General features: G+C 36.4%; 1 protein-coding gene and 1 pseudogene across 6 annotated transcripts; both read right to left on the bottom strand.

The window, feature by feature from the left end:
* Positions 1 to 68,025: 68,025 nt before the first annotated feature.
* EYA1 (EYA transcriptional coactivator and phosphatase 1) lies at positions 68,026 to 227,674 on the bottom strand. 6 transcript variants are annotated; one of them, XM_036765859.1, is made up of 20 exons: positions 227,649 to 227,670; positions 225,702 to 225,829; positions 224,367 to 224,438; positions 194,738 to 194,749; positions 188,489 to 188,566; positions 187,362 to 187,431; positions 186,908 to 187,050; positions 185,060 to 185,065; positions 183,920 to 184,057; positions 167,419 to 167,501; positions 166,812 to 166,998; positions 141,524 to 141,666; positions 140,216 to 140,299; positions 117,801 to 117,890; positions 91,520 to 91,578; positions 91,247 to 91,407; positions 90,298 to 90,412; positions 90,025 to 90,146; positions 85,136 to 85,236; positions 68,026 to 68,106 (listed from the first exon to the last, which is right to left on the bottom strand). In XM_036765859.1, exons 2-20 carry the CDS (start codon positions 225,823 to 225,825, stop codon positions 68,026 to 68,028), a joined length of 1,869 nt encoding a protein of 622 aa, XP_036621754.1. In that variant the 5' UTR covers positions 225,826 to 225,829; positions 227,649 to 227,670. The 6 variants fall into 6 exon arrangements, with proteins under 6 accessions (XP_036621754.1, XP_036621778.1, XP_036621792.1 ...); XM_036765883.1 differs by lacking the exons at positions 185,060 to 185,065; positions 194,738 to 194,749; positions 224,367 to 224,438 and having other exon boundaries at positions 141,524 to 141,663; positions 186,908 to 187,053; positions 227,649 to 227,674; XM_036765897.1 differs by lacking the exons at positions 117,801 to 117,890; positions 185,060 to 185,065; positions 194,738 to 194,749; positions 224,367 to 224,438 and having other exon boundaries at positions 141,524 to 141,663; positions 183,920 to 184,042; positions 227,649 to 227,674.
* Positions 178,405 to 178,553, bottom strand: LOC118835127 (annotated as a pseudogene).
* Positions 227,675 to 288,358: the final 60,684 nt, after the last annotated feature.

Raw genomic sequence — 288,358 nt, forward strand, 5'->3', positions numbered from 1 at the left:
ATTATACATCTCTCTACATCTTGAAAATGTTTGATTCATAGGTTCCACTTGCCTGAACTCTGAGCAAGTAATAGAGCTTACATTGTCACAATTAGGGTATTTGCAGTCTCTACTCAACATTTGGCAGATGAAAACATGCTGTCTTGTATTTTCTGTAAGTTTTCCTGTAGCTGCAGCTTACTTCCCCAGCTATAAAACTAGGGGCTGTGTCTTTTACTTCTTGATATCTTACCTAATTAATAGCACAGTATCGCATAAAGATAGACATGGATCAGCCAATTTGAGCCATTAAGTCATCAAGTAAGAAGGCAAAACATTTTGGGGGGTGGGGAAGTTTATTTGACAGGTTGGGTTCTCAAAAAATCACTCAAAATAGTCAATTCTGATTCATTCAAGGATAAAATTGAATGTTTTGAGCATCATATCAATGAATAATTCATTGATTTTTTTGCACATTTTTTTTCTCCAACATGTTTAAGGGCTTTTGGGTAAAACAAATGCATATATGATTTCTTTCTTCAACTAAGAGAATATGGAACCTAGATTGATACTTTTGATATTGGAAATGTGTGATTTCTGATGTTGTTTTGATTCATTTATTTTTCAATAATTAAATAAATCAAGCTTCCCTACCCCCACTATGTACAGAAAATATGTAGCTTTAGGGCATTATTATGTGTTGATTTTGTAGTATTGACAAGCTTTTTAATGGAAGGCCTAATGACTTGGATTAGATCCTGGACCCATTGCTGTTTAAGTAAGAGAATTCCAAACATTCAGATTCATTCTATGGTCAGTTTTCTCAGGTTGGTATGAATAGGGTGTCAGTGAGGCCAAGGATCTGGGTTAGATTCTTGTGGGGGTTGGTTAGCTTTGTTCTAATCACAGTATGCCAACTGGCTAACAGACACATGCTTTTGGTTTTGTGGAGTGCTAGGCAAAAGTGTGATTTAATCCATCCAAACCCTACTAATAGGGGAAAAAAACCCCCAAAACTCTGAACTTTACTCTCAGTGGGTCATGGTATGAGAAGACCATGTTCCACGTTGACTGAAGGAGATGCTTTTATCATATTTTGGGGCCTTTTGTATAATTTGAGACTTATTTTCTGGTTTCTGTTATTAAATAGACAGGGTAGTCACATTCACAAAACATGATGGGTGCATGAAAACAGAGGGATGACTCCTAAAGCCTTGGACCTATCTAAATTCTCAATCCAGATATCTCAAAATGGACTTTTGCCTCTTACAATTATTCTTCCTCCCACACCACACCATTGTCCAGAAACCTACTTTTGTTAAGCCCATATACTTCAGATTATTTCAACATTACTCAATAACATTCTTTGAATAATAAAGTAGTGTATTCTATTCCTGGCAAGCCTCACCTTGATCTGCATTATCATTTAAGCCCCATCTGAAAACATCATTAATTTAAATAAGCAATAGAGACTGAAATAAAATTCCATTCATGCTTAACTCTCCAATGTGGTTTGGAAAGTCTTTCTTCTTAAGCCAGTCTTATGTTACATGCTGGATGGTCTTTGCTTTGACCACCTCATAAAAAGGGGCTCATAAATACTTTTCATGTGTTATTTAAACTAGCGGCACTCCCTGAGGCACTGCGTTTTTATTTTTAAAAAAATCCTTTGTGTATATCGAGAACATTTCTAAACCAGTAGCGGAGGTAAAAGTACATTTCAACCTGAAAAGGCCATGTTCTTTCCCTATCAAGCCACAAATTTTCTTGCTCTTTGCTGATAAAAAGAATGCACTTCCCAACAAAATGTCACTAGATTTATGTATTTTCTTTCTAAACATAATCCATTGTGGGATGTGAATATAAGAGTTAGAAAATAATGTAGCTTTCACTTGATGCATTTGACACTGGAAATGTGGGCCAAGGGCAGAAGGATGCTCTAGAAAAGTCCAAGGCACAGTTGTTTAGAGCTCTGGATGACTCTGAAGGTATGTGTATTATAATGACAACTGCCACTTCCCTACCCTCACCCCCACACCCCCCAAAAGTTCCCTTAAATCATCTATTTTATGAGAAGGGATAGATGGACTATGCTCTGACACAGCTTTGGGAGTAAGCTAAAAGGCTCATCTCTTCTTCATGGTAGGGTCAAATGTAACCAATACCTGTCTGTTTATGTAGTGTTAATTCTTGTGTTGTATGTCCTCTTCTAACACTTAATAGATTCCTTCTCAGTGCCTTGAGCATAGGGCTCCATCCTGGTTTCTTTCCTTTTATTTTAACATGCACACATATCCTTTATATTTAGAATTTTTTTTAAAAGCAAAAACTTCAATCAATTCTGCTCTCTTCTTAGATTACCAATTCCTTTCTACCTACTTTTCATGGCTAAATTTCTCAAGTAGTTCACCATCTCCATTTCCTCACTTCTTACTCCCTTAAATTATGGAATTTTAGAGTTAGATATGTTCTTGGAGTCATCTATTCCAAATTCCCTCTGGTGTATTTCTTTTACATCATTTTCCTGGCCTCATCTTGAACACTTCTGGTGACATCATCTCACTGCTTTGTGAGCCTGATCTTTCTACTGTTCAATAGTTCTAATTGTTAGAAATTCCCTGAAGAATCTATCTTCTCTAAGACTTCACAGAAATATTTCTTTGTTTTTTTTTAAAGTTCACTAATTTACTTTTCTTTATAATTCATGGTCCTTTCTATGTCTTCTCCACCTCTTGGTTGAAAGTATCAATACTAAGCACACCTTTCTTGATTAAACTCTATCACTTTTGGCTTTCATGATATTTTTACTTTCCCATTTAAGGCAATGAGTGCTGAACCTGGAATCACTAAGACTTGGGTTTGATAACTGCCTCTGAAACTTGCCCACTACATAACCATGGGCAAGTCATTTAATACTCTAAGTCTCAGTTTCCTTATTTGTTAAAAAAGAGTATAATATCTTTATTATTTACTTCACAGAGTTACAAGGATTAAATAAGGTAATGTGTAGAAGTTCTGTAAAACTCTTAAAGTATTGATAGATAGCAAGTCTTATGGTTCTTCTCTCTCTCTAATGTATTCTTCCACTGGCTTCTTTTCATTTCACCATTTATCTACGCATGTTGCTCAGAACTCAGCCCTTGTACATCTGCTTTATCCCTTATGCTTTCATGGTGCTGCGTGTGTGTATGTGGGGGGGGGGAGTGGGAGAGGTGGCAATAATTTTGTGTTGTTCATCCCTTCTTATGGTTTTAACTTGCATTCATATATGGATACCTCCATAATTTATGTATTTGGGTTTGATTTCACCAGTTCTCAATTCTGTGTTTGTAATTAACTTTTAGACATCTGCATTGGTTAAGTTTCAGGTGTCAATGTGACAAATTTGTTGCACACTCAACAAATTTCTCCCTCCTCTTCCCAAACTTCTCTCAGCTTCCTTAAGGTTACAGATCAAATTTTCATCTACTTTCTAAATGATAATAATAACTCACTTAAAATGTATTTTTTAACAAAATTTTATTCTCTCTCCTTCCTACTCTACTCCCCATTGAATAATAATTTTTTAAAAACACAACAAACATGCATAATACAACAAAACAAATTCCCACATTTGACAAAAATGTATGGCTCATTCTGGATTTTAAGTCCATCATCTCTCTGTAGGACGTTGGTGGTATGGTTCATCTTTAATCTTGTGGACTTAGAGTTTATAATTGTATTAATTTGAAGTTCTTTTAGAGTTGTTTAACGTCTTTTAAGATTTTTCCCTTTATAAACTGTTATCCGTGTGTAAACTGTTATTGTAGTTCTGCTAACTTAATTCTGCATTAGTTCATAGTGCTCTTCTTAGTTTCCTCTGAAACTATTCATTTCTTCATTTCTTATGGCCCAATAATATTCCACTAAGTTAATGTACCATAATTTCCTAATCATTCCCAATAAGTGGGCACCCCTTTAGTTTTCAGTTTAGGGTTCTTATGAAGAGATCTGCTATAAATATTTTCTTATGTATGATTCCATTTCCCTTTTCTCTTATCTACTTGGGGGTGTAGATGTAGTAGTGGTGTATTTGAATAGCATTCCAAATTGCTTTCTAGAATGGTTCAATCAATTTGCAGCCCCACCAAGTATGCATTAGTGTTCCTGTTTTCCCATAGCTCTTCCAACATTTCCTTTTTCTCTTTTGACCTCTTTGCCAACCTGATGGTTGTGAGAATAGCTCGCTTTTCCATAGCACTTTGTTTACAAAATGCTTTTTCTCACAATAACCATGAGAAGCAATACAAGTGTTATTTCCCTTATTTTACAGATGAATAAACTGAGGCACAGAGAACTTTAATGATGGCCCAAAGTCACTGAGTTACTGATCACTTTCCCACTAGTAAATTCATGTCAGGTGCAAATTTTAATTAGTTCCATAGCTCAGAATATTGGACTAGATCAGCAAACTGCAAGTCGGATGAAGACTAACACTCCCAAACTGACATCAAAATTATTACAGGTAAGAGCATGGGAATTACGGTGCTGAAATAAAGCTTCCCCTTGTCTATGAAATCCTGGAGCAGGATGTTATTGTCAGAACTGCTCAGCTGCAATTATTAGATTATAAGGTGAAAGTAGACATGAAGGCTTACAGAAAAGAATAAAATGACAGTGATTATATATAACTAATTGATATATATATGTATATATTATATATATTTTAACCAATTGATCAACATTTATTAAGCACCTACTATGTGCCAGGCTCTGGGCTAAGCACTGAGGATACAAAAGAGGAAAAAGACAATCTCTGCCCACAAGGAGCTTATAGCCTAATATGATAATATATGTGTAAGTGTGTATACATATATATGCATATATACATGTACAAACACATATATGAACACACATACGCATACCATTATTAGTATTACTATTTGTAATTATATAATTATATTATTATTATTATTATAAGAAGCAAGACAGTATTTTAGAAAGTGCACTGTACTCTGAACCAAGGCAGGAGAGGTTATGGTGCCTCTTAACTGTGTGACCATTGGGAACTCACCCCTTTTGATCTTCTATTTATTCATTTATAAAATAGAAGATTAAATATTTATGTGACAGCATAGTTGACAGAGAACTGGAAAGAGCCAAGAAAACTTGGGTTCAAATCCTACCTCTGACACATACTGGTTGTGTGATCTCAGGAAATTCACTAAACCTTTCTATACCTTGGGTAACTCTCTTAGGATCTAAATTGCAGAGAAAGTGCAGCCTTCACTGGTAGAAGGAGTTTCCTCATCCCCGTGTTCTCTATGTCAGTGAAATCACAGACCTTCCCCATCCCTCGTCCCATGAGAGCAAGTGTGATCTTGCGGGAAGGGAGCTTGCCTTGGAACCAGGAAGAACTGCATTCGGGTCCTGCCTCTGATGCTTACTGGCTATATTTAGGAATAAATATGAGACTGTGGCACAGCTTCCAATATTGGAAATCAAATGGCAGAGTAAAGAATGTTTCTATTAGGTGCCTGGAGCCCAGTTTTAGTCCTGGTTTTGCCACTCACTACCCAGAAGTCATGACCTCTCTGAGCCTCTGCTTCCCCATCTGTTAAATACAGAAAATGTTGCTACCATCCATGGGTACCAAACAGGGTTGCTGGGAGGATCAGTTTAGAACACATATGTGAACATGCTTTGTCAACTATAAAGTGCTTCATAAACCCATGATCTTGCCATGATTACATTCCATGTTTCTCAGATAATAGTGAAAATTCAGAACTAAGCCATCATGTAAATACATTCAGCAGGAAAATCAATTATCTTTCACATCTGGATATTCTTGCGGGAATAAATCAATCAACAATTTAATAAAAATGGAAATATATGAGCAATAACATGTTATTATCCAAACATTCAACTGAATGCAATATCTCAACAATGAATTCAATATCTGAATTGCAGAAGCATCCTGGAAGGCATCCTGACTTGCTGAAGAAACTACTGGATTGAGAGGAGGAAATTATGTGACCTTGGGTAATTCATATAACTCAGTTTCTTCATCTGTAAAATGAGAACCTAGGATTAGATGATCTCTATAGTCCCTGCCAGTGCTAAAGTCCTATGATTCTGAACAATCATGTCTCAATAGAAATGAACATTTATATGCAAATTTAATTCAATGTTTTCTAATTCCTTCTACCCTCTGCAAAACCTCAAGTTGACCACAATTCTGTCTTTGGACAGTATTTTTTCATTCTAATTAGTACTACTGGTTTTACAATTTATGAGGCAGTTACTGATCAGTTTCTAATCTGCATCAGTGGTGGGAGTTTCCAATCAATCAATCAAGCAAACATTTGTTAAGCACCCACTGTATTCTAGGCTCTGTGTTAAGCTCTTGAGATTCAAAGACCAAAAAAAAAAAAACCCAAAACAAAAACCACTCTGCACTTTACCAGCTTATTTAGGAAAAGTGGCATACAATATGTAACATTTAAAGATATTCACCAAATATAAAATAAAATAAATTAAGGGTGATTTTGGTAGGAAAGACTCTAGTAGCTGGAGTGGTAGTGATGGTGAAATCATAAAACGCCTCAAGTCTGAGCTGAGCTTTGAAAGAACCTAGAGATTTCAAGAGGTGGAACTTGTACAGCAAGACTGGAAAGTAGTACATTGGCCCCACAAAGATATGGGGAGTAGAAATTAGACTTATTCACTAGAACAGTTGGGCGGCTCTCCCAAGATCCAAGCACAGACTCCTGATGAAACAGCATCTGAAATCTTCACAGCTCTGCAAACTCTTGCATAATAGTTGTTACTATAAAAGTTGTGTATGGGAGTGTTTATGGAGGACTAGCACTTCTGGTGTGAGGGCTTGCTGAACCCTTCTCAAGGCTACTCATCCCGTTTTGGTCTCTACCCGTGACTCCAAGAAGCTGTAGCATGTGCGGCAGCCACACCCAGGTAAAACTATCTCAGCAGAGAGGCTAAACCAGACTGAGGGTAACCAACAGGACTCAAACCCATCAGTGAGTTAGAGGGATGTATGCCCCAAGCTTATAGAGACCTGTCCTGTTCCAATGGCCATGAAGGCAGCTGAGGCAGGCGCTGTGGAGCCCTTAGAGCTTGGTTAGACATCAAAGAAATCAAGGCCATCCGTTGCATCCCAGGCCGTTGCCAGTCATCCTGACTTTTGTTCTGCCACTGGACAATGATCCTGGAAAAGAGTAAGGCTGAAGACTTTGTGCAACTCTGCCTCACTTAAATCCAACTCATGTGCAAGTTAAGCTATTACCTTGTGATATCATTGGTCTTCTTTGAAAACAAAGGACAAAAAAACAACAAGGGTTGTTGTTACACTGAAGAAAATGGTAAAAAAAAAAAGTGTCTATTTGCACACCCAGGTCCTTATCTGTCTATAACCATTTCAAATTGCTTGCTTGTGTGTTTAAAGGCAGTGACAGCAACATAGAAGGAGTCAGAATCCCAGGAGAACAGAATCTCAGAGGACCTCAGAGGCCATCTAGCCAAAGACATAGATGGACAAGGATGCCCTGTATGATCTGACAACAAGCAGATGTCAAGCCTTTCCTTGTGTTTTTATTTTTTTGAAAAAGTGATTTTTAAAATAGCACCTGTGCTCCAGTTAATGACCCTTGTCAGCCCCATGCTGCTAAAGTTCCTGGACCCAACCACAGCATTTGGCCACTAAAATTATATTCTTTGATGTTGGTTTTCCATGTGCAAGTTACAGAGGAGCACTGGGGCAAGTAGATAACCCAAGAAAAAAGAAATCCAGAAACACCTCTGCCTAAAAAACATAAACCACTGAAGCAAAACTTCTCAATTATTCTGAGAATTGCTGCAGTTATGCTCTTTATATTCCGGTGGCAATGGTAATTTACTTCTCGGGAAAGTCAAATGAATACCTTGTCCAAGCACCTCATTCATTTTTTCACTTTCACATGATAACGATTTCCAGTGCCTTTCCTTCTAGTGAATTCTAGAGTATGAACCATTAATCATCTCTCAAGGGCAATCAAATGAACTTACTGAAAGAGGCTCTTAAAATGAAAAGAATTTTTGTTTTCTGTTGAATTTCAATAAAAGGTAAAGGAAAATTCCATTCTCTCTAAGTATGAGGAAAACACAGGTTTTCCCTTTTCCCCAATCCTGCATACAGTTCCCTGGATCACAGTTTCCATCCAGTGGTTTACCACTCCCAGCCTTTAAAAAAAAAGTTAGCTATTTAAAGTGTTCTGGAGGTTGACATTTTGTTTTACCTTTTCCCGCTTTGAAGTCTTTTCCCCATGCTGTGGCTGGTAATGGGCTATGATATGTTGAAGTTGGAAACAAAGCAGCAGGCCAAAATGAGACCACCCGCCCCCCAGCCATTTAGAGGCTCGAGCAATGCCATGCTATTCTACAAACATTGAGATGTGGTGTGAATACTTCACAGTCTCAGGGGGGCAGTCATTTAAAGCTCTCCAAACACTTGAATGACTCTGGCTAATCCTCAGTATAGCCATTGTGAGACATTCCCACATTTTTGGAGATGGGTGAATAGAGGCACGTGAAGGTTAAAATCACAGAGTTTAGCAGCAATGGACTGCATGGGCTGCATGTTACTTAACCATGAAGGATAAGAAAGAGTCAGTGCAAGAAATCTAAATAATGAAATGGAGAGCTTTGTCCTGTTAGGATGTAGGGGCATGCACATTGCTCTAAGATAGTGGGATATGGATGTTGAGGGAAGGAACTTTTTTTAAACATAAAGCTTAGCTAAATTAATAACTTTGAAATGAGAATCTTGAACCATTTTAGGCAATAAAGTAAAATAAAAAAATCTTAAAGTATAGTCAGGGGTGGGGAACCTGCAGACTAAAGGCCACATGTAGCCTTCTAAATTCTTAAGTATGGCCTTTTGACTGAATCCAAATTTTAAATAGAATAGCTTAAAACCCCAGGTTCTCTAGCCCTGGCTAGGTTAATAAGATATATGCTTGTGACACAGGACAAAGTGCCAACCTAATTTAAAATCAATCAAAAACATCTTTATACCCAAGTATAGTATAATGCTGGATATCTTTCTTAAATTTTACTGAAAAGGTAAAAATACAATTTTACTAGTCTTTGACATCTAAAGGTAAATCTCATTATTCTAATGGTGGTATAATTATGATGATGTAAAATACAATAAAATAAGATTATAAATATTTTGCTCATGCATATTGATTGTATCAAGCTCTGTAACATTGTAGTCTCCTAGCAGAGATTTGTAAGCACTGAGAAGAGTTTAGGCTAGCCAGCGAGATAAGAAAACTGAAGACCAAGTGGATAAAGAAGACCTCTTGTCCAGATAATGAAACTTAGTTAGATGAACAACCAATAGATCTCATATATTAGTATATATGATGGCACATAAGACCATGGCACAGTCCAGTAAAGAGAGTATCAAGAGAGCTACAGCTTTGGTGAAGGAAGTTAAGTATATAAAAGAAAGATGAAAAAAAAACTATATTGGGGAAAAGAGGATGTGCAGAACCACTGCTCAGTGTGGATAGGATGGTCCTATCCAACACAAAGGAGGTAGAGTTGGCCAATTCTAATTTTTTTTTCTCTGTTTTCTCTCCCATGGAGACTAATCATTACACAGACAATGACAGAACAATGACTAAAGGGAGGTTTGATGGAGAGGAAGAGTATGAAGACAGTAAGAGGGCATCAGGCTTCCCTTGTTGTATTCAAGTCACTTGTCCCAAAGTTTAATAATGAGGATGATGATGATGATGGTGGTGGTGAAAACAACAATCATATTTATATGGTGCCTTAAGGTTTGCAAAGTACTTTACAAATATATCTCATTGTTTCTTCACAGAAATCCCGGGAAGCAGGGGCTATAGTTATCCCTATTTTACACATGAGGAAACTGAGGTAGACAGAAGTTTCAACTCATTCAGGGTCATACAGCTAGAAAGTGTATGGGGTCATATTTGAATTCAGGTCTTCCTGACTTTGAGTTTAATGCTCTATCTTTTGTACCACCTTAGCTGCTTCTAGATGTATTAAAAGAACTGGCAGATAAACTTGCTGAACCACCATGACTGAAATAAGAAAAATTATGGATACTAAGAGGATAATAGATCTAGAGCTGTAAGTGACCTCAAAGACTGTCTAATTTTATCCCCTTCATGATATAGACAGAAAACACAAGACCAAAGGAGATTAAATGGTTTGTCCAAGGTAAGATAAGTAATAATCATCTGTCAAGAGTTCCAATGAACATGAAGAAATCCTGGAAGCATCAAGGATTTAGATGAACTGATGCAGAGTGAAATAAGCAGAATCAGGAAAGCAATATGCTCAACGAGAACAAACAAGCAAATGGGAAGAACAATAAATATTTTAATTATAATGGCCAGGCTTGGTCCTAGAAGAGTTGAGAAAATGTACCCCCCTTTCTTCATTGAAGAGGAGGGGAATTATGTGGTAGAATATCACATATATTGTCAGACATGGTGAACATGTAGGTTGATTTTGCAGAATTCCTTCCCCCGCTATTTCTTTTTTAACCTTTAGTGCAAAGGTGGGGTCCCTAAACAAGGCAATGGGGGAAGGATTGATTTGGAAATTAAAAAGTAAAGGCATAAATGAAAATAAAACTGACAAAAGAAAAAAGAGCAGAAGAGGTTTCATAGGAATGAAGGAAGACAAATGTCACCTCAGTTTTCAGGACAGAGAAGAGAACAGGGTTTGCAAACCAGTGGACTCAACTTCAATTCTCAGGAGAATTTTAGAACAGATCATTAAGGAGATGGCTAGTGAATCTATCTAGAGAAGAAACCATTGATATGAAATAACATGGAATCATTAAGAAAGAGACATAGACTAATCTTTCAATTTTTGAAAGTAACTGAAATAGTAGATTAGAGGAATGCTCAAGACATGGTTTACAACAATTGTATCTAATCATTTGCAAAAAAAAAATAGTATTTTTATGAAAAAGATGCAGATACGACAACTAGAAAATAATGCTGTTAAATGGACTTAGAACTGGCTGTTTGCCTATTCTCAGATTATTTGTTATTGGTTTCAATATTAACTTCGCAGCCATTTTCCATCTGTTTTTCATCTTTTATCAATGATTTGGATAAAAGCATAGATCAAATGATCATCAGATTCACAAATTATTCATAGCTAGAGGGTGGTAGCTAACACCCTAGATGATAGATGCATGGACTAAAAAGATCTTGTCAGGCTAAAATATTGGACTGAACCAAATAACATGGATTCCAGTAGTGATAAATATAAAATAATATACTTGGGTTAAAAAAATCAACTTCTCAAGTAGGTTTGTCTGAAAAAGACCTGAGGCTTCACGGCAGCTAGGTAGAAAGCACTGAGCGTGGAGTCAGGAAGACTTGAGTTCAAATTTGGCTTTAGACACCAGCTGTCTGATTCTGGATGAGTCGCTTAAACATTGTTTGCCTCAGTTTCTTCAACCATAAAATAGAGATAGTAAGAGCACCTACCTCACAAAGTTGTTGTGAGGATGAAATGAGATAATATTTGTAAAATGCCTGACCCACAGTAGGTGGTATATAAATGTTTATTCCCTCACCTATTTCAGCCAACAAGCATTTATTAAGGACTTACTATGTGTTACACACAGTACTAAGTGATGGGGATACAAGTAGAATCAGAAACAGTCCCTGCCTTCAAAGAGCTTACATTCTAATGGGAAAAAAGAACATATAAATGGGAGCTGAAAGGAAAGCTGAGGACAAAAGTACTGGCCATTGAGATATGCAGGTGAGTCAGCAGTGCAGCCTGGGGAGGAAAGAAGGCATCCTTGTTCTCCACCTTAAACAGGAGGTTATGGGAAGAACTAGCCAATCAGAAGGTGAGGCTTCAGTGATCAAAAGTCCTTCCAATGTGAGGAGTGGTCCAGAGGTGGAGTGAACTTCCAAGGTGATGAGTTTTCTATGGCATGATAGACAAAATCCTATGAGGATGAGTCAGCAAAGCAACCTGGATAGGAATGAATCAGGAAAAGACTCTTAAAGGAGGTAGTATGTGAGCTGAGCCTTGAAAGAAAATAGAGGCTCCAGAAGGTAGAAGTGACAGCATTTCACATATGGGGAGCAGCAGGTGGCTGTTCTGGTTTATCTAGAACAGTGATGTCAAACTTAAATAGAAACGGGCACCACTGTATGTAACGATTTTTGCCTATTGACCTAGAAAGTAACATATTAACATTATCTGTATTCATTATATTTATATTTGTTTTGTTAAATATTTCCTAATTACATTTCAATTTGGTTCTGGCTATACTTGGGCTTGCACTTTAATTTGGTTCTAGCTCTGTGACCCTGGGCGAGTCACTGAATCCAATTTACCTCAGTTTCCTCATCTATAAAATGAGAAGGAAATGGCAAGCCACTCCAGTACCTTTGCCAAGAAAACCTCAAATGGGATCAACCGTTCATACTCACTTGTCCCCATATTCAGTCAGTTTCCAGGTCTTGTCAGCTTGACCTCCATGATATTTTTCCATTCATCCCATTCTCTCCACTTACAGTCTTGACTCTAGTTCAGGACCTCACCTCTTACCTGGACTATAGAAACAGACATGACTGAAAAACTATTGAACAACAGTAATAACCTGAACTCCAACTGAGGAGGTGGGAGCAGACTATGTGTTTGACACCTCTATTCTAGAACTTGGAGAGCATGGAGGGGACTAAAGTAAAATAAGGCTGAAAAAGGACTCACATTATTCAGAGTTTAAAATGACAAAGTTGTTTAAATTTTCTTTTTAATTTATGGAATAAAACAAGCATTTCCATAACATAGTACAATTAAAAAGATAATTGCACATGAAACTGCAAATCTACTATGTACAATTTGCTATTCCTTTCAAATATACAACAAAATTATCATGTAAATTTCTTATTTTCTTGCCTCCCTCCACCCTGCCCTAAACATGGCTACCATTGGACCATATATATATATGTGTATGTGTATATATATATATATATATGTGTGTGTGTGTGTGTGTGTGTGTGTGTAAAATCTCTATATATGTCTATTTATAAGTTCTTTCTCTGCATGCAGATAGCATCTTTCTTCATATATGCTTTATAGTGCATTTGGATATTTATAATATTCAAAATAACTTATTAGCTCAAAGTCATCCTTAAAACAATATTGCTGTTATGGTATACAATGTTCTCTTGGTTTTGCCCATTTCGTGCTTCATTATTTTGTGCAAGTCCTTCCATGTTTTTCTAAAATCACTGAGTTCATTTCTTATAGCACAGTTTGTGTGTGTGTGTGTGTGTGTGTGTGTGTGTGTGTGTGTGTGTGTGTAAAATATATATACATAGGGGCAGCTAGGTGGTTCAGTGAGTAGAGCACCAGCCCTGAAGTCAGGAGGACTTGAGTTCAAATCCAGCCTCAGATACTTGACACATGTACTAGCTGTGTGACCTTGGGCAAGTCACTTAACCCCAATTGCCCTGACAAAAAAATAAAATAAACTCTATATACACTTCTATTTATAAGTTCTTTCTCTGGATGCAGATAGCATCTTTCTTCATATATGCTTTGTAGTTCATTTGACTATAATATTCAAAATAACTTATTAGCTCAAAGTCATTCTTAAAACAATATTGCTGTTATGGTATACAATGTTCTCTTGGTTTTGCTAATTTTGTTCTTCATTATTTTGTGCAAGTCCTTTCATGTTTTTTCTAAAATTACTGAGCTCATCATTTTTTATAGCACAGTTGTATTCCATGACAATCCTATACCACAACTTGCTTAGCCATTCCCCAATTGATGGGCATACCTGCAATTTCCAGTTCTTTGCCACCACAAAGAAAGCTGCTATAAACATTTTAGAACATATAGGTTCTTTTCCCTTTCCCCTAATTATCTGAGGAAACAGACCAAGTGGTGGTATTGCTGGATCAAAGGGTATAGGTAGTTTAATAACTCTTTGGGCAAAAAGTTTGTTTTTTATCTTAAAGGCAATGAAGAGTCATTGATGTTTCTTGAGGATGGGAGTAACATTGTTAGACCTTTGTTTTAGGAATATTAATTTGGCAACTGTGTAGAGGATTTATTAAAGATGGGAAAGATTTTGATCAGAGAGTTCAAGTGGTTGTTGCTATAGTCCAGGTAAGAGGTGAGGTCCTGAACTAGAGTCAAGACTCTGTAAGTGGAGAAAATGGGATGAATGGAAAAAAAATATCATGGAGGTCAAGTTGACAAGATTTGGAAACTGATTAGATATGGGGATAAGTGAGTATGAAGGATTGAGGATGATCCCTACTTAGCTTATGAACTTAGGTGACTAGATGAATGTTGTTATCCTCAACAGAAATAGGGGCATCAAGAAGAGAGAAGGGTTTAGGGAGAAAGGTAATGAGTTTAGTATTGGACAGATAGAGTTGGAGATATCTATAGGGAATCTAAGGAGAAGTATCCACAAGCATGGAGAAGCAGGACTGGAGCTCAGAAGACAAATGACATGTAGATCTAGGCATTGTCTGTATATGTTGATTCCACAGGAGTGGATGAATTACCAAGAGGGAGAATACAAAGAGAGAAGAGGAGAAAACCCAAGACAGAGCCCTGGGGTGCATCCTCATATAACACATGGATAACAATTCTGCAAAAATAACTGAGAAGGGTTGGTCTTTTACTTAGGGTGAGACCCACAGCAGAGTAGTCATAAACACCACCACAAGAGAAAGTATTCATGAGGGGGTGCTCAGTTATGACGGAAAGGCCAAGAATGAGAAAGGCTGATAAAGGCCACTGAATTTAACAATAAACAATTTTAAATTTAACAATTTAAAAATAAACTGGTGACTTTGGAGAAGGTAGTTTTAGTTAAATGTTTTTGTTTGTTGTGTCTGACTCTATGACTTCATTTGGAGTTTTCCTTGGCAAAGATACTGAAGTGGTTTGTTATTTCCTTCTCTAGCTTATTTTCCAGATGAGGAAACTGAGGAAACATGCTTAAGTGACTTGCCCAGGGTCACACAGTTAGTAAATGTCTGAAGCCAGATTTGAATTTAATAAGACGAGTCTTCCTGACTCCACAATCAGCTCTTTATCCACTGCACCACCTAGAATAGTGGAAGCCAGATTATTCTTGAGTAAGAAGTACACAAGAAATGAAAATGTGGAGACCAACTTTTTCCCTTAGAAGTTTGTCTATAAAGGAAGGAAAGATATAGGGCAATAGCTTAAGGGATGGTAGGGTCAAGTTGAGACTTTTTTAAGAATGGAAGAAATTTGGGCAAGGTTGAAGGCAACAGGGAAGAAATCAGTGGATAAGAAGGGATTGAAAACTAGAGAGAGAGGAGGAGATGCATTGAAAGGAAACTTCCAGAGGAGATGCCCAGGGAGGGAATATGAGAATTCATTGAAATAATTGAGAATATTTTTCCTGGATAAGAGAAGATTTAAGGTGGTGGTAGTGAGGAAGATCACAATAGCTGTCTTTTAGTATTGAAAGGCCATCATAAATAATCAGTGACTACAAAGGTGGGATACCTTGAGAGGTGGCAGGTCCCCTTTTCCTGGATATCTTCAAGCTGAGGGTGGATATGCGCTCATTGTGCATTTATTACAGTGAGAATTCTTTGCAGATGTGACTTACTGCATGGTTACTGAGGTAGGTCCTTTCTAAGCCTACAATTCCATGATTCTATAATATCTTATATGAATAATATAAAAGGACAATTTTTAAATACAAATTTATATGAAGTGTATAAAGGAAAAAGGGGTAGATAGCTCTCAGAAAATTGTAGAACTCTTTTAGAGACCCTAACCTTCTCCCAGAAACAAAGGTTGCACCAATATTATACTGGTGGCATTATATGACTGTGAATCATGGAACATTATAGTCTTTGAAAAGTTGAAAATACCTGTCACACACAGCAATGAAGGCATACATGATGGATGTGCAGGTTGTTAACACATACAAAATAAAGAACTACAGAGAAGAGCCAGAGTGAAGAATGTCATCGACAAACTATGAGATCAAAAAGAAAAAGTGGCCTGGTTATGTGAAGAGCAAGAAATAGTCTTTGGGCAGCACCTGGGTTCTGATCGTGTCTTTACAATGTCAGGTGAAAAGTGAGGAAGGCTGCTAATACAGGAGATCCCCCTGTGGCAAATTTATGGGAAGATCTAGATAAGAGTTGCCCAAGATGGACAAGCATAGATAGTTTATGATCCACATCACTGAAAGGAATATTCATATTGACAAGATCCCAGGTCAGTTTGAGTTCTAATTAATACCCAGTAGATGCTATGCTGCATTATAACTGCTGCCATCAATAAATTAAGTGAGGCAAGCTTTTTATAACAGACTATCACTAATGATATTCTCTATTGGACCCTACCATGAAAATCACTCAACTTGCTATAAGACATAGAAAATATAAGATCCCTTGGTGCTCATTGTTTGTTGATTATAAAAGAAAACTGCTTTAAAGGCTTCCCTTCTATAAGTGGGCTTCTGGGCATTTACTAAAATAATACAAGATTTCTTAAAAGATATAACAAAAATTAGCTTTAATAATTTATAATATCTAATTATTAATATCAAGTAAGGAACAAAACAAGGGTACATATGTTCTAAAAATGATTGCTACTGTCACTGAGGATGTCTATCACACAGTTCAAATCACAGAGGAATTCCCGATAGGTGGCAAGGTCCTATTGCTTTTAGATGTTATTTTGCTAATTACATCAAAACTCCTAACATTGCAGAGCCTATGTACTGAATGAAATCCATAATCATTTGAAAGATTCTACCCAATTATATTAAAAATACCTATTGTTCAGACTATGACATGCTATCGAATGGACATCCCATAGAGCTCATCTATCAGTACATGTTTCTGGGACAGATGCTGCACATCAATCGTGGTGTGCTGGAGCCAGCTCAAACCAACTCATGAGAGCCAATTGTCAGAATTTCAGGGTGAGTGTTTCCACCTGAGGAATTGGCAAATTGTGTGATTTATTTTGTTGTTTATCTAGACTTAAGAAACTGATGAAGAAAATGTTAACAATGTAAATTAAACTTAAAAGTAAGTTGCGCATATTTTTTTCAGAGAGATTTTTGAAAACTTTAGCACACTCCTGGCTCAGCATCACTGAAATTTACAGTGCCCAAATAATTAAAATTAAGGATTACTTAAAATAATACAGAGGTGGGGTTCATGATAGCATGAGTGGACTTCAATACATTTCAAACAAGGGGAAATGTCATTTAAAGTATAATTTTAAATAAACATAAAATACACATTAGAAATTAAATGACATAAATTATACAGGAGAAATTACATCATCTCATAAATATGTGACTGGAAAAGAAGATGGACTGGTCCTCAGCAAGAGCCACAGAGAGAGGCAGCTAGGTGGTGCAGTGGATAGAGCACTAGCCCTGAAGTTAGGAGGATTTGAGTTCAAATCTAGCCTCAGATACTTTTTAGCTGCATGACCTTGGGCATGTCACTTAACCCTGATTGCCTCCAAAAAAAAGCCAGGAATAATCAGAGGATAGGTTTCATGCTATATTGTTTTGCATGTACTGTCAAGAAAACATATGGAAGACAACCAAGAGATTAGGTAAACCCCCTGTGACAGATTTGCATAGGAGCACACAGGCAAAAATCACATAAGATGGATAGAGGTTGAGGAAAGCACCAACATCAATAGGATGATAAATCATTGGCAAATTGGTATCGAGTTTACATCAGTGATGTCAAATTCAAACAAAAATCATTATGTACTAAACTATGTATAAGTATCCCTGCAGGCCATATTTTGGCTTAGAAAAGCACATATTAATATTTTCTATGTTTTATTGTTTTTTTATTTACTTTATTAAATATTTCCCTACTACAACTTAGTTTGGTTTGGAAAACACTTGAAAGTAGTGTGGGCCACATGAAGCTGTATGTTTGATACCTTTGGTTTACACTATATAACCCATTTTATGCTATTTGTTTGGTTGAAGTGAAAACTTTAAGTGTTTATGAAAGAAAGCAGGAAGGAAGAAAGGAAAGGAGCAAGTAAGATGAACTATATTTCCAACAAGAAGTCGTTGGATCTCTCTAAATTAGAAAGAGATCCTGGAGGCAGCTGATGAAGAGCAGCAGAATTCTGCTGTGGAACAAGAAAGATGAGAAAATGAACAGGAACCAGTAAGAATGAATCCCAGAGGCCATACTAGCTAATGGTGACTGGAGCGGGGAAAGAACAAAAATGGAGTCAGAAGATAGATAGATAGGTAGATAGAGAGATAGATAGATGGATGGCTAGATAAAGAGATACAGATATTGTATATATATGGTATAGACATAGTGTACAGATACATATATTTTTCATAGTATAGATAGATATATAGTGTAGATATTTTTTATATATATGTATATATATATGTATATACAGTCAATATGTGTGTGTATACGTGTATGAATTTTTTTTAATTTGGGAGGCTAACAGGCCATCAAGTCTCACTACAGTGCGGAGGGTCTCTCTATTCAGGTCTCTTTGCCTGGTGCCTTTCCACAGATTCTCTAAGAGTGGTCATAGAATTTGAGCTCAGATTTTGAGAAGACACAGAGAAAAGCAATGATTGGAATTGTGCCTTTTTGTCATACTCATCTCACTATGCCATTGTCAACACGAGGGACTATGGGGCTACTACAGTAAAGACAGATCAAAGGCACAATGGGGGTCTAACAACATGGTTAAGACTGACGACCAGAAACTGGCCCCACTTTGAATTTAGGGTTATGGATCCCGTGGGTATTCAAGTAACATTTATGGAACAACTTCTGTTGGATTCCCTTGCCTTCATTTGTGGCAACACTTAGCAGAGAGCTGTTCTGCAGGGCACCCCCATCCTAGGTGCTGTTTGGTTTGCCAAATTGGGAAGTTCCATCTGGAATGTTGTGGACTGGTGTGCTTGATGGCCAGATGAAGAGGGCCTGGGAATTACTGCCATGAAAGTTGGAGCTAATTCTTATACTGGGATTCCCTTTCAAGGAATATTTTGGACTGGTCTTTTTCTCCTTTTTTCCTGATGCATGACATTTTGAGCTGTCTTTTTACCAAAGATATAATTAACCTTTTTTGGACATTGATTTGGCCAGTAGCTACTTTTTTTTGGAAACCTGTTTTCATTTAATTTCATTTCCTTTTTCCTGTTAAGCCCATCACTGGGCTAGAAGAGAAGAATTTCAGTTCTTTGGAAATACATCTCTTCTGCTATTCAGATGATGCAGATTCTTTGGGAAGGAAAAATCTCCTAATTCTCTTACTGTTTCAGATCCTTGCCTTTTGCTTTAGGGTTCCTAATCCACGGTCTGACATGTCCCTAGGTGTTTGGCATGGACACTTGAGACAATAGTCATTTTATACTATCATAACATTACGTAAGACAGAATGCCTGAAATGTACAGGAAAATCTGCAACTGCAATAGTAATATTTTCCACAGGCTTCTCATTCCACTTTCATCTGTACCAAATATAGTGGCTGATGTTAAAACCTTGTGTGAGGACCTGGCAGGATTCTGAAGGTTAATGTTGTCCCTGGTCTGGTTTCCAAAACCATTCTAGTAATTTTGAAGCTAGACCAGCAAAAGGAGATTGCTCAACAAGGCCCATTGGTGTAATTCTTAGACAGTGGCTTTCCATGGTTGGTTTGGAGTTGATTTTGAAGAGCACAAAGTATGCACAGCAGGCCCTCAAAGTTTCCTGTTTCCTGATGTTAATCCTTCCAGGCAGCTGTGCCTGGATCCATGTGACAAACTAATTATTACTATCTTTAAGGAAGCTCAAGAGTATTCTAAGGATGAGATAAACATTATGACAAATGTGGAGGAAAGCTCCAGAGAGTGTCTGTTCCATATCCACTTATGATCCAGAGGATGCATTTCTCTTTGCCACCCAGCATCATGAAACAATGAATTGTAATCCTATTACTACCAAGATGAGGGATAAAGCAATACCTGATTAAAATCAATGGTACTCTTTCTTACAGATGTCTGAAGCTTTCCTTTGCTCAAACCATACCGAATTTTGCCTTTTAGATCAATCCAGAAGTGACGTCATTTATTATTTTTTAAAGTACCATAGAGCCAAGTGCAAAGAATGTTGTCATTCTCTTCATTTAAAAACAAGAGAGATTTCTTGTGAGTAGCTTTACAATAGAAGAAGAATGTGCTATAATGACATGACAAGATAAGCAGGAAGGATTTAAGGATAGGTTCTGGCAAGTGTAAACATGACAGCAAACACGTGCTTGGAGATGGAATTTATTGATCCATCTTGGTGTAGGTCTGGTAGAGTATTTTGCATCCATGTTTGTTTCAAATTAGTGTTTTTTTCAAGATGACATATAAAGACTTCTTTGTATAAGAACCCCCAATATTAGTTATTGATGAATAGAATGCTATCAGGTTCCCTTCCTACTACTCTTACACACCCTTAATGTGTTCTTTACATAAAGAGACTGAAATGAATGGAAATCAGGAATACTTAAGAGTCTTGGGTGAATAAATGACCCTTTTTCACTGGTGTGCACCATCCCTCCTACTTTTTCATACTCACAGAGTCAATGTCAGATTTGGAAAGGACCTCAGAGATATTCTAGTCCAACCAATACCTGAAAAAATCTCCTCTACGCATACATGTCATCAATCAGCCTTTGTTTCAGTATCTGCACTGAGGAAAAACATCACTTCCTTCTAAGGAAACCCATTTCACTCTTAAATAGCTTTCAACACTGGAAAGTATTTTCCTAACATCGAGCCTAAATTGGCTTCTCAAAACTACTTGGGGCAGCTAGGTGGTTCAGTGCTTAGAGTACCAGACCTGGATTCAGGGTGACCTGAGTTCAAATTAGGCCTCAGATGCTTACTAGCTGTGTGACCCTGGGCAAGTTACTTAATCCTGTATGCCTCAGTTTCCTTATCTACAAAATAAGTTAGAGAAGGAAATGACAAACTACTCCAGTATCTTTGCCAAGAAAACTCCAAATGGGGTCACAAAGAGTCAGGCATGACTGAACAACAGCAAAAATCTCTCCTCTAATAATCCATTTTAGAATTTGATAGAAATTGAACTGAAGTATAGGTTGCACACTCCGCTGTGTTTCTTTTTTTAAAAATTGAGATAGTATTTACTGTACTCGAATCCAATGGTCACTCTTCTATTTTCCACATTCATTCCAAGATCCCTGAAAGTGACTCCAATATCTTCCAGTTCTTTCAGTAGCTAAGGCCGTAGTTCTCCTGGACCTAGAGACTTGAACTCATTCAGCACAGCAAGGATCTTTGTATCTCCTTGCTTATTTATTGGCCATTATTGTCCCATCCTGTCCAGACTAAAGATCATTCCTCTCAGCATAGAAAACAAGCAAAATCAGACTGAGAAGCTCCATCTTCTCTGTATTGTCATTATTAATCCATTCACCTGAAAAGTGATCCTATTTATCATCCTTTACCCAATATAGCTAAAATAAGCCTCCCCCTTTTTTCTTTAGTATCCTTAGATCTCTTTGCCATCATTAGCTTATTTTGAGCTTTAGCTCCTTACGTTATCTACCTATCTATCTATCTATCTATCGATCCATTTATTTATTTAATATTTTTAGTTTTCAGCATTGATTTTCACAAGAGTTTGAATTACAAATTTTCTCTCCTTTTCTACCCTCCCCCCACTCCAAGATGGCATATATTCTGGTTGCCCTGTTCCCCAGTCAACCCTCTCTTCTGTCACTGCACTCCCCTCCCATCCCCTTTTCCCTTACTTTCTTGCAAGGCAAGATAGATTTCTATGCCCCATTGCCTCTATATGTTATTTCCTCGTTGCAAGCAAAAACTTTTTTTTTGAACATCTGTTTTTAAAACCTTGAGTTCCAAATTCTCTCCCCTCTTCCCTCCCCACCCACCCTCCCTAAGAAGGCAAACGATTCCACATAGGCGACACACATATCATTATGTAAAACCCTTCCACAATACTCATGTTGTGAAAGACTAACTATATTTTTGTGACCAGAATGGCCTTTGTTTTCTTTGGGTGGCTCAGTTTATCTCATCGGGCCTTGCTGAGTGCTGGGTCTGCTGCTCCTCTTCCGGGGCAGGAAGCCCAGAGACCCATGCCTGTGAGCAGAGAACTTCCTGCGTGACCTCTTCCAGGGCAGGAAGCCATAGACCATGCCTGGGAGCAGAGAACTTCCTTTGTGATGAGTCATGGGGCTGGCTGAGGGGAAGTGTTGACTCCAGAGCCACGCCCTATTGGGTGCTAAAATAGGGAAAGGAGCCAACTCAAGAACCAATCAGCCATGGTCATTCAGGCGGCACTTGATGATGTCAAAAACTCTATAAGAGGGGAGAAGACAGCTTGAAGATTTCTCTTTCCTTTTCCGGTTGGCGTGGGAGCAGTGGCGCGCGTGACTCTGGGCCAGCCCGAGCTCTCGGGCAGAACCTAGATGTTGGTAACTATGAATTGTATTGGGTCTGTCTGTTGATATTTTTAATTTGTTTGTATTTTGTTCTGAAGTTTGGGATGCTGGTTTTGTTTTCCCCCGAACTAAATGAATGTTCTGAACTTCAGGATGTTGGCTTTTCTCCTTGAAGTAAGTGAATGAATCTGTATTTGGTCTGTCTGTTGATGCTTGTAATTTGTTTGTATTTTGTTCTGAAGTTCGGGGTGCTGGTTTTTCCCTGGAACTAAATGAATGCTGCCTGTATGCTCCCCTGAACTAACTGAATGCTGGATTAAAGTAAGCTGGTCAACCCCTTCACCGTGCTTTCCTTGTTTAAGCAGATAAAAAGAACCTGTGCTTTCCTGGCAGCTTCCTGGGTCCCGGCAGCCCCCTGGGTGCTGGCTGTGGGGGAGGGATCTTACACCCCCACCGAAGCTGCTAGCTGGGTTGTTAAAACATATGGCATAGTCGGTAGGATCTGGCTTCAACAAGAGAGCATGGCATTTTGGGGTGCTGAGTTGGTTGAATGTTTCCCTGTTTTTGGACTGCTCTTTGTACTTGAGGTGGCTATGGTTCTGTGGAGCCTCAGGAGCAAGGAAAATAGGCGGGTACTTTGGAGCCTTAGGAGCAAGGAAGGCCTGAAGGAAAACAGGTGAGTGGAAGTGCTGGGCGAGGTTTCCCAGGGTCCCAGAGCAGGAGATAATCCCTTCCTCCCAGAGCTTAAGCTGATATGCCTGGCCCCGGAGGACTGTGCTGAAAGGGCCAATGTCCTGAGATTATATTGTACATGGAGTTTTGAAACAGGAGCAAAAGGGTCTTGCTCCATTGATAGAATAAAGTTGGGAGCTAAGGTATGGGTGAAATGGAAGCCAGATGAAGTCATACTCGGAGGAAGGTGGCCTCATGTGGTTAACAGAGGAAAGCTTGTACATCTGGGGAAAGGCTGGGAGGACAATCCTAGTCTCCATCTAGGGTGGGATCCTCTTGGCTTCCTCAGCATGTTCCTTTTGAAAAGAAACATTTCCCACCTGAGTTTGGCTCTGACATTGGATCTCTGCATAACTGAAATCTGAACCAAACTGGAGATGATTTTATTTGAAGGATAATATCCCATACTTGCCTACTTTTTTTTTTGTTGTTGTTCTTTGAGATGATTTTATTTCAAGGATAATAGCCCATACTTGCCTACTTTTTTTTTGTTGTTCTTTGAGATTATTTGATTTAAAGGATGATAGCCCATACTTGCCTACTCTTTTTGTTCTTTGTTTTGGTTAACTTTGTTGCTAGTTCTGTCTCCTTTAGGCTTAAGTACCCTGCACTTTCCGGTGACTGCCTAAGCATGTAGCTTCTTGGAATTCCTGCCAGCTCACTGAAAGAACTGACCTCTGGAATGGGACTCTTTGGGGCAAGCACAGCTCTACGTCCAATTTCAGCATGAAGAAGCTATGGAAAATGAGACCTTCACCCCCTTCCCCAAGATTTTGAGCCCCAATTGTTTGAGGGGGGGGGAATGATGATAGTGTTCTGAGTACTTATTTTGTGTTATCCTTGCGATATTGTTTTATTGTTATGATGTTATTGATCCTATGTAATGGATACAAAGATCTAGGGGTGGACATTTGAATTATTAATAATTATTTTGGGGATGATTGATTGAAGGGATTATCTTGCTGGGATCTAGGGGTGGATCACATTTGAATCGTAAACCAATGTTTGGGAATGTCACTGAATGATATGTTTTGCTTTACTGTGAATGATATGTTTTAGTTTCCTGCATAATTGGATCACAATGTTCTAGGATATATAATTTAATTTAAATTATGATTGGATTGTGCATCCTAGAACATTGTGAGGGGTGGAGTGTAACCAGAATGGCCTTTGTTTTCTTTGAATGACTCAGCTTACTTCATTGAGCCTCTGGACACTGTGGCTTGCTCTTCCAGGGCAGGAAGCCCAAAGAGCATGCCAGGAAGCAGACAACTTCCTGTGTGATGAGTCATGGGGCTGGCTGAGGGGAGGTGTTAGCTCCAGAACCTGGTCTACGCTAGGGGGAGGGGCCAAGTCAAGAACCAATCAGCCCTGGTCATTCAGGCGGCGCTTGATGATGTCAAAAACTCTATAAGAGGGGAGGGGACAGCTTGAAGCTCTCTCTTTCCTTTTCCGGTTGGTGTGGGAAGCAGCAGCAAGCAAGCGTGACTCTGGGCCAGCCCTTGCTCTCGGGCTGAGCCCAGATGTTGGTAACTATGAATTGTATTGGGTCTGTCTGTTGATATTTGTAATTTGTTTGTATTTTGGTTTTGAGGTTCGAGGTGCTGGTTTATTTTTCCCCTGAACTAAATGAATGTTTTGAGCCTCAGGGTGCTGGTTTTTTCCCCTGAAGTAAGTCAATGAATCTGTATTTGGTCTGCCTCTTGATGCTTGTCTGTATGCTCCTCTGAACTCACCGAATGCTAACTGAATGCTGGCGTTTTCCCCTGAACTAAATGAATGTTGTCTGTATGCTAAGTGAATGCTGGATTAAAGTAAGCTGGTCAACCCCTTCACCGTGCTTTCCTTGTTTAAGCAGATAAAAAGAACCTGTGCTTTCCCGGCAGCTTCCTGGGTCCCGGCAGCCCCCTGGGTGCCGGCTGTGGGGGAGGGATCTTACACTCCCACCGAAGCTGCTAGCTGGGTTGTTAAAACAGTAATTTTTTGGGTGTCCTTTAGCCAGTCATTGACTTGTTTTTCATGGTTTTCTCACATCCTTCTCATTTCTCTTCCCAGTTTTTTCCTCTACTTCTCTCACTTGCTTTTCCAAATCCTTTTTGAGCTGTTCCATGGCCTGAGACCAGTTCATGTTTTTCTTGGAGGTTTCTGTTGTAGGCTCTTTGACTTTGTTGACTTCTTCTGGCTGTATGTTTTGGTCTTCTTTGTTACCAAAGAAAGATTCCAAAATCTGAGTCTGAATCTGAGTCCATTTTCACTGCCTTGCCATGTTCCCAGCCAACTTACTTGACCCATGAGTTTTTGTCCAGGTATGACTGCTTGTAGAATATAGAGTACTTTGTCCCAAGCTTGAGGGGCTGCGCTGTTGTTCTCAGAGCTACACAGCAAGCTCTGCCACACCAGCGCTACTCCTCCCCCAAGAACCGCCAACCCAGACCTGACTCAGATCTAAGGTGGCTCTGCACTCCCACTCAGATCGCTACTTAATTCCTCCCACCAGGTGGGCCTGGGGCCAGAAGCAACTTCAGCTGTGGTTCTGTAGCTGTACCACCTCCGCTGCCCCTGGGGAGGTGGCTAAACTGGGGACTCCTTTCACTCTGTCCCTGCAGCTTTTCCCACTAACTTTCTCTGTTGTCTTCAGTGTTTGTGGGTAGAAAAGTCTGGTAACTGCCACAACTCACTGATTCAGGGCACTAGGGCTTGTTCTGCCTGGCTCCTGATCTGGTTGGTCTTCATGGGCCATGCTGGGCTCTGCTCCACTCTGCTCCTAGGTCTGTGCAATAGACCTTACCCAGTGACCATCCAGGCTGTCCTGGGCTGGAGCCCTGCTTCCCTCTGCTATTTTGTGGGTTCTGCAGTTCTACAATTTGTTCAGAGCCATTTTTATAGGTGTTTGGAGGGACCTGTTTGGGAGCTCATGCAAGTCCCTGCTTTCCAGCCTCCATCTTGGCTCTGCCCCCAAGGTCTTTATGTCATTTTTACAATACCCTACCATTCATTTGTATTCCACTTCTGATAGATTGCTGCCCTGTTCTGTACTTTTAAAAATTTAATTTGAGTTCCTTGGGCATTGACCGTGTATCACTTTCTACAGGTAGACAAATTATCCTTTTTATTCCTTATAAGAATTATTTACATATCTCTACAATTTCATTCTTGCAATTTCATAGCCCTTCTAAGCTGACTTCTGTAGCATTTGATACACCAGATTTTACTTATTCTTTCACCAAATGCTTTGGAGTTAACTGTCTTAAAATCTACAGTGAAAGCCAGACTATGCTCTATTTTCTAATAGAAAACCCTAGATAAAGTGTTTACTTCTCTGAAGGTTTCCCATCATATCTGCCTCCAATAACCAGTTCCTTGTTGGAGATAACTGGATTTAGACTAAGAGTTTCCCCTTGTTGGTTCTTCCACCATTTGAAGAATGATATTATCATTAAAGCAAGTCAATAAATTTTTGGCTGCTCTGCGTTTGACAGAGAAGAGAGCTCCAACAGATGTTCATGGATTTTATTGTTGGCTCCTTTCTTGGATTTTGTCTCTTGTAAATTTCTGAGCATTTCTAGTCTTTTCCTTACATCATAGCTACTCTATCTAACAGTGGTTGTTAAATTTTTCTGGTTGTTTACCCATATCAGTAAAGAAGTTTTGAGTGTGTACCCCATGTACACCCTATACATGTACTCTCTGCTAATATATCATCTACATTATAAAACACACAAAAATAAAAATAAAAAAAGATGAGAAAGATAACAATATTTAACATATTTTAAATGTTATTTATTAATGATACAGGAACATTTTGTCCTTACTGAAATTATCATCAATAATTTTTAGTAAAAGCAATGTGATAGAAATATGCTTTATCATTTATGAGAATCTAAGTTTAAGAATTTCATGATGATGGCTTGGCTATCTGGATTAAGTTCAATTTATGCAATAATTGCTTTTAAGGACTGTCATCGCTGAAAAGACTTCCAGTAGATATGTAGATAATAAATAGGAGAATTCATTGCTGGATGTACTTACTAAATCATGGTAGTCCTTTTCCAATCTTATCTTCTAGTTATGCAGAATTTTTTTTTAATTCAGCTGGTAAATTCCCATCTTTCCTGCTGCTGCTCAGTTTATGCAAATTAATTAGAAGATCCTTCATATTTTTCATATTTTCCTATTTTTTTAGACAAATAGGTTCAAAACTCACTGAGACTCTTAATTCTGAAAAATTTTTAATGAGTTAGAAAACACTTTTCCTAAGTTTTTTATATAAAAGTTTTCGTAGGTGAAGCATTTACACAATTTTCAACAACGAAAAAGTAACATCGTAATGGAAACGTTTCCAAATATCTGTTTTCAGAATGCTCTCTCCTTAGCACAGGTTTCTTTTGAAAAGTAGTTACTTTTCTATTCACTGTTAAAACAAAGAAATTAAACTTTTAAAACTTTATTTGTACATTGGACAAACTTTTGCTCACATAGTGACTATATAAGCTAGAGAGAGCTAGTAAGCCTTATCGTTTCACCGTAAAAAAATCCTTGTGTACGTCCTAAGGGATAAGGCAGTCAGTCAACAAGCATTTATTAAACATTTAGAATGTGCCAGACACAATTTGGAGAACAAGGAATAGACAGAATGGCAAAAACATTGTCCCTTTCCTCAAATGATTCATATTCCAGTGGAAGAAACGACATGAAAATAACTATGTACATATAGGGGCAGGGAAGAGAAAGGGACTAAGCATTTACTTCTTTTCCTACTTTGTGCCGGGCATTGCGCTAAGCACTTAACAAATATCTCCTTTGATACTCATAAGAAACTTATAAGGTAGGTACTGTCATCCTCATTTATAGTTGAGGAAGCTGAGGCAAACAGAGGCTAAGTGATTCACCAAAATAGCACATAGTGTGACTGGATTTGAACTCAGGTGTTCCTCACTCCCAGCCTACTCCTCAGTAAATTCCTGGCCTCACTCTGCTGCATGACCTAGCTGGTCCTTATGTACAAGATATATATGATGTAAATGAAAAGTAATCTTGGGGACACAGTCCTAGCAGTGGGGGCCAAGGGGCAAGGGAGCCAGGAAAAGCCTCTGACAGAAGGTGGAATTCGAGGTGTCTTGAAAGAAACCCAGAAGTGGAGGTGAGGGGGAGAGCATTCCAGGTGTGAGGGATGGGCAATGAAAAGGCATGGGACTGGGAGATGGTGTGTGTGTGTGTGCACGTGTGTGTGTGTGTGTGTGTGTGTGTGTGTGTGTGTGTGTGTGTGGTGGGGGAGGGGTGTAATAGCAGTAGTTGAATAATGTTTGACCATGGAGAGTTTATAGGTCATGCTGGCTAACCGTAGGCATCCAAAGAGCTCAGTACCAGACCATCTTCTCTTCTTCCTCTATACTATTTCACTTAGTGATTTCATCATCTCCCATATATTCAATTATCTCTCTGCTGATGATTCTCAAATCTACTTTTCCAGCCTTTACCTCTTTGCTGACTCTCAGTTTCACATCCCCAGCTGCCAATTGGACATGTCACACTGAATGTCCTGTAGCTATCTTAACATGTCCAAAACAGAACTCATTATCTTCCTCCCCCCCAAAAAAAACCCCAAACTCTTTCACTCTTCCTAAATTCCCTATTACTGTTGAGAGTACCACCATACTTCTAGTCACCCAGGTTTACAACCTAAGAGTTATCCTAGATTCCTCACCCTCTCTCACCCACCTTATCTAATCTATTGCTAAAACTTGCTAGTTTTACTTTACAATATTTCTTGTACAAGTACAAGTCCTCTACTCTCTTCTGACATTGCACCTGGCCTGGCTATCTTACTATCTGTATGATCCTGGGTGAGTCACTTAACACTGTTAGCCTCAGTTTCCTCATCAATAAAATATACTAGAGAAGGAAATGATAAATTACTACAGGATCATTGCCAAGAAACCCCCCAAAGAAATCACAACAACCAGAAAGCAATTTAACATCATTGAGAGAGTTGTGCAGTTTCCCAAATACTGTCTAAACTGCTTTCTCTTCCTACTCAATTCTGGATTCACCTCACTATTATACCTGATACAGCATACTTATCTAATACACATATAAACAAGGTATCCCAAGAGTCTGCAGTTTTAGGCTTCATATCTTAAAACTGCAAAAAGCATTTTGGGACACCCTGTGCATATTTGTATGTGATGTGTGTGCATATGCATACACATACACTATGTGTAACACACACATTATTATAAATTCATATCTTATACTATGTATTTAATAACAGCTAGCATTTTTATAGTAATTACTGTGGGCCAGCCTCTGTGCTAAGCTCTTTACAAATATTACCTCATTTGATCTTCACAATGATTCTGTAAGGTAGGTACTATCATTATCCCTATTTTATAGTTGGGTATACTGAGGCAGACTGAGATTAAGTGAGTTTCCCAGAGTCACATAGCTAGTAAGTGTTGGAGTCTGGATTTGTACTCAGTTCTTCCCGACTTCAGATCTAGTACTCTATCCACTCTGCCACCTATCAGCCATATTTTACATAGTACATATAATATTATGCTCTCTCTATAGATATATACATATATATATAGTCACTTGTATACAGACATATATAGAGAGAGAGGGAGAGGGAGAAAAAAGAAAATAGATACATACATAGTCAATGAACTATATGTACAGCTATAAGTCGTGTGTTCTTTGTTCACTTTGATTTTCCTGTGTGACCCATCTTTTTGAATTATTAAAGATTTTACAACAAGAGTTTTACAGTGTTCTGGGACTTGATCCAATTAATACATCTTCTTGGAATAGGAGCATTTAGAGAAATTTGCCATTAATGGAGAATCCTAATGTTGGTCTTCCTTTTCTGAGCATCCTTTATGTCAGCCTTTGTGACCCTATTTTATACCTTGCTGAATGGTAGTACTCAGTGGATCATTGATCAAAATTATCTCCTTGGTATATCTGACTGTTGCAACAATTTGACTAGCAGCTGCTGTGGGGGTGAAAGACCAACACAAGCCCAACAGCAAGAACGCTGCCACCACAGATTCTTTGATCGGCTTCATTAAGGAAAGTAATGTTAGGGGGTTAACAATCTTATTTGAATCCAACATACAAATATCATTCACTTAGTTCAGGGGGAAAAGCCAGCACCCTGAACTTCAGAGCAAATACAAACAAATTACAAACATACATTATAAACAGACCGAATACAATTCATAGTTACCAAGAAGGCATCAACATCTGGGTTCACAAGCTAGGGGGCTCTTAACTACAGCTGCCCAGAGTCTCCACATCAACACTCCTCCAAGAGTGAGAGCCCCAAGGGAGAACGCCAACCTCTGGGTTTATGTATCTTGTTCAGGGTCAAAGGTGAGTCACACATGCAACTCACCCACGTGACCTAAAAGCATCACAAAATGTGACTTAAAGCCTCTGATGTCACAAACATGTCACTCAAACCCATGTAAACTAGGCTTTCCCTTGAGGCAAGGAGGTCATCAAGGACTCCTAATTTAGTCAAGGAAACAAAGACCAAACTCTTCAAGGGCACTTGATTGAATAAGTGCTAAAAGCACTGACTTAGTCTTTAATAAATGTAGCATATGCATAAAAGACACCTTATTTGAGTACACCTTTAATGATTTTATTTTGTCCCCCTGAGTCAAATGCTTTTTAAAACCTCAATCGAACAATAGAGACAATGGAACCTTTAGTTGTGGAACTATAAAGTTCTCTGTTGTAATTCTATAAAAATCCTGCATAGTCCACGCTGCTCCAACGGGGACCCAGCTGGCCAGTTCCAGTTGGCCAACTCAAGTCTTTCTCTCCTCTTCTCTCTTCCCCTCTCCTCTCCTCAACTCCCCTCATGGGCTATCATGCCCTTACCTGAGGGTGTTCTGCCAAAAGGAAGAGAAATTTGATGGCTGAAATCTAGATACCTTGGGTTGTGCTGGCTAGATTTCTTTCTTAAAGAGCATGCCTTAAACCCATTTCACTCAAGCTCTCAATGATTGGGCAACAATAGGTCCCTGCCCAAAGACGACTTAATGGTTACTTTTTGGGCCCTCTGGCTCAGAGTGAATGTAAATAGTAATTTGTTTCACTTTTGGCCAGCAGCCCTGAGGATCTTCCCCTGCCAGTTTGATTTTTTTTATTAAAGGGGTCATTCCTTGACTGAAGAGGCCTCTTCACTGAATGGGCATCGCCTCACTCAAAGTGAGAACTAAGAAAGACCTTAGTTTAAAAAGGCCAAGGTCTTCCACTGCATTCTAGCAATCTTCCGTCATCTTGATCCATATCTGGCAACTGGATGCAGATGACTCTGGAAGAGAAAGTGAGACTGGTGACTTTGCACAGCCCTCTCTCACTCAAATCCAATTCATTTGCAAGTGATGTCATCATCTTTCTGATGTCATTGTCCTCTTTGAGAAGGAAGGACAAGCTACAACCACACAATAAAAATCTGCTTCTTCCACTTTCATCAAGGAAGTCTTGATGCTTATAACATTATTGGGAAGATTTATAGGTATGAGTGTATATATGGATTTCTCAGTCCTTTTTGAAAGGAGCAAAATATTATTTGTGATATTTTCCATTATTTTGACATCTTTCCTTCTAAGACACCTTGAAATTGGGTATTTGAAGCCAGTGTTTGATAAACCAGAGAACACAAATTACTTGGGGAAGAACTCTGATTCAACAAGAGATTGTGGGAAACCTGGAAACAGATGTCTACTTTATTGTGTTCATCTTCTTTTTTTATCCTTGTTACATGAGATGTTGGATAGGCAGGGGAAAGATGAGAAAAATTCAGACATGAAGGTGATGTAAAAACAAAATATATCAATAGAAATTAAAACTGACAAGAAAATGGATTCTTGAGTGCCTTTGAAATTGTCTCCTATATATACTTTGAAGGGTCCAACTACTTTTGCTGACATCCTCTGTTGAAATGACATTGCCACCGTCCCACATGGGATGCTGTTCATTAATGAAGAAGTATCCAGTCGTGGTGGTTTCTCTGTCAATGACAGTGAGAAATAGGTCACTTTAGAAATGCTGGTGGATTTGTTCCATTTTCCTTCTGTTTCTTATTTTACTTCCAGTTTCCTTTCAGGATGATCTGACTTGGCTGAATCTCTTTCCAAATTCTCTGGATAGGCAGTTTTTTCTCAACTGCCTTTTGCTCTTTTGCAAGACAGTACTGCTCACAATCTTTCATCCTCATTTTTAAGATTTTGCAAGTGCGCTTGCTTGCACTCTAAACCTTTGGCTGCCATGTTTCCCTACTTGGCAAGGAGATCAAGTGTTTGTTGGGTGAGAGGTTTCTAGGTTCTTCTGGTCTGCTCATCTGTGGCAACTTTTGCCAAGTAAACTTCTGTAAGAAATAGTGACAGTCAAAATTAATGTCTTCACTTTTGTCTAATTCCCAATTTTCAGACTCAACAGATCCTTCAAGCAGTATTCTGTAATTTGATTTATTCTATTTGAAGTTAATTTATTTTCAGTTGTGAAACTTTGGATCTAGGTCATAAGGTGGAGAGAATGTTGGACCTGTAGATAGAAGTACTTGAGTGCAAATCCAGACACTTTCTAGCTATGTGACCCTGGGCAAGTCATTAATCTCTTAATACCTCAGTTTCCTCACCTGTAAGATGAGAATAATAAGAACATCTCCCTTCCAGGATTGTTGTGAGGATCAAATAAGAATCATATTTGCAAAATGCTCCATAAACTCTGAAGTGCAACATAAATGTGGGTTATTTTTCTTTTTGGTCAAAATCAATATTAAGTGGGATTCAATCAAAATATAATTCATGCTAATGCCGCATACTATATTTATCTGCACAACTCTCCCCTTTTCAATAGACATATTGCTGCGACCTTGGTTGAAGGTGTTTTAATGAATTATGCACTGAGCCTCCTCTTTATCTTTACCCTTTCTTTAGTTTGTTATTTCCTTTCTCCTAACCAGATGACAGTAAGGACTACACAGGCACATGATTCTGTACAGATTCCCATGCAAGCACCTAATTATTTCTTGGTTAAGCTGTAATAATTACAATTCTTCTTCTTGTTCTTCTTCTCTGTGTATGGCGCTCACCTCATGTAGTATGTTCTGACTCTTCTTGAACAAGGTATTCATGATGTTCAGAGGCTACTGAGTACATATCATAGGATCGTGGGGTTATATCTGGAAGGAACCTCACAGGTTGTCTACTTCAACTGCTTCGTTTTGCAAAGGAAGAATCTGCATGTTAGAGATGTTAAGTAACTTGCCCAGCATTACAAAAATAGTAAATGGCATTGAATTTTGGACCCAGGTCCTTAAACTCTAAATCCGGTGGTCTTACAGGTGTATCATGTTGCAGTCTAAAAGGCCTTGGCCTCTTTTATTTATTTACCCTGAAGCAAATTTACAGTGACAAACATTTATTAATTGCCTACTATGTGCAAGGTGCTGTGCTCTATGCTAGGAAGAGCAAGAAAAAAATTAAAATATTTCCTCTCAAGAATATAACACTCTGTTGGTTAATAGGACAGCAAAGATAAATGATTAATGTTGGAGAGACTGTGGAAAAGTTGATACACTAATGCACTATTGGTGGAACAATTTGGAACTATGCCCAAAGTGCATCCTTTTGATCTAGCAATACCACTACCAAGTCTATATCCCAAAGAGATAATTAAAAAGTGGACAAGGACCTACATGAGCAAAAATATAGCAGCTCCTTTCATGTTGACAAAATATTGGAAACTGAGGGAATGCCCATCAATTGGAGAATGGCTGAACAATCTGTGGTACATGAATGCAATGGAATACTCTTATGAAATAAGAAATGATGAACAGGCACATTTCAGAAAAACCTGGAAAGACTTCTATAAACTGATGAAGAGTGAAATGACTAGAACCAGGAAAACATTGCATACAGCATAACAACATTGTGTGATGATCAACTATGAATGACTCAGCTCTTCTCAGCAACACGGTGATCCAAGACAAGTAGAAAAAACTCATGAAGCACAATGCTGTCCATATCCAGATTAAGAACTGATGGACTCTGAATGCAAATCGAAGCATTTTTTCCCTTATTTTATTCTTTTTCATGATTTTTTTCCTTTTGATCTGTTTCTTCTTTCATCGTTATGACTAATATGAAATGTTTTGCATGATAGCTCATATATGACCCATATCAAATTACCTACCATTTTTGGAAGAAGGGAGGGAAAAAAAATTTGGAACTCAAAATCTTGTAAAAATGGGGGGCGGAGCCAAGATGGCAACTGGTAAGCAGAAACTAGTGTGAGCTCTGTACCAAGTCCCTCCAAAAACCTATAAAAAATGGCTCCGAACCAATTCTAGAACGGCAGAACCCACAAAACAGCAGAGGGAAGCAGGGCTCCAGCCTAGGACAGCCTGGATGGTCTCTGGGTGAGGTCTATCCCACACGGAGCTGGGGGCTGGGAGCTGGGAGCTGGGAACGGAGTGGAGCAGAACCCAGCCTGAACGGCCTGGACCATCCAGACCAGAAGCCGGGTGGAGGGGGCCCTAGCGCCCTGAATCAGTGAGCTGCGGCAGTTACCAGACTCCTTAACCCACAAATACCAAAGACTGCGGAGAAGGTTAGTGGGAAAAGCTGTGGGAGTAGAAGGAGTTCGCGGTTCGGCTTCCAGCCCCGGGGGCAGTGGAGGTGGGGCAGCTACAGCTGTTGTTACTTCCAGCTCCAGGCCCACCTGGTGGCAGGAATTAAGTGGCAGATCAGAGCAGGAGTGCACAGCCTGCGGAAGATCTAAGCCCAGTTTGGGTTGGGGGTTGGGGAAGGAGCAGTGCTGGTGTGGCAGAGCCAGCACATCCCCCCCCAAACGTGGAACATAGAACTCTCTAGTCTACAAGCAGTTATACCCCACTGAAAAACTCAAGGGTCAAATTAGTTGGTTGGGAATATGGCCAGGCAGCGAAAGCACACCCAGATCCAGTCTCAGACTTTGCATTCTTTCTTTGCTGACAAAGAAGACCAAAACATACAGCCTAAAGAAGTCAATAAAGTGCAAGAGCCTACACCAACAGCTTCCAAGAAAAACATGAACTGGTCCCAGGCCATGGAAGAGCTCAAAAAGGATTTGGAAAAGCAAGTTAGAGAAGTAGAGGAAAAACTGGGAAGAGAAATGAGAAGGATGCGAGAAAACCATGAAAAACAAGTCAATGGCTTGCTAAAGGAGACCCCAAAAAATACCGAAAAATACACTGAAGAAAACAACACCTTAAAAAAACAGACTAACTCAAATGGCAAAAGAGCTCCAAAAAGCCAATGAGGAGAAGAATGCCTTGAAAGGCAGAATTAGCCAAATGGAAAAGGAGGTCCAAAAGACCACTGAAGAAAATACTACTTTAAAAATTAGATTGGAGCAAGTGGAAGCTAGTGACTTTATGAGAAATCAGGATATTATAAAACAGAACCAAAGGAATGAAAAAATGGAAGACAATGTGAAATATCTCCTTGGAAAAACCACTGACCTGGAAAATAGATCCAGGAGACATAATTTAAAAATTGTTGGACTACCTGAAAGCCATGATCAAAAAAAGAGCCTAGATACCATCTTTCAAGAAATTATCAAGGAGAACTGCCCTGATATTCTAGAGCCACAGGGCAAAATAGAAATTGAAAGAATCCATCGATCGCCTCCTCAAATAGATCCCAAAAAGAAATCTCCCAGGAATATTGTCACCAAATTCCAGAGCTCCCAGATCAAGGAGAAAATATTGCAAGCAGCCAGAAAGAAACAATTTGAGTATTGTGGAAACCCAATCAGAATAACCCAAGATCTGTCAGCCTCTACATTAAGAGATCGAAGGGCTTGGAATACAATATTCCGGAGGTCAATGGAGCTAGGATTAAAACCTAGAATCACCTACCTAGCAAAACTGAGTATCATGCTCCAAGGCAAAATATGGATTTTCAATAAAATAGAGGACTTTCAAGCTTTCTCAGTGAAAAGACCAGAACTGAATGGAAAATTTGACTTTCAAACACAAGAATCAAGAGAAACATGAAAAGGTAATCAAGAAAAAGAACAAGAAAAAGAAATTGCAAGGGACTTACTAAAGGTGAACTGTTTTGTTGACATTCCTACATGGAAAGATGATGTGTATGATTCATGAGACCTAAGTATTAGGGTAGCTGAAGGGAATATGCATACATATGTGTTTATGTATATATATGTGTGAATGTGTATGTATGTATATATTTATGTGTGTGTGTATATATATATATATATATATATATATATATAGAGAGAGAGAGAGAGAGAGAGAGAGAGAGAGAGGGGAGAGAGGGAGAGAGTGGACACAGGGTGAGTTGAAGATGAAGGGAAGATATCTAAAAGAAATAAAATCAAATTAAGGGATGAGAGAGGAACATACTGAGAGAGGGAGATAAGGAGAGATAGAATGGGATGGATTATCTCCCATAAAGGTGGCAAGAGGAAGCAGTTCTGTGGGAGGAGGGGAGAGGGCAGATGAAGGGTGAATGAGTGAACATTGCTCTCATCAGATTTGGCATAAGGAGGGAATACCATACATACCCAATTGGGAATCTTACCCCACAGGAAAGAAGAGGGAAGAAGATAAAAAAAATGGGGGGGATGATGGAGGGGAGGGCAGATGGGGGAGGAGGTAATCAAAAACAAACACTTTGGAAAGGGGACAGGGTCAAGGGAGAAAATTCAATAAAGGGGGATGGTTTGGGAAGGAGGAAAATATAGTTAGTCTTTCACAACATGAGTATTGTGGAAGGGTTATACATAATGATACACATGTGGCCTATGTTGAATTGCTTGACTTCTTAGGGAGGGTGGGTGGGAAGGGAAGAGGGGAGAGAATTTGGAACTCAAAGTTTTAAAAACAGATGTTCAAAAACAAACAAAAATGTTTTTGCATGCAACAAGAAAATAAGACACACAGGCAATGGGGCATAAAAATTTAGCTTGCCCTACAAGAAAGGAAGGGAAAAGGGGATGGGAGGGGAGTGGGGTGACAGAGGGGAGCACTGACTGGGGAACAGGGCAACCAGAATATACGCCATCTTGGAGTTGGGGGGGAGGGTAGAAATGGGGAGAAAATTTGTAATCCAAACTCTTGTGAAAATCAATGCTGAAAACTAAATATGTTAAATAAAATTTAAAAAAAAGAATATAGTACTTTCTGTGCACCAGGCACTTTACAATTATTTCATCTGAGCATTCCAATAAATCCTGAGAAGTAAAAAAAAAAATCTTGTAAAAATGAATGTTAAAAATTGTCTTGATGTGTAATTGGGAAAAAATAAAATACTACTAAGTGCAATAAATGGATATAACATTCTATAAAGAAGATACAACATGTTTATAAAGAAGCATATACAGAGTAAATACTAGGTAAATTGAAGGAGGTCTCAAACATCTAGGGGGATCATGAATGGAATTTGTAGAAAAAGAAGTTCAGAACTTTGTGAACTTATTTTTTTAACCTTTTGAAAACTATTTCAATATTATTGCTTTCTTTTATGGTCCTATGTATTTTATCTTATGCTTTAAATACTTGTATCTATCTGTATATCTATGTGTGTATATATGTACGTATGTATATTCTTATATATGTACATATTTTATTACATTACATTATGTTACATCACATTACATTATTATGTTATACTATGTTATATTATGTTATGTTATATTATATTATATTGTATTATATTACAATACATTATATTATATATTATATTATATTACATTACCTTATATTATATTATATTACATCGTATTACCTTATCTTATCTTATCTTAGGGGTCTATAGGTTTCACTAGATGGCCAAAGAGGTCTGTGACACAAAAGCAGTTAATAACTATAATAGTTCACATTTATATTATGTTAAGGTTTGCATATCACCTTATAAATATCATCTCAGTTGATCTTCACAACCTTGAGAGCTAGATGCTATTATTATTATCTCCATTTTACAGATGCGGAAGCTGAGGCAAATAGGTTAAGTGAATTGTCCAGGGTCGTACAGCTGGTAAGTGTCTGAGGTCAAGTTTGATTTTAGATCTTCCTGAATCCAGCACTCTATCCATTGAATCACCTGGCTGCCCCCTGATGTAGAAGGGGTCACTTATGCAGAATTTTGAAAGAAACAAGAGATTCTGTGAGATGAAAGAAATATAGGAATTCATCTGAGGCATTTGGGACAGCCCTATAAAGGAGTAGAGATGGGAAACAGAATGTCATGTGTGAGCAGGGGTGTATTGGTAAATGTTTAACAACTGCTGTCTAGAAAAAACAGTACTATACTTCTAAAACAGCAATATACTTCTAGTGTAATCTACAATATTTTTTCATCCCTTCTTAAGTCTAGAAATCAAAAAAACAACATATCAAGTCTCGATTTGGTCAATTTCTGAGGTAAATTGTCACACTGAAAATTTAGCAATGGACTCTCATGAATCAGTTTGAATTGGCGTAAGCATACCCACGTATGTGAAGAACAGCAAGAAGGTCATTTGGCTGGACCACACAGTGTGTTGTTGTTTTTTAGGTGTTCAGTCATGTCCTACACTTCTTAATCTCAAGGACCTTGGCACTTCAGGCACTTCTATCCTCCACTATCTCCTGAAGCCTGTCCAAGTTCAAATTCGTTGCTTCCATCAATCTATCCATCTCATGGTCTGCCATCCCCCTTTTGTCATCGATCTTTCCCAACATCAGGGTCTTTTCCAGTGGGTCCCATCTTCTCATTAAGTAGCCAAAGTATTTAAGTGCAGGGTGGGGAATAATGTCTAATAACATTGGAAAGTTAGATTGTACTCAGGTTATGAAGGCTTTTAAAAGCTAAACAAAGGGGCTTATATTTTATCCTAAAAGTGATAGGGAGCCATTGAAGTTTATTGAGTGGAAAAATTGATACAGTCAGCTTATACTTCAGGAAAATCATTTTGGCAATTTTGAGGATGATGGATTTGAGAGGGATAGATGCTTGTGGCAAAAGACCAATTAAGAGAATACTGTAGTAGGCTAGATGAGCAGTGATGAGAAGAATTAGGCCAAACTCTATCTTGCAACATAGCTTTCTACTGGGCTTTCTTGTGCTAACCTTTCTAATGAAATCACCAAGAATCAAGGTATATATTGACTTAATTGAAAAGATCATGTAAGATTCTGCCAAATATTTTTCTCCTTCATCTTTTTCAGGAAATGGCGGATTGTTTCAGATCATAAAAATCAGATTCACAGGAAGAAATGACATTAGAAGTCATTTAATTCAACCTCTTCATTTATTAAAAAAATGGAGACCTAGAGAGATTAAGAAAGGCATCATGGCTGAACTTGGAGTCAGAAAGATGGACTCAGATCCTGAATCAGATACTTGGTATCTAGTTTACCCCGGGCAAGTTACTTAAATCTTTGACCCTCAGTTTCCACATCTATAAAATAGGAATGATAGCGGCACCTACCTTGATGTTGTGAGAAGCAAAGGAAAATAACATAAATTGAATGTGAACTATGATTATTTATTTGCCAAAGATCACCCAGATGTGAGTGGCAGAAATGGAATTCAAAGCCAGGCAGGTATCTGATTGCAAATCTAACACCTTCCTCTGTACCATGCTGAACTGATTTTGAGTGCTACCAGCTGTGTTGACCAAGTGTCCCATGCAATAATGTTTCCTGTACCTTTAAACACATAATGAAACTAACTCCGTTTCTTTAATATATCCTCTCCTTGGCTATCTTTGAATATGCTGAATCTCTCTAGAATGTCAACTCTACTGACTTAAGGGCAGGCAAAAACTTTCTCGCTTCATTGGTATTTTCACTGCCTATTACAGGGCCTCCCGCTTATATTTATTCATTAAGTAATTGATACGATTGATGGGTAGTGACTTGAGGCCTGAAGGTATGTACTGTTTTACAAAGACCTTGTTATATGTTTTATCATAGATGATGTTGTTGTGGGTATAATTAGAAGCAAAGGTATGGACCTAGTGATGCTGTGGAAAAAAAAAAGATTGGCCAGGTTTGGAGTATATAATAATACCTGTACATTCCTCTTGCAGATACCTTCATGAAGTGAAATCTATAGGCTTTATAAAGATATTTTAGGTTTCTTTTTTTAAAAAATTGACTATAAAGTCCAGAAGCAGACAATTTGAATTAGACTCAGACCTCCCGTGTCTACCTGAGTCTTTGCAAAGAAATTTCTTGGCTGTTTCTCTGATTACTCCACATTATTTTTCAGTTTTAAAGATTTAGGGCTGCTGAGACTGTGTATTTTGGCTTTGCTGAGATGAAATTGGTTGGTGACAAACTATCCCTGATACTTTATTGGGAAGTCCTGTTTTCTCGATAATTTTATTCTTTGTTTGAAGTTCGTTTCTTTACAATTGTTTAATTTGTTATACTTTTATTTTTGATTAAAATTACCATTCAGTTGGAATTCCATAAGAATGTAATTTATGCTATTCAGTGTATTTCATATTTACTTACATAACTTGTCCTTCTTCTGCAAATATTTTGCTGCAAAAATCATGGAAATTATGGAGTGTTATTGCTTCCATAGAGGTAAGTTCTGGTGGTCTATGCAGCTGGGAACATAATTCCTCCCCTGGCAACTATCATCAGCCCAAATGATTCCTTCCAGTCAAGGAATCCATCTTAAATATATGCTGGACAAGTGCTAAAATATTCTTAGTTGCTAACAGCATTAATTGGAACTTCAAAAAGCATCATAAAACATGATGGCTTCTACTGTGACTTCACTTAAAGCTGAAGATGAGAGGCTCTAGCTGTTCAACCTTCTATCAATGAGGCTGGATTTATACCTGCCCAGCCTTCAGGGAATGATGATATAGCGGATAGAGGATTGGCCCTGGAGTCCAGAATGCCTCAGTCCATATATTACCTTGGCATTGACTTTCTGTGTGATGGCCACAGGGAAGTCATAAGTGCTGTGAGCCTCAGCATTCTCTCCTGTGAAATGGAGATAACAATATTTTGTGGTACCTGCACTTCACAGGCTATTGCGAGGTTTTAATGAGACAGAATATATATACATATATATGTATATGTATATACACATGCACACACATACATGTATTCTGTCTAAGGCAAGCAGTCTAAATTTTTTTTATAAGGTCATCCTAGATGAGTTCTCAAGATATGCAGGGTTGTCTCAATTAAGACTTGGTAGTTGGAGTCAGTTGAAAATCAATTTCTCCCCATGGTGACAAATTAGATCTTGAACTTGAATTTCTTCAGTGGGTTGATCCTTGAAGTAAATATAGGATTCCAAAGTGAAGATCCATGATGAGAAGTTCTCCAATTAATCCCCTTAGGTACATAAGTCAATCTGAAAATTGAAATCCCAGATGAACCCTGGGTTCTCCCTAGACTCTGAGGTCACACAGACTGAGTATAATTTCAAGGGCTGAGTTATTATTAGGCCATTTTTTCTTTGTTTTGTTACGCCATCACCCAGGCTTCATTCTGGCAAAATCTCTAAATACAGCTTATGTCCAGGTTTCTAAAGATGTGGGAAAAGGGATTCCCTAGTTCCCATACAAATACTTAAAGTAACAACATGGGTATCAGACGGACTCTATTTCACCCTACAGCAAATGCAGAACATTGAAAGTGCTCATAGGAGGTAAAAATTATATCCAGAAAGCAAATAAAGTAACACTGCTTAGGAAATCCTCTTCCTTCCTTCTCTAGAAGTTCTGATCTGTGAGCTCTCAAATCTGGTAACTCATAAATTTTAGGCTACCCATGAGGTAACCCCCAATGATGTTTTAATTGTTGAATTGATGGCCTTTTCTCAGTCTCCATCTCTCTTGACCTCTGCAGTATTTGACATCTCTGACCATCTTCTCCTCCTATCTTTCTGTCCCATCAGTCTTCTTTATGGTTTCATGACACTGCTCTTTCTTAGTTTTCTTCCTACATATGTGTACTTCCCAGGAAATCTCCTTTGTTTGACTTGAAGACTATATTCTGTAATCACTTTGCTTAGGGAAATGGCTCCTGCTTCACAGAGAGCGTTGGAGTTCTCAAATATTTTCCATAAATTATTCTCTCAGGCCATATGGTTGAGTGCTTTAGTAGGAACATTATCAGAACCATGGCTTATAGTCATCTCTTGGGATGGAAAAGTCCACTATCAGGCACTTGCCTCTCAGGAGTCAAGGATAGACATATGTCTGTCTCTGTCATGTGCTTTTGTTGCAAATTGCTATCATTTGCTCCTGGGAAGTGAAGAGAGCCTACTTTCCCCCACTACAAGACCCTTGCTGGTGTGGTATGGATGTAATTCAGAAAGTTGCAATGGAAAAGGTGATCTCCCCAATTCTCCTCAACCCAGAACCTAACCTCATATTTATATGCACACACACACACAAAGCATACCCCACACATCAATGCCATCGACTATAAGCTCCCTCTTCTCCTGTCTTATTTCACATTCACTGACATCATCCCATGCTATTTCCACTTTTAGAACAGTCTCTGATGAAGAGACATCCCTTCATCTTGGCACAGCCAACTCTTCGTATGTGCACCCTTAATTCTATCCCCTCTCACATTTTCTAGATAATTGCTCCCACTATCATGCTCTTGTCTTTCCCTCTATTTCCTGATTCCTTCCTTGTTGCCTATACAGACCACTCTCCCAAATACTTAAAAAAACTCTTAGTAGATCCTGTCATCAATAGTTGTTGTCCTATATCCCTCCTCCCCTTCTCGATCAAACTTTAGAAATCTCTCTGTGTACTATGCCTCTACTTCATCTCGTGTCATTTTTCTAAATTTCCTGCAATCTAGCTACAAACTCTAACATTTAGCCAAAATGCTCTCTCCAAAGTTACCAATGGTGTCTTAATTGTCAAATATGATGACCTTTTCTCAGTCTCCATTTCTCTTGACCTCTCTGCAGTATTTGACATTGCTGACCACCTTCTCCTCCTGTCTTTCTGTCCCATCAGTCTTCTTTATGGTTTCATGACATTGCTCTTTATTAACTTTCTTCCTATATATGTGATCAATTCTTTTTAATCTCTTTCGTTGGTTCTTCATCCATGTTAGGCCCATAAACTAGTCCAAGGCTCTGGGTCCTACATCCTCTTTTCTTTTCTCTCTCTATTTTCACACTTGGTGATCATGTTAGCTTCCATGAGTTCAATGTTCACTTCTGTGCAAATCATTCCCAAATCTATATTGCTCAGTATTATTCTATCTTTAATTCCAGTCCAACATCACGTCCAATAGCCTGTTAGATATCATGAACTGGATGTCTGCTAAGTATCTCAAACTCAGTATGTCCAAAACACAAATCATTACATTTTTCCCAAACCCCCAAGACCATACATCCCTTTTCTGAACTTATTTATCACTGTCAAGGGCACCATCATCCTTCTGTTACTTAGGTTGGAAACATCAGTGTCTGACTCCTTTCTTGTTCATCCCACATATCTGTAATCATCTTCCAAATCTTATTTCTATGTCTACAATACGGCTTTGCACTGGCTGTCATCCATACTTGGAGTGCTCTCTCCTAGCCACCTCTACCTCATAGCATTGCTAACTTTCTTCCACACTCAGTACAAACTTCATGCAGGAGTTTTTTCCTAGTCCCTTTAACTATTAGTGCCTTCTTCTCTAAGATTACTTTACATATCTACTTTGTGTGCATTTTCTATGTCCATATAAAATACAGATACGTATACACACATACATACATACATGCAGGCATAGACATATGTATGTGCATACAATAAGGTTTACTCACTTTAGAAAGCAAATTCATTGAAGACATGCGTTGTTTTTTCTTTTCTTTTCTTTTTTTCCGTCTCTAGCACTTAGCATAATGCCTGTCAGATAGTAATCCCTTAGCAAATGCTTCTGGATTGAATGATTAAAAGTCTGATCTAGCATGGGTGCACCCAAGTATTTGCATGATTCAGCTGACCTGAAATATTAATTCTACCACTTTCCACCCCAGGATTATTTTTTTTAAAATAGTTCACTCAGAACTAGAGTTATCCCCCTTTCAGGCCAAAATTTGACAGCCAGTTTTCATCTTGAGTAGGTCAAATCACTTCACCTCTCTGAGACTCAATTTTCTCCTCTATAAAATGGAAATAATAATTTCTTTGCTTCCTGCTTCTCAAGGTTATTATGAAGATCTAGTAAAAAAGCGACTAAAGAGTGCTTCCTAAGTATTATGCAAGTGGGAGTTATTTTTCAATTCACTGATCTCAGCATAAAGTCCATTGTGTACTTAATGTAATATAGTTCAGCCCTCGCTAATGACCTGGATTCCCTAGAATTAATGTGAACCATGACCCGTCACCTGCCAGATTCCGAATGTATGGATTGCTCACAAAGCTTCCATGAATCACTTCCATAATCACTTTATCGGCACGTTCACCAATAAAAGAATCTTTGGAGGAGCCAGGTTCTACATACCTTTACTATTCTGGGTATGTTGTCTGAGTTTACAGCACAACTTGGTTTTTCTGCTGAAAGCGTGAAAGTGAGATTTCCTTTTCTGTTTCTTTTCTGAGTATTATTTGCAGAATGTCTCTCCTGGTAAAATGAAAAATCGGGAGCGTCAGTAGAACCCACAGAAGGAAGTACTGGTTTTGTATTAAATAGATCTTCTCTGCCGTATCATGTTACTCTGCTCACTTACATTCTTCGATCTGCTTGGTTTATTTAAAACTTTTAAAAATCTGGGGAGGGGGTTTACTAAGCTATAAATAGAATAAGCTATATTCACTTCTGAGCACTAACAGTAAGAATGCAGCTGGTCATGACTGCCAAAATAATAAACTGCTTTCTCTTGGAGGTCTTGGGGTAATCCACTATGGATATATCACCTTTACATTGATATTTTTTCATCAGCTACAGATGGCTTGCTGAAGGGGAGGGCTTCTATTTATTTGAAAGAGAGGAAAATACCCAGGTTATATTTTGAAGGTGCTGAACTGCTTTCATCATCCTGGAAAGAGAGACTCATTCATACTTAGAAATTCTACTTCAGTTGATAGGCTGTTGTTTTCTTTCCTGTGAAACTTGATTACTAATCCTATGGTACAAAGAGGGGGAATCAATTTAGTGTCAGTTCAATCTTTGAGGCAAATTGAGTAGTTAGCTGTCTGCATAGTATGATCCACAGATTCCTGAATAATATATACACCTTGGTGCTCCTCCCCACTCCAATACCTTCTTTCAATGTTCAAAGCACTTGGCAATCAGGCTCCTACCTACCTTTCTAGTTTAATATCATAATACTTCCCCTTTTGCTCTCACTGCACTAGTCAAACTGGCCTACATCACATTTTATTTCCTGCCTGCACATTCTATTTCCTTTGCACAGCCCATCTCAATGTCTCCTTTATCTCTCTCTCTCAGTATCCCCGCTCCTATTCAGTCATTTTCAATCATGCCCAACTCTTCATGAACATTTGGGGTTTTCCTGGCAGAGATACTGAAGTAGCTTGCCATTTCCTTCTCCAGCTCATTTTACAGATGAGGAATCTGAGGCAAACATGGCTAAGTGACTGCCACGGGGTCACACAACTAGTAAGTGTCTGAGGCCAGATTTGAACTCATGATGAGTCTTCCTGATTCCAAGCCCAATGCTCTATCCACTGTGCCACCTAGCTGCCCTTAGTGTCACTAACTTTTTTTCAAAATACAGCTCAGGTACTGTTTCCTTAATGAGGCCTCTCCTGATACCCTCCCTCCCATAGTTGTTGGGGTCTCTATCTCTTGAAATTGCTTTGTATTTATTCACTTACTTGTGTTCCAGTAAAACCCCTTTGGTTGAATATAAGCTTCTTGAAGACCGAGATGACTTTGAGCTTTTTGTTTGTTTGTTTTGTTTTTGAGAGGGGGAAGGCAGGGCAATTGGGGTTAAGTGACTTGCCCAAGGTCACACAGCTAGTGTGTTGAGTGTCTGAGGCCAGATTTGAACTCAGGTCCTCCTCACTCCAGGGCCAATGTTCTATTCACTGTGCCACCTAGCTGCCCCAGACTTTGAGTTTTTATAACTCCAAATTCCAGATTAATGCTTTGTACACAATGGGTATTTAATAAATATTTGTCAAATTGGATTTAATTGAATCATAGGACTCAGAGCTGAGAGGTGATTTGCTTGAAGCTCTTTCATATATTAAAATAATGAAGGTTGGCAATGAGTTTGAAGAAGATGATGTCTAGCTATAGATGTCTGTTGAATGAGTGCTTTATTAACAAAAACTCTATGAGGGAGGTAGTATAATACTAGCGCTGACATTTATGTAAACTTTGAAAGATTCAAAGCACTTCACATGCATTGTTATTTGATCCTTACTACAAATCTGTGGGGGCAGCTGCGTGGCACAGTGGATAGATCACTGGGCTTGGTATCATGAAGACTCATCTTCATGAGTTCAAATGCAGCCTCAGAAACTTACTAGCTGTGTAACCCTGGGTGAGTCACTTAACCCTGTTTGCCTCCATTTCCTCATCTGTAAAATGAACTGGAGAAGAAAATGGCAAACTGCTCTATTATTTTTGCCAAGAAAACCCCAAATGGGGTTATGAAGAGTCAAGCATGACTGAAAATGACTGAACAACAACAAACACAACTTTGTAAGATGGATAGGGCAGGTGTGATTGTTTACATTTACACAGTTACATGAAAATGGAGCTGGGAGGAACCTCAGAGGTTATGTCTCCCCACTTCCCTCCCCGCCCCCTCCCCCCCCCAGCATTTTACACATGAAGAAATTGAGATCTGGATAGGTTGAATGACTTGCCGATAGTAAATGTTATATAGATAGTAATTGGCATTGGGATTTAAACTCAGGTCCTTTGTCTCCAAGTTCAGATGCTCTTTAGATGAGGAAACTAAGGCTCCAGTTGTCTTCATTTTATTGAAAAGGGAAGAAGCTCAGAGTTATCTTTATTTTTTTTTCAGATTAAGTTAAGTGACTTAAGCGTGGGATAGGACTGGAATCAAGGTCTTCTGAATCCTAGGTCACAAATCTTTCCACTGCATCTCAGCCCATGATGGGGTTAATACCCAGATACCGAATGATAGAGAAAACATTTATAGGTAGCAGGCGTTATAATTAGAATAGGAAAAGTTGAATAACTAACAGTTTGGACTTAGATGATAATTTGAAAATGTAAAATCAGTGATAAGTGGTTGGAATGGGTTGGTAGTAAAGGGGTACAATAAGCAGCCTAGAAATCAAGACCTCTGATCATTTGGATACAAGGCTATCTATCTTAATACATTCCTGGTTAAATTCTGAGACCTTTACATTATTTCTTTTTTTTTTTTAATTTAAATTTATTTATTTAACATATTTAGTTTTCAGCATTGATTTTCACAAGAGTTTGAATTACGAATTTTCTCCCCATTTCTACTCTCCCCCCCACTCCAAGATGGCATATATTCTGGTTGCCCCGTTCCCCAGTCAGCCCTCCCTTCTGTCACCCCACTCCCCTCCCATCCCCTTTTCCCTTCCTTTCTTGTAGGGCAAGATAAATTTCTATGCCCCATTGCCTGTGTATCTTACTTTCTAGTTGCATGCAAAAACTTTTTTTGTTTTTGAACATCTGTTTTTAAAACTTTGAGTTCCAAATTCTCTCCCCTCTTCCCTTCTCACCCACCCTCCCTAAGAAGTCAAGCAATTCAACATAGGCCACATGTGTATCATCATGTATAACCCTTCCACAATTGAGACCTTTACATTAAATGTTATGGGCTGCTGGTGATGGAGAAAGCTATTTTTCACCCTTGAGTTTTTTCCTTAAAATCTGTCGATATAGAATTGTTTGGAGTGATGAGTTGTTTTTCCTGGTTCCCGTATGTTACTGTTTTTCATGGAACACAGAAGACTGATTTCCTGTAAGGGCGTTACAAATAAATATCAAGGTCACTGACTGGAAGAATTTTTGGAGATACCATGGCACCTCTCTTGACTCCACTGGGCCAAGAAATACTTTCAATGCCTGAAGGCAGGAGTTTTTCAAAACAAGACTGTTCCAAAAAGGGTGTGTGCTTCCTCCATTAGCTTTTTCTTCCCTCAACCCTGCCCTTTTGCATTTTAACTGCTTTGGGAAAAATGGAAAGTCCCTGGAGCCTCTGGGATTTCTGAAGCATCCAAGTATGCTAGGTAATGGAGTCTGTGGTGATTTCTCAGTAAGTGGTTTGCACACAGATGGGATAATGGGCAGAGAGCCCCTTTCTAAGGATCCAGGTTGCCTTATGCAAGCTTTGTCTGGCTTTTTTTCCCTTTCCGCTTATTCCTCCTGCTCTTTGCCTTCTGCTTCTCTGGATACTGGGCCCTAAGTGACTTTGATCATTCTTTTTGGATCCCATGGGAGCAGCCCTCTTAACCCTCTGCATTTGTCTTGACAGGAGAGCTGTCCAGACCCCTCACACAGTGATTTCAGCCAGCAGATGGAGATTCTGTTAATTGGGTTAGTTCTTTCTGATGTCTGGATTCCAGTGGTTAGACATAACAAGATCCTCGCCCTCCTTGGCCCTCTGTCATTTAATTTCCCTTTTTTCCTTCTCTCATCTCTTTTGACTTGTTTTATTTATTGTTTTTATTTTAAAATTATCATTATGTATTATTTTCACATCGCTTTCTTCATTTCTGAATTTTATCCTTCCCTCTACCCATTAAACCATCCCTTAAAACAGAGAATAGAAAAAGTGGTGGAGACAGAGAGACAGAGACAGAGATAGAGACAGAAAGAAAGAGGGAAAAGAACTACCGTTCAGTGAAAAGCTAACACATCAACCAAGTCTATACATATATTCTATGCCCATACTTTCCTACCTCTTCAAAGAAGGGAAGGGGGAACATCTTTTCCTTATCTCTTTTTGGGGGGGCCAAAAGTGGTCATTCTAATCATGTAGCATTCAGTTTCTTTTTTGAGGTGGTTCTTTCCATATATCATTGCAGTTGTTATCTATGTAGTTTTCCTGGTTCTTCTTATTTCGCTTTGCATCCATTCAGATAACTCTTTCTATCTTTTTCTTAATTATTTATATTTGTTATTGATTATAGAAAAATAATATTCATTAAGCTCATGCTCCACAATTTGTTTAGGTATTCCCCAATCAATGGGTTTTTGTTTTATTTCATTGCTATAACAAAAACATGCTGCTATAACATTTTTGTTGTATATGTGAACTTTGTTTTTCTCTTGAACTCTTGGAGGGGTGTGGGTTTCACTTTATACCTAGCAATGTAATCTTTGTGTCAGACCCTTAAAAGGTAAAGGCATTTTAGTCATTTTAATTTTTTTAAAGAATAAATCCAAATTGCTTTCCAGAATGGTTGGACCAATTCACAGCTCCACCAACAGTGTATTAGTGTTCCTGTCTTTCCCCAGTCTCTTCAACATTGGCTAGGTCTGTATTTCACCATCTTTAACAATTTTCTGAATAGGAAATGAAATCTCGGAGTTATTTTCATTTCACTAGTGATTTAAAGCTTTCTGTAATTCTTATCCTGAATTGTTCATATCTTTTGACTCCTTATCATTTGGAGATGGCTTTTGGTCTTTTGTATTCCTGGCATTTAGCACAGTGCCTGGCACATAGTAGGCACTTAATAAATGCTTATTTACTGACTATATTTGTATTAGTGGATATCAGATCTCTATCATTGATATTCAGTATATTTGCCCCCTCAGTTGGCATCTTCTCTTCTTATTCTAGCTGTTCTGCTTTTGGGAATTCAGTTAAAAAAATAATCCTAGGGTAGAAAGTGGTAGAATTAATATGACATTTGAATCATGCAAATACTTGGGTGTATCCATGCTAGATCAGACTTTTAATCATTCAATCCACAAGCATTTACTAAGGTCTTTCTATCTGACAGGTGTATTGGTGATCAAGATGAGCTCTTAGCACTTATTCAACCCAGCACCCTTGAAGAGTTTTGGCCTTTATCTCCTTGATTAAATTAGATAACTAAGGTGGGGCCCGTGAAGGGAGGTCTGATTATATCTTCAATCCCAGGTAGGCCTAAAACCCCTAGCTATTAGGTGCTAAGTGGACGTGGGCGTGAAGCCCTCAAGGCCCTAAGGGGAGTTGCTAAGACCAGAGCCAATAGTAGGAGCCTGAGTTCTGGTCACTCAGATGATGTTTGATGATGGCTAAAGAGTGCATAAAAAGAGAAGACAGAGCTATTTGCTTAGGGCTCTCACTCTTGGCAGTGCGCTGATATGCAGACTCCGGGCAGCTGTAGTTAAGAGCCCTCCAGTTTGTAAAGCCAGATGTTCAAACTTTGTTAAATTCTGGTAACTCTGCATTGAGATATGAATCAGACAAGGTCTGTCTGTTGATGTTTGTAATTTGTTTATATTTGCTCTGAAGTTCAGGGTGCTGGCTTTTTCCCCTGAACTGAGTGAATGATATTTGTATGCTGGATTAAAGTAAGATTGTTAACCTCTTAACCTCCTTTCCTTAGTAAAGCAGATCAAAAGAACCTGGGCTTGCGCGTTCTGTGAGATGGTTGTTGTTGGTTTTACACCCCCACAGCAGCTGCTAGTCAAATTGTTGAAACAACAGGGACTGTGCTAAGTGCTAGAGATACAAAAAAAAAGAAGAAAAGAAAAAAAAAACAATGCCTGCCTTTAAGGAATTTGCCTTCTAGAGTGAGCAAACTTCATTGTTTGTGCATATGTGTGTGTGTGTGTGTATAAATAAATATATATGTACACACACAGTTCTCTATGTAAATCATCTTATTGTCTGTAAAAGAGATAATTTTGTTTCTTCCTTTCTATGCTATTACATCAATTTCTTTTCCTTCCCTTGATACAGCTAGCATTTCTAGCACCATATAAAAGAGTAGAGGTGATAATGAACATCCTTGATTCATCACTGTAATATCAATTAAGTTGGGTATCTTTGATTGAGTCTTACTAGGTGCTAAACCTCAGGCCCAAACCCCTACCTACTAGGTGCTAAGTCTATGTGGGCGTGAAGCCCTCAGGGTCCTAAGGGGAGTTGCTAAGACCAGAGCCAATAGTAGGAGCCTGAGTTCTGGTCACTCAGATGATGTTTGATGATGGCTAAAGAGTGTATAAAAAGAGAAGACAGAGCTTGAGGCTCTCACTCCTGGAGGCACAGGATCCTGGGCAGCCACTCTCAGGGCCTCCCGGCTGAACTCAGATGTTGGTAACTATGAATTGTATTTGGTCTGTTTATAAATGTATGTTTGTAATTTGTTTGTATTTGCTCTGAAGTTCAGGGTTCTGGATTTTTCCCCTGAACTAAGTGAATGGTATTTCTATGTTGGATTGAAATAACATTGTTAAAACTTTACTGCTACTTTCCTTAGTAAAGCAGATCAAAAGAATCTGTGCTTGCAGCGTTCTTGTTGTTGGGCTTGTGTTGGTTTTTCACCCCCATAGCAGCTGCTAGCCAAATTGTTGCAACAATCCCTCATCTTATAGGAAAGGCCTTTAGTTTATCTTTCCAAAGTCCCACATTTGCTCCTTAGAGTATCATCTGGAGAACAGTTAGTAAACAGTCTAGGTTTGCTGAAACAAAAATTTTGTGAAAGGAAGCAGTATGAAATGAGGTTGGAAAGATAGGCTAGAACCAGTTTTTGGAGGGATTTAAATTCCAGGCTAAGAGATTAGTGTTTTTTCCTATATGCAATTGAGATTCAGTGGAGGTTTGTGAGCATGGCAGTGATGAATTAGGCTTGGACATTCACAGTATCATTTTAGCAGCTGTTGGATGTTCAGTCAGAGAAGGGAGAGAATGGAGGTAGAGAGACCATTGGGGTATTATTGAAATAGTTCATGTGAGAAGTGATGAGAGCCTGAAGAGCATGGTGGCCATGTGAGATGAGAAGAGAGGTTGGAAATGAGTGTTGCTATGAAGACTGAATTGATAGGGCTTGGCAACTAATTGGATGTTGGTGATTATGGGGGCAGGGGAGAAAAAAAGCATTTTATAAGCACATACTATGTGATAGGCACTGTGTTAAGCACTTTACACATATTATCTCATTTGATCTTCACAACAACCTTGTGAAGTAGGTTCTATTATTATCCTGATTTTACAGTTGGGGGAATTGAGGTAGATGGAGGTTAAATGACTTGCCCAGATTCACATAGCTTGTAAGGGTCTGAGGCCAGATTTGAACTCATATCTTCTTAACCCAAGGCTCAGGGCTCTATCCCTTATGCCACTTAGCTGAGGAAGAAAGAGCAAAAGATGGTTCTGAGTCTGGCAGTGCCATCAACAAAAATGGGGATATTGGGAGGAGGGGCAAATTTTAGAGGTTAAGTTATAGATTTACTTTTGGACAAATATCTTGGGTTTGAGATGCCGTAATGACAATTTAGATTTGAAGATCTTTCCCACCCATTAATAGGCCATGTGGCCTGCTTAAATCACAGGAAGCCTAAGTCACATGTGGTGGGAGAAGGTTGCTGAAAGGAAAAGGAAAGTGTGTCATAGGAAATGCTGAGAGAGCAGTTAGAACTGAGGGAGAGAGCAGACATGTCCTAGCAGTGCTGTGAGTGATTGTTGGTGGCAAGGCCCTAGCAGGCAGTGGGAAGGTTATGGGATGGAGTGGGCTCTCTGCTGTGATATTGTGTATTGAATTCTTTGCTGCTATGATGGATTTGGCTTATTGGTTTTGTGATGTGGTTCTCTGGTGTCTGAATAAATGGTTTACTTCTTCTACCTTCTATGTGGAGAGTCTCTTATATTTTGTGACACAGAACCACATAGGCATATTGACAATTATCATCTATATTGTGATTATTGCCTTGCTAATACAGATGCCAATGGGGATGCTATGTCCAAGTGGAGATATTCAGCAGACATGTAGGACTAGAGTTCTATAAATGACAATGTAAGTCAGAGGAGTAGACAAATTCACCTAGGGAAAGCATCTAGAGAGAGAAGAGAGTTGGGTGATACCCATAATTAGGAGTTGGGACAAAAAGGGTGAAAGGAGGAGTAGGCAGATAGGAGTAGAATGAGGACAAAGTTGCATCATGGGATCCCAGGAAGGAGAATATTCAGAAGGGACGGTAAGAAGTGTCAAATATAGAAAAACGTTCAAGAAAAGGATGGAGAAAGGCTATCAATTTTGACAACTAAGGCATCTGTAAAGTGGCAGAGTCATAAGTCAGTTTGCAAGGCATTGAGTAGTGATTGGCTGGCATGAATGGGGAAGTAACAAATGTAGAATACTCTTTCTAGACATCACAGTCATGAGAGTCAATTGTTAAATTTTCAGTGTGAGCATTTCTACCTCAGAAATTGGCAAACACTACAAACCAGGTCTTGGTTTAATGTTTTGATTCTCACTCTAGACTTAAGGAAATAATGGAGAAAATGATGATGATTTAGATTAAATTTAGAAATGTGTAATAGGTACATTTTTTGGAGAGGCAGTTGTTAAACATCTATCAGTATAGTACTGATAGATGTACTACTGGAAAAGAGAGGCCTAAGCGTGTTTGTAGCCAGCAGTGATGGAGCCAGTGGATAGTGTTCACTTTAAAACAAGACCAGGAGAGGGAATGGTCAGTGGGCCTAAATCCTGGAGTTGAAATCAAAGGCATAGGTATAGAAATTCACCTAGGCAAGGAGGAAGATCAGTTTATCCTTAGAGACTGCAGCAAAGGAGGAGAGGATGGCTGAGGACATAGCAGAGAATGGAAGAAAAGGGAGACAGAGGAGCTCTTATGTTTAGGTGGCACAGGAAGACACAGAAAGATGTTAGGCCCACTGCACGCTAGCTTTAATTGCATTGCAACTTTGCTTAGGGTGGAACCAATAGAGGAGTGATGAGTATTTCCAGCCTTTTTGGAAGCCTGGGATCACCTGAAGAAATTTATAACTCCCAGGATTCTTGTGCCTGTTTTATGGAGCAGGAAAAACCAAAGACCCAACAAAAAGAGAAAATCATCTGTGAATGAGAGTGTGTTCTTTTGATATTTCCCAAGCTGAAATACGGGCCAGACAATCCAAGACATTGTAAGCCCTTTTGCCCTTAACATGATTGTTTAAATCTAGTTGGGAGAAGGCCTTAGAGCATTTTATCAAAATGGTATCTGGCTAAGACAAGCAGGAGATGTACAGACTGTGGCAATGACTTCATTTTGGGATGAGTGAAGGAAATCTTATTTTCAAGATTGTCAATGAAGCCTCAGAAGTCTCAGGGAGCAGTTTTCTATAACAAAGCACCCTCTAAAAACATCAAACAATGCCCCCTCACCAGCAACATGCAACTCTTGGGGATAAACAAGAGTACAAAGTGGCAGTGGTTTCAAGTGGGGCTTGTTTCTCATTGATGTTGTGCTCTTTTTTCTGTTTTGAGTCCTGCTCATCATTCCTTTCAGTTGCCAACAAAAACTACTGTGTGCAGACAGTGGTATTGTGTGTGTCTTTCTCTCCTCCCCCATGCCCTCCCCCTCCTCTTACTTCTATTGCTTTTGACAGAGCGTGCCAGTTAGCTAAGTTCAGGATTTCCTTTTTCCAAACAACCTGCCTTCAGTCAGCAGGGCCAAAGGTTTCCCAAATTACAAACCATTGCATTTCTTCTGTCACTAGCCATCCTGTCAATGGGCATAATTGCACACTTAAAACACACCAACCAGAAAGAAACAGGAAATGTTGAGAGAGACACTAAAGGAGGGAAGACAGAAGCGGTTTTTATTAAGTCTAGTCCTTTGGATTTGTCAAACAGTAATGCCAATTTGGGATCCGTGGTATTATTCCAGCTGAAGCAACTGGAGCTCAGGCAGTGTGGCTGAGTGCTAGTGCATGGAAGGAAGCTTCCTACAGTATGGGCAAGTGTCATCAAAATAAACACAACCCCTGCTTGTTCATTCATTCAGAAAACAACTCTGCATCCCAGTCGGGGAACTGCCTCTTCCTTGCATTTGAGCACGATAGCTCATATCCTATTCGTCTGTTGAAGAGCAAGTTTGGCAGAATTTAAAAGTATATAATTATTATGGGAGAAATAGCATGGTGTTGGGAATAGAGAACCTATCTAAGAGTCAGGAAGACCTGAGCTCAAGATTCCCCTTTCATGATACAACGGCTGTTCTGCTCTGGGCAATACATTTAACTTCTCAGTCTCAAGCAGAGGAGGAGGAAATCTACATTGGTGGAAGTTGCTCACCAGAAGCTTGTGTTGGTAAACAAAATGGGCTTCTAGCACTCAGTTCAACCAAGTGCCCTTGAAGAGTTTGGCCTTTGTTTCCTTGATTAGATTTGGGAGTCCTTGGTGACCTCCTTGCCTCAGGGGAGGGCCTAGGTTACATGGGTTTGAGTGACATCTTTGGGACATCAGAGGCTTTTAGACCGCGTGGGTTTAAGTCACCCCTTTGTGACGAATCTAGGTCACGTGGGTGAGTCGCATGTGTGACTCACCCTTGACCCTGAAAAAGATATGAAGCCAGGGGTTGGCTTTCTCTTTTCCGGAGCTCTTACCCACAGCCATGGTGGCTCATGTGACTCTGGGTCAGCCCTTGTTATGAGCTCCCGGGCTGAACTTAGATGGGGGTGACTATGAATTGTATTTGGTCTGTCTGTCGATGTTTGTAATTTGTTTGTATTTGTTCCGAAGTTCAGGGTGCTGGCTTTTTCCCCTGAACTAAGTGAATGGTATTTGTACGTTGAATTAATGTAAGCTTGTCAACCCCTTAAAGTTGCTTTCCTTACTTAAGCAGATCAAAAGAACCTGGGCTTTGGCAGCATTCTTGTTGTTGGGCTTGTGTTGGTCTTTCACGCCCACAACAGCTGCTAGCCAGATTGTTGAAACAGAGCTCTTCATAATAATGAAATCATGGTTTGGTTTGGTTCTCCTGTGACCCTCCAAACCATCTTCCACAAAAACAGGAAAACAGGAAAAATAGAATAATGATAATATTGGCACCTGCATTTTTATCTTTGGAACCACCAACTGTTGCTGTTGAGTTGTTTCAGTCATCCCATTTGGGGTTTTCTTGGCAAGGATACTGGAATGGTTTGCCATTTCCTTCTCCAGTTCACTCTGCAGATGAGGAAACTGAGGAAAACAGGGTTAACTGACTTGCCCAGGGTCACGCAACTAGTAAATGTCTGAGGCCAGATTTGACCTCAGGAAAATGAGTCTTCCTGACTCCAGACCTGGTAGTCTCTCCACTGCATTACCTAGCTTCCCCCTTGGAACTGCTAAGTGTAGTAGAAAAGGGTCATGGTCATCCTCCCTTCAATTTACAGATAAGAAAAGGAAGGTCAAAACTTTCTTCTCATTGGGAGACACAAAATGCCTTACTGAGGACACATCTTTATTTTTTTCTCCTATCAAAATTAGGTGATGGGAATTCCACTTAAATTGGTTTCCAAATACTACTTTTGGAAGGACATGGTTAATATCTTACAATTCTTTTTATCTGTTTCTAAAAACGATTGAACAGATTTTCCCAGGTTAACATAAAGCCTCCATTTTACTTGTTAACTGAAAATTATTTTAAAATGCAGTGTGATATGTAACAGTGGAGTAGGGACAAGAGTTTTTCAGGCAAGTATGTATTCAATAGGTTGATTCACTGATCAAGCATGTATTCATCTCTCCTCATCTCTAACTCCTGCAGTCCCTTCTTCCTTCTAGTGCCGGCTAAAGTTCAACCTTCTATGGGAAGAATTTTTCAGTCCTCCTTGATATTGGTACTTTCCCTTTCCTGATTATTCCCAATTTATCCTGTAGATAGATAAGTTTTTGTTCTTCAGTCGTTTCAGTCATGACCCCTTTTGGGGTTTTCTTGTCAGATACTGGAATGGTTTGTCATTTCCTTCTCCAGCTCATTTTGCAGATGAGGACCTGAGGCAAACAGGGTTAAGTGGCTTGTCCAGGATCATACAGCTACTAAGTGGCTGAGGTGAGACTGGAACTCAAGAAGATGAGTCTTCCTGATTCCAAGCCCAATACTCTATCCACTGAGCCACCTGGCTGCCTCTGGTAGGTAATTAACAATTATTTATTAAGTGCTGTATACCAGGCATAGTGCTAAGTGCTGGGGATACAAATACAAGGAAAAAGACAGTCCTTGCCCTCAAGGAGCTTATATTCCGATGGGGAAAGACAACATAGGAGTTGAAAGGTTGTGGTGGAAGCTCTGCTGAGGTATGATGGCAAAATCTTTAGAGTTGGAAGCACAGCCAGGAAGGGAATGTAGCATGGCCACCCTGGCCCTCCAAAGGAACTCACCAATGGGAGAAGGGGACTAGTATTGCATGAGGATAACTTGTTTATACATAGTTGTTTGCATGTTATCTCTCCCATTAAACTCTGAGCTCTTTGGAAGCAGGGACTTTTTTGTTTTGTTTTCTGTCTTCTTTCTGTCTTCTTTTTCTTTTTCTGTTTTCTTTCTTTTTCTATCTTCTATCTCTAGTCTGAGTACAGTGGCTGGCAAATAGTAGGTGCTTAATAAATTCTTGTTGACTGTTGACTAGATTTTTTTTAACTTAATGTATAATAGTAGCAGCCTGTACTTGCCGGCTTGAAGTCATCTTGGAGTCAGTTTTTGAGTGGACTTTAAAAATTCAAGAGCCTTTGTCAAGACAGCATGACCTGATGGAAGGAGTAATGGACTTGGAGTCAGGGGACCCAGAATTCAATTCTTTGATGCTGAGGTCTTGGGCAGGACATAGGATAATATATCACAGATATGGAGTTGGAAGAGACCTCAGAAGTCATACAGGCCAAGGCTTTTGTTTTACAGAAGAAACTGAGGCCCAGGTTGGTTAAGAGATTTGTCCAGTCACAAAAATAGTAATTGTCAGAACTGAGACTTGTGGGGAACCTGTGGCCTCAAGGCCACATGTGGTCCTCTAGGTCCTCGAGTGTGGCCCTCTAAATCCAAACTTCATAGAACAAATCCCCTTAATAAGAGGATTTGTTCTGTACAACTTGGACTCAACCAAAAAGCCGCACTCAATGTCCTAGAAGGGCACATGTGGCCGTGAGGCCGCAGGTTACTCACTCACCCCTGTGAGTCCTAAGTTCTATTCATGAGCTTGGTAGTCACTGTCACTTATCAAAAACAGGTGACCGAACCTTTGTTCTTATACAGAGGCCAGTTACTGGACAGCATCAGCAAAGATCGCTTTAAGGTAGAAAGTGAAGACATCTGCAAAATGATCTTCGCTATGTATATAATCTCTCTTGATATGTGTTTATTTTAGGGAGAGGAGGGGGACATTGATGGATCCATGACTCCTTGGTGTGGGGGAACACAACACTGGTGCAGATCACATCCTTCATGCTGTCTCATCCTGGGTAATTCTTGGCTTCTGTATCTATAAATTTTCTATAGAGCAGTGGTTTTCAAATTTTTTGATCTCAGGACCCATTTGTACTCTTAAAAATTATTTTTAAAATTTTATTTATGTGGGTCATAGCTATCAATATTTGCTATATTAGAAATTGAAATGGATAAATATTTAGAAATACAATTATCAACTCATTTTAGGCAGTGAGGTGGTACAGTAGATAGAACTCCAAGACTGCAATCAGAAGACCTGAGTTCAAATCTGACCTCAGACACTTGCTAGCTGTGCCACTTAGCCCTGTTTGACTCATTCTTCTCTATGAAATGATCTGGAGAAGAAATGGCAAACCACTCTAGGACTTTTGCCATGAAAACTCCCAAAAGAGGTCACAAAGAATCAGACACGACTGAAAAACAAAAACATTAATTCATTTAAAAATAAGAATAATGAGCCTGTTATGTGTTAACATAATATTTTGATGAAAAATAACTATTTTCTAAAACAAAAAGATTTATTGAGCAGAGTGGCATTTTTCTATGTAACTTTACAAATCAAATATCTGGCTTGATTGAAGACAGCTGGATTCTCATATCTGCTTCTGCATTCAGTCTCTTGCAATATGTTGTTTTGTTTGAAGTATATGAAGAAAATCTGACCTCACACAGCTAAGTAGTTGGAAAAAGGAGGAGTATTTTAATGGGAAAATAACATCAAAATATTATTACGAAAATAGTTTTGACCTTGTGGACCCCCTGAAAAGGACCCCTAGAGGTCCATGGACCACACTTTGAGAACCAGTGGTGGAGAAAATTTTACTCCTTTTGGAAGCCAGTCTTCTAATACGTTAAAGGTATTAAAGTAACTAAGGCTATAATCTCTCATTTTTACCGTATGTCTGATTGGCTTTTTTCAGTAATATATAAGCACATAGGATTTTGAGCTGAAATGAATCTTAGAGATCCCCTAGTCTAATCCCTTAATTCTAAACAGGATGAAACAGGTCCGGAGAAAGGAAATCACTTTCCCAGGTCACATATCCTCAGTGGTGCCTTTTAGGCCAGTTTTAGCATGTGAGGTAGCCAAATGTATTACAATTGACTCACTCATACCAAGTCCTTTTTTTTTGCTGTTGTCATTTGGTTTATTTATAATTTTAGTTTATCTGATGTTACGGTGATCCAGGATTCATACCCACCTAATCTTACCAGGAGTATATGGGGTTTAAAGTAATATAAAGCTAGAACTAGAAATTTTGGCACTGGGACAGGCTTCACAAAATGTGTTCTAAATATTCACTTTTTTTCACAAAACAGACATTTGGGGGTGGTAGAAATACCTTAGGATGCATGGCCCTGTGGGGAGACAGAGACTTTTGGACATCACCCCTTATGGATAGAGACCCTGGGACACTGTGAGGCCAAGGGATAAGCATATGCCACCTATATTTGCTTGTTTAATTGTTTTTGGCAACCAGGGTGGCAACCAGGCAACAAAGCTTGGCTCTTTGTATTCTGCTGTGGCTCTAAGGAGAAGGGCTATTGTAGCGATAAGGAGACTAGAATCAATTGAAACAGTAGGCAATTTACTCAATGAGACTGAAACATCTTATTCTTTGGGTCCATCTACACACAACTGTCAGTCATTAACAAGTAAAACCTGAAATAATGTGATTAAGAAGATCCCAATGGTAATGTTCATTTTAATCATCTGTAGAAGTCTCCTTGGCTCTGCCATGTTCCTTGTTTCCATTTTTACCATTCACCATGTGCTGAAATGCTGAGTCCTAAATGATAGATCAATATGGGAGAATCACCATTCTTGACCTTTACATCATAATTCCATTTGTGGACCCTATCTAGATCGCTTCTGCCTCCCTTGTCCATGTTTCTTTCTCTCTATCAGCTATGATCAGTCCTTTCTGTTTTAATGGCTGCTGCATTCTTTGCCTGTTCCTTGAATCTCTGAAATCCCTTCCTACTCCAGAATTCTATGATTCTTTAATTCTGGAATTTTCATTATTACAAATAAGATACAAGTTCCTTTTTTTCTGGCCCTGTACTAGGTGCTTCAGACTACATCATTGGCATTCAAGGCCTTACACAATCTGGAGCACACCTACTTCTCAAGTCTTATTTAATATTACCTCCTTGGACTTATCATCACCCCAACACATTCCCACTCTAGTGGTTTTGCTCCAATCTGTTGAATTTTTACCCTTCCTTTAAGGGCTAGCTTGGGAAGTGAAGGGAAGTCTTCTCTAATTCATCATTGATATTTTCCTCTTCTGAAATTCATGAAGACCTTTCTTGAACCTTTCTGATAACACTTATAGCAGTTTGTACTATATTTATATGGGTACATGTCATATTCTTCTTCAAGACTGTAAACCTCTGCTTCCAGTCCAGCCCATTCAGCTATCATCCAGGAGAGATGCAATATGGGAAATGCTTCTATAGGTGCTATAGGCCCTGACTGCTTGTGGTACCATCTACCTTGCCTTGGGACCTTAACAGCTCCTGAGCCTTAGGTCTGAAACCTTCTATACATGCTGTTTGCCTCTATTATAATGTGATGAATGAATGAAAGCAGGGACTATCTTGTTTTTCTATTTGTATCCCAAGCACTTAGCACGATGCTTTGCACCTAACAAGCAATTATTATTTTTTATTCATTGATTCATTCATTCATTAATAAACATTCATTAGATTGAATTACAACACCTCCCCTCACCTTTTGGACAACCACATGTCTGCTTCTCACAGGTAAATGGACACTTTTCCAGTTCATCTGATCTTAAGCTTTACCCTGACCCAAAGATCAATCAACAGATAATTATACTCCTATTCTGTTATAAAAGGCACCGTAAGATGCTGTGGTGGATATAAAGATGAGAAAAACCTGGCCCTGTTCCTAAAGTAGTTTAAATGCTAGTTGGAAGATACAGGTACTTAGAAATGGAAAGTTAACCACCAACACACACTTAAACCCGGAGCAATCATTTGCCATTTATTATTCATTCATTCATTTTTCATTCATTCATTTATCTAGTTATATCTTTCCTTCCTTCCCTCCTTCCCTTCCTTCCTTCTTCCTTTCTTCTTTCTTTCTCTCTCTCTCTCTCTTTCTTTCTTTCTTTCTTTTTCTTTCTTTCTTTCTTTTTCTTCCTTCCTTCCTCTTTTTATCTCTGTCTCCCTAACTTCCTTCCTTCCTTTCTTTCTTTCTTTCTTTCTTTCTTTCTTTCTTTCTTTCTTTCTTTCTTTCTTTCTTTCTTTCTTTCTTTCTTTCTCCCTTCCTCTTTTTCTCTCTATCTCACTTTCTTTCTTCCTTCTTTCCTTCCTTCCTACCTTCTTTTCCTTCCTTTCTCTCTTTCTTTCTTCTCTCTCTTTCTTTCTCTCTTTTTCTTTCTTTTCTTTCTCTGTCTTCCTTCCTTCCTCCCTCCCTCTCTTGCTGTCTCTCTCTGTCTCTTTCTTTCTTTCTTCCTTCTTTCCTTCCTCTTTTTCTCTCTATCTCACTTTCTTCTTTCCTTCCTTCTTTCCTTCCTTCCTACCTTCTTTTCCTTCCTTCCTTCCTTTCTTTCTCTCTCTCTTTCTTTCTTTTCTTTCTCTCTCTTCCTTCCTGACTTCCTGCCTTCCTTCCTTCCTTCTTTCCTTCCTTCCTTCCTGCCTTCCTTCCTTCCTCCCTCCCTCCCTTGCTCTGTCTCTCTGTCTCTGTCTCTCTCTCTCTCTCTCTCTCTCTCTCTGTCTCTCTCTCTTTCTTTCTTTCTTTCTTCCTTTCTTCCTTTCCATGTGACTTCACTGAGGTTGGAAGCCCCAAAGAAGAACTTTCCCAACCAATGAAGATGGGCAGATGCCCTACAAATTTTGGTCTTGAGGTTGCTGGGAGCCCTAGGGTCACACAAACAGTATTCATTGAGGTGGGATTTCAATCCAGATCTTTTTGATGACTAGATATTTCTAACTCTCTATCCACTATTCCACCTTGCCTCTCTAGCATGTATCAGAGGAACTGTGAGTTTAGTTTAGCAGAGAAGGAATCATAGATAAGGTGAGGCTGGGGATGAAGGATGAGTAGGATTTAGATATGTGGAGAGGAAGGTGAAGAGCATTCTAGGGAGAGATTTTTGCCTGAATATAAGTATGGAGGGAAGAATGTTTGGGAGAGAGTACTAGCACACAATCTATATGTAAAGGAGGAATTGTGTAAGGGAATAATGACTTAAAACTGGAAAGGCATGTTGAGGCCATATTGTGACAAGTCTTGAATGCCAGACAAAGGGGTTAGGACTTTGTTTTGTGGATGATGGAAATTACTGAGGGCTTTGAACATAGGGTTGACATAATATTTTAGGAAAATTATTTGAATGATAATTTTCAGTATGCTTTCCATTTATCAGATCAGCAAACGTTTTTCTTTGTCATTTAAATAGTCTGAAATCCCACCTTCATGAAGTCCTACCTTTTAAAACATCCTAGAAGGGCACTAACTTTGTTTTCTTTATAAAAATTAATATAAAATTAATTTTTTTACTCATTACAAATATAATAGTGTATGTCATGCATATACAGTCATGCAAAACAAATTCCCACATTAGTCATGTCCAAAGAGAAAGAAAAAAAGAGATGAAAATATGCTTAAATCTGTACTCTGAGTCTGAGTCTAATTCTGAGTTTATCACTTCTCCATCTGGAGGTGATTAGAATGTTTGCTCATGAAGCTTTTGGAACCACGGTGGGTCATTGTGTTGAGCAGAGTTGACTGTCCTTATACTTCTATTGTCTTTGTATAATTATTCCCTTACTTCTTCTCCCTTCACTCTGCATCAATTCATACAAGTCTTCCTAGGTTTTTTTGAAACCGTTCCTTTCATCACTTGTTAGAGAGCAATAGTATTCCATGACTTTCATATACTATAACTTTTTCAGGCTTCCTTAATTGATGGTCATTCCTTTAGTTTCCACTTTTGCTAAAATAATGATAATAATAACAGCATTTCTATAGCACCTCCTGTGCTATGTAGCACACATTTATATAGTACAAATATTATCCCATTCAAACCTCACAACAATCCTGGGTGCTATATTTATTATCCCCACTTCGAAGGTGAGGAAACTGAGGCAACCAGAGTTTAAGTGACTTGCCAAAAGTCACACAGCTAGGAAGTACCAGAAAGCTGTTTGAACTCAGGTCTTCCTGACTCCAGGACTAGCATTTTATCCACTGTGCCACCTCACTGCCTGAGAGCTACTCTGAATATTTTTGTACCTATGGATCCTGTACTTCTTTCTTTGATCTCTTCAGGGTATAGACTTGGTATCACTGGGTCAAAGAGTATGTACAATTTATTAGCCTTGGCGGGGAGGGTAATAGTTCCAAATTGCTTTCCGGAATGGTCCCTTCTCAGTCACCAAACACATCATAGTTAAAAGACTCCATCACGCGTGTGACATGCCCCAATATCCTATGATAAATTGATTTACTTGGTGTTATTAGTGACTTTCCTATTCTGTGATAATATTTTTACACGAGTCCAGTTTTAAAGTCTGTGTTGTGCTATTTGGAAATGAATCGTGCTGCTCCGTGGACTTCTCAGTGCTCAAGATGCCTAAAGAAAGGTTGTCACAAAATGCTGCGGAGACCCATTATCACAGCATTAAACTGCTTTACATGAAGGACTTTTTGGCATTTCCCTAATTAAACTTCATTGTTTGAAGACTTTGACCACACCCCTTATATTTTAATACTAATATTAGTAATAATGATAATAAGCATGTCTAGTTTTTTGGTTTGCAAATTTTTCAAAGTGCTTTATCAATATTTCATTTTATCCTTACAATCCTGGAAGGTAAGTGTATTATTCCCATTTTATAGATTAGGAAACTGAGGTATAGGTTAAGGGATTCCAGGATTCACAAAGCTAAGAGACATCGGAAGCAGGGTTTGGACTTAGGTCTTCCTGCTTCCAGGTCCGGTGCTCTATCCACTGTGCTACCTAACTGCCCTAATACTGTGTGCATACAGGACTCTACCTATATATAGTTGCTGTTGCTATTCATTTGTTTCAGTCATGTCTGACTCTTTGTGGCCCCATTCGGGGTTTTCTTGGCAAAGATACTGAGTGGTTTGCCACTTCCTTCTCCAGCGCACTTTACAGATGAGAAACTGAGGCAAACAGGGTTTAGTGACTTGTCTGAAGCTGGATTTGAACTCAGGTCTTCCTGACTCCAGGCATGGTGCTCTATCCACTGAGCCACCTAGCTGCCGATGCTACTGGTACCTCAAACTCAATATGCCCCCTGAAACTGATCTTGTTTTCTTTCCCCTAAAACTGCTTCCACTCCCGACATTCCCCATTCTATTCGTGACATCACCAATTTCACTCTGACTCACATTTAAAACCTTAGAGTTGTCTGACTTCTCACATGCTCATCACACACGTCTAATCCATTGCTGTCATTATATCCTTTCAATGGCTTTTCATTCACACTGCCATCACCTTAATTTATCACCTCTTACCTAGATTTTTGCAACCAGCCTCAAACTTTCTCCAGTTTTTTCTCCCTTTGGTCTATCCTACATGGTGATTCCAGCTTCACATTCCTAACATCGAGTTTTCGTTATATTACCCTCCTGAGCCTTCTCAAGAACCTTTGGTTGTTGTAACAGTTCAGATTGAGATCCAGAGTTCTCTGCCTCCAATTCCAATTTGCCTTTCTAATCTTAATTCCTACTATTTCTCTTGATCCATGGTTCACCTAAACTGGACAACTCACTCTTCCCTGAATGTGTCTTTTGCTTTACTAATGCTGTTCCCTCCATCTGGAATGTCTTCTTTCATCTCAGTCTCTCCAATGTCTATTCATATGCAATATATGTGAAATCTTATCTGATGCCCCTCATTTGGAAGTGACCTCTCCATCTTATATACATGATATTTTCCAATTGCATTTTCACATTATATTTTGCATTATAATTATTTGTGTATGCATCTTATTTCCTCTGCAAGGCCATAAGCTCTACAAGAGGAGATTTTGTCTTAGTCTTTTTTTATCCCCTATAATTGGACCTTGTACCGGATGAGTACTTAATAAATATTTACTGAACCAATGAATTGTACCCTAGAGCAGAAAGTGGTATCTTATAATGCTACAGTGAGGTCACTTTATGTATTTTCCATGGTGACAAGGTAACCATGTAGAATCATTTCTGGTGCATTTGCTTCTATGGGTTTCTTCACTCATTCATACTGATTAAAGTAATAGCTACTTGCTTTAGAGTTTATATCCAAATGGGATTTATAAATCATAACTACAATTTCTTTATATAGTTTCCCTTGTTGGGCAGAAGAGTAGGCATCCAACTTTAAAGGTCACTCAAATCCTGATGTATGAAGAACCTAATTTGGGGGGGGGGTGGCATAGAAATATCAAAGACACAAATCCAAGAGAAAATGTTCAATATTTCACAAATCAATTTTATTAATTTAAACACAAAATTAATGAAGAAAAATCCTGTACACAATTGTGGACACAACACACCTTTTTATTTTTTAATACAGTAAGGCCCAGAAAAAAAAGAAATGTTTCCCCCTGGTCTGCATACTGATTACAGAAACATGAAAAGAAAAGGCAAGATTAAAAATAATCTGTCAATCTGTCTTTGCTTCAAACAAAAAATAAAAAGTCTAATATGGTTGGTAATTGAGCAATTTGGGAAATTCACAAATGACTTAATTCTAGTAGCAGCATTATGAATTCTAAGTAAGTGGATGGAGATACTCTTTAGCTTCACTGGTTAGCTGGTGCTTTTTTTCAAGGAATTAGAGGGATGAATTCTTCAACAGAGTGATTTGAAGAAAAGGGTAAGATACACGTCAGGAAAAGGGGTTTAAAAACTGAAAACTCTTAGGCAGAAATTGCCTTCCAGGTAGAGAAATATGACAGCCCCTACTTCCCAGACGTACATGCTTATCCCCAATATAGACAGAAATAACAGCTTCTTGGTGAAAACAATTTTGGTGCGTCCACTGCTGGCAATGGATCTTGCTTTTGGAAAATGGTGCCAAAAAAGAAAGATAAGAGAGGAGAGAAAAGGAGAAGGGAGAAGAGAAGAAAAGAGAGGGAGAGAAGAAAAAAAGGAAAAGAAAGAAAATGCAAGGATTTGGTACAGATTTTTTCACTCAGTTCCATAGAACTAGGGTATTTCCTTTCCTTCCTTAATAAAAATGCAGACACTAGAATGATTCTGATTTTCTGGTTACGTGAAAATTTTGGTGGACTCCAACTCACGAACCATTTTAATAAAATATATCTAGCCTCTACATTCTTTCCGTGGGATGAGGCATTTGATTATTTTTTTCAAGTAGCTACATATGATACATTAGTGCTGAAATTGAAAAAGGGAGGTATTGGGTTTCCTTCAATTCTTTTGAGAAACTTCAGGGGGAGGAGGTGCTGTGGGCATGTTGTTTTTAATAACGACGCCCTAATGGGCCTTTTTCATTTAGACAGAAGAACCGAGGGAAAGAAAACAGCTAGAAAGAAAAAAACAAAATCCTGATTGACACTTGACATCCATGCTTTTGGTCTTGACAAGTTTATCTAAAAAAAATCCATTATCTACATATTTATACCCAACCCTTTGATAAGGTGCATCATGGGACATTGTGCCCATGGTGCCTCTTATATTTCACTAGCAAGGCATTTCTACCTTTCAATAGCATCTCCCTAAACAATATGTAAAAGAATCATCCATTATTACAAATTTACACAAAAAAATTCTTCCTGTACATGATTGTCTCAGTGATGTACACATCTGTTTAAATTAGACATACTTTAAACTACTTCGCAATGTGCTAAAATCCAAGTACTTGCTGTGTCTACCAGAAGGCTGAGGTCTGAAAGCACCTAACTCCCATCAAAGGTCCTTCTATTTACTTGATGTCAAAAACACAGTCTGTTCATAAATAAGTAGAGATGTACGGAGTACCCTGGGTAGGAGACACCCAAAAGTCAACCTTCTTTACAAGAAAATTACTCCATTGGTATTCAGAAAGGAAAAAAAAAAACAAAACAAAGCAATCCCAGTCTCCATTGTGCAATCAAGTTTGCTGTACTGAAGAAGCAGTTTCTGTCACATTGAAGATGCTACAAATCAAAGCATTTTAAGGGTCTTTCTTCCTTCACAGGTTTGAACCGTGTAGCTAATGTGGCAGAGACACATGGTTAGGACATTCTCATGGCTTTGTCTTTCTCCCATTGGATTCACAGTACTAGAATCGACAGCTGTTCTGAAGGAAAAGGCATGGTCCTCCGTTTACTGAAAGGGCATAGGTTAAGACCAATTGCAGCTGCGTATCTGCATGTGGAAACCACAATTTTCTGTAGTCCGATGCCGTCACAAGATACAGGCCTCCTGCATACTGTCCATGGACATAAGGATGTAGGGGAATTTCAAAGTGCTCTCAGGCTGCTACAGGTACTCCAGTTCTAAGGCATGATGAAGAGCCATAAGGTCAGAGTGACTTGAGATCCTCCAAAATGGCATTGCATGCTGTGGGTGGCAAAAAAAAGAAAAGAAAGGAAACACATAAGAAAATTGAACTTTTCATGATAAGGTTGTGTTTTTTTGTGTGTGTGTGCTACCCATCTCTATTTAGAAATCAATTAAAGTGTCTTATCGCTTCTCTCTGGTGTTATTTTGGAAACCTCACACTGATGGCCAACATTATCACATTTATTTTAAACAAAACCCAAAACTTCCCTGAATATGAGAATGGGTTAGAGTATGTTAATTTTAAAACATTAATTACATAGAGTCCATTTCTTTCAAGAAAATGATATGTAGTTTTTAAATGAATGATGGTTACTACTTATATACCCCTTTAAGGTTTTCAAATCCCATTTCCTATGGAATCTCATTTGTCCTCACAACACCTCTGTGAAGTAGGTGCTATTATTATACTACCCTCCATTTTACAGATAGAAAAACTGAGGCCGAGAAAGGTTAAATGACTTGCTGAGAAACACATTTAGATCTTAAGTAGAAAGATCTACATGGCAAAATGGCTGCTGATTCTATTTTAAAGAAAACATTAGCTAGGAATGAAAGTCTGGAAACCTTCTGGGCTTTCTGAAACATTCATACAGCACAATGTCAGAGCTTACATTTTAAATAGCATGTAGTTTGTAACAATTCATGCAATTGTGGTTTGTATGATTTAAATATATCAAAACTCAGTTTTGCTCATATCTAAAGTAGATTTACTTGAGTGGTTTATGTTGCTTATTCTTTGCAATGACCTCCAAATGGCATCACCATATGGGAAATTTTAAAATGAATGTTTAAGTTGTATTTTTTTAGAGAAGCTTAGAAATATGGGGTTTAAACCATATGTACGCTTAGGCACCACCTGAATAAACCAGAAACAGGAAAAACAGGAAAAAACACAGATGACCTCATCCATGAAGGGTGAAAATATGATTATAAAGTCTTACTGCTCAAAAATCTACAAGTTCTAATGCATCAGCAAGATATTTTTCCATAAATAACAAGGAGATAACCATCGCCTTCCTTTGAGAGGGCAAAGATGTTTTTTAAGCAAAAAATAACATGAAGGCTAATGTGTAGTTTTTTTTTACAAATGTTAACGCTATGGAATCTGAGCAGCTTCAAAGTGTAAATTTCTGGCACACAGAAAGTAGTAATGCCATCAGTTTGACTATCCATTTGGTCGATTTATGTGAAAGTCAACATGAAACCCACTACTCAGTATGATCTCAGATCATCTCAACCACCTAAACTGCTGGGAGATGGAGGACCACTGGTTAGACTACATGTCTAAAAATATAGATAATTAGTTACTAAATTCACGCATTGGCTAATACTATATTATAGTCTTTGTATCTCCACTGTTTAGCACAATGCCTGGCACATAGTAAGAGTTTAATAAATGCTTGTTGATCACTATGTAGAATCTCATTGAAGGTGGAAGGGACCTCAGCTATAATTTCATAAGATCAAAGGATTACAGATTTAAAGTTGGAAAGTACTTAATAGGTCGAGTCTAACCTCCTCATTTTACAGATGAAGAAACAGAGGCATAGAGAGATTAAACCATTTCCCCAGAATCATACAGGTAGTGAGTAACCAAGTTAATTCTTGAGCCTTAGGTCTTCCTGACTCCAAGTCAAGTGCCTTAAGTGCTATACCTGCTTTCTCCATTTAGTGCAACATTCATCTGATGCATAGATCACCTCTGCAATATCCACAACAAATCTTGGTTTATATACCTCTGAAAGGAGGATTCGCTTTCTTATTCTGTTTTTGTTTAGTTGTTTCATTTGTGTCTGACTATTTGTGACCGCATTTGGAATTTTCTTGGCGGAGATACTGGAGTGGTTTGCCATTTCCCTCTCCAGCTCATTTTATAGGACAGGAAACTGAGGCAAACAGAGTTTGACTTGCCCCATATCTCACAGCTAGTAGGTATCTGTGGCCGAATTTGAACTAATCAAGATGAATCATCCTAATTCCAAGGCCAGTGTTCTATCCACTGTGCCATCTAGCTGCCCCTGTTTTAGGATTGCTCTAATTGTTAGGAAGTTTCTCCTTACACTGAGTGAAAAAATTCCTTATAACTAATTTCCATTAATTTTAATTATATGATCTGAATCCCCTCTCCAACCCCCAACATTTCTAGTCCCTCTGGTACATGACAGACCTTCTGATTTGTGGAATTATAAGATCTACAGGTGAAGACAGAGATCATATGCCATACATCTCCGTGCCCAGTCAATCCAAGTTTCCTCTTTACCAACCTAAATATCTTTAGGTCTTTCTATCTTTTCTCATTTGACATGTTTCCAAGTCCTCTCATCAATTGTAAATGGCTTTTGGATGGCAAACTAATTTGAATTATCTATGACACTGTTATCCTCTAAGGATAATTAAGAATTGACTAAGTGTATATCTGCAGTTTCTTGTAAGAAGGATGCATTCATTTGACAAGAAAGTGAGAGGCAATGTCTTAGAGCATTGATATGTTTGAAGTCAGTGAACCCAGTTTTGAATTCTACCTCTATTTCTTACTATGTGTCCTTAGGAAGTCAAAATTTCTCTGGACCTCAGGTTTCTTATTTATAAAATGACAAGGTTGTATTACAAGATCTTTTGGGTCCCTTCTAGCTCTAAATCTATAACATTATTATCCTAAATATACCAAAAATTGAATCATCAAAATTATCCATTTTGCAAAAAATTATTTAGCTTTTTTTTAGAATAGGAGCAAATAAGTGTATGTGACAATAAGTGCTAATAATTGTATTTCATATCTCTTTAATTCCTTGATCTCCAAAGAATATTAAGGATATTCACAAATTACATCAACCATCTATATTTTTATGCCTGAAATTTGTCACTATCTCCAATGGCTCTTTCTTCTTCATTTTCATCCTTCTAACTAGTTATATAGAAAATCTCCATAATTTGGAGAATGGCTGGATAAAGCGTGGCACAAGGAATATTACTGTGCTGCAGGAAGCAATGGATGTTATGAGTTCAGATAAGCATGCATAGACTTGTATGAACTAATACAGAGTTAAGTAAGTAGAACTGGGAAAACATTATACACCATTACTACAATAATGAAAAGAATAAAACAAAGCTGAATGCTATGTAACTCTACTGATTAATATTGGCCCCAGAGATGAAGAAATGTGCCACCCTCTTTTTGCTAAGGAACCATGCTTTGGGATGCTGTATGCACTCTCAGACGCAGTCACTATGTCAACTGCTTTTACTTAACTGCTTTTCTTTGTTAATAAAGAAAGCTCACTGTTGGAGCAGGTAAGGAATATCTAGAAATGAGCATGAGGTGAAAACAAAAACAAAAGACATAGATATGAGCATGAAGTGAAAACAAAAACAAAAGACTGATAAAACTAAAAACAAGTTAAAATAAATGAAATAAAAAACATGAAAAATCCATTTAGCTGAATCAATATTAGGTTCTTGATCCTATGAAGCTTGTAGAGACTACTCTATACCCAGGTAAGCATTCTTTAGAGTATAGTCATCTGGGGGAGTATATTTGGTGGTGTAACAAACATGGAAAATAACAAAGAGGTAAGAGGTCAATGTTTCCCACTAAGACGTCACTCATAATCACCATTATCTTTCAATAAAACAAAAGAAAATCAGTGAACTTTCTTTGATTATCTGATTGCAATCAGGTTAGTGGGATGTTAATAGCAGTAATGACAGGTTATACTGATATAGGATTTCAAGGGTTACAAAAGATGTTTCCTCACAAAATCTTTCTGGGGACACTAGTAAAAGCACTATTAGTTCTCTCTTACAGATGAGAAAACTGAGGTTTAGAAAGAGGTTAAGTGTCTTGTTCAGGGTCATCTCAAAGATTACTGAAGTTATGCGATGTTAGGCTCCAAGTTCTCTTTGGCAATGCAAGCAGAGTAATTTGGCAATTTGTGATTAAGCACCATTAGACAGCTTAATTTGAAACTCCTAGTGAATAAAGACTCCTGAAGAATTCCAGAGAAATCTCAAATCCCTGCAGCAAATACCCACATGAACAATGAGTGGGTGAGCATCTATTAAGCTGTTTACATAAGAACTAGGGATACTGAAAACTGATTCTACCACAACCAGTTCAATGCGAACAATGCATCAATCGAGGGATTACAGAAAAGCAATGAATTTCTATCAGCTACATCTCTGAAGCACGAATGAGCTAGGTAGACTGCTTTAATAGAGAAGCTCATATCATAATCCTGGCTATGTAGGTCACAATCAAACCAAAAACTTTCATAAAGTCCTTAAGAATTTATGCAGGCTTATATTCATGCCTCCAGCATCAACTCTATTCTCATTACTGACAAAGAGGGGATCTGGAGAACATGGGAATTCTTTCCAGATTTTGATTGTGAGGAGAAACTAGAAACCACATCATATGAAGACTGGTTGAAGGGTCTGGGACTATTTAGCAAAGAGAATTGGAGGAGGGATCATGATTACTTTCTTTTGACATTTGAAGGTTGGGAAGGGGTTTGACCTGGTCTTCTGTTCTGAAAGAATTAGGACCATTAGGCATAAATTGCTGGGAGACATTTAGCTCAATATAAAGTGAAACTACCTAACAATGAGAGCTGTCCAAAAAAAAAAAAAGAAAAAAGAAAAGAAAGAAAAACAAAAAAAAGAAATTGAATGAAATGCCTATGAGATAAAGAATTCCCCAACATAGGAGGTTTTTGGCCTCAGCTTGTTGGACATAGACAAGATTCATGTCTTGGGTAAAGACCACTGACTTATAGATCTAGGGATAGAAAGAACCTCTGTGGGTATTTAATTCAAACTATTTTACACAAGGGTACAGAGGTCTAGGGAAGTAAAGTGACTTGCCCAAGGTCACACAGATAGAAGCCTTAAAAGTAGGATTTGAAGTCATGTCCTTTGACTCCAGAGCCAGCTATCTTTCCCCTGTGCCAATACTACCTCAGAAAGGCTGCAACAGATTACCTTTGAATTCCATTTCAATTCTGGAATTCTAGGAATTAATATCTTTTTAACATCACGAATGAGATCTTACAAAGTGTAAGGGACCTGCCAAACTACAACGTGAACCTTTGTCTGAGTTTCGTGTTTTTCATTTAAGGTCATAAAATGAAGCCTTGGGATCCTCAGACAAACCCATGGAGATTTACAATCAATGAAAGGAAACATTGCTTCGATTTTAGCATCTTAAGTGCTGAAAAATGTTCTAATGTTTTAAAAATGCTCATATTTTTTGAGAATGACAAGATAGCTGATTATGGCAACATCATTAATTTTTTTGCTCTCCTCGATCAAGGAGACTCTTGATATGATTCTTCTAAATCAGCTACTGTATGACAAAATTCAATACTTTTAATAAGGCTTTATATTACAACATAATATAGTAGATGTGAGATTTAAAATTCAAAGGGACTCAGAGGCGATATTTAGAACACCACCATCCTTTTGTAGATGAGGAAAAGGGATCCCAAATTGGTTAAATGGATGGCTCACGCTCATAAAACCCATAAGGAGCAAAAGTAGGATATTAAGACCCTGCGTTCTGACTCCAGAGCTCCGTGATGGCCACGTGATCTTTCCTGCATGATAGGTATGGAAGTAGTTCAGGAAACAAACTAACAACCCCTTCTGCTGTATTCATTAACTTAAAAATATTCCATCTGTGGATTTGTATTCTGGCTGAAATTCCCCCCAACCTAGGATGGTCACTGGTATCACTCTGGCTAATTCATTCTTGTTATCAATGAAGGGGGAAAAGGTGGCATAATGATAACAGTTTATTTAAGTACTAGGGTTTGAGGATACAACGAAGGAAGTTACCACTCAACAAATTTTTTGGAGGGGTGTCTTTTTTTCCCTTCGGTGAATTCATACAACTCACCAGATGAATCTTACCAGATCCAGGAGCTACATAAAGATGACCATACTCTGTAGCACAAGCAGAATGATGCTTGCAAAAGAGTAGGGGTCATTTTTAGGCAGTTTAGACAGAAGTGAAATGATTGCCCCCATCAGTGGCAGTCGAATGGTTTTCACTAGCAATGAGCTAGGGATTGTAGGAATTAGAGCTGTGATATCAGAATATCAGAGATCCAAGAAGTACCTGTGATGAAATTCCTTCTATCAATTCAGGTCAGTGCCTTCTTTGCAACTAAGAGTCTTAGAGAGTAGCTTAAAACATTGACTTGCCTAGGATCACACAATAAGTATAAGTCAAAAGTAGGACTTGAACCCAGGTCTTCCTGGCTTCAAGTCTGACTTTTTATCCATTATGCTATGTTTTCTATTTTCATTGGCCTTACATAATGAAAAGCTGCTAATGAATACTGATATAATGATACCTTCTAATCAAGAATGGCTTGATAAAGAATCAGAAAGCAGAATCCAAACAAAGATCATCCTCTGGTGGCTAGGTTAACAGTATGTATTAGGAGGGCAGAGTTTATAATCTCAAAGAGGATCATAAACATGTCTGAAAGGTTCGGAACCGCCGGATATAAGAAACTCTCAAAGTAGAAGGCAGAAGAATCAAAACATATATTTAGGCTCCACAGTAGCCAACCCATGAACCAGCAACCCCATTTTGATATATTGATCAAAAGCTTCCAGGCCCAATAAGTACGCCTTGAAAGAGTAACCAGGAGGCTACAGAGAAGCATGATTGCATAAAGCAAAATCATGCTTCCCCCTCTATGGTAAAAAGATTACCCACTGGCCTGAAGTCTTTGTTCAGCTTCCTCCCGTAGGTCAGCTCTGCTACTGGCAGCTCCTGCTTCAGCTGTGGCTGTGGCTGTAGCAGCCTCTGGCTCCAACGGGAGCTGCTTTTAACCATCCAGCTTCTGCGGGGGGGTGTAAGGTACGCCGGGGAAAGCACAGGTTCTTTCAATCTGCTTAAGCAAGGTGAAGGGGTTGACTGGGAAAGCACAGGTTCTTTCCATCAGCTTAAGCAAGGGAAGCAAGGTGAAGGGGCCGACAAGCTTACTCCAGTCCAACATACAAACAGCATTCAGTTCAGGGGAAAAAGCCAAACTAGTCAAGGGCACTTGTTGACTAAGTGCTAAGGAGCCCATTTTTGGTTGCCAATACACAGTATTATGAAAATGTGAGATAAACTGGGCTTGGTACTATATGCCTATATTCCTTACTTGTACTGAAGTACTGCTACTAAAGCTCTGAGGTTGCTGGTCATTTGAGTTTGGGAGTTTGGAGCTACAGTAGGCTAAGGCTACTGGGTGTCTGGGAAAAGTACAGCACCAATATGGTGAGCTCCCACGTTGCCTGAGTGGCAAATTGGCCCAGGCTGAAAATGGAGAATGTCAAAAAGCTCCCATAGTGATCTGGTGAGTAGTTGTACTCTTAGTGAGAGAGAGAGAGAGAGAGAGAGAGAGAGAGAGAGAGAGAGAGAGAGAGAGAGTGTGGAGAATTGAGATTTCCCCACCAACTAAAGTCCTAGAGAATAGCTACAGTATAATGTAATGCCTCTAATGCATGAACTTGAAGTTTCATGTCAAAGAAAGTAAGCCTAAGTAACCCTGAGGTTTCCCCTATTGCCTCTACTTGAATGAATGGGTGGATGAATGGACAGATGAAAATTTGTTAAATACTAACTATTTGCCAGAAGCAGCTAGGTGGCTCAGTGGAAAAAACTCTGAGCCTAGAGTCAGGAAGACTTGAGTTCAAATCTAATCTCAGACATTTACTAGATGTGTGACTCTAGGCAAATCCTTAACCTCTGTTTGCCTTAATCCACTGGACAAGGAAATGGCAAACCACTCCAGTATCTTTGCCAAGAAAACCCCATAGACACTATGGTGCACAGGGTTGTAAAGATTCAGACACATATGACTGACTAAACAACAACAAACTCTATGCCAAGCATGGTGCTCTGAGCTAGGAATACAAAAGCAAAAATGAGATAGTCCCTAACTTAAGAAGCAGAGGGAGACAACAGATAAAGGAAAGCTGGGACAGGAAGACGTGTCTTGGTTTAGCAGTAAGTAGTAAGGTATGATGATTCACAATTAGATCCCCAACCTGTTAACTAGCAATGAAGGGATGATGGCTCCAACAAAGGTCTCCTGCATGAAGATTCCATTCAATCAACTTTTATTAGGTTCCTATAACAGTGCTGTTAGGCCCTTCAAACCTTCAGTACGAAGTATTAGAGGGCTATGTGGTGGAAAAGGTATTAGAATTTCTCTGCCTGGTCCTAGAAAATAGAATTAAAAACAAGAGTTTGAAGCTGGAGAAAGACAGATTTTGATCTTATATAAGGGAAATCGTCTGAGTAAGTAGAACTATTCTAAAATGGAATAGTCTACCTCAGGTTCTCTTTGATACAAGTATTTAAGTGAAAGTTTGATCAAGCACTTTCCTGGTGTGTTTTTGAGTGGATGTTTGCTAAGGCACATCCTCTAAAGTATTGTGATTCTCTGGAAATATAGATGGAATCAATGTTTCGGGACTACATTGTGTACCCTTGTTCTCTCAAATGGCATTATCCATTCATCCAACATACCCAAACAAAGAACCAGTGCAGTATCATGGAAGGAGTACTGGTCTAGATCATGACACCCCTTTTTTCTAGTCTTGAGCTTGCTACTAACCGATGTGTAACCTTGGGTAAATCATTTAATCTCTCTGGGTCTCTTTCCTCATCTCCAGAATGAAAGGGTTAGCCTAGATGACATCTAAGGACCATTCTAGCTACATGAATCTATGTTAATTCTTATATATATATTCAAAGGACCATTTTGGATGTTGTGGGGGATGCAAAATAAATGCAAGTTAGATCACCCCTGTGACCTCTAGACACATCATATACTTGGGGAGACATATGAAACAGGAGATAACAATTTCACATTTTTATGTTATGTTAAGGCTTACAAAGTACTTTTCTCAGAACCTTGTGAGGTAGTTAGTATCAGTAATATTATTCTCATTTTTCAGGTGAGGTAACTGAGTCTCAGAGAGATAAGATGGTTGGCTAAGGCCGTATAGCTAAATTTAAATCAAGTCCTTCCTGACTCCAGGTCGAGGGCTGTTTTCACTACCCAAGAACAATAAAGTAGACTTGAGAAGAGAGAAAAAAGGCAAGAAGTGCTACAGAAGTCCAGGGAAGAGGGTAGATCTGTATAAGAAACGTAATTGGAAAAAAGTGAGGCTTTTGGGGGACAATGAAGGATGGGTGTTGGTGGTTGTTTTTATTGTTGTTCAATCCTATCTGACGCTTTGTAACCCTATTTGAGGTTTTCTTGTTAAAGATAAGAAGTAGTTTGCCATTTCCTTCTCCAGCTCATTTTACAGATGAGGAAACTAAGGCAAGGAGGGCTAAATGACTTGCCCAGGGTCAGATAACTAGTCAAAGTCTGAGGTCACATTTGAACTCAGGTCTTCCTGACTCCAGGCCAGGCACTCTATCCACTGAACCATCTAATGTCCCTGGAGGATGTATAGGATTTGTGAAAATAGATATTATCCTGTAGGCAGTAGGGAACAGATGTGCTTTAAGAATTGTTTTTAGGAAGCTGAGTATGGAATTAGTACATAGAGTAGATAAGAAAGGAGAGAAGAGACTATTCAATTAAACAAGCATTTTTCAATTCAGTTTGTGTCACAGAAACCAAGAGGCCTGCAGCAATCTGGAGTGGAGGCATGAAGTGATGAATGCCTATGGATTTAGCTTTTGGCCCCCACTCCTCCATTCCAAGGTTTTAGAAATTCCTTGCCCTCTATAGCTTTTCACTTAATGAACCAATCCTGTCTTATGGCTTCTGTCATCACTTATGTCCCAATGATTCTTATTATACACCTTTAGCTCCAATATATGGTAAAAGAAGGGCAAAAGTGAAATGGATGTCAGATGTAGTACCGGCAGGACTTGGTGTTTTGTTATCTTTAAAGGATGGAGGAAAGAAATTGATGGGTGATAGAAATAGTGAGGTTGGGAGGTGGGGCAAGCTTCAGCACAGTTTGGTTTTGGTTGAGTTGAATTTGAGGTGACAAAAGGACATATCCTTTATAGGTAGTTAGGGATATAAGACTGAAACTTGGGTCAGAAGTCAGGGCTAGAGATGTATATTTGAGAATCACGAGGATACAAATGTTAACAGAAACCAGTAAGACAACATTGGTTTACCAAACTATAAGCCAAAGAGGAAGAAGAATAGGGGTTAAGGGCTAAAAATTTTGGGAATGCTCAAAGAGAGTTAACTCTGTAGACCTAAATCCCTCCCTAAATAAGAAGAAGAAAAATTCAGAATTTTTATTGCCCGCTTCTTGTCTAAAAATGCATTAGAATATTCTGCCTGCTGATAATTATGCACTTACCCATGTGGTTGTACATAATTCTAACAATATATCTTCCTGTTGGGCATGCAAGCTCTGAAAAAATGATTATCAAAAAGAACTTTATTAAAAAACTTATGTTTAATTTATAGGTTTTTTTTTCAACATTTTGCTGAAGGATTGTTAATAATATTAGGCATCTGCTTTTGAAGGCTTCCTAGAGAAGTACATTCCACAATTCTTTCTGTATCTATCCTTTGGCTTTAGCTGGATGATAGCCTCCTTAGGAGGAAAAAATGAATTATGTGAAATATCTTTTATTTTTGGAAGAGCTAAAAAAATTTTCCTTATCAACAAACACATTATAAATTATTATCTATCAGTCTGCCATATATCCATAAATCATATTGCTTAATCCGTGACTTTAGTATTTAGGCAATATATGTTTTATTAATTCTAAGAATTAAGTTCTTGGGGGAAAACACATTTCTCTTCGAAGTCTTCTTTATTATAAAAGCAATGTGGCCTGATGGACAGAGGGCTGGCCTCAGAAGCAGCAAGGCTAGGCAAGTCATGTAACTTCTAATCCCCTAAGCAACTATACTTGGTAAACAAAATGCCAGCCGGCATTGGGAGAGGGAGTTTCCTGACCCTGGAGCTCCCCATAACAGGGCATTCACAAGTCTAGTTCCTATTTCTAAATTTCTCCTTCCTGAGTTTTCATATAAACAGTTATTTGCAATATAAACAAGCTGTCTTCAGCTGTAAAGTTACAAAATGAAGTACAACTTTTACTTTAAAGGCTAAAGATTTATATCATTATAAAGAAGAGTCAATTTAGTTATTTAGTTAATCCAATTTCAATTCTGAAGACATTTGTCATTCATTTGCCTCATTAATTTCACTTAAAATACACTTAGACAAATATACTTCACAAAGTATATTTTGCTTTCCAAAACCAATCAGATTTCTTTTTGCCCTCAATATCGCATGCTAGAAGAAGAGAACTAGGTTTAAGCCAGTTATAGTATTTTGAGCTGGAACATACCTACAGATCATCAAATTTCCTCATGTTACTAATGAGGAGAATGAGGTCCAGGAAGGTGAAATTGCCCAAGGTCACAAAAGCAGTAAAAGAAGCAGAGTATGGATTCAGGGTGGGTCCTCTGACTCCAAATTCAGTGCTCTTTCCACTATTCTATGTATTCTTAACCCTTTTTTGTTTCCTGGACCCAACTGACAGTCTGGTAAGCCTAGGGATCCCTTGTCACAATTGTTCTCACAATGTATAAAAGGAAATTCATGGGAAACCTAAGGAAATATAGTCATCCAAATATATATTTTTAAAAGGTTGACAGATTCTCAGTTAAGAACATCTTCCTTACACCATGGCTGGTAGAGCACTTCCAGGATTTCCCCATTCTGGGGACAAAAGAATATTCTCAAAAGAATGGATAGTTCTTTTGACATGCTTTCCTAACTGTGGCTCTGTGGAGGTTGTTTTTCATTTTTAGAAATTACTGCATCAGATTAAATTACTGAAGAAAGCTCAGGGACTTTACTGGCAAAGAATATAAGGATGACTTCTGCTCCTGTTCTTGTTCCATAGAATTCTACCTCATCGACCATCAATAAAGGAACAAAGGACAAAGCTCTCCCTGGTTGCATTTTTTGTACCCTAAATCATTTATTGCAAGAGAGCATTATTTGAAGAGATGAAAGAGGGAAAAGAAGAAATCTTTGTGTTAGCTTATCAAAGGACATATGAAACTGACAGGTAAACAAAGCCATCTCAAAATGTGGGAGTGAGGGAAAATTCTGAAGAGATGTGAACTGTCATTTGCTTCTATGGGATAGTTCAGTGTTAAATTTTATGATGTTATCACAGCTACTAATGAGTTTCATTTAAGTTTAGAGGCAAAGCAATATAACATAATCTACATCCTCGTGGAGGTGTTCCTCCCTACCTTTATCATAAAGATCAAATTAGAGGAAATGACAAATGTACAAATTTACAGACAATAGTCAATATGTATACATAACCCTCATTTAATTCTAATTGACATTTTCTTAAGAAGCGGGACGTGAATTACTTTTTGCTAACGAAAACATTTTCAGTCTTGCTATTTAAAGGAACTCTGTGCTAACTCCTTTTGCAAAGCAAAGAATTCCTCTATAATGAGGGTAATCACCCCATAATTTATTTTAAGGTATAGTGAGACACACCTGTTTTATAGATTTATTTCCCCCCAAATTTAGGTTTTTGTAATATTGCTTATTTAAGAGTTCTCTCATAATTCAGTGTGAGTAAAAAAAATCAGACCCTTCTCTATTAGACAAATATAGAAATCATGACTAGTGTAATATTGTGCCTGTAATGAAGGACAGAAGAATTGAATACTCAGTTATGAAAGAAAAGTAAAATAAAATACACTATTAAGTGACAGGCATATTATATCTGGATCTTTTGCTGGAACTAGTTGGTATTCTGAAATTAAAAAAAAATAGCTGGAAAATATTTACTGCTTCTGGAAAACATGCACTGAGCTCATTTACAACGGCTATTACCATCTTCCTTTGAGTAGGCGGTTCCTCACGCCTGAAATGCTCTCACTCCTCACCTCTACTTCTTGGATTCCTTAGCATCATTCAAGGTTCATTTCACTGTTACCCCTTCAAGAGAATTTTCCTGATTTGCCCCTAATTTCCTACTGTCTTCCTTTGTACTTTGTGTGTGGACACAGACATATCAACTTTTACATCTATGTCTATCTATACGAGGCTGATGACTTTGCACAGCTCTGCCTGCCTTACTTAAATCCAATGCAAGACATCATCCTTGTAATGTCATTGGTCCTACTCAGAAGTGAAAGATGAACAACATTAACGTCATCTCTCTATTATCTGTTGCTTTCTCCTGAATAGGATGTGAACTCCCTGAGGGGAGGTACTGTTTTATTTCTGTCTTTTCTCCCCAGCGCAGGCACTCAGCTGGTAGGCACTTAATGAATGCTTATTGAATATTACTGTCTCTCAAAAAAAGCACGAATGTGGCACATACCTTTGGATTGCTGGTACAAGTACAAATTTCTGTTTAAAATATAGATAGATGAGCCAGGAGTCATATTTAACCTTTACTACCCTGTATCTGTTAGGTCTCATGTTTTAGTGAGTGTTTCATGAGAAAAAAATTGTTCAAAAAGAAACTATACAATTTTAACTGATATTCAACAAAATTCAATACATATAAGTGACAAAGATTGGCTGCAAAGAAGAGAAGGAGCTACATTTCCTCTCTTCTTTAGGGTCAAGCCTGATCATTGATATTTGTTGAATGGGAATGGGTTTAGGGACTAGACCAATTATCTCAACGAAATGGAAAATTTCCTAATAAGGAAACCCCTTCCATCAGCACAGGTTGGTCTCTTGTCTGTTAGGCATAGTCTTAGAGGGTAGCCTAAGACATGGTGAGGTTAAGTCATTTACCAGCCATTATGGGAGAGGGAAGGTACTTGAAACCCAGATCATCTTGTTTATGAGGCTAGCTCTACTATGTCACCATTGAAATGGTTCTGTTTCTGTTGGACATATCTAAGGCCTTACAGAAATAAGCTTGCAATATTTAACAGAATAATTCCTAACTCATCTATCTTTATTTTAGTGGGAATTTGGTCTCAGAGTGCAGAGCTCACAGGACTAGAGGTCTGCCTATACTGTCAGAAAAAGCTGAAGTATTCATTAGTTTTACTGGACTACTTTTCTACCCTTCTCTTTGAAGGGGAGGGGGAAATGATATAATTGGAAATGAAGGTGATATGAGAACAGAAGATAAGTAATATTAAAGAAAGTAATCAATATTCCATGCAAAGTACTTCATGATTAATTAGCAAAAATGAATATTATACATATCAGAAAAATAATACCTCACAAAGTATTTATTTTATGTTTTACTTAAATATACATATTTAAATATATGCATATATGTATTTATACATATATTTATACACATTTAAATTACATAAAAACTCTTTGTTAGGAAAGTTCTGTCAAAAAATCACTAACTGTATTCTTGATTTGATTCAACAGAGTTTATTGATTTTTCCTGGCACTGTGAGGGGCTGACTTCAGACTCATCACATTGGTCACTACAAGGGGAAAGACAACATTTTGGTACCTTTAATAGGGATTATCCTGGAATTTTCCTTTCCAGAGAATGCCAGAGTAAGAAATACCAGCCTCTAAGGCAGACCCATGTCTTGGCAAGTGCCCACTTTGGCACAACACTGACTACACTTCAACCTTGGCTCTCTTTCCTGAAATACAGTCCAGTAATAGGCTCCATGAAGACACTCCAGGAGGTCCAATGTAGCTGAGTTGTCACTATTTCGAGGCTCTGCCAAGAAGATGAAATGGATCTGGACCACATTCAGGAGTTATTGTCAGCTCATTAGGGAGGGGTGGGTTTGGAGGGCCCTAGTACAGTCTGGGAAATTTCATGATTTACTAGACTGTGCTCAGCTCTGATAGAACAAACAGATGTGTTTCTCTACAGTGTCACTGGACAATGAGGGAACTGGGACATCCAGTATATACTATCAGTGACTCACACCACCCAAACTACTGTATGTTACAGAACCTGAACTATGAATTGCTTTGGCACCTAGCTTCCTTTGTGAGTCTGTGATCATTCCCTAGCTACTAAAACCATTCTTGCATATCCTTGGTAGAGTTGGACCTTCTTGGGAAGTCCTGGACTGGTCCATTAGCTAATGAGAAGGCAAAGTAAGGGACTTGACTGTTCCCAGCATTCAGATCTAGTTGGGACAGGGAAGATTCTAGGAATCTTAGTTTGGTTCACCCTAATTTCAGGCAGACCTGAAGTTATCCTAGATTCCAGGGTTGAAATTACGCCCATATAAGACCCAATATCATGTGAATATAGTATTTTGTTCGGTCGTGTCTGACTCTTTGTAACCCCATTTGGGGTTTTCTTGGCAGAGATACTGAAGTAGCTGGCCATTTCCTTCCCCAGCTCATTTTACAAATGAGGAATTGAGGCAAACAGGGTTAAGTGACTTGCCCAAGGTCACACAGCTAGTAAGTGTCTGAGGCCAGATTTGAACTCCGGAAGATGACTATTCCAGGATCAGCACTCTATCCACTACATTCCCTAGATGTGATAATACATAATGCTTGATTCAGGGTCAAAGTCTGTCTGCAAGTGCCACTTGTGTTATTTATTGGGATGTTTGCAAACATCTGGATCTAGGTGTTATTTAGGGAAGATATCATGATCAATGAATGGAGGTTTAGCTATGAACAAGTTCTCCTTGGTTAATTTAATGACATATTCAACATATCCCATGGAAAATTTGCATAGACAGTATGTACTCTTAAAAAGTGTGTGAACAATTATATTTATCAGAAAAAAAGATTAGCAACTGAGATTATGAGTATTTAAATCTTACAGCAGGGGCAGCTAGGTGGTACAGTAGATAGAGCACCAGTCCCAGAGTCAGGAAGATCTGAATTAAAATCTAACCTCAGACATTACTAGCTGTGTGACCCTGGGCCAGTCACTTAACCTTGTTTGCCTCAATTTTCTCATGAATGAGGTAGAGAAGGAAATGACAAACCATTCTAGTATCTTTGTCAAGAAAACTCCAAATGAAGTCATGAAGAGTTGGACACAACTGAAACAGGGAACAACAATCAAACATCCTACAGCATATAATATATAAAATGTCTGTGGGTTTCCATGGATTTAATTTGCTTGTGTTCTACTAAATATTATCTAAATTTTAGTATCATTAATAATATACAACATTCAGATTATAATGTAAACATTCACATGTGGTAGGCAAGAGTGAACTATTATCTAGGTTAAAGATGGGAAAAACTGAGATACACAGAGATTAAGGGAGTTGTTGCAGGTTACTAACTTAAACCTCTGTAGACCTAGATCTAGAACTAAAGTTAGAGAGTATTTCTATAATCAGAGCCAGAACCAAATTGCTACTGAGGTTTAGGAAGTTTCTTTCAGATTCAAGATGTCCCAACTTCCCTTTTCCTCTGAAGTTAAAAGAAAGCTTGATGGAATAATAAATATGCATTTACAGATGGGAAGAAGTCTGTTTCCACTATCCCTAGGGATACAAAAGAATAAAATGAAGGGCTAGGAATGAATGAATTACATTTATCTGCTGGTGCTATGGTGAGGATCATATAAGAATGGCACGAGATGCTTAAGATCATGATCTTAATGGCTTGTAAACAAATTCAGCTTTCTAGAGAAAGACCAGGGTTCTGGAAAAGGTGACTTCACAAGGGGGGCAGCTTAAGATGAGACAGAAGTTTTACCTGTAAAATGAGATGGTAACAATCCCTCAGGCATACTGCTTTAAAGATCTACATGAGCTGTTTCAAAATATATATTTAATAGCACTATCCAAGAAACTTTTTTCTTAACATACTGCCTGCATTTGGAAAATTGCATCATTTTGTATCTTAATCACAATGACTTTTTCATTGGATACATTTAGGTTCCTGATCCAGAGGGGCGAAATAAATGCTTGGTTGGACAGCTGCAATCATGAGAAATGTTTAACATCTAAAGAGGAATTCCTTTCATGGCAGTGCACTGTTCCCCAAAATATTTCAGTGTCCTTTAAGTGACCCATTCACTTAAAAGAAAAAAGACCAACCATACAGAAAAGGTTATTACCTTTTTTGCTCCTTGTTCTTCTTCCGCACCATCTCCTATAACAACATATACAACTTTTCTTCCAAACCTTTGAATTATTCGCTCAAAACAACTTTCCTTTCCTAAAGGACAGAAATAAGTAGGAAAAAAACTTATTTTTTTAAAGTATGGGCAATAGAATATTGATAATAAAATAATTGGTTACACAATCATCTTAAGTCAATAAAAGGTACCTCATACCTTGCTAATTTGTATCATATACTAAAAGCTTTTACTTCAACTAGGTTCTGCCTAAATTAATATAATATGTGGAGAAGTCTGTTATTTCAGGCCTCCAGAATGAAGAATTCATCAATCAAATTGTCTGAAATTTTAAGTATTCCTTAGTATTATGTTTTCCCCCCACATGTATCAAGAAATGACTTTGGGAATCATTTACTCCCTAGTAGGAACCGAACAAACATGAACTGGAGGAAACTAGGGAAATCAAACAAAAACCATTTTCTATTGTCATGTGTGTGTGTGTGTGCGCGCGCGCGTGTCTGTGTCCAATCAGAGGACAAAGATGTGCAATTCTATGGACATAGCTTGGGTTTTAAGATTTTGTTTTGCAATGCTTAGAATAATAGCCAGTTAACCCTCTTAAGTAACACATGCATGTGAGTGTACACACATACACACACACACACACACTTTAATGTATAAATGTGAAAAACAATGTTTTGAACTGCACTGACATTTAAAAACAGTTGAAAACATATCTAGACAAAGTTGAAAATGGGAAAATGTTATTAGAATTGCTTTTCTTGTAGCAAGAGAAAAAATCTAGGAGGTTCTTTTTATTTGGCCTATCATTCTTTTTAGGATACGCCCACCATGTTCTTTTTTAAAAAAAGGGTTGCCATGTCCAATTGAGATATTTTTGTGAGAATACTTTTGAAATAATATGTCAAAGTAGAACAGAGAAATAGTGGGAGTTTTTGCTCTGAATGGAAAATCCCATACCTAGACAAGCAAAGTTTGATAAAACACTTTCTTCCTAAAGGAAAAAAATAGGATAAAGGTAATTCTATACAGACTACCAGCTTATCTATTCATTATCTTTCTTATGTCAAACCTTCGTTTAGACTACAGTGTCTGTCTGAGGCACTGTCTGCCCTGTGCTGCAGTTAATGCAAGCATTGTCTCTTCCTGGAAAAAAAAACTGGGGCTCTGAGTCCTCTGTTGCAAACAGACCTGTTCTAGTGGACAATGGCCCAGCTTATAAATAGGTTTCGAAATGTGAATGGCTGAGCTGTGCCTGCATCCATTTCAAATAAGTATCAGATATACAGGAGAACAAATTACTTGTTTGCTTAAACAAATGTCTGCTTTATATTTGTATTTTGCCTCAAAAATACTCATTTGCATCTGACAGAATGGGATAGGTACGTATATATTCAAAGGACACAATTTCATTAATATTTCTTATTCTAGAAAAATACTAAAATGCTTTAAAAAACACACATAAACAGTACCTGCTTTCTCCACACAAATATAAAATAGTAAAACTAGGTATAGTAATTTTTTCCAAAAGCAAATGTATATAAAAATAAAAAAGCAAATATAAATAAAATGAAAGATTTCTTTTTTCCAGAAAAAAGAATAATAGGTTATTTTAAATATGATATTGATGAAAATAAAAGATGTTCCAATTTTGCCTGCTATAGACAAGACATTTTCATATTAAGAAAACAATTATAAATTCAGAATTAAATTTTCATTAAGATATACTGGTGCACATATAGTAGACAGAGTGCTGGCCAGAGTCATGTTGTTGCCTCTGACACAAAGCCAAAGCTTTGTGGCCCTGGGCAAGTCACTGGAACACTCAGTACTCCTGAAAATTCTAAGACTAGAATAGACAGGACAGTTGCTGTTTGTTCTTCATTGGTAAACATAGTTTCCTTATTGGGAGCTTCCCTTTACCAGTGAAGTCATCAATTGAGAAAAAAAAAGAATAAAAGTTTTCATGATGATCATTTTCAGGTCCAATGGAGAATTTAATTTACATTTTAAAGACAAAATTTAGTATTTAGGAAATGAATAGAATCTCTTCTACAATTTGATTTGGAAATATTCAATTTTCTTTAAAATGAAGCCACTGCTATAAAAGTTAGCATGTTGTGAGCAATCCTCACATAGTTTTGGCATTTTGCCTATTGTTCCAATCCTGAATTTTCCTCAGTCCTCAGATTCCCAATTATGTCGCATCTGATGGTGACTTTAACAGAAAAATACAGTAAGTTTAATGTTCATTTTTTCTCTTTTCTACCTTCACTTATGAAGTCCTCCATTAATAAATATTTCCACAGAAAGGGAGTATTACATTTGATTATTATTTTTTGATCACTAGAATGTCTTCCATTTTTAATTTTTCATCTTTACTGAGAGGTACAACCCTATGAATGTATTTAAAAATAAAATAGCTATTTTATATCAAATACAAATTTGATTCTAAGTGGTATACTTCTGTACTTAAGTATTCCTTAGATGATGAATATTGTTATTTGTCATTTCTCATTCTCACCACCCAAATATTAGGGAGTGTGGTCCACTTTAGACTGCTGATTTGGGGAGATAGCAATTCCTGTATTATCTTGGTCCCATGACCTTGGTAAGTTACCAAAATACACTTTATAAGGGTGGTAATAGGGGCAACTAGCTGGCACAGGGAATAGAGCACTGGACCTGGAGTTAGGAAGGCTCATCTTTGTGAGTTCAAATCTGGCCTCATACACTTACTAACTGTGTGACCCTGGGCAAATCACTCAAGCCTGTTTGCCTTAGTTTCCTCATCTGTAAAATGAGTTGATGAAGGAAATGGCAAACCACTTCAGTAACTTTGCCAAGAAAAGCCCCAATGGGGTTATAAAGAGTCAGTGACACAATAGCAAATAGGAGAGATTTTCATTTGAGTGAATGGGTATTCCCATCCTTCAACTTTTGAAACAATGCTTTATTGCAGAGCATATCCAGATTCATATCCTTATAAGCTGTATGGAGGTCTTCTGTTTGGGGCTTGTACCTTCCTTCTTAGGAAATCTTTGACTATCCTGGAAAACTTGTCTCCATTGCTGGTATCAAATATAAAATGTTTTGTTTGGCGTTCAAAGCACTTTATAACTTGATCCTTTCCTGCCTTTCCAGTTTTCTTATACTATACTTCCCTATACATACTCTGTGATCCACATACACTGTCCTACTTGCCACTGGTCAAGCATAACACTCCAAATCCCACCTCTGTGCCTTTGCATTGGCGTCCCTCATGCCTCGATTGCTCTCCTTTCTCTCTCCTGTCTCCTGGCTTCACTGACCTCCTTTAAGACAACTCAAATACCGCTTTCTGCAAGACTTTTCCCCCATACTACTCGTGCCTTCCCATTTTACAATCTATATATCTTGTGTGCGCATAACTATTTATCAGTTGTCTCTCTCCTTAGAATACATATACACATGCATATAAACATACATACATACAAATACACACACAAACACACACACATATGTCCTCCCTGACCTCAAAGATGGCATTTGATAAAGCTGGATTGATGCCAAATGAGCTGGGCATGTTGATTTACTAAATGGTGTTGCACTAACGTTATAATGTGAGCTCTTTGAGGGCAGGAACTGTGCTTTTGCTTTTCAATTAATGCAATGCCAAAAAATGCTGAAATTTATCTCACCAAGGAGGTCAACACTGACAAACATATTGAGATTCTCAATGCAACACTGGATTCTTGACAGCTCCTCTGCTCATACTGCTCAAGATACTGCCTCATAACTAGATTACAGCAACAGACTAATTGTTTTCCTTGTCTTTACTCCTTTCTTTACTCCCAGATCAGGCTAAATTGCTCCAACCAGATAAATCTTTCCAAAACATTCTATCATGTAACTTCCCTGCTAAAGTGTTTACAATATTTTCTGACTGAAGTAAGGACTTATTTCAATAAATACAAACTCTTTCATTACACCATTCAAATCCTGCTATCATCTAAATTCTTTGTCTGCAGGGTATTCACACTAATCACAAACACATATGTATCCTCACCATTCCCTAAATATACCGCGTTCATGCCCCTCCATGCCTACAGGCATACTGTCCCTCTTCTTCCTCTCCTCATATAACATTTCATCCTTTTTCTTCTCTCCTATCCATCCTTCAAAGTTCACTTCCCATCTTCCTTCCTCTGTACAACCTTTTCAGACAACTCTGGTCCACGGTCAGCTCTCCTCTTCTTAACTTCATAATCACTTACATAAAAGTCATATACTTTGGAAATTGAGAATCTCTCTCTAATTATCTCTAATTATTTTCAGGTAGGTATACCTTTTCTCCCCAACTACGCTATACCCCTGGTCTTTAGATTTTTGTGTATTCCCCATAATTTCTAGTATGATGCAGGAGATCTAATAAATAGCTGTTGCATTGAATAGTGCAAAAGAAGCCAGAAACTTTTTAAACAAAAAATATTAGCATGGCTACATTTTTGTTCTACAGCAAGCCCTTACAACAGGTTGTTTTACTTTATGAAACAAAGGAGTTTTGCTCTTTACTGTCTGAAAGAAGAAAAATGATATTATGTATTATTAAGAATAGATTCTAAGTGAAGTGTAACAAATATGTATATGCCCTAATCACGGTCAGATATATGAAGATGTATGAAAAAAAACAACATACACAACTAACTACATGGATTATACTACTTTTATTTCCTCTGAATTCTCAAGCCAATTTTGAAAATGAAATAAAATTGCTCAGATGATCCTTCTGTAGCTAATTACTTAGCCATCAGATAAAAGTTTCATTGACTGTCTTTCATTTTTAGTAGCCTGCAGCAGAAGAGTGGATAGTAAAAATAGCTCACCTATTTTCGTTGCACTGTAAATATTTTCGATTGGAAACACAACTCCTAATCCATACAGCAGGACTTTTGCCAGGGCTGGAATAAGTTGAGTAGTTGTTACTAAAATATTCACACAGTTTGTCCTGTGAGAACCAGGGGAAAAAAATGTTGAAAATTAACTTCCCCAAATGAAACCCACCTGAAAGCAAACTATGGACAAACCATAGACACATTTCGCTGTAAACACTCTTTCAATCATCCTGCCATAAACACTCTTGGAGTGTGGCCACTTACCTAGAGTGAATCAGTGTCAAGGCTTTCAGTGCAAGTGTTAACCAGGAATCTGTTAGAGCTTCGATTTCTGCCCTTAACTGGAGCCAAGCTTCTCTTTTGGCTGGACCAAGAAGACCTGTTGATTTGACAGGGGTAAGCACACTGATGAACAAGTACCTACTATGTGCTAGGCACTGTTCTAGGTTCTGGGGATATAAAAACAAAGATGAAAGCTGTCTCTTCCCTCAAGGAGCATACATTGAGTAACAGAAGGAATTCCATCCCCTCATATACTACCACTGACCACAATGACAACTCAACTTTAATGCAGCATGTTAGTTTTTTTTTTACAAAGTTCTTTGTTGATGTTATCTTACTTTATTCCCATATTTTATAGATTAGATGACGAAACTGAGATTCAAGGAAATTTAGTGACTGACCCAAGTCATGTTGCTTACAAGTCTTGGATCCTGGACCCAAAAACAATTTTTCTGATGCAAAGTTCAATGCTCTTTCTGGCACTGATAAAAGTGAAATACAAGTGATAAGATTTTAAGGAGATGTAATAATCACTGGTGAGAGGAAATAAACTAAAAGGTGCTGATATAAGCAAATGATATCTAAGAAGCAAAAGCATTTTGATGTATTGAGAATTATAACTATTGAATGTGTCTGATGGCAGCAAGGTGGTAGAGCAGATAGAGTGCCAGAACTGGAGTCAGGAAGACTCAACTGGCCTCAGACACTTACTAGATATGTAATCCTGATCAAATCATTTAACTCTATTTGCCTCAGTTTCCTCATCTATAAAAAATGAGCTGGAGAAGGAAATGACAACCCACTCCAGTATCTTTGCCTGAACAACTCTGAATGGGGCCATGAAGAATCAGATATGACTGAGATGACTGAACAGCAACAACAACCTGTTTGAACAAAAGCATGATCTAGGATATTTACTGCGGTTACTTGCCTCCAACATTATTTTTGTAGGTATTATAGATTTCTTTTACTCGTCTATAGCGGAACGCCAACTTTCTCATCCAGTCTACTCCTCCTCGAACACCAGTTGCTAAGCATAGGTTAGCGCTGGTTGCTGCAGCAGGAAAGCCATCAGTTCCAAAGTTATATGTGCTATTTAGATGCAAGAAAAGTCTAGTGTTAACCAAGAAGAGACTTCACTTCCAATAATCCAAGCAATCAAATTGCTAAATGAAGACTGTTACTTAGATTCAAAGTGACCTACCTTAGGTCTTGACCATTATCGTCAGAAGAGACATCATCTATGTGAACTTGATCACATTCCTAAAGAGAAATAATAATAAAAAAGTAACATAATAAAATAAATTACAATTTGGACTTTGAAAAACAAAAGGAAACTTTTATTAAAATAGAAAATGCATGTAATTGTTTTTTCAAAAGGAACCATCAATTCTCCTCATTGGGGCATTTTCTACTGTGTCAATCAGTAGGTGGCAGTCTCGTTAAATCACCATTTTTACCTACTTGCAAGTACTTTAAAGTAAGAAATAAGCACTGTCATTAACAACTACTGTTATATGGTTTTCAGAAAACACATTTTTGTGTTTAGAAAGGAAAGTGGTTAAAAACAATTAGCATATGTGTTCCATAAACCTCAGGTACCTTAAGACATCATGCAGCTCAAAGCGGATTCAGTCAATGCCCGAGCATAACTGAAACCAGACATTTTGGTAAATGTAACATGCTAGAAAAATTAAACCTGATGCTAACCGCCAATGAAATTATGACCTCTGATTGCTGTTGAGCCACACACCAACACAGCCTGAGGCCAATGTTTCTGAGGAGTGCAGACAAAAAATCTGTTACTGGTTTGCCATTTATTTAGGAGTTGTGAGTTTTATTCTTTATGTGTGTGTCTTCAAATAAAAAAAAAAGCATGAAAGACTCAGAAACATAAATAAAAGTAGTCAAGCTATACTTTCTTCAGTGACTTATGTGTAACTACTGCTACACACTTATATTAAGGTCTCAAATCCATGATTATATTATGAAAATCACGTAACCCCAAACAGCCCAGAATTTTTAAGGCCTATGCTGTTCCAAATGAGAAGGTAAGATTCTGTATTGAATGTGCACCTGACTGAATATATGTGCAAAAAGCCATGAACATATGTGCACATGCAGAAATGTGGCTATCCATACAAGCTTCAACATTTGGCTCGCTTTGGTCTTTCAAGTCTTTGTGCCACACTTCATAATTTGTCTCCAAATATCTGATGCATTAGAGGCTTTCATAACATGCGGTTCCATTCAATCCTTCATATTTGATGGAGAAAGGTAAAAAAAAAGTACCAAACAATCATCTAAATCTACAATCCTATGATCTACTAAACTTGATGTTTAAACAGATTCCAGGGACTAAAGCTCTTGACAGGTCTCATGTATAGTTAATTTTATAAAATCCATTCTTTTCCTCCTGATAAAACAAAGATGACACATTTTAAGTACTAAAACACAGGAACTATGTATTTTTATGTTACTGGTTCCTTTTGAACAAATTTTTTTCACTCTGTGGATTTGTAAGGAAGGGAGGGGGAGATAGAAGTGGAAAGAAACTCAAACCAGCTGTTTCTTAACAGAATTAAAATCATGACCCTTGACCTCTGCTCTAAAACATCTATTTTTCAGCCAACCCTCTCTCAGCAAGCAGTGAGATCCAAGGAGGAAAAGACTTTGACCTTGTAACCTTCTCCTCCTCTCCTGAGGTCAACCACTTCAGATAAGAAAAAAGGAAAAGAGAGTTTATGTGGTTTCACCATATACTGGACTATGAATTTAACTTTTTAAACACGTAGCTCATTATTTTAAGATCTATTTGGGAAACTTTTTAAAGCTATTTAGAAGTCTTTTTTTAAGGGAAGTAATGATAGCTGTTTGTCTTTTTAGACATTTAGTCTTTTTGATGGTGTAGCAAGGTCAGGGTAGTAAATTTTGCCATTTACCCAACCTTAACCTTAGTCTTTAAATTGTTAGCAAATTATTGTTACATAAAAAGATAGAAATGTGAATGACATGGAAGCTCTCTTTTTTCAAGGGGAAAAGGACGGAAAGGGGGATGAGCCTGAGTAAACCAGAACAGGAAGATACTTTATGAAAAAGTTTTAACTATCATCTCCCAGTCTTAATTTTTGAAAAATCACTAAATAAAAACCTGCTTGTTAACATTGGGCCTGGGAGGCAGAGAGAGCTCTCAACATAGGCTGTTTGGGCGGTAGGGGTTGGAGTGGTACATGCTTTTCTTAAATTAACTGCCAATCTTTAGGGCTGACAGAAGTCAATTATCTTGTAACAGACTGTTAATGTTGCTATTATTTTGAAACATCCTGTGTTTGTTTTCTCCTTTTTTTGAGGGCTTTTTTGTTCTCAAGCAGGGGGAGCTATTATAAGTAGAATTCAGTGGCCTAACTCTAATTAAGTGTCAGTAAGTTTTGAGCATTCACATCCAGTTATTGAACTCCATTCACTTTGATTTGATTAAAATGACATTTGAGTGCAGGGCCATGGCAGTCCCTATTCTTTATCAGAACTTTGTATATATTTTTAAATAAGTCTCTTGGCAAAAATACAAACTCAAAATTCCATGACAAATTAACTTTAGAAGAAAAGAGCACATTAAAGTTTGCTTTTCTAAAATATGCATCTTCATGTAAAGAAAGAAACTAGAGGTAAACCTTTCTTTCATGTCAGTAATGGCATTTAAAAATTCAAATTTATGTGCTTTGGGTATGTAAACTTATTGTTTACAATATGTGCTTTTGGTATGTAATTTCATTTAGTTTCTAGTGTAGTATGTGTCAACCTACATACCTTGGTAATACACTATTCAGTCTTAAAACAAGAGGACAAGAGGGTTCATCTAAGCCGTGTTTTAATGATGAACTGGTGCATTATCGTCATTTTGACATTCTACTGGAAACTCTCAATGCCCCAAGAGAACAGATTAATGTTAGGGAATGCTGAAAGAGAACAGTTTGGCTTTGCAAAGGTTTGCACATTCAGCAATTTCTATCTGAAATTTATTTTGTATCTGAAATTCAACACTGAACACTTATGTTGCAATTGCTGTCTTCCAGAGTGTTTCTAGGGTACAATTTAACTAGCTTCTTTTTCTGGAGAGTGGACTGATTGTTTTAGTTTCTCAAATCTGTCCTTTTAAAACCAGAAAATTAGATAGCTGGGAGGCAGGCTTAAGACATTCCAAAGCTTTAAACCATATTAAGTATCAGAGGCTCTGTGTATAAACATAAGAAATTATGTGTGTGTGTGTGTGTGTGTGTGTATTTTAAGGAAAGGTGGTGGCTATGTAAACACAGGTAAGAAATTTTTTATACGCTTTTTATAATTATATAATCAAAGCAAAGATTTAAATAGGGAGCAGAAAGAAAAAGGGGGAAAAGCTGCAAAAAGGTGTGATGGAGACAACAGCTTGTATATATAAAGAAAGGACGAGAGGATTGAATTCAACATTTATTAATCACTTCCTGTATATATGCCAATGTGCTAGACAAATAAGTAGTGAACAGAGGTACAAAAACAAATAAGAAGGGAGACCCTTCCTCTAAGGAGCTAATAAACTAAAAGGGAAGATGAGAGTACACCAAATTAGAAGCATGCTCATTCCCTAGCCTAACCCTAGGGACTACTCCCTCTCTAGGCTCTCAGCCCTTCACCCTGATCATGGCTGTTCCAAAGCCACTGACAGGCGACCTTCATTCTCCACTGACAGCCCAGTTTCTGGAAGCACAAAAAAGACATATTTTATGTGATGGAAGGGAGAGGTAGTAAAGTAGGCAATTGGGATAAAGAACCACAACAATGAAATAAATAGTGGTTCCAAAGGAAACAAAAAAAATCAGGAGTATTGCATTCATGTTACTTAATTCTTACTCACTGTGCTCCCTGTCCACCTTTCCTTCCCTCATCCCTGAGTTGCTAGTCTAGCTCTGTAGCAGGGGCATCAAACCTAAGCCAACCTCCTGAGTGTGGGCAGGACCAGATTAAAATGTAACTGGGAAATATTTAACACAAAAAAATAAAAATACAGTAGAATATAAATAATATTAATATAATAATGTTAATGGTTTTCTAAGTTATTGAGCAGTCTGGGAGGATCCAAATGCATGGTTTGGAAGCCCTTGTTTCTATTTACGTTTAGTGTCAAACTCCAAGCACAACTAAACAACAGAAATGGCTTTGCCTAGCCAGGTAGGCTTGTCTTGGATTATCAGTAGAATATTAATAAATATATTACTTTAGACAAGCATGCTAAATAAACATACATTTATAATAAATTTCTAATGAGAGCACAGGTTCATTGACCTACATGTATAGTTCAAAACCATCAAACTTTCATGGGAGAATGAAACTTTAATTTGAAAAATAGAAGAAAGAGGAGAGTTATGACCTATTACTAAAACAGCGTAAAAGGACCACACAAATTTGGAAACAAACTTCAGGGGAACTCATGACTGCCAGGGTATAGTTGGGATAGCTGGGCCGTACTAGTTCAAATAGCAGATCTAAAGCCCACATTTATCAGAGGCTTTGGTAGAAACTTTATCATTTTTTGAGGTGCCCTATTTTTCAAAGCCTAAACTGTTTAATTATCTTAAAATATTTCATACCTAAATATTATAATATTCTGTAGTTGGGGCTTAAGTTAACTCAATAATAAAGACTAGGAGAAGAGAATCCTGGGGGGAGGGGAAGAGTGCCAGGTAAAATGGATGCCAAAGAGCATGACATACCATTTGCTATAGACTGGTTGATGCATCAGGCCAGTAAACTGGGCTCTGAGCCTACATTTGGAGTGGACCAAGTCTATCTGCTGCTTTAGTCTAGAATAAGATTCACCCTGTGCTGGACCTACTTAGAAGTTTCGGGGAAGAGGAGGATGTTCAAACAATTTCCCAAATTCCAGACCATTTTGAGGGTAAAATTCACTCCAATAAATATGAACCTTATAGATATTTATTACCAAATGGACTGAGGCCCATGAGGGAGCCTGCTGAATAATGTTGGAGACTGCAGGACATTCAGCATCACCATGAACCTCCAGAGGCTATAGAATAACTCAAGGTTTAGGGGATCCAAGGAGAGTGGGGACCCTCAAGATTCCATATCCCAACAGGTAACTATGTTTTCATGTTCCAGAGAACTGCAAATAGCCCATGACTTTTCCCTGTGGTTCTCAGGATTTAGGGGGGGAATAATGGCAGGGGTATAGTAAAGTCTCACTCAGCCTGCAGTGGGAGAACTAAGAAAAAGCTTTTTGGTCCAGGGATGACAATATCAATTCTCTATTTCAGAGTACTCTTGAGAAGGGGGTGAACCTTATTGAGCAAGGCTTCTTTCTTCATAGGAGATATCCAGAAGATATAGGGATAGAGAGGATCTCTGTTCTGAGCTATGATGAGGCAGGACCCTGAAAAGGTGAGAGGGAAATAACTTTCAGCATCTTGATGCTACCGCTCCTTTAATTCCCCAAAAAACAGAAGAGAAAATAGATATGGGAACCAAAGAATTATCCAGAGATGGGGCAAAAAGTTCAGATGACCTTGCTAAGGTATGTCTAAATTTCCATTCTTACTAATGGCTTTGTAAAGTGTAATTTAAAAAAAAAAATCTTCAATAGCTATTTTATTTAACTTGATTCTCACACACAGTTGCGCACATTCCAAACAGCAGCTTTGTGATGAAGCAAAATTGTGACCACCATTTTTGACAACTGTTTTAATCAGTCAACAACCACTTAAGTGCATACTATGTTTTAGGGATGCTGTGTCCTAGGAAGACAAAGACAAGAAATAGGCCTGCCCTTTAGGAGTTTATGTTCTACTTTTGTGGAGGGGTTCCAACTTGTATCTAGGTAAGTAAGGGTAAAATATATAAAATTAAATACAAAGCGACTTTCCATGGGGCACTAATCAGGAAAGAATGTTGTACCTGATCTAGGGCTTGAAGGGAATCTGGGGTCCCAAGTGGAGGAAATGGTGAAAGAGAACATTTGTGACTCTGGAAAGTCACAAACGATTCATGGAAACAAGAAGTAGTTTAGGTAAGCAGCTCTGTGTGGATGTGGCTGAAGTTAACTGGTTTTCATGAACACCTTTACCAATTACTCTATTTGACATACTGAACTCCACCTCTAGCTTCAGAGTCCATGCCTAGAGGCCCTTGGTAGTTATCTGGGGACATCATGGAGAATCAGAAAGACTTCCTGATGCCCACGTTTCTCACTTATCTGCTATATTGCCTGTAACGCCATCAATATTCATTCTCTTTTAAGTACAAATGTCCCTGACATAGATGATTACGGTAAAACATTAAGCAAATAGTCCTTCACAGCATAATATGGATATCTCTGATTATTTTCTACCCTAGCTAAGTGATAGCAGAACTTCAATGGATCTCTGGTCTCATCAATGTGGTTATTCTGTCCAACAACATAGATTGAAATATATCCCCATCCATCCAGCTCAGATGGTAGGGCAGAAAATCCCCAGTCTCAGAGTCTTAGAAAAGTACAACCATCTCCTCATAGCAATGCACTGACAGAAAAAAGACAGCTTGATAGATGCATTTATGAAGGATTACATTTTTTATCTCATCAGCTGTGTGTCTTTCTCCTTTAAACTAATACACTTTTGGGAACCTCTTCTTTATGGCTTGTGTATAGTTATTTGTATGTCTTTCTTCTTCTACTAGATAGTAAACCCTCTACATACATTATCAATCTTATTGATCTTTGTATTACCCATAATGTACAAATACAATTTCTTGCTTATAATAGGTGCTTAACAAACTTTTTTTTAAATGCATAAGAGTTTTGATGGAAGAGGGAATAGTATAGGATAATTTTGGAATACGGAGTACTACTGAAGGAGTTAAGTCTTGGGTGGAAGGCAGAATGAGGGTACTTTTAGGGGCTAGAGGAGGGGTCTATTTCAGAGAGAAAACAGGATACTTAAAAGGGCAGTGGGAAGATGATGAAATTGATTTTAACTTTTTAGGGCTGGCCTAAGGTGGGCCCTGGATTTAGCCCTGCCATAGTTGAAAGATTTCTGAGTCATGAAACTAGAACATTCCAATACTTAAAATAAAACAACCTTATGATTCAACCAGATTTATTCATTGAATTTAACAAAGTATTTTTTAAAAAAAATATTCAGAGTATGCCTGATATTATGCAAGGCACTGGGGAGGGGGGAGATAAAAAAAGTTTAGCACATGTCCCTGTCCTCAAGCTAATTTCAGTTTTTGTGGGGAGATAGAACATAATCTTATGAAATAGTGAAATAATGACACAAAGTAAGATATAACCCAGTGCCAAAATGAATGGTACAAGCAACTGCTAGATGGGTAATGGCCTGAGTGTCATCCCCATTAATTGCATCAAGCCAACAGATGCCATCCAGGTTCATTGAAGTTCCATGACATGGGACCATTACCAGCAGTGTGTAGAGATGGCAGCTGAGGAGACACACTCTGGCATCATTGTTTGGCTATGGTCTTAACTCTAAATTGTCAGCAAATCACTAGAGAGTTACAGAAAACTGCAGCTGGTATGACCATATCTGACATGAGACCTTGCCAAATCTTCACTACCCCATTTTCTCATAGAGTTGGTACCATGAAGTGGCTGAGTCCTGGAGCGGAGTTATGATAGAACAGCTGAGTTGGATTTGGATGGTGAGCAGAGAGAAAGGATTAAATGGACTATTTTGAGCCCACAGGCAAGGAAGTATGATATAGGAGATAAAGTACTGGGTGTGGATTCTAAAGGCTGGCCCCTCTGCTTATTAGTCCTATAATCCCAAAGATCCTCATTTCCCCCATGCCCAGATACTAGTGCTATTTCACTGAAATTCCCTTATATTTAATTTGCATAACAATCAATTTATCAACAAGCTTTTATTAAACATCTCTTATGTGTGATAAACTGTGCTCAGGATCCAGATACAAAGAATGAAACAATCCCAATATATACGTGTGCATGAAGAATTACATTTTTTATCTCACTGGCTGTGTGCCTAATTTAAGCTAACACTTTTGGAAAAGAAAGTGAAGTCCATTAAGGGTAGGGGATATTTAGTTTTTGCATTCCTGGTGCCTAGCAATGCCTGCCATCTAGTAGGTATTTAATAAATGCTTGCTGATTGTGTGGATTTGTAGAAGTCATTTAACCTCTCAAAGGTTCTGTTTTTTCATCTATAAAATAAGATTACCACCCATCTTCCTAATTTATACAATTATTACAAGGATAAAATATTAGAAAAGTTTTATAAATCAAAAAATGCTATATGAATATACATTATTACTATAGTTATTATCAGGATCCCATACTTTGTTCTCATGTGACATTCTACAACACCAAATTTTCAGATAACTTTCAGATAATACAACAAATAAAAAGTCCAATGTTTGTACTCTTCTGACTTTCCTCTATATTATACAGCCTGTGATTCATAGAAGAGTAAAATAAATACAACTGATAAGCTTCATTAATTTTTGGCCCTGGCCTCATAAGAATTTAAGCAAGGTCAGTGTTGGATTGTAAAATGCTCTCATGGATTCTTGGGGAAAATGAAAACACATTAATAATAATTCATATTTACATAATACTTTAAATTTTATAAGGCACTTTGTATATATAGATGCATATGTGTATCATACATATGTGAATACACAAAGTGCTTTATAAACTTTAAGTGACTTTATAAACATAACTTATATTTATGGGTATGTACACACACACACCACACAATCTCATTTGATTCTTGTAAGTATTATGGGAAGTAGCCACTACAGGTATTATTGTCCTCATTTTACTCATGAGGAGACAGACTGAGCAAAGTTAAGCAATTTGCCCATCCATGCCCATGTAGCTAATAAGTATTAGAGGCAGTATTTGAAGCAGGGTTCTTCCAATTCCAAGGCTAGCACTTAATCCACTCTACCACACTGATTTTCAAGCAGTTGAAATACCAACTTTGGTGATGGTGGCACAAAACAGTCATAGCAACCTCTATCTCTAAAATACTACCTCGTTCTCTCTTCTCCCTCTCTCTCTCTTTCTCTCTCCTCTCACTCCCCCCCCACCTCTCTCTCTCTCTCATTATTTTTGGCCCTGTGCCTCAATCTAACTTTTTCTGCTCCATCATCATCTCTGGCCTTCCAGGGCTGGGCCACAGACATGTTATTTTGGACCAAGCCCCAGGAATAACTAAGATTTTGCACAGAGTCTCACATGCAAAATATTAAGTTATGGCAGAATTTTTCTACAAATATTTACATTGCTTTGATAGCATAGTGGTTGTATTTTTCCCTCAGACCTTTCACTTGTGCCATAATTATGTAAAAATACACTATCTTATTCAATTTAGTTAGGAACATTAATACAAAAAGAAATTACAACTGTCCCAATGAATCTTGTTATCTGTACCGGTAGAACTTGCCAATCACAGTGATGTAATGGTAACACATTGATAGTCTGTATTTCTGAGCTACAAAACTTGAAAAATAAGCTCAAATAAATCTGTAGTCTTTGAACAAAAAGCAGACACATTGACTTTTAGTTATTCTAAAAGGGAGAAAAATGAATAATATTGCAAACATGTCCTCAAAGAAGACAACAGTTACAAAGCCTAAATCTGCTAATTGTCCTTTTATGTTTGCTTTGGTTTCCCCTTTTAGCATAAGGAAACTAACACTACACTGTTGACTAGAAAGGCATCTTGGTACGGTAGATAGAATACTGGCCTTGGAGTCAGAAAGACTGACACTTAGTAGCCATGTGAACCTGGGAAAGTCACAAACCCTCTGGTCTTCCGTTTTTTCATCTGTAAAATGAGGGAATTGAATTCAATGATCTCTAAAGTTCTTTCTAGAGCCACATCTATCATTCTGTAAACTGTTTTAATATCTTGCTTTGCAAAGTAACAAAAAAAGAAAAGAAAAAGAAAAATATTCCACAACTTGAGAACCATCTATTTACTGTAAGTCTTTATACCAGTGTGTTTTTTAGACTAGCTAGAAGTTAGCCAACAAAAGGGAGTAATCAGAGGATTCTGTTGTCCTACCATAAGGCACTTATATTTACTGCTCTGTCCTTTCTACCAAATAAGAGAAAAATCTGTCTGTACACCTCTGTATACAAAGCTTTTAAAAAAGCCTCAGACACTTGACACGTATTGGCTGTGTGATCCTGGGCAAGTCACTTAACCCTGATTGCCTCACAAAAAAATAGAGTCAATCCATTCTAAATATGAAAAATGTTCAATCTTATGGCATGCTTAACATCAAGGCTCCTTGGCAGTCAGTATTTTGAAGCATATTCACAAAAAATGTCGGTGTAATGTATACATATTGCTTCTGACAAGTGAACAGTAATACTCTAAAATCACATCACCCCATAAAGCAGGCCACTTTACCCTGTCCTATTCTAGGCAAATTCAGTAATACAGAAGACTTTCTACGGTGATTAGTGTTTGAGTGACATAGATTTTTTTTTAACAGAGCTGGACCCACAGTGGCTTCGGGGGCAACTTCTGGCTTTTCAAATATTTTTATAACTTCTTTTTAAAAATAAAGCAAAGTGGAGAGTTCCTGAGCTTCTTTATGATTCAGAGGTTGTGGGTAGAAAGAAAGGGAAGCAGATGAAGAAGAAAATGAGACAAAAGATGTGCAGAATCTTGCTTTTAATTAGCCCTGACAACTAAATCTGATATGTAAAGGTAAGCTACTGGAATTTGGAGATTTTTGATTATTAGTTGATTTACTAAAACCGGATTTTTACTGTTATATTACTCTTTGAAAAAAAATGACAATTCAGTCACTCTTATAGGCATTTGCAATTACTGATGTGGAATAACACAATTCCACTTCAGTTTCTAAAGGTATGACAAAGCTTCAAATAGAGGTACTAAAAAGCTTAAATGCTGCTGAGACCTGTTTCACCCATTATCAAGAAATTCTTTCCAATCTACAACAAGAATCCATGTGAAAAAGCAGGTTCTATGGTTCGCAGCTTCTCAATACTGGCACTCAATTGGCAGAACCTGTCATCCCTGTCTCATTTGCACTTTGTGACCTGCACATTTTCTCTGCTTTCCCACCACAATTACTTCATGCTGAAGGAAAAAAAGGTGCAGATTACCTGTGGGTCAGGCACAGGATACAAGGAACAAAGAGAGTTCTTGAAATCTACTTCATTCCATTTGGCAATTTGTGGATGAGCAAGTCAAGGAATTATAACAGACTTGGATGAATTTTTTCTTTATATACATTTTAACTAAAGTCCTGTTTTATAGTAGGTAAGCAACAGATGACTTTGATAACATATATATATATGTATATATGTAACATATATGGTAAAAATTATTGAATCAGAATGAAAGAAAAGAAAACTAGATTTCAAACAGAAAATGCAAAAAGAAAGTTCACCTTACCAGTGTTTTTAAAGGCTGACAATAAAAAGGTACTTTAATGAATTTATTTTAGAATTTTTTATGGGACAGTCTTTAAAAAGTAATTAAAAAATAAAGCTCTGTTTATACTACCTTGGAACCTAGTTTGCCCAAGACTGATTACATTATGGTAAATCAACTGAGCTAAGCTATTAACTATTCAAGCCTATTACTCTGTTTATATTGATAGTCATAAGATAAAGTAGCATAAAATGCTTAAAGAACCACATTTATATTATATTTCAACTTTTACTGAGAGCTTCTGTCAAGGATTTGTTAAGGGTAACAAACAGAAGTGCTTAAGTTATAGGAGAGTACTGAATCAAATTACAGATAATGTTTGGAGTGTATTCCAAATCCTAGGATTCCCAAACTTCTCTTCTAGAATATGAAATATGATGAGGTAAGTAAGGGGGCATGTCCAAGATGCTGTTTTAAAATGCATTTGCCATAATATTCACATGTGGAATTTTCCTCTCAAACATTAACTGGGTTTATTTAAGAATAGGAAAAAGTAATTCACCTATCAGATTTAGCATGTAATTGACTGGTCTCCTTTCCAATGGCTTCACCTAAAGAGAGTCAGTGCTTAGAAAGTGCAATGTTAATGCAAAGTGCCAGTTTCACTATATTTTAAGAGCTTAGTCTTTCATACGACAAATGTTGTCTTTATCTTATGACCATGTTATATGTATATAAATACTGTTTGTGCATGCGTGTGTGTGTGTGTGTGTGTGTGTTTGTGTGTGTTGAAGGGGGTGAGGAAGGTGACTAAGTAAAAGCAGAGGAATTTACTATAAATGAGGAATTTAAAAGAAATTCCACTGCAAATTCTAGTACATGTTAGTTCATGTGCTACTGAAATTAGTGCTTTCTTAATCATTCACTTTTGTTTTTACTTATTTAAGTCTCTTAAGTTTTTGTTTATTATGAACTTTGATGGATTTACCTTATTTATACTTAACATTTAGGCACAAGTATGTATTTTTTCCAGAGGAAAGTTTCTTAATCTTTTGTATGTCCTGGGCCCCTTTTGCCAGTCTAGTGAAGTCCATCAACCCTTTCTCAAAATAATATTTTTAAATGCATAAAATAAAATACATAAGATTACAAAGGAACAATTATATTTGAATACAGTTATCAAACTATTAAAAAGTTCATGGACCCAAAGTTAAGCAAGCCTATAGAAATAAAATGCTATTTTCCCCTCTCATTTTAGTGTGTACAATAACATTAGGGAATTTAGTATAGTGTAGGATTTTAGAGTCCATGACTAACTCCTCAGTATTCATTCCATAGGAGGCTGACACCAGGTGAAGCTTCTTTGGCAATTAGTCTAGGAGAATGAAAATTTTTGTATATATTTGCATAGATCCAAATGAAAAGAAATAGAAGAAATAATTCATTAATATTCAACAGCCTTCTTAAAAATGTTTAGTATATATTAGAAGGGAACAGGAGAAAAAAGTAAGAGTACAAAGGTTTCACTTGTATAGAAAGAATTATTATCCAAGGAACTAAAAAAAAGTGAAAGAAAAGAAAGTCACTCATATTCATGGCTAATACAAATGTCTTTTGAATGCTGAGGTAGAACTGCTTTTACAAACACATCTTTGATTTACTGCTACTCCGATTTCTCAATTTTCAATGGCTTTGCTCATCATTTTGCAAACGTAATTTGTCACTGGCACCAGTCAATGCTCTTTGTAAATTCTGTGGCTTTTCTTTTAGATCTATTATTCCTGCTGTGAGAATCTGCTAAAGAAGAATTTTTCATACTGACACCCACTGTAGTCTTGCTGTGAATAACCACATTCCCATAAAAGTCATTCCCTTTATTGCAAACTTGCTGCCAGAAGCAAGGGGAAGACATCCAAACCAGGAAACCTTTTATCCCTTTCTGCAATCACTTCTTTTTAACCCTTTATTCCATCCAAAGAACTGAAAAAGGGTAGGGGAGGGAGAGGGAAGGCACAACAAGGCCTCCAAGGCGGACTTCAGCTACTCAGTCAACGTGTATAAGGTCAACCCTGCTGCTCTAACAATAAAGTATGTGTATATGTATATGTGTAGGTATGTGGATTATAGAGATAGATTGTGCATACTGTTTTCCTTCCAAAAACCAATTTTTGATTGGAATATGTTAGTCTTATTGATATATCTTTAAGTTTGCTAGGCAAAATTATCAGGTACTTTTATGTGTGAAGCAATTAAAGCATCAAGATGTTAAAAGATCCTACCTCTCTTGTACCCTACCCCATCTTGATAATGGAAAATTCAAGTGATTCCATTCAATCCTTCATTCCAGATGGATTAATCTTTCTTAGAGAACAGATCTTTCTTCACTGTTCAATAATACTTTATTGCTTGGCATTCAAGGCTCTCCATAATACAGCACTAACATAACTTCAAAGAACATCTCATAGTGTTTCATTTTATATACTCCAAGATTGAGCCTAATTGTTCTACTCAGTTTGAAGAAAAAACCCTGTTTCCCCCCACCTTTGAATATTTACTCATGTGCCTTTTTTCCCTAAGCACAGAACTCTCTTTTATCCTTTCCTATTGAAATCCTACCCTTATAAGACCCAGCTCAAATGCTACCTTACTCAGGAAGTCTTTCCTTATACTCCTTGTCATATATTGTCTTTCCATCCTTGTAAATCTTAAAGCATCTTGTTCGCACTTGCATTAGCAGCTATGTTCTTTTTTGTATCATAATCCATGTTTATACGTCTACTCTACCCCCCCCCATATGTAAACTCCTTGAGGGCAGGGATTGAACGTGCACGTACACACGCGCACACACACACACACGCACACACACACACAATTCGTGTATCTCTTCCAGTGCCTAGCATAGTGCTAAACTTTGTAATACAGACAATAAGTACAAAAGTTCTGAGGTCACTGCAGTGCATAACAGTTGAGAAAAGCTTTAGAGAGGAATCAGGAATTAAGCTGTGGTCAGAGTGGGGAATATACATTTTAAGGAGGAGTGAATGCTAGTTAGCTAAGCACAAAGAAAGAGATCAGCATGTTTTATGTCATGGGTGGGAGGAAAGGAAATTGGACTGCCTGGTTAGTGTTGGGAATTAGTAGAATATTTAATTGGGTAAGTAAAATGGATACTGATTATAAAAAGTCTTGCATGTTAGAGACTGGGGAGTCGATTTCATCTAATATAAATACATATAAATCTTTTGAGCAAGAGAGTAGGATAATTAAGATTGTTTTAAGAATATTAATTGGAGAATGGTGTGATAAATTTTAAGGAAGTTGATCATCTAATGTAATCAACTAATAAAAGACAAGAGAAGGGCAGCTTAAGTAAAACTAAAAGACATTATAATCCTAAGAGGAAGGTTTCTCTAAAGCAGAACAGATCCTCTAGGTAGGATTTATGGGAAAATATGGGTTTGAATATCACAGGATAAGAATTCCTGGAGGGGTTTCAATTGGCAAGACTGATAGGACCACTCATAGCAATGAGCTATAGCACCAAAATTCAGAATATAATAGAGTGGGAGAGACCACAGGCAGGACTTTCATTCAATTCAACAAGCATTTTTTAAGTATACATTAGGTGTTGAGAGGTAAGGTATATAATAACAAAATTGGCAGAGTTCCTTGACCCCGAGGAATTTAAAATAGGTGCAAAAAGACTTCAACAGAAATGAGTATGATGCAAAGAAGAGTGTGATAGGAACCAAGCTCTCTCTAAGAAATGGAGAAAGAGGCCATTTTTTACTGGTGTCATCTGGGAAGGCTTCATGGAGGAGGAGGCATCTGAGATGAAAGATGGCTTAAAAGAAAAGGATAATTTCAACAGGTGAAGGTAAGGAGGGAGTGTGATCTAGGCAGGAGGTGACATAGAAGAATGGGGAACAATCTAGTTTTGCAGGGGTACAGTGTGTGAAGGGAAATAGTATGGACTAATGCTGAAAAGGGAGCTTGGAACCAGGTTCTGGAGGGCCTTAAGTGACAAGCTAAGGATTCTGTAGCTAGGTAACAGTGGAGAGTCCTGGGTTTGGAACGTGGAAGACCTGTATCTGAATCCTGCCTCAATTACTTACTATTGGTATGATCCTGGCCAAGTCCTCTCTCAGCCTCAGTGTCCTCATTTGTAACAAGAACACCTACTTTACTGGGTCTCTGGAAGATCAAATAAGATAACATCTGTGAAGCTCTTGCAAATTTTAAAACAATACATAAATATTAGCTATTGTCATCATCATCACTATCCTTCTTCTCTTCCTCATTATTCTATTGGCAAAGGGAGCCACAAATATTCTGGGAAGTCAGGGGAAAAATGGATTGTAAGGAAGAAAGAATGAGGCTATTCTAATAATCCAAGAGAAATGTCATCAAGGTCTGAACTTCTGTGGTGAACGGAGTAAAGGGACAGATGTGAGCAAGAATTGAACATTTAAGGAATTATTATTATGGTTATAACTTAATTATATTTTTGTAAGCGGCAAGAACTACTTTACTCATTGATGATTAAGTGTTGCTTACTTTAAAATTTAGATAACTTTATTTTTGTATAGTAAAAGAGGTAATATGACCCATTTCCTTAATAAGGAAAATATTTTTAGCTTTTCACACCTTTGATAATCTCAGTGCTTCTAGGCCAATCACCTTCTGTTTTTAAATTCTGGATTTTTCTGAATCTTCTCACCTAAAATGACTTGGTCTTTTCCTGGTAATTCCTTATCTCATCAAAACTGGATGAAGATAAACTGAAAAACATTCAATCTCAAACAAACAGCTTGAGAGCTTTACCTGAGGCCAGAATCTTGGGTTTGAGGGTTCCATAGAGACTGTATCCAATGGAGGATAGGGAGAATTTAAACCATTTTTTTTGAGGATGAGGAAATAAACTTTAAAATTAAACAACATCAAAACAAGCTACCCCCCACCCCAAGGAGTCGTGTAAGATCACACTAGCAAGAAGAATCATAGCTTTTTTTCCCTCCCGTGTTTAAAAAAATGTTTGCCTATTGAACTGGGTTGAGCTCAGATAGAGACTTTATTGTAATAGTACTGAAATAGGAGAAGCCTCTCGAGACTGCAACTGAAACACACTTTGGGAAGTTGGAGTTACAGGACTTCTTCTGCCCTATTCAAAGTTTTTTTTTTTTTAAAGGAGGACACCTTGTATTTTTTTTTCTACTAAGCAAACTTCCTAGCAAGGTAAAGAAATATAGCTCTTTTTTTTAAATTACTCTTCCTCAGATTAAAATAATGATGCACACCTGTCAAAATCAAGGATTCTAGTCTAAATCAAAAACCTGTCAGAGATGACACTAAAAGGCCATCAGTTCAGATAGCTGAAATTTAAGTTTCTTTTTTAGCATGTGTATCTAAGACTGACAGCATGTTTCCATGACTGCCTGCTCCTGTTCTGTGGATCAGGTATATATCCACATTAAGAGAATTCTCTTCCCTAAGTGGTATGCTTTAATTTAAACTGGGGAGAAGAAGCATAAAATGTTTGTTTCATGCCAAAAGAATATGGCAATGTTAAGGAGGACAATTCATAAGTGACTTAATATCAACCTTTTCTGGAATAATACACAGTTATCTCTTCTACATTGCAACTTTAATTAATAAATTAAACAGGAATTTTGGGGAGAATTTTGTGGAAGCAGCAATAACAAAGAAAAACCTCAGAAACTGAGAAGTGCATAAAATATGTGTATAGTATTATATAGTACCAACCCAAATTTTACAATAAGGTACTGTAAGCACCCCATAAAATAAAAATTCAGAATTCTCTGGTATGAAAGGAGGGCAAAAAATTTTTATGTGGATTTTTCAGATCATGCCCCCAAGTCCCCACAATGTGGAAGGGATAACTATATGAATTACATAAATATATAAACTCAATTTATATTGTATCTAAGAAAAGAAAGTAATTGTATGCAACTATAAGGTAAAACAAATATTTAGATGGGAAATAATAGTCCTCAACATAGATGCTGTTTAGAGAATTCTACATTACAAATCATTTACTTCGTTATTTAAAATCATGATTATAAGATCCTTGATCTAGGGTTGGAGAACTTAGAAGTCATAGTAGCAGAACCTGAGAGGCCACCTAGTCTACTATTTTCATTTTACAAAGGAAATTAAGGCACAGGAAGGTTAAAGGATTTGTCCAATGTTACATAGTATAAAGTGGCAGAGCTGGGATAAGGGATTTACATCAAACTAAAATCCTGACTGTGGCATTAATTTGCTTTTCACTATTCCATGCTGCCTCCCCTAGATCATCCAATCTAACCTTTTTTTTATAAACAAAAAAAAATTAGATCCAGAGGGTTGAGTGACTTGACCAAGGTCACATAGGTTGTTTCCTCATTTATAAATTTCAATTGTTGGGCAGCTGGGTGGCACAGTGGATAAAGCACTAGTCCTGGGGTGAGGAAGGCCTGAGTTCAAATCCAGCTTTAGACAGTTGTTGTGTGACCCTGGGCAAGTCACTTAACCCTACTTGCCTCTGTTTTCTCATCTGTAAAGAATTAGTTAGAGAAGAAATGGGAAACCACTCCAGTATCTTTGCCAACAAAACTCCAAATGGGGTCATGAAGAGTCAGATACAACTGAAAAAAAACTGAATAACAAATTGTAATTGTACTTGTTTTCTCACATGTGACACTCTCCATCTCCCAATTCCATTCCTTTGTACTGGCTATCCCTCAGAACTGGAATGCCCTCCTGTCTCACCTCTACCTCACAGCATTCCAGGCTTCCTTGAAGACAGCTTAAATTTCATCTTCCTTAGAAGGTCTTTCTTGGTTCCAATTCCAATCCCTTTCTCTGCTCTATACACCTTCCCACCCACCCCCAACTACTCCCCTGTTTTCTCTAAGGTTATTTTCCATTTATATTGCACATATTCTGTATACACATATAGTTATTTACATGCTATCCCCCTGGTTGGAATGTAAGCTCCTTCTTGCATACCCAGAACTCAGCACAAAGCCTATCACATAGTAAGGGCTTAATAAATGCTTGTGGACTGAATGATTACTTACATCACAGGACTGTTGTGAGGATGAAATGATGTAAAGAACTTCGTAATTGTTGTTCAGTTGTTTTTGAGTCATGTCCAACTATGTAACCCTAGTCAGGGTTTTCTTGGCAAAGATACTGAAGTGGTTGGTCATTTCCTTCTCTAGCTCATTTTACAGATGAAGAACTGAGGCAAACAGGGTTAAGTAACTTGACCAGAATACACAGCTAGTTAATATCAGAGGCTAGATTTGATCTCAGGAAGATGAGTCTTCCTGACTTCAGCTCTGCCCCCCCCCCCCAGCACTGTATCAATGCTCCACCTAGCTACCCGCTTTGTAAATAGTGCTATCCAATTTTTAGCCACAATTATTAGCTTTTTGACTCAACAAAAGCCTTTCCTGGGAGTTACAATATCTGGGTTATATGTTATTCACATAATAAAGACAGGTATCCATGACTGTGAGCTGGAGATGGTCAACAACAGTGCCCTCACTTATAATTACAGAGCAGATGGCATAAGATTAGAGGAAGTCTGAGGAGGGTGAACTGTGGGAGGTGTAAGTGTGCCTGGAACCCAGTAGCTTTTCCAAATTTAGTGTTATTAGTGGTAAATTTAGAGCCTCAAACCCTTCAGCCCTTTCCCCTCCACACATACTTACTGTCCTGAGTCACACTCCTATCCCTTTTATAGGGTGGTAAGAAGTTTGAGAAGTGCCCCTGGAGAAGAAAATGCAAACCACTCCAGTATCTTTGCCAAGAAAACCCCACGGACAGCATGGTGCACAAGGACATGAAGAGTCAGACATGACTGACTGAACAGGAAGAAGAAGTTAGAAAAGTGGATCTTAAACTTTATGGCCTTCCCTTTACCTCTTAAAAATTACTGAGGATCTCTCAAGAAGCTTTTATTTATATGGGTCATAGCTACTGATATTTGCTGGATTAGAAATGAAAACATCTCAGTATTATTCTGAAACTAGTCTTGACCTCTTGGACCTCATGGAGGGGTTTCAGATTTGGAACATTATTTGTAAGACCTCAGTTCTCATGTTTTAGTCACCTTTGCAAATGCCCCCGCCCCCTGTGCCTAGAAGACAGTAGGTATGCAATAAATGTTTGTTGAATGAATGTATTTAACTTGTGGTAAATCTCTAACCACAGACTAAACTTTTATCATGTTTCTGACACAAACTGCAACAAAGCAATTATGAAAAGATTCCTTGAATGTATCTTTATAGCTTTCCTTTTTGGTGGAAATACAACAAAATCTTATGAAGATGAAGTAACAGGCATAATGTTAAAAAACCCAATTTTAATAATGATAACAAAAATAGCAATTAAATTGTCATCTCATCAATCACACTGTGGGCATAAACAATTTTTTCCATGATAAAAATAGGTATGCTTCATTCTATAATACATACGGGAGAGGAAAAGAAAATGAACCATACAAAACAATGGATAATAAAAGGTCACTTCTCTTTACAACTGGAATACATTATGTCAGAATCGCAAGTGCACTCAGAGTTAGAAGGGACTACAAAGACCACGTAGTCTGTCCAATACACACACGAACAAGAATTGCCTGTACAATATATTGCCAAAGTGGTCTTCGAGGCTTGGCTTAAAGACTTTCAATGCAAAGAAATCCACAGCCTCGGGAATCATCTCTAATTGTAATCTCTAATTATTAGGATTTTTTTTCCTGTTATCACACCTAATATTTGTTTCTGACATCATCACCCATTGTTCCTACTTCTCTCTTTTAGGACCAAGCAGAACAAGTACAAACCTTCTTCCACATGACAGTTCTTCAAATACTTTAACACATGTTCCAATGCTACCTTCACCAGATCTTCTCTAAACTAAACATACTCAGTTCTTTAAAATAGTCTTCACATAACATGATCTGGAAGTCCTTTGACCATTCTGGGCATTCTCAACTTGTTATTCTTAAATTGGAGGGAGGGGGGTGGTGTGTGTCTCAGAATGGAACACAGCACTCCAGATGTGGCATAAATAAGGCTATAGCGGGAATATCATCTCTCTGGTTCCAACCACTGTCTCTCATAACGTAGCTATAGAGTGTATTAGCTTTCTTGGATGCCATATCACACTGCTGACTCATACTTAGTTTGTAGTTCCCCAAAACTCTCAGGTCTTATAAAAACAAGCTGATATTTAGCCTTCCTTCCGTCATCTGGTTATGAAGTTGATTTTTTTGAACCCAACTTAAGCAAGCTAGAGAATATCCAGAGGAACCAGGATGCTGAAGGGCCTTGAGTTCATATCATATGAGGACTGGTTGAAGGCAAAAGGCATATTCAGTCTAAAGAGAAAGGACTCATGAGGGACATCATATAGTGAGGACTGCATTCATGTATGAGTGGCTAGATGGCCACTGAGGTCATTTCCAACTCTCAAATTCTATGATTTTGGAAACTTTGGTTTATTAAATTAGGGATATGGAAACTATGGCCTACAAGCCATATCCAGCCTACCACTTGTTTTGGTAAGTCCTGTAAGCTAAGAATGTTTTTCCATTTCTAAATAAATTTTTGGTGGTGGGAAGATTTGGCCTGTGGGCTTTAATTCACCAATGCTTAGATGAGACCAAGGTTCTAGTTTATCAAGATCTTTTTGGATCATGACACATTCAAATTATTAGCTACCTCTACTACATTTTTGCTGTTTGTCAACTTAATAAGTATGCTGTCTTCCAAATCACTGGAAAAAATATTAAACAGCATAGTGCCAACACTAGATTCCTGGCCTACTATACTAGTTTCCTCCTCCCAAAGTGATATGAAATCATTTGTGATTATTCTCTGGGTCTAGATGCATACCAGTTCTGAATCTAGTTAACTGTGGTATATTGAAGTCTACATTTCTAGATTTTGTCCATAAAAACAGCATAAGAGATTTTGTCAAATGCAATACTAAATACTATTATCTATATTTTAGCATTCCTCTTTAAAAAAATGATGAACTTCCTCTGACATGACATTCTTAATGAAGCTGTGCTGGCTTTTTGAGATTTGTGCTTCCTTTTTGAGATGTTAACCACTTCATACTTTAATAATATATTCTAGGATTTTTCCAAGAATTGGAGTCAATTTCTCTTTCATTATAGTTTTTCTTAGCTCTCAGAAAGAAATGAAAGATAGTTACCAAACAATAAAAATAAAAAACTAGCATTTCTATAGCACCTACTACGTGACAGGCATTGTGCTACGCACTATACACACACATATACATATGTACATAAACATACATACATATACATAAACATATACATACATACATATATACACACATATGTATATATGTATATGTATGTGTACGTATATGTATGTATGTATATATATATATATATATATTTGAGTATCATGACAACCCTTACAGGTAGGACTATTATGAGCCCCATTTTCCAGTTGAGGAGACAAAGGCAAATAGAAGTTAAGTGACTTGCCCAAGTTCATACAGCTAGAAAGAGTTTGAAGCTGGATTTGAATTCAGGTCTTCCTGACTTCAAGTCTAGCACTCTATCCAGTGTGCCACCTTAATTGTCTCTAATTTTTGAATAACAGAAACCAGCTAATTTCTAGAGCATTCATACAAGTGGACTAACAAAATAGTCTCCATAGTTTCATAATCCCTTGGCCTTTTTTGAGGAAGGGGAAAACTTCTAGAAAAATTCTATTTGTCTTTGCCTTAAAGACTGTGATGATTATGAAATCAGCTTTAGCATAGCTTTAAATGCTTCTCCTTCTGATTTAGAGCTAATAGGGACCTTTGGAGAGCATTTAGTCCAACTTCAAAAAGCTGAATCTCAGAGGGGCTCAAGATAACTTTGCTCAAGATGGTAGGTGGCAGAATTGGAACTCAAACCCTGATATTTCGACTTAAAAACCCATCACTCTTTATACTATTCCTCAAAGCTTCCTTCTAATCCTGGGAGCATAACTGCTATATCTGTACAAATCACGTTAATTAGAATTCTATATCTAATGTGGGTGATTATAATTTCAACAAAACTTTTCCCCCCTTTCATTACCAACAATACTTAAATATGAGATTTAAAAAGTTATCAAGTTCAAATGATAAAGTATACAATAAACAATCATCTTTATTTGTGAGGCCACAAATTATGAAGGTAAATCTGCAGTCTTGGGAAATTCTAACACTGACATAATTTAGTTAACTACTCAGGCATTGTTAAATTCTAGTCCAGGTAATGACAACATTTTCTTGCTGTTATGATACCTATAAAATGGTCAGGGCACTGACTAAGGTGCTGGAAGTTTTAATTCAAGATTTATTTTTGGCTTTTTAATTTCTACTCTCCTCTTGCCCCCTCCCCCACTCCCAGTTCCTTTGTTCATAATAGGGCTGCTCAAAGGGTAGGGAGTTGGGGTAGGAACTAAGGGAACAGAACAAAGTAGAGGTAGTAGCCCTGAGGCCGTAAAAGCTTGAATATGGCCAGTCTTGAGTATCAGGCATAATGCTGACTGCCTGCCTTCAACAGAATTGGATACAGTGTCAACAACACCAGCAGCAATCATCATAAGATTTAAGTCAAGTGACATTTTTCAAAATCAAAGAGAAAAAATCAATATAAACCTCTACTTCATTATTATTCTCATTATTTTTTAAATATTCAGGTCTACACAAAACTTTTTTTTTCCTCTTCCACCATGGAAATGACTAACAAGAGCACTAGTTTGCAACAAGTTAAATGAAAACATTAAGGTTTCCTGAAGGTCTTTCCCTCCAGCACTATTTGGAGAAATACACTATTGTCTTACAAGAAGGATCTGACAGAAAGAACTCTTTCTCCTTTCAGTCAGAAAGAGTAATACTTCTTGTGTAAAGGAATTGAGAAACTCCAATTCCATACTGTCACTCTAATAAATGACTTCCATATAAGTACCATCATATTGCACATGGAGACATTTATTGTAAAATGATCTGCAGGACATTCTTCAGTCTCATCAATAGGAAAGTCAGAGTATGTGAGACAGCTAGAACCTTTACCATTCACTGGTAGAGAAATTATAAATTTTAAAAATAATTTGGCCTCTATGTCACTCATGAGATTACGTGTCAAACATTTTTAATATCACAGAACAACAAAACCTGCCTCTTTTCTTGGTTTGAGAATGAACGTCAAGCAAGATTTATTTATTACGAGGTCATATACATTTTTAAACAAAATTAAGTACTCTACAAATCTAGTTTAAAAATGAAAAAGGTTTTGTTGGTTATTGCATAGACCTCAAAATTCATTTTAAAAAAATCTTAAGTTGGTTTATTACCCTTTAGCCCTTTTAAGTTCACACAGCAAATCACCATTTTAAACACATACCAGGATAACACAAAAGTTATTGGCAACTCTTCATTCAGTGTACTTCATTATGCAGAATATTTAATATGCCAAAGATGTAAAAGAAAAAAAAGCCCTAAATTATGTAGAGGGGTAGCTGGCAGTAACTTAAGTTTTTATAAAGAGAACTAAGGCCAATACTCTTTTTTTTTAAATAGAGTTCAGATATCACACTTCAGGCTAACCAACAAATTGTTAACCTCCTTGAAATTACTTCTACTGTAGGCTTAAAATGCTAAAAACATGCAATTTAAATAAATTAAAACATTCAAGTCCCCTACCACAACACACTGCTAATTGGAGTGTGAAATCAGGCATTACCACATCATTCCTGCCTGATGAGATAATTTTGGTCCTCTTAAGAGCATTATACCAATATATTTATTTTTGCCACTAAGTAACATTTTCTTAAAGAAACCAAGTATGACTAATAACGGATTCTACTTCTGTCCTATTACATATGACTGAAATGAGCACAAAGATGAACCTACTTATTCAAATGCTGGAAAAAACTGGAGCAAGTACCTGGAATTTCTGACAACAAATACCAAAGGAACCTATTTGTTATACATTTCAGAATGTACTTAAACAAGTCATGATTGACTCACCAATAAGGTGAAAAAATACCCTAGAGAATCAGCTGTTATAAGACAAACATTTTATGTTTTACTTAATGTTTAATTAACCTTAAGAACCAATGTAAAAAATTTAGTTCCAATATTTCAACATTCTTCCTTCTAACCTACTTCACTTTTCAGAAATATTAACATTACTTTTAATTTGATCCTACATAAATATTTTTCCATTATTAAAGCACTAATTTTTAATATGCTTTCAGCTTTGGAAGAGTACTATTTTAAGTGATGTCTACACACTCACACATCAATGTGGCTGAAATGTATAAGCAAACAAACAAAATCTCAAACAAACCTGACTGAATTTGTGGGGTTAAAGTATATATGAGGCCAACACCAGTTTTCCCAAATTTTCACTTTTCAACTCATTGTTTTGGCATCTTACACACATAGATTTGCCATTTTATAAGCTATGGTTAAACCATACCAAATTACGGCTAATTTCTTCTTGATGTGTGCTATTAACACCCATTAACATCAATAAGAGTTACATGGTTGTATCCAGGACAGAATTAAAGACTCTTCTGTATCATTAGAAACAAATGGAAACTTTGTAAAAGGCATTTTAACATAGTAGTAAAATATGGAATGACTTTCGCTGCTCTCTTATGGAGTGAAACACAACCATGAATTAAAAACATCTTTTGAAAATAAGTATAATTATCAATCTTTTCTAAAAGCCTGAAAATAAATCCCAAACACTTCACTCACTTTTAGGACATTTTTTGTGTAAAGCAGCAATGTCTTACATTTAGTTTTCTTAATGAAAGCAAACACTCTAAAATGCAAGAAATCTTGTATTTTACTTTAAGTGTAAAAATAAATACTTCACTTAGGAATGGAAGAAAAAATAAAGCACATTTAAATAATTTTATTGCACTGTAAGTTGCCAATTCGTCTGTGAGTAGTTTCTTTGCAGATGAAAAGAAATCAAAATATAGGACAGATGTTGAGCAAACCACATTTAAGTTCTGTCACACACTGGCATTTTTCAAATGATTTTGGCTCATCTATTAAATAAGGTGCATTTTGCTTGATTTTAAAAAGGGAAACATGAGGAAATATTTAAAGGCCAATTGCTGCCAATTAACTTTGATCAGCAAAAGTTGTATTTGAATCCTTCAGATTCCTTCTCCTGTCTGAAATAACATACATTTATAAAATCTAGCAAAACAACAACTTGATGATTAATGCCTGTTGGCAGCCCTACCACAAGCTTGCTTAACGGCAGGATTTTAAATAAACAACTGTCTATATTAAGATGAGAGTAAAATGTAGCTATGGTCATGTTTTGTCATAATGAAGATAGAAGCAGCAGCCATTTTTTTGCTTTTAAAAGGTGAACTATCCAAGATCACAGAAGGATCAGGTCCCTCAGTGGCCATAACAGTTTTCACCACAATCTTTCAAAGTTGTCAAGAGGGAAAAAAAAAGTCATAAAGTAATAAGAAAGTCACTGGCATCTTGACACATGGATTGCTAGGGCAGTGGATACCAGAAGCCCAAAAAAGAAACCTCATTATTTTGAGAACTGAGCCTGCTACCAAATAGCGCAAGTCTGCAATGGAATATACTTCTGAAAGTGACAAAATATGAAAAATACATGATTTGTTTCAGGCTCTAAGGCTGAACTTCCTCATACTGGAAGGCAACTGAGAAATTTGTAGCTTCCTATTAAAAATCTGTAAAAGTCAAAGTTTAATATTTAATGTCTAGATATTAAATTTTAATGTTCATATATAATTATGTCATATCCTACTTTACATACTCATCTGTTCAGATAACATGAGAACGACTTTGACAGTAAAATGTATTGATGTAGTTAAGTTAAAATCGTTTTACTTCATATTTATTTCACCAGCCCTATTTCCCTTAATGTAATACTCCATCAGTGCCTGTCAGGCCTACCATTGTTTCATGTGATATAATAAGGAACAAATGCTACATGGCTGACAGAAAATAATTACTACTTACTTCTAAATCATTAAAGAACAGATGTGTGTCTGCCAAATTGAAAATCATTTCTTCCATTCTCAGTCCAAGTGAAACAGAAGTAGGTGGATCCTAGAAGAAGAATTTTTAAAAGTCAGTAACATACCTCCTTCTGTTATATGAAATCTTACAGGATTTCAAATGAGATCTGGCTCTCAGTTCAGAAGAAGGAATAGTAAGACTTTTGGACTGCAAACAAAATTTAAAATATGCCATTAAGTATATTAAGTTAATGAGCATCTAAACATCATGTTACAGAAGCAACGAAATGCCTAAAATGTTACTTTATGAGACTTGACTGTCTCATAAAGAAAATAATTCTCAACTATGGCACTACAAATAATTAAAAATTTAAAGACTCACTAATATGAAGTGCAGCAAAGCCAGTTACAGAAACATTTAAAAGAAAAAAAAAAACTACATGCTTAATAAATCCAAAAAACTAACCACCCCACAGTCTAAATAATTTTACAACTCACTGAATTTAAATTCTCATTCGTAAATACCAGGAACTAGCTACAACAAGAAGTTGAACTACAGAATGTATTATTTTACTCTCAATATATTGTAGTAAGAAAACATGAATGTCCATTGGTAAAAGTATTTACATAGAAAGCCAGCCAGGTTTGAGCCATTATGGGAAACAAGCAAGGGTTGCACTGCCCCTACTACAATTTCCGGGAGCCACGCAGGCACAGAAATTCTGCCATCTGGGTGACAGCTATCCAGCCGACACATAGTCAACACTATCAGACACAGCCATGTCTGTCAATCAATAGATGGTTGTCCATGACTGAAATGTACATTTAGTCTGCCAAATGATGCCTGGGAAATCTGACCCAGTACCCAATAAGGACTGAGAAGACAGATCGTCCCATCCTCCCTGCCCCCTACCATTCCTCAGATTCCTCTTAGCTGGTCTGTATATCCTTGAGATCCTCTGGCACTGAGGACAAACCCATGTGTTTTTCATGATGTGAAGTCACTGCAACTTCCCTTCAGGCCTTTTATTAAATCAAGGAATCAAAGGGCACTGTGTAACAATGTTGAAGGAATACTTTCTCTGAGAAGGGAATGGAAGAGGAATACAAAGTATTCTTACATGCCTTTGTGACAGCCTAAGAAAAACCGCGATGCTACCTTACATTGGCATTGAAGTTTCAACTTGCTAAGAGTACTTCCATAGCTATAATTTTTATGCTCCTTTAACATCCTTGTCAAGTACACAAGTAAGTGATTATCCTTGTTTGAAGAGGAAACTGAGGAATGAAAGGGTAGGATTTCCTTATATCACATGGAGCTAGTGGAGGATTTGTCCAATCACAGCTATATCTCTATGACTTACATAAGGAAGATACTTAAAAAAAATTGCCGAACTGCCTGAGGCAGAAGAATACAACTCAAAAAGCTACTCCTTTCCAACTAAAACCATGGTTGGCATAATCACTGCTCGAGGTTATTTTAAATTTCAAACCTTTGTTCATCTCCTTTTTTTATTGTCTATCTACCCAAATCCAGCTGCCGCTTCCACGTCCAGTTGGAGGCCACTTCACCTTTAAGGATTTGAGAGGTAGGATAGTGCCATTTTAGAAAGAGTGCCAAGTCATGAGATCTGGGTTCAAGTGATGGCTCTGCTGCTCACTTGCTTTGTGTTCTTGGCAAAGTCTTTTTATCTTTCTGGGTCTTGTTTTTTCCAATTATAAAATGATAGGGTTGGACTAGATAATTTCTGAGGTTCTTTTCAAATCTGAAACTATTTTTTTTTATGATACAGCTATACCAACATCACCCTTCTCTGAATTTCCAGAGAATTTATTGTTGCTATAACTAAATTCAGTATATAAACATACACTGCAATGCATTTTACCATATTTCATGTGTGCATTTTCCTACAGTTCAGTTCAATTCAACAAACACTATGCTGGTCCTGGGAATACACAGAAAAATGAAAAACAGTTCCTGCCCTCAAGACATTTATAGTCTCTGTGGGGTGCAGGGGAGGGGGAGGAACTTGTAAGCACATTATAAGCATCTAAATTACACAATGGATATTGCTGGACCTGGAGTCCAGAAGACCTCAAACACTTACTAGTTGTATAACTTTGGGTAAGTGATTTCACCTCTGTCTGCCTCAGTTTCCTCCTCTTTTAAATAGGGATAATAAGAGCACCTGCCTCCCAGGGTTGTTGTGAGGCTCAGATAAGATTTTTGTAAAGGGCTTTGCAAACCTTAAAGGGCTATATAAATGCTATTATCAGTAGTAGTAGTGGTAGTAGTAGTGGTAGTGGTGGTAGTGGTAGTAGTAGTAGTAGTGGCAGTAGTAGTAGTAGCAGTAGCAGTAGTATTTGTACTGGCAGCTAGGTGGCTCAATGGATAGAGTGCCCAGCCTAGAGTCAGGAAGATTCCTCTTCCTGAGTTCAAAGCTGGCATCAGACACTTACTAGCTGTGTGACTCTGGACAAGTCACTTTACTCTGTTTGCCTCTGTTTCCTCATCTGTAAAATGAGAAGGAAATAGCAAACCACTCCAGTATCTTTGTCAAGAAAACCCCAGATGGGGTCACGAAGACTCAGCTGTGACTGAAACAACTTAAAAACAAAAGTAGTACTATTATCATCATCACAGTCATTGCTATTATTTCATAGCTAGATTATAAGCATCTAGTGGGCAGTAGTATGACTGCTCATAATAATAGTAGCTAGCATTTATATAGCCCTTCAAAGTTTGCAAAGAGGATTACTTACGTTAGCTCATTTGACCTTCACAATAACCCTACAAAGTAGATACTCTTAATATCCCCATCCTACAGATGGGAAAACTGAGGCTGACAGAAGGTAATTGACTTGCCCAGGGTCACACAGCTAATATGTGTCTGAAGTAGGCTCTGAGCTCAGTTTCTTTCTTATCCCAAGGCCAGCATTCTATCCACTCTGCCACCAAGCTGTCTCAACCATTTTTACCCCTCTTGATGATTACCACAGTGTTATGGAGAAAAGGAGAGAATTCTATGTAACAGATAGAAGTGAGATAATTTCCCCCATTTCCTCTGCAGTGTGTCTTTTCAAAATAGCTTTTCAAAACTTTTGTTGTTTTTCTTACAATAGTAGACAATAATGAGGCTGTTAACCTGATGGAAACAAAATTGTAGCAATAAGGGGAAGGGGCTGGGCTTACTCGTAGAGTTCTGTTAGTATGAGTTCAAGGCCAGGTACAGGGCGGCCAATACAGTCAGGCACCACCACGACATCCTGTGATGGCTTCCTTGCTTTCTAAACCAGAGAAGTTTGGAACTACCTTTCAGAATATCACTATTTTCCTCATCTCTCATCATACTTAGTCCTCTATGTTTAGTAGAGAATCTGCTAGGCCTCCCATTTGTTTGACAATAGAGAAAGGTAAAGCAATGAGAGACTAGAGAAGAAGAAAAAAGCTGTCAGTGTTGGGTAGCAAAAATAGGCCAAGTTAGAAAACAAGGGTCTTGTGAGTTGGTGGAAAGGAAGTCAAGAAAGTCCAGGAATGACAGTGTACAGCTGAACCTCAATGAACATAAATGATCCACGTGGGTAAATAAGAATTGCTTCTATGTTAACACAACTCCATGGGAAGTGGAAAACATTATCTCAAATTTTAAATTTAAAATTACTTGAAAGAAATCCTAGAATTGTTCAAGGCTGCTAAGGGACTGAGGGTCCATCTAATCCAATTCATCTGTCCTTCCCAATAAAGAAAAAAAAATCCCTTCATCAGTGTTCTTACCAAGTGATTATATAGCCCCTGATTCAAGGCTTCCAAAAAGAGGAAATACATCACATCTCAAGGTAGCATGTTCCACTTTTGGATAGTTTTTCCTTATAGGGTAGAATTTTAGGGTCAGTGGCCCAGCATTTACTGTAGGTTGGGTGGTCACCTCATTTTTCTTACTAATTCTCATGCCAAGTTCTAAGGCAATCATAGTGGCTAGATTTTTATATTTCCTCATGAATTAATATAAATGTATAATCTCTTTAATTATTAAATAAATCAAGCCTAAATTTGTATCTTTGCAAATTTTTACCCACTGCTCCTAGTTCTTTAGTCAACCAGAGGAATTTAGGAAATGCTTATGAGTTTTCAATATCTGTTTATAAATTTATTATGGTTTGAAAAAACTAGAATGTTTTCATAAGCATTTTAAAATGAAATAGGGCCTTGGTTTTTTGGAATGTTAGTCCTTCAGGTGAGGTAAGCTAACTTTTCTGAGGGCACAAGATATCCTTAAGTACACTGGAAAATTTCAAATGATCAAATGATATGTTAGAGCAAAATTAGCTGGTAACGAAAACTCAAACAGCTGTTGCTCAAACAAAATACCAGACTGCTACGTGGACTTACTTTGATTCACTAAAGGATCAGGCTAATAAAAATGACATGATGTGTCATAACTACGTTAAAAATTATTTTATGTGGCAACAGTATAAGGACTCATTACATTTAGTTAAATGCCAGTTCTGAGATACACATTCCCTGATGTTGTTACTTCTTAACATAATTCTCTAAGACATAGCCTTATTACTGATTTTACAATTAAATGAACTATGCTATCATTTTAAAATATGCAACACATTTCAACCTTTTAATATAACCTACTTTATAGAAAAGAAATCAATTAGTGTTTGGTCTTATGGTTATCAAGCTATGGATGTTGATAAAGAATACAAATGATTAACAAGGAACTGATACTCAGATAAGAAGGAAATAACAAAAGAGCTCTAATTTGTCCATAATAAATTTAAGTTATCTAGATGAATTAGATCCTCTGATCCTGAAAGAACTGGCAAATGTGATTGCTGAGCCACTGTATCAGTGACATGGGAGATGTATCACAAGATCGGGGAAGGGCAAATATTGTCATAATTTTCCAAAAAAAGGAAGAAAATAAAGTCTGCAAAATGCAGGCCAGTGAACTTGACTTTGGTTTCTGTTCTTGAAATGATCATTAAGGAGATGGTTGTTATATATCTAAAAAAAAAGACAGCTAAGTGGCACAGTGCATAGAGCACCTGGATTGGAATCAGGATGATTCATCTTTATGAGTTCAAATCTGGCCTCAGACACTTACTAGTTGTGTAACTCTGGGCAAATCACTTAACCCTGTCTGCCTCAGTTCTTCATCTATAAAATGAGCTAGAGAAGGAAATGGTAAACCACTCCAGTATCTTTGCCAAGACAACCCCAAATGGGGTCATAAAAAGTTGGAAATGACTGAAATGATTTAACAGCAACAAAAATTATAAAGAGCCAATGTGTCTATTCAGAGCAAGCTGTGCCAACCTAATTGCTTTTCTTTTATTGACAGGATACTAAAGAAGAAGATGAGAGGAATCCTGTAGATGTAGCTCCCCTAGATTTTAATGGATTATACAAAAATACAATCAAAAGTATTCCAAACTATGTCAATGGCTAGTCTCAACTAGTAGTTCCTGATGGTTAAGTGTCAAAATGATGGGAGGTTTTCAGTGGATTATGCCAGTGATCCGAACTTGGGCCTGTGCTATTTAATATTTTTATCAAAGACTTGGATAAAGGCAGAGATGGCATGCCCATCAAATTGGCATATGACCAAAAAAGAGAGGGGTAGCAAAATCACTGGATGACAGAGTCAGGATCTAAAAGGATCTTAACAGCCTGGATGAGTAGGCTAAACATAAGATAAAATCCAATAAGGATGAATGTAAATTATTACACTTGCACACAAAAAATCAACCCCACAAATAGAAGTTAGGGAAGGGACAAATAAAGAGCAAGTGTTCTGAAAAGGGCCTAGGGTTTCAGTAGACTACAAGCTCAATATGAGTCCAGAGTGTAATGTAGAAGCCAAAAAACGAAACAAAAAATGTAATGAAATCTTGGGCCGCATTAAAAAGCACATGGTTTCCAGGAATATGGAGGTTATAAGCCCACTGTCCTCTGTCCTTGTCAGACAGTAGATTATTGTGTTGTGTTCTAGGTCCCACAGTTTAAGAAAGGGTATTAATATGGTGGAGAGATTTTAAGAGAGGGCAACCAGGTGATGCTGTTTGAGTTAATGTTACATGGGTATCAGTTGAAGGAACTGGTCATATTTAGCTTGGGAAGGGGAAGGGAACAAGCATTTATATAATACCTACTATGTTGAAAGGCATTGTGCTGAGCACTTTACAAATATCTCATTTGATCCTCACAACAACCCTGTGAGGTAGGTGCTATTATTATCCTCATCTTAAAGTTGAGGAAACTGAGGCAAACTGAGGTTTAAGTGACTTGTTCCGGGTCACACAGCTAGAGGTCAGATTTAAACTCAGGTCTTATCTGTGGGGCATGATAGCTGTCTCCAATTTGAAGGGCTGTCATTAGAAGAGAATTAATAATTGTTTGGGTTTTTTTGGCCCTGGAGGGCAGAACCAGTAGAAAAGGATGGAATTTGCAAAGAGGAAAATATAAGCTTGATGTCATGAAAAACTTCCTAAAAATCAGAGCTGCCCCAAAGTGGAGTGGCTTGCCTGGAGAGATGGTGTTGCCTCTCCTCTGAAGTCTTCAAACAGAAGGATGACCACTTGTTGGATAAGTTCTAGTGGGAATTTTTCTTAGTGTATGAGTTGGACTAGAGAAGGTTCCTGAGATCCCTTTCCAATTACCAAATTCTGTGACTCTGAGACCTTGTTTAGATTAACTTAAAGGATTCTCTCTTTTGGTAGGTAATTGCATTTATTCTCAATAGTTTTTTATTTTTCTACTAAGAATATCTATTTTTAAGCATTCAAATACCTAAGAGAACAATTCTGAAATCACTTAAAACCATGCAGTTTTAAAAAATAATGAATAAACCCTTTTTTGTTGTTGTATAGTCATTTAAGTTATGTACAACTCTTCATGATCCCATGTGGGGTTCTCTTGGCAAAGAATAAACCCTAGCAATTGTATAATCTGACAACCACATTTTACAGAGAAAATGTGGGTCAAGAGAAGTTGAATGATTTGTCCAAGGCCACACGACTAATTAATGATTGCGCTGCACTTAAAATCAAGCAGTGACCACAAGACCACTCAAAAACTTCACTGACTATTGAATAAAGTCCAAATCTTGCCACACTTGACTACTTACCATTCTCCAAACTTATCCAACCTTTCCTAAGCATTTATTCTCACTGTCCTTTACTCTTAGAATGTATGTCCTCTTCCTTTATTTGCTTATTAAAATGCTTATTTATCCTTCAAGGCCCAGCTCTCAGACTCCCTTCTACAGGATGTTTCCCTTGATGCCTTCTTCTCTCCTGCGCTGAAGAACTTTCAGCACATCTCTCAAAGAATTTCATGTGTACATTGTGCTTGTCACAACCTCTTTTATTTTTTATTTACTATTTGTTTCATCTTTTCCTTATGCTGTAGGAATGCAGCATGATTACTTGAAGGCAACAATCATGTATTATTTATTTTTGTACTCCTGAGTGATTTAGCACAATGCCTTCATCAACCTTAGTAAATCAGTAAAACAAAACAAAGAAAACTAGAGAAAAACTATTTGTTTCTAAAAATGTCCTTGCATTATTACAACCTCATATCAGGAATAATTTTCATTTTTTCTATCTCAAATTTATAATATTTTAATATATTTAAAATGCCTAACATTTTTCTGACCTGAGGAATAAGATATAACACACTGTTAACAATAGTTATCAAGTAAATACTAATTTGAAAACAGAGCTTGGAAGAAAAATGTACAAATCAGTTTTAAATTTGATAAATTTCACACACCAAGTCTTTAATTTAACATTTTTATGTCTTTTATAACAACAAATGCTACAGATGACAACAAATGCACCCAGGACTGCTACAGAAACTTCATATTTAAAGTTATAGTAGAATATCCAACAAGATCAGAGGACAGTTAATTATTATGTTCATCCACGCTGTGTACACTAAATTCCTGCTTAGTGAAGTTCCTATATTTTTATAGAAGTGGCACAAGGTTTACTGAGAAGCTCCAATCAGGAAGCCAGTGATGGCTGAACTTCCCTGACTGTGATCATCTGGAGCCAAGTCTAGCCAGGCACTGAATTCCTGTAACCTAATTCTGTCCACCTCACTCTCATGTTTACTTTGGGAAGGGAAGGGAACAAGTGTTTTTAAGCACCTACTATGTGCCAGGCACTGTGCTAAGGGTTTTACAAACATTATCACATTTGATCCTCACAACAAGCATGAGAGGTAAATACTATCATCATGCTCATCTTATAGGAAACAGAGGCAGATAATGGTTAAGTGATTTGCCCAAGGTCACACAGGTACTGTCTGGGGCTGACTTTGAACTTAAGTCTTTATGACTTCAGACCCAGCATTTTATCCACTGCCTCTAGGAACGTTCAGTGTCTTTCTATTGTCTCCAAGAAAAATAAAAACTCATTTGGGATTAAGGCTTTCACTATCCGATTGTAGCCTGTCTTTTCAGGCCCACAGCACGTCTCCTTCATACACGTTCCTGCCAAATTGGACTAAATTGGTCTTTGCTGAATTGGACATTCCATCACTTGTCTCCACCCCCTTGCAGGGGCTGTCCTTATACCTGCAATGCAAACTGCCTCTTCAGATCCTGAGCTTCCTTCAAGGTTAAGTTTATGTGCCACCTTCAGTAGGAAGCCTTCCCTAATCCCCCTCATTAGTGCTCCCTAACTCCTCAAATAATCACATTTCTCCTCACCAAGTCCATCTAGTGAGGCCTCATAGTCCTTGAGACAGGGGCTGTTTTTCATTGTTATCTTTGCCCCCTCTCCCCTCCCTCCCCACCCCACCCCCGGACCCCAGCACGGCTCCTTTAACATTCAAAGCATTTAATGAATTCTTGTTGGATAGAACTGGATTGGTGTAAGCTTGGAGTGGTTTCTATAGATATCATTGTACAAAATATATAATTTTGTGCTATTCATAGATCCTTCTTCATGAAAACAAAGCAGTAGAATGAAATGGCTTGAAAAGAGAAAAGAAAATTGAATGTTACATTATTTCTCCAGAAAAAAGGATGCTTGAATTACTGTGGCTTTTATGCTAAATAAACCAAAAAAATCCTGCTGGTGAGGGAAGGCATTATTTAAAAAAAATCAATAGCAATTTCACCCCCCCCCACTAAAAACACCTCAAACCCATATGCTATTAGTACGGTATTAAAATGATAAACTTCCTTTGCCTACATTCAAGTCACAAAACAACCAGTTAAGGAACTTGCTCCAATTTTAACCTGCCCTTGTGGATAGTTTCATTATTTTAACATAAATTTTATATTTGTGCATAACAATTTTCACTTTGTACGTGTTTCCATTTTACACCTGTTACTTTTCAATATTCTTGGAGGCAGAAAGTATGTTTGAATCTTTAAAGTTTATTCTTAATATGTATTCACATACATATATACACATATGTACGTGTGTACATATGTGTATATATGTGTGTGTGTGCATATACACACACACGTATACATGCGGGGGGGGGACAGATAAAGAGAGAGAGAGGAGAGAGAGTGGGGAGCAGGGAGAAGTGGGGGAAGAGCAAGGTAGTGGTCTTGGAATTGAGACTTACATTGAAGTCCTGCTCTTTTGACACTTCACTGGCAGTGTGACCCTGAGTAAGTCACTATATCGCTAAGTGACTGAAGCAATTCTGTAAGATTATAAATTGCAAGACACTTGCTGGTCTATAGTGATAGAGAGTTTCCTCACTAGAACTTTCTCCACACCAGTGATAGGTTTGATCAAAGGTAAAACTGTCTAACCAACCAACAAAAAATTATTGACTCTATACTTAATCCTTGATAAATACTTGATGACTGACTCCTGGGTGCTCAGGAAATGAGGAAGATAGCAATAATCCATGCTTGTCATGTAAAGGTATATTTATGCTTTTTTGATTGGAGAAGCATATGGAAGTAGCTACATGAGTGGGATAAATGATCAAGGTAACCTGTGGCCTAATAATATGGGACCAATAATTACTTCCTGTCATGGTTTTAAATGTTTTAAATTATATTTTCTACCCACAAATGAATTAAATGACTATAGTCAACACTGGCATAGTTCTTCTCGTATTCCAGTGCCTCCTTGTGGCGTGGAGGTCATCCTGGATCATTGAGAGATGGGCCAGTGGAATACCAGTTCTGGCATCAACATTAATCAATCAACACTGTGGTAGCAAAATGCCCTGTCAAAGTGTTATTGCTTTAAATATGAGGCCGGCAATAGATTGCATCCTGTCACCAAAAGACTACCCCGGGAAAACTTTCAGAGACTCATTATCAAAAGGTTGTCTACTGGGCAATTAACTTACATCAGCCAAAGCAACTTACCTTACCTAGTAAGATGTTAAACAGATTATTACCTACATGATGGTGCCCACAATAGTGAGAGCAAAATCCTAGAAATAATGAAGTCTCAATAGCCAAACTAGACCAATATGATTTCAAAGGATAAGATGATATCTCATCTGATATCATCTCCAGTCTGGCAATTTCCTGTACCTGGTTCATGAACTTTACGCAAAACTGACATAAACAATAGAAAGGCTGCTTAGGGTTGGCATAAGTTTCTGCCAAAGGGAAAGTACTTTTTGCCTTTCTAGGCTGCAGTGGCAGGTTGGCAAAGAGGATGCCTTTATTTACATTGTGGTTTACACCTTGGTATGGGTTTGGCCGGAGGAAGGGGAGGGTTTGAAAGCTGTGCCGATGAAAGCATTCTGAGACTTAGGCTTGCTTTGATGTTGGACAACTATTCGGTGATGGTTATACTATAACTTTTAAAACAGGCAAGTTTGCATGTTATTTGGCTACAATGGTCTTTAAAAATAATTTGCTCAAGTCCTTTAGTGAGACAGAAATACTACACAAGCTATGGATACGAAGCGGCATCGTTGAACATGATTTTTGTACAATCTAACAATCACTCAACAAACATTAAGTGCCCAATACGTGTCAGGCACTGTGCTAAGAGCTGGGGACACAAAAAGCCCCAAATACGGCCCTTGACTTCAAGGAGTTCACAATCTAGTGGACAGTAAACACACGCACTTTGTTTTTGCTAAATGTAGGCAACAAGACCCCTATTTGGTCCAATGAGAATTGTCAGCACCCATTTCCACCTAATCCCTGAAATTCATTTGTGTTCTCTACTGCCTAAAACCATTGGCTTCGACAAATACTTACGTGTCTTATTTTACCATCTCTTTATTTGTTATTGGTCCCTATTTCATGTCTCTTTGTTATGTAATTCATCACCATCCTAGCTACCATCTAGTTGTTGTTTAGTCATTTACAGTTATGTCCAACTCTGTGACCTCATTTGGGGTTTTCTTGGCATTACTAGAGTGGTTTGCCATTTCTTTCTCCAGGTCATTTTACAGATGAGAAAACGGATGCAAACAGAGTGAAGTGACATGCCCAGGGTCACAGAGCTAGTAAGTATCTGAGGCCAGATTTGAACTCATGAAGAGGAGTCTTCCTGCCTCCAAGTCTAGCACTCTATGTACTGCACCACCTATTATCTAACCACAATAATAACTCAAATTTGAGTAGCTTTTAAAGTTTTATTTTTTCTTTGTTATAGATCATCTCATCCATTCAGCATAATAACCCAAATGAAGTAGAATAGGAGGTAGTATTATTCTAGTTTCATAAATGAAGAAACTGAGGCTGTCATTCAAAGTCAAATGGTTAGTAGGGTGGTTAAATCAATACTAGAATCTAGTGCTCTTTCAAATAAACTAAGCTGTTTCCATTCCAGAACCCATGAAATATGGACAAGAGCAACAATATTCTAATGAAATTCACACAAGCTCGCCTACCAAGGACAGAGTAAAAAGAACGTTATTTGCTAGGAAAAACTATTCCAAACAGAAGACAGTAATGTTAATACTAGCCTCTCTGTCTATCTCTCTGTCTGTCTCTCTCGTGTGTGTGTGTGTGTGTGTGTGTGTGTGTGTGTGTGTAAAGGCTGTGAGGTGTAGTCTATGAAATATAAATGTAGTGTACAGCAAACATCAGATTCAAAAAAATGCCAACCCAGAAAGATCTGGGCTCAAATTCAATATATGGTACCTGCTGTGTTACTCTGGGTAATTAAACCTCTAACCCTCTTGGTACCTCATATGTACCTGGTTGCTCTCCTAGACTTCATCATCTCCAGAAATTCATCTTCCTGCAAGATGGAATCAACTCTGAAACTCACATCTCCTCAGCACACTCTTCCCCAGAGGTCCTCCCTCTGTTTGGAGAAAGTAGAGTGTGAACATTAGAGACCTCTTCCTTCCTGCATCTTCCACTTAAGGAGGAGGCCAAGGACACCACCCAACTCCAGGCCTTCATCATGCCTTGTGTCCACAGGGTACCCTCTCTCTTCCATCCCTCTGCTTAGCTTTTTTTTAATGCACTGCCTTCCCTCATTAGATTGAGAGTTCATTGTGGGCAGAAACTGCTTTTTGCCTTTCTCTGTATCTCTAGTACTTAGCACAGTGTCTGGCACATAGAGGGCACTTAATAAGTATCAACTGATCGACTCCCTAGGACTTATACACTAAGTCATAGATTAATGTGTCAACTGTTGATAGAGTGAGCTCCCACATGCCAGGAATTCTCCACACTGTAGATATAAATCATGGACACATTCTTGTATAGTATGCACACTCACATAATAAATAAATATTTACAAACATTATGTTATATACACATAATATGTACTTATAGCTACATCACATAGTAACTGACAAAATTTATGGTTGCAGAGTTTTTTTTTTAAATGCAATTTCAGTTGCTTTCCCTGGAAGCCTACTTTTTATTCAAACTGTCTGTCTATGGCTCTTTGTGTTCCCAAAATGGATGTTGTGGAAAATTTAAGGAAGAGCTGTTTAACTTTTTCGAAGTTTGGAGAATGTGAATAAAAATATTTTTCCAATGTAAAACAAAGGACCATTCTTTCCAAATTTGAGAACTAAATATTTTCCCTTTTAAGAATTTTAAACATGTTATTTAATTAGCAGTGAATTAGCTAAAACTGAATTAGAAAAATACTTAGCAAAACTAAATATTGTATTCAGATTGTAGGCAGTCAAGAGAGTTAATGACAAAGCCAATTTTCACATAAGAATGGTTCATAAATAAAATACAAAATAGATGCCAAATTCTGAGGTCTTTTCTCTTTATATCTTAGAAACAATAGCCTCCATCAATACAGAAATTTATGGTTAATATTACCCTTTAAGCATTTGTGGTTAACAGTCCTTTAAAAACTTTGTTTTAAAAATCAGAAGTATAGAATAGCAATTTAGTAGATTAGTCAGCCAGTCAGACAACACGCATCTATTAAGTGCCTGCTATGCATCAGGTACTGTGCTAAGTACTGGAGACGCAAAGAAAGAAAAAAAAAATCTAAAAAACTAAACAAAATGAAAATCAGTCCCTGTTCTCAAGGATCTCAGTCTAAATAACATTATCAATTGTTTTTTTAATGGGGTAGTCAACATGTGAACAACTATGTACAAACAAGATAGGTATAGGGTAGATTGAGTTAACTTTAGGATTAAGGAGGTCTAAAAAGGCTTGTTGCAGAACGTAGGACTTTAGCTGAGACTTGGAAGAAGCCAGGGAAATCAGGCGGCAGAAACGAGAAGGAGAGAGTTCTAAACATGGAGGAGATCTTAAAATTCACAGATTAAGAAAAGTTATCAGTAAATCATTTTTACGTAAATCAGTAAAGCATTTTAAGAAATCGTTTTTAAGAAAACTATGTTATTATGGTTCTACTTTTATTCATACACATAAATTCATCTTTTCCCCTTCCCCAACCACCTACATTCATCTACACCCTTAGTCTATCTAAACCTTTTTCTTTTCCTTTGTTCCTTTGCTTACCAAGAAAACAAAAACAAAAACAAACCAAAAACTAATAAAAATTACTTTGACCATGTAGATTTAAGGACACAGAGGGTGAGATACAGAAAAATTATAATTAGGTCAATATAATAGTTTCAATTCTGGCAAACTAACAGTATTCCAGAGTAATACTGAGGTCACACAAAGTACAGGCAATATTGGAATTAAATCTTACTAGAAGAAAATTTATTTGAGTAGACTTTTAGAAAAATAGATAACAATTTGCAAACGGTTAATATGCAAGCGATTGCTTCTGATCTCTCTTGAAGGTATTCTCCATTAGAGTAATTTAAAGAAAATGGAATCTATGAAATCTCTCTCTTGTATTGTTAAATAAAAAAAAATCTAAATATTTTATTTTTTTTTAAAAGTTTACTCTTTGGCTAAGGATATCTTATTATCAGTTGTTTTTTAAATGTAATTAGGCTCCTGGCTAGAGTAGTGGGTGTAATGCTGGTTTTGCATGTGTGGGATCAAAGATAAGGCCCATAAAATACATTACATTGAGCCCTTCTTTGCAATTTAAAGCCACCAACTGCCAAGTAATTACTGAGCACAGTAATGGTACAACAGAGGAGCAGAGTTAACAATGAGGGCATGTTTATTAGGATTTGCAGTTCAATGTGAATATCTTTAAAAGTGTGCTCAAATCAGGTGCAAACCTCTGAGGGAGGTACAGAGCAACTGAAAGAAGAAATACCAGAGCTGAAACCCTTAAACAATTCCTTGTTTAGAATGCTGATATTACAGCCACAAACATTGCCTGAATGGCATTTTAAAGATCTACCCTCTCAATGTCTTTGTTTTTTGGAAAAAAAGAAGCTGAAAAACAGGAAAGGGCACTATGGGGACCTGGCTTGCTTGTTTTCCACACAGGTTGACAGCTAACAATGGAAGGATTAAGGATAAGCTTCAAAAATTGGTTCCCTTATCTTAGACATAAAGAAATATTTTATGCTGAAAGTCATTCTCTTAAAAATGGTATTAAAAATGTTATGACAAACCACACATGGACCATGTTGAATCTGATGAGTATATGCTCTCTTTGCATAAGTAAGTACTTAATATATTTTTGTTGAATTGCATTTTAAGATAACCTTCAATTGGGCCTTGGGAAAATTGGGGTGAGATAGGGAGGGAATAATTTACATTCTATAGAAGTTGTAATTCTCAGCAGGTAGGTAGAAATACAGGTACCAGGTACTGTACATGGTCCATGAGCTCATAGAGTTTATACTCTAATAAACCAGTAATAAATCTCAAATATCATGCTTATTGAACTGCAATTTGTCAATCTCAATTAAGATAACATCATCATAATGGAATAGTAGGCAGATATTTGTTTGTAATTTATTTTTATGCAATCAAAACACTGTTAATCAATGTTTTTCATCTCTGCATTTTTATTACAACTAATACCTGAATGTCAAAGTAGTGATGGGAAGAATCGGGGCATTTTTCCTACTGAGTTAAGTGTTGCCTTTCAATACTTTGTTTTTCTTACTTAGCACATTCCTTTTAAATATCAAAAGATAAGTATAGAAAGAAATTTGGCAGTCTAAACTTACTTGTAAGCATGCAGAAAAATTAACAGTTGGATTTCATGTACTGGATAACCACAGAGTACAAAGACAGAGAGAGAATTGACAGAAACCAACAGAGAGGGAAGCTAGAAAAAACCAGATCAAAACCAGACTGGATCAAGCAGAGAGAGGGCTGAATGTCTTCTTATATACAATTAGTAATTAAGTCCTCTCAGTTCTTCATAATGCCCTTTTTCTTTCCATTCCCAGCTGCCATCACCCTGGCTCCACCCGTTATTATTTAACACTAGGATGACCACAGTAGCTTCCTATCATCTTCCAGTCTTCATCATCAGATTGCCCCTTCCCTTCACTTCCACCTATATTGTGGTCCTCCCTTTATCAAAAACTGGAGAATATATGCCCCAATAGTCCCTTGCACCTCCGCTTCACTGTCCATAGGAAAATCTTGGCATTCAAAGTGTTCCACAATCTGGCCCATAAATTACCTTTTAAACTTCATCTCCCATGACTCCCCTCCTGCTGATCTCTCCTTCCTGTAAATTGAACAAGCTTTATGCATCCCCAGCTTTTGTAATGATGTTCTACCAGCTGAGGATATCTTCTATTTATCTGAATTATAACCATCTCTGAAGAACCAGGCAAACCCATCTCCTCTGTGAACCTGTCTTGGTTCTTCCAGCCCACTTATGCTTATACAACTAGTAAAAACTTGTTCGGATCACTATTTGCCACATATATTGTTAGGGAATATAGAGGAAGCTCTATCAATATAGGCCAGCATCATTTCTTCACTTCCTAGTCTTAGGGAGCTGCCTAAATCACTGAGAAGTTAAGTGACTTACCCAGAGTTACACAATCTGAGGTCAGAGGTGGGACTTCAATCCAGGTCTTCCTGGCTTCTAGGCCAGGATTCTGCTATGTCATGCTGCCTCTCAGTAATATGAGCTAACCTTTCCCATATATATGAAATCTATACATGGATTTGAAGTTATTTGAGAAAATTCTTCTCTTCTTTATATTTTGAAAAGCATTGTAAACAGAAAGAATACTGGCCATGGAGACAAGAAGACCTAGGTTTGAATCCTTCCTTGATTTCTTCATAGCTCGGGATCCTGGGGGAATTTATTTAATTTGTCAGTCTTAGTTTCCTCATAAGCAAAATGTAGATAACTACAGCAATTCTTAGATTTTCACAGAGTTGTTGTAAGGCTCAGGTTAGAGAAGGTGACAAACCTTAAAACATTACAGAAATGATAGCTATAATCCTTATTATTCCTTACAGGCACAGTTCAGTGTCTTTCAAATCCATAATTGCTCAATAAATACCTGACTGATGTTTTGATGAAATAGCAAATTCAAAAACATGTGTGGCAAGAATCAAACTTCCTCTGTCTTCTAACCCCAACAGAACTTTGCTGTCTACCTTTTACTGTCAGTATAAAAGCCAGCTTCAACAAGGAATGAAAATGGTTAACACCAAATATTTTCTCACTGTGTAGCCAATTAATTAAAAGCTATAACTAGCAAGGCACGTTTAGCTTCAAATTAAGTTTACTAATCTGACTAAAAGATTCTGACTACTCCACAGATGCTGCTGGTATCAGGATAGGCTTGGTTGTTCTATTGATTCAATTTACAAACTTTTATTAAACAACTGCTCTTTGTCAGGGGCCAGTGAGTAAAAATGAATAGAAAATAGGCCTTGGAGTCACAAAAACCTGGATTGAGTCCTACCTCTGCCACACATACACTGTGTGACCCTGATTGGGTCACTAGACTTCTTGATGCCTTAGGCAACTCTCTAATACTAAAAAGAAGCATGATTTGCATTGGTAGGGAGAGTTTCCTGATTGGGAGTTCCCTAATGCAATGAAATAATAGGTCTAGTCCAAATACAAATATTTAAGGAACTGTCCTGTCGTCTGTATTCCTACATTTATGGGATCTTTTATGAAATAGCAGTGAACATTTAGGGAACTCCTAAATATGTAGGTTGCTTGGGGATTCCTCGAGGGCACAGATTGTATTCTAGTCTCTTTTTGTATCCCCAGTGCTTAGCACAGTGCCTGGCACATACTAGGCACTTAATAAATATTGATTGTTTGACTGGACAAATTTCAAGAGATCCATACCAAACTGTGTCTTCCTAGGATCCCTGGAGGAAAAAATGACAACAAAACCAGATCATTGTTCATATACATATGTGTATGTATGTATAGGTATATATGCGTATGTATATGTGTGTGTATATATATGTATATATACATATATACATATATATACACATACCTTCAATATCAAAGCTGAAGGGGATATTTGTGATATCACTTAAGAGGGATGTTAAACAACATGAAAATGACTGTTACATAGGTGATATATATGTACATATACAAATATGTATCTTAAGGACTCTATTGCTTTCACAGATGGCACTTGTAAATTTGCATTTTAATTTAGCTGCACATTAGATTATTATACTTGAACGAATTAAAAAGCATTAAGTTGGGGGCAGCTAGGTGGCACAGTGAGTAGAGCACCGGCCCTGGAGTCAGGAGGAACTGAGTTCAAATCCGGCCTCAGACACTTGACACATGTACTAGCTGTGTGACCTTGGGCAAGTCACTTAACCCCAATTGCCCTGCCAAAAAGCAAAAAAAAGCATTAAGTGCTAACCTTGTGCAAAACATTACACTAAATGCTGAGGACAAAGTCTTGCTCTCAAGGAGGTTACATTCTAATAGCAGGAGAAAATAATATGCAAGAGGAATGGTGACCAGGGAAGGGAATTTCATTCTGAGAATGCACAGGGATAGTAAGTAGGGCAATGAAGGTAATAAAATGCCACATTCTTTTCAGAGGAAATGGTAGTATTGATTCAATTACAGTTCTTAGAGCAGAGGAAGGAATGGGGTCTGTACAGGGATAAAAATAGTTGGGATGAAAATGAGGACAAATGGTCCCAGCATTTTCAAAACTGAGTGTCTCAGATCCTTCCCTGGAGTGGTCTCTAGAGATCTAGTTTGGAGGATGGAGCAGCAGCAGGAAGTCAGAAAATGACTGGGGTGAAGATCAGGATATACTGGCCCAGGGAGTTCAGAGCTAAGTATCTTAGCTTCTCCTGGGCATGATTTATGGAAATCTGGTTTAGAGGGTAGGACAGGAATATCAGCAGGGCAGAAACAGAATAGCAGGGATTGCATTTTAAAACTTTTTGTTAGCTATCACAGAGACATACTTGAATGCAAATTCTTAGGCATCACCTATGCAACGGTCAATCATTTTCATGTTTTTCAACAGCCATCTTAAGTGATGTCACACATATCCCCTTCAGCTTTGTTAGTGAAGATCAATTCCTATAGCAGGCCACTAGGGGTAATTTAGCAGAAATCATAGCTATTCACATTTTCTAGAAGGAAGAATATTGGTACACACATTTATACACATGCATTCATATATGTATATATACATACACATACATACATACACATACACACATATATAGTTTCAAATCATGGCATTAAAGAGGAGGGGTATGGTTTCCTTGTTGTTTGGTCACCACCTAGCTGCTTTGTAAATTTACTGGTTAACTTATAGACTGTCTTATCTTGCCTAAAAGTTATACTTTATTACATTATTTCAATATTTTGTGTGTCTGTTTTCCTAATTAAGTCCATTAAAAATTTAGCTAGGTTGTAGTGAAGGGAACAAAGAGAAATCAAATAAGTACAAACACAGAGATGACAAAAGTCCTTCAGGTTGTCCTAAATCTGTGATTTTTCAATGCTATCCTGTAGTTAAGGTAATGTTTTATTTATTCATGTTGCCAACAGAAAAAATGTACTCTACAAGTCTCCTACTATTCATTAGGAGCACCAGAGCCAATACTAAAACCCAAATATTTTTGTTTCTGGGTCAGAAAAAAGTTGGGATAAATAATGGAGATGTAGAGACAGTCTAAAGACTTAAAGATAAAAGATGAAGAAATAGGAACAGATTGAGAGACAAACTGAGGGGAAAACTAGTAGTATTAGTAATATTAGTACGTATATAGTAGGCACCCTATAGAAAAGTGCCCCCAAATCCTTGCCCAACAGAGTGTTGGTCAATCCTTATGCGTAGAGAGGTAACCTGAAATCCTCCAGAGTTTTCTGGAGTTTAATAACTGTAATCAGTAGTCTTAACTAGATTATTTTGGTGAATTAGTCAAGTTGTTGCATTCAATTTCTCTATTAACAATATTAAATTATTATAGTAGAAGATTAAGTCCCAGAATCTCAGAACTGTAGCATTGTAAGGTACTTCAGTGGTCATCTAATCCAAGCCCTATCTCAAAGAAAGGCCTATTGCTTATTCAACCTCTTGAAAGCCTTTAATGAGGGGAAACCTATTATATCACTTACCAAGACAATATTTTCCACTTTTAGACTGCTCTAATTATTGACATTTTTCCTGACATCAAGCCTAAATTTTGCCTCTTTGAAACTTCTGTTCATTGCTCCTTGCTCCTGCCTTTGAGAATTAAACAAAGCGTATCTATGCTTCTATACCCTTTGGAGCTCTGAGTGACAGAGAAATAAATGTTCCTTAAATTCAGATGCTTTGGGATACACAGACACACACAAAATGTAGGCTTTTCCTATATTACTAGACATTGCATTACCTATTAGGGGAAATTCCATTGTGGTGTATTTCTTTGGTAATTACTGGTAGCTGACATGAGGAATTTCCATATTTGTGAACAGTGTTGGTAGCAATACTTGGAAAGGCTCATATCTCCCATTTTATCTTGAGCAGCCTTTATTCAGGTTGTGTGCAGCTAAATGGTGGCTGTGGATGCTGGGCTGGCCATGCCCCTATGAGATTGAGGCATATGCAATAATTTCATTATTTCCTGTCTTCCTTGAATGATTACAAAGTTACTAGTGGCTATCCTTAAAAGCTGATAGACAACAATTTATATGACTTTTTTAACCAGAAAAAAACCATAATGCTTATATAGTGTTATACATTTTTTGCACCACATTTTCCCTAATAAGGGAAGTTGGATTTTATGATCTCCAAATTTTCATTGACCTCTAAATTTCATGTTATGTGTTAATGAAGTATAAAAACAAAGTTCTCAAACAAAGATGACCTAGTCCATTCTCCCTGAAGCACTATAAGTGCTAAACAATCTGAGGATGATGTGGCAATATCAGTATGGTCCTTTATGGAAATATTAGCCCAATGCCAAACTGCCTAATAATTGTTTTTGGATGTATATTTTGATATTTACATTGCTTGTATTTTCAATATGCATTACCAGTGTCAAATAGAAGAATAGAAGATGCTTTTAATTTTGTAAATTGGCATGTACCTTAGTAACTATTAAAAACAGATTTACATCAATGGTTATGGACTTCATTCTTCTTGTAAGATGCTGTAATTTTTCTTCTCCCTACGTGTTGTTCTGCGTACAACATTCTCTCTCTTTGTTCCCATCACCTTTGTTATAAAACAACATTTCCTCATAACACCCATTCTGTGTTCTTCCCACAGATAGGATTACACTGAAGGAAGGACATTCTCAAACTCCTTTTTTTTCTGGATGGGGGGGAGTACATATTGCTGTAACATGCCCTAATTTTGTATTATATCAATGAGATCCAGTATCAACTTACTGAATGGCCTTTCTCATTCAATCGCCTAACCCACTGTGACTAAGCTAGCTCTCAAGTAACTGGTTCCTATAGAGACAGAACTACTAGTCCATTGTCCAGCCTTAATTTCCTTATAACACACATAGTAAAGTACAACCACATATTTAGCTCTACCACAGTAAATCCAAGATCAGTTAAATCAGGCTTGCTCCTAAGCTACCTGAGCTGTTTTCTAAGACCTCCCAAATCACGGAGAGGATGAAGGGAATCCTAATGTCATTTAGCTTCCAGGTCAGGCCAGAGTACCCTTTATTAACTCCTGGAAGGGCCTTTTTGAGAAAAAAAAACTTATTTTTTTCTCATGTCATGTTTATTACAGGTTTATTGAACAGAAGACCACTTAAAAGTCTTGCTAACTCTAAGATTTTCTGATGAACTGGACACTAGTCAGCAGTTTATGACAAATTTCAAACTATGATCAGTGTCCTCAAGAATATGTCAGAACTCTCTTGGCCTCCTACTTCTATCCAAAACATACAAAACAGTACAGGTATGAAGACCCAATAAGTCAACAACTCTGCACTACAAAATAAAATATGGTGATAAAGTTAACAAATTTATTCTGTCTAAAGCAGGGTATGCACATTTTAAATAGTTAAAAAAAATTGGGGAAATATCTTCCTTGATATTCTAGATTAGTTTTTCTTAAACATTTGTGTTTAGTGAGGAAACTGTTCACGTGGACCACTTACCCTGTCTGTTCTAACTTGTCACTCAATAAAACAGCAAGATTGGGGTGGGGGTAGGGGGTTGTCTTTCTTGGACAAAAAAACTTTGAATGAAATCATATTTTTAAGGGTTTATTTTTCTGCTTTTTTAAGGATAGATGCTCTCAATTCCAGACTACCCAAAATTCATGACATTTCTTAAATATTCCCACTTTATGCACCAAGAAATGGAAGCTTGTGGACAGCATGTACGCAATGTGACAATAATTCATTCAGTGTCAGACATAGGATTACCTTCTTGTTTCTAATCCCCTGGAAAAATGGTTTAAAAAAAGGGAAAGACTTTCTCTTAAAATACCCTCAGAGGTTTCATGTAGCCCCTTTAAAAATGCTTCCATTGTGATAAATGGTTATGAAACCACTGACACATACCTATCTCAATGAAAAATCCCAAGATCCTGCCTTAAATTATTACCCGTAGCTAATTTTGCCACCAGAATCCCAAGATTAATCCTCAGTTCAAAGGAGCTACAAATTGGCACATTTGTTCCTCAGTACTCACCCTTCCATATCTGTTAGCATAGGACCCAGTAAGCAAGGAATGGAAAACGATGATTGTCTCATCCAAATCCCAGATGAATACCCTCTGCAAAAATAGAACCAAATCAATGTATCTGTATACCAATTAAGAAGTGTATGACTCAAATTAACATTGATATGAAAAGTTATATTGAAATGTCTGATATACTGAAAACATAATTTTTTCAGTATTCTTACAGAGAAATCAACGAGGAGCATCAGATATAGCTTCTAGCTATCCATTAGTCTTACTAAACTAAGTGACCAAAAAGCTAAAAATTGTATTTGTAACAAAAATTTATATATAGGGGAGAGTGCTAGGTAGCAATATGTACACAATTATTTATTTGTCCATCTGTTGAATGGGCACAATCTCAATCTTAGTTCTGAATTTAAGAGGCAGGACTATTCTGTCCTTTGCCCCAATAAAGACAGAGTTTGATTAAAAAGTAGGCCATTGGTTTCTCTTTTGTTCCTCATATTTCTCATTAAAAATATTAGAAAGAAATAAACATCCAATTCCTCTCTTTTTTCTTTTAAAAAGCAAAGTTTTAGTAGCTACATAACTTGGAGATCCACATTTTATACCAGATCCTTACCTAGTATGATGTAAGGGTTGCTAACAAGAAATAACAATTTGCTCTTGTTGGATTTTAAAACCTTCAAAGGTGGAGCTACTGTTAAATTATTTAGACAAAATTTTTTCTAAAAGAATCTTGCATAAATTCTGTCTCACGCCCTATACACCTAGGTTGAATTTGGTGATAGGAACTATTATAATTATGAAGAGGATCCCATGGAATATAATGCTTTCTTATTTCTATCCTTTCCTTGTCCCTCCTCTTCCCGCGCCCCACCTCCCACTCAACCATCTCTACCACCATACAAAAAGACTAGTAGTGCTATGAAATCTCCTCCTCTTTTATGTTTTTTATGCTTTTTAAATAAACATGCTAATGGTCTGTCTTAATATAGAACTACCTTCTACTCTTTGTATAAAGAATCTGTAAAATTATTTTTGATGGTATTGTGCTAATTTTCCAGAATTCCTGCTGTTTAATAGGAAATTAGGGGAAATGTGGAATTTTATGAATAAAATTGGCTTTATAAGCAAAAGTTAGAGAATTTGCCACCATACTCTGGGGCAAAATGAAATATCAAGAAGATAATTGCTTTACTATATAATTTCTCCGACAGATAAAGCAGTAAAAGTTATTCTGTTCTTTACCTATGCAAATACACCCAATACCATCATATAACTGTTTCTTTTGGGCCCCGGCACATAACATACCTCAAGGTCAGAATCTGGTGGTGGTGAAGGGTTATTGTTTCTTCGGCCCCGCCCACGTGATTTCCCATCTGAACCACGGCGCAATCGATCTGAATCTGAATCTTTAATAGGTGTTGAAGGACTGTGGATTGTACTGTACTCTGCTGAAATACACAAATGACTTTCACCTTTTAGTTTTAATACTATAGTACCGGTTGTTCTAATTCAAAGGGAACTTTTAAAATATTTATACTTCACTTAACCTCAATTCTGGGTAGAGGTCCTAATGATACAGGTAATATCTATTAGAAAGCAATTGTTTTGCAAAAAATGTTAAGATAGGATCATAGATTTTTTTGAAGGACAAAAACATTAACATCAGCATGGTCAGGCAATACCACCTTAATTTGAAACTGGACAAAGTAAGTCACATTCTAACTTAATATATTTAATTTTTCCCATCTGTGGTTTCCCATCTGTGGTTCTGTGATACAATACACGTTCAAAGTCATAGAGTAGCAAAAATACTTTGTCAGTTCTCTCCTAAATTCTCCAAAGGGTATCAAAATGAATAGTGCTTGTCTGTGTCAAGAAAAGCATAAATCTGTCATAATAGTTGTTCTTCCAGCTGTCTAACAGCCCAGAGAAGACTTTTTGGTTCATGGAAAATGATGAACAGAAAAATATACTCTGGGTGGAAGGTAGGAGTATGATAGTATCTAGAATTGCCTCTCTAATGTTAGCCCAGGGAAATCACTCAACCAGGCCAATATGACCCAGGTCATATGAGATGAGTCTTAAGAGCAGGACTGTTCTCATGCATGAGAGTAGAGAATATAATATTCACCTTCTCTCCTTACACAAATCCAAAGGACTTCCTCCATAGATTTGTGACACTCTGCTTTTCACTTATGAGAAATTACTCAAATATTAAAAAAATGATACATTAGATGCATTAGGATTAATTACTTGTATTCTGTTAGTTTATTCAATTGGAGATAATATATTCTATGATGCTTTGATAAGTTAAGAAACTCTTGATACAAAACTGGTTTTCTCCTCTTAAAATACATACATACATACATACATATATATATATATATATATATATATATATATATATATATATATAATTCACTTCCCCAATATTTTTTCAAATAATACATTAGCTTTCACAAAATGCTAGGTCTTATAGAAGATAACTACTACCATGAAAATAAATATTTCTTCCAGCTCTTAATTTACTTCTAATGAATAAATAATATTGAATGAAATTATATATATATATATACTTAAATGGGGGAGAGTAAGGGAGATCACCACTACTTAGGTATGATTTTCTTCTATTGAAGGATAAAGCCATAAAAGATCATATATTGCTTATTAAAATAAATTTATAAACTACTTTCTTGAAATAAAGCCATAAACCTGAATTTTATACATATATATGTATAGTAACATGATTTACATTTGAAACCTGACTACATATTTATGCTATATTTTCTATCATATCAACATTTGAAAAATGCTCATTTCCTGCACAAATCAATCACATTAACAATATTAAATTTTCTAATTTGCTTTCTTTTGTTCTCATTCTCAGTCTTCTCTTACACTCACTAAAAAAAGTCAATCCTTGTTAGTAAAAACAAAATGAATGATGGGGGAAAAGATCAACAAAAACAACTGACTATCTTAAGGAAACTGAGGATTCTCGTAGGTAGACTGCTGCCTTCCAGTGTAGTCTCCTGTTTAGTTTTCAATATTAAATATTAAAAAGAAATAGGGCTTCAACCAATTGTCTTTGGAAATCCCTTTTTAAAAAAAAATTAATCTCTTTCATCAAGTTGAAGTTTGTCTGAAATGTTCTGTTTTAGAATTTTTCCTACTTGCTATATATCTCAACATTGAAATATGTTTTTCATCTGTAGTGTTTACACCCTTCAAATATTTAATAAGAGATGGCAATCATCTTCTCTTAGTTATTGCTTAGCTTAACTAAATTATATAGCACTTATTGAGTTCTTTTTAATCCTTCTGCAAACATTTTCTTTCCTGTGGTCTTACAATCATTTTGTTTTTCCTCTCTGGACATCCTGCAGGGTCTATGCCTATTTTTTCCCAGTATTGTGTCAGAGTGAAATAATACACCCCTTTAGGCTTTAGCTTTAAATTCTAGGAACTCAGGTCTTATAAAATTAATCATTTTATCACCTTTAAAAATATGGTTAACATTGTTACAAAATAGCAATATACACACGTATGATACATAAAGAACCTGTGGTTTTATATGCATAGGCAAAGATAAAATAAAAGAAACAAAAAAAATTAAATTTTTTGTTAAAATTTTTGTTAAATTAAGAAATAAAGTGTGATAGTACAGGTAGAGAGCTGTTCTTGGAGTTAGGACGATTTTGTTTCAGGTTCTACATGCTAGCTGTGTTACCATAAGCATGTCGATTAGTGTCCCACTGTTTAGAGTGATTCTCTAAAACTATATTCATTACAGACAAGTTGCTGTCCTGAATCAGCGGAGGCAGTTTCTGCACCAGGAATTACTGCTCTTGATGAAAGGCATAGGTCTTGACCTCTCCTTACCCTACCCCTTTTCTCCCCAAATCACAAGAGTCAGCATGTCATGCTGAAAAGAGAACATCACTAGAGGAAGCAGATGTGGGCTCTGGGCCTGATTTTGCTACTGGGTGCCCTTCAAGAAGCTCTTGAATTTCTTTAGGTCTCAGTTTCTTTTTGTATAAAATGAAGAGTTATATGAGATCATCTCTAAGGTCTTTTCCAGCCCTAAATTATTTGCTTTTATAGTGACAGAAATTGTCAAAGAATTATACAGTTTTAGAGTTGGAAGGAATCTTAAGAGTTACTTCATCCAACCCCCTACCTAATATATGTCATAATAACATAGTTAACTTTTCCCTCCCTTCAAGAAACACATGTTCTCTGGACAGAGAGGCCACTTATTTCCCAGTATGTTCGTAAGCTGAGTGTAGGTCTAAATACATAGATGTCTTTCTGTTGAAGTTTTATGTTGAAAGTCTCAATCCACATGTCAGAGAGTCAGAATAACAATGGATATTTAAAAGATATTCATTGAACTTATACATGGCAAAAGCAGATTATATCATTTTTCCCCTCCCTGTTTCCATGGAAAGACAGCAAAACCTTTTACCCTCACAATTTTTTTCAAACAAAATGGTATGGAACACAGGATTGCTTCCTACCTTTGGGGAGACAAGTATATAAGGCCCTTCAGGCTATCTGTGTCAATTACTTCTTCAGTTATTCAGCTTTCCTCTCCCAGACACAATAAGGATTCCAAATTAAGATAAAATGCCTGCTCAGAGACTTGAACGTCCTCTACCAAATGACTTCTCATTCCTAACTTCATTTCTTGCTTCTGTGGAAACGTTTCCTCTTCAGCCAGAATGGCCCTTCTCTCATATATACATTGCTCTTTTTCCTCGGGTTCTCTTTGTGGATATCTGAAATAGTTTCCAGGATCTCTTCCAACCATATTCCTTCTATCCTCCTCAACAGTAGAACAGAAATACCACCTTCAGGAAAACCTCTCCAGCTCTAACCCTTTGCTAATTTATTTGCACCATTATACAATGTTACTGGTTCCTACTAAATAGTATATTACATGTAACAGTATCTTCAATGGTCTCTCCCACTGAGACTATAGATATTGTTACCTTATCTTTAAGAGAGGCTATAGAATCTTGAATATAGTTCAACTACCATTCTATGCAGAGTCACCTGGGATGGGCCTATTTTCTTGTCATAATTGAAGAGAGAGTGAATGAGGTGTGTAAGCACACAAACACATACACACACACGTAATGGGTGGGAGAGAGAAAAGGATGAAGAGGACTTTTTTTTAAAGAGAAATGTTTTAATTTTTGTTGTTCAAAGAAAAAGAAGAAAATTTTTGAGAAGATATTTACCTGGGACCTTGAGATAAATGAATGATGGGACCACATTGCATAAATGAAAAGAAATCAAGTGTTGTAGTTATAGGGACCTTCACCTGTCATATTTTTCACAGTTTAAATATTGTAAATAATAATTTCTGTCTGGCATTATTATATACCATGTTAAGGAGTTGCATGGACAATAATTTTAAGAATTACTTAAAGAATGAAGGTTGAGACAGAGATAGAAAGACAGAGACAGAAACAGAGACAGAGACAAAGGGAGAGCCTATGTGTATGTGTGTGTCCACGTACCGGTTCTCCTAAGGAAAAAAAACAGTGCTATTAAAAATGTCTATTCCTCTTCCAAACTCTATATTGAAATAACTTCACTAAACTAAACTAACATTCTAATTATGTCTCAGATTATTTCTTTTTCTTATAAATATAAATCAATTAAATTGAACAAACACTGAATCACTACTATATACAAATTGCTATGTTTGGTGCTGGGGATATAGGAAAAAATGATCTAGTCTCTGCTTTCACAGATCTTAGAGGTAATATGGGGTGATAAGAGCTGTGTCTAGACAAATGTTATATAAAATAACATAAAACATAATGGAGGAGGAAAAATTTTCACCTGGCATGGAGAAGGTTTCAGGAAAGAGATAACACTTGAGCTGAGCTTTAAGAGTGAAAATGATTTTAATAGTACAGGTGAGAAGATTGTGATAAGCACACTGCATTTGAAGTCAGAGGGGCCTGGATCTGATCCTCCCTCTATCACTTACTGTGCGGCTTTGGATGTGGAATTTTGCCTCTATGAGCCTTAGTTTCCTCATTTAGAAAATGAGAGAATGACCTCTGGATCCAGTTTCAGTTCAATGTATGAGCTTCTGAGGCGATAATCCATTTCAGGCATAAGGAACAGTCTGAGGTAGAAGGAGGGATCTGGCCCTATCCACTTTGACTGAAAGTTAGAATATTTCAAGGGGAAGGATTATAAAATAAGGGTATAAATGTAAGTTGAAACTAGATTTTGAAAGATACTCAATGTATTTATGCTACTAACAAGGAATTTCTAAAGCGTGGTGCATATAACACATGGAATGCTCAAGATGGTCCTTTGAGACTCAGGAATAAAAGAAGTAGAACTTTTTCTATTTATTTTTATCTAAGAAGATAAAGAAATTATTCTTTAATAATATTTAATATACACATTATCAACACTGGCAATCTCATTCAATGGTCATAAGTCATGTATGGTATGTGAGTACATAAGGCATCTTAAAAGAACACAGTGAATTCCATAGCATGGAAGGTTCAAAATGCCACCCTCACTTGCTTGTTCACTTGTGATATACTTCAATATATGTGTCCTGGTTTAAATGATTATATGCATTATATTCTCTAATTTTATTTAAACCAGTTATATCTACAAGAGGTTTGTAAAGAGATTTCAGGGGGGTCCATGAAATTGGATGGGAAAAATTACAACTATATTTTCACTAACTTTTAACTGAAATTTAGCATTTCTTTCAATTAAAAAAAAGCATTATTCTGAGAAGCAGTCTATAGGTTTTGCCAGAGTGACTAAGGGGTCTACAGCACACAAAAACACTAAGAACTCCTTATAAATGGTCCTCACAAATTGGACAAGTGGTTTACAAAGAATTCTGCAAAGGAAACATGGAGTGAAGATAGCACTAATAATTTAGGCACAGGAAAATAAGAAAATGATACATCTAACTCCTCTATTCCTAGAGAACCCTTTATCATTCATATCATGAAGAAAATGCAATGACGACCTAATTGGATCTGACAAGAACTTGGCTAAAAATGATGAAACGACCAAAAATATTTAAAATATAGATTTACACCCTCGGTCATGAAAAATGAACTTCACGCTAAGTGTATTTTGTGTCTCGAGATAACAGCTAATGATAGTATGACATCATTATGATTAACAAGACTTTAAAAATCAAGTTTTTGTTGCTGAAAACAATATGTGTGACTTATAAAAACTCACATCTACAAAGTTCACTTTGGAAACAGAGTTTTCTAACCTGTTTTAAATTCTTCCAAACAAAGAATTGCAAACATAATACCTTATGATTAGTTTGCAAGGACAACTGATAGATAGAAAGGAGATGGAAATTTACTAGCTAGTTTTCCATAATTTTTTTACATAATTGCTAGATGGAATTGAAAGATAAACACCATGGAAAGGTAAGTGGGGCTGAATGCTCAATTTTATTTTCTGAGAGGGAAGTATGATAAAAAAAATTAGGGGATCATTATTCTAGATAATATGGAGTCACTGAATACTTTTGAGGAGGGTGATGATATGGTCATACCTATTCAATGAGAAGATGATAATTTCATACATTCACATTGACTAAGATTGGGCAAGTTAGTGTAGGCAGGTAAAATGCACAAAATACATAATGAAGGAATACTTATAAGTATTATGGTTTATATATTTATGTATTTCAATGCCAGAAAGGTACATTTTCATAGAATGCATTTTATTTGTGTTACAAATCATCTCAGTTATTAGTGTGAAAGCTCACAGCCTGTAGTGGACAACATTTTCCTGTCTTGCCAACAAAGACCTTCTTCAGCTCTGTGGGACAGCTTGTAGATGCTTAACAGATATCTCTCGATTGATTACAGTAAACTATCAATTATCCATAAGTAAAGAATCCACTAGGTGTGTTATTTGTGATATTTAGTTGAATCCCATGTTGGCTTACTCTAACAAGTTCATGCCTGGGATCTTCCATCAGTCACATGTGGCTCAGTGAATGTACACTCATTTTTCTATAGCCTGAGCAAAACACAATTAGGCTGAGATATGTACTTTTTGGGGAAAATCATAAAATGCATTCCAAAGATAAATAGATTTGATTTTTGGTTTATATGCTGTTTTGAATTTTCTAAAGCAAGTATAGATATACCTTCTATTACCATGGATAATGAAACGTTGATTATATGTACTTGCCTGTTACCTATTTTAGACTGTAAATTCCTACAGGGTGGGACTATGTTTATTTCTCTTTGTATAGCACTATGCCCATCTGGGATTCAAATACTTTTGGATGACAACTCAAAATTAGAAAAACATGGAAAAATGGAGACAGGAGACAAGTGACTAAACACTATTAAACATAATATTTAAACACAATTTAAATGTAAGTCTTGGTCATCATTTGGTTATAAACTTTCTAAAGAAATCTGTTTGTACAGCAAAGGTCCCTGGATCAGATGAACAGAATTCTACTAAAGATGTCTTAAAATTCATGTATTCCTACTCTAAAAAAAACTGAGACCCATCTCTATCTGAAGTTAGTTTCTCCTTCAAGGCTCTTCATGGAACTTTTCTTATCTCTATACAAGCCATCTCCCAACCCTTTGGATGATTTCCTCAGACTCACATGTATTTTAGCACTTGACCTAGGATCCTCTTTCACTACATTCTACTTTGTGCCATTCTCAATTATGCATATATCTTATTTCTTCTGTTAGTTTGTAATCTCCTATTCCCGACTCATCCTAGGTCACACAGCAAACAGTAGGAGACCCAGGACTAGAACAGAGAGCAAATTGTTCTCAGTCGAATTCCTTTTTCCACTATACCATATTGTCTCAAGTAACTTTAATTATGGATTGGCCAAAAATTAAAATGTCATACCCCAAACCGAATTTCCATTACCTTGTAAGATTTGTTTTGTTATCATTATTGTTGACGACTCTGCCTCATATCTAAACATCCAAAACAGTAGGATTACTGGTATTGGCCAAGACGAACTTGATTATTTTAAGCATTTAGCTAAGTTTTGATTTAGCATAGTCTATGGTCAGAATGACATGATAACATATTACTAACAGAACTTCATTCTACTGAATATCTAGCAAGCACCCAACAGGAAGCATTATCAAGATTTTAGAGTCATGTTCTCTAAATAAACATCTGCAGTTTAAGCTGGCGTGTATATTAGAGGGCTTCTTTGTAGTCCTACCTAAAGGCATGGTGTTGAACTAATAAAATTCTTGATCATAGTATGGAGAATGTAAATACCTTAAAAGCAAGAGGAGTTCTAAGTGTATATTTTTAAAGCATATGGAATAGCAAGTGCACAGAACAGGTATTTATCTCACATGTGCAAAGCAGAGGACATAGAAAAAATTAAATATTTCATGTGCATCATGCCATTTGGAAGAAGGGGGGCAGTTTTATGTAATTGCTTTGGGGACAAAATGAGTTACTATATGTGTCAAAATGTCTACACAGAGCTAGAAGATGGAAAGTGGGTTTTAAACCAGTATGTGTCCCTCTTGAATGCTCAGAACAGGCAAGAATTGAAAGATTGAAAAAAAATCTTGAAGATGGCAAAGTCCAAATGTAGGGTGGATTACAAATTTTTCTTCTGTTGATATTGGCACTCAACACAACCATCCTGAGTAGTTTTCAGAGTTCCAACATACGATAGAGTGGATACATGTTGGCTTTAAGCCTAACATAACCGAAGTAAACTGAGAAGCAGCCTGGGCCTATGACCTTGTGGCTGAGGAGGATTGCTTGTTTACTGGACTCTTTGTATTTGAATCTGGAGGAAGCAAACAAATTCAAATTATATGCAGACAACAAATGATGTTGATGACAGTGGATGATGGGTTAGGCTGCATTTCTGAGAGAAGGGGGCAGCCTGAAAGGTTCTGCCACTGTAGATTCTCTCTCCCCAACTGCTCCATATGGAGAAAATTAGGCAAAGCCGAGGAAAAGGAAGATGGAAAAGTGGATCCCAACTTCATTTAAATGCAAATTTATCCAGGTTAATAAAAATTGATTTATCAAATAAGACTTGATAGGCTTTTGTTTTAGAAAGATTGTTTCAGAAAAAAAATTATTGGAATTATATGGAAGTTTTGGGCAATATAGCATTTTTATGAGGAATATTCTCTTTGCTAGACTGTAGGCTCTTTAAGGGAAGGGACCACATTTCATTCATTTAGATATCTGTCCTACCACCTAGTACTATACATTCTATATAGTTCTTTAAAATATTTGTTGAATGACTGTTGAATGAACATTAGAACCTTAAACCTTAACTATAAGCAACTACATATAGCTAGAACTAAAAATGTATTCCATAAAGAGACAAAAATATTACTCTAATCACTACAATTGGGAGTTAGATAGCACAGTGAATAGAGTGCTGGGCCTGGAATTACAAAGATTCATCTTCTTGAGTTCAAACCTAGTCTCAGATATTTACAAGTTGTGTGACCCTGGGCAAGTCATTTAACCCTGTTTGCCTTAGTTTCCTCATCTGTAATATCAGCTGGAGAAGAAAATGGCAAGCCATTCTAGTATCTTTGCTAAGAAAGCCCCAAACAGGGTCACAAAGAGTCGATATGACTGAAAACTCTCAACAACAATTGGAGGAGGGAGGGCAGTGGAAATAAGAATAAAACTTGGTTCCCACCATTTGTCTTGGTTTCTAATTCATTGCTTCAAGAATCTATGATTTCATTGGTGTGAATCTACCAGACATTTTCATGTATTGCAAAATGGTCAAAAAAATCCATCACTTTGTGATCAACTTTCTAGTACTCTGCTTCTCTAATTTAACTAGGTTAGTTCTCAGACAACAAATACAAATTCCACCATTATGCCTTATTACTTTTGTGGGATTGGACACAACTTTGGTCTCTATTGGTGTAGCTTTTGAAAATCCAGGTAATTGTTACACCAACAGCAAGGAATCAGCATGAAATGTCAGTGAAGACATTTTAGCCAAGTAATAAAAAAACTTTGCTATTGACTAAATTCAGTTCCAGAGAAGGGATATGAGATCACCTTTCCTTCATTATAGAAAGGAATAGGGATACAGAGCATTCCATAAATTCTTGGATTCAGAGGACTGCTGCTTTGTTTTGTTGATTCCAAAGGTCATCTAATCTAACCTGTACCAGAACAAGAATTCCTTTCTACAATATATCCAACAAGTAAGTGATTATTCAACCTTGCTTGAATACCTTTAATAAGGGCGAACTCACTACCTCCAGATAGGGTTTATTCCACTTCAGAACAACTAACTGTAATTCTAAGGAAGTTTTACCTTATGTTAAGCCTAGACTTGCTCCCATACAACTTATATCCATTCCTCATAATTCTGTCCTCTAGAGCCAAGCAGAACATATCGTATCCTTTCTTCTACACGACAGCCCTTTAAATATTTGGGGAAAAAAGTCATGCCCTGCTACAGCCTTCTAGCCAAGACAGAACACAAAATGTTCTCATAAACTTTGAGAAAAATTCTCCTCATTTTCTAACTTAATTGTCTTTTTCAGCAGCGAGACCTTAATTTACAATTCTCTGTCCTGAATTTCTAACTCCATGTCCACCCCAAATTTCAGTTAGAGTGTCATATCTATTGATTCATCAAATGGCATTTATTTAAAAAGTGTGATAGAACTGTTAGGAATGGAATAATCATTCTATCCTACTTTCTGTCCGCCAGCAATTGTAAATTTTTCAAGCTTTTAAAGTGCTTTACATATAATACCTTTTTTGAGCATCACAACATCCCTGTGCAATAGGTAGTCAATGTATGGCAGTTGGTGGCATAGCGGATAGAGCGCTGAGTCTGTGGTCAGGATGATTTAAGTTCAAATCTGGCATCACATACTCACTAGAGCTGTGTAAGTCACTTAACCTTTGTCTGCTTTGATTTCCTCATCTGTAAAATCAGTAAAATCATAACATCTATTTCCCGGGGTTGTGAAGTTTGAATGAGATGATATTTGTAAAGCACTTAGGACAATGGCCAGCACGTAGTAGGCACTATATAAATGCTTGTTCTTTCCTGTCTTCCCCTATTGTCTATGTTTTTACAAATGAGGAAACTGAGGGTCAGAAAACTGAGTGACTTGCCCATTGTCACATAGTCAGGAAGTTTTGGAGATGAGACTGTTTAAAAAGATTTGGGTATAAACCATGGTTCTGTAGGTTACTTTTTAGACCATACTGAGTAAATAAATGATTTTTTCTAAGTCATTTTCCTCATCTGTAAGAGAGAAAAATGCTCTGTTGACTTCACACGATTATGGAACTACAGAGGCAGTGGCACAGCGGATAGAGCATGGGACTTTGAATCAGGAAGACCAAAGTTTGAATCCTACTTCAGATGTTCCCCAGCTGTGTGGCCCTGAGCAAGGCACTTAACCTGTATGTGCCTCAGTTTCCAAGTAAGATGAGATTAATAATACCATCTACCTCACAGGGTTGTTGTGAGGTTTGACTGAATCAAAATACGTAAATAGCTTTGCAAACTTTGAAGCGCTACATAAATGCCAGATGTTACATTGGGAGATATTACACATGAAAGTACTTTTAAAATGGAAAATATGATACAAATATACAGTAATAGCACTGTGTGGTTGGCATAATTTGGCATTATACTACCAGTAGACCACATTTTCAAAATGACACAATTGACTGAGGGGTATAGATAATACAAAAGCAGTCTGTGGTTTATGTTGTTGTTGATTTTGAAAAATCACTTGATTTGGACAACCAAAACATAATTTTATAGGATGTCTTCCAAAAAGATATCTTTGATTCATATTTTAATACAATACAATCTTTTGAGAGCTCCAACCATACGCTTACAGTTGTTCAATAATTAATCCTTAATAATAGCTAGCATTTATATAGTGTTTGAAAATCTGCAAAGTGCTTTATGAATATTGTCTCATTTGATCTTCAAAACAACAGTGTGAGGCAGGTACTAATACTATCTCTTGTACATACGAGGAAACTGAGGCTAATAGAGATTAAATGACTTGACCTTTAGGTGACTGTCATCTCCAGAACAAATATAAATCCTCTGTTATTCAAAGCCCTTATAACCTGCCACATTCTCTTTTCAGAATTCTTACACCTTATGCCCCCTGCCCCACATACCCTGTGATCCAGTGACACTGGCCTCATTCAAGTTTTTTGAACAAAACATTCTATCTCTTGACTCCAGATATTTTCACTGGCTATCTCTCATGCCTGGAATGTTCTCCCTCCTCATCTCTGCCTCCTGGCTTTGCTGGATTCCTTAAAGTCCTAGATAAAATTTCACTTTTTACAAGAACCCTTTCCTGATGCACCTTAATACTATTGCTTTCTTGACATTGGTTATTTCAAATTTGTACCGTATGTGACTTGTTTGGACATAGTTGTTTGTATCTCATCTACCCCATTAGTCTGTGAGCTCCCTGAGAACAGGTACTTTTACCTTTCTTTGTATTACCGGTGCTTGGCACAGTGCCTGCCACAAAGTAGGTGTTCAATAAACGTTCATTGACTGACTGCCTTGTCCAGGGTTACACATATAGTAAACATCTAAGATAGAATTTGAATTCAGGTCTTCCTGACTCCAGGCTCCAAATTCATCCACTGTGCCACCTTGCTGCCTAGTAATCAACTAATTTATTGGTAATAACAAATGAGACATAAACAGGTAGATGTATGATTACTGAAGGTATTCACCATTTTCTTGCAGAATATCAAAACCAAAAAATGATTTCCCATAGATTACAAAGTTCTTCAAATGTTTCCTGGTTTGTGAATTACATTGGTTGGTTGCAACAAACCCAGGGACACTACAAAATCTTTTCAATCAAATCCTTGGCTACTCAGAAGACAATAGTCTAGCCACTCACAAAGGAAAAACCAAGTAGATAAAGAAGACATTTTCCCCCTTACAGTGACAAGAAGTTGGATGAGTAGTCTATTGCATTGGTCCATCAGTACCTGCACCTTGGACTATCACTACAGACAACCAAACGACCAATGAGCAAGGCCTAAAGTAGGAGGAAGAGCATAGGCTAGATCACATCTGAGAAACTTCATAATGTTTCCAAAGATCTCAAGACACTGATACAAAAGCCCATCTTTTAAATGGCAGTATTTTACACACACACACATATGTATATATAACACATATGAAAAACATGTATATATACACACACACACACACACACACACATATATATGAAAAACAAAATACTACACTTTATGAAGAACTGGAATTGCAGGTGACCTAAAAACATTAAATGAGACATAAAAGTAAAAGAACTTCAGAAATTACAATAAGGCATGGTAAGTGTAAATGGGCTGGGAAATATGATTGATGATCACTTGTGTGAGAGAATTGGCACTAAAAATTGTCTCAAGGACATGTATGACTAGAAAAGGAAGTGAACTTGTCATGATGCAAGGCGGGGTATCAGTTCAAATATTGCACAAAAGTCCATGAAACACTTTAAAACATAAAGGAAAGCCTCTAGTATATTTGGTAGATTCTCTGTGGAAGTTTTATGGAATGACATGGGCAATAATTGTACAAGATGAAAAGGCATGGATGAATCTGTAAAAATTCTAGTAGAGAGAGTGACATCAAAATTGTTACAAGTCTGTATTAACTAGAACAGATACACACACACAGTCTAATTGTAATTCGTGTTCATCATGATGAACCAATGCCTGGCACAAGTAAGAGCTTAATAAATGCTTGTTGATTGATTGATGAACCTGAGGTAATACAAGATGCTAAAGCATCATCTGCATCATTAAAAAATGATCAAATTATGTCCAACACGACTTTAGGGTTATGTTTGTTTGCAAATTGACAATTTTATTACCTTAATAGTTCTCATTAAGAACTAGAATATTTGATGGCCCAAAACAATATTTTCTGGTATTCTGTGTAATAAATCTGCTATTTCTCAACTTATCAACCACTTATCTGTACTATGAAATTTGGCACTTAAATATACATAGGCATGCTTTGTTCTTAGATTGCTTCACGTGTTATTTCTTTCTGCCCAGTCAGATTGGCACTTAATTGAGGAGGGCTGTCTTCTTTTATAGCATCCTCAGTATGCAGCACAGTACCATAAAAGGGACTCAGTAAACATAGTTGACTTGCATGCCATCAGTCAATCAAGAGGCACTTATTAAGCCTTTACTGAGGTTATTCTGTTAAGAACTGGAGATAGAATAGCCACAAAAAAGGAGAAAAGAAAAAGAAACAAAGAACAATTGCTATTATCAAGGACCTTACATTTTAATGGAGGAGAAGAGAAACACCCATATCAGTATATACAGAATAAGTGTAAAGAAAATAAATATGTACTAGATAAATAAAAGGTAGTTAGGAAGACAGGTGCAGTTAAGTGGTGCAGTGAATAGGGCGCTGGGCCCAGAGTCAGGAAAATCTGAGTTCAAATCTGGCCTCGGACACTTACTAGATATATAATTTTGATCAAGTCACTTAAGACTATTTACCTCAGTTTCCTCATCTGTAAAATGAGATGGAGAAGGAAATGGCAAACCCTTCCAGTATTTTGGCTAAGAAAACCCCAAATGAGGTCATGAAGAATCAAACATGACTGAAACAACTGAACAACCACAATAATAACAACAACAAAGGAGACAGTGGTACTAGCAATGGGAGGTGGTGTTCAGGAAATGTTTCATGTTTATGGTTGTGCTTGTTCTACATGTTGGAAAGAAGAGAGGGATTCTTTGAGGTAGAGATGAGGAAAGGGTGCATTCCAGGCATGGAGGGATGGCCAGTGCATTTAATAAATGTTTGCTAATTACAAATATTTGACAGTTGCTACTCAATTTCATGAATAGCAAAATCAAATGTAGAAGAGGCTGTCCTTTCTGATCTCTTAGGGGTGAAAAATAAATACACAGTAGAACATTGACTTTAAGAGAATGATTCAGTAAGAAATTTCAAGTGAAGCATGCTTTCTTTCTTACTGAAGAAAAAACTAGAAATTAGTAGCCTTTATTAGATACAGGAAAATCAGCAAAGAACAACAGGAAAAGTTAGTGGGGCAGATGGATCATAAAAGATATTTGCAAGAGTCTGGTTGGGAAGTGCTAAGGCACAATGCCTGACATATAGCAAGTGCTTAATAAATGTGGTTAGTCAATTAACATATGATTTAATAAGTGCTAACTGGCTAGCTGAGAAAAAAGTTCCACAGAAAATTCTGTCATCCTTAGATCATACGAAGTAATCACATAGAACAAGTAGATAAGGATAGATGATATATAAGAAAAGGAGAGAAATTGGTCATAGACATAAATGAAGATCTTGCCTGGAATGAAAAAAGGAGATAGCACATATTTGTTGAATTTTTGGATTCAAATATGTTTACTTTTCTACAGACGCACAGAATTACAGAAGTAACCTGAAGGATATGATATGTAAGTGGAAGACTATTAACTGAAATGACCACAATTTTAAAGTTAGTGGTGTGGTAGAAATTGTAGAATATAAATATTGCTTGAACAGGAATAGAAGGGGACAATTTCTAAGTTCTGTCCCCTGCCCACATTCTCTGTGGGCAATATCACACACCTAGTTTATGGCAAGCTAACCTGGTATTGGTCAATAAATATCAATTACATTGAATTGAATAGAACTGGTTCCAAAGGAATATAATTTCAGAATTGGCTTTGGTATATGCAGAGACATATTATGGCATAGTAGAGAAAAGGTCACCCTTGAGACCAGGAATAACTGCATTCAAATCCCGATAGATATTGCCTCTTATGAGCCTGGGCAAATCATTTAAGTTCTCAGTCCTCTGGTCAACTATAAAAGGTTATCAGTAGTAAAAAAAAAAACAAACAAAACAAAACAAACAAAAAAAAACCATGCCAATATGTATTGGTGGAAGGATTTCCTCACCAGAGACCTCCAATTCCAAATGAAATCAGAGGCTACATTATTATCTTTCACCTGAGAAGTATCTACTCATTCTATTCACCACTAGATGCTAAGGCTTCTGGCTTTATAAATTCACTGATAGCATAGCACTTGCCTATGCCAACAGATTAATTATTTTTTTTAAAAAATTACCGCAATCTTTTGGTTTTAGGTTACCTATACTTCCCAATACATTCCTTCCCTCTTCCCCATGGAGAGAGCTGTACTTCCTTACAACACATTTTTTGAAAAGTGCAGCAAAACCAACCCATTAATGAAGCCTGATGTGTACACCACATTCTATGCACCTTCTGCAAGGAGGGAAGGGAGATACACGCTTATTTAAGCTTCTTAAAGACCAAGCTCAGCCTTTGTAATTCCAGAGAATTCAGCATCTGTTATTTTGTTAATGGTGGTATTTGCATTTATGTGTTATAATAATTGTTATATTATACACACACATGTATACACACATGTGTGTGTATATACGTATGTATATATATACCATACATATGTTATATTATCTTCCTGTTTCTGTTTATTTTGGTTTCTATCAGTTCATATGAATCTTATCATGGTTATTTGTATCCATCATATTAATAAACTCAGAGTGAAGCAATATTTTATTATATTTATGTATCACAACTTGTTTAGTCATTCACCATTTGATAGTCATCTACTCTGTTTCCAGTTCTCCGAAACTATACTATGAATATTTTGATGTATATGAATCCTTTCTTTTAATCACTGAACTCCTTGTAGGACACTTTTAAGCTACTTGCTTGGAATAATTTCCAATTGTTTCCCACAATAGTTGATATGGTAGTATGTTCATCTTTTTACAACTCCTTCAACATTGACAAAAGATGGGAATTCTTAATTCTAGGTCTGGCCACTTGATTAAAGTAGACTTATTAATGGACTTTTATGTTTCCACCCACTTCATAATACATTATATTCAATGTTCAGGAACTAATATTCTTCTCAAACATTACATCATACTTGCTGATTTCCACCATTTGGGAAAATGCAATTTGGGGGATTTTCAAGCTTTTTGGAAAACATCCAACAGAAAAGATGACATCACATGAATATTCACAAAACTTACACGCTAGTTGTGGGAAATTAGGTGAGTCACTCTTCTGCACATGTTTCTTCTTCCTCCAAACAAAGCTGTTGGACTAGACACCTCTAAGGTCTTTTTAAATTAAAAAATCCAGTGATTGCCCATTCTTTACTTCATGAAATACAAGCTTATCATATCAGATATAAAGGCATAAAATGAATCCAAGTTGTATGTGAATTGTTCTAAAAGTTCATTTGTAAGTTGGTCACCTGGAAATCATAATTCATTTCCCCATAGTATTGCAGCTACGGAGAAATGTGACAATTTCCTAAATGAAAGTTAACTTCCAAAGCTAGGTCACATAAGCATATTTCACTTTTAGTTTAACTGATAAATACTGCATGTTTGAAAAAAGCAACTTCCATTAGCAGGTAAGGAAGTAGATAGAAATTCTAAACTGAACTTCTAAGTACTTTAAAGGGTTTTTTGGCTAAAGCTGTGTTCTTTTTATAAAGAAAAAGCCTGATTTCGTTTAAAGACTTGTAGCTTTCCTTGGAATGATTCTAATATTTAGCTTTCATGAGCTACAAGTGATGAAAGAGAAAAGTGAGGGGCATGGTATGTGCATGATTCTTCTGAGAGGAAAAAGGAGTTAGTATTGGAAGAGAGACTAAGATAATCAATGCTCCATTCTGCCCCAGGGCAGATGGCTGCTGTCTGGCTCCTGGGGAAGAAGACAGTAGGTTTTGTGATGGATGAGAAGAAAGTACAATAAGCTACCTACCTACCTACCTACCTATCACCTACAAATTTAGTAACCAAAAGTTGAGGAATCCCTAATATGTATGATTTGCATCTCATCTCACCTTATTTCTTAACTGTATTATTCATTTCAATAATTAGACTATTTTACAATTCTTTGTCCTGACTTTCCACTGTTTTTCTACATGAAACTTCACTCCTAGTACAGTGTAGTTGTTTCAGCAAGAAGCATTTTTGTTTAAAACTTCTCTTGTACCTCTGCTGAGACTGTGCTACTACTACCTTCCATCAACCTATCAATTTTTCTTTATTCTAAATTTATCTTCATACTCATTAATTACAATCCTGTGCAGAGATATTATATGCAGAAGACAGAGCTGTTAATATTCTTCCACCCTCTTCTTGTATGTTCTTAACTTATAAATGACAGCATACAAAAACATCTGAAATTATACTCTAAAACTCTACTCAATTAATTTGCAGGGGTCTTTTATGGTACTCAACATCTTTCCAGATACTAAAGCTAACCAAGAATTGAATAAAATTCTATATGTTTTGTTGGAAGTGTGGATTTTTATTGCCTATTGGAGTCTATGTACATTTGGATCACTGCAAATAACATAAAAAAATTGGCTAAATTAGTTAAAAGCAAACTCAGACTGCCTATTTGGGTGTCATGTATATAAAATGCTGATTTAAGTGTGTGAGTTTTCACTCTTCATGTTGCCTCAAATTGACAGATAGCAAATTCTTTTCAGAAGTTAAATTTCTTTGTCAATGGAAAATAAAGGGTAAACTTCATTTTACTGACTTCTGAAAATTTCACTGACAAAGCTACATTTCCATTGGAAAAATAAAATGAATGCCTTAAAAATCCCACTCCAACAACAACAACAAAAAACAAACATCTGTTTTGTTTTCTCACATCTTACCAGCTCAGTTATTTTAGCTACAAATATTTATTTTGCTGACAAATGTTTCCAAAATATTTGTTTCATTTTTTTAACAGTGAAATGGTTTGTTTTTGAGCTTAACGAATTGCAGTTTTGCAAATGTTTCCATGGATTGACTGCTGTTCACAGGCGCATCTGCAAAAATGTGCAAATATGGACTAAATATTTTCAAAAATTTTCACTCAGCAAAAACCAAGTCAACATGCATGCTTTTGGAAATGTTTGGACTTTTGCCACAGTTAGCATTCGGTAGTATAGATATGGCCTCAGTTTCCAGCATATACCATTCTATTAGTAAAGACAGCTACCTAGTTTTTAACCCTCTCTTACTGAATTCCTTTGAGAGTCTAGTGTTCTCATGGAACTCTGCACAAGAATGTTTCAGCGTTGTTGTGAGACTCTGCTCTACTTTCTAATGCCTTGGCAGGGATCAAAGAAGTTGAAGGAGCAAATGGTTTCCCATGCATATTGAATTCCCTCTTATGCTGATTTTCCCTCTCATTTGAAATTCAATATTAGCAAGATTTTACTATACACCACCTTAAGCAGTTAAGCCTATATAGGCAGTGATTGTATTCTGTTCACATCTATTTCATTATCACATTTTTTGCATTAAATACTTAACTTTGTTCTACATGGTTATGTTATTTCTCAGTCAATTTGTAGTCAATATGTACTCAAAATTTTCTGAAATCATTCATTATGAAGGAAAAAGAATGACTGTTGCTTTTTATGACTTTTCAAAAATGGCACTGAAATTTAAGGATCGGGCAACATGCCTTTTATACAACTCAGTGATTAATTATCTGTCATTTAATTTCATAGCATGAAAATAGAAATTTTAAATTATTTTGTTTATTTAGAAATTACTGTATATATCATATATATATAAAGCTAAAGCAAACTAGAATACTCTAATAGTTTTTGGGTTGAGATCTTTTAACACTTGTAGGTGTTATACTACCAAAATGACAACAAATCATAAAAGGAAGCATGGTTGCAGTTGTATATAACATTAATTCATGTATGGCATAGAATTTTGCAAGACAATGCATAAATTCATATACAACATAATCTGGTCCTTTAACTTTTAAACATATCTGTTGTTGTTTTGTCATTTTTCAGTCATGTCCAATTCCTTGTGACCCATTTTGGGGTTTTCTTGGTTTGCCATTTCCTTCTCCAACTCATTTTATAAATGAGGAAACTGAGGCAAACAAGATTAAGTGATTTGCCCAGGGTCACACAGCTAGTACATGTCTGAGGCCAGATTTGAATTCAGGTCTTCCTGTCTCCAGACCTGGCACTCTATCTACTGTAACACCTAGGTGCCCAGATTAAACACATTATTTAGCTATAAAAGAAAGTTGGAATTTTAAATATAAATTGACAGCATAAATTACTTTCTATACAAAACACATTTGACATGGATAAACATGGGGGAAAAGATTTAGGTGACTTTTCAGTAAAAAAGAATAAAAAACAATATTGTTTTTATGACTATGATGTTTCTACCTAAATGGTTAAAATATTTTGATTCACTAAAAAATATTAGGTTACTTTGGTAATGATATGCCTTAAGCTTTGAGGGTTCAGTGCAAGGTAACAACATGCTGTTTACACTTCAGTGGTTAAAGAATGATATTCTAATGAACTGGTTCAAATCTCATCACAAAAGGAAAACATCTTAAAATCCATTTTTCTTTTTTGTTTTCATTTCTACATATTTTGAAGGAATAAAAGAATACTACTTCTCTTGCAAAAAGAATTAAGTGTTTCAGGAGGACTTTTAAAATGAGGGAAAACACTTGTATTAAAAAATTAAGATGGGGAATTCTATTAAAGTTGGGGCTCTCTTATCTGTCATTTGTTGGAAGAGGAGGATGAAGTGATGAGGAGGAAAGAAGGGAATGGAAGAGAGGGGAGAGAGCAGAGAGATTGAGGGGAGAGGGAAAAGAATGTGCTTTATGAATATTTCCCTAGCTTTAATATTCCAAAGAGTATTGCCTTCAGAGAATTGCAAGATTTTTTTAAAATGACTCTAAGCTTCTGTCTAAAACAAATGTCCATCTTTTCAGTCCCAACATTCTTTCAACAGAGAGACAGAGTGGTATGGTAGATAGAAGGCTGGATTCAGGACTCTGTTTGAGTCCTGTTGCTGGCTGTATAACCCTGGGCAAGTCATCTAACTTTTCTGTGCCCACTTGGCAAGTCTTTATGAATAGCAGTTGCAGAACAGATGTTGATTTCCACTGGTACTAGGAATTTCCTCCCCAGGAATTTCATACATTTTTGTACAGCAATATCAATTTCCTTATCAACACAAGCCCCTCAAAAGAAAATCCTCCAATGATTGTTTCTGATTGTGAGTTGCACATCTGAGAAGGAGTTTGAAATTCATAGCATTACAGATTTAATCCTGGATGGGACCTTAAAAACCATCTAGTCCAACCCTCTGACCTCCAGGGTGATTAAATAATATGTTGAAGATTCAAACCCAGCTCTTCCAACTGAGGAGCCAGTGGTCTTTCCATTGTCCCCTGATGTATTCCTTGGCTATATAATGTAATTTCCATTTTGTGCTTTTTTCTCTTCACCATACTCAAAGCATCAAAAGTTTTCTTTAATAATACTTAAGAAGAACACTATGACAACTGGTAACTGCCATTTCATTTCTCTGAATCTCAGTTTTCCCATTGGTAAAATGAATGAATTAGACCAGATTATCAATGAAGTACCCTTTCAACACTGTGATGCTATGTAATTAGTGCTATTAATCACACACTATCAAATTATATTTTTCAAGTAAAGTGGTTTAGGACTGAGTCTTAAAGGATATAGAAAGTAGCAGCAGAACAACTTTTTAAAAAATCTGTTAAAAAGACCTTAGTTAGTTTACAAAATGAGGCTTCAGCCATATATTCAACTCACTGTATTAATTTAGAACTGATGGGAAAGTCATTTTAAAGACCACACAGGGTTTCCTTTGGTGTTTGTTGTTTAATATCAGATAAGGATCAAATAAGAAACTAGCCAAAGAAGGGGTTTTGTATAAAGACCTTTTAAATGAGAAGATTCACTAAAATTCTGGGGGCAGGTCAAGACCAGCTATGGTTTTTGTCATGATATTTAATGTGTCAATGAAACAATATTAAATAAATTGTTGTAAGAACACTGTGTTCTTGAAAGAGACCAATGATACATTTTGGTCTAGACCTTTATATTCTACTTATGTTACTCTTAATGGATTACATATGCACATTCAAAGAAGAACACAGATTTCAGTATTTAACTATAAGCACATTCTTCATAAGAGCCATACTTATAATGAATGAGGGACTAATACATGCATACATATAGATATACATACACATACATGCATATATATACTACATACACACATATACACATATATTAAAACATAATTGAAAATTTCATAGAGCTAAAGTTTTAAAACTATATTTCTATAAACTGTTGTTAGAAAAAAATCATCAAGATATCCTGACAAGTTCATTAGTCTCTAAAAGATGCTGGTAAAATAGGTAAAGGTTGAAATTTTCATTTGAAGAGTCAGTTAGAGACATAATAAGCAGAAAGAAAAAAAATAATTCCCTTAAGATCTAGGATGGAAACACAACTAGAATCCAGGTTTCTAGGACTGAACAGCATTCTAAATCCAAATAACTCTTGAGACTCAAATAAAAATCTAAAACAATTCAAAGAAAGCTAAATTATTATCTCATTACTATTACTCAGGAAAGATAACTTCCCTGATCTTGATGGAGAAACTTTTCATATATAATAAAAACAGAAACACACTGCTCTCTTAGAATCAGCAATAAAACATTAGTTTCATTTCAACTAAAATTTAGTTAAGCACCTGTTTTATACAGAAAACTATACAAGGTACTCTGGCAGATGAGGTTTAAATAAGACATTGCCTCTACTGTTATGGAGCTTAAACATTTAATGGATCATTTCCAAGAACCTTAGTTGAATGAGGGCCTAAAATATGCCTCCTAAAAGATCAGTGTACTCTTCTTTCATCAAGTGCATCTGGTCTGTAATTTTATGTAGAACTAGGAAGAGACAACTCAATGGTTGCCAAATTAATTGAGGTCTCTTTCTTTAAAAACAACAACAACAAATAAACCTCAACCAAATTTTCCTCTAACTTTGGAAATAATCTACTTTTTAATTTGGAAGCTCACTGAAATTCCTAGGACTAACTATGAAGAGAAAAGCTTGTATAAAAAGAAAGTTGTTTCTAAATAATTCCATCTTGATCAGAAACTGCAAAATAAGACATGGTGTGTGTGTGTGTGTGCATGTGTGTTTATGTAGAGGTTCTGAGAGGATGGAATCTATCCTACAATATCAGGTACATATTAAAATAAACATTAAGCTAGTTTATTTCTATATGAAACTTATATTGAGACTGATTTAGAAGATGAAATAGGGTCTTAAAAACCCAGATGATATTCTTGACATTATGGATATGAAGATGATGCTACTTCCGCAGGACAGAAGACCACTGCATTTTGAGTTATCTGTGGGTAGTAGTGATGACTCTGTGCTGAGCCACCTATACTGTGTCACTTCATTTCCACTATAGCACTAGTAGTTGGCCAGGGTTCCAGGTACCATCCCACAGAAGGACAGAACCACATTGAATTTTTTGACATTACATGTCAATCAAATCTCCTGGATAAAATAAGGAAACGAGAGCAGTTTATTTTGCACTGTTCTCACATCCTCTTCTTTCTGTGCCATCCAAATGAAGTGAAGCTATTACTTTCCTGTTGCTTTTTCTCACTTTATGGCTTTATTTTCTCTTAGCAGTAACCTCCAATCGAATGAATAGATTCCACTCACTGAAATTTAAATCTGATGAGTGGATTCCACCCATCACTTCTCAATCTCCACAAAATTTTCCAAAATAAGATAAGCAGTTCAAAAATAACCAAATGATTCAGCTATTGCAAAAGCTGTGAGACAAAGTTATAGTCTTTTCCTCGGACATCCACATCAAATCTATCAAGGAGAACGGTAAAATCAAGACAGAAGGGGTCCTAAATTTGAAAACTGACCCTACTCATAACTTTTTATATATTTTTGTGTGATGTGTGTAAGTTTATGTGCTAACACGTGCCTTTCAAGCTTAAATTAGTTTATGAATGAGAGCGTTATGTGCTTTGATTGTGTACAAAGGCAACAGCATTTATTGAATGCACACTCCTGCATGAGGATCACTATAGCAACCTCTGCAAGGAAATATAAACAACATCCTATAAAAGGCCACTAGGTAAGAAACTCTAGACTGGAAGAACACAGCAAATATATGGAGCTGTTAAAGTCAGGTTGGAGACATGTTTACAAAGGTCTTTTTTTTTTTTAACAAAGTGTTTTTGCAGAGACATTCAATTTTGCTACTTCAGTATATAAGGGACAAGGATTGGATGGGATTTCACTGGTATAGAGAATTTCTAGGTAAGGAGATTCTCTCTACCAGTGATAGTCAGCACCTTCTCTGCATCTTACAATCTTAGAAAGGTATCTAGAACGCTCAGACATTAAGTCACTTATCAAGACTCATGGTATCAGTTTGCGTCAGAGGTGGGACTTGAACCCAGGATCTTCCTGGCTTCCATAATGATGCTTTATACATTACACCACACTGCCTCTCAGTTTAGCAGAGTAGAGTGTTGTTGTTTTTAAGAACAAATTTCCAATTGGAAAGTCCCAAGGCTTGCAATGCTAACATACTTAAACTACAGGGGATCTGTCCTTTGATTTTTAGCCATCCAGATATATATGGAAGATGTCTCCGTTTTCTTATTTTAAGGACCACACACTCTTACTGGGCAACAGCTTTCACAAAAAAGTGAAAAAGAATAGATATTCTTGTGCCTTTCAAGTTGGTGTTCCATTTTCTAATATAGGAAAATGCATTCTACGGGGCAACATTACCACAACAGTGACTCTGTCTACTAAACAATGAACATATTTGATTGAGTGCAGTAGTGGCAGTAAATCATAGGCTTAGAACTGGACCTCAGAGGTCTCTAAATCTGGTGGAGTAGAAAGAACACGAGGTTAGGAGTTAGAAGGAGTGGGGTCAAATCCTGAGCCTGTTACTTATTATTGATATGACCTTTGGACTCATTTTCTTCATCTATAAAATGAACAGGTTGGATTAGATTATCTCTAAGGTCTTTTCCAGCTCCAAATGTCTGATGCTTCAGGCCAAGCCCTATTGAAATCATGAGTCCCATCTATGGCATAGACTCTAAAACTGAATTTTCTATGGCAGATGCCCTCTAAATTTTTTGTGTGTCCTGAAACAAAAGAAAATTGCAAAATAGTAACACACACATACAATATAATATATATAAATCTAAATATTATGTATAGAATGCTTATATATAGAATTATATATATTGTATGTAGGATACAATGCATAGAATTATATCTGTGTATGTTACTAATATATTTTCCCATTCCTAAGCAATGCTATTTAATTATGCTATTTTGTGTCATCCTAGTCATGGGTATTATATCTTTTAAAAATTTCACAATTATTGGTAACAATAATAAAAGATTATAATCATTACAAATTAGTATTTCCTATATTTTAAACTTTAACATTATGTAAAAAATATAAGAATTAAATCTATTAAACAGCACAACACAACTTCTTGATAACCAACTCTAGCCCTATTTCTTGCCAAAACTGTACTAACCATTGAAATACATGTGAACCAGCAAAAATATGGCCTGTAGGACTAATAAAATTCCTGTAATTACCTGCAGTGGGATCTGTAACTGCTTGACTGGTGATGCCAGATGGTGGTTCTTGAAGCTGGTATGTTGCGTTTGTAGAAGGCGTTGTTGGACTGGTGTTAGTGCTTGTCATGTAATGGGATGGGTACGGTGAGCTATTATAATACTGTGCATACTGACCCTGGCCAAAGCTGGTATAAGATGCATATTCCTACCAAATTAAAAAGCAACATGAGAAGATTCTGTCAAAATATTGCATTAAGCCTTCCAAATCATAACAGCAAACACATGTGTATAGAGCTGTGTTTTCTCTGTACTTCACACAGTAGGGCAAACAAAATAAACACAGGCTGATCTGTTTATACTTGCAAACATAAATCTTATGTAAGACTGGGAATGGTTTTTTTTGACATTTTTCCATCCAACAAGACACATATTACTAGCAAAAATTAAACCAGTCGCTAAAAAATACACAATTTCATTAATAAGTATTTTAAAGAAAAAAAAACACAAACTTTGAGAAATTAGGGCAAAATCTAAAATTAGAGAGAGTTCCCTTTAGAAAAAAACAGGAGCATCTGTTAGATATTTATATATTCCAAATTTTTCTCATTTTTACTTTACAAATTACCTGCTGTGAGCTATTAAATCCAGAAGAATTTGTGAGTGAATTATTTCCCGTGTATAGTCCTGACGATGTTGTAAAACTGCTACCTGGAACAAAATGTATTAAGGAAATCATGGTTACTAAAAGTTTCTGGAAAGTATTTACTCTATCAGGGCTCTTCTGCAGTATAGGTGCATATGCTATGATACACTAACAATTTCACATATTAGCCTTATTATGGTTAAAGATTCATTTTAAACATTTAGCTAATTATTAAGATCTTCAATATGAAGAAATACAGTTATTTCTTTGATTCCTTTTAGTCCCAAATCCATAATCCTACAAGCCCAAAATTATTAGAATTTGAATCCAAAGGACTTCCTGGTTCACCTGAAATTCATACAAAGACAATATATTTTATTCTAAACCTCCAGTCATGCAATGAGCTTTTGTCTTTTTAAAATAATACTTAGTTGGATTTATTTCCTTTATTCTAGAGAACCCTAAATGCTTATACATATACACACATATATATATGTATGTATATATATATATATATATATATATATACACCTGTTAAACACCCTCATATATTAGTTACTACATATATTAATATCCTATTACAAATATGGATAAATTAGAACCCTCAGAGAGATTTATTATACATATCAATCCATGGAAAACTTGGGTCAGAGTTTTATCTATAAAGACTTGCTACCAATGATCAATCAGTTACACATTACTTCAATGACTAATCTAGAGATATATAATAAGCACAAAAACAAAGTTTCTATTCTTAAGAACTTGTCAATAAAATGTATTTGGTGCATAATATAAGAGAAAATCTTGAAAAAGTCACCAAAGGAGATTTTTAAGAAATGAAAATTATACTCTTCCTTCTTGTTCTCAAGTAGTTTGCAGCAACAAATAATAATTTTTAGCATGTACATAGAGGGATTTTTGTTTATTCTATATCCACATATATCATTGTATAGCTAATAATGACTTTAAATATGAAAGTATTATCTTTCACATAGAACAAATGAATAGGGTTTTGAAATGACTGTATAAATCAACATTTTCTATAAAAAGGGTGTGAATTTCAATGCAACACAGACACCAGTTTGTTACCTTTAGCTACTGTATGCTGTTTATTTAGCTATTACATACATATAAAAAGTATACTTTTGGAATAATGACTACCTTCCCCCCACCCTACCCTGCCCCACCCCCCCAGCAGGTAATTTTGAAATCTATTTGTGGACCTCTAGGGGGTGTTGCTGAAAAAAATATGCTTTGGCATACCAAAATGGTACCCAATTGACCAGCCAGACTTGAAGGGACTTCCAAGAGTCTGCATGGGCATGTGATAAACATTTGCTGCCTGACTGCAGATTTCACTGCAGTACCACTTAGAATGTTGAAGTAGTTATTTACTAAATGGTTCCCCAGTGGAATGATAGAATTAATGCAACTTCTAAAAGTGTCTAACTCCCAGGGAGAGTACACAGTGTAGTATACACCTACACAGTGGAAAATCTTGCTTAAACAACATTAAATTTTCCTCTAAATCATAGTCTTTTCTAATACTCCCTGTTTGTCTAGAGCAAGATTTAAATTAACTAGAGACAATCAATCATTGGCATTGCTAACAATATATGGATAGGAGATATATAACATGTTACTGATTTGGTGCTTAGATTTTTTTTTACATAATCTCTTCTTATACACTGTAACTAAAATCCTAAAGGTGACCTTAGGATTTATCCAAATAATCCACAATCTGCATCAAAGCTATGGCAACATTCAAATTGTGTGACCAAAATTCTTGCTTTGTGGCAAGTACTTGAATGTGTCACAACTTTTCTAAGAGCAGTGGCAGTTAAGGATTGAAAAAGAAGATGGAAAAAGAAGACTATCCCAGCAGGGTACAACTGATTGGAACAAATTGCTGTGACCAAAGAACACTTTATCTAGTTGGTGTTAACAGCAAAGCAAACAAAAAAAAAATCAAACATGTAACAGTAAATTCTTTCTACAGGGGAGAGGAATTTTCTCTTAGCCAAAATATATTTAATCTATGCATTACTAGGTTCAGGAAAAAAACAAGATCGCTTTCCTATATCTGGCAGTGTAGGGTTCAGCATCAATATATTTCAACACATAATTCATGGATACTTAGAAAACTCTTAAGAGAATGGACAGGACCACAGTGCTTATGCGGTCTCAAGTATCATGCTGTAACAGCTGCCAAACTGTCTTTACCTTGTCTCAGGCTCTACTATTCAACAATTGTTTATGATGCCAGCTATTTGTGCTCCTAAACAGAGTATGTAGAATGTAAATGGGCTGGAAAGTTGCTCTGCACTCAATTCTAATAATAGGATGACATTAAGGATTTTTATATGATTTGAATGAGCCTTTTACCCAAACTGTAGGTCTAAGAATTAGGTTTGATATGAGTACAATTCCCTTATGGCATAAATTTATAGGTTTCCCTTTTCATTGATGAGCAAAAGAATTATATAATCTTACTTTGCAAGAGACTTCAAAGGTCCTCCAATCCAATCTCCTATACCATACACAGGAATCCCTTTTCTAGCATCTCATATTTAGTTTTTCCACATTTTGTACATATACAGTAATGGAGAACATAATAATTATGGAATGAGCCCATTTCTTTAGAATATAGCTTTGTTAGAAAATTCATCCTCACATCTCCTCATCTGCTCCCCTGTACCTTCTGCCTACAAACTTCAATTGTTTCTCCATTGAATTATACAAAATAAGCCTAATTTCTCTTCCATATGATGATCCTCCAAAAATGGGAAGGTAGCTGTTTCTTTAAAGCTCTTCTTTTCAAGGTTATGTATTTCCAGTTCCTACAAATGTTTCTCATAAAATTGTTGTTTTTCAGGTCCAACATCATCTTAGTTACCTTCTTTTGGATTTGGACTTGCATCCATTTCCTTTTCTCTACTCATACAACCATTGTCTTTATTCAGGCCGCTATCACCTCTCACTTGGACTATTGCAAAAGCATCCTAATTAGTTGCCCAGCATCCAGTCTCTTTTCTCCCCATCCATAGTCCGTGTAACTGCCATATTGGTATTCTCAACACAAGGACACACAACTCTTATCATTTCACTACGTTTTTTCCTTCCTCAAACCCCTTAGTTTGAAGCTTAGCAGCTCAAATGGCTCCTTCTAAGATAACCTATAAATCATCTGTCTGGCTCTTCACAATCTCCAGACAATCTTTTTGAATTTACTGCACACTGTACCCCCTGCTTCTTTGTCTCTGCACAAATTTTGCTCCACCCCTAGAATGCCCAGCATTCTTCAAAACTAGGACTAAGTATTCCCTCATATAAGCAGCCATTCCTGACCACATTTCTTTAGTTTCTAGTGTTCTCCCCCCATAAGTTACTTTTGTATATATTTTACATTTAATTTTTGTGTATATGATGCACCCCCTCCCATTCAACCCATTGAGTGTAAGTTCCAAGGGTGAAGGGATTGTTTGATTTTGTCTTTTTATTCTCAGCATCCAGCATAGTGTCTGGCTCACAGTAGATGCTTAATAAATACTTGGTGAAATAAAAAAAAATTACACTCTCCAGTTTGTGAAAATGTCCCTCTTAAAGTATGGGATCCAGTAATGAACATGATACTCCAGATAGCAGTGCACAATACAGCAGGACTGTTACCTCCTTTTCTGGATACCAGAGTTATTAATACAGTCTAATGTTAGAGTGGATTTTTGGTAATTATTACTGTTATTGCTGCTAACAATAACTAGCATTTACAATGTCTACAATGTGCTAAGCGCTTTAAAGATATTATCTCATTTGATTCTCATACTAGCTTTAGGAGAGAGGTGTCATTACTATTTCCATTTTGCAGATGGAGAAATGGAGGTGGATTCATCTTGTGCTTACAGATCCCTAAAACCCATAATTGCATTACACTCTGGTCATATAGTCCTTATGCTGTTAGTTAATTTGTTAAATAAATTCCTATACTAAATTTATCCCTTTTAGGTCTCAACTCATTAGATTAGGCCCATAACTCTTGTCTTAGGATATCTTTTTGAATCTTGAGTATACAAGCCAATCTGCCTTTTTGTCATCTGCAAAGTTAATAAGGTTATCTTCTATAGATTCGTACAAATTATTAATAGAAAAAGAAGGAGCTGAAGGCACTTCTGAGGTTATCCAGTCCAATACATCCTTGTCCAAGGATCTCTACTACAATATCCTTAACAAGAGATCCAGCACCTGCATGAAGACTTCCAATGAGGAGGAACCCACTGCCTCCTCTGACACATCAGTTTGGTGAATGTTTTGAAGAATTCCATATATTTGATAAATCTAACCTTATATAACCCGATTGAAAGTTTAATGAGTTAAGAATGGTACCCCTACTTAAATATTTGATAAAAATTACTAGGCAATTAGGCAACCTAATTAAGTAAATAATATTAGGCTCAAAGATTATGTAATAAAATTTAACATTCAGTATAATTTGAACAATGATAAAAGCTCCTCAAGGTAGAAAAAATAGTAAGTCATTAGTTTTATTTCTCCAAGTTAATTTTTATTGGAATCATAACCCCCCCAAACAGCACACACCTATTATCAATAAGTAAAGAATTAATATCTCACATTTATACAATGACTTGTCATTTAGAAGTCAATTCAATCTATCATTTACTTGAATCTTACAATAATGACATGATATAGGCAGTACATATATCATTGCTACTTCACAGGGAGCAAATTGAGCTTCACAGTAGTTGAAAGCCTTGTCTAAGATGACAAAGTCATCAAGGGGGGAAAGAGCTAGGATTTTAACCCAAGAGCTCTTAATTCTAACTCTTCAACTATTTCCAGAACACTGCTAGCCTCCTATTAGAATTAAATATTTTCTATCATCTCATCTGTTTAAGTGGTTTACCACTGTGAAATTCCTGCATATGTAGAGTGTAAATATACGTAATTATATGTTTAATTTACTTTATATCTATTTTACACATACAGACCCAAATGTCTTCTCTACTGGCTAGAATGGTAGCTTCTTGAGGGAAGAGACTATTATTTCCCTTATATCTTTGTATCCTCAGTACCTGACACATAGTATGAACTTTAAAAATGCTTATTGGTCAATTGACATTATCTAGCAGAGACTACCATAAAATGTTTTAAGTACTAAATTCCTAATTATAAAAAGTATTTTTCATCATTGTCCTCTTGTTATTTGATGAGTTTCTATACATTTTGTAGGAAAAATCCTACATATTTATAACAAAAAACACAGGAGAATCATTTACTAGATAATTTCTTAATCAGTCAAATAGTCATAGAATTTCTGATTGCAAACTCATTAGATACAGTAATGCAGTGGGTCACAAGGAAATATAGTATATAAGGAAATAAAGCCATGGTTACTTCTTTTGAGAGGACATCATGATGTAGTGGAGAGAGTGCTAGCTTCAAATCCAGGAAGACCTTGGGGCTAGTCATTGTGGAATTACTATGTCAAAATGGAGCAAGTTTTGGGGGCTAGGGAAAGGATTAAGGGATAAGGTAGCTGAGAAGGAAGAAAAGGGACACTAGGCAGATTTTATTAACCAAATATGGGATTAAAGGTAAGAACAAATACTTAGCAGAATTTATATACTGATTATGTGCAACATTCTTCAAACAAGGATCAAAATTATTTATAAACCAATTTTTAGCACCTCAAATTTTCAAACAGAAATGCAAAGTGATTGCCTTTCCTTTTCATCCCTTTAAGGGTTTAAGTTGGGGAAGACAAAACTATGATAAATCCATGAACTCATTTCCTATCTGTAGCAGAGATAGGAGAATATATATATGAATGAATAAATGAATGAATGAAAAAAATTGTTATTAAGTGCTTTACTATGTGCCAGGCACTATGTTTCCTGCTGGAGATACAAATACCAAAACCTAGGGAGTCCTTTCCCTCAAAGATATTATATTCTAAGGGAAAAGGACACATACACACAGATACAAACACAAACACACAGATACATACATACATATAATATACACACATGAAGACATATAAACATATGTAGATATGTATATGTATATACACATATATACATGCACACATGCATACATGCATACACATATCTATATATCAGTATCAGGAAAGGGAATTTCCATCCAGTGAGTTACTTATAGGGGATAGTGAGATAGGACTACCAACTGACATGCCATTTTCCAAAGGAGAGGTTCTGTTTATTTCATTACTATGTTTAAGGAGTAGAAAGCTTGGAAAAGGGGTGGGTGGTGTGGAGAGAAGGAAATCCAACAGAGAGCTATGCTTTGGGAAAATTACCTTGGTACCTGTGTGTAGAATGAATTGGTATGAGAGAGACCTGAGAGAGTGAGAATAAATATACTGCAAACCATCCATGCCTGTCCATCCTATAAGACTACCATTTATTGAACATAAGAGTTCCACTTGACATATTAGTAACTTCCTTCAATTTGTGACATCACAAGTATAACAATAGAGTATGTGGGCTATCCATCATCTGTCTCTTCTAGTCATATACTTCTAAGATTACATTCTTTATATCACTTCTCTTTTATAATTCCTCATTTATAATGTGTCTCAAGTTATTCACACTCATCATGAATCTACTCACGGACCTTTGGGTGGTCCTCAATTTCAATTCTTTGGGAACGTTACTATTCCATAGCTTACAACCATATACCATCATCAGAAAAAAATGTTGGTATTAGAAAGGTAGACTTCTGTTTCAGGTAGAAACTTACTCAACAAAAGAAACATGCAGTCTCTAAATGGCAATCCAGGTTACTTTCTTCTGGATCAAACTCAGTTTTTCTATCTAATGTAATGAGTTATCTAACTGCATATCATTGTCTGAACAATAACTATTCTTCATCCATATGTTGTTTTGTTTTCTTCCTCAGAAGGGTATTAGAAAAGAGCAGGCAGGCTTTTCTAGGAGAAATTCCAGAGCGTACCACATTTATGTTCATATTTTGGACAGAAAGGTGTAGAGAATACAAGTTCCACCATATTCAGTGTTTATTAACAATAAAAATGTATTTGACTCAGTAGCCCAAGATGGATTGTCTTAAAGAATAGGTGTCAAACATGCCTCACATGGCCCACAACACTCTCCAGTGCAGCCAGGACCAAATTAAAATGTAACTAGGAAATATTTAACAATAAAATAAAATAAAACATAGATAATATTACGTTTTAAAACTACACCAATATGTGGCCCACAGGGAATCTTATGTATAAGTTAGTGGCCTCCATTTATATTTGAGTTTGACACTACTTCCTTAAAGGATCTCCTTCAACCAAATAAACCTGCTGCATACACCAAAATCATATAAAATACCTTGGAAGATATAACAACAGAGACATTTTATCCAATGATTCTCTGATTATTAATATCAATCAAGGCATAAAACATGGAGGTATATGCTTGACAAAGGTGTCTGAAGTTGTCACAAATAAGGTTGAGCACAGAGTCCAAGTCAAACAGAGATTTCCTAAAGATGATTATTTTGCAGACAACATTATTCTGAGAATATCAAGCCCTGTAACACTTCAGAGACTCTTAAATGAGGCATTCTTTACATTGATCCATATTCTAACACTTTTTTTTTACCTTAGCAGAGGGTCTTTATGGGGTTTTTTGGCCAGAGTAATTCAATATCAGGTGATAAGACTCTTCTAATATGGCTTGGATGACAGTCTGTCATTAGATAATGCTTGAAGCTTCTTTTTTGGACAAGGTGTGGAGGACTTTCCACACCTTCTACTTTGCTGACATAGCCCTTGAAAATTCAGTCACTACCATATCATGATTAAAACACAAGGATACATATTACATTATTATTAAAACTTTTCCATCAAGGGTACAACAATAACATATTTGTGCCTTTATATTTTTCTCAGGAGGTCTGGTTGGGCAAGTATTTTAATGTTCAATTTACAGCTGAGGAAATAGCCACGGAGGCATTAAGTAGGGTTCCAGTAGAATCTAGATTTCTTGAATTTAGGACAATATTCACTGTTGAATTCATGATTCTAATGATTATCATTGTACCTGGCACTTAGAAGGCACTTAATAAATGTCTTTCACCTGATTAAAGTAACAGCCATGATCACAAAGAAAAGTAATGACAAAATTGGGACAGGAAACAGTATTTAGAGCTCTTTTCCTTAAATTACATTGAATAAAACTTTGAGAACCTATATTCCATCTTCATTGACAATGCATCAGTGAGGACTAATAAGAAGCTAATAATAAAAAGTACAAAGAAGCTTACAGGGTAGAAATCAGGATATTTACAAGATAATAATGACAAGGATAGCAACTTATATTTACATAGCACTTCAAGATGTATTATTAAGCAAAGATATGAAAGAAAAAGTGTCTCATCCAAAAGTTGAGTATTTAAAATGTTTTCATCTTTTCAAGTTGAGGAATTAGTTAGGTAAATGGTTAAAATGGTAAATAAATAGACTCCCTATTTAGCATATCACAAAAAATTCTCTTTCATCTTCTCAACATCACTGATTCCTACAGAGAAAGGGTAGTAGTCTCACCAAGCGTAACAAACAAGGAACAGCCTTCTTGGAAGATGCTGTCTGGGCCACCCAGGATTATGATTGCCAAATAACAGTAGAAGCAAAAAAAGACTTGTTTTCACATTCAAAATGAATTGTGTCAACACATAGGATATACTGCTATCTATGAAGAAAAAAATCTGAAACTTTATGAATAAAACATAACAGGGAGTTCAGTGATTTAACCTAAAGTAAACTGTCCAGCTATAACTTCAAACATGATAAAAGCAGTAACTTCTAGGTCAAAGGTCTATTTAGCAAAGAACAAGGACCCACATTAAAGCTAGGAATCCCAGCCAGGGTAGGAAGAATGCTGGAACCTGCTGGGGCTTGTCTGTAGTTCCCATGTGGAGGACCTTTCTCTAGTACTTAATCAGCAAGTAGGAGGCTGTTGTCTCCTGTGTATTTTCTACAGAAGTCCATTTGCTTTCCTTCACTGGCCTCTTTGCCATGGGCTATGTCTATCATCAGGGCACAATATATGCAGCAGACGTTAGTGAAGCTCTCTGGGGAAAAGCCTATGAAGGCCAGATGGGCTATTTAAAAATCGAGGTTTTCCTGCTTGCTTATGTCACTTAAAAATCCCTGTTAAAGTCTTTTCACTTGTCCTATTGCTTATCTATCTACCTCTACAATTTTACATAGGTGATAAACATTATAAAGCCTTTACATGCATTTTTATGGGTAAATTTCCAATCTTAATTGGCTTTAGCATTTTGACAAAAACTATTCAAATACAGTTACCTTAGCAGGCTTCACTGGTTAAATATCTCAGTGGCTAAGAGCAGGAGCGGCTCAATCAACATATAAAATTTGGTGATGTTAAGAATAAGAGAAGGTACTTCAATAATTAGATATGTTATTAACTTAAGGTAAAAAAATACATATAAATCCTAGTAAGCTGCAGAATAATCACATAGTTCAAGGTGCTGAAGGGAAAATCAGGTGACTATACATTTTAAACATTAGTGAAAGCTGCAATAAATTACCTCAAACTGAAGTTTTGTTCATCTAAGTGTTATGTTATTTCATTTTATGGTGGCCAAAATGTACTTTCTACTAGTAGATCCCAGATACTCCATTATAACCCAATAGTACCAAAAATTACAAAAAGAAAATTTCTTTCTGGGATCATAAGTTTGCTGTTCATTTTTATTTTTAAGAAGTATATATTTTATCATTCTGGAGAGCTATTTGGGGTTACCCAAAGAAACGGAATAAAATGTCCAACTCCTTTAATTCAAAGACTCCACTATCAGTAATATGTTTCAAGAAAGCCAAAGATGGAAAGAAATATCCCATACATATCAAAATATTAATAACAGCATTTTTATGCTAGCAAAGAACTATAAGTCAAGTTCATCATCATTTAGGGAATGGCTAAAGAAACTGTGTTAAATGAGTATAATAGAATATTACTGATCTGAAAGAAATTATGAATATGAAGAATAAGAGAAGTAATCAGAAAACATATGAATCCATACAAAATGAAGTAGGACCAGGGAAACAATATATACAATGACCATAACAATGTAAATGGTAGGGAAAAAGCAGCAAAGCTGAGCACTCAATCGTGAGCAAGTTTGGTCCCAAAGAAGACGAGAAAATTGCCCTCCTTCTCTTGTTTGTAGAGATGAGGGACTATGGGCACAGGACACCGCATATACTATTACATTAAATGATTTGCCTGTTAATTTTGCTTGGGGCTGGATACCAAGGGAGGGGGAGGAAAAGGAAAGATAAATATGCACATGCATATACAAACACACACATACATACAAGAACAAATATATAAAGATGTATAAATGAAGGTGATTTTTAAAAGAAAACCTCTCCTTCCCACCCCACAGCCCATATTAAATAAACTCTATCCCAGTGCATTTAGCTGCCAGAGAGGTGTCCCACTGCATCCTGGGCCATCACCAGTCATCTCTGACTTTTTTCTTGTCACTGGACTTCAATGACTCTGGAGAATGAGACTGATAACTTTGTGCAGTTCTGACTTAAATCCAAATCACGCACAACATCACCCTTGTGATGTCATTGTTCCTCTTTGAGAATGAAGGAGGAACAACAGCAACTGACATCCCATATAACAAAGACTTTTTCAAAATCACTGCAACTAAATACATGGGGGAAATGGCTATCTATGCAATGTTCTAGACCTATGAACACCTCCCCACCCCCTACTTCTGCTAAGGAAAGACGAGTCCTACATATTTTACAACATTTCCTTTTGAAATGTTAAGAAAATAGTTAAGTTTTTGGTGCTTTACTAAGCCATTCTGCTGATTTTATAGCTATGAAAAAGTGAATGTAATAATGGCAAGTGCCTTCATATAGTCTCTATCTCTCCTCAGAGAAGAGCATTAATCTAGTCCCCCACTACCACAAATTGTACAGCCAGTACCTTTGGGGAAATCACAGGGGTCAGCCCATCCCGAGTGCAATGGATAAGTTATACTGGGGAAAGCACTTTCCTGATTCACCTCTGCCAGTTAAGTATTCCATATAACTTTAAAAAAACACACACTTGTTCATTTACTTTGTTACAAGTGTGAATGGCAAAGCACTGTTCGATGATGTTAGATGATTCAGAGTTACATGACATTTGAATAGCCAAACCCATATTAGTCTGGCCTTTAAAGCCCTTTACAATATGACTCAAGTCTTCTATTCCAAGGTTATTCCATGTTATTCTCTTTCTTTCACTCAGTCCATGTTTCATCCAAGCTGTCTTACTTGCTGTTCTCCATATACAATCCATCGCCTGTCTCCATGCCCATACTCAGACTGTCCCCAATGCCTGGAATCAATTCCTTTCTGGCTCCTGCCTCTCCCAATCCCTCACTTCCTTCAAAGCTCAGCTGATGTACCACCTCCTCCATTAGACTTTTCCTGATTCTCCCTGGCTGCTGGTGCTCCTCTTCTAAGTTACTTAAAATCCACTATTATTTAGGTATTTTTTTACAAGTTGGTTTTCATGATACCAGGAAACTTACTTGAAGGTAAACACTGCTTTGTTTTATATGTTTGCCATATACCACAATGCCTAGTACATAGTTGGTGCTTATTATCCATCTGTTGATTTTGCTTTTCCTGGGATTGCCCTGTTTCAGGTCTATTTTTTAATGTTGGATTAATGCAGAAAAACTCTCTGAAATATAAATCATAGAGTCTAAGTTATAGTTGCTGATCTGCATCAGCAGATGCAGGAGGTATCTACACCATAAGTTCTTACCACACATGAAATTATTGGCCCAGTTCCCTCTATCCAAAATATGTCCCTTCCCTCGCCCCACTTAACAGAGTTAGCACAAGTCTCTGATGTTTCTTCCCTTTGTCATTTACTACAGGAAGTCTGGAATTCATATCATAGAAAAGCTTTGGACATACTATTGTATAGGCTATAAGCGCAGAATAACAGAATTCCCAAGAATTGCCTAGTTCAGAATTTATAATGACTTCCTCATTGCCCTACTGCATCCAGTAAATGCCTGAGTGCTGAGCTGCGTTGATTGGCCTTCAACTAGGAAATCTATCTCTTAAGTGTAAGGTGCAGTTGGCTGTTTGGAATACACATCAAATGCTGATTGATACCCTACCCTCAATGAAGATGTTCTGGGCCTTCAAGGATCTTCACTAAGTACTAAAGGCAAGCATTTTTAGGTTACTCTGGAGAACTGTAGCCATTAAGCCTTTAACCTGGCACATTAGTAAAATAATAGAAGATAAATAATGTCAGATCCTATTTTTAGAATATATTAAGATTGTAAGAATCATTTTTTCATACAAATCCCTCTGGGGGAGGGAGGGATGTAGGAACTGTAAGTATTATTTTCCCTATTTCTTAGATGAGGAAACAGGCTGAGAGAGATTAAGTGATTATGCAGAGGCAAGACTTGAACTCATGTGCAAAGCTCTTACTACTTATTCTACACATGACTAAAATCTCTGTATTTTCATGTAGCTCATGTAATAACTCCTAGGAGATGTTAAATGTTGCTGAGATGTTTACTGTTAAAATTACTGTTATTGAGTACATGGTGAGTATTATTGGCATTCTTTAAAATAAAAGAAACAGACATCGCTACAAAAATTCCTTTAAATAAGAATTACCTAGAGTCACCAAAAAATTGATTGTCTCAAATGACAATTCCTAAATATAGTCAAACAAAATTATTTAACAATAGAGACAGGCATTTTTGTTACCAGAAGGGAATATAATGAAAGTTAAATAAAGCCAAGTGGTCACTGGAGTCTCAATAGAAATATTCTACAGCGCATCATGCTAACCTCTTTCTCTCCCAATATGATAATCAATGAGCTTTCTTGTTTAGCATGTTTACTAATCTAGATTTTTGGAAGTACTTTTAAATAATCTAAAACATACAAGTATCTCTACCTTATAGAAACTTCTACATGTAAGGGAATCTCACACACAGAATTACAGTGTCAGAATTGGAGAATAAATTCCAAATCCCAACTGGCAATGACACTAAAACTAAGACAACAAACATTAGAGACCTGGGACAAAACTTTAGCTTAAAAAGGCCAAGGTCTCCCACTGCACGCAGAGCTATCACCAGTCATCCTTTCCTGTGTCTTGCCACTGGACTCAGATGACTCTAGAGGAGATAGTGAGGCTGATGACTTCACACAACTCTGCCTCACTTAAATCCAATTAACCTGCAAGTCAAGACATCACCCTCTTGATGTCATTGGTTCTCTTCAAGAATGAAGGATGAACAACAATAACAACGACAACGTGCTAGGTGCTATGTTAAGCACTAGGGATACAAAATACAAAAACAGTCCCTATTCTCAGGGAACTAACAGTATAATGGATGCATTTTATCAAAACAATATTTTATTGGCCCAAGGATGTTCCTGAACAAGAAAAAAGGATGAAAGTCACTAAGAAGTATGCTAGTAAGAAAGGTAGAAGATTCTCCATGTATTAAAATAGTTGGCACTATCTACATTCTCCTTGGTCTACACCTTTATTAAGTCTAGAAATAAATCAATCGGCAAGACTCATTAAGCATTTGATATGCCAGATACTGGCCATCCACTAAAAGAATTAGTTTGAAAGAAGAGGAAAGAAAGAATTGAGCTGGTTTCCCTCTTTAGCTTATTGTTTCTTACTTTATCCTTTCTTCATTTGGTGTTTTCTGTGAGTGGAAACAACATGAACCATTTCCAAAAGAAGCTCAACATAGACTAGAAGGGTTTCAGAACATGTTAAGTGTGCCTAGGATGGGGAAGGTGAATGGTTTTAGAGATCCTTTAAATAAGGAATACTATGCATAACGTCAATCCTTCACGACATCTTTATGAGACAGTTTTTAATGTTGAAAAATTCGCGTCCAGCAAAATTTCATAGTCAAGATTCTACTCCTCCATAGGGGCTGAGATAAAGGTCAGGTATGCAGCATTTATAGGAAAAAACTAAATGATTTTTGAACATATTATAACAAAGACAGGCAACAAAGAAGAAACATTCATTCTCAAGCACTTTAGAAGTGATTATATGCAAATAACCTATTCAAATCAATTCGACAAACATTTACACAAACCAAAATTCAGTTTATTATCTATATAGTAACTCAGTTACATGTCATTCTGTTGGAGACTAATGAACCATGACTGCTATTAAACCCATTTGTGACTACAGCTGTTAAATGGCAACATAGAACAAATGGCTTCTGCTAGCAAGACCTTAAACGTTCATCAAATGGCAATGAACTTCTAAATAAGCAGCCCACGCCCTTTCAAGACTACCTAAGATTCACTGGTTTCATCACTGTGGTTATTCCCTCTACCTAATCAAATTACAACTCCTCCATGCCTTAGTGGACCATCATCATGAGTCATTGTAGCAAAAACAAAACAACAGTAAAAACTATCGAAGGATAATAGATACAGAGCTGGAAGGGACCTTAGTGGTCATCTAGCCCAACCCCCTTACAGATGAGAAAACTGAGGTACAGAGAGGTTAAGCAATTTGCCCAAGGTCACCTATCTAGCAAGTGATTGAAATGGGAAAATCATTGTCATAATCAAACATTGTCCTTTGAAGGCTCATCTTCTGGTGATGAGAAACTAGGAACTTAGGTAGGCTGGTTCTACTTGGATAACCAGGTACCTGGTGGCACAATGGATAGAGGGCTGGGCCTGGAGTTAGGAAGACTCATCTTCCTGAGTTCAAATCTAGCCTTAGACAATTACTAGTTTTGTGACCCTGGGCAAGTCATTTAACTGTTTGCCTCAGTTTCCACATCTGTAAAATAAGCCGGAGAAGGAAATGGCAAACGATGCCGGTATCTTCTTCACTAAGAAATGCCAAATGAGGTCATGAAGTGTTGGACGCTATTGAACAACAACAACAACAACAACAACCACCACAACAACAACATTTGGATAAGAGAGAGAGTCCATCACCAGGCTTATACCTCAGCCTTTCCAGATTGGTAGGAACTTCCAGAGCTTATATTTTACGGAGATAGATTTTGAAATTTCCACACCATTGTGGGCCAACAGAATAGGGCTTAAATGGTGGGACTCTTTTTTAGAACAATAGATTCCTTTGTTTTTTTCCCTCCTAAGATGGTTTTATTTCAATACTTCAAAGATCTGCAATGCCATATGTACATGGCAGTATTTCCCAACATTTTTGTTCTGCAAACCCCTTTCAACAATAATAACAACAAAATGCCTCATGAAGCCCTAGAATAATTTAATATACCACCCTTAATACTCTTTTAATTTTAAGTGCATACGATGACCAAATTAATAATTTTTGCCCCCCAAAATTCTAAATTGCTACAGAAACAAATGTAAACATGTACAGGCTTGTTATCACAGAGGAAAAATATATTTATAACATTATTGGGCAATTATTTACTGGTTAAGGTGCTATTAAAGAAAGAATTTCTAGCATGAACCCCCTTTGACCAACCCAAAGGGGTTCATGAACCACTTAATAAATGGGAACCAATGGTGTAGCATACTCTCTCCACTATAATTTAATAGATGACCTCTGAGGGTTGTCATGGCTAATAAAAATCAATCACCTGCAGCCAATCTGGTGATGAGCTTCTCCAAAAACAGCAAAGTTGATACTTGAACAAAATATTAAACCCATGACTGAGCCCACATGAAGCATTTTCACCTTGGTGTGTGGAAAAGAGAAAAGTATGAATTTTTGAAAGGCTGCATTTATTTTCAGCATTGTGTTTAATAAATTTTGTTAATATTTACTAGTCCTATCAAGAAAGGTTGTATATCCTCCACCCTTCCCCACAACAAATGAACAACTCTTCAGTATTTATAAATTATTCAAGCCATTATATTTCATTGATGAAATTCTTAGGATCACAGATTTAGAAATGAAAGGGAACTTAGAAACCATCTAGTCTTGATCAAATGCTTAATTTTACAGATGAAGAAACTGAGGCCCAGGGAGGTGAAATGATTTTTTGTAAGGTCACACATGGAAAAAAGAGCAGAGGTGGGATTCAAACTCAGGTCCTCTGGATCCAACTCCAAAGCTTACACAGTATGGATTCTTTGTTGTTATTGTAGCTGCTGCTCTTAACATATGACATGGCCATGTTGCAGAACACTGCATTTTCTTTACTTGAAAATTATACTTCGTTGCAAACATTCTAAAACATTCTTTTCACTTAGTCTACTCTCTTTGAATTTAGTCATATTATATTATATGGGCACATGATTACTATTACAGAATTAGCTTAGTGTTCTAAATGAGATGATGGCAAAGTGCTCACATAGTGCCTGGTACATTGTCTCTCCACTCCCCACAATAAAGGAAATCAGAGAAAATACAATGCCAAAATGAATACAGACCTTGCATTTGGTAGCTGTATGGTGCCTGTCCAGGTTGAGGAGTACTAAAGCTTGTGCCATAGCTTAGAAATCCTGTCTGTCCAGGTGTCTGTGATTGGGACAATCCGCCTTCTGTCTTGATGCCTGCCCACAATGCACCTAAATCAGTTAGTAATAGCTTATCTATTTGTTCAGATTCAAAAATTGGTAAAAACACAATAGCATACAAATAGCAATGGTTTAGTCACAAAGCAACTAATAGTATTTATACTGTTTTATTAATAACAATATAAAGCGAATGTAAGTTTATGAGGATATACTATCATTACACCTTCGAGTCTAAATAAAGATTACTCTTCAATGGAAGAGATAAAATATTCAAGTTCTTTTCCCCAAAATCTGTCCTCTAGAAAAACAAATCTACCTTAATTACACACATTTGTGTTCTTTTGTAAAGCAAGTAATGATATTAATAGATGACCTTTGATTTATATGGACTGTGTTTATTTTTTGAAGAGTTGGAAAAATATATTTCTATTATCCTATTTTGTCTGTGTTATTCAATAAGAGATTTTGGATGAGGCCAAAAATGAAAACCCAACTGTTACCACAGGTTAAACAGGGCATGCACAAAAATGTCATTCCTGCTTCTTGCCAGCTGTCTACTAGCTTAGCACTTGGGAATTTTGGAGGTGACAAAACCCGTGGCTGCTTTGTCTCAGCAACCAACTTTAAAAATGACTAATAATAACTAATGGGTACACAAGATTGCCCTATTTTTCTCTGCCCGCAACAAATGTGATTCTACTAGAAAATTTCTTTTTGAAGTCAATGGGAGCTTTGTCAGGCCTAGAATTAAGAGGGAAACCAAATTTCATGTTAACATTTTCCTGGAACACATTTGCTATATTCAAATCATGGTAAATGATGGTTTAGAGAAACATGTTTACCTATTTTTTTTTGGGCGGGGGTAGGTAGGAGGGAGAAGACAGAGAATCTGGACCTATTATTTCAATAACATGAGGAATAATTGTGGAAACTCCTCTTGATGTATATCAGTAACTAATCTGTGAATTATTTCCTTAGAAAGTAGCTTGGGGAGCTATGATGTCTGTGGTCTATGGTCACAAAACTAGTATGTTTCAGAGGAAGAACTTGAACCCAGATCTGCCTGATTGAAGACTACTCCTCTACCATATTACTGAGCCTCTCCAAAGCATACGATTTTTAAAATTGCATACAAAATACATAAAGTTTGTCAATAGTTCCCTTTCCCATTCTTTATACTGGTTTCATGTATTTTTGAATATTGAATCCCCCCTTTTGCCTAAATCAGAGTTCATAGTACAAAATGAAAAATTTGAATCCTTTGCCTTTTTTGTTGTTGTTACAGACCAGATTTCATTAGGGTTGGGAATTTCCCTTATTGTTATAAAGAAATCTCACTGACAAAATTCTATCAAGGGAGATCAACACTGTTCGGTAATTTAAAGTCTTAGAGGGTTGCCTAGGGCCCTGAAAAGTTAAATGACTTGCCCAGAGTTACCCAGCTGGTAAATGTTAGAAGTAGAGCTCAAACTCAAGCCTTTAGGCATCTAAGACTGACTCTATCCACACCATGCTGACACTACGCATTTATTATAACACCATAAAATGGTTCCCAATGCTAAAGTCTAACATCACAAGGTCAAGCCTAGAACTTGGTAACAATGAGGCCCCGTCATTACATTTGGACCATGATTAAGGATAACTGTAAACCTACAGTTGTTTTTAGTCACAGCCTAAGAAAGAGAGGAAAATAATTCTCTGAAGAACTACTTGGGGGAGGGGGATAAAGAGGAAGGACATGAGGGAAATTAGAAAGAAAAATTTTACATTTAAAAAAATTACCCTTAAGATCTAAAACTCATGGAAACCTTGTTATTCTTATTTCATTTTAGGGGAACTTCATCATTATACTGAAATCAAGGAATTTTCCTAAGGGTTTGAAAGAACTAGACTCAGATCAGAGCTTCCTAGTCTAATTCCTATTGTATTTCTAAATGACATTCTTACAGTTTTAACATTAAAAATACTTAAAAGTAAAACAGTTGTCCCTGAAATCAGGACAAATGGAGAATAAAACACATGAAGTGGGTAGTAACTAAGATATTTGCTTTACTAATGCTTATGCTTGATGCTACGACATTGAATTACAGTCAGGTTCCCTTCTCTCCTCCCCTTCATCTCACTTGTATAATAAATGTAACACATAGATAAATTAAAATGATCAACATTAAAATCATGATATGATGAAAAATGGCCAAAAACCCACTCCTAAAATAACTAAAACTTTATATTGAATGCTTGTTCTAAATTAATGTAGGACCTTAAAAGACAGTTTTCACTCCATACAGGCTAGAATGAATCCCAAGGTCCGTATTTTCCCACAGACCAAAGTTACCCATAAATCTCAAAATATGATCATTTTTCATGCATACAAGATCTTCAAACACTTCCTCATTTACTTTCTCCCAAAAATACATCGTAGAAGGTAGTGTCTATGTCATTTTCCTGACTGTTGATTGCTCTGACCTTTGATAATACTGCCATAGAAAAGGATAGGGAGAACTTGTTAATTCTCTCTTCTACTTCCCCCAATAAAAGGTGGATATCTGAGAAATAAAAAAGTGGCTAATTACCAAAGACTTCACCCATTTTTTAGAAAAAATGCACAAAATGATATTTTATGAGTGCAAAAATAAAACACAAAAATATAATTAAGGAAAATGACAATTTAAAGAGTTCACGTAGACTATGCAGGCTGTCACCTGTACTACCCAAATAATCAATGTGTAGTATGATCAATACATAATCAGATTAATCTTGTGGGGAATTTGGAAGCCAAAGGGGAAGAAAATACTTTCTGAAAATTTGGCTCCAAGCTAAGACTTCCTAAGGCTCCCTCAAGTGAATCTTTTAAATACACAAGCATGAAATACTACATAATGCTGCTAATAATGTACTCACCATACGAAGGGATTCCATATGGCTGTCCTGGCTGTGGGTATGTGGCATATGCTGTAGCCTGTTGCATTCCTGTGGTAAACTGTGTTTGCCCATATGCAGCCATAGTTTGTGAGGAAGGGGTAGGGAGAATATGTGGGTATGGTCTGCTATTTGTCAGAAATGACAGAAAATAGAAAGCCCATGCATTAGATGGAAACATGCAAGGTTTCTGAGTAAAAACTATATCATAACTCTGCTATTTGACATTGTAATAGACTCTACTATAGAAAAGAAAAATTCTTCCAAACAACAGTTAAAGCAAATTCTTACTTTTAGTAAGAAGTAAGTACATTCAACTCCCTGAAGCACAAGTTTTGATTTTAAATTATGATTTCACACATGGACCCAATTAAGATTTGAATTTAGGTAAAAACTTTCTTATTAAAAATATTTATTAAGAGAAAATACATCTTACTTGGAAGGATATATCTGTGGTGGGGAAAACTGATGTGTTTGTCTTGGGCTGAAGCCACTACTTCCAATTGCTAGAAAGAAGGGAAAAAATATGGATAGCAATATGGATATATACATACCTAAAGTAATCCAACTAAAATGCTAACTAAGCATTCCCAAGTCTCCACAAGTACAGAACCATATTGTTATACTTTCTAAGTGACTGTTAGCAGAACAGAGTGTTATGTTTTATGCACATCCCAAATGTACACAAAACTAACTGCTGCTGGAAATGTAATAAAACCTGAGGAAACAAATTGTTTTGAAAAGAACATAGCAGGCTATCCAAATTATCATCCAGACCTAGGTAAGAATACATTGATATTGAAATGGATTACCATTGGAACATTTTCTAATTTCTGTCTCTAAAACACCATCAGATATATACTATAGATTCTCATTTGTATACAATGACTCAGAAACCATGATAGCTAGGATTCCTTTACATGTGTAACTTACATTTCTCATTTCCTGTGACATTGTGTTCTTTAACATTTCAGAGAAACACAAATTCTGTGTTTGAATATATTTCAGATTGTGACAATCAGAAACATTCAAACATGATCCAGTATTATTTTAATTTACACAGAACTGATTCTATACATTTTTGGAAATGTATACTTGTAACCAAACATAGTTTTTTCCCCTAGGTGAACATCCTAAGGCAGCTGAAACACAAATTCACATTTAACCTAGGACCCTTCCTCCAGAAAAAGTTCTAAAATACTTCTTAATCAAACATCAATTATGTCTCATCTCTGATTATGCTGTTTATATTGTGTGAAGAAGCAAATGCTTTCTTTGTGTTATAAATGTTACCACATACACTTTGTGTTCCCTTTCACATTTTAATCTTTTATGAAGCCAGCAGTAAAGTTAAACCTCTTCAACTTAATTTTGGGTGAATCGCCAATAGATAGATTTTAGGCAGGATACTAAAATAGCTATTAAATTATCAATAGATTGTGTCACTTAGATGAGCTGCACAAAATTTTCAAGAGAAGCGGTATATCCCTTAGTAGAATACAAAGGAAGAGGAAAGAGTGCTTAGCACAAGGATTAATCAGAATATTAAGTTTTGCTTCATACCTGATCCTGAGAAGTTGTCTAAAGAAGCGTCTGCTGCTGTTGTAGCAATCTCACTGCTGCTCATTGGCTCTGTTTTAACTAGAAAAAGAAATCGTTTATAGAATGTGTGTATATCCATGAATATCCAGAGAACCGTAGTGTGCATGTGCTCAAGCACGCGCATGCACACACACATACACCCTAAACCAGAATCAATTAAACTAAAAATTATAGAAAACAAACAAAAAGAGAAAGCTAGCCCTCTCTTGTGCAGCTATTTGGGGAAATTAGATACAGTTTTGAGAGAATCAATAATAATGTTAATGTTATTCACAAGTAAAAATAAAGTTTTACAAATGTAAAAAAAATGACCCTTAGGAAAAGAATAACTGCAAGCAACAATTCTTTTAAAAATACTGATCAGCCACACAAGTCCAATAGAATAGCTTCTCTTATTTAAACAAAAAATTAAGGGCATCTTAATCTTAATGCTGTAGATATAATAAATTATTTGGAAGATAAATGCTTCCTTTTTAGGGAGACAAATGATATGGAAGCAAAACTATTCTCTATCATTTACATGATTAGGAATAGGAACTCCTGGTAAGAAGATACTGATTGACTGCAGATTTTTGATCAATTATCTGAGGAGCTATATTCCTACACAGATTTGTGATCTCTCTGATGTGAATATTCCCTCCAATGATATAACTCATAATCTATCCATGCCTGCCCATCCTGTGTGACTTTACTACATGTCCTTCCATAAGTTCACCACAAAGGATAGACCCACACTGTGCTAAGTTTTGGTTTCTCTTGATCAATCAATCCATCAATCAGTAAGCGTTTGTTTGGTACTATGTGCTAGGCAATGTGCTACGTGTTATCAAGGATTGGGGGGGGGACGCTAGCAATTGGCTGAAGTGGGATCAAGAAATATCTTATGTAGTAGGAGGCACTTTAGCTCTGAAGAGGCTTAAGATTCTAAGAGGTAGGAGTGAGGAAGGACAACATTTTTAGGCATGAGGAACAACCTCTTCAATAGGAAGGAGCTAGGAGATGGATAAAGTCATGATCTACTGCAGGTTATCACTTCCAAAGTCTTCCTATTATCTTCTAATATTCTTATCAAGGGTAGCCTTGATATACATATGGATTATTTTCAAAACAATTTTATATAGATGGAAAAAGACATGGGTCTTCAGTTATCAATATTTTTCTCTCATTTTGAGAGGGGACCATAATAAGGTCAGATATATTTCTATGCAACTGGTATCTGTGTCTCCTTCGGGTATCTTGATAATTGATCTTTCAATACCCTCAAATCTGTTGCATTTAACTCAGACCATTTATACTTGATGTATTTCATATGCCATTCTCATTTTTAAAGCAATATTTTCATTTTCCTTATAAGTCCATCTGAAACTTTGATGTTAGAGGTCAAATATGTAGGATCCACTCTTCTTGTTGGTAAAAGATTTGTTATGAAAAGAATTGATTATGCAAATTCTTCCTCCCTCCAGCCCTACTCTTCTTCCTGTCTCTCTTTCCTCTCTCCTTTCCTTCCAAATGACCCTTCTTCCTGCCAAGGTCAACTCTTCAAGATTCCCCCCTGAAAACTCTCTAGAAAACTCCCCTGTTATCATTATCTCTCTAATCTTTAATCTCTCCTTATCTATTAGCCCATTTCCTATTACCTACAAATATACCTATATCTCCCATTCTTTTTTTTAAGCTATCATAGCTCCCAAATCTCTGCCCTGTGCCATTTTCTCTTTTCATTATTTCCAATCCACTTGATTTCATCAGTTCCCAGGGATTCAGTTATTCTCTCTAGTCATATGATTCTAAGATCTATATATCCAACCATAATTTCTTTCCTGAGTTCCATGCCCATATTACCAACTACCTAATGAACATCTTGAACTGGATACCCCATAGGTACCTTAAACTTAATAGGTCCAAAATGGAATTGTTTCTCTCCTCCCCTACTCCATACCCACTCTTTTTCCAAATTTTATTACTACTCATAAGATATCTTATTAGTCACCAAGGATCAGAGCATGCAGGTGACATCCCTGATTTCCGAGTCTCACTCATTCTATATGTTCAATCAGTCATCAATCTTGTTGTTTTTATCTTTTCAGCATCTCTTTTATATATGTTCCTTTCTCTACATTAACACATCCACCACTCTAGTCAAGGCACTCTACCTGCATCCTGAACTAGTGAAACAGCCTTCTACCTGGTCTCCTTCCCTCAAGTCTCTCCCCACTGCAATGCATCCTCCATACAGTCATCAAAATGGTTTTCCTATAGAGTGCAGTTCTGGCCATTCCCTCCCCCTTTCAATAAACTCCAGTGGCTCTTTGTTATATTCAAGATCAAATATAAAGTCCTTTGTTTGGCATGTGAAGTTCATCACAACTTGGCTTTTCCTACCTTTCTTATCCCTTTACACTTCACCCCTCGCTATACGCTCTATACTCTAGTCATACTGGCCTATTTGGTGTTCCTCACACTCCAATTCTATGACTTTGTATTTGCTGCCCCTAGATCTGGATGTTCTTCCTCCTCTGTCTTTTAGAAACCCTTTTTTTTCAATACTCAGCTCAAATCTTACTTCAGAAAGCATTTTCCAGGCCCCTCTTTTGCTATTGCTTCCCCTTTAAGGTGACCTTCAATATACTCTGAATATAGCTCGTATACACCTATTTATGTGTGAGCTGAATCATTCATTAAATGTAGTCTTCTTGAAGTTAGCGACTATTTCTGCCTCTCTCTTTATCAATGCTTAGCACAGTGACTGGCACATAGTAAGTACTTAATAAATGTTTGTTGATTTATCTTTTACTTGTTTGTTGTCCTTCTAGTATAATTCTACAAATGTGTTCAGAATGAATTTTCTTAGTTAACTGAGAAAATTAAAGTTATCTTAGGCAATTAGAGTAAAAAAGCTAGAACAAAAAATACTTAAAGGCATGAAAACCTTTGGCTATGCTTAACCCTAGAAGGCTTAGAATATTATGGGTATTTTTATATTCTGAGGGAATTTATCATTTCATCCTTACACTTTGCCTCATATGCAAATTCTAATCCCTTAAAGCCTTTTTACTCTTGGCAATTTTAACCATATTTCTCCAAAACTATTCAATGTAGGGGGTTCCTCAAAATGTTAGAATCCTTCACTTATTCTTTTAATATTTTTGAGAACCCAAGAGGTACAATAGCACTCCCTATCTATTTTCTATCATTCTAACTAGCTGACCAAATAAAATTATTTTTAATCATATGTATCTTCATTAATGTCCTTTATATCACTGCTTGAATGAAAATCTTTCCAGAAAACATGTATATGCATGTTTCAGCTGTGCCCTCTTTTCTTTTTCCAAACCATAGCATTTAATTATTGACACATAGAAGATAATTGTGTTAAAGAGAAGGATTGTTCTATAAGAAATGGGGAAGATACGGACTTCATAATAACCTGGAAAGACCTACATGACCAGGAGAACATTGTATACAACCACAGTCATATTGCTTCTGTGATGACTAACTTTGATAGACTTGGCTCTTAGCAATACAAGCTTCAAAGACACTCCAAAGGACTCCTGATGGAAAGAGCTATCTACATCCAGAGAACGAACTACAGAGTCTGCATGCATATTGAGACAAACTATTTGCTCTCTTTTTTTCTCGTTTTTTAAAAAATTTTGTTTCTTCTTTTTCATGATTCATTCCATTGGTCATAATTCTTCTTTACAATCTGACTATTGTGTAAAATAAGTTCAAAGCAAAGGTATATGTAGAACATATATCACATTCCATACCGTCTTGGGAGGAGAGGGGGGAGGGGAGGGAAGGGAAGAAAATTTGGAACTCAAAAACATGTGGAACTGAGTGTTGTAAACTAAAAATAAAAAATCTAATTCAAAAAAGAATAAAAAAGAGAAGGGTTTCTGTAATAGTAAGGAGCTTGAAAGTACTGAAAACAATGCATGATTTCTCAAATACAATCAAGGAAATTTCTCTTATTCAGTTTTGGAAATTTTGTTCAAGGGCCTGTCTAAGATATTCATGTGGATAAATTAATTTAATGGACTGAAAATCCACTTACACATCATAATCTCTGCAATGTGTTTTTCATCCACTTAGTTTTTCTAATGTAAATGGTCAGGTGGATCTCTTTCTCAATACTGTGGATTTCATACTTGCTCAATTCAGTTAGTATAATAAAATTTGTAAATAGTGACATTTTGGAAAAATTTGCCAAAAATAATATGCCATTATTTTAATTGGATCCTGTGCAGGACTGCTTCCATGACACTGGAAATGTCCTAAAACCTCACTTGACATCAACATTTATCAAAATATTGAAATGCAATTTTATCTATAGTTGTGTCTGACATGAAGTTATTTTTATAATTTTAATATACATGTGAGAAATATTGTGACTGAGGAGAGTCTTCACGAGTTAATTTTACTTAACAAGTTGCATACCTCATTACAAATTGTTTACAATAAACACACCAGGATTTTACATTTTCCAAATGCTTTAGTCTATGTAGCCTATTATAGAAACTTTCTTGGGAAAATATGCCTGTTCTCCTTCTCAAATTTGAAATTGAAAATATGTTAAATTAAATGCCACTTGGAACATTTTCAAAGATATTATAGAAAGCATAATCAATAACAGAATTATTTGTGATCTTTTGCATTCCTTTGGCTATTTTTGAGATATTAGGAGATTCAATCCTTGAAAATTTTAAAATGAATGCTTCACTTGCTTATGTGCACTTGCCACTTCTCAACATAGTACATACTTTGGGTAGAGTCCAAATGTGGTGGTTCCACTATTGTTGCCAATGAAAATAAATCACATAAAATGCTGGCAGACATATTTTATCAGACGCCAGTTTGCTGCCTTCTTCTATTTGCATCTATGAGCATTTGGGGAATAATTTTATTTAGCTGGATCTTAAACTAATCTCTCCTTAGGCTTCTCTCATCTATTTTTGAGGAAATTTTGTTTTTATTACAAGAAGAATAGGTGTATATATGTATATCATAGAATTTGAGAATTGGAAGGGATCACAGAAGCCATGTTTTCCAAAACATACACAAAAGGAAACCCCACTATAAAATCAGAAATATGGTCATCTAGCCTTTGCTTGAAGACTTCCAAGAAAGAAGGAATGCAACCACTTAAAATAGCGTATTACATTTTAAGTCCATTCTAATTATTAGGAAATTTTTCCTGGCATCAAGTTTAGGTTTGCTTCTTTGTAACTCTCACTCATTTTTACTGATTGTGCCCTCTGGTGTCAAATAGAACATGCCTGATCCCTCTTCCACATAACAGATCTTCAAATACTTCAGGAAAGCTGCCCTGTCCCTCTAGAGTCTTCTTTTCTCCAGGTTAAACATCTCCACGTCTACTACTCCTCTCAACCTATTTTCAAAGGATATAGACTCAAGTCCCTTTATGTTGGCTTCTCTCCACTGGAACGCTCTGTATCTAATCAATTTCCTTCTTAAATTGTGGCCACCAGATCCAAACAAAATACTCCAGATGATGCCTGAAAGTGGTACTATCATCCCCTATTTCTGGAAACTATACTTTATACAGCTCAATCGATACCACGTTCACTTTTCTGGCTGTCATATCCCACTGGTAGCCCATATTGAGTTTGCAGTCCACTCTAACTCCCCAAACTTTTTCAGACAAAATGCATCCCCATCTTATAATTGTGAAGTTTATTTTTTTGTATCCAAATGTAAGCTTTTAAATGAAGTCTTACTGAATGTTAGCTTATTAGTTCCAATCCACTGCTCCTGTCTGTCATAATGAATGAAATTAAACTAAGTGAATGAACAAAAAGGCAATCATGAAGTCCTTACAATGTGCCAAGCATTGTGCTAACAACTGGGACTACAAATACAAAAGCAAAACGAGTCCCTGTCCCCAAGGAATTATATAGGGGGAGACAACACACATAAGGGAGTGGCGTGAAGGAAAAGGCACTTTGATCAGGAATTTTACAGGGATTGTGAGTTGACCCATATTGGAATACACTGACATACTGCTTCCACAAATGGCAGTTGATTTAATCACGATCCCAGAACTGGTGGGGTGGGGAGATAAGGATACATACACAGGCTGTAAGGATGCTCTTAAGGTTGTGGATAATATTGGCTGGTCAACAACTCCTCGTTAGCCATTTTTGTTCTATTGTCAGTACAAAGACCATTCTCCTACAGCCTTTGAACCCAGAAGCAATGCTATAGAATTGTATATATGACATGTATATGTGCATATGTCATATAATCATAGACTTGTGTTTTAATATGCATATATACACATATACACAAAGGGCCATATATTTAGAGTTGGAAGGAATGGTAAAAGTCATCTTGTTTAACAGTTTCACTTTTCCACATGAGGAAAACAGGCCCAGAGAAGTTAAGGGACATTTCCAAGGTCGCACATGTGAGAAGAGATGGGATGCAAATTCATTTCTCTTTCCATTACACCATGCTATTTCTCCTCCATCTCTTGTTCTCAAAGAAATAGTTGTAGCTATTCCTCCTTCCTCCACAGTCTAATCTTGAGACTTGGTTTAGTTAAGAGAGGAGAAAATCTCTGAATCCTCTTTGACATCCTCTAGTGCCCTACTTCCATTGAGTGGCTTTATAGAACTTTGCTGAAATCCTCATCTAAAAATCATTAGAGTTACTACTGTACATGTATTTAAATGTGTGTATGTGTACTCATATAGAAGGAGAGGGGAGAAGAGTATGAGAAGAGACATGGAGAGGGAGAGGAAGAGGGAGAGAGGGAGGGAGGGAAGGAGGGAAGGGGAGAGAGATAGAGAAAGACAGAGACAGAGAGAAATTAAAAGAACATTGACATGCTTTCTGAAATTTGACAAGTCTGAAAAATAGGGTACTCTCATTAATCAAATAATGAAGAGTTTACAAAATTATGTAGGAACAGGAAATTTTTAAAGGCAAAAACACAACTTATGCTTCACACAAAAACCATACTGAATATAATCTCTCATGGTTTTCCAGTACTAGTTGTCTCTGTACTTATCATGTGGCATGTGATTGCTAATGAAATTTCTAATAGTGAAGTATTGGATACTGAGAGATGTATTAAAAAAGGATCTATCTGGATTTCATCTTTGGAAAACAGAATAAATATTAACATAGATTAACATACTTTCTTTCCAAAATCTATGAACTTCCTAAAAATAGAGAAGTATTCCTTGCTTCATTCCTAGCTTATATCTAGACAACTCTCACGTAGAATTTGTTCTTTTTTTAAACATAAAACTACTGCATTTTTTTTAGATAGAGGAGGAAATAAGTAATAATTGGAACCTTTGGAAGTGAGTAGGCATAACTTATCAATTTATATGTGCACCTCATCGAGTCCTAATGATGTGTTTTAAGATTATAATAAAGTTTTAAATTGTTACCTAATTTTCAATGCAATGTCTTTCCACAGAAGGGCCCTTGTGAAGACAATCAATGACAACATTTCTTTCATAAAACAATCATAAAGTTTGAAATGGAAGCATTATGGAGCCAGTGAGGTCTCTTTCCCCAGCATCCCATCTGATACAGATATTAAGAAGAAATCAGAATGAAGCTATATATTCCCATTTAACTTCTCTCAGCTCTCAATTTCCTTATCTACAAAAGGAAGAGGTTGCATACAACCTAATGTTCCTTTCTTACTTTAAAATTATATTATGATATGAAATCAGAGGTGGAGAGCACCTTAGAGGTCATACCTCAGTTTCCTCATCCATCAAAGAGAAAAAAAAAACATCTGCCACATGGTGTTGTTGTGAAGATAAAATGAGACCATATATATAAAGAGGTTAGTAAACCTTAAAGCAGTACATCTTTACTACTATCATTAATTATTAAAACATTCCATATGACATCCCTGAGAAGTGATCATCTAGCCTTCCATGAATATACCCAGTAATGGTAAGCTAATTAACACCTAAAAAACCCCACTTCCTAGATTTGTTAGAATCTTGTACTTTTTATACTGTGCTGAAATCTGTCTCTCTAATTTTTCTCCCATAATTCCTTGTTCTAAACTCTGGAATCACAAGGATAAACCTTATCCCTTTTTCAGCCCTTGAAGTTCTGTCAATCCCTTTAAATATTTGAAGATAGCTATCAAGTCTCTCATTGGACACATTCCAGCTCATCAGTGTCCCATTTAAAATTTGGTTCTAAGAACTGAACATAATCATCAAAGATGGTGTGTGTAGCACAGAGGATAATCAGACTTATAAAGATAACAATAGCAAGCATTTATATAGTACTTTAAGAATGGCAGCATCTTCTACGTTCATTATTTCGTTTGGTCATCATATTTCCTCTCTGAGATTGCTGGGTATACAGTAGATAGAGTTCTGGACCTGACTTAGTCAGTAGATACTAGAGTCAGGAGGACCTGAATTCAAATTTAGTCTCAGATGCTTATTAACTATTAATTCACTTAACTTCTATCTGCCTCAGTTTCAGGGTTGTTGGGGGATAAAATAAGATATCTGTAAAGCGTTTTGCAAACCTTAAAGTACTCTATAAATGCCTAGATATTATTATCACCACCCTTTAGGTAAGGAAACTGAGATTCAGATAGATGTATCATTGTTTACATAATGGTGACTCCTTATCATCCCATTCTCTGAGTCATGCCTGTGGCTATCTACTTGGTAAGATTTAGAGGTGAATTTTGAGGCCAGCTCTCTCCTGATTCCAAGTATAAGGGCTCTTACAACATTATGTCACTCAGGCATCTAGGTAACAGAGTGCTGCTTGGAGACTAGACTTGGAGTCAGGCAGACCTGAGGCCAATTTCAGCCTCAGATACTTACTAGCTATGCGACCCTGGACGAGTCACTTAATCTTTTTGTTGTTGTTCAGTTGAATCCTACTCTTAGTGACCCCATTTGGAGTTTTCTTGGAAGAGATACTGGAGAAGTTTTTAATTTCCTTCTCCAGATCATTTTACAGTTGAGGAAGCTGAGTCAAACAGGGTTAAGTGACTTGCCCATGATAAAACAGCTAGTGAGCGTCTGAGGCCAGATCTGAACTAAGAGTCTTCCTGATTCTAGTCCTTGTGCTCCATCTACTGTGCCACCTAGATATCTTATCTTTCTGTGCCTCAGTTCTTACTCTATAAAATGGGGATGATAATAGCCCCTACCTCCCATGGTTGTTATGAGGATCAAATAAAGTAACACATGTAAGGTGATCTATAAATGATAGCTACCATTATTATTAATCTCCTTGTCTTTGGACAGTGAGCATGTCTTAATGCAGCATAAGGGAAGAGAAAGGGAATGAATTTATAAAGTACCTACTATTTGCCAGATACTATACTAAGTGCTTTATAAATATTAATTATCTCATTTGATCCTCACAGCAACCCCAAGAGATAGGAATAATATCATTGCCATCTTACAATTAGGAAACTGAGGCAGACAGAAGTTAAATGGTTTGGCCAGGGTCACATAGGTAGTGTCTGAAACCAGACTCAGATTTTCCTGACTCCAGGTCTAGCATCCTATCCATTATTCTACCAGCTACTCCATAAAATCAAATATGTTCTTTTTAGCAACTGCATAGCACTTAAGATTCATACTGAGCATATAGTCAACTAAAGCCAGGATGCTTTTTTCATTTAAGTTGCTATTTAGCCATATCATCCCAGACTGTATTTGTGCAGTTGATTCTTAGAACCCAACTACAGAATTTTCCATTTGTCAAATTTCATTTTATTAGGTTTCACTGATTATTCTAACCAGTCAAAATCTTCCTAGGTGCTCATTATTGAGTCTTCAAGCATCTAATCACCCAACATTTTAGCAAATTCTCTCATTTCATGTGAAATCCACAAATCTGGTTAACATGCTGCCAGATCTCACCCAAGTCACTGATGTTAACATTGATCAAAAAAGGACTGAGGACACAGGAATGTGACAACATTACTAGAAATCCTTTCTGGGCTGACTCTGAATTCTATTCTCTTTCTGTTAATTAACACTCCTTAGGTAAAGTCATTTAACCAGTTACAAATACACGCCACCAGAATCCAATCACCCAGTCCACATATCTCCATCTTGTCCAAAAGAATGTGAAAAACGATCACACTCCTTAATGAAATCCAGATATACTCTGTCCACAAGTTATCCTGATTTACCTGTCTAGTAAACCTGTCAACTGAAGCCATGCTTGCTATTAGTGACCATCGTTCCAATTTCTAAGTGCTGACATGTCATCCATTTAATAATTAGTTCTAGAATTTTGTCAAAGATGGATGTCAAGCTCACTGGTCTTTAGTTTCCCAAGACTCCTTTTACTCTACTCACTTTTTAAAAATTAGGATAACATCTGGCTACCTCTGGTCTTCTGATATCAATCTTGTTCTACACAGTCTCTAAAAAAATTATTGAAATGGGCTCAAGAATTGCAACTTCAAATTCTTTCATTACTCTGGGGAGTATTTTTTTAAATGGGAGACTTAAATTTATGTAGTGTACCTAAGAACCTACCTAATTATATCCTCAACCAATGACAGTTTTCTACTCAACATAAGGAAGATACTAAAAAAGTAGTACCTTGTCACTAGAAGTATTCAAGCATAGGTGATAAAACATATAATATATAATTTGTAAAAGATATTAGAAGGTACAGACAAATTTTAAAAGTACTTCTAATTTGAAGAGCTAGTGATTCTAAAAATCTTTGTGATACAGAAGTTTCATATACCTTCAGGTCTTGTATTGGCTCAAATCACTCAAAGCCATTCTTCTCTATTATATCTCCTAAATCCCTTCTTACCCTTCTCCATATAACTAGACTATTAGAACACAAAAGCTACTCTGAATGAATGACCCCTCAAATATCCACTGAAGCCTAGGCAAAATAGACTGGTAAAGAATACTTTTTGTTTAGATCTTATGGTGCTTCTTTTGCTTGTTTCATTATACCTTATAGTCCTTCCCTCACAGAGACTCAGAAATATGACAATAAAGAGTCTCTATTATACAATAAGTATGCACATACATACATACAAATAAATTAAAATTTCATTTTCTAAATGTTTACATTGTTAATCAAAGGACTCTGCCCAACACTGGGGAATAAAAAAGATAAAAACTGTGACACAACCTGTATTTGAGAAACTTACATTCTACTGAGAAGAACGCAGCCCATATGTATTTTCAGTGTTTTGCTATCACAAAAAGTGATATTATGACTACTTCTGTAGATATGGGATTTTTATTTGGTTTTTGATTTCCTCGTGTATATGCTTAGCAGTAGGATCTCTCACCAAAGTATGTGAATAACAGTGAATCTTTTCACACACTTGTAAATTTTTTTCCCAGAATGGTTGAACTAATTCACAGTTCTACCAACAGTGTATTAATGGATCTGTCTTTTCAAAGTCCCCCTGACATTCACTATTTATATTGTTTGTCATCTTTGACAATTTTATGGGTAGGATTTGAAATCTGAATTGTTTAGTTTAATTTTTCATTAGTGATTTGGAGTCCGTTTTGATATGGTTCTTGATAATTTGCAAATTCTTTTGGAAACTTGTTTATTCATATCTATTCTTGGTTATTTATCTCTTGAGAATTAGTTTTTGGTCTCATACATTTCCCTTAATTCCATATATATATATATATATAATATATATATACATATATTATATATATATATATATATATACACACCTTGGATATCACGCTTTAATCAGAACTATTTATGAAAAAAAATTCTAAATCATAGTTTCTATAGTTCACTTTTTGCTTTTAGTTGTTTAGTTTTAGTTTTTTGTTTGCAAAAAAGTTTTTTTGTTTTACACGATCTTTTTTCCATTTAATTTTTACTATCACATTTATTCTTTTAGTTAAGAATTCTTCCCTTCTCCATAGCTGTAAAAGGTACATAGGTGCCCTTTGAGAAAAGAAGTTTTTAGTAGATTAGCCTGTTTGGAAGCTAGATGGTAGAGTTGGAAGCTGGATTATAGGGGATTAAGGAAAAAGCAGACTATGAAGATATAAATGTAGTGAGTAAACTATGTACTTTTGTAGAATTTAAAAGTGAAAAGGAAGAGAGATAGAGTGTGATAGCTTGATGGAATAGCAATATCAAGGGGAAAATTTTAAGGATAGGGGATAGCTGATCATGATTACAGGCTGCTGTGAGAGAACCTGGAGTTAGATAAAAACTGAAGATGAGAGAGGTACCAATTATGAAACATTTTCCTGAATGGAGCAGGAAGGTATGGGATCAAGGGCATAAATATAGGGTTAGCTTTTAGCATGGAGAAAAGTCATCTCACCCTCCAAGAAGGAATGAATGAGGAGAGGCCCTAAGAGGATGGAAAGAGGTTTCAAGTTGTGCTGCTAAGGGAACTCATGATGGACTACGTCAATTATTTCAATAAAGTAGGAGGTGAAGGGTTTTTCTTCCGTCTGTGAGTATTAGAGATGAATGAAAATATTTGCCCTGCAGCAGTGAGGGTGCAATTGAGATTAGATGATATGCATTTGTAACAAGTGCAGTTTATTTGGTTCTGTGACTACCTCCAGTAGGCTTTGGCACCTTGGAAACGAGTGGAGAAAATGTATAGTGTAACACAGGATCAAAGATTAGCAAGCTATGAACAGCAGAATAAAAAGGTAAGGAGATCAAGGGGAGATGAGACTATCTTGTTGAATTGGTTAAGACAGTGAAGAAAGGAAAATGAGTCCATAAAAGAAATGGTAGATTAGAAGAAAATAGGTAATAATTAAGGGACTAGAAGTAGTAATGATTATGAAGAACAGACCTAAGAGGAATCTTTACTTTTAATAGGAGAGGTTGAAGAACAGAATTTTACATCAGAGAGGGAAATTTCAGTGTTCATAATCTAGAAGTGAAAAGGTTTGGATTTATGGGAAGGTCTAACATAATACTATGCCCATGGGTGGCTGAATTAGAGTTGAGAAATCATCACTGAGAACTGAAGAGATGAGCTTGGAGGCCATGGTGTTTGAAGGGTTGTATATGGGAGTACTGAGGTCACTGAAGGTTAGGTTGACTGTTGGAGTGGAAAGGAAGATTGAGAGCAAAGCATGAAACTTTTTGAGAAAGAAGAGAGTTTGACCTATGTATGACCAATATATACATGGCCAATAAATGTTTAATATACATGACTATTAGTCATCTCCACCTCAATGTCCTGTTGGTATTTCAACAATGATTTGAATAGGATTATATATATATGAATGGAGTAATGGTGGTAAGGAGAGGAAATGAAAGTGACAGTGAAATTTAACGTCTGCACATTCCTCCTCCTGGCGCTGTGAATTTGTGTGTGTCAGTTGGGGGGTGGGGGGTAGAAGGATGTAAGGGAGGAGTGCTAGCTCTCCATTTCTGACTCACCCTCTGGCCTGCTTCATTTCCACACTGTCTGGCCTACTGTGGAGGACTCCACCCTGAAGTGGAAGCAATGATTGATGAGTCTCTGTCTAAAACCTTCAAATCATGAGAAGGCCAAGGCATCTTGCTCACTTTCCACCACCAGCTTACTGTCCAGCCTGCCTTTCCACCACCATACTCCTGCCGGGTCTCTGAGCCAGTCTTTCCCTACTGCACTGTCCACCTTCCCTGTCTATTTTGTCTTCCCTTATTTGAATGTAAGCTCTTTGAGAATAAGGGTTCTCTTTCTTGTTTTTGTATTCCCATCACTTATTAAGTGCCTGGTACACAGTAAGCACTTAATAAATGCTCTATCACCTATTCATCCATTCATATATCTGTCATCTATCTACTTTGTCCTGGGTGGCAAGGCTTACTAGCACTGTGACCTTAGGCAAGTCACTAGTCCTCTGTTTGCCAAAGTTTCTTTAACTATGAAATTATGTGAATAATAGCACCTACCTCCCAGGGTTGTTGTGAGGATCAAATGAGAGAATATTTTTTTAAAAAGTACTTAGCACAAGTGCCTGGCACAAAGTAAGTATGTTTGTTATAGTAAATGTTATTCCTCTTCCCTTACTCCTATAAAATGGGAATAGTAACAGCACCTACTTCCCCGGGTTATTGTAAGGAATGAGAAATATCTGTAAAACACTCAGCACAGTGTTCGGCACATAGTAGGTACTTAATAAATACTTCTTTCCATATCTATTTCCAGGTGGGCTTTATTAAAATTTAATTAATTTAGTTAATTAAATTTAATTAGAGTTAATACTTGAATATTATATAATATATACTATAATACATATTTTAAAATATCTAAAATATCTGAATATTCTAAATCTAGCCTTTTAGTTCTTCAAGCCTCCAGTCATTTCCCTCTCTAGTCCATCCTCTACACCAGTGGTGTCAAATTCAAATAGAGACAGGGGCTACCAAACCATACGTAAGGATCTCTATGGGCCACATATTGACTTTGAAAAATCCCATCTCTCTCTTTCTCTTTTTCTCTCTGTCTCTCTCTCATATATGTGCGTATGTTTATATAATTATCATTAATACATCAACACATTAAAATTAGATAGAAACTTCATTTAATGTGCTTTGGGCCAAATCCAGGAGTGTTCTGGGTCGCATATTTGATACTTCTTCTCAACACAGCTACTGACCTTATACAGTATTTCTAAAGGCCATGTCTGATGTCTTACTTGCTCAAGAAGCTTTGCTAAGATACAAACTCCTCTTTTTTGGTATTTAAAGACCTTCACAATCTGGCTCCAGTCTATCTTTCCAGGAATGGCTAATGGCCATAGAAGCTTTCTTTTTCTCTCTTATGTTTTGGCTTTGGATTTCACTCCTCTCCTTTTATTACCTTTCTTTTTACGAATTTTTTTATTCCCTTTCCCCTAACTGATCCAGGGCTGATCTCATAAGTAGTGCTCTCCAGTTCCAGTTAGTGATTCTATCTTTTTCTTCCCCCAAGAGCTACCATCTGTGTCTAAGGATGTCTTCTAATGAATGTCCAGAACCACCCCAGGCTTGTTTCCCTTTTAAAAGTAGGTGAATCTCACTTTCGTTTTTTGTGAACAAAACCATAACATTTGTATGGTGTCATAGAAAAATGCTGAACTTGGAAGTCAGACAGTCTGGGTTCGAATCCCAGCTTTGATACTTCTTTGATCTGTGACCTCAGGTAAGTCACTCTACCTATCTGAAACTCAGTTTCGAATGGGCAAAAAAAAAAAAAAACAACAACAGAGGGGAGGGGGGAAGGGGGGAGAGGGGTAATGCTTACTATACTTTCTCCTTCCACACTCAAAGCATTGACCATTATCTCAAGATTGATAACTCTCAAGTCATCTGTCTCTCTAATTCACACATTCCTTATTCAGCTAGTGTTATATAAACCTTAAAATGTAATTAGTTATTATTATTACTGGTTCTGAGTAAAAAAGGAACCAAGTTATGGAAAAAATTCTCATTATTCCATTTTCTTTCTCTTTTCTGACTCTTGATCAAAAGCCTTAGAAAACCTTGAAACAATGGAATTGATACTACTGATAACTTACAGAATAGAATATAAGAAAAAAACCATGATCTGTAGCAGCATGTAAGGGCAACGGAAAGGATATTTATTATGTAAATCGATCCTTAGAGTCTGCAAAAGAGAGCAAATGGGAAGGACTATCCAACCTAGGAGACCAAAAAGCTTCTATTTCAAGTAAAATGATAGAGTAGAGGGCACACTGGATCTGGAATCAGAAGGCTGAAATACACCCTTTGCTGCTAACTACTTGTATAACCATGGACAAGTCCCAGTCACTCCACTTCATTGTTTTCATATATAAAATGAGAGATCTTGATTAGATAATCTCTTAAGGTCTCTTCTAACTCTAGCTCCTATGATCCATCAGAACATGATGCCTTTCCTAACTCCATTGTCCTGATTCCCTATGTCTCCATACCCTTCACCCTTGGCCTACACCATAGAAACCATTCTCAGAGGCTTGGGGCTGGGGAATCTCCTCTTTCTACTGGCCAGCCTGTGGAAGGGGTAAGGAGAGCAGAGTCCCAGATCCTACTGTGGGTGTGGGGGTAATGATGGAGTCATTTATGGAATCCCAACTTGGAATTTCAGTCATTTTTCCTTGTGACCTATACATAAGCAGTTGTCAAGTTCTATCAGTTCTATTTAGAACCACAAAATGTTCTAGCTGGAAGGGTCCCTAAAGGTCAAGTTCAACTTCTTCAATTTATAGAAGAGGGAATTAAGACCCAGCAAAACTGAGTTGCTCAGGGTCACATAGGTAGTTAATCACCAGAACCAGGACTTGACACACCAAATCCAGCATTTTCTTCACTAATCTACTCTTTTATCTTTTATATCCATCTCTTAGTCTCCCTTCTCACCTAGTAGACAACTACAGCTCCCCTTCACTGTACCACTTTCCTACACTATTTGTAATAACTTCTTTATCATCCTGACTTTAATCTGTGACAGCTACAACCCATACTTCACATTGCTGCTAGGTTAATTTTTCACATGAACAAATTCATTTATGTCCCTCTTATTATGCTAGACTACTGGACTGCTTCTCCAGTCAGATCTCACACTACTCTCCTCCACATATTTCCTCATCTTTCAGTAGAAAATATTCTTTCCCTCCTTGGACTTCATGTAGAAATTTGGTCTTTTAGTACTCTAATTGACTTCACGTATTCTATTTTTGATTCACAGATAATCTCATCTCCTTCTTTGCTTGGGATATTGGGGCCATTCACAAGAACCACCCTCATTCAACTCTTTCACATCTCAAAGCCTCTCTACCTGCACCCAACTAATCTTGTTTCCTTCTAGTCTTAGAGGGTAATTATTGTCCATTTCTTTACAAAGAGTAAGTCCCTTTCCCTCTGGTTATCCATGCCTTTGATTTAATTCCTTCAGTCTCCTTTGGGACTTGGAAAAACAAATCATTCCTTCTCTCTCTCTTATGCTTCTGTACTGGTTCATTCCTTTCTGCCTACAAATATGACCAGGTCTTATTCATCATATAAATACCTTTTTTCTGACAAGCTCTCAAGTTGTTGCCTTCTATCACTTATCTCTGATCTGCTAAACTGTTAGGAATAATAGTCTATATTTCCTGCCTTCACTTGCTTACCACCCACTCAAAGAATAAATCAGTCACAAAGATGAAAGTGACCCAGAATCCAACTCATATCTGAACATAGAGGCACCAAGGCATATTGGATAGAGTGCTCAACTTGGAATCAGAAAGGCTTGAGTTCATATCTTATCACTGACACATACTAACCATATGACCATGGGCAAGTCACTTAACCTCTTAAGACTCAGTTTCTTCATCTGTAAAATAGAGACTGTTGGACAAGATAACCAGTTCTAAATTCATGAGTCTATGATCCTTGAGAAGTATTCCTATAGCTTCTTGAAATTCTTCTATTATGTGAATCCACTGCTATATAGGCTGCCCATTCCACTTTGGGTTAGCTCAAATTATTAAGGAGCTCCTCTCCTTTATCCTGCTTCTTTGTAGCTTCTACCCATTAATCCTATTTCTGTCTTCTAGAACTAAGCAGAATAAGTTTAATGTTTCTTCCTCATGATAGGACTATCCTTTTATAACTGCCAAATATACTGTGGTTTTTTTCCCTCACTTTTTATCCTGCCTGATCTCTCTGTAACATTTTTCATTGGCAATCACCTCACCCTTCTTGATATTTTCTCCACGCTGGCTTTCTCCTTGTTCTACTAAGCTCACCTCACATAGGTATGTTTGAAATATAGTAATAAAACACAGTATGTTTCATTATAGTGCTTGCCTAGGCAATTTTTGTGCAATTTTTATGGTAAAAGTTTGTTGAATGCTCAGCCAAAAAGTACATTATTTTTATTCATCAAACAAAAGAAATTAAAACAATTAAACAATTTTAAATTTAACAATTAAACCTTACTTTATAATATGTAAACTTTAAAAGTGAAACACAAAGCTGCTTTTTAAACATTAAGGTATGCCTGAGTACAACCAGTATTTTTATGTCTGGATATGGTAAATATAAGTCTCCCCAAGTCTTTGTCCTTAGCCTTCCCTTCTTTCTATAAACTCACAATCAGAACTTCAATTATCCCCTCTGTGAAGATGACATTGAAATCTATATGTCTAGTCTTCATTTCACTCTATATTGCAGTCACATATTACCAAGAATCTGCTTGACATCTCTATATGGATATCTTTCTGGTGATTTCATCTCTCTCTCCTGGGTTCAATAAACCCCTCTACACTGATGACTTTAAAATTTCTGTATTTACCTCTAATTTTAACTCTCCCCTCTCCATCACTTTTTATATCCAATCAATTGTCAAATATTGCCAATTCTGTCTCCATAATCTCTCTCACATTTGCTCTTATTTATCCACTCAAACAGCTGTTACCCTTATTAAGGGCAGATCTGATATGGACTGTTGGAATAGCATTCATATTGGTCTCTTTGCCCCTGTTCTCCTCCCTATGCAAAATATTTTTGATACAATTCTCAAAATAATTCTTCTAAGACACTGATCTAATGATATCACTTCCTTGCTTAAAAACCCTTGGGGACTCCTTATTGTTGATATGGTAAAATAGCAGCTATTCTTTGACTTAGTCCTGACTTCATGAATTTTGCAGACCATCCATCCACCATGTGTGGAATATATTCACTCACTATCAGCTAAAAACACTTCTCTTCCTTTCTGGCTCAGATCAAATACACATCTTACTGAAGGGTACTCTCATCCACTTCCACTCACTCCCAATTAAGTGGGGCTCCCTCCCTCTTCGAATTCTCCTGGCACCTTACCTGAAGCTCTCCTTTATTTCAATCATATTCTGTCATGGATCATATTTATCTGTCTAGATTATAACCTAGGTGCTGGTAAATGTTTAACAACTGGGGTCTTCGGGAAAAAAAAATCCTTCCACATGCTTTTAAGTTTAATCTGCATCTTAAACACTTCCTAAAGTTTAATCAATCAATAAAACAATAAATCAAGCCTTCCTTTGTAGCAAGGACTGATTTCCAACGTGTCAATACTCAGAATGAAAATTTAACAATCAGCTCTTGCAAGTTGGTTATAGCTCATTCCAACAGATACCTGGTTATAACTTTGCCCCAGACCTCTGAAAAAAAAAGTAAGAGAAGAGTTTTTAGCTGGTAAAAGTTACAATTATCAATGACAACTATTTTGTGTTCCTTTGCATTTTTACCCTTTTCTCTCTTTTTGCTGCTCTCTATATGAATTATAATTTTTTTTTACCGGAAAGACATTTTAGAGATGAGGAAACTGAGGTACAGAAAATTCATTTGGTTTGCCTGAGACACAGCTGAGATTCTATCTGAGACCTTCTGACTCCATTTCTACCACTTGGTCCACTATACCACTTTAATACTAGTGGTACACCAATCTCAATTGTTTGGAACCAAAACATAATTTCCAACTGAAACATTATTAATAGTGATTTGGATTTTGGGCTGTTTCACAAAAGTCTCCTGTACCTAAAATGTAGCTGAAATAATATTATTCTGGAGCATAACCTCCCTATGTTTCCATGAAGTTCAATTAAGCATATCCTATAAAGAGCATTCTAAGTTCTAGGAGTGGCAAAAAGATATGACATGGTCTTTGCCCACATGGTGCTTACAAATAACAGAATTCAACAAAATTAACATCTATTAAGTACCTAATATGTACAAAGCACATAGTTAGGCTCTAGGTGTAGAAAGATAACAAACAACATACACCCTGCCCAATGGAGTTAGCAATTTGTTATGTTTTTTTTTTTCCCTATGCTTGGAATACACTCCCTCCTTGCTTACCTCCTTATTTTAAAATCATTAACTTCAAGTCTCTACTCTTCTCATGTATGATTACCTACAGGAAGCTTTTAATGATTCTTAGTTGTTTCTATCTTCCTCAAATTTATTATACACACACACACACATGCATGCATGGACACACATATACATACACACAAACACATACACAAAATTGTTTGCATAGACTATCTTCAAAGGATAATGCATGCTCCCTGCAGGTGGGGGCTGTTTTTTTTCCCTTTGTCTTTATATTGGCCGAGCCTAGCTTCTTTGAATGGCTTCAGGACTAGACTATTCAAAGTAATTTCCAATCTCTAGCTTGAGTGTTTAAATAGCATTCTAAAAGATGTATGGTGATACTTTGGAAAGACTGTACTACTATATTTTAATGGAATTTTTACATACCATTATCCAAAATGACTATTGGTCAAAAACCAGGCTTGCTCAGGGGCCTCTATTATAAAGAAAATGTATATTTCATTTACATTAAAATAACATTAGGAGTGTATAAAATATACACAAAAGTGGAAAATTCTTGTTTCTACAGTTTCTATTGATTGAATTGGCTGAATTTAGGAAGGAAAAGATATAAACAACTTTATCACTTTATTTTAGATTTTAAGATGGGACTTTAGTGGTGAATATCCTTGGGAGAAAAAAGTTCAGTGGTTACCCATATTAAAAGTCCACAAATCTCCAAACACAGCACTACATCAAATTTGGCTTCATTTCTAGTACCACGACAAAGAAGAAAGGACTGGATTTATCTCAGAACTTTACAGAAAATAACCAGGAGATTGCCAGAAAAAAGCAATGTCTCTTAAGTGACAATGAAATAAGGATGATTTTAAAGAATTTTTTATTTCCTTTTCAGAAACATTTCCTATACTTATTTATTAAATATTCTAAAACAGCAATTCGACACTATCGCTTGGACAACATGTAACAACTTCTAGACTGTTGTAGGCATTAGTAACAGGTCACAAAAATGGTGAAGGGGAAGAAGGGGTCACCAAAAATATTAAACATCCAAAATGGAGGATTGTAATGGTATCTTTAAACAGTTGGATAAGTATTAACTGGATGGTGTAAACTTGAAGTGAATTTTCTAAGTGTCCCAGGGATCTGTCCTGTACCTTGTGCTGTTCAACCATAACAGTGAGAGGGATGAAGCCACAAAAATAATGCTTGTCAAATTTTCAGGTGACAAGTAGGAGAGACATGTTGAATGACAGAGTTGAAATAAGAAAAAAAGACTTGACAGTATAGAACTTTGGGCCAAAATTAACAAGATGAAGATGTAGAGAAAGAAATGGACTGTTCTTGACTTGGATTTTAAAAAGGAAATTTTACAAGGATAGGATGGGGAAAGATGTATAGGCAATGCATACTTTATACAGTTAATTAGCTAGTTCACAATTCATTCAACAAACATACTTTATTACATGGCAGTTTTTGTAAAACATTTGTGGGTTTTAGTGGGATCAATAAGAGTCAATATTGTGATAAGCCAAAAAAGCTAATGAGATAAATACTTATACTAATTATATGCATTCTGATGAATTTGAGATGAATTCTCAATTTATGATGGATTAGAGGAGGTACTTAAGGAAATGGATAACTAAAGGAAACAAAACTTATTGAATAAGGTTTTATCTCCTATCTTTGTCTGTCTGGTAAAATCCTTTTCTTTCACATAGAAGGCAGCAAAAAGAGAAAAAAGGTAAAAAAGCAAAGGGACGTAAAATAATTGAGTCACTGATTATTATAACTTTTGAAACATGTTATAGATTACATAGTAGTAAAGAATCTTTTATATTCATTCATTCCGCTAACTGGCCAGCCAGTAATACATTCATTCAACAATCACTTATTTAGTTCCTACTATGTGCAAAGATCTACGCTAGCTACTGTGAGAGATTTAAAAAAAATTAAGATATTGTTCTAATTCCCATGAAATCGATGAAAATTGAATGTAGATAACCTACCCAAGATTTAGAACCTGAACCACATGATTTAAGAAAATCATTAGGTCTATTTTGAGTTAGCCTACAAAATGTATATATATCCTACTCTCAAAGGTCATAATACATACCTCATGCCCATTTTTCTCTACCCACATGAACTCACAAATAAACACACCATATAAATAATGAACCAATTAGTTCCTAATTCATTCAAAAATATTAGAATACCTTTTGTGTATCTGATACTATACAAGGTTGGAAGTGAAAGAAGACATGGTCCCTGTCATGAAGAAGTTTTCAATCAATCAAAAGAGGCCAGCGTTCATAGAAGGATGCCTACTTTATCACAGAACATTATTTCCAGACAGGATTCTTTTGAGATGAATTGTGGGAATAAGCCTACTAGGGTATATTGCCAGTACAAAATCAGCACCAAATGCAACAATAAAGATTCCATCAAAGAGACATATGGCCAGAAAAATGAAATGAGTCAATAGCATATATGCTACTTGAGGTCAGAGAGCACTAAATTTTTTTAATCCAGGGTATATATTTGACCCTTAATAAATGCTTATTGAATATAACTGGATGAATTGACTGAGGGTCAGGTATTAACAAAAAGGCAGACCCTTACAATTCACTAGTATCCACATAATGTCAAAAGGTCTAGAGCAAGTATTTGAGAATATTGAGTGGACTGCCAGTAAATATTTATTGGAGGATATGAGAGAAGTCATACAGGTCAGATGTTGAGGATGGAAAATGACGAAAGGTGAAGATAGGCAATATCAGAGGGGTAGTGAAAAGGTAGGAACACTAATGCATTTTGTGAGGGAGCTGTGAATTGGTACTGCCATTCTGGAAAGCAATTTTTAATTATTCAAACTAAATGCTAAAATGGTCATGTCCTTTGACCAGAAAGTTCAATGCAAGGTATATACTCCAAGGAGGTAAGTGACTAAAAAGAAAAGATCCATATGTAATAAAATATTTGAAGTGGAACTTTTAATGATAGCAAAGAACTAGAAATAAAATAGATGCCCATTGACTAGAGAACAATTAAACCAAAATGGTCTATGAATATAATGAAATTTTATGTAGGAAACAATAAAAACAAAGAAGCATGGAATAAATCATAGTAGGAACTAATGCAAAGGGAAGTAAGCAAAGCCAATTAAACAAAATGCACAATAAAAATAGAACAACTACCACAAAACGATAAAAACTGAATATTGTGAAATTATAAAGAGAATAAGGTTGGTCCCAAAGAAGATACCATTTTTCCCTCCCCACAATTCTCTTGCAGAGAGATCCATGGGTGTGCAACAGAATTATATAAAACATCAGATTTTTTTTTGGTGTGTTGATATGTTTTGCTGATTTTTTCTTATTACTGTTTTTAAAATAAATGTGGACATATGGATGGATCTCTAGAAGTGGAGAGGGATAGAGGGTAATATATGTTGGCTATATAGTTTACACATTGCCTATTTATGTAAGCAATATAAAAATAAAAGATAGCAATAAAATATTTTTAAAAGATATGGATGGGTGGTAATGTAAAGTGCTGGAAAGAGAACCCACACTGATGAGATCATACACCAGCTGAAGTATCAAAGTGTTTATTATTCATCCTCAAGCCCTATTGCTAGGTCAATGGGCAGATTCTATTTTATCATAGAAACAAAAATTCATGAATTACTGGGGTCCTCATTCTTTTTATAACATATGCTGAGCAATCCTTCTACTCCCAAATGTCTAAATATTCTTGCTCCTTAAGTGTCTTTCTTTTTATAGTGTCCTTCTTCAACTTTTCTCCCTTACCATCTCAGTAGAACATTCTGTGTTCTTCTACTGTATTCTCAACCAAGAATATGGCCAGAATGTTTTCGTTTAATTGTTAACAATGGAAATAGACAGTATCCTCAGATGCCCCAAAACCTCTGTGTTATTGCTAACATAGCTCTAGTTTGCAGACAAGAAAAGGAAGCCTATGAAATGCTCAACTATTAATATGGACAAAATTTATGAGCATAAATGCAAAATTCAATTTGGATTAAATGGGATAAATACAGCATAAGTTCAAAAAGGAAGAGCTATTTTCAAGGATGTAAGAAAAATTCCTTTAGAGTCTTAGGATAGTCTGCTATAGTTTGGTATAGAAAACTACATAGTCATTCACTTACGAATATCATCACTTTTATGAGTTAGCACTGAAGAGGTATTAGAGAATAAAAAATGAATTTTCACAATTTTGTCATTATCCAAACATTCTTCTTGATATTAAAAATATTAACTATCTTAAAAGGATGTCAAAATATTTTTGAGTCTGATGATACAGATGAACACTACATAGTAGGAATTTTTACATCAATGTTATGTTGCCTCTCATTAACAGAAGGGGCAATAGGATAAGCATTTCAAATTCATATTTCATTGGAATAAAAAAGATTTCACAGCACGGGATGAGTATGCGTGTACACATGTGTGTACATATCATCGTCATCATCATCATGAACAATGTTTCATTGAATTTTTCCCTGAGCAATAACAGAAAAGGGCTGAAATAAAAACTGAAGACCCTCTCTGCCAATACCTGGCAAATTAAAATATGGGAAAAAATAAAGAGCAAGCTTTATAAGTTAGTTTTACTGCAAAATGTATTACAGGTTTTTTAATGCTTTTATAAGACACAAATTAGGAGCTTACTCGAATTCTCTTTCAGAGTTATGGTCAATAAAAATAATTACAATAAGACATTCCTATAGGACTTTAAAGTCTACAAAGAACATTCTCTAAAACTGCTCTGGGATGTAGGCAAATACGAATATGATTTTACCTTTTTTATAGGTGAGGAAACTTAAGGTCAGGCAAGTTAAATGGCTTGCTCTTTATTACATGGCTAGTAGACATCGAACTGGGGTGTCAGTCTAGATTTCCTGATTCCAATTCCAGTACTGTTTCTGCTATATCATAGAATATCAGTATACAATAAACCAATTTAAGATAATGAGCTGAGAATATTTTGCCTTAAAAATGCAAATAGGTATATATGCCCCATATATGGCTTTTTATAGCTTAGAATTTGACAGTATTCCTGGAGGAATATGATTTAAAGTTATCATAATGGTCAGAGACATTGTCTCATTAATAAATGGTACCTCAAAGACAAAGGGAATTTTATTTTCAAGGACTCAAAGGCATTATATTTGTATCTCCCAGGAAGAATACTGTATCACTAAGCAATATGACCACTAGAGGAAAACTAACAGTCCCTGGAATAGCTCTGATTCCTTGGTGAACTTTACAAAGTTAATGAAGCCAAATTCAGAGGGGAAATTGTGAACCAACCTACCAACTGAATTGGAATATTTTCTGAGATTGAAAGAATTTTGAGATTGGTTGTTATCAAAATTTCCTTCTTAATGCACAATGCCTCTACTATAGTCTGATTCCTATGACTCACCATGGTGCTCTAAGGCTATACCAGTGGAGTGCAAACTTTGGTAAATCCTATCAAGTGCTAAAAACTTCAAGTGTAAGCCCCAACATTAGGCTGTCTTCTGAAAGCCACTCTAGGTATAAATTCATTAAGAAAACTGCCCTCCAGATGATGAATATTTTTGGCCACACCAATTCAGCAAAACTGCCTCCAAAGGCATGAAGAAGTAGATATCCTCATAACCCACACTGAGAAAATAGTAACTCTTTGTCAAGAGCTCCTTCTCCTCAATTCCATTATCCTATAAATCCTTGATGTCAACTTGCACATTTTATCTCCATTTTCTAGTTTTTGATAAAAAAGAAACCTAGTCCTTATCAAGGCCAACCATTCTAACTGTATCTTTGATCCCATTTCCTCCTGTTTGCCCTAAAAGCTTGCCCTTCCAATAACTCTCAACTCCTTTATGAATTTAAAACTGTTCCTATCTTCTGGTTTTTTCCTATTTCCTTCAAATATGTTGAATTTCCCCCCATTCTTAAAGGGAAGATACACTCAAGATGTAACATTCTGTATATTTTCTTCTTGTTATTGTTAAATTCATAATGGTGGGCAAGGTCTGTATTCTTTGCCTCCTCTTTTTCTCCTCTCCCTTTCTCCCCTATTCCTTGTAATCTGGCTTCTGACCTCAAAACTCATCTGAAACTGCTGTCTCCAAGTTTATCAACAATCTCTAAATTAACAAATCAGATGGTCTCTTGTCAGTATTCCTCCTTCTTTACCTCTTCGAAGCTTTGCACATTGTCCCTTGCTTCTTTTTGGGTATGATTCCCCCCCCCCAGTTCTTCCTAGTAATTATCATGCTACTCCTCTTCAGTCATCTCTGCTGGATCATGGTATACATTCTACCTACCATATATGACTATACCCCAGGGTTATACCATGGGCTCTTTTTTCTTTCTTTATCTCTTCCTTCAGTAATTTTGTCAGCTCTAATAGGTTCAATTATTTTCTCTATGCCAAAGAATCCTATATGTTTAAGTATATCTACACACATATATATAAATATACATTTATACATGCTTGCCGATAGCCACATGTGCATAAATATATCCTTGTACATGTATTCATATATACGCCATAGCTAGAGCACACCCATATGGACATTTATCTGTGTGTGTACACACATAAAAGCATGCAAACCTAGGTGCTCTTCCAAATTACAGATTTGCATATACCTATTGCTCATTTACAACTAGATGTCTCATAAGCATCTTAAAGCTTACTGTGCCAAAAACAGGAATCATTATCTTCACCCCCAAACTCTCCTCTGTGTTTAACTTTTCTACTTCTGTTAAAGGCACAGCTGTCTTTCTAGTTAACCAGGCTCACAGTGTGAGAGTCATTCTCAATTTTTCAATCCTCCTTGCCCCTCATGTCCAATCGGTTGTCACGGTCTTGTCTGTTCTACTTCCACAAATTGTCTCAAATCTGTCTTCTCTCCATTCACATGATCCCCTACTTTAGACTTTGTCACCTCTTTTGTAAACCACTGCAATGGCTTCCTAATGGGTCTCAAACCTCCCCAATATATTCTCCATTCAAAACACCAGTGGCACCAAATTATTTATAGGATAAAAAATCAGCTCCTCTGCTTGTCACTTAAAACACTTCATTATCTGTTTTCAATCAACTTTTCAAAGCTTATTGTGTTTTACTCTTTGATATGACATAATATGAACTGACATAATAACTGCTCCCCATACATGGCATTCCATCTTCTGCCTCTATGTCTTGGAATATCAGATTGACTCCAAGCCAGGAATGCACTCCCTATGCCCTCTGCCTTGTAGAATTCTTAGCTCTCTGTGCTCATGCGCTACTTCCCGCCTATCTTGATCCCCACCGTTGCTAGTATTCCCCTCAAAATTATTTCATATTTACATGTGTCTAATTGACTGGAAGATAATTAAGGGTAAGGACTATTTTCTTTTGGTCTTTGGACCGCAAATACTTAGCACAGTGCCTGAAACATAAATGTTTATAAATGTTATAATGAATGAATCAACTGATGAAATAATGTATCTTGCCAAGTACTGAAGTGATGGACAATATTACTACCCCACCTCAAATGGAAAAACATATCTCCCTCTTATGAATATTATATTCGTATAGTTTGGTCACATAAAGTGAAAGGACAACAGACATAGTCCAAATAGTATCTCTGTATCCCCAAGACATTAAAAGGAAAAAAGGAAGGTCTTTACAGTGTTGGGTAACAGCACCTGCTATAAAATTAATGTGAATATACAGATAAGAATTAAATAGTATGAAAAGTCCTAGTGGGGAAATGGAGATGGAATAGGTTTCTATTCAGTATGGCAGTACACATATTGATGAAACCAGAAATTCAACAAAGTAACAAGCAAGACTATTAAAATGAAAATAACGTCAACTCAAAATGTGAAATTTGAACTTTCTTTTATCAAGCTTAGCATAGGAAGATGGCTAACATAGTTAGAATGAAGTTAAAGCTTTGATAGCTAGTAAGAGGGAGAAAGTCAACTTATACATCTGATGAGTTTTGAACTCTGTGTAGGCATACAAGTCCAGTAGTACCAAGGAGCCTCACTATAAACTATATATTGATTTCACACCAGGGAACCGATTCATAGATAAAATGCCTTAAAATAAGGCATTCTTTTGGTCTCGAGAGGCCACTGGATTGGATCCTGTACAGATTTGCTATAGATTATGCTACAGATTATACTGCAGAATTATATTCTATAGCAGAAGGTATCATAGTCAATTTTCAATGATTTTATTATAAATAGCATTGGAAGATGATAGTAAGAGTTTCAAATCTTTCAACAATAAGGATATTAAACTACAAAACATACACAGACACTAAAATTGCCAAATTTAGGTTTTCCTGCCTCCTATTTTTTTTAATATTGAAGAAATATCCCTAGCAGGACAACAGTATAATCACAAGCAACTATGTTAATATGGTGCAAGTTAGAAATGTTTCTACCTTCAATATGTTTACTCTATGTCCACAGAGCCTAGATCTTACAAAGATTAGATAGATGAACAACAATGATAGTGAGCAACTCTTCCATGTATCTCAGGATATTTAATCACAAACATTTTGAACACGTTAACCTTTTAAAAGTTACTCCAAGTGTTGTTCAATTGCTTTTTAGTAGTGTCCAATTCTTTGTGACCCTATTTGGGGTTTTCTTGGCAAAGATGCTGGAGCGATTTGCCATTTTCTTTCCCAGCTCATTTTACAGATGAGGAAGTTGAGGTAAACAGGGTTAAGTGACTTGTCCAGGGTCACTTAGCTAATAAGTATCTGAGGCTAGATCTGAGCACAGGAAGATGAGTTTCTCCGACTCCAGGCCCAGGACTCTATCCACTGTGCCACTTAGCTGCCCTACTCCTAAGTGTGGAAATCTGCATATGACAGTTTATTTATTTATTTATTTATCTATTTGCCTATTCATTCATTTCTCTAAATATTTTTATTTATTTTTTGGTATGGTCAAAACTAAATGAGAAAGCACTTAAAGTGTTTCAAATAGATGGAAGTATTTTTGTTATAATGAAACAACATGAGAAAACAACAAATACATATAAGTTTTTAGGAATCTACATTAAACTATGTTAAAAATTTTTAAAAGAAGGTTTACTTAAAGAGTGTCTTAAATGTATCTTCTATAATTAAAGAAAAGTCAGTCATGAAAATTAAATTAACCCATCATTCCTTCTACATGCAATCATATCTAAAGTTCATTTCAAAATGCATACAATTCAACCACTTAATTCAAGATTCTATCTGAATCATAATATTAGAAATATGAGATACCAACTCAGACATGCACTTTAAATTACTATCAGAATCCTCCAAACCCTAGTGAAGCAGATGAGGATTCTAACTGCATCTAATTTGGCTTCTCTTAAAAAAAAAAAAACAAAACCAGTCAATTAATGTGTTAAAAAGTAAGCTTTTTTTTAATTGCCTTAATGTTTATATGGAAAACAAGAGAAAATTAATACTTAGAACTCTAGGGTAAATAACACCCCCCTCAAAAAATTGAACATCAAAACCAGTAATGTAAAATGGTTGACCTTAGGTCCAAATAGATGAATGATAACCAGAGGCCTAAAGGAACAACTGATTTATTGCCTCAAAATGAGGATAACAATAGAATTTTCATACTGGGAGGAGGGGCAGCCTTCAAAAATCTCATTTTGTAGATGAACAAAACATAGCCTAGGAAAGCTGTGATGTGACAGAGGTTGCACAGATAGTGGAAGAGGTGAAACTAGAACCCAAGGTTCCTGATCCTCATTTCCTTAGTTACATCAAGTTGTTGTGATTGTTCAGTAAATAACAATCGTACAGTCACTAAAACCTTGAGATTTTATGCCAGAAATTGCTTCTCACACCTTGAGACAAACAACAGCAAAAATTCTTAACATCACTGCCAACGGCGTCTTTGAGAATAAAACCACATTCAAGAAATCCTATCTGACTTGACCCCTGATATTCATCTATCATAAGATTAATTTTATTCTCCACTCTCCAGCTATCTCCTTCACAGTCTTGACATGTCTTCTGCCTGTCAGATAACTTTTACACACCACTCCTCCCCTTCTCCCCCAAGTCTTCCCCTACGACTTTGGAACTATGAACCACAATTAAGGTAACTGCCATTGTTCTTGGATGCTTAGTGGTAACATATTCTGCTATGGCTTCACTCACTATCTCTGTAACTTTTCAGATCAAAGCACCTCTTCAGGCCACCATTCTTCTTTATGTATCATCCCTCCCAGTAGAACTTAAGTTCCTTGAATTTCCCTTGAAAGAATTTTAGCTCCTTAAGGGCAACAACTGTCTTTGCTTTTTATATTCATTCATAGCTAATGTTTTATTGACTTTAAAATTTACAAAACATGTTATTATATGTCATACTATTCGATCCTCACAACAACTGTGGGAGATAAGTTATGATCATCCATATTTTACAAATGAGGAAACTAAGGAAGGCAGAAATTAAGTGATATGTCCGGGATCAACTAATAATACTCTTAGAATTTGAACTCAGCTCTTCCTGACTCCAAGTCTAGTGCTCTATCTACTGTACCATCTAGCTATCTCACTCCCAAAAGCATACTTCTTATTTTTTTTAAATTAGATTTTTTATTTACCACACTTAGTTCTACATGTTCTTGAGTTTCAAATTTTCTTCCCTTCCCAGCCCTCCCCACAAAACAGCATGTAGTCCTATACAGATTCTACATAAACTTTTGCATTAAACTTATTTTCACAATATTCAAGTTGCAAAGAAGGATTATGACCAATGGAATGAATCATAAGAGAGAAGAAACAAAACCAAAAAAGAAGGGGAAAAAGACAGCAAATAGTTTGCCTCAGTCTGCATTCAGACTCCACAGTTCCTTCTCTGGATGTAGCTAGCTCTCTCCATCATGAGTCCTTTGGAGCTGTCTTTGAGCCTTGTATTGCTGAGGAGAGCCAAGTCTATCAAAGTTAGTCACCACAGAATTAATATGTCTGTGGTTATGTACAATGTTCTCTTGGTTCTGCTCCTCTCACTCAGCATCATGTCATGTAGGTCTTTCCAGGTTATTATGAAGTCTGTATCTTCCCTATTTCTTATAGCACAATAGCATTCCATTACATTCATATACCACAATTTGTTCAGCCATTCCCCAACTGATGGGCATCCCCTTGATTTCCAATTCTTTGCCACCACAAAAAAGAGCTGCTTTAAATATTTTTGTACATATGGGACCCTTTCCTACTTGTGTGATCTCTTTGGGATATAGCCCTAGGAGTGGTATTGCTGGGGCAAAGAGTATGCACATTTTTATAGCCCTTTGGGCATAGTTCCAAACCGCTCTCCAAAATGGCTGGATCTGTTCACAACTCTACCAACAATGTATTAATGTTCCAATTTTCCCATGTCCTCTCCAGCATTTATCATATGTATTCATTTTGAGAAGTCTTGCAAGAGTCCCACAAAAATGTTACAATGATACAACCTAGGTCTCTCAAGGAATATTAACTCTGTCAATCAGGATGGTAATAGGAGCTACTTTCCCCACTTTCTGCTAATATCCCTATTAATTTTTCATTAGTGTTGTTTGTAATTTATTGTTGTTATTAGCACTAATAATAATAACAATACACTACCAACCACAACCTTTATCAACATATTTAGAAAATAATTCCACTTTAAGTGGATGAAATCTAATCCCAACTGAAATATTTGGGTTTTCATTTTTTTGCCATGCAGATTTTTTATCTTCATTTCAGACTTTTAAAACTTGAGAAAACTCTGTCACCTGATGTCGATCTCTAAACCCAGGTTATGACATCTTAGTCATCAATATATATGCATTTTACACTTTGTGACTCCATTTGGGGTTTTCTTGGCAAAGATACTGGAGTGGTTTGCCATTTCATTCTCTAGCGCATTTTACAGACAAGAAAACTGGGGCACAGGGATAAGTGACTTGCCCAGGGTCACACAGCTAGTAAGTGTCTGAGGCCAAATTTGAACTCGGGAAGATGAATCTTGATTCCTGACTCACTATCCACTGTGCCACTTAGCTGCCTCTATTTATTGAACATATTCATGTATAATTTAAAGTATTCACTTTTATCGTCCTGAAAGTATTCATGCAACTGGCTTATATTCAACTATGATATAATTTTGTATAACACTTTGTTAACATTTTTTTTGTAAATGTCACTGACACTAATTATCAAACTATTATGAATATACTTAACATATTTTAATGCATTATCTCGTACACTAAATTTTCTTTTAATTGTCTATTTTGGGGACAGATTCTGAGTAGAGGATTCATTCAGGGTGATCTTGGGAGTCAGCATTACTTGGAGGTCTTCATAGGATCAGGAGATTTAGAGCTAGAAGGGGCCTTTAATGATCTAATCCAAAATCTTCACTTTCAGATGAAAGAACTGAGGCTCCGAGATGTTAACTGATTTTCCCACAGTCTTGCATGTGGTATGTGGAATAAGTGGCACTGGAGTCATGGTCCTTTCACCCTCTATCTAGGTTGCTTCTCCTTTCTTAAAAGTCATCTTTTCTTTTGTATCACCTGCATTTCCCAAGTTCCATTTTGTTTCCATTGCAGCACCAATGTTCCCTTAGGCTGCTCTCTTAATATGCAACTATTTGGGGGAGGAGTTAGAAATTAAGCTTTCACATTAAATAATTAAAAGCTTCTTCAGATCCACTTCCCCTCAAGATCATCAAAAGAATAACGTGGCACACTGGACAACAAGTTAGGAAATCCAAGATCTAATCAGATTTGGTCTGTGTGATCTTGGGCCAGTCTCTTGACAGGTGTAGGTCTTAGCTTCATTATGGGTAAAATTAGGATGAAACTGAAAATATTTAAGGTCATTTCCAGCTTGAAATTTAATTTGGTGTTGATAATAGTAGAGTAAGGAAAAGTACAAAGAGGTTGAGGTATAAAAAAGACAGCCTCCTCCATAAGTTTGCCACCTCTGTGACTACAGCACTTACAGTACTGAAATACTTGTTAAGTATAGATAAAAAACTATGGAATATATATATGTATGAAATGTACACATATATTACATATGTGTGTATACACATATATGTATGTGTATATATATATATATATATATTTTACTAAGTCTACACTGCCTTTAAAAAATTCTCATCACTTTCCTTCCTTGTTCTATTCCCTGCCCTTTGACTTTTTTCTCCCATAGCTAATACATGTCCTTATCTATTATTTCATTTAAACTACAATCAGAACTCAAATCAGAAAAAATTATGGCGGTGACGATGACGGTAATAGTAATAATGACAACATTAATAATAAGTAACACTCAGAGGAAATTAGGAACTGGGGGTGGTGTTGGTGGGAGAATCTAAAGAATGTTGAATCATGAGATACAGGCAGTGAGGTGGATCCATAGATAGAGTTCTGGATCTGGAGTTCACATGGAGCTCAAATCTGGCCTTAGTCACTAGCTGCGTGACCCTGGGCAAGTCACTTAACCTCTGTTTTCTTCCATTTACTCATTTGGGGATAATAACAACACTCGTCTACCAAGGTTGCACTGACAATAAAATGATATAAGGTTTGTGAAGTCCTCGCAAGCCTTGATTTACAGGCTTTAAAGCATTGCGAAAATGCTGATTATTATTATCATTACAAAGAAATCAGCACTTATCTATTTCAAATAGTATGAGACTTGAAGGGAAAAACACAGTATTTGAAATCATGGTTCCATGTCCTTTTTGTATTTATCTTTTTGATTGACCATGAAAATAGGCACTGGCCTGTGTACTCAGGGCATCAAAGACATGTCTTGACCCCATAACCAGGGGCTACACATATGATGTAACACTCTGCTTTCCCTTTGCATTCCCTTATTTGTTTTTTTTTCTGATGAAGTGATGGTAGATGTTCTTGAAGACAAATCCTTGTGTTTACTTTTTCTTGTAGAAAAGCAGAAAAAGTTAAGATAACCATGAAAAGTGTAATGGTAGACAAGATGTATGTGGGTAGAGCCAGTGTAAAAATGTGTAGGCTCTGATGACCTAATGATTTTTGGAAACAATTTCCAAGAGTATTTCTAATTACCTTCCTTAATTTCTAAAAAACAAAAACCATGTTGATCATTGGCATCTTCCTTTTTTTGAATCAATGTTTTGTTTTTGTTAAGGGCAGAGGCTGACTTCTTGACTTTTTGTTTTTAGTAATAAGAGTTTAAGATTTGGTTTTCTTGTTTTGTTTTCCAGTGTTCCATGTCATTATTATCCACAAGAGACTATGGTACTTTCCTGGATTGTTGTGAGCATACAAATGAGATAATATTGCAAACTTCTCTGTAAACCTTAAACAGGGATGACGAAGGAGAGAAAAAGCATTTACATACTACCTACTATATACCAGGCACTGCGTTAAGTGTTTTTATAAATAGTATCTCATATATAAATGCTAGCTATTATTATTGTTATGGCTAATTGCAACATTTCTATTTGTTTTGAAACGGGCAAAAGTAACAAGGAAAAAATATACCAGAATGACAAGGCCATAGAGAGGAGTCTTGGGTAACAATAACCTAACAACCCTTAATCTTCATTCCTCTAGAGTTGGTCAAGAGAAATGAAGGAAACACAATAGAAGAGACAGGTATAACAATCAAATAATTTGAAGCCTAAATTGGATAACAATAATGTTAGCTTCAAATCCTCCAAAAATTTCTGAATAGTTTTATGTATATTAGAATATAAACTCTACTCTGTCATTTTAAAGGACAGGTTGGTATGGCATATTCTAAACATGAAATCTCTTCTTTCAAAGCAGTGTAGGTACCTAAAATCACAAAGCTCAGCAGGATAACTAAATCCTAGTCTGGGAAATCTATACTAAAAATGACAGTAATGACATAGAGATATCAATCTAAAAAGTCTCATTTTTGCATCAGTGCAAAACATATCTGAAAATGCATTGAGCAGGATCAGTGACATGTCTTTCTCAGAGATAGCCATTCTATTACCTTTTTTTGAGACAATCAGGTTTAGGTGGCTTACCCAGGGTCACACAGCTAGTAAGTGTCTGAGGCTGAATTTGAACTCCGGGCCTCCAGACTTCAGGGCTGGTACACTATCTATTGCATCACTTAGCTGCCCTGAAACAGCCATTCTAAGGCAGGTGTGCCTCCCTTATCACCTCCCTTTCCCCTTTAGAATTTAGGAAATGAACTTAGGATCTCTAGGTTATAGAGCAATGTCCAGTTAGCCTGTGGACTGAATTGGGATGGTGGAATCTTATGGTGTGTTGACTGCTCATGAAATAAAAATAACCTCCTGATGTACAAAATTTGTAAAGCCACACTACTCCAAATCACCTTCAAACTTATGTAAAATGTGTGTGTGCATGAAGAAGTTTACCATTCCACATGCAAGAAAAAGAGCAAACCACACATCACTACAACGCGGCACTCCATAGAGAAAGTCATCACACACATAGGATACGTCCAAACGATGTGGCTTGATATTTTGTAAGACTGTTTTTTAGCAAAATGGTAGGAAAGTTGGGTTTTTTAAAATTACTTATGCTTAATTCATCCATTAAGATTACTTCAACTTACGGTTGAGGCTTTTTACTGATACATGGAACTAGATGATGAGCAAACTGACTTACTGCCCAACTTAAACAAGAAACCTAAATATATTGTTTCTTGATGGCTTACCATGTCAACAGACAGAAGCTACAAGTCTATAACTCACAGGCTTAAAAAGCTGAAGTGACACACTTCTAGTCACACAAATACAAAGTGTCAGAGGCAGGCTTTGAAGGTAAGCCTTCTTGTTTCTAAGGCCAGCACCTTATCTACCATCCACTAGACAGTGTATAGACCTGCTCAGGTGGTTACCCCAGTGTTTGAAATGACTTAGAAGGTTTAGAAGGGTTGCCCATTTTCTCTGTGATGCTTCTCCTAAGTTCTCTACCAGTATCTTTGAATGCCTGCTAACACCTGTGTGTTTGTGCTCACCACAGTCACACAAACCTGCAGTGGTCTGAGTACTCATATTTAAAAACCAGGCTGCAGTGTTGAGCAGAGTCATGTTGTCACCTGAAGGGAAAGGCCAAAAGAAAAACAAAAAGAAAACAAGAGCTGTTCGGCTTTGTGCTAGATGTTGCATAAATTTATAAATTTTTTTGTATTCCTATAATTCATATAAATTAAGTTTAGATAATTTTTTTCCTAGTGTAAGTGAATGAAAAAAGTTTCTGGATGGAAATTCATTATTTCTAAAGAAGATTTTTGTTTTGTTTTTCTCAAGTAAAGGAAGACAATTTAACAAGTTATCATTTTATATGAATCACGCAAATAATTATTACTTAAAATCTTACTAAAATTTTCTGTTGGGTATAAAAATATAAACCCCAAATTACATGAGAAACAACTTATTTTATGTAACTGTCTTATTTGTATTATAGTGAATTATAGGAGGTACAATTTCCTGAACTTCTATTGGAAACAAAATCTCTGCATTTTCCAGTGTACAGAAATTTTAAGTTTTATAGGTTACAGTGGCTCACTGTCTCTGCTCTTCTAGGGCCAAGAGTAAGCAAACAAAAGATACTTACATTAGGTGAGAGCAGAAATAAACAGTATATTTATATACACACATGCATGATTCATGTTATTACAGCTAATGTTTTCTATAAGGCATCTATGTAAATTTTTAAGTTTTATAAATGCCCAAAGCACATGTTATCTAAAACAGGCAATCAGATATGAAACTCTACAGATGAATTAAGCCTATGATTTAGAAACTACCATAATTAGTCATAAAATATGTATACAACATAATTTCAACTAAGATATATTACTTAGTTTTAATACTAAAATGCTTCATTATTTTAAAATATATTTTATAAACCAGTGATTTGACTTTTTTATATGCCCATAGCTTAAAGAATAGCAATAGATAATCAAATATTTTATTATTTTAAAGTGTCACAGTTCACCCAAATTAGTTATATCTATTAAAGGGTAGTAAAAAATCAGATAATTCGACATTTTTATTGCTTCTTTAATTGAAAAATGGTCAATGACCAGTTATTGATATTTAAGAATAAACAATAATAGGACATAAGACTAATCAATAGCAATACTTCTCAGTGTATGTAAATGGAAAATAACTCATCTTACAATAATATAGTTAGTTAATTATTTGCAAATATATCTTTCTAGCAACTGGAAAATAAAACAGCAATAGTTATATTCATGGGCATAGCCATCAAACCATAGCAAATTTTTAAAAAAGGTCCATATTAACAAATGAAAATACCAAGTAAATAATAATCACAAGGAAAAAAAAAAACTCACCTTCTGTGCCATTGGGTGTCATGGAATTGCTATTTATATGAGCGTTATCAAGCTTTGCACCACTGGGGGATTCACTACTACCACTTAGTCGGCTATGTGGGCTGGTTAGATCCTGCATTTCCATAGACCTAAAGACAAGAAATCTTCCATTTGACAGATGTATTAAATTCATCACACCACTCTTTAATGTGCTTGCTATTTGATACCTTCTTTGAAATACACTTGTAGAAATTTTCCTTGTATTCTTTTGCTTTTTTTTTTCCTTTGGAAATCCAAATGATTGTCTTATGTTGTGACTTCTGGTAGCACCATTATGATGTTAACAGCCAATGAGAGATATCAAAACTTATATCCATGAAAGATCACACTGTGATTTTTTAAAAATTCTATTCAATCCCTACTTTCCTCCACCCCAAACTGAACAAGTAGTCCTATGGGTCCCAGCTCAATACATCTATTTTTAATATTGAAAGAAGAAATTCAATCATGTTACAAAAATGTCTAAATCCTGTTACAAAGATGTTTAAAAACACTTTTTTCCACAGTAGAAAAGTTCCCTATGTATATCCATTATGTAAAGGACCATCATTTTATTGTAGAGTATGCCCCAAAGAAGCAATAAATTAGCACTGTGTACTCCCTCATAATTTACCACCCAATTGTAATTTAATGGGTCTCCAAACCAAATAAAACACTTGAAGCCTACAGTCTAGTGACAGGGAATGAGATATTCCTGATGCATGTGTTTACTCTGGCAAACTACTTAATTGTTCCTCTGTTTCCCTTGAAACAAATGCAGCATTAAAACATTATTATGTCGGCTCACTTGTTTGCTTTGTGGATTATATACAGCGTGCCCAATTGAAAAGGGATAAGGCCAACATACAGGGAATCCATACAGGCATTAGGCTGCCTTAGCACTTGCTAGTACCTCAGCTGTCACTTAGTCAGGGAAATAAGAACAGTTCTACTTTAATGCTGCAATTTCACATTTTTACAATATAAAAACAGTTAAATTCCCTCTGAAAGTTCTTATATTCAGCAGTTAATTATTCTATAAAGGTACACCAATATGGAACTGCCAGTTTAATTTTGTAGTCTGTTAATAAAGGGGGTGGGGTAAGGAGGGAGGATTCATTTTAAGTAACTAAAAAGCACAGCTACACACTGCTTTATTTATTAGCCAAGATTTCTAAAAAAATTTGAATAACTCAAATCCTTCCTCAAAAGAGGATGCATATATTATAAATGCATAATATACACAAATGTAGACGTGCATGGATATCATGCATTTATATGTCGTACGAGGTGTCCCAAAAGTCTTGGTGCAGCTTTAGACTTTAGTAGCTTAAATTAATATTAACATTAATAACTTAAAGCTGTACTAAGACTTCTGGAACAACTTGTACATATGAAGCTGACACATGTATGTATGTATATATACACATATATGATGTTGATACTCTTTACTCTTCACTTACTAACTCAAAGCTACTACAAGTTAAAATTTTAGCTTAAAAGATTTCAGTTTCAATTATGTAGGGCCACTTGAAATATTCTCAATATTTCAATAGAAACTTTTAAAAACTTTCAAGTATTTTTTCCTTTTAAAACTTAGCAAATTCACCTTCACTGCTGAACTCCAACCAGAATTCCTTTAAATCCAGTTAATTCTCGACTATTTCAGTAGGTACTCATTTAGATGGGCCTGCCAGATATTTATCACAGTGAAATGATTATTGGCTCATAATGCTTTTTTTCAGGCTCAGTTTCTTATTCCATTTCTTCTTACAAACAACAATCTTACATGCACAGAAAGCTGCTAAATGGTTTACAATGAAAATTTCTGCTATTAATAGTAAGAAATTAAGAAACTGTATGTAAAAATTGAGGGAGGATCATAAAGTGTCCTCTTCAATAAAAGCCCAATATCAATAATGCCCTTACCTGCAACTTGAGGAAACAGCAACATCTGAACTCGTTTGATATTTTTGCACCTGTGGTCAGGGAGAAAAATTAGACGCTGTTGTTATTCTGCCTCAGTATCCAGGCTTAATTATACAAAGCACATGGCTGAGGATGACAATACAGCCTTTAACCAAAAGAAAAAAAGGGGGATATTGCAGCAGTGAAAGGCATATTGTCTATAAGTTGAAGTCTCAACTGTTGTTTCCTCTTGCAGGTCTATCCTCCTCCCCGTGTTAAGGGGGAAGGCAGCCAAATGACGGGATAGTGATTCATCACTGGCCTATGACAGCTGCAAACTGGATTACCCCTCCCCCAATCAACATGCAAAGCAGCCTGGGGAAGGCAGCCTGCAAAGGGTGCCTAGGAAAGGTAGCTATTCATCCAATCAACATGGTTAACAGAAGTAGTTCAAGCATTAACCCTCCAGCATCCTCAGAAGATCTTTCATCTTCTGTTATCACTGATTGAAATATATTTCCCACCCACCCCTGTAAGTCTTGACAGTTTCGTATCCTTATCATGTTGAATTTTTTCTACTTTTACTCTTTGTCCTTCAACCTTCACTAGAACAGTTTCTAGGTAACTCCATTTAATGCCAGCCTGACTTAAAATAGCAAAAAACCTGTTTCCCATGATATATTCTATGTAGAGCCATGCTACTTTTCTCATGTAAACATAAAATAATTAATATTGTTTCATTGCCTAAAGAATCAGAATGTATTTAGTCTTTAGTTAATTATCTGTCAAGGCTTGACCAGAAAATCAGTATATTTAGTATTTCAATAATTAACTCAACATCTTGGTGAAACAATGTTGTGATGGCCCCTTTTGTTATTAGATGGATTTGCATGTAGTTAGGATGCAATGAATAGTTTAATATGCAGCCTTTGATATCACAGTCCTTCTTCCAGGGACACTGCAAATTGCCAGCAGGTGATAAAGTTCAGGTGAAGATGGGCTGCTGACTTGGAAGCACAAGGTAAGTCTTCACCAGCGAAGAGTATGTATTCTACCTAGTGTTTCCATGCCAGTGATTTCCAGATTTTTGATGTGTCTTCATTCAACCTGAACTGACATCACTAATGATTATAGAATAGAGAAGAAAAGTAAAGCATCTCAAGTGGCATAAATATTATCCAGGCAAACATAATCTGTGTTTAAGCTTTGTTATTTCTAATTATAAAATTTAGAAACTTTTTGCATGAGAATAAAGTTCTCAAAGTCTGACAGTTTCATAACATTAGATATTATTTCAATGCATGCATTTCTATTATGTGTATATAGGAAAAAAACCTTAATTAAAATAAATTTAAAAGATTAGATGAAAATTTAAATTTAAATATATTCCAATAAACTAAGTCAGTTTGGGGGAAGCAGAGACAAGCTTCTAGAAATTAAAACACAGTCTTTTTTAAAAAAAAAACCTTAAACTCAGGATAAAATGATTAGAAAGTATAGCAATATGCCTCAAGGATATATTCTCCTATTGCTATTTTTATACATCTAGAATATATTATAGGTGAGAAATAACTGTTTTTAAAGTGATCTTGGCTTAATTATGAAGAAGTTTATTTAGTCTATACTATCAGATTACAAAAAAATTCTTTTATTGATTCTTCTATTTTTATATTTGCTAGATATCTGTGATAACTTTGCTATTATATAATTTAAAATGGTTACATTTTATACTTGAGGTTTAACTTATAGAATTTCAATTTCAAAATAAGATACTACTAACTATAAAGGAAATTTTAATACGAGCACAAATGAATCTAACACTTTCCTTTAAAAAAAAAACTTAAAGGTGTTTTCAAGACCACATCATATTTCCGCTGAGCTTGGTTCAAGTTATCATGTACTGCACTTTTTACACTCCAAGATTTGTGAAAGTCCACATCCACGATCTTCATTTCATTAAGTATACTTCAGATATATTCCTTTGTGTCTCGAGGATTATTTAAACCATGTGTTGTGTGTTACTGTATTTAAAAATGACTCTTTAATCAAAATAACTTTAAAACAACTAATCCTCACTTAGGCTGGTCAGCTGAATCCACATAGTGGTCCAGGAAAAATAAATCTACTCTCAAGAATGCGAATGCAGACAACAATTAGACACAGATGTGAGCAAAATTAGTTACAGTTTACAAAATGCTACACTTCACATGCTTTTAGTTTTTTTATACGTAGTTCAACATTACAATACAGTAAGGAAAATATACTCTCTAAAGGCTTATCCAAAAGGACGCCTATTTCTGATTGATATTAATTGTGTCTTATGATGTATTATGCTTAACAAAAGTTGCTATACTTGGTAAGATTCTAAATTACAGTATCTTCCAAAAGTGATTAAGGTTATTTTCATTAGGAAATGAAAAAAAGAACACATTTCAATGGGCTTCAGAAGAGATACAGTGAGGCATCTAGTTAATTCAAATTTATACTTCTTTGTATATTTGCAAAACATATTCTCTGCAGTGTCCTTATTTGGAGTTTTAAATGATTTCTGTATATGCATTTCCTATAATGTACCTCACAGGGTTATATATAATTCAAATGCTTAATTTTAAATCATTTCCTCTTTATCAACAAAATAGAAATATCTTATTGAGAGGCTCTTATAAAAGACAAAATAAAATTGATAAGAAGGTCACAGAATTCTACATTTAAGAAACTCAAACTGGTAACATTGACTTCTGATTAGTTAATGAAGTCTTTTAAGTTTGCCTTTTTTCTAATTAAATTTATAATTCTTCACAGATGTAAGTTTTGTTGATGTTCAATTTGTCTCTCTCATTTTGTTAAACCTCACAGAGTACTTCACCAATCCATTGAATAGCCACATTAAATCTGTTAATACCATGCTCTTCAACCCCAGAAATTATTTCCAGAAGGCAAACTTGCTTTGAGAGATCATCAAACAAGACTTAAGGTACACATTTTATCACATTTTCCCTACCACAGAGCTAGGGATGCAGAGGAAAATTCATGACTTTTGCACTGTTTATTATACTTTGCTAAATTACAAATCAAAAGCATCTGACAGAAGATCATGTATGAAGCCAAAAAGTTAATAATGTTCTGTGAAAAGTAAACTGTAAATGGTAAGGGATTCTAAATCTCAGCAGCACAGAGCAAATAAAACATAGGTACTTGTCTAAATTATGGGTTTTCCATAGGTTTTTTTTTTACTTGCTAGAAGCAATTTTTATAAAATGACTGTAATTTAAAACATTTTTTTAACTGAAAAGAAATTTTCAAAGTGAAAGTACCAAGCTTATCCAAATAAATAGAGCTGGCAGGCAAACTAGTTTTGTTCAACCACAGATCGACCCTAGTCTCCACCAAATCTGAAAGACAATAGCTATTTTCTCATCAGACTATTTCATAGGGAAAACCTGTTTTAACAATAATCCTGCTTTTCAAGCAGCATATTTTTCTTGGTGAAATTTCTCTCCAATCAGTACTTACAACCACAGCAACTGTATTGTAAAAAACAAAAACACAAATTCAAAAGCATCACTAGGCACAGATATATGTCCTTTAGATTTTCCTGATTTTATTCTTATCTTTATAAATGAAATGTTTCCAAATAGGATTAATTGTGGATTTCTCTACATCCGACAAGACATTGGTCTTGATCATACAGTTCAAAGCAAATTTTAAAAATGGAATTGTTATGCAAACAGGAATAATTAAATAATTGATCCACATAGAGTCTACAGTTTTCAAAGTTTAGTTGACTTAAAAAACATTTATGTAAACTTTGAATGAAATGCTTTTGACATCTGACTTAAATGTAAACTGATTTGTTCTTCAAGTATAGTACCCTTCCAATGTATCCTGGTTTTAGAAAATACCACTGATTTAAAAAAAAATTCCAAGGGGCAATTTTCCTCTAAGAAACCATTTATTATATCTATCAAACACATAAGAATGGCCTTTCCTTTGGAATTGTATGCTTAAATGGCAGGCAACCTAATGCTGAACAGTGGCTCAATTAGGCTTCTCTGTCTGTCACCGCAAAGCATTTTCAGGTTTGAAAATCTACGGCTGTTCACTCACAGAGTACACTGGGCCTTAGCTGTTGAGGCAGTCAAATACCAAGCATTTCACAACGTGTGAGTGTTGTTTTTCCTAAGTATATTGCTTCCAAAATGAACAATATGGAGCAAAAGACTTAATAAAACAATTATCAATTAAAGCTTATCTGAAAAATGTCATATGGTGACAAAGTTTAAGACCATTACACCGTGATTTATCACTAACTTTTTCCTTTTTCGCCTTTGCCATTCACTTAGGTGTCAAAACATGAAGAAGAAAGGTAACCTAGCAAATACAATGACAGGTCTAAATTTAGTGAAGTTCATGTAATGTTATGCAGAAATCTATTTTAAAATACTTATTCCGGGACATATGCATTCATAAATAGTTGGTGGTTCTTATATCGGCTTTGGATATGGTATAAGTTAAATGATCTTTTAAAAATCAACATCTTGATTTCAAAGTGATAGGTACGTATCTATAAGTCAAATGAAATGCCAATTAAGGACAAAGATTTTATTTGTACAAATACATATTTTATCAGCCTGAAAAATTCCTTTTTGAGGATCCACATGTTTTATCTTTGGGGGAAATTTAAACATATTAAGGAAACGACTTTCCTTTTCCAAAATGTGCTGTCAAGTTATCTTCTTTTTCTTTCTTCTTCCAAATTTTAAACTTTTTCTTCATGTTCAGGTATTGTTTTTGAGTGGGGCTATGAAAAAACACTCATTGCCATTGCATATGCATAACATATGCATAAATGTACCTTTTCCATCCCATATTATGCAATATTACTTGGAGAGACCATTCATAAAAGAAGTGCCAAATGCTGTCTGCAAAAAATTACAATAGCCCTCCAATATTTCTCTATTTAGAGTGTGAATATAGAACACAACAACATGTTAACTTACATGATTTGGGATGATCTATCATTAATGATTAGAATCATGTTTGTAGGTAATAGCTAGACTACTTAGGATGGCACATCGGAATTAAGGAAGTAATAGAAATTGCCCCCAAATTTGGCCAGTTCTAAGTGTTGTTTTTCATTTAAAAAGAAGAAGAAAATCCTCAACGGGGAGGGAGGGGGAAGCGCAATCCCATCTCTCCTGTTATCTATCTGGGACTTTGCCCACAAGCCAGTTTTGGTCAGTCTCCACAATCAACAGCCAGCTTGTACTTACAGAGCTCCCGTCTGCTGCATCCACTAGTTTTCCAACCTCCTTTCCCGCTCTCTGGCTTAACAAATCTCCGCTCCGTGCATGTTTAGATTCCTGGGGGAAGGTATAGTTTTGTGCTGACGACGGTGAGGGTGATTTTAGAAGTTCTCAGTGGAGCCCAAGAATTGAAATGCAGCGTCTCTGGAGGGCAAACCCAAGCTAAAGGCAAAGCTCCCAGATTGCTGCTGGAGGCTCTGACTGCCGAGTGTCTGCGAGAAAACGGTTCCTCGAGGAAGAAAACCACCACAGTGGACTTTAACAGGAAGACTTAAAGTCGGAAGTGGTACTAGAGAGTTTGTATCTAGCACCAACCCCAGAGCCATCAGCTCCCACTGTTCTATTTAGTCACAGCTTTGAGCCGTGGGCTTCCCCCCGCCACTAAACAGCAGCAGATAATATCTAAGATCCTTAGACAAAGAAACAGCAGAATCTTCATCCCTCCTATTTGTTTGCTCAGTCTTGTAGGTCTGCCCATGTAGCCTAAGGGCTTTTTTTTTTTTTTGGTTTTGTTTTTGCAACGCAAACCACAGCTATTCTCTTGTCCTAACCTTATTGGTTTAAATGTAACAATTGAAATGAGCACTCTTCAGTCTGACTCAATCTTGCCGCTTTAGAAAAATTTATTATGTAAATGAATGAGCCTCGTGCTATCTGGATAAACAGTTGTGTGAGAATTACTTAGTGGAAGCACTCTGTCAGCACACACTCAGTTCTAACAGCATCTACCAATATATTTATTTGGGGAGCTGCTGCATAGCCGCTTTTTAAACACTTTTCCAAAGATTTTTTTGTTGTTCTCCCTTCTAGAAACTAGTAGAGCCAAGGCTTTCTAAATCTTTCTTCAAAATTTTTACCTGATTTACAGGTTTGGAAGTAAATTTACCATTTGCCAACTTCTAGTAAGCCAGAAGACAAAAAAAGGTCTAATTTACAAATGAACTCAAACCATTACCTTTATGGTGAATCCAGTGGAAGTTGGAATGAAGACATTTCCCAACATTCCAAGAACATTACCTTTTCATAAAGTTCTATATGAGCAAGTGTATGAATGAGATTCTGTATTTAATAGTCTAATTTAAAATCATTTTAGAAGAAAAACTTCTTCTCATACAGTTAGGACCTTTGCAGTTTGCTATTTGAGATACTTGTAACTAAACACAGAACCTATGGAACTTTATACTGTCTGAGTGAATATTATGACTAATAATAAAATTTAAAACTGAAGTTTTACAGTTTCTTAATATTATTACATTTTATACTGTTAAATGGCTTCTGAAGTTAAAGGTCAATTATTTCAATAATGCATTTATTCCATATATTTAAAAGCATTGATAAAAAAAATCTAATGATATATTTTACATGACAAGTCCTAGATCAAAGTCTGAGTACAAATGTCTGTTTTTGCCTCTTTGTCATAAGTTTTGTATTATAAAAATAAAGTGGAATTCTTATAAATTCCTTTCTGTTATATATTAAGGTGTTTTTTTCCAACTGTTTTTATTATTACATGAAACCTTTTTCTGTGTGCCAAGATTTTTCTATCAGAAAACAAAGTCTCTTAAAAAAAAAAAAACAACAACATGGTAATGATTTATAAAGAAGCACTTGTTAAAATTGGATTGCTACTGGCATATCATATAATGTTTGCATTAGGTTTCGAGGTCATCAATTAGTACAGAATTTCTTCACCAACCTGGTTCTTTAGGTTAGTAAGATGTATTTTTGCCTTTACTTATGCATGAATGACAATTATTTGAAGTCAAGAAATAACTTCTCTTTATGAAGTATAAGGGATGAACTTTTTTTTTTTTCAGAAGGGATGCCAATCTAAATTCCTCAGAAAAAAAGAATGCTTTGGCAAAGTTGTAATACAGCCTTGAGTTGCAAACTCACCTAAGATTTCATTTTATGTAGTGCAGACAGGAAAGGAATTTTGGGATACCCTTCTCCTCATATATGGGAGGCTAGTTCAAAATAAGTAGGTTTCTATTGGATCTATCTATATCTCCAGCAGATATAGGATTATCTTACCACCTATAACAGCTTCTTATGCTGGAAACATCATATATTATTTGGAAGAAAGTTAATTATTCATAAAATATAATACTGAATGTAATGGAGAGTTCTAGGATTATCAGATAAAATGTAATTTAGTATTAATTTAATCAAAAATGTCAACCATAAAAATTGGTCATTGCTTTTAAATTATAACTGTTTCCAAAAACTACTTTTAAAATACCATCTCTTTTAAAACTGAGGTGATGAATGAAAAATTCAACCCTATATATGTATAACATCTCATTTGTTCCAATAAAGACCTACAATTTGAACTATATGTCATATAATATTTAAAAATTATAATTAATCATCAAAATCTCAAATTTTATTTTAGTTTGTAAAAATTTATAATTGGTAAATATAGGAAACACTAACCATTTAAGATAATAATTAGCAGGTGTGATATGCAATGGAGGTCCCAAATAAATAAGAAAATTATTCAACTAGATTAAATTATATCTATCTCATTACATGGCATATTTTTAAATTAAAATTTTATTATTTGTGCTTATATAGACAAATGAGCTGTCTTTAAGCAACCTATGCATGCAATTATGAAGAAAAGTATCATACATTCAAAGCGACCCCTCATTGGCTAGATGGTATAGCTAATGATTGGCAGTTATGAAAATAAAAACTTCAAGTCATTTGAATAAAAACACAATATTCATATTAACACATTTCATCACTGAAGGGGAAATTTGCTATAGCCTAGTATACTACCTTAGTACAGCCAAACTGGCATTTTTTAAAGTTATTATTCATACCTTTAAATTGAATGTTGCCATTTCTAACAAGTCAGATGTAGAAGGAGGGAGGGAAGAAGAAAGGAAGAAAGGAAGGAAGGAAGGAAGGAAGGAAGGAAGGAAGGAAGGAAGGAAGGAAGGAAGGAAGGAAGGAAGGAAGGAAGGAAGGAAGGAAAATCTAGTACAAAAACTCCATTAGCACTCAATTCATCAGTATATTTGGTTGTTTATTACATCCTGCTATCTACTATGTTCACTGTATATTCGCACTTGGATTATCTCTTAGAATTTCACGATAAACACACAATTTTTCTAACTGATCAATGAAGGTACATATGAGTATAACCTACTCTTTCCTCTTTGTCAATGGCATAATTTAGGGAAGTAATCTCCTGAAAATTAAATGATAACATACATATAATAAAGGCAGGTGACTGCAAGAGGCAATAATTAATGTTAATTTGTTGCATCAGTCTAGTGCTAAAATGCTTGTGAACAGAGGCTTAGAGATCAGTTATATGTTTATTGCCCAATGAGAACAATAATATTACATTCAAAAATTCATTTTAGTTCCTAAAGTGAAACACTTTGAATATAAAACTCTAGCATAATTGAATGCACAAAAGGCACAGTATTACTCCCTATACTGCATCTCCAAACAGGTTTTATCTTACACAGCAAGCTGTTGCCTAGCTACATGCCTAGTTTTAGTAAAGTTTGAAACTTTGACAGGCTTTCTTAGTGCTTCAAGATTAAAGAAGGAGTCAATCTGTAGTGATTACAAAGATAAGAAAAGTCATTATTTGCATTTAAATTCTAAAAGAAAGAAGTTTTAGGGGACTTCATGAGAAAATTTAAAAAATCTAATTGCACATTTTCTAGAATTAGATAATTCAACTCAAAATAAATCATCATAAAACAATCAAACTGAAATATATAAGGGTTAAGAGATACTGCATCTTTTCCATTTTTGACATGAGTACTCTGAATGGATTTGGCAAATCCAAAATATCATTTATAAAGGTAAATATATATTTCACTGAAACATTTGTTTTAGCACTTTTTTGGTATATTTTCTATTTAACCTTACAACTAAATACTTCAGAATTAAATATTCATTGTGTTACCTGTCAGAATAATCCATTAGCCTATCAGAATCTTTAATGCATGTGACATTGTTATCTTTTGAGAATAAATGCATATCAAACTGTGTCATCTAATTAAAAATACTGCTAAATAGAGACTAATAATTGTTTTTCTCCAAAAGGAAACATGTAAATCAAAGACTGGCATTATTTCTTTCATATTAATAACATCAATTATTCCTTGAAGTAGTCATCATTTTAATAACGAAATCATCCAAGATTATTAGAATATCAGACTCTTTCTAATTCCAGATATATCATTTCCCTTTCTCATGATTTCTTTCATGGCAAGATATTTCTTAGTATTCTAGGTAACTACTGGTAGAAAAATTCATGTAGGTGATAAAGGATTTTGCCATGCTTCCTGGCAGCTTCTATGGTCACTTGCACGACCTATTCTTTCTCCACTGGCACAAGATTTGCAAACCAGTACTGTGATCCTGAATTAAACTCCCAGTAGCTGCTGCTGAAACTCTACCAAGGAAAACATCCACAATTTATTTTAAGAATGATATGAAATTAACCATACTATCTAACAGTATTTAGTTAACTTTCTTTTAGTCACCTCAACCAGGCATAGCTTTTAGCAGTGAATGAAAGGACACAATTATAAATTCCCAAGGAAAATGACTTGTGATGAATTATATTGGAGCTTTTATGACAACACAATATGAAAATACAACCCATTTCCTGAAACCTTAATGAGCACATCATTTATTGTCAGAAATAATGTTTGTGGAGTATGAATTCAGAAATTCGATAATGATTATCTAAGGAGTTAAAATTTTAATTGTTAATCTAAACTATGAACACTTTAAAAAATCTATTCCTGGCAAATGTAGTATAGTTGTAAATTTTTAACTGAAGAATAAAAGGGTTGTTAGCATTTTTAACCTATCCATTCAATTAAGCAATGTATATAACATGACTAATTTTCCATTTTAGTTAACTTATTCTCCAAAACAACAAAGAGAACTCCACCCAATGAAGTTCTTCTATTTTTCTTCCTTTTCTTTAAATTATTACAATCAAACTGGTCCACATGGGCTGAGTTTGATCACAGCAATGAGGTAATTTGTCCACTATACATAATATATTAGATTTATATTGACATGGGTCAGCCTAGCAGACTGAGGGTATCTTTTCTTCTCCCATTTTTCCTCTGGCATGGGCAAAACTAATCTTGGCAGCACCTCTCACAAAATGTAATAAGAGCTGGAAATACACTTTTTTGTATCTCAGTTTTGAATTACAACCCAGCTCACATTTTAAAGAATTCTTAAGAATTAATGCACATCTCAACCAAGCATGCTAATGAACAGCTTATTATGTTTGTATACTACTTAAAATATTTTCCCTAAATATTTACATTGTTGTATTCTCCCATTTTTATAACACTGTTAAAGTCACTATTCAACAGTAGATGGAGCACTGGGTCATTAATGTAACCTAGGTGAGTCAAGGGTTGTACCACACTTTTTGAAAGGTAACACATGCAAAATGAAATAAATCCAGAAAAACAGGAGTTGTTTAGCTAGAGCACTTAATTTTGTGAAATTTCAAAAAACATAGAGTATTAACTAGCTCCAATTAAAAGAAATGTTGTCCTTAAGCATACTTTAAAGGCCGGTTTATAAGTTCCTTAAAAACAAAACAACAAACTTTGATTAAGCTGAATATAAATGAGTATCCTTAATTTTGAAGTATTTAATCAGACAAGATCACTTTTCTTATGATGATCAAGAATAGAGAAATATCTGCAGTTCATAAATATTTCCTATTTTGTAAAGGAAAGGAGAAAGTGAACGTCTGAGTTTACAATAAGCAATTTCATGGATTACTTGTTTCATAGTAGCACCAATTGCTTCCCCATTGCTTTCTTTAATTTCAATTAAACTGAAGTGATTGGCTTTGATCTTTAATAGCAATTACATCATGAACACATCATTTGCTCACCAAGGAAGTAATTACATTTGCAAAGCTCTCTAAGTCATATGACAGATTTTGGGATATAGTTTAAATATTTAGACCTGGAAAGCTATATTTGTTGCTACAAAATGACTGCCATGATACAAACCTTGACAAATTAACCAAAACTTTTTCTTCCTTCAAGTAGCATTAACACCGTCGTCCCCCCCCCCCCTGCAACCTTTTCCTTGCAATCTCCCAAATCGGGGGAAAAAGTAACCTCTAAAGCTGTTTTAGACAGAAGGTCAGAATTCAAAGGACTGGTAACCTAATCCACAGTGCAGTGCAATCACATCACTATTGGAAACACAAGCAGGAGCACCATTATTCTAGATGTTTTTATTAAGCACTGTCAATAGGTATACAATCTGGAGGGTTTTCTGTACTGTAAAGTTTATCTAAAATCATACATGCAGGAGATCAAGTTGCCTTTGGCCATTGAATTTTACTTTAGTAAAATTCTGTGAGGTAAGGAAATGGGACCCTGGTTACATGTTAATGAAAGCAACAGCTTCAGGTTGTTTATACAAATACTTAAAGGGGACACATCTTGGTAGACAAAATGTAAATAAAGCTTAAACTTTTTGTTCCTGGATACTTAAAGGGAGCTGAAATTTTGGGGAAATATTAAGCTTTGGTGTGTATTGTTTCAATGGGCACATATTTCCACCTAAAAGCATTATAATGTTATTAAATTAGACCTTGCATCATCATTAATTAACCTAAGAGTTTAGAAAGAAGTAAAATCAAGGTTTCTTTCTATATAAATTAGCTGCAAGGCTAGTTAGAGATGGAATAAAGGGAGCACACTTCCTTGGGATTCATAACTATTTTGTTAGTGCATTTTAAAAAAGGTTTTTGTTGGCAAATTAAAAAGCATGCCTGCAAATATGAACCATGCTCAATTCTCATGGCTTTTGCTCTTTTAAACACTGAATATTTAAAGGCTGTTGCTTTATATTTATTCATAAGATATGAATCTAGAAATCCCTACTGTTTGTCATATAATAATTCTACGAAAATCCAATGATGGTATTTTGGGCAAATGGAAAGGTGGCAAATAAAACAAGGTCAAGGATTTAAGGTTACTTAATCGGTTCTTCTGATTTAATATACTTTGAATAGGTAACAAGATTAAATATATGGATCTGATAAACATTGGCATGGTATATAAACAGCTATTTTGTGTCGTGGAAGAAAAAACAAACAGTTTATAGAGAGGTCAGACAGTTGGTAGAGGAGATTTCTATTGACACTATTATCAAGAGAACCCCTGCTGAGTGATCCATAAAGCCCCAATTAGGCCTAACCTCATGGGAAAGCTGTTCACTTTCCTTCCTGTCCCTGCTAGAGACATCTTCCCCATGAGTACTGGCTTCAAGGGGAGGCGTGAGATATAGGTGGGGGGTGGGGAGAGAGAGAGATGGATAAGTCAAAAGAAAGTAAATAAGAAAGAAGCTAAGTCTTTAAGCCAAAGCATTGCCTTAGTTTTGAAAGTCCATTTCTCAAAAGAGAAGATATGGTTCCTGTATGGTGAGTCTGAAGAAAGGAGACATAATTTTTAGACAGTAAGATTTTGATATTGCTCTTAATTATAAATATCATCATTAATGTACCCATAAATTTATTTTGGTTTTGGAAAATTCTAAGTAATATTCCTAAAATTATATACACATACAATGCATATATAGATAGATACACATATAATGCACATATGTATGTATATATGCATATGCATCACAATTTTCCCAGGGGTTCATAACTATTTTGCTAGTGCATTTTAAAGAAGGTTTTTATTGGCAAATTAAAAAGTATGTTTGCAAATATGAACCACGTTAAATTTTCATGTTTTTTTGTTCTTTTAAATACTGTATTTTTAAAGGCTGCTACTTTATATTTCTTCATAAGAAATGAATCTAAAAATCCCTACTGCATGTCATATAATGATTCAATGAAAATCTGATAATGATATTTTGGGCAAACTGAAAGGTGGAGAATTCACTCCCTTTATTATATATACATATACATATGTACATATACATATATACATATACATATGTACATATACATATATACATATATACGTATATAGTTGTTATAGGGTCATTTCGATTGTGTCCAAGTCTTTGTAACCCCATTTTGAGGTTTTCTTGGCAAAGATACTGGAGTGGTTTGCCATTTCTTTCTCCAGTTCATTTCACAGACGAGGAACTGAGGCGAATAAGGTTAAATGACTTGCCCAGGGTCACACAACTAGTAAGTTTCTGAGGCTAGATTTGAACTAGTAAAGATGAGTCTTCCTGATTCTAAGCCCAGTGCTCTATTCACTCTGCCACCTAGCTGCCCTTGTGATATGTGTGTGTGTTTGTACATGTACATATAATGTACACATGCACACATGTGCATACCCATCCAAATCGACTCAATTTTGTTTAATACCTAGAATTTTAAAAGCAATGTATCAAAACTTAAAATAAATGCCTCAAATTGACATAAATACAAAATGGAAAACTAAACTAAACTAAACGTTACACAAAGATTCTACAAGCAAATCATTTACACTCCCCCCCCAATCCTTTTTTAATGTTATGTGTATCTAGGTTTTGAATTGACTGCTTTTATTTATAATGGCTTTCCACCCCGCTAGCCTAGGAGTATAGCTCAGTCAATTAAACCACCCACTAGCAAGACAGGACTTAACACAGTCTATGGCACATAGTAGGTGCTTAATAAAGGTTAATTGAATTGAATATTTAGTGACTTAAAGTGAATTCCAACTCTAGTTCAATTACAGACTTGCTCAGTGACCTTGGTTATTATGTTACTTAAACTTTCTACACTGAATCTGCTGAGCTAACTCCTCTTGTAGAAATGTTGTGGGATTAAAAACATTAAATTTATGTTAAGACATTTAGTAAGTAAACTTTTTCCAGAAAACAGGGTTGTAAATGGTCCAGTCTTCAAACCAACTTAATCAAATTACTTTTCATTGAATGCCCACAGGGAGAATGGCATGGTAGCACATATTATCTTGATCTTCTTAATGGAAATTGATCTTATATCTCTGATATTCCTAAATCATTCTTCATTTTATTTCCTGTTTAATTTTCTTACCTCTTTTTATCTTGTTTGTAGAGTTACTGTCCTGAGAGGATTATATAATTTTTCATGATCAAATACATTTCTTAAACACCATGTGTAAATGCATATACAATGAATCTTGAGTTTTAAGGGCACTGCCTCTCCTGAAAATATCACATAGTCAACAGCAATAAATTTAAGGAAGTGGGAACCACCAGAAATTTTGGTATAGAGGAAAGAAGAAAGGCATAGCCTTAGATCATCATGCCTTACATTCTGTTTCTCCTACATTCAGCTTATCATTCTTCCCTAATACTATATAATTTTCCCTTTCATATTCTTCAGTCAAGAGGATGTGATAGATTCTATAAGGGGGAGAGTAGAGCTGGGGTTCTTAACCTTTTGTATCATGTACTCCCTTAACAGTCTGGTGATGAAATAAATAATGTTTTATAAAAATATAATATAAAATATAAATAAATTTAAATGAAATAATTACTATTTAAAAGGAAACTGATTATATTTTAAAAATTGTGTGTGTGTGTGTGTGTGTGTGTGTGTGTGTGTGTGTGTAAAACCACCAAGTTCATCAACCTGAGGTTAAGAACCTATGGTGCACAGGAATCCATAGAAACTTCAATGTATAAGATCTCATCAACGTGATTACTAAATTCAGTGGTGAATATAACAAACCTTTCATGCCTTTTCATCTAGTGTGATGCTTATAAATATCCTCCCATATAGCTTCCAAAAATGCTAACCCAATTTGCTACTATTGGTCATTCTCTTTTAGATACTTCTCTTTAGGTTTTCACACCACCACTTTCTCCTGTCTGACCATTCCTTCTCAGTCTTCTTTGCTACATCTTCCTCTGTATGATATCCACTAACTAGAACTCCAAACTCTGTCCTGAGCCTTCTTCTCTTCTTTTTCTATACTATCTTACTTGGTGATCTCATCAGCTGTCATAGGTTCAATGATTATTTCTATGCACATTATTTTAAGATGAAGATCTAACTTCTGTCTTGACCTCCAGTCTTACATCACCAACTGCATTTTTAACATCTTAAATTGGATTTTCCATATGCCTATTAAAGTCAAGGTATCCTAAAGAGAGCTTATTTTCTTTTCCCCCAAACTTTCTTCTCTTTCCAACTCCCCAGTTACTGTTGAGGACTTTTTTGGGGCCCTCCTGGCTCATAATGAATGTAAATAGTAAATTGTTTCTCTTTTGGCCGGCAACCTTGAGGGTCTTCCCCTCCCAGTTTGATTTTTTTTTATTAAAGGGACCATCCCTTGACTTACTTCTTAAATCAACCTATTCACTGAATGGGCATTGCCTCCCTCAAAGTGAGAGCTTGGAAAGATCCTAGCTTAAAAAGGCCTCTCACTGTATCCTGGGCCATCTCCAATTGTCCTGATCCCTATATGGCCACTGGACCCAGATGGCTCTGGAGGAGAAAGTGAGGCTGGTGACTTTGCATAGCCCTCCCTCATTCAAGTCCTATTCAATTGCAAGTCATATCATCATCTCCCTGATGTCATGGTCCTCTTCAAGAATGAAGGACAAACCACATACAATCCTCCCAACAACTCAGACTTGGAATCTCAATGTCTTGATTCCCAACCCAAACTCACTCCACATATTTAATCTTTTGCCAAGTCTTGTGGCCCTCACAACCTCTCATTTTTGTATTACCTTCTTTCCATTCATCTCACTCCAATCTGATTCAGGATCTCATCACCTCACAACCGAACTGTTGCAATAGCCATCTATTGAGTCTTCTTGCCTCACGTCTTCTCGCTCCCCTCCATCTTCCTACCCAAAGTAATTATCCTAAAGTACAGGTGTGACTATGTCACCCCTCCCCCCACTCAATAAACTTCAGTGACTATTTCAGGATCCAACACAAAATCAGCTGTTTGGAATTAGAGATCCTTAACAACCTTGTAACCTTTTATTTCTAGTCTTCTTATACTCTTACATCCTCAACACATACTAAGATCTAGCAACACAAGCCTTCTTGCTGTTCCTTGCACATAACTCTCTATCTCCTTTTACATGCTTTTTCACTGACTGTCCCCCATGCCTGGATTGCTTTCCCCCCTTTCCTCTGCTCGCTGATTTCCTGGTTACAAGATGCTTTTGCTCATGTTCCCACTTCCAACCCCAAATACTAGTGCTTTTTCTCTGAGACTACCTCTTAATTACACTTCATATATCTTATATGTATAAAGCTGTTTGAATGTTTTCTACCCCACTTGAATGTGGAATCATTGATGAAAGGGACCATGTGGCTGGCACTGTGTTGAATAAATAACTGCCTTTTTCTACTTTTCTTGACATTACATGAATATCAATGGAGCAAAAAGACTTCTAAATTAAGAAGGTATACTTACATAAAGACTCCAGAAGCCAGAGATGGGAAGTACAGCATATTATATTAATATGGCATATTATATTATAAAGAATTTGGGTAAAGAATTTTAATGAGGATGTCCAGGTCAGCCATGGCTTCATTTTTTTTTTCAGACTACGCTACTGATTCTCTGGACTTTCTCTATGTAAGTAAAATGGATTTTAGTGTGTGTAAGGTGGATTTTTCTTATTCTTTATTAGAGTTTAGTTTCCCAGGATCCATGGTGATAACAATTTCAGCTTCCCAGGCTCATGGTACAAAACGTCCCCACCATGCTTGTGCAGCATTTGATGAATAGTATAAACTTTTGTGCTCAAATTGTGACTGCACAGTGACAGTGAGATAATATAAACATATGAGGCTATTGCTGGCAATATGCCTTCTTTGTCTGTTGCCCTGGAAAGCAGGTGGGCACTGGTCAGTGAGCAGGGAAACTTTGGGTTTGAATGCACAAGCTAGAATGCTGTGTGTGCCTTGATTGCCCTCATTAAGGCTTGGGAGGGAATCTATGTTTGCCTCAACTGGCCCCCACTGAGGCTTGAAGGGATTTAGGGAAGTGTACAAGTTGTGCCTGTCTTGATTGACCCCACTGAGACATAGGGGTAGTTGTCCCCTCTTCTCGCCAGCCCCTGCAAGAAGGGTGATTAGGGAATGCTGTAGTAGTTGATGCTCCCATTATCAGCAACCATCTTGAGAAGACTAAACCAGAATAAAATAAGATTATGAACCCTTCCATAGCTATCTGCTTATCTGGCCAGATCAAGAGTGAACTTGTGCTAGCAGCCTTCCTGTGTACTAGTGCTATCTGTCTTACACTCTACAATGCTTCTCCTCTCTCTCCCCTCCTTTCATATTTTGTATTTATATAAATATATTTACATTTATCTTCCTTTTATATGTCATCCTCCTCCACTAAACAATATGTTCCTTAAGGGTAGGAACTGCCATTCTCTCTGCTTGTGTTTGTATTCACAGAGCTAAGCACAGTGCCTGACACTCAGTAAATACTTAGTGAATCCTTGTTGACTTGACTAATGGTCAATAAAAAGAAAAAGAGGGTTTTTGTCATCAGAATATACCAATGACCACCTGGATAAGAAATTTGGGAAAAGATCACAAGTCAGGCATTGAGGTATGGAAAAGTAAAGTGATGGGTAATTCAATTATCTAGATATCTATAGGCAGTCTCTCTTTGTCAAAAATAGAGTAGCTAATAATTTCTCCACTCAATGCTAATGCTAATTTCATTTTTTAAAAGATGGAGGACCCACAAGAGGAAATTCTCAACTGTATCTGATTATCACTAATAGGGTCAGGAGTATTTGCTGAGATGGAAACCTTTGGGATATACTGCCATTCTCTCACATATTTTGTGACAGAGAAGAGGAAAAATTGGACATAGTCTAACATAGTCTAACACAAAATTTTGTGAAAGCCTATTTCAAAGGGTTCAAAGAAAGTAGAGGTGGGATCCCATGGACTAAAATTCTACAGGGGAAGTCCATTCAGAAGAGATGGAAAACACTCAAGAATGAAATTCTGAAGAAGGAAGAAAAAATCCAATGAGGAAAAAGTCTGTATTGTCTAAGGAGAACCACGTGGATGCTCAGAGAACTCACCAATCAACTTAGATTTTTAAAGATATGTATAGAAGATGGAAGCAAGGCTCTTTAATAGAAAATGAATATGAGTATGGCACCGTCATATAAAAATAGCTTCAAAAATGCCCTAGTTCAGAATAAGCTGAGGCTGTGAGGGAAGCTAAGGATTTAAAAATTGCAGTTTTAGTTATATTGAAAGAAAAACATGAAGATAAAAAGGGCAGATGGTCACTGCTTAGGGTGGATGGAATGCTAACTAACCCTGACAGAGAGAAGACAGAGCTGCTTAAATCATTTTGTGACTATTTTTTTTTCTGCCAGGGAAAATGATCTGCATAGGACAGAATAAAAATATCTAATGTGGAGTTGATGGCCAAGATAAGTAAGCAGATAGTAACAGATCATTTAGCTGCCTCTGATGAATTCAAGTCACCTGGTCTAGAAGAACTACATCCCCAGGCTCTGAAAGAATTGGCATTTGTGGGTGCTCAGCCCATAGGTGGTATTTGAAAGATCATGAGGGAAAGACAAAGGGCACAACAAGTTTGAAGAACGACAAATATCAAAATTTGCAACTTATTTTTGAAAAAAAATTTCAACAAGAGAAGAAAACAGTTTTTAAACTCTTTCAAAAGAGGTTGGAAGAAAACAGTTTGCAAATAATAAGCTACTATGATGGCAGTAAAAATTGTAGAAGAGATCATTAGCAAGATGGTTAGGGAACATCTAGCAAAAGAAGCAGTAATTACAAAGCTGGAATAGTTTCATCAAGAGTAGGACATGACAGAATTCCTTTTCTTCATAGGGTGATTAAGCTTTCATGTTAGGAGAATAAAGAACGTGGAGTTTATTGAGCATTTGGCAAAGGATTGCATAAAAGATCTCATACTACTCTAGTAGAAAAGATGAAGACATGGACTAGACAGTTTGGAACTTGTTGAATGACTGGGTTTGAAGAGCAGTTGTTAATTATTCAGAGTCAACTTGCCAGGTGGTTTTCAGTAGAGTGACTCTGATCTGTGTCTAGCCTGCTGCTAGTAAACATTTTTATTAAGGATTTGGACAAAGACATAGATGGTATGCTCATCAAATTTGCAGATTACACGCAGCTGCAAGGAAGAGCTAGTAAACTGGATGACGAGGTCAAGACAAAATTTTCTTTGAGCAGCATCTAACATAGTGAAATTTAAGAGGGATAAATTCAAAATCTTATACTAGGGTTCAGAATATCAACTGTACATGCGTGAGGGAAAGAGAAGAAAATGGCAAACTGCTCCAGCATCTTTGCCAAGAAAACCCCAAATGTGGTCTCAAAGAGTTGGGCATCACCAAAAATGACTGAACAACAAGAATAAAAACTGTTTAAGAAAAGACTCAAGCATGACATGATAGTGGTGTTCTGTTATTTGACAGACTGTTATGTAAAATAGAGATTTTCCTGTTTGAATATAGATTTTCTTTTTGACCCAGAAGGCATATCCAGGAACAATGACAGAAAGCTTCAAAAAGGCAAATTTTCAGTTTGACCTCAGGAAAAACATTAACAATAAGAATGGTCCATGAGTGGAAAGGACTACTTCAAGAAACATTGATTTTCCCCTTGATGGTAGGTCTTCAAACAGAAACTCGATGGCAGAATGTTGGTTATATTATCCTGGGGTTTCCTTTTGGATTTTGATTGGACTAGATGTCCATAAGATTCTTCTCAACTGTAAATTCTGTCATTATATCCATTATTTTTCCCTTCCTCTCTCCGCAGGATAGGCCCATTCTCTTTCCTGGTCATACATTTCTTTGATTATGTCTCTTATACCAGCGGTGTCAAATTCAAATAGAAACTGACTCCTGGGGCTACATATTAACTAAGAAAACCTCCATTTAACATTATCTATGTTGTATCATATTTTTATTTATTTTGTTAAACATTTCCTGAGTGTATTTTAAACTGGTTCAGGCAGCACTCCAGAATTTTGCAGGCTAATCACTAGCCAAGAGTTTGACGCCTCTGTCTTACCCCATTTTTTGCACAATTGTTTGTTTGTAATATGATATAACTGATGCCCACCATCATTTTTGCATTGCCCTTTAAGTGACTCATAACTTTAACTCTTCAGAGAGTAGAGTATTCCATAACTCACAACCATATAGCATCACTGGAAAATTACTGATGAATAAAGATGAACTGTTGTTTGAGGGAAAATCTTGTAGTCATTAGGAGCCCTGCACAATTTCTAAAAGGCTAGGCAACTCCACCCTTCTCCTCCTAGTCCATTCTGTATCCATCAGGAATGTCTGCCTAGGATATTTCTACTCATGGACCAATTCTGGGCTATATTAATTTTTCACTTAAGCAGATATTCCTTTGTAGACAGTTTGAAAATCTTTGAGCAATTTTAAAGGTCTTTTACAAGAAGGCAATGGGGTCCAATGGAAAGAACACTGCATTTGGAGATACAGGACTATATATATACACACATACACACATACACACACATACATACATATATACATTTATGTGTGTATGTGTATACATACAAATACACATATATGTATATATACATATATGTGTATATATATGTGTATCTGTGTGTATATATATGTATATATATATATATATGTATAATCTTACTACCTGTGTAGTATTGCCTAATAACATTTTACTCAATTTTGTGCTTTCCCGAGATGGTTTTCATGCAAGAATAATAATGCTAACATTTGAAAAGATGTGCAAAGCACTTCATAAATATTATCCCATTTGATCCTTATAACAATCCTGGTAGGAGGTGCTATTATTATGGCATTATATCATATATCATTTTGAGGAAGATAAAACAGGCAGACAGAGGTTAAGTGACTTGCTCCAGGGCCACACAGTGCGTATCTGAGGCTAGATTTGAACTCTGTTCTTCCTGATTCTAGGTTCCATACAGTCTATTGCCACGTCTAATATTCGAAGATTTCCCAAGTTGGTAGAAGCTGCCTGAACTTGTGTTTCTCTGCCATGCCCTTCTATAAGCAAAGATCATATCTATACCAAGATGTGACACTGAATAGGACTTTGTGGAGAAATAGTTTAAAAGATGTGAATGATTAGAATAGGAAGTAGGATTTTCATGTAACAAGAGCAAAGGACAACCAATAGAATGCCCAAATACTATCTTGGAATTTACAAAGTTTTAAAAGGAGGCCTCCAGTATGTCATATGGATTCCCATAGAGATTTATGGGAAGACATTAACAAGAACAAAACAGGATGAGAAGGCAGGAACAGATTACAGTTTGTACTGGCAGAGGGAATACTCACCCACATCAACAAAATATCAAAAGAAATAAATAGGATTTGGATATTTGGGGCAAGGGCCTAAGAGCTGGCTAGTTTACTATCCAGAGTAAGAGGTACCTCAAAAAAAGGTCTGTTAGGCAATGGGGCATAGAAATTTATCTTGCCCTACAAGAAGGGAAGGGAAAAGGGGATGAGAGGGGAGGGGGGTGATAGAGGGGAGGGCTGACTGGGGAACAGGGCAACCAGAATATACGCCATCTTGGAGTGGGGGGGGGGAGGGTAGAAATGGGGAGAAAATTTGTAATTCAAACTATTGTGAAAATCAATGTTGAAAACTAAATATGTCAAATAAATAAATTTAAATTAAAAAAAAAGGTCTGTTCTCTAATATGTTTCTAGTCCCTTTTACCTTGGACATGAAAGCTTCATTCTCTTTTGCTGGCTCTATGAGGACAGCTTCTCTCTCTCCAGCAGATTTCACTCCCTTTTCTTTATGTGGCTGGATAGTGAAAAATGAAAACTGAACTAGTCACTTGGTTCACTGGGAGATATGTTAGAAGCAAATGTGAACAGACCATAAGATCCCCCATTAGTATGTAAACTTCCTTTTTTTTGTACCCCTAGTATTTAGTACAGTGTTTGGCACGTGGTAGACACTTAAATGTTGTTGACTGTCTGATTGACTGATTAAATACCCATTTGAATATATAACAGGGGAGATCAGGGAAGTTCTGATTTGCAAGACAGGCATATTTCATGGAACTGGGTATGTGTGATTTGGCCCATTGAGGATGGACATACACACACACACGCACGCTCGCGCGCGCACACACACACATCTATCTACCTATCCTATACCCTTGCTTAAAGGACACACACAGAGGATTTTTGACGAGGGGCTGTGTCAAAAAGAAATGGATATTGACCTAGGAAAACCTTCATACAGTAGACTAAAAAGAGATGGCAGTCTTTGCCTCTCTCTCTCTCTCTTACTGTGTTTTGAAGTAGCCTCTTTTAGGAGACACAAACAATATTAACCCTTCTCTTGTGCAATGGAGATGTGTGTTTATTTCCTGGGAGTTCAGTATTTACAAGACAAAACTTGTCATGCACCCACTGAACACATTCATTCTGATATTACACTTTCACCACGGATCTGTGCTGTTTGAGCAGCTCACTCAAGGTTCTCTTCTGGATCTCCAGGCATGAGTGGTTCATCCTCTTGTTGGCAATCCTCTTCCCTGAGAAGGATGTAGTTGCAGAAAGCAATACACATTAGCACTTGATTAAGTGGCTTCAGACTTTTCAAATTCCTTAGGTCTCTCCCAAGGTTCTGTGTTAAACCACTTATGTTCAATAAAGGCAACTTGAAGAAGAGGCAGCTGGGAACTAGAGAGGCATGCCAGGCTCACTTATGGAAGTACATTCTCCTGCTGCCATGTGTGAATAGCCATCATGTTTGTTGCCAGGGAGGAGTAGAGAGAAATACTCTTCTTTCCCCATACTATAAGTTCAAGGGAGAGTTGGCAGAATTCCAAGTGATATCCTAAAACTGAGAAAGAAGGAGCCTATACAATGAGCATCTCTTTCTCGCTTGGTGGCTCGTCACCCAGGCAGTGAGTAAACAAGCATTTATTTTCTTTTGATACAATTCCTAGCCACAAAGACCAATAAGGAATTTCTGGTAATGCATTTTCTTTTGCAAGGGGTCAGAGCATGTGTCCCCTATAGGCCTATGGAGTCTCTTTAACCCTATAGATCCAAAGGACACTGGCCTAGGTCCACGGTAGAAGCACCAATCCAACAAATTCGAGGACTCGCCCATTGTCCCATTAAGAGGATTTTAGTATTTCACATAATTTTACCCTTCAATACACAATCATCAAGTGAATAAGTGGAAAATCCAGGTCTCTTGATTCCTAAACTACTTTGCCGTCTACAAGACAATAATCCATGTCCCACAGGAATTTCTGAAAATGCTTCCAAAAATATATTAAGTGAAAATGTAAGACTACTATTATATGGTAATACCAGGGTGTGTGAGGGTATTTTTTTCTATCTGGGGAGAATTATATCCATTATTCATGTCTAGGTCTGAAACCTGAGTTTCTGCATACATTGCAACTAAACCCAGGCCTATTTTCAACAAAGGACTAGTTCATTTTGTATTATCTCTATATAAAATGTTAATATAAAATGTTAAATGGGAAAATCATAATCAAATTCTGGGGAATAGATGAGAGTTAAATTGGTCATTATTAAAACAGCTAAGGACTAGTGAAAAAGACACAAAATTTTTACCTTAAATTTTTACTTTCTTTAAAAAATTTCATTATAAGTTCCATTGAATTTATTGTTCAATGTTACTATGTTTAGCTATTTGTACTAAAAAGAGGATAGAGGAATGGACAAGTGCTATGAGAAAACCTTGACTTCTTTATATTGTGAACTTATTGAGGGCAGGAACTATTTCATTTTTGTTTTGTATCCCAAGTACCTAGCATGGTGCCTAGCACAGAGTAGTCACATGTTAGATGTTTGCTGACGGATTGATTGATTCACAATGTTTCCTAAGACTAACCATTTTCATGAGTCTTTTAGGTGATCAATAAATCATATCAAGAAAATATCTTTCTTTTCTTCCAAACCATATCTGGCAATGATCAGTAAGACTCTCCAGGAAGATGTATTGAGTCAATCAGCTCTTTTTAAAGAAAAAAATAAGGTAAATTCATATTAACCTTATTATACATTATATAATATACATAATATATATAATTATATTAGATATTAGATGTTGTTTATATACGTATTAAACATATTATTATCTATTATTATAGAAACAAACACCTTCCAGTAATGCTATTATTATCGTATTTCAAAAGTAAGAGTTCTGCCATTATAGTTGTTTATGATGTACACACACAGACACACACACACACACACACACGCATGCATGCAATTTTGCCCCAAGATCAGGGGCTGTTTCAGTTTTGGTTTTATATCTCACATCCACAGTAGAGTGCCCAGCACAATGCAGGTGCTAAATAAATGCTGGGGCAGTGGATAGAGTGCTGGCCCCGAAGTTCAAGTTGGACCTCAGACACTTACTAGCTGTGTGATCCTAGGCACGTCACTTAATCTGCTTGCCTTAATTTCCTACTCTGTAAAATGAACTGGAGAAGAAAATGGCAAACCATTCTAGTATCTTTGCCAAGAAAACCCCAAACGGGGTCATGGAGAACAGAAAATGATTGAAAAAAGACTAGATAACAACAAAATGCTTGTTTAATGATTGCCATTTTATTTCTTTAGTATATCAATTTCAGTACTAAAATTAACCCATGTTTTCACTCAGGTGGATAAACTCCATTTTTGTTTGTCTCATTTATTCCAATTTGAAATTTTGAGTTTCTACCTATCTCTAGGAATAGGATGATTCTGAGCTCTTGCTTATAGAGAAACACTTTATACAGAGAAGATGGGCTAAGATCCAACCCAATGTCTTTAAAGCCTGAGGCGCTTTATAATTTGTTTTACATAAAGCTAATCCTGTTTTGAATCTGCATTTTCATTACACATTGGAATCATTTTTATTTTTACTAATGACATGCAAGAACAAAAGAAACAGAACACATTTTTAAGGCTACCATGCAATCTTCCATTTTTTTATAGTAAAACTACACATTTTTAGTAGAGCCACCAATGACTCACAAAATATTTATGAAGGGATCTTAAAATAAAAATTAAGAAATCAAAACCAGATGACAGCAGATAAAAGCCTAGTTTTTGTAATTTAAGTGATATGATGAATTAAAATAATTCTCACATAGTAGTAAGATAATTTTCTATATAGAATATTATGTATAATCATAAAATGCTGGAAAATGTAGCCCAAAGTACTGTCATATGAAAGAAGTAGATTACAATAGCTCAAGATTGTTCTACTCTAACAGAAATATTTAAATAAAAAGAGCCACTGGGGAAGTGTCCCAATAGTTAACTATGCATGTTGCATGTATATCAAATTTAATTTTATTGGAATGCAGACTACATACACCTCAATTATGTTTCATCATGCTATTATTAGTACCTCAAATACTGCTTTATACCCATGGGGTGCTCAGTTTTCAATTTTAAAAGATGAAGTTGAACTCAAAGTGAAATGTTTTACAATAGTGGGGAAAAGCCCTTTTATAAAAAATCAAAGGCCTGAGTTCGCTTACTGATGTGCGAATGATTTATATGCATAATTCATGGGTCAGTTTAATGCAGCATAAAAAATGAAAAAGGTAGCTTGCAACTACCGGAATTGTGAGTATGAAGACCATCAAATCAGATAATTCCAGTGCCAAAATGTTTTCTTTTCATTTGAATTAAGAGACCAGACTCTATATGGTATTGAAAATCAGTGGGCAGATATTTGCTTACCCTTCTTGAAAGTGATTATGCCAGGCCACAGGCCTAGAGAGAACCATTCCTGATGAGAACAGCAAATGGAAGGAATAATATAAAGGCTTTTAAGTCCTTTTCACAAAAGTTATCACACTAAAGGAATAATTGTGATTTTTTTTAAAGCTGTAAGCAAACGATACCAATACCAGTTTTAGGGATGTAATTTTGCCACCTGGACAAGGATTGTGAGGCATAGATAGGAGATGGGATTTTTTCCTCTACTTTCTTTATGACCTTGATTAAATCATTTATTTTGCAAGGACAATAACATAGGTGGTGTAGGGATTAGCTGCTTACTCAGACAAATCCTCCCAATGGATGTGACTTTCTGAATCTGTCAGTCCTGCAAGAACAGGATTAACTCTTTCATGCCCTATGGTGTAAGCAAAGGGAAGCATTCACTTCATAGCTAGTAATCTACAACAAAGCAAAGAGACACAAAATGTAGAGTAAGAGATGATTTCTTTTTTGGTAACATTTCTTTTCTCTTTAGCAAATAAAAGTATGTGAGTAAAGAGAGGATGTTAGGGAACATTTAGGAAGCTGAGTTCCTTCTAGTTTTTGCTAGAATATAAAGTAGATAGAGGGGATCAATTTGAAATGACTAGAGGGATTTTGGTTCCAGATTGTGGGACTTCAATTCCAGGAAGAAGAGTTTGAATTTTACTCATCAGGCAACAGGAAGTCAACCACTAAATAAAGGAGAGTAGGGTAGTGTCATGACCAAAGTTAGGCACCAGTAAGATTAGTTCAGCTTTAACAACAATAGCTAACATTTATGTAGCACTTACTGTGTACCAGGTACAGTGCTAGGTGCTTTACAATTATTACATTATTTGATCCTCACAATAACCTTAGGAGGGAGGTGCTATTATTATCCCCATTTTACAAATAAGGAAACTCAGGAAAACAGAGATAAGTGACTTGCCAGGATCACATGGCTAGTAAGTGTCTGAAGTCACATTTGAACTCAGGTCTTCTGGATCCTAGGCCTAGTGTTCTATCCACTGTGCTACCTAAAAATGTATTGACGAACCTGTTTGGAGATGATTCCAGGCAGGCTGAAATGAATTTCTATAGTGATTGAAATAGAAAGGAGAAGTCAGATACAAGAGATGTTTTGGGGACTGAATCAATAAGATAGTACAAAAAACGAGGTATTGTTTGTCTTTACAAAGGTGATCAATGACATGATGTCTTGACTTGCACGTGAATTGGATTTAAGTGAAGCAGAGTTGCACAAAATTGTCACCCTTGCTTTCTCTTCCTGAGTCATCAAGGTCCAATGGTAAGACAAAAGTCAAGACAACAGGCAATATTTCAGGATGCAGTGGATGACCTTGGAGTCTTCCTGTCTGACCAAGCTCTAAGAGCTCTACAGGCTGCCTTCGTGGTTACTGAACAAATTGTTTTGATATGCCCCTTCTGCTGGGGAAAGTCTTCACATGTTTGGGGTAGACATCCCCCTACCTCAATAATGGGTTTGAGGCTTGTTGGTTACCCTCAACCTGGTTTAGCCCTCTGCCCACATGGTTTTACTGGGGTGCGACGGTTTTACTGGGGTATGGTTGCTGTGCATGCTACAGCTTTTTGAACCCACAGGTGAGAGAGCTGGATGAATCAGGTGGATACCAGAGGTGGAAGAGCAGCCCTGGAAAGGGCTCAGCAAGACCTCACACCAGTCCTCCCTGAACACCCCATACACTGTATGAAAGGTGAGATATAGGTGATAGTTAAAGGAATGAGAGTGAATGAGATTATTAAGGGAGGAAACATACAGGGAAGAGAGGACCCAGGACAGACCCTTGGGAAACACTCATGTTAAAGGATGGGAAAGAGGACAAAAGCCGTCTTGTTAAGAAGTTCACCATTTTTATACTATCCCTGTTCTCATCATTCTTTGTAGTTTGAACAATTTGAATTTGCTTATGAAGAGGCCACTGCTCTAATGCTATGCATCATCATCAGATGGGGCTGTTATTTCACTTCATTTGGGTGAACAATTTTTCTCAGTTATAGATAAGAGCTTACTGGATGGGGTGCTAACATCTCTGGAGATTGTGCTTAAGTAAAAACCAAAGACATGTGAAAAAAAATTTTCAAAGGTCACTGGGCAGATAGGTGGCATAGTGGATAGAGTTCTGGGCCTGGAGTCAGGAAAACCTGAGCTCAAATCTGGCCTCATATACTTAACTAGTTGTATGACCTTGAGCAAGTCACTTAACTCCATTTGCCTCAATTTCCTCACCTGTAAAATAAGCTGGAGAAGAAAATGGTAAACCACTCCAAGTATCTTTGCCAAGAAAGCCCCAAATGGTCTCATGAAGAGTTAGTCACAACTGAACCAATGACAGCAACAACAATAAAGCTGTATTGGTTAGACTTGATGTTTAAGAATTTCAATGATCTCATCCCATAAAGTACATAAATGATTGCCCAATGGATAGATTTTAGAAATAATTTTTGGGAGGTAAGTAAAAGCAGGATTAAAAATACATAAATCTCAATTTTGAATACCATTTGAGAACAAAATCCCAAATGTGTATTGTCTTAATTTCTCAAGAGTAGTTGAAAGTATGCAGGATATGGAGTCAGAGTATCCAAGCTGTAATCTAGGATCTGCTACTTACTACCTGTGTGACCTTGGGCAAGTCACTTAACCTCCTGGTTCCTCCATTTTCTCATCTATAAAATGAGAGTCTTGAATTAGATGACTTTCAAGGCTCTAAATTTATGAGCCTAAGAAAAATCACAAGAGACTTAATTTCTGATTTTTTTTTCCATCTCTCTTTTATGCCCTTTGGGTCTCACTCATCCAGTACTTCATTTATCTAGTGTTAAATGTATTTCATCCTCTCATGCATCTTTGAAATTTAGCAATAATGTATTACATCTGAGAAAACTCTTTATTAACTAGGATATGCGAATTATCAGTGTAGCCCATTGCCCAAGCACATCTGCCAGTCAGTCACCACACATTTATTAAGTGTTTCTTATGCACTAAGCACTCTTCTAAGTGCCAGAAAATATGAGTCTAACATATTAAAAGCTAGCTATTAAAATACTAGCAAACTGTACTTTACTTTATGCACAGATGAATTCCCAAAACACATAAATCAAATAGTTAAGTACATAGGGTAGTCATGATTTACATAATATAAATGAAATCATACAATCTTAGAAATAGAAGAGACCACAGAGCCTTTGTAGGCCAGTCTCTATCTGTGGAAGAATACCTTCCATAACATCTACAGCAAGTGGTCATATTGACTTTGCTTAAAGACCTCTAGTGAAAAGAAGCCCAGTCTTTTCTGAGCAGACATTGCTCTCTTGCTAAGCTCTAAGGTTTTCACTACTACTTTTCCATTAATCTTCCTTCTATATGAAAGCCCTTCAGATACTTGAAGACTCTTAAAGGTTTAATTCTCCTGTTTCTAGTCCAAACTTTCCTATTTCCTTTAAGCAATGCTTTTATAGCATGGTTACCGGTGCATACAGAATTGTTCCCATGCTGTCCCCCTGCACTAGACTCCATTCTCTTCTTATTTTTGCCAATCAAAATATTTGTCCTTCTCTGGTCCTGTAACACCTCTTCTCTTCTATGTGATCTTTCATCATTTACAATGTTTCAGCAATCCCTGTCCCCTGTTCTTTTAGTACCTTTAATGTACTTTTTCTAAACCCCATGTTTGAATTCAGGAAAGACAAGTTGGTGCTCTCTTGAGAATTTATCTTGGGTTTCAATTTCCTATTAGCCATCTCTGTTCTGTTCTGCCCAGTCTAATTTTTTTTTTGTAAAATAAGAAATCTTTCAGTAATATTAGCTCCCTAATAATTTGTTTTGTAAGTTCATGTGTTCATATTTCATGGGACATATTAAAATTCAGTAGTATCTACAAATACTGATACTAATTTGGTCCTTAATATAGTAGATTCACATAGTGGTGGCACAATGGATAGAGTCCTGGGCCTGGACTCAGGAACACTCATCTTAATGATCTCAAATTTGGCCTCAGATGTTTACTAGCTGTGTGACCCTGGACAAGTAAATTAATCCTGTTTGCCTCAGTTTCCGGCAAATCATTCCAATATCTTTGCCAAGAAAGCCCCAAGTGGGGTTATGAAAAGTTGGACATGACTGAAAAATGGCTGAACAACAGCAACAAATAGTGGATAGTGAAAGGGATGCATCGTTATAGAGAATTATCTCCCAGTGCATAGTAGGTCAGCTCTATGTCTGAAACTCAAGCAGTTTATGGAGTTACCTGTGGCACCAAAAGCTTAAGGGATCTGTCCAAGGTCACAAAGCCAATATGTGTCAGAAGCCAGGTTTGGACCTAGGTTGTTCTGGTTTTTAGGCCAGTTCTATCCACTACCACATCACACTACTTCCTCTAATGGATATCCGAACCAATATTGCACTATCATGATTTCATACATAGTCACAGGAGAAGAGAAACAATTATGGAAAATATGACAGTAAAGTTTTTGTATGGCTTTAGATAATACATTATTTGAGATAATTAAATCAATTAACAAAATTCTTTAAGAAGTCCTAGATTTCTTTTTGGCATTTTAACTGAAAGTTTTCTATTTTATTTGATGAATCTAATTAATCCTGCATTTATTATAATCAAATATACAACCAGCTATATTATGTAACTCAAAGAATGACATATGAATGTATACATGTATGGATATGTATATGTATTAATAGTATATAACTTTTTGGATTTTCCCTGCTTAGTACTGTGATTATGTATTAGGGGAGGTGATTGGTTTTTGCACTTAATGATTCTGATTGCTACAGCAAATATAATTGTGCAAGTATAAAAAACCAACAATTTCTGGCTTTCTCTGGCAGTTAGACTGGCTAATACAACAGCCTTTAAATGAAATACAGAAATGAAGAGAGGAAAGATACATACTTAGTCCACCAAATGAGGGATTCACCAAATATTGTGCTTAATCATAGGCTTATTAGCTGAAAGGAGCCATAGTGTTCACCTCTGCTCCCTACCGCCAAACACTTTTTAGATGTTAAACTGATTCCTAGATAAGGTAAATGATTTGGCCAAGGTCACATAACACAAGACCAGAAATGGGACTCAATAACAATTCCTTTGACTCCAAATACCATGTTCTTTCTACTATGCCCCTCTGAAGGACACTTGGAAGTACTCCTGTCCTACCCCTTCATTTTAGTGATGAGGAACCTGGGCAAAGAAATACTAGTGTTTGACATTCCTTTTTGTACTAAAATCATCTTTCTCTGACTATAACCCAGGAAATCTAATTTCTTTGCTTATGTAAATAAGATGCTACTTGTTTCTTTGAATCCTTGGCTTGAATTCAGGACAGCACTGTTTAGTTGGTAGTATGGTACAGAGGAAAAAAAAATACTGGGTTTGCTGTTAGAAATCCTATGTCCAAATCCCAGATCTGTCATTTATTAACTGTGACCTTAGGCAACATATTTCTGCTCTCTTAGTCTGGATTTCTTAATCTGTAAAATGGGATAGGTAGATTATATGATCTCTCAACTGCTTTTCAGTTCTGTCTATGGATCTGTATATCTATTGGATTCACTGATCTATGAGCCATAGTGCTACTGGCCTATTGTTAATAGCACCCTTACAGCCTAAATACATTAGAACTCTTCCAAGGGTATCTAACTTAATCACAATGACTGAGAGATTATCTAGTCTTGGCTTGTTTAGGTAAATAGACTAAGGGAACTTCTCACCCCAATAGTATACTAGAGGTCATCTAGTCCAACCCTTTTGTTTTTAAGAAAGAAAAATACAAAATGGCCACCAGTCCTGTGCAGTTCCATTCAGTTTCCACAGAAACAATGATAGAATATTTGTAAAAGGGCCATAGAATGGTTAGGAATCACTTAGTTTTAATTTAAATATTAGCTTGAGAGAAGGAAATCTAACTGTTAAACTTTTATCCAATGACCAACCAATTGGCATACTATTGGAAGAAGCCAACGGCATGAATACTGATATCCTTATGATAAGTGAAATGATAAGACATAAGGTAGTTATGGAATGATGGCTAACAGAATCTCTTTGGAGAAGCAAAAAAAAAAGGAGTTGGTGAAGAGTTATCACTGAGTATTCATAGTTAGCATAAGATAGAAAACCACCATTAAGGTAACTGTGGCTTATGTGAAATTATCTGTTCTAGAGAATGATGAGTGAGAGAAATTTTATTAATAACTTGACAAGATCCTTCAAACTAAGACAACATATACTTTCACACTTGGTAACTTCAATATGAAGGTGGGCATAGGGGATAAGACAGAAAAAAATATTTTGGAAACTATAGCCTATGAGTGAAGAAATGTAAGATGCCAAAGACTCATCTGCTATAGGTTCAGAAACATATATAAATCACATACATGTGCATATGTATGTATATATGTAATTTCTTTTTGCCTCCCCTCTGGTTATCCATCTCCTGCCCTGGAGCTCTTTACTATGGTATTTTCCATTACTCTTTCGAAGATCTCTTAGCCTTTCTCTGCCCTCTCCCCAAATTGTAATCAAATTATCATTGTCATTTCTAGAAACTTCATGCCAATCAATTGCCCTATGACTCCATTCTCTAGTCCTGTGATTTCCCAGTCTAAAACTTTCTGCTCTGGTCCCTTGTATTTGTGGTCTCCTCTATTAGAATGTAAGCTCCTTGACAGCAGGGACTGTTTTCTTTTGCACTTATATCTCTAGTGCTTTGCAGATTGTTTGGCATATGCTAATCACTTATTAAATGTTTTGCCATTCATTAATTCTTCCAGAAGAGTGTTAAAAGATGTTGAACATGGCAAGCAATAACGTTACAAAAAAACAAAAGTGATTATATCTTACTTAAATGATAGCAAATGCCAGGTTCCTAATATGGAACCCATATCAGAATCAGATGTATCAATTGTTAGATGATCTTTTTTGAGTCAAATTGAATTTACTGTCTGTTTGCAGTTATACATCAACATCACATTAAATGACAGCTTAACAATGAGAAGAGATGCTAATAATTTCAATAGCTTTAACTTGACCTATCCATACAATCTATTCACATGGTGTAAAAAAGAAAGATATTGACCTAATTATCATTACGGTTTACAACAGTTAAACTAATATAAAAATCACCATACTGAATTGTCCAGAAGTACCAGGATGGTGGGTAGAGTGACCTGGGGAGGACAAAAATTGCATGGGATAAAGAGTATGAATGGGTTATTATCTGTACTACTGGACAGAATGTCCATATCCATAGGCACTGTGGTACCTCACAGTAAGGGAAATAATTAAATGAACATTCCCAATCACTTAATGAAACAGAATGTCCCAATGCCTTAAACACACACTGTCCATAGATGTAATATTTATAGGGAATAAAATGATTAAAAACTTAATAAGGACAATGCAAATCATCTTATTCATTTTAACAATTGTTTATTTGTGCTTACCCAATGATGTGATTTTCTTTCTATTTATTTAAAGGCAAGAAGGGACATCCTTTAGTATTCATGATAAGCATAAGGGTGAAAAAAGACCACCATGAAGATAATAGTTCAAAATGATGGTGGGATATATTTTAATATTTCCAGATGAGTTACAATATGATCTAGAAAAAGAGCTATAATAATTGAATAACATCTACATGCCTTGTACTTCATTGTACATGTTCCTTTTGATTGCATAAATATTCATAAGGAAACACCTATTAAAAAAAATTTTCAAAGCCCTCAGCTGAAACTGAGCAGTGTGGTTCTTATTAATTTTAATGGGAATCATGCAGTTGCATTCCCACTTACCACTTTGAGAAAGTGCCTCCTACTTTCCACCATTAAAGAAGTTGTCAAATCTGCTTCTTCTCGTTTGGGCTTTACAATCTAAAAATTTACCAGTTGGATCATTTACAGTCTACTTAAAAATGTTGCTATTATAGCATTTTAAAATAAAGAATGTACTATGTTCTGACAAATTCTTCAACACACTGCTGCTGTTGCCGTGTCTTTGGAAAGTGTTTTATTTGCACCTTCTTTGGAGGATTTGCCTTCTCATGGATAAAGAAACCTCAACGAATTTGTGACCAGGAGTGATTTTAATATTTGTATGCACATATGTTGAGTTAATGTTTTACTCAAACAATGAGAACTATTGATTTAAAACTATTGCTTTAAATTTTCTGTTCACATATGTAAAGTAGGAGTTCATTCCAACACGGACCACTATCCTGAGTATGTTTAAAGGAAAAGTAAAATGATAGATAACATAAGTGAGTACTAGGAACAGGATTGAGAAGTAAACAATTTCTACAGGGCAGCTAGGTGGCACAGTGGATAAAGTGTCAGACCTGGAGTTAGGAAGAGTCTTGTTTCTGAATTCAAATCAGCCTCAGGTGCTTACTAGCTGCATAACCCTGTGCAGGTCACTTAACCCTGCTTGCCTTGGTTTCCTCAATTGCAAAATGAGCTGCAGAAGGAAATGGCAAACCACTTGATTATTTTTGCCAAGGAAACCCCAAAAGGGGTCACAAAGAGTAGGACATGACTAAAAAACCACTGAACAATAACAAAGCAATTTCTTGCTCATGCCAACGAATTAAGGGAATGGTTCTGTTGATTTGAAGCCAAGAGCACAGGGACGGAAAAAGTAAGAGAGAATCACTTGCCTATAATCTCATATTATTGACATTCTAGTATAAAACTAAAAAAGATTACTATAAGTAGGAACTGTCATTTTGAATCTACCTACTTATCCATCTAGTTATATATATCAATTTATTCACTTAGTGGACTATTTGAGATAGTTCCTACTGTAGCATGACTCTGAGGTTTTTTTTTTTTGAATGGGAATTGATGGACTTCTGCCTCTCATCACAATTGAGAACAGAAGAAAAGGCGCATAAAAGAGATTTAAAGAGGTGGTGTGGTGCTGTGGAAGCTTTGCCAGATTTGGAGTCAGATGACCTGTATTCAAATCCAGTTTGACTTTTTATTAACTGTTGCACCATAGGCAAATAATTTAATGTCTCTGGACTTCAGTTCTTCATTGATAAAATGAGGTGGTTGGACAAAAAGGCCTGAATGGTCCTTTCCCAATCTAAATTTGTATTCTTCAGATTTATATCTTGAAGGAGTGAAATCATGATCTTCCTACGAATATTGTTTTTAATTTTCAGAATAGTTTATGGAGAGCTAACCTTTTTCCAGTAACCCTCTCAGTATTATAGGCCAGTAGTGTCAACCTCAAATAACACTGATCCCTGTGGACTGCATATTGACTTAAAAAATAGCAACAGTGACAACAGCAACACGAATTAACATTGTTGATGTTGTATTCTATTTTTATTGATTTTGGTAAACATTTCCCAATTACATTTTAATCTGGTTCAGCTGGTGGCCATGAATTTGAACCCTCTGTTTTAGGCAACTCTATAAATTGTAGAAAGGGCACCAACCTGCATAAGCAGGAGTTCCTCATCAAGGAATTTCCTATACCTGGGTAATCACAAGTGCTGTCTCTGTCCTTAGAGCTACTTATTATGCTCAGGTTCCATTGACTTATGTTTGAACAGGATTTCTTAGCTCAATGACTCAGGTCAATGGAGAAACATTTTAATAAGAATGAGAATGATCCTAAGGATTAACTTCTTGTTGAATTGAATTTATATAAACCAAGCCTTATGTAGACCAGTGGGAGTTATCAACATTCTGGCAATACTCCATTTTGTTAGCCAGTTTCAAGATATTTGGGGAGCATGCCAGTTTCTACATACAAATTTCTCTGCATGGGCAGAGAGGCAGGGCATTCCTCTACTGAATCCCCTATCATATTAGAATGCCAACCAATCAACTCACCTCAAGACTCTACCAAGACAACAAGAGAGAAATACTGGGAGGGGGGGAGGAGAGAGAGAGAGACACACACACAGAGACAGAGAGACAGAGAAGGAAAGAAAGAGAGAAAGAGAATCTATCATTTATTGCCTCTATATATTTTTAACTGATACATTATTAAAGCAATTAAAAACCCCACATTTTATAGTTTTTTCTTTAATCTATACGAAAAAATCTCACATTAGGTTGTGTATGTCACTTCTGTTAATGATGAAAAACAGTTATAGCTTATGCAGATTAAATCAATGGGCCCTTAAACTTATTAGCATTTTTCTTTTATTAGCTATGTTCTGTGCCTCACACATAGCCCCAAGAACTTGGCAAGATTTTCAGGAGGCAATAGCAGCAAGAACAACTCCTGTATTATTTAAATACCTCTTATCAAAGGGGATCAATCAAACACTTTCATGTTCTCATTCTGGGCTTGACTTTGCAGAAAAGTCATTTGCAGTTAGAGAATGTCCTTCAAAGAAGATATGTTAAACCCGGGGAAAAATTGGTGCCAAGAAAAACTGGAGGGTGGGGGTTGTCATATTTTGTTGATGACAGACACAGACTAAAATCCTTAGTTATAGAACATTTCACTCTATTAGCAGTAAAGTAACAGCAAAAAGATACATTTAGACTTCACCTAGTAGCCTACATAACCAACTTTCATGCAGGATCATAATGAAACCATGCTGGAGAGATGTGGAATTATTGCTTTCCTTTCTTTCTTTTTTTTAAGGATCTCTAATACAAATCACACGAACTCCTGTGTTTATTTATTCCAAAGCTCATTTATCTGTAAATTATTTTAGTAAGTACCTCACAGTACAGTGCAATGGAAATATCCCTGTGTTTAGAGTATTTGGATATTAGGGGTCTGTTAGTTACTACCTAGATCCCTAGAAGTGCAGATATTAACTTTGGAGGGTTCTTTTACAAAGCTCCTTCACAGGGTTCATATCTACTTGGAATAGCCAGAAAATTGGAATAAAAATGAGTCTTTATATAGGCAAAATGGGCAACTATATTAGTAGTAGGTCTTAGGGGTTTTAGGAGAACCCTAGTCTAAAATTATCTACCTAACTGAGACAGATGGGGGTTTGGTGGACAGAGCAATGGACCTAGATTCAGGAAGGCCTGAGTTCAAATCTAGCCTCAGACACTTAGCTGTTAACCCTAGTCATGTTATTTAACCTCTGTCAGCCTCGATGTCCTCAATTATAAAATATAAATAATATCCCCAGCTTCCCAGAGTTGTTGTGAGAAAATATTTGTAAAGTGCTTAGTTCAGTGCCTGGCATATGGTAGGTGCTTAATAATAAAAAACATCTAGCATTTATATAGCACTTTAAGGTTTGCAGTCCACTGCACCCCTTGGGCTGCCATATTTGTTGCCTGCTTGCCTGGAGGACAAAGTGAGAATAGAATCTATTGAATACCTAAAACTTCAAATAAAAACTCCCAGGAATATAAAAGCCAAAATCCAGATCTTCCAGGTCAAAGAAAAAAATTACAAGCAGACAGAAGAAAAACAGATAAAAAATAAAGAATCCAAGTACTAAAGGGTCCGCAGTTAAAAATCACACAAAATTTAGTAGCCACCGCTATAAAAGAATGTAGAGCTTGGAATATGATAGTACAGAAGACAAAAGATAAAGGCTTACAACAAAAATTAGCATATCCATTATGACTGAGTACAATTGTATGGGGGCAGGGGTGGGAAGAGAGGAAAACAGAAATAGATCTTAAATGAAATAAAGAACTTTCAAGCATTCCTTTGGAAAATATTAGAGCTACATATAAACTTTGAAGAGCAAACACACAAGTTGGAAGAAACATAAAAAGCAGTTTTGAGGACTTGCACAGCCTCTCCATGCTCAAGAATTCTACAGCCAGGAAACATAAATAGAGAAACCAGGCTTCTACTGATGGTGTTTATAAATTAGTCTTTTATCTTTCTGGAACAGATGAATAACTCTGTTCAAGGCGTGAGGGAGAAAGAAACAGGTAGGAATCAGTCAGTCTCTGGGACACTTATGTTGAATCAGGTAACAAATGACTGAATGTTTGTTCTTCTCTTTTAGTTAGCTCACATAGCTATTGTAACAACCTTTGCATTCACAAAGTTAGCCAAGAGATATGACATATATGCATATGTATGTATATGTATGTGTGTGTGTGGTTTCCCTCAGGGTCCACCATCATCCTTTGGTAAAGGCCGAAATGCTACCTCTGAAATAAAGATGAAGTATGTTATCTACCTGCTGACTGAGACATGGTGAACTCAAAGTGCAGAATTAGATACACATTTTTGGACTTGGCCAATTAAAAATTTCTTTTGCTTGACCATGCTTGTTTGTTTTGAGGGAGGCCTTCTTTTTATTAGGAAAAAAGGGTTTTTAAAAATGCACAGAGGAAAACAGAAGAAAGTTCAGAGAGACACACACAGAACAATTCTGAAATGAATGTGCTGAATTTATTACGAACTTTAAAAAGACCTATACAGGCTTCATTCACAACACTCTTTATCTTCTTATTTTCATATGGAAATATTTATGTTTGTCAAGTTCAAAACAACAAAACATAAAATTATTATTTTAAAGTGATATCTTCCCTATTCAAGATATACGAGGAATTAATTAAAACTTATAAGAATAATAGGCATTCCCCAAAAGATAAATGTTCAAAGGATATAACTAGTCAATTTTCAAAAGAAGCAACTCAAACTATCAATAACCATATTAAAAATGTTCAAATCACTAATAATTAGAAAAACGACAATTACAAGAACTCTGACGTTCCATCTCATATATCTAAGATTAGCCAAGTGGACAACAAAGGAAAACGACAAATGCAGAAGGGGATCTGGGAAGACAGGTACATTAATGCTGTGTTGTTAGAGGTGTGAATTGGTTAAGCCATTCTGGAAATAATTTAGAGCTTTGCACCAAAAGTTTCTAAACTATTCACTATCTTTGACCCAATGATAATAATACTAAATTTATATCCTAGAGATATAAAAAAGAGAAAATGATTCATATGTACGTAAACATTTATAGTAACTCCTTTTTTATGTTGGCAAAGAAGCAGAAGCTAAAGAATTGCCCATAAATTGGGGCTGGATGTACTGTGTAATATAGTGTAATGTAGTGTAAGTGTAATGTAGTGGAGTGCTGTGTATGAGATGTAAGAAATGATGAAGGGAACAGTTTCAGAGAAACTTGGGAAGAATTTTATGAACTGATATAGAATGAGGTGATCAGAACTAAGAAAATTATTTGTAAAATAACATGGTAAAGGCAATGAACTTTAAAGGACTTAAAAACTGATCAACAAAATGACAAGAATTCCAGAGGACCATCTCCTGACAAAGAAGTAATGATAGAGATTAAGACTTTTGGGGAGAGATATTGTCAATGTAGTAATTAGTTTTGCTATACTATGTATGTGGATATAAGATTTAGACTAACAGTCAATTCCTCCTAGCCATTCAGACAGCCAGGAAGAGATTTCTCAGGGAATAAACCAGAGTCAATGGGAAAATTCTAACAGTAACTCCAACCCCTGTCTGCCCCTCCCTAATCTGGGCTGGTCTTTTATACCTTAAGCAGCAAAAAATCAAAATAGTCACTAATATCTTTAAAGTATCAAATTAACTTGCATAACATTGGAGTTTCTCCTGGTAGAAAGGCTTTAATTGCAATTTTTATCTTTAGCACTTTATCAAGTTGCTCATTGAATTTTTAAGCACTTGACACTGCTTTAGGCTTGGCCTATAATATTTACCGGGCAGCATCCCTCCTCTCCTCCTCCTCCTCATCATCATCATCATCATTACTAGCATTTATATAGTGCTTTAAGGTTTGCAAAACAATTTACATGCATTATCTCTTTTGATATACTCAATAATCCTAATAGGCAGTTGTGTTTATTATCCTCATTTTCAGATGAAGAAAATGTGATGCATAGAAGACAAGTGACTTGCCCAGGATCTCATAGCTAGTATATGTTTGGGGCTATATTCAAACTCAAGTCTTCTTTTTTCTAGGTCCAGCATTCTATCCATTGTATCACCTAGCTGAAAGTTTACCTGTGGTAGAATTAACAGGACTTGGCTAAACTGATTGCATGTTAAGTGTAAGGAAGAAGGAAAGTCAAAGAAGACCGAAATTATGAACTTGTGAGACTAGGAGGTTGGCGGTGCCTTAAACAAATAAAGGGAAATTGGAAGTGGAGTATAGTTTGAAAGGGAAAATGGTGACATTGTGCAATTGAGGTGCCTTTGGGGGCATAAAAGTACAAATGTATAGCAGGGAGGAGGATATATGGGACAAGATCTTTGGTGAAGGGTTAGGGCTAGATGGATAGATTTGGGAGTCATCTTCTGTTCAAGATAAATAATTGAACTTTTGGAAGTAGATGAGATACCTAAGGAAGAGAAAAGAGAAAAGTGTCTCTGGATAGAACTTTGAGGGATAATACGCTTAAACAAAGTAGTAGGACATTTATTCTCTGCCTTCACTGAACTTAAAATCTGATTAAAGATGTACACATGAAAGAATCATTAACAGTACACAAGAAGAAATCATAAGAAAGCACTAAAGAAAACAGATGCTATCATAATTCATAAAAAGAAAAGACTATAAAGATGTATTCATCTACATGGGCTTTAAGAGATGGACTGAATTTTGATAGGGAGGAAAGGAAAGGATCATGTTTAAGAAGATAAATGACATGAGCAAAAATGTAGAGAAGGGAAAGTGCAAAACATTTCTGTTTAATTGTACAATTCCTGCCAAGTAAATTCTGATTATGATAATGATAATGATAATGATATTTGACGACTTTTCCACACATAATCAGTACTTTATCATTGTAACGCATCTCTGGTGGCCACGAAAACTCTTTTTAAGTAAACAACAAAAAATACTAGGCAGGGAGAAAGGAAACAAGCATTTGTTAAGAGCTTAGTATGTACTAGTCACTGTGCTAAGTGCTGGGGATGCAAAAATAATTAAAAAACAACAACAGCCCCTGCGCTCAAGGAGTTTACATTCTAAAGGGAGAAGACAATACACAAAATGAGAGATGAAAAGTATTGGGGTGGGGGCAATGATACAGGTACTCAGAATAGGAGCATGATTTTGAAGTTAGAAAATCAGGAGCTGAGCTAGGAAGAGAATAAAGTCTGTCCATACTACAACTATTCAAAAACAGATAGAATGGGGGCTATAGGAGGAACTCACCAATGGGAGAGGCCAGCCTAGCAGAAGGATATCCCAGACTGAGAAGACCACAGGAGGACTGTTAAGTGGGACTCTCACAAGAAACTTGCCAGCAATGACTAACAGAGAGACAATCTATTTCCTTTACCTTTATAGAGATGGACAATAGAGACATCCTTGAACTCCTGGGGGATAACCTCCTTGTTATATAACCTGGAAAATTTCAGTCAGCTTTTCTATGAGCAATGGACCCCTACCTTGTAAATCTCAGCTGGAATAGAATCAGCATCAGGTTCTTTGCCACATGAAAGGCATTCAAAACCTCTTCTTCAGTTGGAGCTTCAGCTAGGAAGGGACTGACTTCAACCTGAGGTAAACAGTCAATGGTTCCAGCATTGATTGATGATGGTCTGTTAAGAACACTATGGAAGTGTTTAGCTCTTCTCTCCAGGATCACGTCCTTATTACTAATCAATGTGACTCCGTCAGCACCGAGTAGTTGAGATGCGCCATAGGTCTTTGGCCCATAAATAGCCTCCAGGGAATCGTAAAAGTGCTTTGGATTATTACTATTAGCACAAAACTGAATTTCATTTGCCTTCTTACTGCGCCAAGAATCCTGCATCTCTCTAAGCTTTGCCTAGAATAAAAGATATATGATGATGCAGGGCCACAAACCTAGCATATATCCAAGATAGGATTAGAGCTCAAGTCTTGCTGATTCCAGCTCATTGGTAGAAGAACTGGACATGGGGTGATGAATATTGTGTTAATTTCAGGGCAACTCAGCCAAAGAGGGACCATGATGAATTGGAATACTTTTAAAGAAGGGCAACTAGGATAATGAAGGGTTTGGAAACAATGCTATATGAAGAACAATTGGGGGAATGCTTTAAGAAGAGATTTAAGAGGGATATGATAGCTGTCTAAAAATATCTAAGCAACTATCCTGGAAAAATCATAGGATAAGGACTACAGTAACAGATTTGTGATACAAAGTCTAACAACTTTGAGTCAATGCTATGACAAACCTTTTAAAATTAGAGCTCTGGACTAAAGGAATGGATTACCTTGCAAAAGGATGAGTTCCCTAGTACTGGATGCATTTAGGCAGAGAATGGATGACCACCACTTGAGAGGGATATTGTAGAGCAGATTATTACATTGGCTAAGAGACTGAACTAGATGACCTTAAGGTACCTTCTAATATTGTATGATTCTATGGAAAGAAAATCTAGAAAGTTGGAAATAAAATGTTGTGGGTAGCAGAGAGAGGATGTTTCTAAATAGCTCGAAAAAAAAATTGCAGAATTTGGAACACAGCCAGAAAATTTTCTACCAACCTCCCAGAAGTAAAGCCAAATGGAATGTAACATGATTCCCTGTTCCAAATGACCATGGTTAGTCAGTCAGAAATCTTCCAAGTTGTAGAAAGAGGTAACCAGAAATGTATTTTTCTACTGAAATAGGTCTCTCTGTACTCTTGAAATTAATTTAAACTTGGTCTCTATGTTATAGATAATATAATCAATTTTATTATTCTTGCCACAATGCTGTATTGTTTTCTTAGTTGCTAAGAATCCTGGATACTATGATTTAATTTTTGTTGTCATCACCATCAAAACAAATTATTTTCTATACTTATTTACATGTATTAGGTGCTGTGGGGGATAAAAAAATGAAAAAGAATCTTACATATAGAATTCTCACTTTCAATAGAGATATTTTTTCTACATAGAGTGGATATTTAAATTTTAAAAATTGCATCTACTCTCACGATACGTTCATGACTGCTATAATAAAAATATCAATAGAAAGGTTATCCAGTCAGTGAATTTTCAAATTAATAAAGCTGATATCTTTCTTCCTAAACTATCTCCAATCTAAAGGTCTAGTTTAATATTCTTTTGGCTCATGAAAGTAATTCACTAAAGGCACAAATATATTTAATAATATAGCTAGGTCCCAATTAGTGCAAATAATGGATCCCCTGAAGTGGTCACAAGTATTTCAATTCACAGTATTTGAAGTTATAATTACATAAAATTTGGTAATTGGTTCCAGCCTAATGGAAATATGCCATGCAAATTCAAATAATGCAACTGCCTTAGGGGCTTCATTATTTGCATTTGTCAGGACCTAAGGTCCATTATTTATGAAGTGCTTTTATATCTGCAAAGAACTTTACACAAAATATCTCATTTGATCCTCATGATAACCTTTGAAGGAGGTACAATTATTATCCACATTTTACAGATGAGGAAGATTAATAGACTTGCCCAAGGTCTCACTTGTAAGAGTCTGAGACAGAAGTCAAAACTTGGTTCTTTCTGACTCCAAGTCCAGCAGTACCAACCTAAGCTAAAGAAGGTAAATGATAATTTTAGAGGGTGTCATTTTTGAGGTGCTAAAGGTGCTAATTATGCTAGAAACTGCTATCATTAACTTTTACTTTCAGTACATAGATGATCCCACCAAATTATACAATTTTCTCCTTTGCACAGAAGTGAGAGCCATAAAGCTAAAAATTAAACAATCTTATGATGACTCCACAATTTCCAAAATGGCAAGCTCCCTGACATTCTGCCCTAAGGTATAGCACAGTGAGCTAGATTTGAATAATTAATTATATATTTAGGAGACCTGATAGAAGAAAACTTGGAATTGATGTTTGAAAACTTCACAAGAATGGCCACAAATGCATTCCATCTTCAGGGTCTTTATAAATTTTTGGTAGCTGAGTTTCATTCTCCCTCCCTTCCCCCGCTCCACTCCCCCGTACCTTCCACAATTGCTAATATTAGTTGAGTTATTGAAATTGGGTTTACTAATGGGGTAGAGAAAACCATTTTAGAAGACATATAATTTATATGTATCACATTAATTTCTATGAAAGCTATCAATTATGTGTGTAAGTCTTTATCAATGTTTTCTACAAGTCTCTCCAGACAAAAAAAAGTAATTTTTTTTGATAAGTGAACAATATTGGAAACATTTCTCCAGAAAAGACTACAAATCAGATTGGGATAATGTGAAAGATTATTTCACATACATAGAGTACTATATGATAATATATTAGTTACATACTACATATATGTGTATATATAAAACAATATCTCATTTAAATCCGTATTTTGGTTACTCTAAAGAGTAACACATTCTTATTTCTGTTAAAGCCTCCCAGATACTGAATTCCCATTGTACTTAATAAATTACACCTTCTTTAAAAAGAAAAGGTGATGGATTGAAAAATATTTAGCTCTGTCATGCATAATTGATAGGCTCCCTAGTGCAAATAAGTGTCTAATAAATAATTAAATTTAATCTCATTATGAGAGTTTTCATAATGGGATAATTTAATTAAATGAAAGCTAAAGGGTTTCTAAGGGTTGAAAGATGCTAATGTTGCTATATTTGGCTAATGGTCTGGGGATACTATGGGGAAGAAGGATAATTCACAAGGGTGCATGCATTATTTAATGAAGCCCTCTGAGATGGAATAAAGGACAGATCAATGATAACTTGTCATTTTATCATTGCTTACAAAGCACATTTAAACAACCTAGGCTACATTAAAAGAGGAAAACACATAGCACCCCCCCTCCCCTCAAAAAAAAAAAGCAATACTGCCTGCTTAGCAGGTCTTTTAAAGGATAGTAGTGGCCGCTTCAATAAAACACCCACTGAACACATGCATCTACTTATAATACATATTTTTCTTCAGAAATTGTTGTATTTGGTTCCTGTGTCTCTAAGAGCCTTCCTTTTGTCTGCTACTCAGAATGAAAATAAGTAAAATCTAACATGCTACTACTGTACTGTTAGGTCAAGACTGCCTCTAAGTGAAAGTTATAATGGATACAGCATGTATATCTGATACTAAAAAATTGATAGTTGAGTCATGTGGGACCCATTAACAAGCTTTTTGAGTGGGCAGAGTTTTGTGCTCTGAGTCTCCCGAAGCACTTAGCTGGACCAGAATAGTAAAACCTTAGAGTCTAAGCTGTTATCTCAGTTATAGGTGAAGCTTTATGAATTAATATGGACAATGGAAGGAAACATCCTCATATCAGATAGGAGAAAAGCATTATTTTGTGAGAGGTAAAGGTACAAGCAGTACAGTGTTCAGACTAGGTTATCCTAGAAGCTATCGTCTTCAAGGCAGCCATTTTTCCTAACAAAAGTATGGCAGAATGACAAGGAATTGACCAAGTGTATTTACTTGATCTTTAAAAACCAATGACAAGCCTATGGGTAGTGATTATGGCTAAATCTGTATCATAGGGAAGCATCAAATGTCAGCCCAGTCATGTGAATAAGTATAGCAGAAAAATATACTAGGTTTTAATGTCAGGAGACCTGGTCTATGTGCATGACCTACATGTTTGTACTTTGTCTCTGTGGGCCACAAATTTCTCATCTGAAAAGTGATGAAGGTTGAATAGATGATCTCTAAGATTCTTTTCAGCTTTACATCAGAAGATTCTCTCAGCTACTTGCTCAGAACAAACATCTTAACTCCCTTAGGTGGGTGGGGATTTATCTTCTGAAATTCAAGGTGATAACCTTAGGGAAGAGTACCTTGTTTACTACAAAATGCACATATTAATAGCACCCACCTCCAAGAACAGTTCTGAGGGTCAAATGAAATAATATCTGTAATGTACTTAGTACAGTGCACAGCACTTAGTAGGTCCTGAAATGCTTGTTCTCTTTCCTTTCCCTCTACTTTCAGAAAACAAAAACACATCAAAACTACTTGGTACTGGCTAAGAACTAGAGTGGTGGATCAGTGGAATAGGTTAGGTACACAAGATGCAGTAGTCAATGACTATAGCAATCTACTCATTGATAAACCCAAAGAGTCCAGCTTCTGGGTTAAGAATTAACTATTTCACAAAAACTGCTGGGAAAACTGGAAAGTAGTGTGGCAGAGACTGGGCATGGACCAATATCTTACACCATATACCAAAATTAAATCAAAATGGGTTCACAATTTAGATATAAAGGCTGATACTATAGGGAGTTTGGGAGAGCAAGGAGCAGTTTACCTGTCAGATTTATGGAGAAGGGAAGAATTTATGATCAAACAAGAGTTTCTTTTTTGGTTTTATTCTTCTTTCTCATGACTCATTCCATTGGTTATAATTTTTCTTTACAACTTGACAATTGTGTAAATATGTTTAATGTGAAAGTATATGTAGAACCTATATCGGAATATATGCCATCTTGGGGGGGAAGGGGGAGGAAGAGGAGGGGGAGAAAATTTGGAACTCAAAAATTTGTGGAACTGAGTGTTGTAAACTAAAAATAAAAAATAAATTAAAAAAAAGAAGAAAGAAAACAAAGAAAATAAAAACAAACAAAAAACCCCCAAACATTCTTGTTTTCATTGGTAGGAGGCAAGTAAGGAACTGCATGAGCACTCATCAATGATGTCAAATCAATTTGTCAAATTATGGTACTACTAGAAGAAACTAGAAATAAAGTAGCTGCCCATAGATTGAGGATTTGCCAAACAAATGGCAATATATTAATGTGATGCATTGGAATATTATGATGTTGTAAGAAATGATGAATATGAAGAACACAGAAAAATATACGAAGATTTATATGAACTGATGTGAAGTAAGGAAAATCACTGCAGCAACATAAATGGACAGACACACACACACACACACACACACACACACACACACACACACAAACCAGACACATTTATAATGACCAAGTTTAGCCCTGATGAAGGACTATGAAAATGTACCACACAACTGTCTTTGCACAGATTGGGGACTATGGGTGTGGAATTCTCAATATGGTGTCTGATTCAGTTGACATGTTTGTTAGTTATTTTACCCCCTCTTTCTATATCATATTTTATTTTTGTTATAGGAACGGTTCTTTGGTTAGGAGAGGGAAAACATGTTGGAAAGTAAAGGTGATATAAAAACAAAGCATGTCCATTTTTTCTCAAATTTTGCTGCTATGGTAATGTGTTCATTTGAGTCCTAGTAATTAAATCTTTTTTTGTTTGTTTTTGTCATATGCTTATCATAGTCATTGAACTTTCAAGTTGGGAGTGACCTTAGAAATAATCTTAAGAACAATTCTTTTAGAGTTGGAAGAGACTTTAGAGAAAATTTAGTCTAATCTACTCATCTGCTTCTAAACCCTTCTCTAAAATTTATTCCCTCTCAGCCTCCATTTAAGACCAGTGTAGGGCCAAAGGGGACCTAGAACTAATGAGCCCGAGTTACTGCTGCTGCATCTGCAAAATGTTTCCTATCCTTCTCCCTCCCCCATAGGTGGCAGACCATGCGCTTTAATATTTTTCTAAAAACAGTAAATGTACTGAGTATAAAGCAGGCTGGAATTGGAGTCAGGGGACTTGCATTGGAATCTCACCTCAGACATTTAATAGCTATGTGACCTAAGCTCTTAGAGTCTCACTCGGTGTTTCTCATTTGCAAGATGTGCTACCTAATTTACCCATAGGGTTAGTGTAAAGAAAGTTCTCTGGGAACTTTAATGCCTATATAACTGTGGGGTATTATTATTATCACTGCTATTTATCTCCTTCTAAATAAAATTATTGTCATAGCCTGTGACAGGCAAATAAAAATTCTTTTGCTTAGTCTCAAAAGCTAATAGTTTTAAATGCTAATTTTAAAATATGTCAGTAGCTTACCTCCAGGCTGTTGGGGTCTTTGCTATTTACCAATAGTTAGAAATTCCCTACAGCTGTGTCTTCTCACATACATAAATTGGTTTGGAAAAACATCCCCAAAGGAAGAATTTAGATAACCAAACCAAATAATGTAGTGTTCGACCCAGGTCTTCTTTTTTGCCCCTAACTCAGTTTGGATTATGTCGATAGAATCAGATAAATCATTGAAGAGAGTTTCTGTACCCTCATCAACCTGGTATCTTTCTGATGATCTTTGTGAAACTATTCTAATAGTTTATTAAAACATTTCATAGTTTATTTAAAAAACTATTTTAATTTTTGTATGCTTTGGTCTTTTGTCCTGTTCTTTAGATTAGGATTTAGTTCTTCAATCTTGTTAAAAGAAATCAAGGAAAATTCTAATCAATATTTTACTTAGCTTGAAGACACACTGTGTTTATGGTTCTGCCTCTATAATTATTCAATACTGTTCCCTATATGATAGTTAATCATGCCTAACCTGAAAAATGGAAGCACAAGAGAAGAAAATATTCCTTTCTTGGTCATCATTTCATTATCTTCTTTCTTTTAATGCGGAGATTTTTTTCAAGGTTCTTAGACTATATAGGAAGGAAGGATATAAACATTTATTAAGCGCCTACTATGTGTCAAGCATTGCGCACATTTATGCTGGGGAAAAAAACCTATGTAATTTTGGGCAGCTTAAAAGATTTTTCTCTTTGGACATTTGGGTCTTCTCTCTTAACCATTTCTATTTGTCTACCTCTAGGTAATTTTCCTTGCAGAAGGACTTTATAATAAAAGGCGTCACTTTAATTTTAATCCTCCCCAACCCCAATTTTTATAACTCCTTTTCCAAACAAGTTGGTTGAATTCATTATCACTTCCATTTCTTATCTCACTCATGTTTATGGAATCTCAATGCAAAATAATCCAATGTATCATAGAATATAAAGTGGATTAGAGGACATTTTGAAGGGTGATTTATTTTGGGAAATATCAGAAGAACTTCAGTACCCTGTCATACCACATATTCTTGGACAAGGACAAAGTAATGCTTCCATTCACTCCCACAGGACATTTTCCCCCGAAACACATTTATCTCACAGCTTCAACTGCCAAAATCATTTTATTTTCTCAAAGTCCAGATCAGGTGTCAGGACCTCACTGAAACCTGTCCTGATCCCCAACAACCTCTCTGGTATGCATCCCTTTCTCTCTATACATGTGGTATCCACCATAGTTCAGGTATACATCAAATTTCAGCTGGACCATTAGCTTCCAAATGGGCTACCCTGTTTCCAATTTCTCTCTAATCTATACCCTACTCATCTGCCAAAATAACCTTCCTAAAGCATAGGTCTGAACACTTCACTTTCCCACTGTAGAATTTTTAATATCTTCCCATCGTCTCCAAGATAAAATACAAACTTCTTGGCTTTGCATTTGAAGTTCTGCATGATATGGCCCCAGCCTTATACATCAGAAATACATCAGAAGTATTTCACACCACTCTCCCTGATGCTCTCTCTGTGTGCCAGCCCACCTTGTTCTTCACTTTCAGGACTGCGTCTCCCACCACTGACTTTGTGCAGAATTTCTTCTTATGCTGGAATGTACTCCATCCTTACCTCTACCTCTTAATAGATAATGAGTGCCATATTGTGTAGTTGTTTGAGTTGTGCCCAACCCTCCATCACCCTATTTGGAGTTATCTTGGCAAAGATACTAGAGTGGTTTGCCATTTCCTTCTGCAGCTCATTTTACAGATCAGGAAACTGAGTCAAACAAGGTTAAGCGAATTGCCCATGGTCACACAACTAGTAAGTGTCTGAGGTTAGATTTGAACTCAGAGAAGTGAGTCTTCCCTGATTCCAATCCCAGTGCTCTATCCACTGCACCACCCAGTTGCCCCATAAGTGCCAGACAGTGTGCTAGGCACTTCATGAATATTGTCTCATTTGATCTTCACAAGGGCCCTGAGAGAGAGGTGCTATTATTATTCCCATTTTACAGATGAGGGTCACATAGCTGCTAAGTGTCTGAGGTCAAATTTGACCTTCACTCTTCCTGATCCAGGCCTAGTACTGTATCCTCTGTGCTACCCAGCTGCCTTATTTTTCTTCAACATTCGCTTTAGAAACTACCTCCAATGGGAACCCTTTTCGTATTCTGCCGGTCATCAGGGCTTTCTGCTCCTTGCATACTTTATATTATTTTACCTATCTTACATGATATAATACAAGGATTTCACCTGGGGTGCATATTTAGTTTTCAAATGGTCAGCAAAGTTGGACAGAAAAAATACATCTTTATTTTCTCTAATCTCTGACTAAAATGTAGCATTTCCTCAATTATAAATTTTTTTCAAAATCATTCAGGAAAGGAGCCTATCAGCTTCACCAGACTACCAAAAGTGTCTATGACACAAAAAATATTAAAAACATCTGCCTTAATAGAATATATGTTCCCTAGGGAAAAGTACAATCATTGTCTCTTATTCCTTAGCATCAGCACACACTACTTTGCCCATGGTAGGTGTTTGATAAGTACTTTTCAAAGTAAAAAGTGAGTTTCCTCACCTTCTACTTGTAATAGCACTGTTTAGATTGCTCATTAGTCTTCATCACATTCTTCCTGTATTCAGGCTTGTTCATAAGGGTCTAATTCCCCCTATTAGATTCCACAGAGTAGACAATTAATAATTGCTTGTTAAATTCAATTGATTTATATTCATATTAATATTTAAACTCCCTCCCTGGCCCAAGGACCTAGCTTAATAAAACATAAATCCCACATAAATGAAAACTCATTAAAATAAACACTTTCCACAGTGGGACCATTTTTCTTGATAAAATGGCAGAAGAATGTCATCTTCTAACACAGCTAGAGTAGGATGTAACTGAAATCCATAAACTTCTCTCCTTGCTGTGATCAATGTTAGTTCCTGTTGAACTTTCTGCCTGCTAAGATTTTTCATTTTGTTTTGTATAAAGAGAAAAGACTTTCTTGGTGTCTAGTTCTCACCCTGGCCTGATTGATTATTTCCTCAGGTCTGCTTAGCTACACATTACTTCCTATTCTCCAGACTAAGGGCAGTGGGATCAGGGCTACTGGTATACGGAGAAAAAAAAACTCAAAGAAAATACCATGGATTCCAGAGTTCTACTAAGAGAAAAGGGAACTTGGGAATGTAATAGGCTGTTTCCAAAGTAACACTTCTAAAACACTGTTTCTCAGTGAAAAAAAAATTGAGAAAGCAAGCCATCAATTCACTTAATATAAAGTCAAAATGACTGGTGTTTTTTTTTTCTTTTGGTAAATTAAATAATGATAAATGGAAATCCCTACTTTTGAAGAAAAAAAGCAGAGAATGTTTTTCCAGTTAAATATTTGCATATCCTGAAAAACAGGATTAAACCTCTCCCCTAAGCCATATATTCATGTATATTATTATTATTATTTAGACTTTTCTGGAAGGAAATTTCATTCCTTCAAAGTTTAATGTCAACAGGCAGCTTCTGCTTCCTTACCAAGTATCAATAGGCTTCTATTATATGATGTGATAAAGTGAAATGACTTTTTTCTTTAAGCTTGTAGACTAGATATGAGTATTCTTTCCTGATTTGTTTTGGAATCATTAGAATTAGATTTGAAATCTTTTAAAACACTTTAAACACACATTCTGACTTCATAGAATTTGGAAATAAGGGAATGGGGAATAATCATTCATATAGCATATGAATTCATATAGCACACCTACCATGTGCCAGGAACTCTGCTAAGCACTTTACAAATATTATCTCATTTGATCCTCACAATAACCCAGTTATTATCCTAATTTTTACAGTTGAGGACACTGAGGCAAACAGAGGTTGAATGACTTGCCCATGGTCACACTGCAGGTGTGGCTGAGGCCAATTTGGACCCGGGTATTCTTGATTAAAAACTCAACTCTCTGTCCACTGGACCATCTAGCTATCCCTGGCGGAGAGGGAGGGGGCAGCTTCTTGCATTTGGAGGTTGCTTCTCACTATTTTTTGTGTTAGTAAGTCCTAACTTAACATTTTTACTTTACAAATAAGAATTCCCCTTTCTCTTCAAGTCTGAAGTTACAATTTCTGTGAAGGGATGGGTATAAACGAGACTTCTGATTTCAGTGGTGTAGAGACCATCCAAGTGGAAAAATTCCTCGTACCAAAGTAGATTTGTGCCTTCTTTGCTACATGTATTCTTAGAAAATTGGTTAGATCAGTGAGAAATTAAATGACTTATGCAGAGTCACACAACCAGTATACATCAGGATGCTAAGATCTTCAGGATGCTAAAAATCTTCACCTCTTCCTGGCTTTGAGGTCATCTCTCTATCTACTACACCAACCTGCCTGTCATTTTGCTATGTAAAATCTTCTTCAATAAAGAAAAAGTCTGTTATACATAATTGGATTGCTGCCTTTTTTAAAAGAGAAAAAAGTGATGCATTAAAGCTTAGTGAGATACCAAGAAGGTCAATAGTCAGAAAGCAATGTGAAACCATGATCTGAAACTTGCCCAAGATGAGCTTCATTACTCTTCTGATTTATTTGAATACTATATGTAGACCATGCTTTTTATCTGAATCTCTTGAGCTTTTCTTTCCAATTCTTAGTGCATTTGAATGCCACCCTAAAAGAGTTTTGGGATAATGTATGATTTATGTCATCTTTAACTAGAATTTTTTGTTTGATTTCCCCCTCCCCTTTTCTTTTGGGCCCTGAGTTTGGCCTTGATCTTGCTCCAGTTTGGGGGCTTCCATGAGGTATGCACCTAAGTGTGAGAGCCTTTAATCCTTTCTCTTCACATTATTTAAGAAAGCTTGTTAAACAATCTTCCCTACTTTTTAATGACTGTTAATTTTGTTTTGTGAATCTTTAAATAACAATTTTTTTAAAAAAAAGCAGAATAAATGTCAATTGCAATGATACTTTAAAAAGAAAACAGGGTCTACAAGGTAGGCCATTACCTATCTGTAATTCCCCCAGAAGGTCACTGATCATCTCTAATTAAGTCACATAGTCCTGTTTCTAAAAATCTTACATTTCATGTAGGCAGAGAGTATGCTTCAGCCTTCTTCTATACCATCCAGAGCACAGATCATGGATATTGCTGAATACTTGTCAACTGTCTGATCTGATTGGCTAGTGAGCTTCCTTTAAAGCCCACTTCAGGTGCTACCTCCCTTAGCACAGTGTCTGGTATTTAGGAGGTGCTTAATAAATGCTTGTTAACTCAGCTTGATCTCCTACAGGAAACCTTTTCTGATGCCCTTAGTTGTTTGTACTCTCTCCCTCCTTAAATGTAGGCCCATAAGTGGCACACAGTGGATGAGGTCGAAAGACCAGAGTTCAAATCTCATCTTACACACTTATTAGCTGTGTGAACTAGAGTAAGTCACTTGATCTCTCCGCCCCTCGGTTTTCCCATCTGTAAATTGGAGAAATGATAGTACCTACCTCACAAGGTTGGCAGGAAGACCAAATGAGATAACCTAAGTAAGGTACTTCATAAACCTTAAGGTTCTATAAAAATGTTGGTTATTGTTATTAAATTGTCTTGTATTTTCTTACGGTTTGCCGTTCTACCCCTCCAATGCAATGCAGGAGAGCAGGGACCCTTTTAAAAATTTGTTTTTGTATCCCCAAAGCTTAACGCAGTGCCTTAAGTTAATCAACTTATCAACAAGAATTTATTAAGCAAATTGTTGTTGTTTGTCCTTCACTCTCTAAGAGGACCAATGGCATCATGATGGTGATGTCTTGCATTGCAAGTGAATTGGAGTTAGAGGAGGTAGGCTTTGAAAAGTTTAGGTGCTGGAGATACAAAGACAATGACAACAACAAAATAAACAGTATCTGCCATTAAAAGGGACAGGTAGGTGATGAAATAGATAGAGTGCTGGGCCCAGAGTTAAGAAGCCTCATCTTCCTGAGTTCACATGCAGCCTCAGGCACCTAGCTGTGTGACCCTGGGCAAGTTACTTAGCCCTGTATGCCTCAGTTTCCTCATCTGTAAAATGAACTAAAGAAGGAAATGGCAAACTATGCCAGTATCTTTGCCAAGAAAATGCCAAATGTTGTCCCGAAGAGTCAGACTCAACTGAAACAACTGAACAACACCAACAAAATCTGTCCTTAAAGAGCTTATCTTGGGTGATTAAACTTGTGCATACATGCAATTACGTATATTTGAAATGTATAGAAAATAGAGTGTATAACTTTATACATAATAGAAGTTTAATAAATCATTGTTATATTAATGAATTAGCCCTGGTCAGTGATTGTTTTCCATCAAATAAAACATATTTAATATAATTTTAGGTAACTTTTAAAATATTAGGGGAAGATATATAAATCTAAAGTTAAATTGTCTTATACCAATGATTTGCATCCTCTTTAAAAACCTATTATAAAGGACAGAATTATAAAGAAAATGCTACTAATTGCCTTTTTAGCTCTAATTGTGCACAGCTTCCATTGTACCAAAGTATTAATGCAAAGAGACAACATTAACTTTCTTTGATGCTTTAAGAGAGAGAGTGAGAGAGAGAAAGAGAGAGAGAGGGAGAGAGAGAGAGGGGGGGGGGGAGGGAGGGAAAGAGAGAGAATCCCAAAGGCTCATTTTCCAAGTAAGGGGGAAAAAAACCCTGTAAAAATATTGTGTAAGGAACAACATGAACTATACAAACTCTCCTAGTACAGGACCATCTTATTGTCAATATCAACCCTACTCAATGGCCTAGTTACCTCAATCTGAATAGAAAGCTCGCTATTAAATTTAACAAAGAACATCTGTTTTTCATTTGAGGTGCATTCAACTGTTCATTAAAGTGTCCTAACTCTGCCTTTTTTTCCTGTTTCACAATACTTTGCCTTTCTAATACTCTTGCAAGTTCAGCATGTGACTTAAAAACCTCAGAGTCATTGTGGCATTTCCTTAGAAAAATGCCAGGAGAAACATGAGAGAAGTGAAAAATCTTAACGAAGTTCAGTAACAGTTTCTACGCTTTACCTTTTCCATACTTCCTAGGGGTGTTTATTTTCTGCAATTATTCATCTAGGCTTCACTGAACCTGAATACTAATAAATTTCAAGGAGTGTAATGAGAGGCCTTCCCTTCTGTCTGCAGGGAAGCTGAGGAAAACTCTGAGCTTGTCTGTAAGTTATTAGTATTAGCACCTTCGGTGGAAGTATTTGCTTACCTTCCACAGCAAGCCGTACCAGGTCAAAATAGTGTTACAGAAAAAGGGCTGCAGATTTCCTTAATACTTTGATTTTATTTGCATAAATTATTTTTCCTAGCTTGCCAAAGGTATAATTGTTTGCCCCCCAACTTTGTTTTCTCTTTAATTATTTTATCTATCAAATGATTTAAAAAATAAAGGAATTCTTACCACCCACTTAAAATAAACAGGTGACCTTTGCATTTTGTAAAATATGATGACTTAATGGAGAAGGAAAGGAAATATCTTTAAATTAAAAATATTTCTGTGTATACATTAATGCAAAACATTAAAATGTTAAGAAACTTGGATCTGCTCAGACGATAAAATGTGAAATTAAAGTATCACATTTGTTTTATTTTATGTTTGTATGTTTTAAACAATGCTAAGGGGATTGTCCATGTATATTACTGAGCAAATTGGGTCAGGGGGAGATAAGGGAATAAATATTTATTAAGCACCTACTGTGGGCCAGACACTGTACTAAGTGTAAACAGTGCTAAGTTACAAATATCTATCTTATTTAATTCTCACAATAACTCTGCAAGCTAGGTGTTATTATCATTAACATTTTACTGTGGAGGAAACTGAGGCAGAAAGAAATTAAGTGAGTAGCCCAGGATGAGCTGAGGCCAGATTTGAACCTAGGTCTTCTTGTTCTAGGCCCAGCACTTACTCTATCTACTGAACCACCTAGATGGAATTTATATTTAAGTAAATTTATTGCAATCTGCTTAGTCAGGCAAACTTTTATTAAGCACTTACTGTGTGTTAGGCACTGTGCTGAGTGCTCAGGATGCGAAGAAAGGTAAGAAGTGCCTGCTCTCAAGGAAACAGGAAAGACAACATGCAAACTACGTACAAACTGTAATATGTGTGCGCACACATACACACACACACACACACACACACACACACACACACACACACCCCTAGGTGATGCAATTGATAAGAGTACTGGGCCTGAAGTCAGGAAGACTCATTTTCTGAGTTCAAATATGGCCTCAGACATTTCCTAGCTGTGTGATCCTGGGCAAGTCACTTAACCCCATGTGCCTCAGTTTCCTCATCTGTAAAATGAGCTGAAGAAGAAAATGGCAAACCACGCCAATATCTTTGCCAAGAAAATCCCAAATGGGGTCACGAAGAGGTGGACACAACTGAAATGAATGAACAGCAACAACATAAGTATATATAGATATATGTGTACGTTCATATATGTTTGCGTGTATATATATTTTAGCTGCAACTTGAAGGAAGCAAAGGTGAAGATGGAAACATCACTAAACATATGACAACAGAAGAGGTGATAGTAACTGACATAGTACTTTCATCCATTCGTCCCAAGCATATATTTCATATATATTTCATGTAATTCAACAACCATATATCATATATCAGAAACTATGCTACATTCTAGGCATTCCAACAAAACTGAAACAGTCCCTGCTCTCAAGGACTTTACGTTCTACTACGATGCTGCTGAAGAGTTAGGGGAAATGCAACATTTAGATTTAAAATAAAAAGTTTCCTGCCCAAATTAAGTCTTCGTAAGGCATGCATGGAACTCTAACACAATAGTATATGACAAATACATCAGAGAGATGCTGGTAATTCAAACATGCCCAGCATATAGTTTATAGGAAAGTTAAAGATGAACCTAGCATCCATCATTTAATTTAATTTTAAATGGTGTCTTGCATTTGGCGGTTTCATTTTTCATTCCTCATTTAATTTATTCAGGGAATCTGAGGGTGGAAATAGACATGAGAGGCCATTTAGTACAACCCACCTGTACCTGAACAACAATTCCCTCTACCACATCCCTGACCAGTCTCCAGCATTTTCTTGAAAACCTCCAGTGGGCAGAAATTCACAGAAGTTCATGATATTTTAGGATAGTGTTAATGCTTGTTTTTAATGCCTTAAATATAGCTGAAAGCCATCTCACCACACATTTCACCCATTACTTCTTACTCTGCCCTCTGGGGCCAAGCAGAACAAGCCTAATCCCTCTTCTAGCTGAAAGTCCTTAAAATGCCTGAAGACAGAGATGACACAGTCCCTGCTCTCTTCTCAATCAATTAATCAGTCAACAAGTATTCATTAAGCATCTACCGTGTGCCAGGAACTGTGCCAGATGCTAGAGATATAAGTACAAAAAAATGAAACAATCTCTATTCCCAAGAAACTTACATTTTAATGGAGGATATGAGCATGCACACATGTGCACACACAGATATGTGTATATATGTGTACATAGATATGTGTGTAAATATATGTACATATATGCATAATATGTGTATATAGTATAAAAATAAAGTGAATAAATACAGATATATAAAAAAGTAATGACATATAAGGTTGTTAGGGAGAGAAGAGTACTAGCTATTGGAAGGATCAGGAAAGGTTTCATGCAAAAGGTGACAATTGAAATGTGTCCTAAGAGAGGACTCTGTGAGATGGAGCTAAGGAGGGAGTACCTTATGGTCATGTGGGAATGGCCATTGTAAGCCATAGAGATGATCTTTGTCATTGATGTACGTGAGGAGCAGAGACTTGTGAGGGGCAAAAGAAAGCCAGTTTGTCTGAATCACCAAGTGGGGGTGGGAGGGGGAGCAATATCCAAACGAAGCTAGAATGTTAGTTTGCACCATTCTGGAGAGCAATTTGAACAATGTCCAAAGGGCTATAAAACTACTCCTACCTTTCGACCCAAAAATATCACTACTTGCCCTGTATGCCAAAGAGATGGAAAGAAGAGGAGAGGAGAGGAGAGGAGAGGAGAGGAGAGGAGAGGAGAGGAGAGGAGAGGAGAGGAGAGGAGAGGAGAGGAGAGGAGAGGAGAGGAGAAGAGAGGAGAGGAGAGGAGAGGACCTTTGTGTATGAAAACACTTATATCAGCTCTTTTTGTGGTAGCAAAGAACCAGAAATTGAGGGGATGCCTATCAATTGGGGAATAGCTGAATAAGTGGTGGTATGTGATTGTGATGGAATAGTATTGTGGTATAAGAAATGACAAGAAGGATGTTTTCAGAAAAACCTAGAAAGACTTATATGAACTAATGCAAATGAGCAGAACCAGGAGAACATTGCACACAGTAACAGCAATATTGTACAATGATCATGTGAATTACTTAGCTATTCTCAGCAATCCAATGATCTAAAACAATTCTGAAGAATATAAGATGAAAAATTCTATCTACTTCTAGAGAAAGAACCGATGGAGTCTGAATGCAGATTCAAGTATACTTTTTTTAAACTTTATTTTTCTTGGGTCTTTTTTTTCTCACAATACGACTAATACGGAAATGTTTTGTGTGATGGCACATGTATGACCTATATTAAATTGCTTGCCTTCTCAACGGGGGAGGAAGAGATGGACAGAGGTAGAGAATTTGGAACGCAAAATTTTAAAAAGCAAATGTAAAACTGTGTTTTTATATGTAATTGGAAAAAAATTATTAATTTCCTCAAAAAAAGAAGAAAATTAGGTTGGAGCATGATTGTGCTTATGATTTCAAAGGCTAAATAGAAGAGGTTACATTTTATCCTAGAGGCAATAGAAGTCACTGAAGTTGACTGAGTGAGAGAGTCTCATGGTCAGATTTGTGCTTAATGAAAATTACTTTGGCAACAATGTGTAGAGTGGACTGGGATGGGGAGACATCTGGGACAGGGACACTCATTAAGAGTCTGTTGCAATGATTTGAGGGAGACATTGATAAGGGCCTGAACTAAGCTGTAATTGCATCGGTGGAGAGAAGAGGTTAGATGTGAGAGTAGAAAAACAAGATTTAACAACTTACTGGGTATGTGAGACGAGAGGGAATGAAGTCAAGGATAATGCCCATTATAAACCTGGGGGACTGGAAGGATATTGATTACCTTTGACAGGAATAGAGATGTTGGAAGAGCAGAGGATTTGGGGAGAAGAATAATGAAATTTTGGACATGTTAATTTTAGATGTCTCTGGGAGATCTATTTTGACATGCCAACAGGCAATTGGTGAAATGGGATAAAAACTCAGGGGAGATATAGGGCCTGGGATGTATATACATATAAATGTGTTTAAGTATATACTTGCATATGCAAATATATGCATATATACATACATATGCATATATGTGTATATATACATAGATATGCCATCTGTCTAGAGATGATAGCTGAACGCATGAGAGCTGATGTGTGTGTGAAAGAGACAGAGAGAGAGAGAGAGAGAGAGAGAGAGAGAGAGAGAGAGGGAGAGAGTGAGTCAGGCAAAGAGAAGAGGACCTATGATAAAGCCCCGGGGAACACCCAATATGGATAATGAAGTCAGCAAAGGAGTCTGAGAAGCAGTAGTCAGACAAGTAGGAGGAGAACTAGGAGAGAATGATAGCACAAAATCCTGAAGACAATAGAGAAGGTACAGTAGATATGGAGAGGATGATGATTTGAGAGACAGAAGTCAAAAAAAAATTTTTAAGTTTATTAAGTGCTTATTATTTGCCAGGCACTGTGCTAAGCCCTGGGGAGGAACAAAAAGAAAGGCAGGAATAGAAGAGATTATTGAGGATGTAATTTGTTAGAAAAAAGAGGAGGGTATGGGATCAAGTGCACTTGAGGTATTCACCTTAGCAGAAAGGCCATTTCTTTTGAAAAAGTGGGAAAAGAAAAAGAATAGGAAATGATGTCAAGGGAGTTGGAGACAATAAGAGAATGAGGAAAAAGAGAGCTTACTTATAATGGCCTCAATCTTCTCAGCTGAAAAAGTGATGAGGGATGGTATGGAAGGTTTTAGGAGGGAATTGAAGGTTTGAAATAGCTTCTGTGTAGGTTTAGAAAGGGAATCAATTAGGGAGGAATACAGATTGCCTTGTGATAGTGACAGACCAACTGTGGTTAGATGACATGAATGTGTAATGTAACCAGCTAGCATGGTTATGAGACTTTCTCCAGCTGTATTCAGTGGCTTGTGAGTCAGATGGAAGAGGCAAATTCTAGTAATAATCCATGGCTGAGGTTTGGCAAGAGATGGGTGATAGTAGGAACGAGGACAAGAGATTGAGAGTAAAAAATAGTGTAGATGATTAACTATTGGGTTGAAATAGGAAAGAGAGGAAGGTGAAGTCAATACCAGGGTTATGGGCTTAGAAAGTGCTAAGAGGCAGAAGGATGGAAGGATTTGATCAATTTCAGACTGGTGAGGCATAGGGAAAGGTGGCATAATAAGGCACCATGGTCACATAGGAGAACTGTCAGAGTTTTCAACCAGGAAAGTGGGAAAATTATAGGAAATGGTGAGATTTAGTGTTTGAACAGCACTATATGAGGCCAAGGTAGAGTGATGAAGTTGGTTGTGGGATTCAAGAAGGCTGAGGATTTGGGAAATTAAATAGGTTGAAGGATGATCCATGAAGACATTAAAGAAGGAGAAGGAAGGAAAGAGGGAGGGAAGGAAGGAAGGAAGGAGGAAGGAAGGAAGGAAAGAAGGAAGGGAGGAAGGGAGGGAAGAAGAGAGGAAGGAAGGGAGGGAAGAAGAGAGGAAGGGAGGAAGGGAGGAAGAAAAGGAGTGAGGGAGGGAGGGAGGAAGGGAGGAAGGAAGGA

This window comes from Trichosurus vulpecula, chromosome 1, assembly GCF_011100635.1.
Source record: "Trichosurus vulpecula isolate mTriVul1 chromosome 1, mTriVul1.pri, whole genome shotgun sequence".
Classification (NCBI taxonomy): domain Eukaryota; kingdom Metazoa; phylum Chordata; class Mammalia; order Diprotodontia; family Phalangeridae; genus Trichosurus; species Trichosurus vulpecula.

Bases quoted from the DNA above. Each gene is read 5' to 3' on its own strand.
- EYA1 (XM_036765859.1), bottom strand. From the start codon at position 225,825: ATGGAAATGCAGGATCTAACCAGCCCACATAGCCGACTAAGTGGTAGT. The intron at 90,413-91,246 runs GCAAGTAACCGC...TCAAATCAACAG, and splicing joins CTACAAAAATAATGTTGGAG to GTCTTCTTGGTCCAGCCAAA. The intron at 90,147-90,297 runs GTAAGTGGCCAC...TGGTTCTCACAG, and splicing joins TTGACACTGATTCACTCTAG to GACAAACTGTGTGAATATTT.